At 37.9% G+C, this 265,394-nt stretch overlaps 1 long non-coding RNA gene across 1 annotated transcript; it reads right to left on the bottom strand.

Annotated features, from left to right (window-relative positions):
* Window positions 1–31,965: 31,965 nt before the first annotated feature.
* LOC128665197 (uncharacterized) lies at window positions 31,966–202,599 on the bottom strand. Its single transcript, XR_008403030.1, has 3 exons — window positions 202,520–202,599; window positions 33,559–33,588; window positions 31,966–32,026 (listed from the first exon to the last, which is right to left on the bottom strand). It is a non-coding gene; the product is annotated as an uncharacterized LOC128665197 (long non-coding RNA).
* Window positions 202,600–265,394: the final 62,795 nt, after the last annotated feature.

Raw genomic sequence — 265,394 nt, 5'->3', positions numbered from 1 at the left:
TTATACTCAGGAACAGAGTAACAACAGACATTCAATAAATATACGTGTGGATAATGGTACAAATATCATAGAATCAGAAAACAATAAACTACTAAGACCCTTATCACTAGTGGTCACAGTATTAAATTGCAAGGTGAACGTGTATAGCCTTATCCCTAAGATTTAGTATAATATTACACCTTCCTATTTAAACTCTCTACATCCTACACCCCCCTTTTTTTCCCCTCTGGTAATTCAAAAACGATGACCCCTACAAAGAAAAAACGTTCAAATACCTGTGGTATAGAATTGATCACAGCTAATGTTAAGGGGCTTATAACCTTGGGAAAAGGTCCATTGTTTTCAATGACCTCCAGAGACTGAGGGGGTGATATCCTCTTTATACAGGAAACGCATTTCGCAAAAAATAAAGAACCTAAATGGCACAACAGGCATTACCCTATAGCATACTTTGCCTCTAATTCTGTAAAGAAAAACGGAGTGGGATTTCTGTTTCACTCAAAGACCATGAGGGTAGATTTTTAATCATGACTGGCCTTTTGTACGGCCGACCGATCACCTTGGCCAACTTGTACTTTCCCAACAAATCGCACATCCCCTTCTTTAAAAAGATACTTCATAAAGTACTAGAACTGCAGAAAGGCATACTATTTTTGGGAGGCGACTTTAATCTATCCCTAAACCCATCCCTTGACACCTCAGATGGATCTTCTTGCACTCCCACCAAAACCCTTAAAACACTACCCACACAACTCAAAGAACTGGTGGTTCATAATGTCTGGCACGTGCGCCATCCAATGGCCAAAAATTTCACTTTCTTCTCGCACCCCCACGGAAAATATTCCTGTATAGATTACATATTTACAGACACGGCAGGACTTTCGCTCACGCACACCTGTAACATCAATCCCATCACCTGGTCAGATCACGCTCTGGTATCCTGCACAATTGCATGGCCCGACATCCCTGTCTCCTCATTTGTTTGGAGAATGGATGATTCCCTCCTACATAACCCGGTGACCAAAACTGACATACAGACCTTACTAACAGAATATTTCCATCTAAACACTGTTGACTCACTCCCACTCACCACTGTGTGGGAAGCACATAAATGTGTTGTACGAGGTGAACTCATTAAAATTAGAGCCAAGTATACGAGACTGAAAAGAGATCATTTGCAACACCTCCTCAACCAAGTTGCAGAACACGAAACTCTGCATAAAAAGACCCTTTGAACTCAAATCATTCAGCAGCTCTAGAACAGGCCAAATCTGACTTACTATGCCACCTGCAAAAAGAGTACCAAAGAAAAGCTATTCTACTTAAACAATCTTACTTTGAGCAGGGTGACAAAGCTGGCAAACTCCTAGCCCGTGCAATCACACGTAGGAGACTGAAATGTCTATGACATTCTTGATAAACACGGACGCAAGCAACAGGATCTAAAACACATAGCTAATATCTTTAAAGACTATTATGAAACCTTATACAATTTACAACCTGCTAACATCACCTCTTCTTAATCTGAACTCTCCCCTCCCAATGCGCGCCATATTGAGGAATATATGTCAGGAGTATCCCTCCCAACCCTCAGTACTGAAGACGCTGACTTTCTCGCCTCACCATTCACACTTAGCGAAATTCACAAAGCCATAAAGGACCTCCCCACACGGAAATGCCCGGGTCAGGATGGACTGGGCTCTTTATATTATAAAACTTATTCCCAAACACTGGCGCCTCACCTCTTGCAACTGTTCAACCAACTCTCGAACACGGCCCTCTTACCGCCCACAATGTTAGAGGCTTACATCACAGTAATCCCTAAGCCAGGCAAACCTACTACTAAACCGGACAATTTTTGCCCCATATCCCTCCTAAACACTGATGTGAAGATACTAGCCAAACTTCTTACCAATAGACTAAATATGTTCCTGCCTAAACTTATACATTCTGATCAGGTTGGTTTTGTACCATCTAGAGAGGCGAGGGATAACACCCTCAAAATACTACAACTAATAACATATGCGCGTAATAATTCCATCCCCTTAACTCTCCTGTCCATGGATGCTGAGAAGGCCTTTGACCGGGTCAGTTGGCCTTTTATGCGCTCTGTGCTTTCCAAAATGAAATTCGGCTCTAAATTCATTAACACTGTCTTTTCGCTCTACTCCTCTCCTAATGCCAAAGTTCTCACTAACGGCCTACTATCAGACTCTTCTAAAATCACGAACGGTACGAGGCAGGGTTGCCCACTCTCCCCCCTCTTATTCGCTCTAACTATAGAAGTCCTTGCAAATAAAATTCGATCTAATCCCCAAATAGAAGGTGTCACAGTACAGGGCAGGGGACATAAACTAGCCATGTACACAGACGATGTCCAGCTCACACTGACGAATACAGCTCACGCCTTACCAGTTGTACTAGAAGAGTTTAATAACTATGGTGCAGTATCTAATTTTCACCTCAATCTAAACAAATCAGAACAACTGATTATTTCAGAAACCACTGCCATTATCTCTGAGATACAAAACAAATGCCCTATTAAAATAGTCCAGGATGAGCTACAATATTTAGGCATCATTATTAAACCCAGAATAGAAGACCTGGTCAACACTAACTATAAGAAACTCAGAGACGACATACTTAAAGACCTCTCCAGCTGGATGAGTAAGTCCATCTCCTGGTTGGGGCGCATCAATGTAGTAAAGATGAACATCTTACCCAGAGTTCTCTATATACTTCAAACTATCCCCTTGTCTCCCCAGCCGCACTACCTCCAACAAATCCAGAAAGCAATTGAAACATACATCTGGCGGTGTGTGAAACCTAGAATAAACAGGAGACCATTATATATGCCACACCATAACGGGGGTTTGGGAATCCCTGACTTCTATAAATATAAGCAGGCTATCCTTCTTCAGTGTATAGTGGACTTGTGCGACAACTCCAACCACAAAGCCTGGATACTGTTGGATGCGGATGTCCTTGACAGAGGCAACGTTGGGGCCCTGGCTTGGATACCTAAAAAAGAGCAGCCTGCCTTGATTAATTATATTCCTCTCTTGGGGGAGGTCTTCTGATTACATCTACCTGTAGCTCCATATCCACCCCTTTCTCCCCTCTGACTTCACTCAGAGAAAACCCCGACATAGGAATTCATCTTCTCACTAAGTCAACAAATTCACGTTTACCGCTTCACAGCACTGCCATATACAACACCATATCACATGGGAAACTTAAGACACATAAAGATCTCAGTGAATGAGATCCTCCCCTCTTCCAGTCCTGGTTTAACCACGCCAAGCTCCTACACTTTTTTTCCAGACATAAACACAGGAATGCCTTCATCAGACCAATAACACCATTCAAAAAGCTTTGCATTCTTCCTCATGCCCCTAGACATCTAATATCTCTCTTGTACAGTATAATTACAGATGATAATCATTTATCATTACCTAGTTATGTGCACGGTTGGCATAGGGAATTGGGACAGTTACTTGTTCTGAAACAATGGCAAAAGGTCTTTAATCTAACAAAAAGTTGTGGTTTCTGCCCGTATCCAAGAGTCCCACTACAAATTTTTAAGTAGGAGGTACCTCATACCTCAGAGGTTAAAGAAAATGTATCCTCATGCCTCTGGAAACTGTTGCAGGGGTTGTTGCGAGACGGGCAACATGCTTCATATTTGGTGGCACTGTCCTAAATTAAAAACCTTCTGGAGGGAGGTCTTTGAGGAGATGAGCAGGGTTCTGGACTTTACCATCCAAGCATCTCCAGACCTACTGCTATACCACAAGTTCAAAGATGACACCAAAAAACCCCTCTTCATAATAATGCTTAACAGTGCCAAGGAGGTTGTTCCAAGACACTGGAAAAGATTGGATCCCCCAACCTTCTCTAAATGGAAAACACATGTCACCAACCTCCTACACCTCGAAAGGTACCACTATCTAAAAACCGGCAAACCAGAAATCCATGAAGTTATGCGTTTAATGTGGGAAGGCACGCCGGTGTCGGACCCTTTTTGATTCCACTTCCCCCTCCCCACAGGTCCAAAATAACCACTCCACTTCTCCACCCCACCTTTTTTTTCCTCTCTCGCCCTCCCTTCAGTTTCTCCTTTCCCCCTCTCTCTTACTCAGGCCAACTTGGCTCTTATGTTAGCGCTATTATTTTGTTATAATTGCATGACAGATGAAAATGTTTGGTACTTTCCCGGTTCAGGGATACAATGTACTCTGCATATGAAAAATAGAAAGAAAAAAAAAAATCTTTTGTTGCAAGCTGATTTAACAAGGTACAAAGACTCTTAACCCAGGTGAATATGCTACCTTGGACTCCTATGGCCATGTTTGGCCTGCAATGACATACTGCAGCATTTGTAAATTTCATTAACCCTTCTGCGAGGAGTCTTAACAAGGACTTACAAAATCCTTTGAAATTTACTGTAATGGAAGTCGTTCTGGAAACTTTTGTTCATTTGTTTATATTGTACCTGCCTTTATTGACATGTAATGTTGCCTTTCTTTTTCTAATAAAGCTTGCAATTTAAAAAAAATAAAAAAAATATGAATAGAATATGTTCTATTTGTTCATAAATACATATTTCTATATATCTGATGGTGTTTTGGTACAATATATATCTATACCTATATTTATATATATATTGTGTGTGTGTGTATTTATATATATATATATATATATATATATATATATATATATATATATATATATATATATATATATATATTTACATGATTATATATAGGTAAATATATATACAGACATAGATAGAAATATCTATTTATAAATACATAGAAAATATTCTGCTATGTTCAGAACATTGGAATGTGAAGTATTTATAATAAATACATAGTTAAAACATTTATTAATTAATTAGGCAAAAAACTGTGCACACTAAATGTATAAAGTAATTACACAGACAAGAAATCTAATAAAATAGCACAGCAATCATGCACATATAAAATATCAAAGTCTTATCTGTGAAGAGAGAAAAAGTCATTAATTCCAGACAAGGTCCCTTTCTTCAATCAAATGATAACAATCCTGTATGTGGAGAAACGGCTGCTTAAAGTATGTCTTCCAGTACCAAAGGTGGAAAACGGTATGATGAGATGGTGATCTAAAGGAATAAGCGCACAAAGAGACTCCTCATAGCGTAATATCATGTTTAATATAAATATAATAAAATACAAGCAAACAATCCCCCTTCAGGGTGGGTACTCACAATGTAAAACCTCAATCAGTATGAGGTAAGGTAAAAGCGCAGAGTGCCCAAGATAGGACAGGAAATCCGCTGTTAGGAACCAAAGGTCCATAGTAAAAACTCCAGGTAAAAGGAAGCAGTTAGATAACAGTGCAGTATCGTCCGATATGCTAGTATAAAGTTCCCCAGCGATAAAGGCTGATAAAACACCTGGAGGCAAACAGTTACTTAATAACCTGCTGTTAAAACACACTGGCGGTGTCTAACAATGTGGCGAAAGGTGGGCGTGGCCTTACGCATTTCACGGATGTATCCGCTTCGTCAGAGGCTTCGTAATAACCCACCTAGCCTGTAAACTGCTTTTAAACAATAAGTGTATGCGTGTCACATGAATCACCTTTCAGCCACATTGAGATATATAGAATCCACAAAATAACAAAGCTTTTGAACTTTAAATTTATACATCAACCTACAGCTAAAAAATAAATAATAAAAAATAAAAGAGATGATAAAATTTAGATGCGCATGTCATAAATGTTTAAAATACATACGGTTAGCGCTATCTTTCTGATGTTAGACAAATTCCTTTTTAAAAACCTGGAATTCGATAACGGGAGAGTCTTATATGCTTCATATATGTTAAAAAGAAGTGTGCTGAATTAATTATTTAAAAAGATACACACACAAGATATACAAATTCATGAAAATAAGGAAAAACAAACCCAAAAGAAAGTGGGTAAAATACTAACGCCTAGATTTAGAGTTTTGTCGCTAAAGACCCGCGGTGCTAACGGTGTTTTTTTTTCCAGCGCACACTTAAGACAACGCTGGTATTTAGAGTTGTCTGAGTGGCTGCGTTAGGCTCAGAAAAGGGAGCGTTGAGCATAATTTAGCTCCACTTCAACCCTCAATACCAGCATTGCCTACGGTAGCGGTAAGCTGGAAAAACATGCTTGTGAACGATATCCCCATGGGAAACAATGGGGCTGATCTGGCTGAAAAAAACCTAACACCTGCAAAAAAGCAACGTTCAGCTCCTAGCGCAGCCCCATTGTTCCCTATGGGGAAACACTCTCTAAGTCTACACCTAACACCCTAACATGAACCCCGAGTCTAAACACCCCTAACCTTATACTTATTAACCCCTAATCTCCTGCCCCCGCTATCGCTGACACCTACATTTTATTATTAACCCCTAATCTGCCGACCGGACCTTGCCGCCACTATAATAAATGTATTAACCCCTAAACCACCGCACTCCCGCCTCGCAAACACTATAATAAATTGTATTAACCCCTAATCTGCCCTCCCTAACATCGCCGCCACCTACCTACAATTATTAACCCCTAATCTCCCGCCCGCAACGTCGCCGCTGCTATAATAAAGTTATTAACCCCTAAACCTAAGTCTAATCCTAACACCCCCTTAAGTTAAATATAATTTTAATTAAACTAAATAAATTTACTATCATTAAATAAATTATTCCTATTTAAATCGAAATACTTACTTAAAATAAACCCTAATATAGCTACAATATAACTAATAATTACATTGTATATATTTTAGGATTTATATTTATTTTACAGGCAACTTTGTATTTATTTTAACTAGGTACAATAGCTATTAAATCGTTAATAACTATTTAATAGCTACCTAGTTAAAATAATTACAAAATTACCTGTAAAATAAATCCTAACCTAAGTTACAATTAAACCTAACACTACACTATCATTAAATTAATTAATTAAATTAACTACAATTACCTACAATTAAATTTAATTAAATAAACTAATCTATAGTACAAAAAAAAAACTACATTACATAAAATAAGAAGTTTAAACTAATTACACCTAATCTAAGCCCCCTAATAAAATAAAAAAGCCCCCAAAATAATAAAATGCCCTACCCTATTCTAAATTACAAAAGTAATCAGCTCTTTTACCAGCCCTTAAAAGGGCTTTTTGCTGGGCATTGCCCCAAAGTAATCAGCTCTTTAACCTGTAAAAAAAAATACAACCCCCCCAACATTAAAACCCACCACCCACATACCCCTACCCGAACCCACCCAAACTCCCCTTAAAAAAATCTGACACTACCCCCCTGAAGATCTCCCTACCTTGAGTCGTCTTCACCCAACCGGGCCAAAATCTTCATCCAAGGTGCGCAGAAGAGGTCCTTCATCCGGTAGAAGTCTTCATTCAGGCGGGTCTTCAATATTCATCCATCCGGAGCAGAGCCATCTTCCAAGGAGCCGACACGGAGCCATCCTCTTCATCCGGAGTCTTCTAACACAATGACGGTACCTTTAAGTGACGTCATCCAAGATGGTGTCCCTTCAATTCCGATTGGCTGATATTAAGGTAGGAAAAATCTGATTGGCTGATTGAATCAGCCAATCAGATTGAAGTTCAATCTGAGGATGGCTCCGTATCGGCTCCTTGGGAGATCGCTCCGCTTCACTCCGGATGGATGAAGATTGAAGACGCCGCCTGGATGAAGACTTCTACCGGATGAAGGACCTCTTCTGCACACCTTGGATGAAGATTTCGGCCCGGTTGGGTGAAGATGACTCAAGGTAGGGAGATCTTCAGGGGGGCAGTGTTAGGTTTTTTTAAGGGGGGTTTGGGTGGGTTAGAGTAGGGGTATGTGGGTGGTGGGTTTTAATGTTGTGGGGTTGTATTTTTTTTTACAGGTAAAAGAGCTGATTACTTTGGGGCAATGCCCCGCAAAAAGCCCTTTTAAGGGCTGGTAAAAGAGCTAATTACTTTTGTAATTTAGAATAGGGTAGGGCATTTTATTATTTTATGTAATTTAGTGTTTGTTTGTTTTTATTATAGATTAGTTTACTTAATTAAATTTAATTGTAGGTAATTGTAGTTAATTTAATTAATTAATTTCATGATAGTGTAGTGTTAGGTTTAATTGTAACTTAGGTTAGGATTTATTTTACAGGTAATTTTGTAATTATTTTAACTAGGTAGCTATTAAATAGTTATTAACTATTTAATAGCTATTGTACCTAGTTAAAATAACTACAAAGTTGCCTGTAAAATAAATATAAATCCTAAAATAGATACAATGTAATTATTAGTTATATTGTAGCTATATTAGGGTTTATTTTATAGGTAAGTATTTAGTTTTAAAAAGGATTAATTTATTTAATTATAGGAATATTATTTTGTTTTATTTAAATTATATTTATGTTAGGGGGGTGTTAGGGTTAGACTTAGGTTTAGGGGTTAAAAACTTTATTATAGTAGCAGCGACGTTGGAGGCGGGAGATTAGGGGTTAATAATTGTAGGTAGGTGGCGGCGATGTTAGGAAGGGCAGATTAGGGGTTAATAAAATTTATTTTAGTGTTTGCGAAGCGGGAGTGCGGTGGTTTAAGGGTTAATACATTTATTATAGTGGCGGCGAGGTCCGGTCGGCAGATTAGGGGTTAATAATTGTAGTTAGGTAGCGGCGATGTTGGGGGGGGGGCAGATTAGGGGTTAATAACTATAATGTAGGTGTCGGTGATGTTAGAGACAGCAGATTAGGGGTTCATAGCTATAATGTAGGTGGTGGCTGTGTCCAGTCGGCAGATTAGGGGTTACAAAATTTTATTAGAGGGTTTGCGATTTGGGGGGGGCCTTGGTTTAGGGGTTCATAGGTAGTTTATGGGTGTTAGTGTACTTTATAGCACAGTAGTTAAGAGCTTTATGTTCCGGCGTTAGCCCATAAAGCTCTTAACTACTGACTTTTTTTGGCGGTAGGAGTCTTGTCGGTAGAGGGTCTACCGCTCACTTCTTCCAAGACTCCAAATACCAGCGTTAGGCAAATCCCATTGAAAAGATAGGATACGTAATTGACGTAAGGGGATCTGCGGTAGCCTGGAGTCGCGGAAAGAAAGTGAGCGGTAGACCCTTTCCTGCCTGACTCTAAATACCAGCAGGCGGTAAAAAGCAGTGTTAGGACCCCTTAACGCTGCTTTTAACGGCTAACGACAAACTCTAAATCTAGGCCTAATATAATTACCAAACTAACCATCAGAATATATTACAATAGTAAAGTAAGAAAACAATTATATTAATACCAACCCTATAAGTCCCTAATATGATTAAATCTACAAAAATTCATGTCTAGATGTATACAAATGAAATAAACATATTAAGCTTATATATTATTAAGTGATGATCAAAATGGATTGATTTAAGGGACATACACACAAAATTCATAATTTAGCAAAAATAGATAAGAATATGCATAAAAAAGGGGGGGAATGATAGAGAGGTATAATAAAAACTAATATTATGACAGTAACACTAAATCTAATACAGAATACTCTATATTGAGAATAGATAGATACCAATACATTAATATATACCATATGTTCCCCATTGTGATTTAGTTCCAAGGGGGTATAAGTATAAGAATATAGATGTTAATTAAGGAAACCAAAGGCATACAACAAACAAATTGGCACAACAATAAAAAGTTGATGAAAAAAAATTAAAGGAATATAATCTTATCAGAGAAGAAAAGCTTGTATGTCTAATTCCCTATTCATGCCCCATGGTTCCATAGTTCCTAATGCATGGATCCAAAAGGTTTCATGTTGTCTCAACTTTAATATTCTATTGCCCCTTCCTTTATCTAAATGTATGTGTTCAATGGCCTTGAAACGTAGACCAGAGCAATCATTATTGTGGAAATTTATGAAGTGATCCGTCACTCCATGTTGTACATCACCTCTTTCAATATTTGTCACATGTTCCATAATTCATCTTTTTACGGTCTTTTTGGTCCTGCCTACATATTGTTTTTTACATGGGCACTCTAGGACATAAACCACATATTTGGAGTGGCAACTCATAAGAGTTTTAATTTTTTTCTTAAAATCCTTTACATTAGAGACTATGTTTTTATTATCCTTTGATATAAGGGAGCAAGTATTACAATTTTTCCTGTTGCACTTATAAAAACCAGTTGAGGAAATATTTAGCCAATTGTTTTTAACAGATTTTTCTTTTAAATAGTTAGGGGCGAAAAGATCTTTTATATTCTTATTTTTACGAAAAACAATTTTTGGTTTGGAATCTATACTTTTCATCAAAACAGGATCCTCCAAGAGAACATGCCAATGTTTCTCCACTGCTTTTATAATTTTCCCAGCAATGCTATTGTTCTTAGTTAGGAATACATTTCCAGATACTTTGTTAGATTTTGGTTTCTGTGTTTAAAGCAAGCTTGATCTCTCTAATTGTTTTGCTTTATTGTAACCATCTTCAATGATTACATCTTGAAATCCTTTAGCTCTGAATTTAATTTTAAGCTTTTCTGATTCTTTCTCAAAGGTCTCCAGACTCGAACAGTTCCTCCACACTCTCTGAAATTGGCCATAAGGGATGTTTTTAATCCAGGCCTTATGATGGCTACTTTTTGCATGGAGATAACTGTTTGAGTCCGTCTCCTTTCTATAAAGCGTAGTTACTATATTCTCATCTGTATGGGTCAAGACTATATCGAGAAATTCTATCTCAGTAATATCACTTTTTTTTGTGAATTTTACATTAAAAGTATTTTCATTTACATATTGAAAAAATCCCTCCACTGAGCTTTCATCGCCCTTCCAAATTACCATGATATCATCGATAAAGCGCTTCCACAAAATTATGTTTTTTCTAAAGGGATTATTGTTCCAAATAACTTTATCCTCCCAGGAACCCATATACAAATTTGTATAATTGGGGGCAAACCGCATACCCATCGCGGTGCCCCCAATCTGCAAATAGAAATCCTTTTGGAACAAAAAGTAATTCTTTTTCAAAATGAAATTTATTGAATCTAACTAAAAAAAATCTGATTTTTTGGTAAATGATCATGTTTTTCAAGGGAATATCTAATACTCTCTATACATTTATCATGTTGGATACAGGTATAAAGTTAGCCACCTGTATTCTTTTTCCCACTTGATGTTTTCCATGATACTCAAGATATGAGGAGTATCTCTTATATAGGATTTTAGGAATAACACCATAGGTTTTAAATAGGAATCCACATATTGGGATAGATTATAAGTAAGTGAATCTATCCCAGCTATGATTGGTCTTCCTGGTGGCTTTTTTTGATCCTTATGGATCTTCGGTAAGTGGTAGAAGACCGCCACCCTACAATTCTCCTGAAACAAAAAATCTAATTTCACTTTGTTAATTACTCCAATTGATAATGCTCTATTAAGATGCAATTTCATTTCTTTCGTAAAAGTTTTTGTCGGGTCCTGCCTAAATTTCATATAGGTATTCACATCTCCCAATATGTTTTTTGCTTCAGCGATATAATCCTCCCTATTTTGAATGATGATGCTCCCCCCCTTATCGGCTTCTCTAATGGTTATGGTAGTGTCCTCCATTAATTTCTTTAAGGCACATTTTTCATATGAATTAAGATTAGACCTTTGTTGTCTAATTGTAATTCTTTATGTTTCTTGCATATATTTACTAGTTCTTTTTCTACTAGTTTCTGGAAAACCGCTATATGATTCCCTTGGGAATGGAGCGGATAAAAAATAGACTTAGGTTTATAATTCTCATATAGAGTAGCTCTGGCACTTTCTTCCTCCAGATCTTGGAGTAAGTCTAATGTGTATTTATCCAACCCCATATTCCAAGTTCCTTCACCTTTACTATCGGCCTCCAAAGAAATCAAATTTTTTAGGAATTCAAAATCTTTTCCATTTTATTCAAGTTCAGAAGAATTATTTTTATAGTTCTGTTTTTCAAAGTGTCTAGTTGGCGTCAATTTCCTAATGAATCTATTTAGATCTATAAATAGATCAAAGTCATTGGGGCCCACAGTGGGTGCAAAATTTAGACCTTTCCGCAATAGACTTAATTCCGATGGTTTAAGCTCTTTACTAGATAGATTAAATATTTTAGTAAATTCTTCTTTAAATTTTACTTTCTCCTTTTTATTTCGAACAATTCTTCCTCCTCGCTGTCCTCGTCTGACTCTATAGGTCTTTTTTGCCTGACTGACATCGTCATATATTTTGTTATAGGAGGAGTGTCCCAATGACCTAATGTCGGTTATTTGATTGGTCTTTCTGTTCTCTCTAAAAAAGAAGAAGAGGTAGAAGGTTGATTTTCATCATATATTCCTAGATTTACGTGATTCCCATTATAATTTCCTTTTGTATTAAATGATATACTTTTATTTTTATTTTTACTTCTAAACTTATTTTGTTCAAAATTTCGACTCACATAAGTAGTGGCATGTATCCGATTGCCTGATGTCACCAATGATGAATGTGTTTCATATTGGTTATTCTTATCTCTCTGTTTATCTTTTACAAGCTTATTTTTCTGCCAATTTTTATTTTTTCCTTTTGGTTGACCATTAATATGTACCTTATTGTTATGCCAATTTGTAGAGATGTCATTACCATACTGTTCCCTATTTGATGGAGTACTCTCTTTTCTGACCTTGTACTTATTAGTTCTTATATTCTTATATACAGGTCTAAAATTACCTACTTCCTCACTAGTTTGGTAAGTTGTTTCTACAGTTGGTTCACTCAAATTTATCATCTCTACTTGGTTAGAGTTATTATCCCTAGATTTGAACCAATCTCTTCTGAGTTTTTTATTTTTCCTATTCTTAATTTCCGTTTCATATAGTCCTACTCTTTGTTAACTCTCCTTATTTAATTGCTCATACAAGACATCCCCCATGTGTTTTTCTAGTTCCTCCCTGATTTTAGTAATTTCATCAGTTGTTTTTTTAAATTTCATATCTCTATATTTAATTAAAAAAATTTATAAAAGTATTTGAACAATCAATTAGAGCTTGTTCCCATTCTGTGCTATATTCAACTTCTTCAAGTTCAAAAATATTTTTTTTTTATAAATTTGTAACCCTTTGGGAATTAAATTTTTCTTTAAATATTTCTTCAATATCTTTCTGTCATATTAATGGTTTACCTGATTCTTACTCAATTTCTCAAGTGTTATGAAGAATTCCTTAGGATCAATGAAATCTATATCTAGATCTTCCTCTTCAACTGAAGAGACACTTTCAGTATTTTTTCTAAAGTAATTCCCATAGTGGTATGATGCCATATCTTAGGTGCTGCTGTTAAAAAAGGTACAATAAATAAAAACAAACAAATCTGTGAAACTCACAGGCAAAAAATTGCGCACACTATGGCCGCTAGTTATCAACGTGTCTACTTCCTGCCTTCGCTGGCCCCAATACGCCCGCCTAAGCTCGCCTCACATCGCCGCCGCAGACCTGCCAAAGTTATCCAAAAAGCTGTCAAAAAGCCGCGCACTAAGTACGGGGCGATGAGCAGCGGACTGTGATAGTTATCACTCATCCGATCTCGCTGCTCTTCGGCTTTTTCCCAGCTTTATTGATAAGCTGTCACTAAGCACCCACACTATACTATACTGTTCTACCCCCTATACCGCCGCCCCCGGAGCCCCCCGCAACTAAATAAAGTTATTAACCCCTAAACCGCCGCTCCTAGATCCCACCGCAACTATAATAAATTTATTAACCCCTAAACCGCCACTCCCAGACCCCGCCGCCACTATAATAAATGTATTAACCCCTAAACCGCCTCTCCCAGACCCCGCCGCCACCTACATTATACCTATTAACCCCTATCCTGCCCCCCTATACTGCCGCCACCTATAATAAATTTATTAACCCCTATCCTGCGGATCCCGTACCCCGCCGCAACTAAATAAATTGTTTAACCCCTAAACCGCTGCTCCAGGATCCCGCTGCCACCTATATTAAACGTATTAACCCCTAATCTGCCCCCCCTACACCGTCGCCACCTATAATAAATTTATCAACCCCTATCCTGCCCCCCCTACACCGTCGCAACCTATAATAAAATTATTAACCCCTAAACCTAAGTCTAACCCTAACCCTAACACCCCCCTAACTTAAATATTAATCAAATAAATCTAAATAAAATTACTATTATTAACAAAATTATTCCTAGTTAAAACTAAATACTTACCTATACAATAAATCCTAATATAGCTACAATGTAATTAATAATTACATTGCAGCTATTTTAGGATTTATATTTATTTTACAGATAACTTTGTATTTATTTTAACTAGGTAGAATAGTTATTAAATAGTTATTAACTATTTAATAACTACCTACCTAAAATAATTACAAAATTACCTGTAAAATAAATCCTAACCTAAGTTACAATTAAACCTAACACTACACTATCATTAAATAAATTAAATTAATTAACTACAAATACCTACAATTAAATACAATTAAATAAACTAAAGTACAAAAAAATAAAAAAAAATAATATCACCCTACCTTGAGCCGTGTTCACCCAGCCGGGCACCACTGGTCATCCGATCCGTCCAGAAGTCTTTATCCAGTTCAATCCGATTGGCTGATTAGATCAGCCAATAGAATGCAAGTAGCATCAACCAATCAGATTTTTCCTACCTTAATTCCGATTGGCTGATAGAATCCTATCAGCCAATTGGAATTCAAGGGACGCCATCTTGGATGTCATCATTTAAAGGAACCTTCATTCAGTCGTCGGCCGTGGAAAGAAGAGGATGCTCCGCGTCGGATGTCTTGAAGATGAACCCGCTCTGCGCCGGATGGATGAAGATAGAAGATGCCGCTTGGATGAAGCCTTCTCCCGGTCCAGATGTCCTCTTCTGCCCCATCTGATGAAGACTTCTGGATGGATCGGATGACCAGTGGTGCCCGGCTGGGTGAACACAGCTCAAGGTAGGGTGATCTTCAGGGGGTTAGTGTTAGTTTTTTTTAAGGGGGTTTAGGTGGGTTTTAGAGTAGGGGTGTGTGGTTGGTGGGTTGTAATGTTGGGGGGTCTTGTATTTTTTTTACAGGTAAAAGAGCTGATTACTTTGGGGAAATGCCCCGCAAAAAGCCCTTTTAAGGGCTGGTAAAAGAGCTGATTACTTTTGTAATTTAGTATAGGGTAGGGAATTTTATTATTTTGGGGGGCTTTTTTATTTTATTAGGGGGCTTAGATTAGGTGTAATTAGATTAAAATTCTTGTAATATTTTGTTATTTTTTGTAATTTAGTGGTTTTTTTGTAATATAGTTTAGTTTAATTGTATTTTAGTTTAGATAATTGTAGGTAATTTATTTAATTAATTTATTGATAGTGTAGTTTTAGGTGTATTTGTAACTTAGGTTAGGATTTATTTTACAGGTAATTTTGTAATTATTTTAACTAGGTAGCTATTAAATAGTTATTAACTATTTAATAGCTATTGTACCTAGTTAAAATATATACAAAGTTGCCTGTAAAATAAATATAAATCCTAAAATAGCTACAATGTAATTATTAGTTATATTGTAGCTATATTAGTGTTTATTTTATAGGTAAGTATTTAGTTTTAAATAGGATTAATTTATTTAATTACAGTAATTTTATTTTGTTTTATTTAAATTATATTTAAGTTAAGGGGGTGTTAGGGTTAGGGTTAGACTTATGTTTAGGGGTTAATAACTTTATTATAGTAGCAGCAACGTTGGGGGCGGCATATTAGGGGTTAATAATTGTAGGTAGGTGGCGGCGATGTTAGGGAGGGCAGATTAGGGGTTAATAAAATTTATTAAAGTGTTTGCGAGGCGGGAGTGCAGCGGTTTAGGGGTTAATACATTTATTTTAGTGGCGGCGATGTCCGGTAGGCAGATTAGGGGTTAATAAGTGTAGGTAGGTGGTGGCAACGTTGGGGGGGGACAGATTAGGGGTTAATAAATATAATAAGATTATATCCCTTTAATTATTTTTCAGCAACTTTTTATTGTTGTGCCAATTTGTTTGTTGTATGCCTTTGATTTCCTTAATTAACATCTATATTCTTATACTTATACCCCCTTGGAACTAAATCACAATGGGGAACATATGGTATATATTAATGTATTGGTATCTATCTATACTCAATATAGTGTATTCTGTATTAGATTTATTGTTTTTGTCATAATATTAGTTTTTATTATACCTCTCTATCATTCTCCCCTTTTTTATACATATTCTTATCTATTTTTACTAAATTATGAATTTTGTGTCTATGTCCCTTAAATCAATGCATTTTGATCAACCGTATGTATTTTAAACATTTATGACATGCGCATCTAAATTTTATCATCTCTTTTATTTTTTATTATTTATTTTTTAGCTGTAGGTTGATGTATAAATTTAAAGTTCAAAAGCTTTGTTATTTTGTGGATTCTATATATCTCAATATGGCTGAAAGGTGATTGGTGTGACACGCATACACTTATTGTTTAAAAGCAGTTTACAGGCTAGGTGGGTTATTACGAAGCCTCTGACGAAGCGGATACGTCCGTGAAATGCGTAAGGCCACGCCCACCTTTTGCCACATTGTTAGACACCGCCATTGTGTTTTAACAGCGGGTTATAAATTAACTGTTTGCCTCCAGGCGTTTTATCAGCCTTTATCGCTCGGGAACTTTATACTAGCATATAGGACGATACTGCAGTGTGAGCTAACTGCTTCCTTTCACCTGGAGTTTTTACTACGGACCTTTGGTTCCTAACAGCGGATGTCCTGTCCTATCTTGGGTTTTTTTATCTAAATTTCCAGGTGTTGTTGATTTTTATTTAAAGCATATGCCATTTATGTATCATGTCCTTTTGATGTGTAAGGTGAATTGTGATTTGAAGATGAAGTATAGTAAGGGTGTTTGGAAAATTAATGTGAGTTTGTTAGAAGATGAGAAGATTAAGCACCACCACTTTGTTTGGATGTATGAAAGGTGGCGTGAAAGAAAGTGTGATTTTAGAAATGTGCTTATGTGGTGGGAATGGTTGAAGGTGGAAATAAAGAGGTTTTTTATTAAGAAAGGTTGTGAGAAGGCTAGAATGGAAAGGAAGTTATAATAAATGGAATTTGATGTTGTTGTATTTGTATGAATTGAGAAATTGTAGTATTGATGTGCATGAGGAAATTGCTGAAGCAAGAAAGATAATTAATAAATGTATGCGTAAAAAAGGAAAGAAAATTGGTTTTATGGCTAGCTTGGAGAAAATGGAAAAGGATGAGTCTAGTAGTAAATACTTTTTTAAGAAAACTTTTGAAAGAAAGTGTTTTTGTTAAGGATGAGTGTGATGTTAATGGTATGGATGGTGTTTTGCGAGAAGTTTTTGAGTTTTATAGTAAGCTGTATAAAGAAAAGACAAGAGATGTTTTATTGTAAAATGAGTTGTTGGAAGACATTGAGGTTAAAGTGAATATAAAGTTTACTGTTACTGAATACTGCAATACATGTATAATTAGTCCCTTGAATTAGTCGCTAACTTTTTTTAAAGCAAAACTATTGTTTTTAAAATAAATACGCCAAGCTTACGAGTTTTGTGGTAACAGGGGTGCGGTGCTAACGAGCAGTTTATGCTCACTGCTCACCTACAAACAACGCTGGTATTACAGGTTTCTTTAAATCTGGCATTAGCCGCAAAAAAGTGAGTGGAGAGCAAAATTTAGCTCCACATCTCACCTCAATACCAGCGTTGCTTACGGTAGCGGTGATCTGGCAAAATGTGCTCGTGCACGATTTCCTAATAGGAATCAATGGGGGAGAACCGGCTGAAAAAAACCTAATACCTGCAAAAAAGCAGCGTTCAGCTCCTAACGCAGCCCCATTGATTCCTATGGGGAAATAAAATTTATGTCTACACCTAACACCCTAACATGAACCCTGAGTCTAAACACCCCTAATCTTACACTTATTAACCCCTAATCTGCCGTCCCCGACATCGTCGCCACCTACAATATATTATTAACCCCTAATCTGCCGCTCCGGACACCGCCACCACCTACATTATCCCTATGAACCCCTAATCTGCTGCCCCCAACATCGCCGACGCCTACTTTTTATTTGTTAACCCTTACTCTGCCACCCCAATGTCGCCGCCACCTAACTACACTTATTAACCAAAGTCAAAAGGAAGCAGCACTCCAGGGTGGTAGAATAAAATCCAAACCTTTATTCTCACATATTAAAAAGCAAAAAGAGTGGGGGCGGAGCCTGTCAGCAAGGGGAGCAGACGTGTAAGCTTAGAGCTCTCCTGATATAATTAGTTAAATATATACAAAGGTCTATTTTGGAGAAAATGTGTAGAAATTAAAGATAACTACATCTGCCAGCCCATTGAGAGCAGAAGTTTGAACCTTGGACTGTGGAGATACTGAAGAGATGTTACAATTCGGGACCTTCAATATATCGCTAAGCGGTGAAGATAAGATCCCCCTTGGCATTTGTGATGCTCTCTCCTCTCTGTACCCACTAATATGGATCTAGAAGCTGCGCTGCACAAGTTTGAAGATAATGCCTTGAAAAGCCTAGACAATCACTTTCTAGCAATCAGCCAGCTATTAGCGCAACTCCGCGATCAGTTCTATACCCCACATGGCAGGCAAGATGGCGGCGACAACTTTGGACTCAGCATGGAAACCCGGTCGCAGTCTCTACATATGCCGGAAAGATATGCACTCTTGGAAACAGCTGATGTCCCGGCAGGAGGGTGCGAACACAGTCAGGGCACAGACGGTAAGAGATCACAGAACAGCTTGAGATTGCAGAATCTTGAATACACCATACCGGGAGCATATAAAGATGCAGAGTTGAACGCATATGCAGAGAGCCCAAGGAGAACAAAGCCATACCAGGTGCTAAGCTTGCTGCTCTACGGACAGATAGATTTCCACAACCCCCCCAAGCCTGTGTCATGGTAGCGCATTGCAGGGCCTAGGTAACTGGTTTGTGTTTTCCTTATTATAGTACAGATGGCTGGAGCGGGAGTTACACCTGCTATGGGCATCGGTTAAAGAGCAGGGATGCCGATAACAGCACAAACTGAATATGAGGGCTTATGTGCTGGGACTCCTATGTGTATGCCACAATTTGTGCAATTATGCCATATGACTGGAACGATATATATATCCACACTACACACTCTATTTTAAAGTTTTTCATCCAAACATATTTGCAGCAGGCAGAATTAATATATTCGAAATATGGACTTATATTACTATTGGGAACTATCTATGCGATCTTCTTATTGCAAGGCTGTTAGGTCTGGGCACTGGGATTGTTAGTTTCTGATGTGTGAGGGGTTATGTGATGCAACTTGAGGGTTGGGAACTATGCAATGTAATCCCTCTGTTTGCAGTTTGCTTTCCACCTACGAATGTACTGGGGAATGACTTGAATATTGCTATCTCTTCTGCTATGCCCCCACATTTGAAACTTTAATCTGACCCTCACAGCCACATGATGATTCTCAGCCACTGCTGCAATCTATTATATATTAAACCTACATAGTAGCTCCTGTTTCTTTGGTTCATACTTGAGTTCAACAACAGCACTATTGTTTTATTATGCAGATTATCCCAGTACTTTTTGAGTGTATGCCATGCAGTGGAAATGTTGGATATTAACTTGAACCACTTATAACCTCCCTAACTTAGATTTAGTGCTCCTAGCTAATTGGGGTAAGTCATCTGTAACGCTCTTAGTATCAGGAAAAGAAACATGCACATATTATCTACAAAATATTCCTATACTCTATGCTTACTTAGTAGTAATGGTTGTTGTTCTATGGTTATCCATATATGTTTAGATTAGTGCTATATTGGCACAATTTTTTATAACTGTAGACATACCTTTACCTGCTATAACTTACACTTCAAGTGTTTACTCAAGATAAGTTAGACAGAGGCCTTCTAATTATATACCACCAACTGCTACACTTTATTCCCATTGAGACTAAGAGATTTGAATAGGTCTAACTATTTGTATGCAATTTGTGTCCCTCTGCTTAGTGCTGGCATTTTCTTGGGGGAAATATCTACATGACGCCTATCAGCTGAATTTAAGATAGAGCTCTCTCTTTTACACTAAACAATCCTTTGTCATAGAACCTTGATGGGGACCTCTCTCAGTCACCATATTATAATTTTGATTCCTTAATACACTTAAAGATGTTTATAACCTCCAGCACCATATACCACTTTGCGATATTATGGAGATTATATGTTTAATGTACACTTTTAATATGTTCATTTATTCTCTGTTTATATTTTCTGTTAACATCTGCAAATTTCCCTGTGTTACGTATCTGAGGTTTTTTTTTTTTTTCTTTCTCTCTTTTAATGTTCATTCCCCAATTATTACAGTTATCAGTCACGTCTATATTAAGTAATAAGGTACAGCCATTAGATGTTAAATATATATACTACGCTATAAAACAGGTCATTAGTATATATGATTTTGTTCAGCCTGTACAACACCCGCTGTATGTTCAGCAACTCTTTAGTTATTTGCTAATATGGTTATGTCCTCTTTCTTATACATATGCAGTACCATATATGAGGTATACTAACGGCACCTACTTACGAGGTATAAGGAGAAATAGACGTTAGTTAATATTGAAGCTCATCCATCCCACAAGCGGCTAGATTTAGAGTTTTGTCGGTAAGGACCCGCGTAGCTAACGCAGGCTTTTTTCTGGCCGCACCATAAAAATAACTCTGGTATTGAGAGTCCACATAAAGGCTGCGTTAGGCTCCAAAAAAGGAGCGTAGAGCATATTTAACGCAGCTTCAACTCTCGATACCAGAGTTGCTTACGGACGCGGCCAGCCTCAAAAACGTGCTCGTGCACGATTCCCCCATAGGAAACAATGGGGCTGTTTGAGCTGAAAAAAAACCTAACACCTGCAAAAAAGCCGCGTTCAGCTCCTAACGCAGCCCCATTGTTTGCTATGCGGAAACACTTTCTACGTCTGCACCTAACACTCTAACATGTACCCCGAGTCTAAACACCCCTAACCTTACACTTATTAACCCCTAATCTGCCGACCCCGCTATCGCTGACCCCTGCATATTATTATTAACCCCTAATCTGCCGCTCCGTAAACCGCCGCTACTTACATTATCCCTATGTACCCCTAATCTGCTGCCCTAACATCGCTGACCCCTATATTATATTTATTAACCCCTAATCTGCCCCCCACAACGTCGCCTCCACCTGCCTACACTTATTAACCCCTAATCTGCCGACCGGACCTGAGCGCTACTATAAAAAAGTTATTAACCCCTAATCCGCCTCACTAACCCTATAATAAATAGTATTAACCCCTAATCTGCCCTCCCTAACATCGCCGACACCTAACTTCAATTATTAACCCCTAATCTGCCGACTGGAGCTCACCACTATTCTAATAAATGTATTAACCCCTAAAGCTAAGTCTAACCCTAACACTAACACCCCCCTAAATTAAATATAATTTACATCTAACAAAATTAATTATCTCTTATTAAATAAATTATTCCTTTTTAAAGCTAAATACTTACCTGTAAAATAAATCCTAATATAGCTACAACATAAATTATAATTATATTATAGCTATTTTAGGATTAATATTTATTTTACAGGTAACTTTGTATTTATTTTAACCAGGTACAATAGCTATTAAATAGTTAAGAACTATTTAATAGCTAAAATAGTTAAAATAATTACAAATTTACCTGTAAAATAAATCCTAACCTAAGTTACAATTAAACCTAACACTACACTATCAATAAATTAATTAAATAAAATACCTACAATTACCTACAATTAAACCTAACACTACACTATCAATAAATAAATTAAATACAATACCTACAAATAACTACAATGAAATAAACTAACTAAAGTACAAAAAAATAAAAAAGAACTAAGTTACAAAAAATAAAAAAATATTTACAAACATAAGAAAAATATTACAACAATTTTAAACTAATTACACCTACTCTAAGCCCCCTAATAAAATAACAAAGCGCCCAAAATAAAAAAATGCCCTACCCTATTCTAAATTACTAAAGTTCAAAGCTCTTTTACCTTACCAGCCCTGAACAGGGCCCTTTGCGGGGCATGACCCAAGAAGTTCAGCTCTTTTGCCTGTAAAAAAAAAACATACAATAGCCCCCCCCAACATTACAACCCACCACCCAACATAACGCTAATCTTACCCAAACCCCCCTTAAATAAACCTAACACTAAGCCCCTGAAGATCATCCTACCTTGTCTTCACCATACCAGGTTCACTGATCCGTCCTGGCTCCAAAATCTTCATCCAACCCAAGCGGGGGCTAGATTTCCATAGTAAATATAGTATTTTTCCATAGTAAATTTTAGATTGTAAGTGTTATTGTTTCTAAAATTTAAAAAATCATCTATGATGTTTTCAGGGCCTTGCCAAATCATAATGATGTCATCAATATAGCGATGGTATTTAATGACATTTGATTCATAAGGGTTATTGTTCCAAACCAAATTGTCCTCAAAATGTGACATATACAAATTTGCGTACGATGGGGCAAACGTAGTCCCCATCGCCGTACCCTGATGCTGTCTATAAAATCTTCCTTCAAATAAAAAATAATTATGTTTCAAAATAAATGATATTCCATCGGCCAGGAATTCTATTTGTTTTTCTGCAAATCTATTCTGACTAAGTATATCATTAATGACAGATACCCCTTTTGTATAGGGAATACTTGTGTATAACGATGAAACATCGCACCTGACCCAAACATAGCTTGATTCCCATTTAAAACCTTCAAATTTCTGGATAACATCTATCGTGTCTCTGAGATAGGCTCTCGTGTGAGTGACAATAGGCTGTAAAAAATAATCAATATATTTAGATAGGTTGTCATATAGAGAGCCTATCCCAGAGACAATAGGTCTACCTGGGGGTTTTTTGGAATCCTTGTGCACCTTAGGTAGGTGATAAAAACAAGATATCTTAGGGGCTACTTCATATAGAAAGTTATATTCATTCAAATTGAGAACACCATTAATTTTAGCCATATTTAAAAATTCTAATAATTCTGCTTTATATTTATTAGTAGGATTAAACGTTAAATTTATACAAGTGGTAGAGTCAGATAAAAGTCTGTCTGCTTCTTTCAAATAGTCCCCCCTGTTTTGGACAACAATTCCCCCACCCTTATCGGCTGCCCTAAAAACCACATCGGTACATTTACTTAAATTATTTAGGGCCTCACGCTCTTTTTTTGACAGATTGTCACCTATTTTAGATTGGTTAGATAAATTACATGTTGATAGGGCAGCTAGATCCTCACATACTAATTTATTAAATATTTTTATATATTCAGACTGAGTGTGCGGTGGATAAAAAATAGATTTTTTCTTTAGATCACAATGTTTTATGGAAAAATCCTTGTTCTCTTCATATATTGAAAAATCTAGATTCTCTACCGTATTAGATATTATATCCAATGATGGGGAATCGAAATTATTGTCATTTAGTATGATTAAACTATTAAGGATTTCATCATCATCCTTAGTCAATGATGATACTGGATGCGGATGATAAATATCTGACTGTTTAAAAAAATACCTTTTTAACGTTAAATTACGTATGAACCTCTGAAAATCTATATACAGGTTAAAATGATTAGGGCCACTATTTGGCGCAAAATTCATACCTTTTGCCAACAATTCAAGTTCATGTTTATCAAACACTCTATCTGATAGGTTGAAAATAAGTTTAGTCCCTTCTTCTAATTCCAATGCTCTCTGTTTCTTTTTTCTTTGTTTGATTCCCCCTCTATTACCTCTAGGTCCTCCTCTTCGTGAGGTCTTTTTGGGTTTCGTTGGTTCAGGGGTTGGTTTGGGAGTGAATTCTGTGTACTCCCCCCCTCCCCCCCCCCTGCTGTCTCCAGGGTGGAATCCCTAAAAAAGGAACAGTATTAGAAGTGCTATTCCTACGTTGATGAGTGTTGTTCCCATGGTTTTTGTTCTTATTTGTATGAGAAACATGTGTATTTTGTCTTGGTGATGGTCTCCCTTGGTAGTTGGGATTGTCCCATCTAGGTCTGGCTCCCTGGTGGTGCCATACAGGTGATTGGGGTTGTTTATCCAAAACATGGTACCTATTCCCATGATGGAAATTTTGTTCAGAATCAAATGGGGGACAATCCCTAGTGTTCTGTTGTATGTTTCTAACTTGTTTGTTATAATAATTGTACTGACTATTATGTTGATTCTGATTATTGACATTTCTGTAATTATTATAAGTTCCATCTTTTGCTTTATATTGCTCTATGGGTTTTAACTGTTTGGATGCTCTAGTATGGTAATAAGTATTCTGTTTATAACCCGTCAAATCTGAATTAGGAGTTAAGCTTTTACTTTGCTCTTTTTCCCTGTCAGACACTGAATTGTTTACAGGTTTTTTTTTTATATGAATAGACTTTGTCTGACTTAAAATCTTCAAGGTCCCTCTGCAATTTTTTTATTTTTGCAGTTTCTAACTCCATAGAGAAGGTGTCAACTCTACTCTGAATATTAGTATTCATCTCCTGCCACTGTTGAATATGTTCATATGGCTGTATTTTGACAATAAGGGTATCTATTTCAGTTTTCAATTTATCCAATTTGTATTCTCTATATTTTATCAACAATTTTATCAAGGCTTGTGAACAATTGTGCAATATTTGTTCCCATTCAATCTGATACTCCACTTCATCTAGATTGAAAGCGGGGAATTTAAAAATCCTAAGCCCCCGTGGTATTGCTATCTCCTCTGCTATGCCCCCACATTTGAAACTTTAATCTGACCCTCACAGCCACATGATGATTCTCAGCCACTGCTGCAATCTATTATATATTAAACCTACATAGTAGCTCCTGTTTCTTTGGTTCATACTTGAGTTCAACAACAGCACTATTGTTTTATTATGCAGATTATCCCAGTACTTTTTGAGTGTATGCCATGCAGTGGAAATGTTGGATATTAACTTGAACCACTTATAACCTCCCTAACTTAGATTTAGTGCTCCTAGCTAATTGGGGTAAGTCATCTGTAACGCTCTTAGCATCAGGAAAAGAAACATGCACATATTATCTACAAAATATTCCTATACTCTATGCTTACTTAGTAGTAATGGTTGTTGTTCTATGGTTATCCATATATGTTTAGATTAGTGCTATATTGGCACAATTTTTTATAACTGTAGACATACCTTTACCTGCTATAACTTACACTTCAAGTGTTTACTCAAGATAAGTTAGACAGAGGCCTTCTAATTATATACCACCAACTGCTACACTTTATTCCCATTGAGACTAAGAGATTTGAATAGGTCTAACTATTTGTATGCAATTTGTGTCCCTCTGCTTAGTGCTGGCATTTTCTTGGGGGAAATATCTACATGACGCCTATCAGCTGAATTTAAGATAGAGCTCTCTCTTTTACACTAAACAATCCTTTGTCATAGAACCTTGATGGGGACCTCTCTCAGTCACCATATTATAATTTTGATTCCTTAATACACTTAAAGATGTTTATAACCTCCAGCACCATATACCACTTTGCGATATTATGGAGATTATATGTTTAATGTACACTTTTAATATGTTCATTTATTCTCTGTTTATATTTTCTGTTAACATCTGCAAATTTCCCTGTGTTACGTATCTGAGGTTTTTTTTTTTTTTTTTTCTCTCTTTTAATGTTCATTCCCCAATTATTACAGTTATCAGTCACGTCTATATTAAGTAATAAGGTACAGCCATTAGATGTTAAATATATATACTACGCTATAAAACAGGTCATTAGTATATATGATTTTGTTCAGCCTGTACAACACCCGCTGTATGTTCAGCAACTCTTTAGTTATTTGCTAATATGGTTATGTCCTCTTTCTTATACATATGCAGTACCATATATGAGGTATACTAACGGCACCTACTTACGAGGTATAAGGAGCTAGAAATAGACGTTAGTTAATATTGAAGCTCATCCAGCCCACAAGCGGCTAGATTTAGAGTTTTGTCGGTAAGGACCCGCGTAGCTAACGCCGGCTTTTTTCTGGCCGCACCATAAAAATAACTCTGGTATTGAGAGTCCACATAAAGGCTGCGTTAGGCTCCAAAAAAGGAGCGTAGAGCATATTTAACGCAGCTTCAACTCTCGATACCAGAGTTGCTTACGGACGCGGCCAGCCTCAAAAACGTGCTCGTGCACGATTCCCCCATAGGAAACAATGGGGCTGTTTGAGCTGAAAAAAAACCTAACACCTGCAAAAAAGCCGCGTTCAGCTCCTAACGCAGCCCCATTGTTTGCTATGCGGAAACACTTCCTACGTCTGCACCTAACACTCTAACATGTACCCCGAGTCTAAACACCCCTAACCTTACACTTATTAACCCCTAATCTGCCGACCCCGCTATCGCTGACCCCTGCATATTATTATTAACCCCTAATCTGCCGCTCCGTAAACCGCCGCTACTTACATTATCCCTATGTACCCCTAATCTGCTGCCCTAACATCGCTGACCCCTATATTATATTTATTAACCCCTAATCTGCCCCCCACAACGTCGCCTCCACCTGCCTACACTTATTAACCCCTAATCTGCCGACCGGACCTGAGCGCTACTATAAAAAAGTTATTAACCCCTAATCCGCCTCACTAACCCTATAATAAATAGTATTAACCCCTAATCTGCCCTCCCTAACATCGCAGACACCTAACTTCAATTATTAACCCCTAATCTGCCGACTGGAGCTCACCGCTATTCTAATAAATGTATTAACCCCTAAAGCTAAGTCTAACCCTAACACTAACACCGCCCTAAGTTAAATATAATTTACATCTAACAAAATTAATTATCTCTTATTAAATAAATTATTCCTATTTAAAGCTAAATACGTACCTGTAAAATAAATCCTAATATAGCTACAACATAAATTATAATTATATTATAGCTATTTTAGGATTAATATTTATTTTACAGGTAACTTTGTATTTATTTTAACAAGGTACAATAGCTATTAAATAGTTAAGAACTATTTAATAGCTAAAATAGTTAAAATAATTACAAATTTACCTGTAAAATAAATCCTAACCTAAGTTACAATTAAACCTAACACTACACTATCAATAAATTAATTAAATAAAATACCTACAATTACCTACAATTAAACCTAACACTACACTATCAATAAATAAATTAAATACAATACCTACAAATAACTACAATGAAATAAACTAACTAAAGTACAAAAAATAAAAAAGAACTAAGTTACAAAAAATAAAAAAATATTTACAAACATAAGAAAAATATTACAACAATTTTAAACTAATTACACCTACTCTAAGCCCCCTAATAAAATAACAAAGCGCCCAAAATAAAAAAATGCCCTACCCTATTCTAAATTACTAAAGTTCAAAGCTCTTTTACCTTACCAGCCCTGAACAGGGCCTTTTGCGGGGCATGCCCCAAGAAGTTCAGCTCTTTTGCCTGTAAAAAAAAACATACAATACCCCCCCCAACATTACAACCCACCACCCACATACCCCTAATCTTACCCAAACCCCCCTTAAATAAACCTAACACTAAGCCCCTGAAGATCATCCTACCTTGTCTTCACCATACCAGGTTCACTGATCCGTCCTGGCTCCAAAATCTTCATCCAACCCAAGCGGGGGGCTAGATTTCCATAGTAAATATAGTATTTTTCCATAGTAAATTTTAGATTGTAAGTGTTATTGTTTCTAAAATTTAAAAAATCATCTATGATGTTTTCAGGGCCTTGCCAAATCATAATGATGTCATCAATATAGCGATGGTATTTAATGACATTTGATTCATAAGGGTTATTGTTCCAAACCAAATTGTCCTCAAAATGTGACATATACAAATTTGCGTACGATGAGGCAAACGTAGTCCCCATCGCCGTACCCTGATGCTGTCTATAAAATCTTCCTTCAAATAAAAAATAATTATGGTTCAAAATAAATGATATTCCATCGGCCAGGAATTCTATTTGTTTTTCTGCAAATCTATTCTGACTAAGTATATCATTAATGACAGATACCCCTTTTGTATAGGGAATACTTGTGTATAACGATGAAACATCGCACCTGACCCAAACATAGCTTGATTCCCATTTAAAACCTTCAAATTTCTGGATAACATCTATCGTGTCTCTGAGATAGGCTCTTGTGTGAGTGACAATAGGCTGTAAAAAATAATCAATATATTTAGATAGGTTGTCACATAGAGAGCCTATCCCAGAGACAATAGGTCTACCTGGGGGTTTTTTGGAATCCTTGTGCACCTTAGGTAGGTGATAAAAACAAGATATCTTAGGGGCTACTTCATATAGAAAGTTATATTCATTCAAATTGAGAACACCATTAATTTTAGCCATATTTAAAAATTCTAATAATTCTGCTTTATATTTATTAGTAGGATTAAACGTTAAATTTATATAAGTGGTAGAGTCAGATAAAAGTCTGTCTGCTTCTTTCAAATAGTCCCCCCTGTTTTGGACAACAATTCCCCCACCCTTATCGGCTGCCCTAAAAACCACATCGGTACATTTACTTAAATTATTTAGGGCCTCACGCTCTTTTTTTGACAGATTGTCACCTATTTTAGATTGGTTAGATAAATTACATGTTGATAGGGCAGCTAGATCCTCACATACTAATTTATTAAATATTTTTATATATTCAGACTGAGTGTGCGGTGGATAAAAAATAGATTTTTTCTTTAGATCACAATGTTTTATGGAAAAATCCTTGTTCTCTTCATATATTGAAAAATCTAGATTCTCTACCGTATTAGATATTATATCCAATGATGGGGAATCGAAATTATTGTCATTTAGTATGATTAAACTATTAAGGATTTCATCATCATCCTTAGTCAATGATGATACTGGATGCGGATGATAAATATCTGACTGTTTAAAAAAATACCTTTTTAACGTTAAATTACGTATGAACCTCTGAAAATCTATATACAGGTTAAAATGATTAGGGCCACTATTTGGCGCAAAATTCATACCTTTTGCCAACAATTCAAGTTCATGTTTATCAAACACTCTATCTGATATGTTGAAAATAAGTTTAGTCCCTTCTTCTAATTCCAATGCTCTCTGTTTCTTTTTTCTTTGTTTGATTCCCCCTCTATTACCTCTAGGTCCTCCTCTTCGTGAGGTCTTTTTGGGTTTCGTTGGTTCAGGGGTTGGTTTGGGAGTGAATTCTGTGTACTCCCCCCTCCCCCCCCCCCCTGCTGTCTCCAGGGTGGAATCCCTAAAAAAGGAACAGTATTAGAAGTGCTATTCCTACGTTGATGAGTGTTGTTCCCATGGTTTTTGTTCTTATTTGTATGAGAAACATGTGTATTTTGTCTTGGTGATGGTCTCCCTTGGTAGTTGGGATTGTCCCATCTAGGTCTGGCTCCCTGGTGGTGCCATACAGGTGATTGGGGTTGTTTATCCAAAACATGGTACCTATTCTCATGATGGAAATTTTGTTCAGAATCAAATGGGGGACAATCCCTAGTGTTCTGTTGTATGTTTCTAACTTGTTTGTTATAATAATTGTACTGAATATTATGTTGATTCTGATTATTGACATTTCTGTAATTATTATAAGTTCCATCTTTTGCTTTATATTGCTCTATGGGTTTTAACTGTTTGGATGCTCTAGTATGGTAATTGGTATTCTGTTTATAACCCGTCAAATCTGAATTAGGAGTTAAGCTTTCACTTTGCTCTTTTTCCCTGTCAGACACTGAATTGTTTACAGTTTTTTTTTATATGAATAGACTTTGTCTGACTTAAAATCTTCAAGGTCCCTCTGCAATTTTTTTATTTTTGCAGTTTCTAACTCCATAGAGAAGGTGTCAACTCTACTCTGAATATTAGTATTCATCTCCTGCCACTGTTGAATATGTTCATATGGCTGTATTTTGACAATAAGGGTATCTATTTCAGTTTTCAATTTATCCAATTTGTATTCTCTATATTTTATCAACAATTTTATCAAGGCTTGTGAACAATTGTGCAATATTTGTTCCCATTCAATCTGATACTCCACTTCATCTAGATTGAAAGCGGGGAATTTAAAAATCCTAAGCCCCCGTGGTATCACATTATGCAGAATGTAATTATCAAGGAGTACCAGGTCTTGCCATTCTTTAGCATCTTTTAATAAGAGCTTTTCTAACTCCCTAAAGATATGTAAAGGATCCTCTGATGTCACAGTATTAGAGGTATTAGTCAATAAATTATGGGACCGTTGGCGTTTGGACCTATTTTCACTAATGCCAAAAATGTTAGGGTTAGATGCACTGGCCTCCATGATCTTGTGCTCTACGTAATGACAAAATAGATCTGCTGCTACTTCTAGGAATAGAAAATATACAGAAAAAATAGGTGTGATGAAACAACACACCTGAAGTAGCGCTAATCTCTATTAAAAGATTGAAAATGAAATATATCACAAATTCTTAATTAGTACAAAAAACAACTCAATAAATAATGACATAGATTAATAAACCATTTCAATTCATAAAAACATACAAACATGAAAAGTATTCAAGTCCATATATGTGGCTGATATATAAAAACAAAAGAGTCCAGCTGCTCCTCTAAGACAGGTGAATCCACAGACCTTGATTGAAAGCAAACGATCTAACAAAAATAGAGGAGAGGAGCGCAGACTCAAATGCAGGGTGTAACAAAATTTAATGACATTAAAAAAGACAAGTGGCAACTCACAAAATGTAAAATTTAAAATGGCATATAGTGTATCATTAACACTTAGCAACTTATCCCCTCTTCGAGTGTGTCCAGAAAGGAGTTCCAGGAACGGACAGGACAGGCGTGTATCCACATTCACTCCAAGGAGGAAGCAAACAGACAGCCGGCATACGTTCCCAAAGAATGCCAGAAACCAGGCTGGCAACAGGTGCAAAGTCTGTTTAGAAGGTAACAAGGGTAACGATATAATACCTTATCCGGCAAACATAAATGATCCTAGGCTCCCAAATCCAAAAGTTCTGTGTTTTGCAGGCTAAGAACTGAGGACGGCCTCACTGGATCAAACAACTGACGTATAGGGGGCGGGGCTCTATGCGTTTCATCCCAGTGACGTAGGGACTTTCTCAAGAGTAATTTGCTAGTAGCGTGCATATCCTCTTGTAGGTTGTGTGTGTTAGCACTTCCACATTTTCCACCAATGGGATAAGGGGTAGTTAATGATATGCACAATACTACAAATGGAGAATGTAAACAAACGCTTGTGATAGCGTATGTATGGGTAACTGTCAGTTATTAAAAGGCTTGATCTCTTCAAAAGTTATACAACGATAATAATCTACAAATATAATTCAGTTCTAAACAAATCGCATATCTATTGATAACCTAAAATATTGATAATGGTGCAAATTAATATATATTTACATATCCTTCTAAAAATACAACTGATATTCATAAATATAAAACCAATGCTTTTTTTAAAAAATACATAAAACCCATATTTTAGAATCATTAATAAACATGAAAATATGCTAAATACGGTACATAATATATATGTTATATCTAAAATTCATATATATACACAATAAATACCACATAAAATATATAAAAAATACATATTGCATAAAATAAGTAATGATAAGTTAAAGAAATGCTTGCAAATCAATATCAATATTTAACCCTTTAGGTTCCAAACAGTTGAGGGTCCTAATCCAAAATGTCTCCCTTTTTCTAAGGTTTAAGAGCCTGTTAGTGTTCTTTGAGACCCCGCTGCCTAGACTTACCACAAGCAGGAAGTGCAGGTCGCCAGTCCAGTGAAGTCACCAGGAACACGAAAACGCTCTATGCGCGTTCAATGGACGGACAGGAGTCCGGGAGCATAAACTGTGTGGCAAAAGGGTGAGCTGGGACCTGGAACACAGCGGGAAAGGTAATATATGATTACTGGGGTCTCGGAACTGCCGAGAAATGTATGGGCATTAACCTTGCTAACAGGCTGTTTTGGAAAAAATTTAAATTTGACACACAGACATTCATTTCATAAGAGCACATTGTATATTTTGGCTTATTGTGCTTACTTTGGGACAGTACTTTTAATTATAAATTAAACACAAATGGCGGTCGAAAATGCAAAAGTATGGAATGAAGGGAACCTATGAAATCTTTATTGATCCGGATAATTTAATTTAATAAGGCAGCACTTGCAGTGTCTAATTGGACGTTTTGTTTATTCCTTGAATTGATAGAAAGAAACCAATATGTTTTGCTGTTCGGTGGTTTTATGTAAGGGTGGAATGTTGGATTAAAAAATATGGTTTGGAGAATGTTAGAAGGGAGATGTGGTGTGAAAATAGAATGGTGTTGAAAATGTTGGAGTTGATTGGGGGGTTTCAATGAGAAGGAATGTGTGTTGGGGTGAAAAAATGTGTGTAATAACCATTTGATGAATAGGCAGAAAGATATTAGTTGGATGAGTGTGCATAAGTGTTTGCATAATATATTGATTTTTAAGCAATAAGTAGTTAGTGTACCTGATTGTGTGGGCATGATCCATGGGAAGTTGTTTTTTTATTTTTATTTTGATAGGAGGGGATTTGGGGAATTAGATTCCGAAGGCATCTGGAAGATGAAGAAGTGGAAGGATTGGACTTTTTATATATTTTTTTGTCTGTATTTGAATAATGTTTAATTTATTCGGAGTGATTATTCAAGTTTTATGTTTGCATTTTGAATTATTTCTGATGACAAAAGTTTGTTTCAATATTTCAGTTTGTTTCGTAACAAGAGATATTTTGTTTGCATTTGTTATTATGATTTTTTTCTGTTTATATGTATATATGATTATTTTTCTAATAAAAGACTTACGAAACGTACGTCTGGGGTTTGTTGTTTTCTCTTGTTCAGAGAAGAATTGCCTGGTATTTCGGTGCTGGACTGTCATTGGGCAGCATCAAACTGATATGCTACAGGATATTTTTCTCTGTGAAAGGCATCGTGTGCTAAAAAAGACTACACCCTGATTGGCACTGGCCTTGAAGATTTTATAGCTTTTTTTCTGTCTCAGTTAAATGCATCTCTCTATTTTCTTGATTTTTCCACAAAAACAAACAAATATTATAAAAAAAAAAAAAAAAATCCTTTTCGAATAGATACTGTGCCATAACAAACTTTCCACTGCCAAATGTCAGTGAACCAAATTTATGGTTGTTAGAAAGTTCCAGAGCTCTTGAAGGGCAATGACCTTAAAAGAGGCAACACCAAATGTGCACAAACATACTGATATAACATATAGAACATAACTAGAAACTTAACGTTCCACAAGTACTGTAAGAATTATTTGCAGCAGAATTGTCACAGACTTTATGAATTTTTTGGCTATGATGTCCACTACTAAATGTACCTACTGATAGCTTGCAGATTGTGTGAACAAAGCAGGTACTTACCTAGCAACTGCCCACTCCACTGATCTTACCCTGAAATAAAAGAAGGATTCAGAAGAAGCCAATCCAGTACTGTATGAGAGGCAAAGAAAGACTGGGAGATACAGGTAAGTAAAATGAATATAAAATCTCTTGGTATAGAGTGTCTGCTTTCTCCTGGTGGCCAAGTGATAAATTCCCACAAATAAAGGAATCGTGGATTCTCACCACCTTAGTAAGAAAAATAATTAGTAATTTAAAAAAAATTGAAATTACCAATAAAAGCAACATGTTACTTGGCAGCTAACTTATGTAGTCCAACTTTATATATTAAAAGGACATTAACCAATTTAAAAAAAAATCTTGCAATATATTTCTATAAAATTGTGAACTTCCAAAAAACTGTCAAGACTCAACGCTGCTATATTCTACACAGTCATTGGTTGCCCACTTCAGTGACTCCTTTATAGCTGTCCCTTATTGGCTTCAGCAGAGATGGAAACCTAGCTGGTGCAAATTGCTTTATGTACACTAAAATGTACACTTATTTTTTAATACTTAAACAAGAAATACAATTTAAATAAACATATCAGCATATTCTTCTTGGGCTAATATTTGCTATAAATGCATTCTATTTAGAGTTTAGTTACTGTTTAATAACCTTAAAGGGACATTGTACACTAGATTTTTCTTTGCATAAATGTTTTGCAGATGATCCTATTATATAGCCTATCTGTGTGTTTTGCTTGTTTTCAAATAACATTGTGCTGATTTTTAGACTCCTAACCAAACCCCAAAGTTTTAGATGTATACTGATGTCTACAGACTTCAGATTGCTTCTGTTTGTATAATGGGTCTTTTTATATGCAGGAGAGAGGGGAAGGTTCAGCTATCAGCAACTTTCAGTGGGTGTCCAAGCCTAACCTGATCAACAGTGCTAAATTGGGAGCATCTAAGTAAGTTTTTAAAAGGTTTATACTGAATTTTTATATCAGTATCTGTGCATATTGTTCATTATAGTAGTGTCTATTACATGCAGTTAAAGGGAAACTGAACCCAAATTTTTTCTTTTGTGAGTCAGATAGAGCATGCATTTTTAAGCAACTTTCTAATTTACTCATATTATCAATTTTTCTTCGTTCTCTTGCATTCTTTATTTGAAAAAGAAGGCATCTAAGCTTTTTTTTGTTCAGGACTCTGGACAGCACTTTTTTATTGGTGGATGAATTTATCCACCCATCAGCAAGAACAACCCAGGTTGTTCACTAAAAATGGGCCGGCATCTAAACTTACATTCTTGCATTTCAAATAAAGATACCAAGAGAATGAATAAAATTTGATAATAGGAGTAAATTAGAAAGTTGCTTAAAATGTCATGCTCTATCTGGATCACAAAATAAAAAATTTGGGTTCAGTGTCCCTTTAAATGAAAAGAAGTGTATACTGTCCCTTTAAAGAATGATAATACGTTTTCTGAAAAACAGAGGCAAGTCAACGGGAAACTGTGATGCAGAATTAGTCAATCAAATTAATCAAAACTAATTAATCAAAGTTAGTTATAACCTCACTGTTTACTCATAAATAAATAATAGTTTACTGCATAATAAGGTGTTAAAGTGAATGGATCATTTCTAACTCAAGGTTCTCTTTATAGAAGGATATGAACGTTGAAATCCACCACCAGCAGTTTCTGTTGTTACGATATCCAAAAAGGTGTTTCATTCTCTTTAAAATGTTACAATCAACCTCTTTTGTCTTTCCCAAAAAAAAAATATTATATATTGGGAATGGCCTTTGTTGCACATAAATACAAAGAATAATTTGCAGAGAGACGGTGGATCATTGCTTACTGATATTCAATACATTGCAAGTCATGGAAATATTATCATACTCAATACCAAAGTGATGAATAAGTATTTGAGACAGTTTTAGCCTATTGTAAAAAAATAAATACAAAAAACAAGACAAAAAAAACAAAAACATTAACATGGTAATATTTTGCATTGTTTTCTTAAGGGGACATTCCTGTCAAAGTTGAAATATAAATTTTTGAAACAGTTATAGCTTTTACCAGAAGTATTTTTATTAATGCAAGTGTGTTGCAAAAATGCTTCAATTAAAAACAATTAAACTATTTTTATGGCAAATACATATTGGCTGTGTCTTTTCCTTGGCTTTTAACTATTGGACAACTGTAGAAGCAATCAGTACTTAAACTATAGTACACTAGGCTTAATGGTAGAATTATTATTAAACCCTATACATGCTTACTGGAAAATCACATTATGGAGCTCAATAAAAGTAAAAATGTAAGGAAGAGGTTACATATTTGTAGTAAAATAATAAATTAAAGCAGATCTGATTTTCTGATGAGTGAAAAGATTAACTTCTGTAATGCAAAGTACCAGTTTTAACAGATTTCGCAAACATCTTTAAAACATTAACAGGTTGAATATTGTTCAAGTCATATACTGTACTATACTTTGTATTTGCTTTTAAGCCAAAAATTAGGGCTCAGTAAGCGTTCAGCACTGTTCCAATTACAGAAAAGCACAGATGGTGTTAGTGCTTGGCAGAATTTTATTTTGTTGACCATGAAATTGTTGAAAAGAGTTCCAATTGTCAGTTGTTCTACATTTCCTACAAAGCTCCTCACAGGGACAAACTATAAACACAGCATGCTCCATACAATTGCTAGTGTGTATGCCTGTTTATTTTGTTTTATTTGCATATGTATTTTTACATAGGCAGAAATCATTCAAATGATTAATCATTTTAAACAACAGATTCAAAATATATCAACATAATGATTGTGCTCCCTGCTACATTAATTATTATTATATTACAGGGACTATGATGATAAAAGGTTAGTTAGCTAACAGCACACATATTTTCTAGGGAATGAGTGGCAAAGACAAGACCATTTAAAGGGACAAAACACACAAATTTTGCTTTCATAATTCTGATAAAACATACCATTTTGTCAATATACATTAATTATGGTCATGTTTGCGCTATATAAAATAGTTACTATATATACTACAATGCCTAATGTCTGTTCTGGGTAGACTATGGTATTGGTGACTAAATGGTATAAGTAATGGTTCTTATTGCATATGGCTACATTTAAAGGGCCACTAAACCCAAAATCTTTCTTTCATGATTCAGATAGAGAATATAAATTTAAACATTACAATTTACTTCCATTATTTATTTTGCTTAATTTTTAAGATATCCTTAGTTGAAGAAAAAGCAATACACATGGTGAGCCAATCACACAAGGTTTCTATGTGCAGCAACCAATCAGCAGCTACTGAGCATATCTAGATATGCTTTTCAGCAAAGAATATCAAGAGAATAAAACAAATTAGATAATATAAGTAATTTAGAAAGATGTTTAAAATTGCATTCTCCTTCTAAATCAAAAAGGAAAAAATGTGGGTGTCATGTCCCTTTACGTTTATTGATAGCTCTCTTGTTTATCTTCCTGGGACTTGGTTTATGCCTGTCAAGCTTTACTACTTGCTAATTCTTTTTTGTTGTCCATGGTCCGAAAATGACCTCAATATTTTCTGTATAATGTTCTCCTTTTGCTATTTTTCATTACAAAATATGGGCTCCAACAGTGACCACTTTTAAATAACTGCAAATTTGTATGTATATGTTAATGACAAGTACTCCGTGTGATTATTTTAAAAACTTTAAAAAAAGTTCAATTGGTTTGTTCACTTGCAAAATTGGTTTAAAAGCAGACATTTTAGAGTGAAACTTTTTAAAGAAAATGTGGCATTTACATCTTGTGCTGCAGGACAAGATATCTTATTTCAAGCCTCAGCAAACAGAGCGAACAGAAACGTATAGATTTTTCTATTAAATCCTTAAGATTACAGAACAGCTGATTAGTTTTACCTGGAATCCCTTGGGGGATAGTTACAAACACATTTTAGACTACCATTTGTTTCCTTATTTCTATTGGGGAAAAAGATAATACAAAAATGTCTTGACTATTAAAACAATTATTTCAATAAAATAATACATTATCTAATAACTTTAAAGAAGCTTTTCATGGCCATTTCATGGTAATACATGCAACAAGACAAAAGTATACAGATGTCGTTTGCCTTCCTCACACTCTCACTACTCATCTCTATGGTACAGGAACAGGTGGCTGTTGAAAGTTCATTATGCTTCCACCACTCTGAGTCTATCTGTACATTGAACATACTGCTTTAAAGGGACATTCCAGCCAAAATTGGAATCCACATGGATTCATTTAAAGGGACAGTCTAGTCCAAAACAAACTTTCATTATTCAGATAGGGCATGTAATATTAAACAATTTTCCAATTTACTTTTATCACCAATTTTGCTTTGTTCTCTTGGTATTCTTAGTTGAAATCTTAACCTAGGAGGTTCATATGCTAATTTCTTAGACCTTGAAGGCCGCCTCTTAAGAATGCATTTTAACAGGTTTTTCACCACTAGAGGGTGTTAGTTCATGTTTTTCATATAGATAACACTGTGCTCATGCACGTGAAGTTACCTGGGAGCTATCACTGATTGGCTAAACTGCAAGTCTGTCAAAATAACTGAAATAAAGGGGCAGTTTGCAGAAACTTAGATACAAGATAATCACAGAGGTAAAAAATATATTAATATAACTGCGTTGGTTATGCAAAACTAGGGAATGGGTAAAAAAAGGGATTATCTATCTTTTAAAACAATAACAATTCTGGTGTAGACTGTCCCTTTAAGTTTTAAATAGAAGCACTTTTTTAATATGCATGCATTAGCAAACAAGCTATAGATGTTTCAAAAGTGTATTTAAGTATGCACTGTGCACCAGCATTTTAAACACAGCACTTGCTTAGACGGCTGAAGATGCTTGTACCATCTGGTAATGACTCAATTTGTTAATTGATGACAATTGCTATGATTCACATGCACGTGCAGAGAAAAATGGTAATACTAAAACAGTGATAACTTTTACAAGAAGCATTTTTGCCAAAAAAAAATAATAATATTGCAAATATGTTTCTAATCAAAGATGAAAGTCATCTATAAGCATTTACATTTTGACTGGAATTAACTCATGACAAATATCTACACACTGCAATATTTGTGTAAATGGTTTTCTCTTTAAGTCAAACTATTGTCTGATAACTCATTGTTGTTTATTCAGTATGTGTAACCATGCAAAGCTTCAATCTGCTTTTTTGGCGCATTAAGCAAAAAGAAAGGGACATGCAGTCCAAAATGTTTCTTTCATGATTAAGATAGAGGATACTAAATGCTCTTACTCATTGCTGGGAATAATGATTGTTCAATGTGTATTAGGAAATGTGATGTTGGGCCTGGTTGAGTTTGCAGCCAACTCTGTGCAGCTGAGCTGTTTCTGGTTGTTCAGTAATAGAAAAAGTAGGGTTATGGTTTACTTTCGAATGTCAAAAATAATCCATTTATTTTTTGGTTATCTAATTTGGGTGTGGGGATGCTAAGTTTGTCTCCAGAATTTACCATAAGCCTATTTCAGGTAACTCTTTATTGCATTTTAAGAGCCGCCTCCCTAGACATGTCCCTTGAGAGTACCTTTGGACTTGTATTCAGAATATGATTTAATAAATAATTTGGAGTAGAAATTGAAGTCAGTTTAGTTTTATACATAAAAAAGAGCAACAGTCTGCCAGGAATGAACAACAGCTCAGTTGCTTATTCTACGACCCGGGAGCAGCTACTTTTAGCCCAATTGTGCTTTTCACAGGGAAAACTTTCCGGAAGTATACCAGTCTAATCACAGCTAACAAGGTCAGTCCAGCCCTGAAATACCAGGCAATTCTCCTCTGAACAAGGGAAATGGCAACCCCAGAAGATGGTTTAGTTTTAGCTTGTTTGTTTATTTGCTTAATTGCATGGTTTATTTTATGTCATTGATGGGTATATTAAACTTAAGTCTATGTTTATCTCACAGATAATTAAAAGTGGCCTTGCTATTTGATATGAAGTGTGTGATTTTGTATGTTTGTAAACTATTATGTGCAATGCCCAATTGAGCAAACAACAAACAAGAGGGCACCTTAAAGTGTAACCAGACCAGTAATGTAACAGCAGAAACCCAAAATGGGACACCCACATTTAGTTGAGCACTTAGGGCTAGATTTATCAACCCTGAGGCGTACAGGGGTGCGTATTATTATTTATTTTACCAAGGCACTTCTGTTGAGCAATGGCAAATCTAGTTCATAGCAGCACTGAGCACAGCAAGTTTCAAAGTTGTAACATTAGCAGTTCCGGAGATAAAGATTATTAAGCATTTATCAAAATTTGTCGCAAAAAGCAATATGGCTGCGTAACCTTATGACCTATGAGTTCAATATTGCATGAGATGTAGCAGAGCAATAGGCTGTACTAGCATACCTGATTTCAAGAGCTTTGCTTTTGCAGTTCAAAAGTTATGGGCAATAGAAAAAGTGGCGGAATAATAATAATAATAATAATAAAAAAATAAAAATAATAATAATAATCCTGACAATAACAATAGGTTGTCCTGCAACTTCGTTGCATTATTTATTATTCATTATTAGTTTGAATTAGTGCTGACAAAGCAGGTTGCTGTCGTCAATGGCAAATCACTGCTATTCCCTCTAGGCTGAGGGTTTCACTTGGGCTGCTTCAACTCTATCCAGTCTGATCATGTGACCTCTGCCTCTGGATAGCTGATCTTTCACAGAGTGAATACTTACTTTTTCAGTTTTTCTGTGCTGCGCAAAGAGCCACTTGGAAAAGAGTATCAAACTTGAAATACACTGTAAGAAACTTCAAAAAGTATTTGCTCCAATTCTAAAAAAAATATTTCATGTGTAAAAACAACAATTATTTAAAAAACGAATCGCAACCTTTAAAAACAGAATTGCAAACCGTTTCTCAGCTCAGTGTAAGCATGTCTGAGGAGGCAGCCTATACTGAGCTGAGAAACCAGTTGCAATTCTGTTCCCTGGATCTTTAAAGTTTTGAAGTCTCCTGCGGCCGACATCCACAAATGAATTAGTATCAAAGTTGTGCATACAGATTGAACTTGTGAGGGGAGATCTCTTGCGGACATTTGAAGAGTCCCCACCCCAAGATTAAAGAGAAAAACTACAACAGAATATAATTCTCTTAAATCTTTCCACAGCTAAATGGCTGCCTTAAAAATTGTATATGGTATAAATAAAAAAATAAAGATGGTACAAACAAAGATTGCGCTAAATAAAAGCTGTCTCACAAATAAATAAAAATCTAAGATCAAGATTCAATACAATACATAAAATCGATAAAATCAGTACAAACAAAGACTGCGTTTAAATGAAGTTTTATCAAAATAAATAAAATCTATAAATAAATAATCTAAGATCAGGATATAATATGATACATTCAATTTATTACATAAAAAAATAGTGAATCTACAAAGTACAGACCATCTTAGATTTTCATTTATTTGTGAGACAGCTTTTATTAAGCGCAACTTTTGTTTGTACCAATTTTATCAGTGAGATATAGGGAGATATTTGACCAAAGGTTTTGCATCTCATAAGGGTAATACCTTTTATCTGTTGTACAAAAAAATAAAGATCTCAAATAATGCTGGAAAAATGGTAGAAATGGACACAGAGAACATATGTGTTAGGTAATGAAAAGTCTTCATGCTACTTATTATACTAAATTATTTTTAGAAGTATCATTTGGTTTAAAAGATTATTTGTAGATTTAGTAGATAGTATTTGTAGATTTAGTAGATAGTATTTGTAGACTTGGTAGATAGTATTTGTAGTCTTTGTAGACAATATTTATACCACCTCAGTTTGTATATACTTTAGTCCGTGTGTCTGTTCTTTTTTAACAAATACTTTAAAACAAATTCTGCCAATCATTACATGATAAATGCAAATGGGTCCTAAATCAGCAAGAATGAAGAGAATGTAATATGAAAAAAAAAAAAATACAATTTTAGAACACATTTCTTTAACATCTAAAATCTGAACACATACTAAAATGTATTATAATTTATTGGCTTAGCATATTGTATATAACTTCCTTTAACAATTCTCAAGGTTTAAACCCATTAAAATGTACACGGGGAATGTCTAAATGTTTGACACCTAAATATAGATATAAAGATATGGTTTACCTGGCTTCTGTTATTAAGGTCATGGAAATTCCAGACATAAATGATGTATCTCCATGAGGGCAATAAATGTGCACCACTTCAAAACTCTCTTTTTAATGTAGTTGAAAGAATAAATTATTATTTAGAAGAATGTCATAGGGTGTAGGGACAGAGAATTTAAGTTCAGAATTACAGTTAAATTAAAATAACATTCAATATATTTCTTGGTTATTTTTGCAATAATCAAATTGTTTGTTTCCTTTTTACCATTGTTACGATTAAAAAACATCTAAAAATACAAGCATTTGCTCTATTGCATGTGTATGCACTTCTCGCTTAGGGCTTGATTATCTAAATCTCTCCACTCAAGCGAGATGAGGTAAGAAGTATCTTCAGTATGGCGAGATCTCTAATTTTACCTTACAAGATGTTTACCTCACTATACAGGGTTCTTTATATGAAAGAGACACTCCTATATGACAACATAAGGTTTTTAAAAAATCCCAAAGATGTGTGAAAAAATTATATTTTGATTAAAATTGTAATAAACACTTTGTGTGTGTCTTCTAAACACTAAAGTTAAGAGAAGAAGGGGTTATTGTCATATAAAAAAAGACCTTTGGGTATAGTAATATAACTGATTTTATTAAATAAATACACATCTATTCATACCAGGTGATTAATATGACCACAGAGATCCCCTAGCAATTATAGGGGGTTTATTTTAAAGAGGGACTTATGGGATTTAAAACTAGGGGTCATGGGGAAACTCTAGACCTATTATAAGTGTTAACTTTGCATACCTAAGACACACAAAGATAAAAAAAAAGCTTTTGTAAAATGAAAAAGCCACGGCTACTGTCTACTATTGGATATTAATATCACATACACAAAATCTTTTTATTAAAAAGAAAAGAACACTCCAAAAGTTAAAACAACTTATTTATATGACAAAACTTTACTTTAAATACATAATATAGTATTTTATAGTATAACACAGAACATACATGCACACTATATACACATGTGCAATACATCCACAACCCACAGCTCCTAAAGGATTCTTATTAAGTTTTTTTTCTGCTCTTTTTTTACAATGGTGATTGAATGCATAGGGAACATATAGGTGTTCCATGGGAGTTTCATGGGTATTCCCTGGGAGTAGGGATGGGCGAATGTGTTTATATACAAATTCGAATGTTAGAACGAATGTTATTGTAAAAATTCGATTTACATAATAGAATGTTGCTAAGAACAAATATTCTTAAAAATTCTATTATCGAATGCTAGTTACAGTTTTCGAATGTGAAATTCAAAATGTCACATTCAAATATTACATTTATAAAACACAATTGTTTTATACTATTTTGAATTCGAATGTGACATTCACATTTGAATATTACATTTAATAAACACAGTATTAGACTAGAAATACTATTTCAAATGTGAATGTCACATTCGAATATTACATTTTGAAATTGAAGCAATATATAGCTAAACATTCTATTATTCAAACAAATATTTTCAAATTTTATTGAAAAATTCAAAAACGAAAATTCGAAAATAGAACGTTAGAATGTTATATAAACATTTGTAATTTGATTTGAACGAACGAATGTATCAACATTCATTTTAAATTTCGAATTTTTAGAGACATTCGCCCATCCCTACCTGGGAGTAGCCTGCATAACAGGTTTATTATAACTGCACTATAACTCCCGGAAAGATCACTGGGAGTTTCTAATGTTGGAAACAATATCCGCCAGCTTTCAGTGTCAAAATCAGCAATTGTAAGAAATCTACAGCATTTACTGTGAAACTAGGTTTGCATATTTATTATTTGAACTTTTACAAAACAGAAACCATTTTTACATTCACTGGGGTCAGCCAACTTTCTTCTTAACATTTTTTCCAGTGAATGGATTGCTAGACTGGGTATACTGAAATTAGTATTTCTAGTGGATCCGATTGACCTGCCACTGCCTGCACTGATATCATGTGAGTGTGACATGATGCTGTTTCTATTTTACCCATTGGTGTTTATGTGTGTGTGTGTGTGTATGTATGTGACTGTGTGTGTATTTATGTATGTGTGTGTGTGTGTGTATGTATGTATGTGACTGTGTGTGTATTTATGTATGTGTGTGTGTGTGTGTATGTATGTATGTGACTGTGTGTGTATTTATGTATGTGTGTGTGTGTGTATGTATGTATGTGACTGTGTGTGTATTTATGCATGTATGTGTGTGTGTGTATGTTTGTGGAACCAGCAAATTACAGACCTTGTTATTACAGACTGGGGGGCGGGGGGTAAACAGTGTCAGTCTATACAGTACCACTATATACAGTACGGGGGTGCTGGACCATGTCACTGACTACTGTGGTCACTTTATAAAGTACTTGGCGGGTAGGGTCAGGCCAGCCATCTCACCGGCAGATTATAGACTGTGTCACTAACTTACTATATACAGTACTGAGGGGTTAAACAGTGTCACTATATACAATAATAGGGGGTTAGACCATCTCACAGACTGTGGGCACAGGGTACCTCCTTTTGCAGACATATAATCTGATTCACATTTTTTTCTGTGTTAAATGTAAAAAAAAATAAAGATATGTATCAAATTCACTTTTTGGGGGTGGGGGCCCTTCTTAGATTCTTGCACCTGGGCCCTGTGGTTTCTACTTATGCCTCTGACTACGTGTCATCATTAATGTTAAAGGGGTTCAAAAAAATATATAATTCAGATAGGCCATACAACTTTAAACTTTCCAATTTACTTCTGTTACCAAATTAATTCATTCTCTTAGTATCCCTTGTTGAAAAAGCAGCAATTTACTACTGGGAGGTAGCTGAATACATCAGGTGAGCCAATGAAAAGAGGCCTATATGTACAGCCACCAATCAGCAGTTAGCTTTCAGTAGTGCACTGCTGATCCTCAGCTTTTCAACAAAGAATACCAAAAGAATAAATCAAAATACTTTCAAAATCAAAATGTAGATTTTAAAATTGCTTAAAATTGTATGTTTTATCAGAATCCTGGAAAAACAAATCATAAAACATTTTGGTTTCATGTCCCTTAAAGTGAGAAGAGACAGTAAGCATATGTAAGCCCCTAGTAACCTACAGCCAAGAAGGAAGTCAGCCCTTGAGAATTAGACATGTCTATATGACCTTCAATTTTGTTGATTTGTGATTTGTGACCTTATGCTCTGGGAACAGGCTTCATATTACTGTGAATGTGTATGATATTTAATACTTCTGTTAATTCTTACAGAAAACAGAGCACTGTGTTGCATCATGGGAATACAAAATAGCACAATTATAAGCTGAAACGCTAATAGTCATCTTGGTAGTGACTCAACAGACTATCTTATTGTTTAGTCTAAGTGTAATTTAAACTCACAGTTTAGTAAAGAAATTAGCACAACACTTAAATTCTACTTCAAGAATAATCAATTGCTTCTTTAAACTACAAGACATCTGCTATAATTAGGACACAAGTCATCCATACCACTAATGCCTCCTTATCCGCTTCAGTTTTTACTTTGAAATGAAGTGTTTAGATATAATTACACATAAACACATGAAATAAAATATGGTTGTTGAACAATAAAGAAATTAAAGGAACATGAAACCCAAAATATTTCTTTAATGAATCAGATATAGGAAACTTAAACAACTTTCCAATTTACTTCTATTATCAAATTTTCTTCATTTTCATGTTACCCATTGTTAAAAAGCAGGAAGCTAAATTCAGGAGTGTGTACTGCATTATTAAATGGCAGCAGTTTTGCTATAATGTTATATATATTAGCAGGAGCACTAGATGACAGCACTATTTCCTATTATGTAGTGTTCCAGAAAAGTGCACACTACCTATCTAGATATCTCTTCAACAAAGAATAACAAAGGAATTAAGCAAATTTAAAAATAGAAGTAAATTGGAAACCTTTTTTAAAATGGTATTCTCTTTCTGTATCATAAAATAAACATTTTTGGTTTCATGTCCCTTTAAACCAGTGAAAGATGAAGAGTGAGAGTAGTACTTATTTTAGTTTTAAAATTGTAAGAAACATATATATATATATATTTAAATTACACAATTTTAAAACTAAAGTTATTTAACATATATGTAATAATTGTAATTGTAATAATTGTACAGTTATTATTTACACCTGGACAGAATAATAGTGTTACTTTTAAAGTATAAGGATAATCTCATTAATGTCATTTAATAAATAAAAATTAAAGGGACATGAAAGTCAAAATTAAACGTTCATAGTTTAAATATAGCATGCAATATAACATGCAAGAGACTCTCAGCCAGATTACAAGTTTTGCATTATGGCTGCTCGCTAATTACTCGTACGTTATTTTCACCGCTCACCTTTCATAGGCTGCTATTATAGGTTTGCACAAAGCAGGCTTGTGCAGCAGTTATGGTTGCATAGAGCTCCATACATCACCCAAATACAAGCGCTGCTTTGACGTGCTCATGCACAATTTGCCCAAAGACAACAATGGCGAGAGCTGGCAAAAAAAGCCTGACACATGCGATCGCAGAAACAAAAGCTCCGTAATGCAGCCCCATTGATGTCTATCGGGAAAGAAAACGTTACCTTTAAATCTAACACCCTAACATAAACCCCACGTCTAAACACCCCTAATCTGCTGCTCCTAACATCGACGCCACTTACATAAAACTATTAATCACTAATCTGCCTCCCTTAACATTGCTGCCACATAAAGAAAACTATTATCCCCTAATCTGCTGCCCCTAACATCACCGCCACTTACATTACAGTTATTAACCCCTAAACTGCCACCCTCCCGCATCGCAAACACTATTTAAATATTATTAACCCCTAATCTGATGTCCGCCCACACCGCCGCTATAATAAACCTATTAACCCCTAAACCTAACCCTAATGTAACCCTAACACCCCCTAACTTAAATATAATTAAAATAAATCTAAATAAAACTTACAATTATTACCTAAATAATTCCTACTTAAAACTAAATACTGACCTGTAAAATAAAACCTAAGCTAGCTAATAGTTACATTGTAGCTAGCTTAGGTTTTATTTTTATTTTACAGGTAAGCTTGTATTTATTTTAACTAGGTAGACTAGTTAGTAAATAGTTATTAACTATTTACTAGCTACCTAGTTAAAATAAATACAAATTTACCGGTAAAATATAACCTAACCTGTCTTACAGTAAAACCTAACATTACAATAAAATAAATTAAATTAATACAATACATTTATCTAAATTACAAAAAAATAAACACTAAATTACACAAATAAAAAAACTAAATTATCAAAAATAAAAAAATTACTCCTAATCTAATAGCCCTATCAAAATAAAAAGCCCCCCAAAATAAAAAAACCCTAGCCTACACTAAACTGCCAATGGCCCTTAAAAGGGCCTTTTGCGGGGCATTGTCCCAAAGAAATCAGCTCTTTTACCTATAAAAAAAAACACAAATACCCCCCCAACAGTAAAACCCACCACCCACACAACCAAACCCCCAAATAAAATCCTAAAATATAAATAAACTTAAGCTCCCCATTGCCCTGAAAAGGGCATTTGGATGGGCATTGCCCTTAAAAGGGCATTTAGCTCTTTTACTGCCCAAACCCTAATCTAAAAATAAAACCCACCCAATAAACCCTTAAAAAAACCTAACAATAACCCCCGACGATCCACTTACAGTTTTCGAAAACCGGACATCCATCCTCATCCAGGCGGCAGAAGTCTTCATCCAAGTGGGCATAAGACCTCCTCGAAGCCGGCAGAAGTCTTCATCCAAGCAGGCAGAAGTCTTCATCCAGACGGCATCTTCTATCTTCATCCATCCGGCACGGAGCGGGTCCATCTTCAAGACATCTGGCGCGGAGCATCCTCTTTTTCCAATGGTCAACAAAGCATGAAGTTTCCCTTTAAGGTACGTCATTCAAGATGGCGTCCCTTACATTCCCATTGGCTGATAGAATTCTATCAGCCAATAGGAATTAACGGGTAAAAAATCCTATTGGCTGTTGCAATCAGCCAATAGGATTGAACTTTCATCCTATTGGCTGATCCAATCAGCCAATAGGTTTCAGCTTGCATTCTGTTGGCTTATTGGATCAGCCAATAGGATGAAAGCTCAATCCTATTGGCTGATTGCAACAGCCAATATAATTTTTTGCCCTTTAATTCCTATTGGCTGATAGAATTCTATCAGCCAATTGGAATGTAAGGGACACCATCTTGGATGACGTACCTTAAAGGGAAACTTCTTTCTTTGTTGACCATCAGAAGATGTTAGGTTTTAGTGTAAGACAGGTTATGTTTTATTTTACAGGTAAATTTGTATTTATTTTAACTACGTAGCTAGTAAATAGTTAATAACTATTTACTAACTAGTCTACCTAGTTAAAATAAATACAAACGTACTTGTGAAATAAAAATAAAACCTAAGATAAATACAATGTAACTATTAGTTATAGTGTAGCTAGCTTAGGTTTTATTTTACAGGTAAGTATTTAGTTTTAAATAGGAATTATTTAGGTAATAATTGTAAGTTTTATTTAGATTTATTTTAATTATATTTAAGTTAGGGGGTGTTAGGGTTAGGGTTAGGTTTAGAGGTTAATAGGTTTATTATAGAGGCGGTGTGGGCGGAGGGCAGAATAGGGGTTAATCATATTTAAATAGTGTTTGTGATGTGGGAGGGCGGCGGTTTAGGGGTTAATAGGTTTATTATAGTAATAATAGTAATGTCGGAAAGCGGCGGAATAGGGGTTAATACATTTTTTCAGTGGCGGCGATGTCCGGAGCAGCAGATTAGGGGTTAATTATTTTATTATAGTGTTTGCGATGCCGGAGGGTCTTGATTTAGGGGTTAATAGGTAGTTTATGGGTGTTTAGTGTACTTTGCGACAGTTTAGTTATATTTATGTTACAGCTTTGCAGCGTAAAACTCATAACTACTGACTTTAGATGGCGGTACGGATCTTGTCATTTTAGGCTGTACCGCTCACTTTTTGGCCTCAAAGCAAAACTTGTAATACCGGCACTATGGAAGTCCCATTGAAAAAAGACTTTTCTTAAATTGCGGTACTGACGTTGCGCGACGGCCAAAAAAGTGTGCAGTGCAGCTATTCTAACAAGACTTGTATTAGCGGCGTTAGGGAAAAAGCATTGTTATGGGCCATAACAATGCTTTTTCACTCATAACGCCAAACTCGTAATATAGCTGAATGTTCTTTGTTTACCTGGTATTCTTTGTTGAAAAGCATACCTAGGTGACTCTAACGTTAAGACAGGCTTTTTCCCAGGATATACTTATGGAGTTGCCAGAGGCCCAACAGTGTTTTTGTAGACATGGTCGGGTCAGACAGCTTGTGGGCGGGGTTGGGCATGTAATGGGTGGGGTCAGGCATTACGTGGGCTGAAACATTCAGAACCTGGGCAAAGTGATGATGGGCAAATTAGGCCTTATCACAGTTGGGGGGCACATGGAGGGGCATAAATATAATAGATAGGAAAACAGATTTGAAATAATGAGGGCTCATAAGTTGAAAGTAGATTCCTGTACATAGCTGGCTATAATAATAATAATAAGAAAGTAAGAGTATTGACAAGGGAAACTATATTAGTTTGAATTGTCCCTAGAGTGTTTCTTTAGCCAGAGTGTTGTCCATGTATAAGATCAATCAGATTGAAGCTATAGAGTAGCGTTTCAATGGGATAGTATGTCTATGAGTAAACCAATAGAACGTCAAAACACGTAATACTGCCCAGCCTGCAGGTCTCATGTATTTATTAATTTGTGTTTTTTTTTACTTTTACCATGCTATATGCAGAAAATAGTGCAATAATAATATGTTCTAATACATAATAGCATTATATGTATATATATATATATATATATATATATGTATATATATATATATATATATATATATATATATACATATATACATACATACATACACATACACAAAACATGGAAGGGGACTGCAATCTCAGACTGGACTGGGTGCAACATGATCAGCCTCAGCTTAGCACTCTCAGGAAGCTGGGCTGTCCACAGAGTCCCAGGCAGTTAACCCCAGACAAGTCTGGGTGCAAGGCCCATAGTGAAAATTACAAAATAAATTAATACAACACAGAGAAAGTCCAGCACTCGCTTTCAAGCTCTCAGCTAAGATTAAAAGCAAAACTGCAAAAGTTAGTTACCGCATCTGGTAAAATGGGACAAGACTAGCTACCATGTCAAGATCTCTCCAAAGACCTGGGTCCCTAATACAGCCATACAAATCCAAGCTCTAAATCAAACAAACTGGGAACAAGTCAAGGGTTCACAGACTTATGTAATCACCCTAGATATATACAAAACAGGGAAGGGGACTGCACTCTCAGACTGGATTGGGTAAACATCCTATGACCCTGCAACATGTTCAGCCCTGGGTGCTTAATAGCACTCTCAGGAAGCTGTGCTGTCCCCAGAGTCCCAGGCAGTCCTAAGTATTCACACCCCATTGTGAAGGACTTTAAGCAGCAAATCAGTATGCCTATCCTGGGACTGCTTATTTGCTGCTGTTCATTTCTTCCTTTTTTTTTAACCTGCAGCTGGGCAGTAACTGAACTCTGGTGAGCTGAGGAAATTGTGAGGTAAAATACCTTCCTTTTTTACATAGAGATGTTCAGGTGATATTTTCCTGTCAGCTTTTTACAGTGATTTACAAGTGATTTAGCATATGAGTTTTATGTCCCTTTAAGTGATATTGCACAGGAGCGTTGTCACTTCTGTATGTATATTTTAGACTCCTAGGTACATCTTATTTATTCATGGCTTTGTTGGTTGCAGGCAGGCATTTATCTGCAAATCTGGGAAAAAACAATCTCAGTAACACTGCAGAGCTAATGCAGAAGGACATCAAAATACAAGAACAAAGGGCTTGCTGCCAGCCAGAAAAGCAGCACACTTCTGGGCAACCATAAAATGATGATACTCAGTGATGTTCTCCTAGCATGACAACATAATGTGAGCTTTTATATCGTGACCTGCATTGTAAATGTGTTTCAACAGTGCTTGTGCAATAAATCAATTATGAATCATTAACACAATTACACTGGGTAATTGTCATGAAACTGAGACACTAAATCATTGATAGGAATAACAAATGGTTTGCAGTGTTTGCACTTAAATGGGAGGAAAAAATGCTGTCCCACTGATTACACTGGATATGAGATATTTAGCAAGTGACCTGTCACTACCCAAGCTGAACAGATGTAACCTAACCTACAAGCAATGAAAGAATGATGTTCTGCAGAAGATTCCAAATCTATACTGTTTGATGATTTATAATAAATAAAACTTTACTAAGGTGTTATTTAAAGTACACCAGGGGAGTCAGTAGCATTAGTCACATAGACACAAACCTATGTTTATTTTAATCTGCTTTTTAACCTCTTCCAAAGTTAAATGAATATTAATCTGTTGGGCACATCTAAAAATACATGTCTTTTAATTAACATGACATTAACATGATGTGCTTTCTCCTGTGCCGGCAGAGCTCTTGACAGCTGTTCTCCGATTTTAACACTTTTTATGTTCTGCTTCTTCATACTGGGGGCTGCCATCTTGGAGGTTAGGTATTCTCAAACCCTTTGATAGAAGCAATGCGCATTTGCAGATCAGTGAGGTTGGTAGCTGTTTGACAACGGTATAAGGCACTTCAGGTTGCATGATACAGAGAAGGAGCTTTATATTTTGCAGTGGCTGTATTGCCCTGTGTTATTCCTGTTTTTTTTTTTTTAAATATATTTTAGCAACTTTCAATTGTGTAGAAAAATGCAAATATTTGCCAAAGAGCCAGTTACATCACTATATCCAGCATGACGAGGGGAAACTTTACCATCTGGCACCTTTAAGGCGTTAAAAAAGAACAGCTATGAAGAGAGCTGAAATTGCAGAAGTAAAACAACTTATCCTATTTTAGTTGTGCTCAGCTACTTAGAGGGATAGTCTAGTCAAAAATTAAACTTTCATGATTTATTTGAATATAAGCTTAGGAGCAAGCTCATTTTTGATTCAGCACCTGGGTAGCGCTTGTTTATTGGTGGCTACATTTAGACACCAACCAGAAAACGTTACCCAGGTGCTGAACCAAAAATGGTCCGGCTCCTATGCTTACATTCCTGCTTTTTTAAATAAAGATACCAAGAGAACGAAACTGCCCCCTTATTTCAGTTCTTTTGACAGACTTGCATTTTGGCCAATCAGTGCTCACTCCTAGGAGCTTCACATGCGTGAGCTCAATGTTATCTATATGAAACACATGAACTAACACCCTCTAGTGGTGAAAAACGGTCAAAATGCTTTGCCTTTCAGATTAGAGGCGGCCTTCAAGGTCTAAGAAATTAGCATATCAACCTCCTAGGTTTAGCTTTGAACTAAGAATACCAAGAGAACAAAACAAAATTGGTGACAAAAGTAAATTGGAAAGGTGTTTAAAATTAAATGCCCTGTTTAAATCATGAAAGCTTTCTTTGGACTTGACTGTCCCTTTAATTTTTTAAATGTATATAATATTTGTATTATTATAAATATCTAATTTTCATATGCATTTAAAACATTTTAAAGTTATTTCCCTTTAAGACAACTAACCTATATTAAGCTATCCTTAGGAATTTAAACATTCTATGTACATCATATTTAAGGCATTTAATTACTTGGTTAAATATAATATATTTTAATAAAATGAATCAGAGAAATAATATCTGACAGTATATTAAAAGAAAAAGATTTGACATAGTCTACATTGCTTTCCTCCTAAAAATGATGAACTTGAGACACACTTGAGTAAATAAATTTGTGTGTCCGCCTACATAGATGCTTATAGACTTCATGCAGTTTAATTTCATTCTTCAATAGAGACAATATTACCTAAGATATACTCAAGGCAGCCAGAGGGTAGTTGCAGAGACAGGCAGGTACTTCTTCATAAATATATTTGGACTCAAACTTAAAGGAGATTTTTTTCACTAAGTAGAGAACTTTTGCACAGAAAAATAGCAGCAGAACTTGCGGCATAAATAGCAGCAGAACTTGCGGCATAAAAAGTAATGAATTATATATCATCAATTCAGACCCATTTAGGGTTGAAGTACTTAAAGTGAAAGTAAAGTTTTAACTTTTATGATTCAGACAACGCACACAGTTTGAAACTTCTTTCCAATTTACTTCTATTATTAAATTTTGGTAGGATGATAGGAGCTTAGTAGTGTGAATATGACTTTAGCAGTCTAACACCTAGATTACAAGTTTTGTGTTGCGGCTTGTAATGCTGAAAATATGGCATTTTCAGCTTTAAAACAGCACTGCGGCTATTACAAGTGTTGTCAGTATAGGTGTACAGCACACCTTCTAGCCTGTAACGCAACGTCAGTACCGCACTCGTAAAAATGACGTTTTGTTCATGGGATTCCCATAGCGCAGGTATCACCAGTTTTGCGTCCTGGCTAACAAATTAGCGTTACAGCCTAAAACGACAAGATCCGTACCGCCATCTAAAGTCAGCAGTTATGAGTGTTACATTACAAAGCTGTAGCATAAAACTCATAACTAATGTGTTACAAAGTACACTAACACCCTTAAACTACCTATTAACCCCTAAACCGAGGCCCTCCCGCATCGCAAACACTATAATAAATGTATTAACCCCTAATCTGCTGCTCCCGACATCGCCACCACTAAAAAAATGTATTAACCCCTATTCCGCCGCTCCCGACATCGTCACCACTATAATAAACATATTAACCCCTAAACTGCAAGCCCCCCACAACAAAATATACTAAAATAAGCTATTAACCCCTAAACCGCAAGCCCCCCACAATGAAATAAACTAATTTAAACTAGTAACCCCTAAACCTAACGACCCCCTAACTTTATATTAAAATTACAATTTCCCTAGCTTAAATTCAATTAAAACTTATCTGTCAAATAAAAAAAAAAAAACATTTTAAACTAACAATTCAACTATTATAATTATTAAACTAAAATTAAACTAACTACCAATTAAATAAAACTAAATCCTAACACTACTCTAAAAATGACAAAAATTATCTAATTACAAAAAAGAAAAACTAACTAAATTACAAAAAAGAAAAAAAAACACTAAATTAAGAAAAATAACAAATTATCAAAAATAAAAAAGAATTACACCTAATCTAATAGCCCTATCAAAATAAAAAAGACCCCCCCCCAGGGCCTTTTGTGGGGCATTGCTCCAAAGATATCAGCTCTTTTACCTGTAAAAAAAAATACAAACACCCCCCAACATTACAACCCACCAACCAACCCCCCAAATAAAAAAAACTATCTAAAAAACCTAAGCTACCCATTTCCCTGAAAAGGGAATTTGTGTGGACATTGCTCTTAAAAGGGCACTTAGCTCTTTTACTGCCCAGACCCTAAACTAAAAAATAAAACCCACCTAATAAACCCTTAAAAAACCTAACACTAACCCCCTGATGATCCAATTACAGTTTTTGAAGTCCCTCTTAGAGGCGAAATCCTCATTCAGGCGGCAAGAAGTCTTCATCCAGATGGCCTCTTCGATCTTCATCCAGCCGGCAAAGTCCTCATCCAGGCATTTACGCAGCTCTAATTCTATTGGCTAATTCGAATTAGCCAATAGAATGAGAGCTGTGTAAATCCTATTGGCTGATTTGAACAGCCAATAGGATTTTAGCAGCCCTAATTCCTAATGGCTGATTCAAAATTTTCAGCCAATAGGAATGCAAAGGACGCCATCTTGAATCGCGTCCCTTGCATTGAAGTTTCAGTGTACGGAGGCGACCGTATGAAGAGGATGCTCCGCGCCGGATTTCTTCAGGATGGACCCGCTCCGCACCGGCTGGATGAAGATCGAAGAGGCCGTCTGGATGAAGACTTCTTGCCACCTTGATGAGGACTTCACCAGCTGGATGAAGATAGAAGAGGCCATCTGGATGAAGACTTCTTGCCGCCTGGATGAGGACTTCGCCAGCTGGATGAAGATAGAAGAAGCCACCTGGATGAAGATTTCTTGCCGCATGGATGAAGATCCTTCAAGCGGGACTTCAAAAACTGTAAGTGGATCGTCAGGGGGTTAGTGGGTGGTGGGTTTTACTGTTGGGGGGGTTGTATTTTTTTTACAGGTAAAAGAGCTGATATCTTTGGGGCAATGCCCCACAAAAGGCCCTTTTAAGGGCCATTGGTCATTTATTCTAGATTAGGTTTTTTATTTTGGGGGGCTTATGGGTATTAGAATGGGAATCATTTTTTTATTTTTGATAATTTGTTTGTTATTTTGCGTAATGTATATTTTTAGGGGGTGTTTGTAAAAGAGCTGTTTATCTCAGGCCAATGCCCTACAAAATGACCTTTTTAGGTCCCCCAAAAGGCCCTTTTAAGGGCCCTTGGTAGTTTGGGTGGTGGGGGTTTGTATAGTGTTAGGGGTATTTGTATTTTTTTGGAGTAAAAGCTGTTTATCTCAGGGCAATGCCCTACAAAAGGCCCTTTTAAGGGTCCCCCAAAAGGTCCTTTTAAGGGCCCTTGGTAGTTTGGTGGTGGAGGTTTGTATAGTGTTTGGGGGTATTTGTATTATTTTTGGAGTAAAAGAGCTGTTTACCTCAGGGCAATGCCCTACAAAAGGCCCTTTTAAGGCCCCCAAAAGGCCCTTTTAAGGTCCCCCCCAAAGGCCCTTTTAAGGGCCCTTGGTAGTTTGGGGTGTGTGGGTAGTTTATTCTAGAGTAGGTTTTTTATTTTGGGGTATTTTTTTAAAAGGTATTAGAATAGGATTAATCTCTTTTTTTGTATTGATAGGTTTTTTTATTTTTGTAATGGTTGGTTTTTTTATTTTTTGTAATGGTAGTTTTTTTTATTTTTTGTAATGGTAGGTTTTAGTGTAAGGCAGGTTAAGTTTTATTTGACAGGTAAGTTTGTAATTATTTTAACTAGGTAGTTAGTAAATAGTTAATAACTATTTACTAACTAGTCTACCTAGTTAAAATACATACAAACTTACCTGTCAAATAAAAATGAAACCTAAGCTAGCTACATAATAATGCTCAATATCTTCATACTCCTTTTTGCTACCTCTTGTCTCTATAACAAACTACATTACTCAATTAATCCTTCTCCCTCTCCACCTGCACTGTTCATTAGCACATCTCTCTTAAACTCACCTTACTTTTGTACTCATGAACTTTACCTATTCCGAAACACTCTCTCCCCCCTGCACTTCAGCCCAAAAACAGTCTCACTACTGCAAATCTGCTTCTCATCTCATGTCACTCTCCCTCTTGCTCATACTAGCTGCTGGTGACATCTCCCCTAATCCTGGTCCCTCACAACCTCCTAGCCTTTTACATCCCTGTGTGCCTTTCAATAGACTTCATAAACAAAACTATGGTAACCTTAACCACATTCCTCTTACATCTAAAACCACCTCCCCCTTCACTTGTGCACTCTGGAACTCTCGCTCTGTTTGCAACAAGCTCACTTCTATCCATGATCTCTTTATCTCCCACTCTCTTAACCTTCTGGCTCTTACAGAAACCTGGCTCTCTGCTTCAGACACAACATCCACTGCTGCACTGTCACATGGGGGTCTCAATTTCAGCCACACTCCTAGGTCTGGCTATAGACAAGGAGGTGGTGTTGGTATTTTACTTTCCTCGTTGCACTTTTCAACAAATACAGCCCTTCTCTTCACTCACATTTTCTTCATTTGAAGCACACATGATTCGGTTATTCTCTCCCCTCTCTATACGTGTTGCAGTCATATACCGCCCCCCTGGCTCCCCAGCTCAATTCTTAGATCACTTTGCTGCCTGGCTTCCTTATTTCCTTTCCTCAGACACCCCTGCCCTCATTCTTGGCGACTTTAACATCCCTCTTGACAATCCCACTGCCTCCTCTGCAAATCAACTTCTTCAATTCACTTCCTCTTCCGGCCTGTCACAATAGACTGACTCTCCCACTCACAAAGATGGTCATTCCCTTGACCTGATTTTCACCTATTGATGCACTATCTCAAATTTAACAAACTCCCCTTTTCCTCTCTCTGACCACCATCTCCTAACTTGCAACATCACTTCCCTACCTACAACTCCCCCTCCCTCTACCCCTTAAACCAAACTTCACAGAAGCACTAGATCTGCAACAGCTCGCTAGCTCTCTCAAACCTCTCCTCTCATCCATCACCTCCTTTTCCTGCCCTGACCAATCTATCTGCCATTATAACTCCACCCTTACATCGGTCATTGACAATCTGGCCCCTCCAACCATAGCTCTGAAACCACACACTCATCCTCAGCCCTGGCATACTCCTCTGACACGGTACCTACACAGATGTTCCCGTACTGCTGAGCGACACTGGAGGAAATCTCGGAGTTCAGCTGACTTTATTCACTACAAGTTCATCCTGAACTCCTACTACTCTGCCCTTACTCTCTATAAGCAACAATACTTCTCTAATCTCATCTCTACTCTTTCCTCTAACCCAAAACGTCTGTTCTCCACATTCAATACTCTTCTCCGCCCACCCCCACCTCCTAATAAAACTTCTCTCTCAGCTCAAGATTTTACCAGCCACCACAAAAACAAAATTGACTCCATCAGAAGTTAAATCAGCTCTCAACATCCTACCAATCTCCCACCCCCTCAAAAGCTCACAATCATCCAAAACCCAAATATCAAAAAATGCAGCTCTTTTGCTCCTGTTAACGAGGATGAAGTTTCTGACCTTATACTGTCCTCCCACCTCACTACCTGTCCCCTCGACCCCATCCCCTCACAGCTACTCCCCTCCCTCTCTTCTACCCTCACCCCCATACTCACACACATTTTAACCTCTCCCTCAGCACTGGTATATTTCCCTCATCTCTAAAACATGCACTGGTCACACCTATACTCAAAAAACCTTCCCTCGATCCAATCTCCCCATCCAACTACCGCCCTATTTCCCTACTTCCTCTTGCCTCAAAGCTCCTAGAAAAGCTAGTATACGCACGTCTATCCCATTTCCTTACACTAAACTCTCTTCTTGACCCACTGCAATCTGGATTTCATCCCCATCACTCTACAGAGACAGCAATTGTCAAGGTTAACAACAACCTACTTACTGCAAAATCCAAAGGCCACTTCTCTCTGCTTATCCTCCTTGACCTGTCTGCAGCCTTTTACACTGTTGACCATCTGCGACACAGCTCTTTCGTGGTTCTCTTCCTATCTAACTAACCAGTACATTTAGTGTAGCCTTCTCCGGAGCATCCTCTGCCCCGTTACCACTTTCTGTTGGGGTACCTCAAGGCTCTGTCCTTGGTTCCCTTCTCTTTTTCAATCTACACATCATCATTAGGTTCCTTAATAAAGTCCCATGGGTTTCAATATCATTTGTATGCCGATGACACCCAAATCTACCTCTCTGCTAGGTATATGGCAGCAGTATTTGCAATATTGTATAACATTGCAATAAACATTTTTGCAAACACTGCTGCCAGATGGCTAAAAACTTTCCTGAGCTCAGCTAGAATTACTCTTTAACAAAGGATACCAAGAGAACTAAGCAAAATTGATAATAGAGGTAAATTGGAAAGCTGTTTAAAATGTCATGCTTTATCCAATCCATTTAGACTTTACTGTCTCATTAACTTAGGGAAGAGTGCACATCTGCTAGAACTTAAAAGACTTTGGCCTAGATTACAAGTTGTGCGGTACTGCTGAAAAATTGGCCTTTGTAAGCGGAATATTTAGCTCCCCCATTTTACAAGTCGCGGCAGTACGGCTATACCGCTAGCGTTTTAGCCTATACCGCAACTCTCCATTCCGAACTCAAAAAATGGCTTTTAAGTGTGGAATTTTCAGGTCACCCGTAGTTATGGATTTTGTGCAGTCAGGCTATTCTGGTAGCATTATGGCTTATACCGCCACAATCCGATCCGCTATCAAAGACCTGTAGTTATGGATTTTGCAAAACAAAAATGTTTCACAAAACTCATAACAAAAATGTTACAAAGTACACTAACACCCATAAACTACCTATTAACCCCTAATTTGCCACCCACCCACATGGTCAACACTAAATATACCTATTAACCCCTAATCCGCCGACCCCCCACATCGCCAACACTAAATAAACCTATTAACCCCTAATCCGCCGACTAAGGAAATCACAACTACCTAAATTAAGGTTTTAACCCATAATCTGCCATCCCCCCCACATTGCAAATACTATAATAAACCTATTAAACTCTAAACTGCCGACCCCTACAAAACTAATACTAAAATAAACCTAATAACCCCTAAACCGCCGGCCCCCCACATCGCTAATACTAAAATAAAGCTATTAACCCCTAAACCGCCGGTCCCCCACATAGCGACACACTAAATTAAACTATTAACCCCTAAACCTAACACCCCCTAACTTTAAATTAAAGTTACAATATAACTACCTTAACATAAATAAAAACTCACTTGTGAAATAAATAAAACCTAAGCTTAAGCTATAAATAAACCTAACATTACTATTTTAATAAACTAAAAAAAAAAAAATACAAAAAAAATTCATAAAACTGTGAACAAAACAAACTAAAAATACAAAAAGAAAACAGTCTAAAATTACAAAAAATAAAAAAATCTAAGATTACAAACAAAAATTAATGAAATTATCCAAAATAATAAAAATTTAACCTAATCTAATACCCCTATAAAAACAAAACAGCCACCCCAAAATAAAAACACCCCCTAATCTAACAATAAACTACCAATAACCTTTAAAAGGGCCTTTTGAAGGGCTATTGCCCTGAAGTAATCAGCTATTTTAAATTAAAAAAATACAAAGTACCCCAAACAGTAAAAACCCCCATCCATCCAACCCCTTAAAATAAAAAAAAAACCTAACTCTAAAAAAACCTAAGTTACCCATTGCCCCTTAAAATGGCAATCAAAAAAAAGCCCTAATCTAAAAAAAAAACGCCCAAAAAAACAAACAAAAATCCTAACACTAACCCCAAAAAATGTACTCACCGTTCCTGAAGTCCGGACATCCATCTTCTTCAAGGCGGTGTAAAGTCTTCATCCAGGCGGCGACATTTTAGTTGTTTTCCCTTTTTTTCTTAGTGATTGGGTTTTTTAATTTTGTAATTTTGTTTTTTTATTTTAAGTTTATTTTAGTTTTTTAAATAGTAATGTTAGGTTTATTTATAGTTTCAGCTTAGTTTTTTTTATTTCACAGGTAAGTCTTCATTTATTTTAAGGTAGTTAGTATATTGTAACTTTAATTTAAAGTTAGGGGGTGTTAGGTTTAAGGGTTAATAGGTTTAGTTTAGTGTTCACAATGCGGGGGGTGGCGGATTAGGGGTTAATAGGTTTATTGTAGTGAAGGTGATGTGGAGGGTCAGCGGTTTAGGTGATAATAGGTTTATTTAGTGTCAGATTAGGGGTTAATATCTTTGTTTAGTGTTAGCGATGTCGGGGGCGGGTGTTTAGGAGTTAATAACTTTATTCAGTGTTGGCGATGTTGGGAGAGGCTGTTTAGGGGTTAATAACATTATTTAGATGTTAGCAATGCGGGTGGGCGGCGGATTAGGGGTTAATATCTTTATTTACTGTTGGCAATGTCAGGGGGCGGCGGATAAGAGGTATTTAGACTAGGGGTTTATGTTAGGGTGTTAGATTTATACATAACCTTCTTGTCCCCATAGACATCAATGGGGATTGCGTTATAGCGATCACCATTCCGCAATCGCAGGCGTTAGTTTTTTCTAACACTTTTTCTCCATTGATGCCTATGGGGGAAATCGTGCATGAGCACCCCAAGTCAGGACTTGGCTTTTGCACAGTATGAAGCTTAACGCACAATAATGCACAACACAAAAAGGTTTCTTAGTAACTTGTAATGGCAAGTGCTATGAAAAGTGCGATACCGCTAAATATTTAACGTTATTTACTCACCGGGTTTAGCTCAGAACTTGTAATTTAGGTGTTTATTAGTTTGGATTACTTTTTGATGCTATTTTAAAGACTGCTCTACTAGTTTCCATGGCTATAGACAGAAACATATGTGTTATAGGGTTTAAAAGGGAGGCTGATGCAACATTGATTCTAAAATAGAGCACAAAATAAATTAAAATAACATTGTATATTATAAAAAGCCAGGTATGTTTGTCCGAAGCTTTCATGCTCAGTATAGACTGAAAAAACATACGTGGCTGTAAGGAAGGATCAGTCAGTGAGGATCAGACAGCAGAGAGGTTGGGCGGGAGCGGGTGTGACGGGGGCGTGGACGGACGGGAGCGAGTGTGATGGGTGCATTGCCGGACGGGAGTGGGTGTGATGGGGGCATGGCCGGACGGGAGCGGGTGTGATGGGGGCATGGCCGGACGGGAGCGAGGAGTGATGGGGGCATGACCGGACGGGAGCGGGTGTGATGGGGGCATGGCCGGACGGGAGCGGGTGTGATGGGGGCATGGCCGGATGGGAGCGGGTGTGATGGGGGCATGGCCGGATGGGAGCAGGTGTGATGGGGGCATGGCCGGACGGGAGCATGCGTGGGTGGAACCACTGCACTGCAGAAAATGGCCGTGTACATGGGCTTTAAAACTAGTACTGTATAATAGAATTCTTGCAGAAAACTAAATCTACTTTTACATAACAAATAGTAATGCTGTATATAAACTTTGGGTTCAATTACATTGGCCTTGATTTATTAAAATTCAATCATGAAAATAATATCTTGCAAAAAAAAAAAAAGTGAACTTGCAAGTTCATATAATGTCGCAGATAATACTAAAATGGAAAGTGGATTTAAAGGGACATTCCTGTCAAAGTTTAAATGCACATTGATTAATTACATCTTTGAATAAAAAAAATATTTGCAATATTCATGTTTTGGCAAAAATGCCCCTAGTAAAAGTTATCACTGTTTTAGTGTTACATTTTTTGTCTGCACGTGCATGTGAAGTATAGCTGGAAATTCTCAGTGCACCAGAATGTTAAATTCTGCAGCTGTTAATGGCACTAGTGGGGCTTGTATTATGTCAGCAATTAACAAATGTAGTCATTACCAGATGGTACCAGCACCTCTCTGAGCAAGTGCTGTGTTTAAAATGCTAATACACAGTGAATACATAGATATACTTTTGAAACAGCTATAGCTTTTATTAGAAACATTTTTGCTAATATATGTATATAACACAAATGCTTCTATTCAAAACTGAAATGCACCCATGTGGATTCTAATTTTTAATGGAATGCCCCTTTAAAGGACCAGTCAATACATTAGATTTGCATAATCAACAAATGCATGATAAGAAGACAATGCAATAGCACTTAGTCTGAACTTCAAATTAGATATGTGCATGGTGAAAAAATTCGGTTCGGTTCGGATCGATTCCGAATTTTTCGAATTTCGGTTCGGAACGATTCGAATTCAGAAAATTTTGAATCTATTTGGTTCGTATTCGGTTCGGATTCATTCAGATTCGAAGAAATTCGGCTGGATTCGATTCGGTTCGGAAATTCGGAATTTCGGTAAGTGTTAGGTGGGATTAGACTAGTATTATGTACTGTATATTAGGTGTAACCCATAGCAGAGTGATATAACCTAATATACTGTACAATACTAGTGTAATCCATGGCCATCCGAATTTACCGAATAAATCCGAACTAATTCGGATTTATTCGGTAAATTCGGCAGTATTTTAATTCGGAAATTCGGTTCGATCCGAATCTCCGAATTTGCTGAATTTTCAAAATTTCCGAATCGATCCGAAACGAATTGCATATATCTACTTCAAATGAGTAGTAGAGTGTTGTTAAATAAATTGCAAAGTAATGTCTATTTCCACTCCCCCTTTATCATGCTACAGCCATCAGCCAATTACAAATGCATATATGTATATGCTGTGAATTCTTGCACATGCTCAGTAGGAGTTAGTGACTCAAAAAGTGTAAATATAAAAAGAATGTGCACATTTTGATAATGGAAGTAAATTGGAAAGTTGTTTAAATTTGCATCCTGTATTTGAATCTTGAAGTTTAATTTTGACTTGAGTGTCCCTTTAACTGTGTTGCCATTTCCTGTTATGATCTGTGTGCTACTACTGTTATTTTCCTTTCCTACACAGATCAATATTTTCTAATGCTCCCTAGCCAAATGTAATATATGTGCAGAGCTCTCAAGCCAGTAACTTAATATCACTAGCCAATAGCCATGATAGTACTAGCAAAGATGGAACAGTATTCTGTGTTATATTAGCAGAAATAAAGTTTAGGGAGACAAAAAATTAAACAGAATCAGCCTCCCTGCCCCTGATAGTTCTGGTCTGTAGTAGATTATTATTCCTGCACATGGTTAACTTGGAAAAAGACTAAACTCTGCAATTAGTGGCAGTTAAAACTTACAATGCTTCCTGAAAAGTTAGTTAATGCACTAGGCGCCAGGGCCGCCATCAGGGGGTGAAAGTGGTGACTCCTGTCAGGGGCCAGTAGGCCAGGGGGGCCCCCATGAGGCAAGAACTAAAAAAAAAATTTTTTTTTTACATTTTGGCAGCCACCAGTGGGTACTACAGCAGAGTGCTAATTGAGCATGGGAAATGTTATTACAAGGAGTAAAGTATTAGCATTTGAGAAGATTTCTGAGTGTGCACTAAACCCTATGCACAGTGTGAGACAGACTTGACACTTTGTTTGTACAGTGTGTGCCTGAGTCAGACAGCAGATCACTTTAATTTACAGAGGAGGTAGGACTTACTTAGCAAATGTTTTTATTTCTTTGTGCAATTTTGGATTGTAACTTCAGTGTGGTAGTAGTTGTATGGTGGGGCCATGGGTCCATAAAAACATTTTTTTTAGCAGCAGTGTATTTATGACTATTTGACAATGCTGTAAAAATTCTATATTTAAAACTATGCAGAAATGTTTCCTCCTCAATACACAAATGGTAGGTGCCCTTTTGGCAGATATGCATTTATATACTCGCTAATACATGTATATATATATATATATATATATATATATATATATAAAACGTTCCAGTTTACTGCCCCTTTATGCAAGGACTTTCCAGATGCAAGGAGGCATTTTATCTAAGATTTTTACATCTACATAACATGTTATACTCTCAGACTAAGATTGCTCAGTGTTTGAAATGAGACAGGTTAACTTAAAACTGTTCAGTTTACACTACAGCCGAATTAATTTTGAAATATATACCAACAATCCTAAATCCTGCATTTAACCAGATCTAATGGTATGAGTACCACATCTTATGGTTCCACCCAGACCATATAGAGTACAGCATTTTCAAAATTCATAAGTACAGCTGACAGATGGGATCATTTGTACACTATATTTGAAGTGGTGCTCTTGGTTGGGGAAAATGCGGAAAAATCAAACAAACATATGTCAACCTTTTAAAAGTACTTTTCTTCATCTAGCCATCTACCCAGATCATTAATGTACCATTTTGAATTCACAGAATTATTTTTGTTTGCACATTTACAAATATGATTCTTTTAAAAGTGATCTCTTAATTTCTGCAATTTTTTTTTATCTTGCATGTCACACACTGTTGATTTAGGAGATGCAAGGTGCATAAATGTTTCCTCCTGTGAGTGTTTCTTTGGGTGTTTGTGTTTATGTCTTTGTGCTTTGGTTTGTGTCTCTATGAGTGTGTATGTCTTTTTTTTTCTGTGGATGTCTGTGAGGGTTTGTGCATACATCTTTGAGCTTTTTCTATGGGTCTCTCTGTGAGGGTGTGTGTATGTTTGTCTTTGTGTATTTTCTCTGGATGCCTCTGTGTGGGTGGGTGTGTATGTCTGTGTTTTCTGTGGATGTCTCTGTGAAGGGTGTGTGTGTGGATGTATGTATGTATGTCTGTGTTTTCTGTGGATGTCTTTGTGAGGGTGTGTGTTTTCTGTGGGTGTCTCTGTGAAGGTGTGTGTATGTCTATGTGTATTTTCTGTGGATGTCTCAGTGAGGGTGTGTGTATGTATGTCATTCTGTGTTTTATTAAATTTAATATTACCAAGAGCAAAATTATGCATATAGGATCCAAAAACCCAAAGGCCAATTATAGTCTCAATGGTACATTACTGACTGTAATTAAAGAAGAAAGGGATTTGGGAATTATTATTTCAGATGATTTAAAAGTTGGTACACAATATCGCAGTGCAGCCAGCAAGGCCAGTCAAATGCTTGGTTGCATTGGAAGAGGTTTTAGTAGAAGAAATAGCAAGGTTCTTATGCCACTTTACAGATCATTAGTTAGACAAAATCTGGAATACTGTGTACAGTTCTGGAGACCATGGGCGCGATCCGATAAAGATCGTAGTTTGCGGCGCAAGCGAGGGAACCCCCGCTGCCCGCAGTTTCAGCTTGCAACTCGAGCTATCCTATATATGGCGCCGTCAGAGGCTAAAGTGCTGTAAGTCTGACAAACCAGCGATGTCCAGAAATCTGCGTAAGCACAAATTTCTGGAGTCGCCAGTGACTTACGGCACTTTAGAAACTGCCGGCGCCTACAAAACCTGACTAAAGTTATAAAATCACCCTTACTGTCTAACACGCCTCCCAAACATAGCCCGACACGTCTAACCCTCTATCCGCTATCCCCCCTCACTATCATAACAATAAAAAATGTATTAACCCCTAAACCGCTGCTCCAGGACCCCGCCGCCACCTAATAAAGTTATTAACCCCTAAACCGCCGCTCCCGGACCCCGCCGCCAGCTATATTAAATCTATAACCCCCTAATGTGAGCTCCTACCCCACTGCCATCTACCTTACCTACCCCCTAAAGTGAGCTCCTACCCCGCCATCTACCTTACCTAACCCCTAAAGTGAGCTCCTACCCCGCCGCCATCTACCTTACCTACCCCCTAAAGTGAGCCCCTACCCCGCCGCCATCTACCTTACTTACCCCCTAAAGTGAGCCCCTACCCCGCCGCCATCTATCTTACCTACCCCCTAAAGTGAACCCCTTACACCGCCGCCATCTATTTTAAAAATATTAACCCCTAATTTAATCCCCCTACACCACCGCCAGCTATATTAATATAGGGTTAATATAGTTAATATAGTTATTATATTATATATATTAACTATATTAACCCTAATTATATTAGGGTTAATATAGTTAATATCGTTATTATATTATATATATATATTAAGTATAATAACCCCATCTAACTCTATCATCCCTAACTAAATTCTTATTAAAATAGATCTAATTAATATTAATATTATTAATTAAAATATTCCTATTTAAATCTAAATACTTACCTATAAAATAATTACATTGTAGCTATTTTAGGGTTTATATTTATTTTACAGGTAACTTGGCATTTATTTTAACTAAGTACAATAGCTATTAAATAGTTAATAACTATTTAATAGCTACCTAGTTAAAATAATTACCAATTTACCTGTAAAATAAATCCTAACCTAAGTTACAAATACGCTACACTCCCTGTTGGGGTGAGTGTTGCTTGAGGTGGTGTCCACGCTATGTATCAACGTATATAAATACAATGGTATATGTGGAGAAAAATATATATATATAAATAAGGATAAAAATGAGGATATATCAGTAAAAATATTTAATTCTGACTAAAAAAACTATTAAAACATATTATGTATATAACAAAGGACACAATGGTGATTAATATACAATTCACAATTATCAGTACAATATCAATAAAAATATATAAAAGTAGGTTTTGTATAACAACAATTGGCGTTTGTTAAAATATGGTATAAGTTAGCTAACAGACAAATTAGAGTAAGCAAAGATATTGGTCTATTGCCTTAAATGCTGATCCTAATAAGTGAGAAGTGTTCCTTAAATAAGTAAATGTTGATTTGTGCATATAATATCCCAAAATGATGACTCCAAAATTATCCAATGTGCACTCCTAAGTAATATGATGTCCAATTTAAACGTAAAAATCCTTGTCCTGCACAATGTACACAATGTGTGGAGGTGAAAAAGGTGATTAAAAGTGATTAAAAATAGTAATACAAAATTCAAAATTATGTTGAAAAACAGGTGTACACCTAAAAATATAAAAATATAAAAATATTAAAACTGAAAAATATCTTGTGAAAAAATGTGGTTCAAAAAAGTGATTGGAAAAAAGTGACTGATTTGCTTGATGAAATAATAAAATGTTCCTAAACGTTATTTGTTTCAAATTAAGTCAATTCCAAAACAAATTCTATGATGAGTAGATTATTCCTGAGTCACCTAAAGAAAAAAAGAAAAATACATAGTACATACATAGTAAATACAAAAGACCTTTCTCAAGACTGGTATCGGCTCCTTCTATTGCTGCCCTTTTTAATACCCTAATTGGCCAATAGTATCTTTTGAAAATTGCGCCAAAAATTTTCGCTGATAATTTTCGCGCCAAATATTATGTACCGTATGTTTGGCCTTTAGATTTGACCTGGAACAATAATACTGGGTGATGAAGGAGCCGATACCAGTCTTGAGAAAGGTCTTTTACAAGACCGAAACGCGTAGAAAAACTGGTATATACGGCTCAGGAGCACTAGGTAAGCTAAATACTTATCACTAGCACTGTTTAGAGGCATTATTGCACTATGTATTTTTCTTTTTTTCTTTAGGTCACTCAGGAATAATCTACTCATCATAGAATTTGTTTTGGAATTGACTTAATTTGAAACAAATAACGTTTAGGAACATTTTATTATTTCATCAAGCAAATCAGTCACTTTTTTCCAATCACTTTTTTGAACCACATTTTTTCACAAGATATTTTTCAGTTTTAATATTTTTATATTTTTATATTTTTAGGTGTACACCTGTTTTTCAACATAATTTTGAATTTTGTATTACTATTTTTAATCACTTTTAATCACCTTTTTCACCTCCACACATTGTGTACATCGTGCAGGACAAGGATTTTTACGTTTAAATTGGACATCATATTACTTAGGAGTGCACATTGGATAATTTTGGAGTCATCATTTTGGGATATTATATGCACAAATCAACATTTACTTATTTAAGGAACACTTCTCACTTATTAGGATCAGCATTTAAGGCAATAGACCAATATCTTTGCTTACTCTAATTTGTCTGTTAGCTAACTTATACCATATTTTAACAAACGCCAATTGTTGTTATACAAAACCTACTTTTATATATTTTTATTGATATTGTACTGATAATTGTGAATTGTATATTAATCACCATTGTGTCCTTTGTTATATACATAATATGTTTTAATAGTTTTTTTAGTCAGAATTAAATATTTTTACTGATATATCCTCATTTTTATCCTTATTTATATATATATATTTTTCTCCACATATACCATTGTATTTATATACGTTGATACATAGCGTGGACACCACCTCAAGCAACACTCACCCCAACAGGGAGTGTAGCGCTTTTCTTGTGGCATATTTTTCTCTATCCCTTAGAGATCTGGTTGGGAGATCTCGCCTGTATTAAGAAAAGCTTGTGTGGTAGGATTCTTTGGCGCATTCTGATATACTTTATCTGAACTAAGTTACAAATACACCTACACTATCAATAAATTAAATAAACCACAAATATCTAAACTAAAATACAATTAAATAAACTAAACTAAATTACAAACAAAACGAACACTAAATTACAAAAAATAAAAAAAATATTACAAGATTTTTAAGCTAATTACACCTATTCTAAGCCCCCTAATAAAATAATAAAGCCCCCAAAATAAAAAAAATTCCCTACCCTATTCTAAATTAAAAAAGTTCACAGTTCTTTTACCTTACCAGCCCTTAAAAGGGCCTTTTGCGGGGCATGCCCCAAAGAAAAGAGCTCTTTTGCCTGTAAAAGAAAAACACAATACCACCCCCCAACATTACAACCCACCATCCACATACCCCTATTCTAAACCCACCCAAACCCCCCTTAAAAAAACCTAACACTACCACCCTGAAGATCTCCCTACCTTGTCTTCACCCAGCCGGGCCGAACTCTTCATCCGATCCGGGCGATGTCTTCAATCAAGCGGCAGAGAAGTCTTCTTCCATCCGGGCAATGTCTTCGATCAAGCGGCAGTGAAGTCTTCTTCCATCCGGCGATGTCTTCAATCAAGTGGCAGTGAAGTCTTCTTCCATCCGGCGATGTCTTCAAGCAAAGCGGCATCTTTAATCTTCTTTCTTCGCTCCTCCACAGCGGAGCATCCATCCGGCACGAAGACTAAACGAGGAATGAGGTACCTTTAAATGACGTCATCCAAGATCGCGTCCGTCGAATTCCGATTGGCTGATAGGATTCTATCAGCCAATCGGAATTAAGGTAGAAAAATCTGATTGGCTGATTGAATCAGACAATCAGATTCAAGTTCAATCCGATTGGCTGAACCAATCAGCCAATCGGATTGAACTTGAATCTGATTGGATGATTCAATCAGCTTAAATAAAATAAAATATTTTTAAAATAGATGGCGGCGGTGTAAGGGGCTCACTTTAGGGGGTAGGTAAGATAGATGGCGGCGGGGTAGGGTCTCACTTTAGGGGGTAGGTAAGGTAGATGGCGGCGGGGTAGGAGCTCACTTTAGGGGGTAGGTAAGATAGATGGCGGCGGGGTAGGGGCTCACTTTAGGGGGTAGGTAAGGTAGATGGCGGCGGTGTAAGGGGCTCACATTAGGGGGTAGGTAAGGTAGATGGTGGTGGTGTAAGGGGCTCACATTAGGGGGTATGTAATGTAGCTATCGACGGTGTAGGGGATCACATTAGGGGTTATACTTTTAATGTAGGTGGCGGCGGGGTCCGGGAGCGGCGGTTTAGGGGTTAAATACTTTATTAGAGATTGCAGCGGGGGATCGCGGTTGACAGGTAGATAGACATCCCGCATGCGTTAGGTGTTAGGTTTATTTTGCAGCTAGTTTAGGGAGTTACAGGGCTCCAATAGACAGCGTAAGGCTTACTACGGCTGCATTTTGTGGCGAAGTGAAAATGGAGTAAGATTTCTCCATTTTCGCCACGTAAGTGCTTATGCTGTATATTGGATACCAAACTGCGCTGCTTTAGTATACCTGCCTATGGCCCAAAAAACTACGGGCGAAGGCAGAAATTTACGAGCGTAACTTCTAGGTTACGACGTATATAGGATACCAAACCAGCGCAAATTTTGGCGTCGCCGGCTTTTGCGGGCGACGCTGCATATCGGATCGGGCCCCAGATCTTCAGAAAGATATAAATAACTAGAAGCTGTCCAAAGGAGGGCTACTAAAATGGTACATGGTCTAAAATATAAAACGTACAAAGAAAGACTCTATGATCTAAATATGTATAGTTTAGAGGATAGAAGGGAAAGAGGTGACATGATAGAAACCTTCAAATATATGAATGGACTTAATAAAATAGAAGCTGAAAGCATTTTTCACAAAAAAATAAATGCCAAAACAAGTGGTCACAATCAATCTAAAGTTAGAGGGTAGCAGATTCAGGAGAAATTTAAGGAAGCATTTTTTACAGAAAGGGTGGTGGATTCATGGAATGAACTTCCATTTGAGGTGGTAAACACAAAGACTGTAAAGGAATTTAAAAATGCCTGGGACATGCATAAGGCTATCCTAAGAGAAAGTAACATGTAATATGGGTAGACTTGATGGGCCTTTTTGGTTCTTATCTACCGTCAAATTCTATGTTTCTATGTTTCTATGTGGTTGTCTTTCTGTGTGTGTATGTCTTTGTTTGTTTTCTGTGGGTGTCTGTGTGTGTGTGTGTATGTCTTTGTGTGTTTTCTGAGGCTGTCAATGTCGGTGTTTCCTTGGGTGTATGTGCAAGTTTGAGTTTGTGTGTCCGTCCATTGTCTGTTCCTTTTTAGGACATTTTGACCTTACTACTGATTATTCACATCTTTCTACAGACTTTGAGACAAATGAGACCTTTCCGGAAGTCACCAATCCACCATTTAACCTTTAAAGTATTATTTAGGCAGTTCAGAGCCCTTCCTTTCAGTCACTGCATGCTGTTGTCATCATTTAGTTGGCATCTTCCTTTACAAAAAGATAATCAGAACTCCATATTTTGTTTTCTAAATCTCCTTTTTTTTACAAAACTGTAGTTTACCTAATTACTTGTCAGGTCAATGTAAACAAGTGCTGAGTGTCTGTTTGGGTGTCTGTGTCTGAGTGTGTTTCTTTGCGTGTCTGCTAGAGTGTCTATATGTGAATCCTTATGTGTGAGTGTTTCAGTGTATGAGTGTGTCTGTGTGTTTGTATGTTACTACCTTTACAACATTTCCAAGTCACTTAAGAATAAAGTGCATATACGTTTTAGTCACTTGGTCAAAAATTGTCAAAGGGGGGGCCCTGATCAATGGTTAAGTCAGAGGCCCCAGAATTTCTAGTGGAGGCCCTGCTAGGCGCTACTAACAACATGAAACCATTATCCGATTGGTTGTGCATCCGGTGACCTCACAGAGACAAGGACCAATAAGATCATGCAATAACGGCTGAGGGCAAATACGCTCCAGAGAGTTCTGTTCTAATCAGAGCCTTGGGCGCCATAACCGCCTCTGGGAACCTAACCATTGGTCCCACCCTCCACGACGTGCTTTTAAAAGTTCTCGGAGAGACCAGACTATTATCCGACGGACATTTGTCTGTCAGATTATTATCTGTCGTACACACATTCTATCCAAAAGCCTTCAAAAGCATGTTGTGGGGGGTGGAACCCATGGTTCGGTTCCCAGAGGCATTTGTGGCACCTGAGGCTCTGATTAGAACAGACCTCTCTGGAGAGTATCTGCCCTCAGCTATTATTGCATAATCTAATTGGTCCTTGTCCCTTCACCGGATGCACAACCAATCGGATAATGGTTTCATGTTGTCAGTAGCGCCTTGTGTTTAAGCAGCTTGTCAGGGAAAGTTAACTTAGGCAACTAAGATTATTTCTCAGGGAGTAAAGTGAAGAGTGTAGGTTTCAGCTGCCAACTAACAGCAGAGACTAGTTTGTTGCTGAGGTTACAAAGTGTAGGAATATTAATCTACTACAGAGCAGGTCAATCAGGGGCTGGAAGGCAGCTTCTGATTCATGTTTGTGTCCATACACTTTATTTTGGCTAAGACAAACTGTTTCCTTCTTTGCTTTGTGCAGTATACTGTACACTGATAGTATTTCTATTACAGATAGTGGTGTCTGATTTATGGGTAGGGAGCTCTGCACATGTGCTACAGCTGGGTAGGGAGTGTAGGAAAATATTAAGCTGTGTGGGGAATGAAAAGTACAGTAGTATCACACAGCAAGAAATGAGACAATTAAACAACTTCAGCTGCCATTTGTTTAAAGCATAAATATAGCAAAAATTCTATTTAAATGGACATAATACTCATATGCTAAATTACTTGAAAGTGATGCATTATAACTGCAAAAAGCTGACAAGAAAATATCACCTGAGCATCTCTATGTAACATTGAAGATATTTAACCTCAAAATGTATTCATCTCACAAAAGTAAGTATTCAGTGAACATTTAGCCTTCAGCTACTGTCCAGCTGCAGGTTAAAAAAAAAAAAAGTGCTGAGGTAATTCTTTGCTTTACTGTGATCTCATGAGATTTTACTGAAATCTCACAACATTTCATAAAAAAGTCCTAATGCTGAGTAGAGTAATAACATGACTTGCCAGATACATGCTTGCCTGCAAGTCCAAGGACTAGCATCCTTATTGGCTGCTTCAAGTCCCTTTACAGTGTGATGTGGCTATTGAGGACATTTTGAGGTAAAAAATATGTTCTTTTTTAACATATAGATATTCATGTGATATTTCCAAGTCAGCTTTTTACTGCTATGCTGCATCACCCAAGACAAACATGATTACTTTAGAGACCATTCTGGGCCCATTTGATGATCATTAAACTATTTTAGAAGTCATTTGCACATCATCAGACATCATCAGTCTTGTAAAGTAATCAGCTAAGGTAAAACATTCTGGGTGATGACTTCAGAATGATTAGCAGATCACCTTACTCACCTTACTGATCTGATAATATTAGAGCACAGGTGAAATAATCATCTGCAGGGTGAGAGCAGGTTAGTAACCATGGTTACTGATCAATTGATTATTTCACCTGTGCTCTAGTTAAGATGTAATTAATATCTGGCCTGTTAAGGGTCCTTAGGACTGGAGTTGAGAAACACTGCTCTAGAGTCTTCTCATTTAAATAATTTGGCCTGTAAGCATTATTCAGGATGGCTTCTGATGACTAGTCTGGAGTCATTGTTACTTAAGAATGACTCCAGGAAGATGATCCTTTTTTATTAGGGTCAAGTGCTTCAAGATTTGGGTATCATGTCCCTTTTAAACAATTCTTTTTTAAATATCCTACTTTGCTTTCTGACTATATTGCCTCTTTAATCTATTGTGTAGCCTGTGAATGGCTATACAGGGCAGCCATGCTTGCAGCGTAAAGTACATGAGAAGGGAAGGGGAAAGGATTGAGAAATTGCATCCCATGACATGCCAGACGGGCCCAAAGAAACACAGTATACATAATAAACTAAAACATTAACCATTTTACAAAACACAGCATTGTGTGTTGGCTTTCTTATTTTTTTCTACCTGCTACAACCTCCTCCAATATTTATATTGATATAATCATCCGATTATGCTTTCAAAGATGTAATGGGAATTGCTTTAAAAAGTGTACCTAATTAACAAAACAAGACAGTATTAATTATGTTTGGCTTATGTAGTATTAATGTCAATTATCTTTGTTACCTTTCTTGGCTGTTTATATGTTAATTACAGAAATATATCCCATGTCCTACTGTGCAGTGTTAGTTAACATGCATAGTTAATTTGATGCTGCAAACTCAAAGTTGTTGATGTCAAACACAGTGCTACTGATCTTGAGAGAAGTGTAAATGTCTCCTAATTATTATTTTCTTTAATGAATAAAAACCCCTTTTATATGATTCTACTGTTTCACTTTAGTCGCATATGCTATATTGGTAATTTGATTAGTTATTTAGCCAAAAAAAGTGGGTGAACTGCAAACATTAGGAGATATAAATACATCTAATATATGCTGTGATGGGGACACTATTGGATATAGTAACATTATATAATTTATTCCATTAAAATTAATTGGCCTAGATTAGAAGTTAAGCACAATCGATAGCACAGGGTGTATTATCTTGCGTTTGGCCTTAAACAAAGAATAACGCTTTGGAATTATAAGTGGATAGTTAAAATGTTACCCAAAAACATTTTTGAGCAAGCTCTACTTTTAACAGATAGCACAGAGCTATATTAGTATGCTTATTATACTTGTATTAGATGTAGTGAGCTACCTCTTGCACAATTCAAAATACTGCTTTAAAATATAGGGGAACTGGAAAAAAAGACAGTGCATCCCATTTTAGAGTAAAAGTATTTAATGATACAAAAAATGTGCCATATAAAATCACACTTACCAGATGTGAAATAAAATCAAGCGTGTGTGTAGATACTCCAGGTCCAAAGAATGCCCAGGCTGGATGTAACAATTCTCAAAGCCGCAACTGAGATCTGCGCAAAACTCGTGGGCTATCAGTGAAGCCTAGAAGAACGTCAGTGACATCAGAGCATTGATGACCTCAAAGCGTTTCGTCCGATAGCGTTCAGACATTCTCAAGAGGGGTGTGTGTGTGGTAGCAAATGAGAAAAGCTTAAAAAGGCTATAAACATGTCTGATTGGGCCAGCAGGTAATACACTCGGGACAATGGTGATATATAGCAAAACAAATACAAGTACATAGCAAACATACAAAGTGTCACAAATGGATAACTCTGTGACTTATTGATATATTGATAATAATTTACAGACAGTTAATACGGGAGAGCCTGGAATGTAGCAGGTGTCTGGGCAAATATCAGCATATGGTGACAATAGGTAAAGCATCATAAATTACAAAATCTAAATGAGATTAATACAAGAAAACCAGAGAGTGATTATCTACAAGGATCAGCTGGAGAATACGGTTTTATAAATCTAAGAACCACCGAAGCTATAGATATTTCTGCATGAAATAAAAGTGGTGTGGTTATCTGTGTTAGATAAAAGCCAATTTGAGAGGCTTGACAACAGGAATATATAGGGGGGTAACCCGGAGTATAGCAAGGAAATCAATTTGTACCCCAACATACTTTCAATCATAAGTCTACAATCTAAATCTTTATGGATTTCTATCGCTTTTTAAATTCTATTTGAATGTATTGTAATTAATTAACACCTAGATTACGAGTTTTGCATTATGAGTCAAATAGCAGTGTTGTGGCCCATAACGCATCATGTTCCCTAACGCAGCCATAACGAGTCTTGTTGGTAAAGCTGTACCGCAAGCCTTTTAGCCTGTAGTGCAACGTCAGTACCGCACTCGTAAAAATTACGTTTTTTAATGGGATTCCCATAGCGCTGGTATTACGAGTTTTTCTGGGAGGCTAAAAAGCGAGCGTTACAGCCTAAAGCGACAAGATCTGTACCACCATCTAAAGTCAGTAGTTATAAGTTTTACACTACAAAGCTGTAACATAAAACTCATAACTAAAGTGTTAAAAAGTACACTAACACCCATAAACTACCTATTAACCCCTAAACCGAGGCCCTCCCGCATTGCAAACACTATATTACATTTCTTAACCCCTAATCTGTCGCTCCCAATATCGCTGCAACTTCCCCTATTCCGCCGCTCCTTGACATCCTCACCACTATACTAAAGTTATTAACTCCTAAACCGCCGCCCTCCCGCATTTCAAGCACTATTTAAATATTATTAACCCCTAATCTGCCAATCGCCCACATTGCCCCCACTATACTAAAGTTATTAAGCCCTACACCGCCACCACTGTAATAAACCTATTAACCCCTAAATTGCAAGCCCCCCCACAACGAAATATACTAAAATAAACTATTAACCCCTAAACCGAATGCCCCCCACATCGAAATAAACTAAATTAAACTTTTTACCCCTAAACCTAATGCCCCCCTAACTTTATATTAAAATTACAATTTCCCTAGCTTAAATTAAAATTTACCTGTCAAATTAAAAAAACTAAGTTTAAACTACCAATTAAACTAATATAATAATTAAACTAAAATTAAACTAACTACCAATTAACTAAAACTAAACTACACATAAAAAAAAAATCCTAACACTACTCTAAATACAAAAACAAAAAAATACTAAATTACAAAAAATAACAAACACTAAATTACGGAAAATAACAAACAAAATTATCCAAAATAAAAAAGAATTACACCTAATCTAATAGCCCTATCAAAATAAAAAGCCCACCCAAAATAAAAAAAACCCTAGCCTACAATAAACTACCAATGGCCCTTAAAAGCGCCTTTTGTGGGGCATTGCCCCAAAGATATCAGCTCTTTTACCTGTCACAAAAACACAAAAACCCCCAACACTAAAACCCACCACCCAACCAACCCCCCAAAATTAAAAACCTAATTCTAAAAAAACCTAAGCTACTCATTGAGTTGAAGTCCTGATCCAGGCGGTGAGAGGTCTTCATCTAGACGGCCTCTTCAATCTTCATCCTGGCGGCGAAGTCCTGATCCAAGCGGCGAGAAGTCTTCATCCAGACGGCCTCTTCAATCTTCATCCAGGCAGCATCTTCTATCTTGATCCCGGAGGCATCCCAGAGGCATCCTGAAGACATCCGACGCGGAGCATCCTCTTCATACGGTCGCCGCCGTACATTGAATATTCAATGCAAGGGACGCGATTCCAGATGGCGTCTCTTGCATTCCTATTGGCTGAAAAATTTGAATCAGCCAATAGGAATTAAGGCTGCTAAAATCCTATTGGTTATTCAAATCAGCAAATAGGATTTAAGCAGCTCTCATTCTATTGGCTAATTTGAATTAGCCAATAGGATTTTAGCAGCCCTAATTCCTATTGGCTAATTCAAATTTTTCAGTCAATAGGAATGCAATGGACTCCATCTTGAATCGAGCGGCGACCATATGAAGAGGATGCTCCATGCCGGATGTCTTCAGGATAGACCTGCTCTGCGCATCCGGGATCAAGATAGAAGATGCTTCCTGGATGAAGATTGAAGAGGCCACCTGGATGAAGACTTCTCAACGCTTGGATCAGGACTTCACCTCCGGGATAAAGATTGAAGAGGCCGTCTGGATGAAGACTTCTCACCACCTGGATCAGGACTTTTAACTCCGGGATGAAGATCGTTCAAGCGGGACTTCAAAAACTGAAAGTGGATCGTCAGGGGGTTAGTGTTAGGCTTTTTTAAGGGTTTTTTTGGGTGTTTTTTTTTTTTTAGTTTAGGGTCTGGGCAGTAATTTTAAGGGCAATGCTCATACAAATGCCCTTTTCAGGGCAATGGGTAGCTTAGGTTTTTTAAACAGTTTTTTTTTTTATTTTGTGGGTTTGGGGGGTGGGGGTTTGTAATGTTAGTTGGTCTTTGTAATTTTATTTTCACTAAAAGAGCTGCTATCTTTAGGGCAATGCTCTACAAAAGGCCCATTTTATGGGTGTTAGAATAGGAATATTTTTTTTATATTTTTGGAGCAAAAGAGCTGTTTAACTCAGGGCAATGCTCTACAAAAGGCCCTTTTAAGGGCCCCCCAAAAGGCCCTTTTAAGGTCCCCTCAAAAGGCCCTTTTAAGGGCCCTTAGTAGTTTGGGGTGTGTGGGTTTGTATAGTGTTAGGGGGTGTTTGTATTTTTTTTTGGAGCAAAAGAGCTGTTTAACTCAGGGCAATGCCCTGCAAAAGACCCTTTTAAGGGCCCCACAAAAGGCCTTTTTAAGGGCCCTTGGTAGTTTATTCTAGATTAGGCTTCTTAATTTTTTTTTTTTTTTTTTTTTTTTAAAAGGTATTAGAATAGGAATAATATTTATTTTTTTGGATAATTTTGTGTTGTTTTTTTTGTAATGGTAGGTTTTTTATTTTTTTGTAATGGTAGGTTTTAGTGTAAGGCAGGTTAGGTTTTATTTCACAGGTAAGTTTGTATTTATTTTAGCTAGGTATTAATAGTTAATAACTATTTACTAACTAGTCTACCTAGTTAAAATAAATACAAACTTACCTGTGAAATAAAAATAAAACCTAAGCTAGCTACAATGTAACTATTAGTTATATTGTAGATACCTTAGGTTTTATTTCACAGGTAAGTATTTAGTTTTAAATAGGAATTATTTAGTTAATAATTGTAAATTTAATTTAGATCAATTTCATTATGTTAAAGTTAGGGGGTGTTAGGGTTAGGTTTAGGGTTAGGGTTACGATAGGGTTAGGTTTAGGGGTTGATATAGTTTTATTTAGGTTGTTGCGATGAGGGGGTCTGGCGGTTTAGGGTTTAATAGGTTTATTTAGTGGTAGTGATGTGGAAGGCCAGAGGTTTATGGGTTAATAACTTTATTTAGTTGCAGCGATGTTGGGGAGCTGCTAAATAGGGGTTAATAACTTTAATATAGTTGCAGCGATGTTGGGGTGCGGCGGAATAGGGGTTATTAACTTTAGAATAGTGGTGGCGATATCGGGAGCGGCAGATTAGGGGTGTTTAGACTCGGGGTTTATGTTAGGGTGTTAGGTTTAACCCCTTAATGACCACAGCACTTTTCCATTTTCTGTCCGTTTGGGACCAAGGCTATTTTTACATTTTTGCGGTGTTTGTGTTTAGCTGTAATTTTCCTCTTACTCATTTACTGTACCCACACATATTATATACCGTTTTTCTCGCCATTAAATGGACTTTCAAAAGATACCATTATTTTCATCATATCTTATAGTTTGCTATAAAAAAATATAAATATAAAATATGATGAAAAAATGTAAAAAAACACCCATGCTAAATAGTTTCTAAATTTTGTCCTGAGTTTAGAAATACCCAATGTTTACATGTTCTTTGCTTTTTTTGCAAGTTATAGGGCAATAAATACAAGTAGCACTTTGCTATTTCCAAACCACTTTTTTTTTTAAAATTAGCGCTAGTTACATTGAAACACTGATATCTGTCAGGAATCCCTGAATATTCCTTGACATGTATATATTTTTTTTTAGAAGACACCCCAAAGTATTGATCTAGAACCATTTTGGCATATTTAATGCCACCATTTCACCGCCAAATGCGATCAAATAAAAAAACTTTTTTTCACAATTTTTTTTCACAAACTTTAGGTTTCTCACTGAAATTATTTACAAACAACTTATGCAATTATGGCATAAATGATTGTAAATGCTTTTCTGGGATCCCCTTTGTTCATAACTAGCAGACATATATGGCTTTGGCTTTGCTTTTTAGTAATTAGAAGGCTGCTAAATGCCACTGCGCACGTGTATTATGCCCAGCAGTCAATGGGTTAATTAGGGAGCATGTAGGGAGCTTCTAGGGTTAATTTTAGCTTTACTGTAGTGTAGTAGACAGTGGCGGCTGGTGAATTTTTAAGATGGTGGTGCACAAGACCCCGCCCCTTTGAGAAAGCCCCACCCACAGAAAACAAATTTTGCTTGTAATAAGTGCTGGTATATAACTTATATAGGTATCACCAATTTAGCTTATCTATTTTTTATTATTTTGGGTGGGTGTTTTTAAAGGTAGATCTTGAGGACAGAAGCTGTATTTCTAAGGTTTTTGGGTCCTTGGGTGCTATGAGGACCTTTGATGTTAGGGGATGTACTGGCATGATTGTGTAAGGTTAGTACACAAGATAGCAGATGAAAGGGACACATACACAGACACATACTTAGGGATACACTCACACATACATACACAAAGATACACACACACACATACATACTTAGAGATACACACACATACATACACACACACAGAGATACACAGACATACATACAGATACACATTCATACATACAAAGAAATATACAAACATACATACACAGAGATACACACACATAAATACATACATACATACATACATACATACACACACAGAGATACACATACAGATACACACACATACATGGAGAGGTACACACATACATACATAGATGCACAGAGATAGGCACCAACACATGCTGCACATATATAGGCAGACATACACATATATATGCAGGGACATGCATGGTAATTTTTTTTTTTAAATACTCATGGGACTTTTCTTATTCTAAACTTGAGGTCCAGTCCAGCTCATATAAATGTTCATAACAGTGGAAGTGTATTAATAATTTGAGTTAACCCTTCTTTGTGCCACAGTGCATATACAGTATATTTAGAATTTTGTTAGAGGCAGAGTATAAGAATTTCTATGAACTAACTCACAGTCAGACTGACCTTTATGATCACATAGTTGTTCCTTCAAGTGCTGTGTGCAGTAGAGTTGTAAATTTAAACTGGAGTCCTCCTCTCCCTCATGACCTCCTGCCCTGCAGCATGCATAGGACAACACTGACTGATTCACAATTTAACCCCATGGCTACCAAAAAGGGCTGCAATACACTGCTTAGGAATAAACTGCAGTCCTTTCTAGGAGCCAGGGAGTTAAATGGTGTTCCTTATGTTACGGAGCTTTTTTTTTTAAGGTAATTCAAGGCAGGGTCAAGGGTGAAGTGTTTTCCGGGTCCCACAATTAACATCACAATCCCTGACAGGCTCAGCTTAAACATGTAATGTGAGGTAGTAGGAGACAGACACTTAGAACAAGTTTCACAGTGACACGCTGTTATTAACTTCATTGTTCCACAGACTGCAGTTATGCTTTACATAAGTAGCTAAATAAGAGCTTGACACACACATTTCATTTTGATGTTCACTTCTAAACTAGTTCTCTGAGCTCTCTCTGTTTTAATTCTATAAAACATACTTAACTGAAGTCTGAAGGGATGACTTGTCTCCTGCAGCCCACCGGCTCCTTCACTTGCCTTGCCTGAGAGACATCGCCTCTCCACAAACTGCTATGCTCAGCCTGCTGCAGTGCTGGGGCTGCCGCCTCTAAATGGGCAGTTAAAATTATGTGCATGCCGTGTGTGAGTAGGTGGTGAAGCTGATCAGCCAGGAGACATGATGCTGTCATTCTGATAATGATGGTGGTGGCCTCAGTTGCCACACGCAATAAGTGGTTCGCCTGCCCCTGCTCCTCTCTGCTCAACGGCTATCTCCTCAATGAGATGTTCGCGCCGTTGAGGGGGAGGAGACTTGTGGGAGCGGTCACATGACGCTATCAGAGCGTATCAGAGGCGAGACTCAGTCATCAGGCAGACTGTGGGAGGAGCTAGAGCACAGGCTGAAGTCAGCTCGCACACTTCAGCCTGTGCGAATAGGGCTCTATTAGCGGTGCCGGGCTGGGAGGAGCTACGCCTGCACAGTGATGCATAGAGATCACTGTGCAGGATAGGGTTTTGCTTGATCGCACGTGCGATCAATGTTTGGCACTCTGGTGACTTGTGCGCGCACTTGCGCAGTGAGAACAAACCCGTAGATAGTTTACATCCACCTGGTCCTAGCTCCCTCCTTCTTCAATCTACAGTGAGTCTACAACTATATTAATGGTGGTACCGGTCCTACAGGCTGAGGGCTACAGTAAGAGGCTACAGTAACAAAACAGAGCCCAGTCTACACAGCACTAAATATTATAATAAATAATAAAATAACACACACACACTAATAAAAAAAAAAATTAAAGAAAAAAATTAAACAATTTTTTTTTTGATGATTTTTTTTTTTTTTTTTGGCTCAATTTTTTTTTCCTCCTTGCCCCCTGGGGGGTTCACGTGCGAATGTGCACAACTGGAGGAGCCTCCACTGGTAGTAGACAACCCCAAGTATTGATCTCGGCCCATTTTGGTATATTTCATGCCACCATTTCACTGCCAAATGCGATCAAATTAAAAAAAAACTTAAATTTTTCACAATTTTAGGTTTCTCACTGAAATTATTTACAAACAGCTTGTGCAATTATGGTACAAATGGTTGTAAATGCTTCTCTGGGATCCCCTTTCTTCAGAAATAGCAGACATGTATGGCTTTGGCGTTGCTTTTTGGTAATTAGAAGGCCTATAAATGCTGTTGCGCACCACACGTGTATTATGCCCAGCAGTGAAGGGGTTAATTAGGGAGCTTGTAGGGATTTTGTAGGGTTAATTTTAGCTTTAAATGTAGTGTAGTAGACAACCCAAAGTATTGATCTAGGCCCATTTTGGTATATTTCATGCCACCATTTCATCGCCAAAAGCGATCAAATAAAAAAAATTGTTCACTTTTTCACAAACTTTAGGTTTCTCACTAAAATTACTTACAAACAGCTTGTGCAATTATGGCACAAATGGTTGTAAATGCTCTGGGATCGCCTTTGTTCAGAAATAGCAGACATATATGGCTTTGGCGTTGCTTTTTGGTAATTAGAAGGCCGCTAAATGCTGCTGCGCATTACACGTGTATTATGTCTTATTTATTATGTTTTATTTTTATTAATTTTTTTAGCATATTTACATATGCTGCTATGTAGGATCCCCCCTTAGCCCCTAACCTCCCTGATTCCCCCCAAAACAGCTCTCTAACTCTCCCCCTCTGCCTAATTGGGGGCCATCTAGGGTACTGGCAGCTGTCTGCCAGTACCCAATTTGCAAAAAAAAATGTTTTTATTACTTATTTTTAATTTTTTTTCTATAGTGTAGATTCCCCCCCACAGACCAACACCCCACCAGGCAAATCGATCTTGTTAGATCAAAACTATTCCCCCCCTTTTGCCCACTTATTTGCAAACTTATTTCTGTAGTGTAGCGGTTCCCACCCGCTCCCCATGCACGTGCACACCCCGCCTCCCCGAGCATGTGCTCGCGTCCGTGTGTGCCCCGGCCATCCCCGCCCGCGATCCCGCCCCCTCTGCGTCACAAGGGCAATCGATGGCCGCCACCCGCCTCCCACACCGGCTCCCACCCACCAACGAACTTAGCCATAGATGTCCGGTGCAGAGAGGGCCACAGAGTGTCTCTTTCTGCATCGGATGGCTAAAAATGGTTATTGCAGGATGCCTCGATATCGAGGCATCGCTGCAATAACCGGAAAGCAGCTGAAAGTGAGCAGGATCGCTTCCAGCTGCTCTCCACACCGAGGACGTGCAGGGTACGTCCTCAGGCGTTAACTGTCTTTTTTTTGAGGACGTACCCTGCACATCCTCGTTCGTTAAGGGGTTAAACTGTATTTTATTTTTCCCCATAGACTTTTTTTTGCTGGCTCTCCCCATTGATGTCTATGAGGAAAGTGTGCACAAGCATGTCAAACACAGCACTTGTTTTTGGTGCAGTATGGAGCTCAAAATCTCCATATCGCCCACGCAAGCCGAGTTTTTTTTAAACTTGTAATGGCAGCGCTATAGGGGGTTAAATAACGCAACTTTTGTTACATTCTTTTCTTTCCCTATAGTGCTCAAAATTCGTAATTTAGGTGTAAGTACAGTAAAATTTATACCCTTAGGGTCCAAACTGTAACTATTTAGGATGAAATTTCTGTATGCATGTACAGTATGAGTTAGCATGTTAAAACACAAGAAATGAAGGAAAACCTAGTTTAAATCCTTGTTGGGTTCTTAGAAAGTCTGAATAAAAACCCAAAAAACATTTATGATGAGCTTGTTGCAAACTGTGAAACCTTGTGAACCTAATGAAGAATGTAATCTTAGCCCTCCATTTACACAGTAAGCATTATAAAGGAAATTAAGAAGACAACCAAATATATATACTGTACAATAGGTATGAAGTGCACACAAGTAAAATATAGTAAACCATAAAAAGAGGAAATTAAATGGAAATTCAAATAAGCATGTCATAACCATGTACTCCTAATATATATATACATTTTCAATAAGATTTGTTCTGTTACTTTACTTATATGTAAATGTATAATAGACAAGATGAACAATTCTCTAGTGTAACAACTGCTTTATTATAAAAAAAACTATATGTATTGCATGATAATACAAAATACACAGTGCTCTCAACTATTGTTACAAAAGTAATATTTTACCTTGATTAAAAGTACAAAATAATCTAAATAAATTAAACAAAGTCATAATAATACTGATGTTTCATGAGCAATCAGGCCAGGGCTCTTCACACAATCAGACAGAAAATGCAAATACAAGAGGGGACTGGTATTGTGCATTAACAGTAAGACAAATTAACGGCTAGATTACAAGTTGTGAGTTAAGGTAAAAAAGCAGCGTTAAGAGGTTGCTTTTTTACGCCCACTGCTATTACGAGTCTTGCAGGTATAGGTGTACCGCACACTTCTTTGGTCTTACCGCAAAACGACTTACGTAAACTTCGTAAAGTCTTTTTTGTATGGGACTTCCATAGCGCCGGTATTACAAGTCTCCCCTGGGAGGCCAAAAAGTGAGTAGTACAGCCTACCCTGTCAAGAGTCCTAACGCATTTAAAAGTCAGTAGTTAAGAGTTTTATGGTACAACGTAAACTACCTATTAACCCCTAAACCGAGACCCTCCCGCATCGCAAACACTAAAATAAATTTTTTAACCCCAAATTTGCCGCTCCGGACACAGCCACTGCCCACATTATATTTATTAACCCCTAATCTGCTGCCCCCAATGTCGCCGCAACCTACCTACACTTATTAACCCCTAATCTGCCGCCCCAACGTTGCAGACACTATAATAAACATATTAACCTCTAAACCGCCGCAATCCCGCCTAGCAAACATTAGTTAAATATTATTAACCCCTAATCTGCCATCCCTAACATCGCCGCCACCTACCTACATTTATTAACCCCTAATCTGCCGCCCCCAATGTCGCCACCACTATACTAAATGCATTAACCCCTAAACCTGTCTAACCCTAACACCCCCAAACTTAAATATAATTAAAATAAATCTAACTAAAAATTCCTATCATTACCTAAATAATTCCTATTTAAAACTAAATACTTACCTATAAAATAAACACTAAGCTAGCTACAATATAACTAATAGTTACATTGTATCTATCTTAGGGTTTATTTTGATTTTACAGGCACGTTTGTATTTATTTTAACTAGGTAGAATAGTTATTAAATAGTTATTAACTATTTAATAGCTACCTAGCTAAAATAAATAAAAAAGTAAATACAAAATTACCTGTAAAATAAAACCTAACCTAAGTTACAATAACACCTAACACTACACTATAATTAAATAAATTAACTAAATTAAATACAATTACCTAAATTAAATTAAATTAAATTAGCTAAAGTACAAAAGAAAACAAAACACTAAATTACAGAAAATAATAAACAAATTACAAGATATTTAAACTAATTACACCTAATCTAATAGCCCTATCAAAATAAAAAAGCACCTCCAAAATAAAAAAAAAACCCTAGCCTAAACTAAACTACCAATAGCCCTTAAAAGGGCCTTTTGCGGGGCATTGCCCCAAAGTAATCAGCTCTTTTACCTGTAAAAAAAAATACAAACAACCCACCCAACAGTAAAACCCACCACCCACACAACCAACCCCCCAAATAAAATACTATCTTAAAAAACCTAAGCTCCCCATTGCCCTGAAAAGGGCATTTGGATGGGCATTGCCCTTAAAAGGGCAGTTAGATCTGAAGATCCGACATCCATCCTCAAGGAAGCAGCAGAAGTCTTCATCCACCCGGGTCGAAGTTCTCAATGAAGCCGGGAGAAGTCTTCATCCAAGGCGGGCAAAGTGGTCCTCCAGAAGTCTTCATCCATCCGATGCGGAGCGGCTCCATCTTCAAAACATCCGACGCGGAGCATCCTCTTCATCCTGCGACTAAAGACAAATGAAGGTACCTTTAAGTGACGTCATCCAAGATGGCATCCCTTAGATTCTTATTGGCTGATAGAATTCTATCTGCCAATCAGAATTAAGGTAGAAAAAATCCTATTGGCTGATACAATCAGCCAATAGGATTGAAGTTCAATCCTATTGGCTGATACAATCAGCCAATAGGATTGAGCTCGCATTCTATAGGCTGATTAGAACAGCCAATATAATGCAAGCTCAATCCTATTGGCTGATTGCATCAGCCAATAGAATTTAACTTCAATTCTATTGGCTGATCTAATCAGCCAATAGGATTTTTTCTACCTTAATTCCGATTGGCTGATACAATTCTATCAGCCAATCGGAATCTAAGGGACGCCATCTTGGATGACGTCACTTAAAGGTACCTTCATTCATCGTTAGTCCGTCAGATGTAGAGGATGCCCCACGTCGGATGTCTTGAAGATGGAGCCGCTCCATGTCGGATGGATGAAGATAGAAGATGCCATCTGGATGAAGACTTCTGCCCGTCTGGAGGACCACTTCGCCCGGCTTGGATGAAGACTTCTCCCGGCTTTGTTGAGGACTTCGACCCGGTTGGATAAAGACTTCTGCCGGTTTCTTGGGGAAGGATGTCGGATCTTCAGAACAGTAAGTTGATCTTCAGGGGGTTAGTGTTAGGTTTTTTAAGGGTGTATTGGGTGGGTTTTATTTTTAGGTTAGGGACTTTGGGCCGCAAAAGAGCTAACTGCTCTTTTAAGGGCAATGCCCATCCAAATGCCCTTTTCAGGGCAAAGGGGAGCTTAGGTTTTTTTTAGTTAGGCTTTTATTTGGGGGGTTGGTTGTGTGGGTGGTGGGTTTTACTGTTGGGGGGTTGTTTGTATTTTTCTTTACAGGTAAAAGAGCTGATTACTTTGGGGCAATGCCCCGCAAAAGGCCCTTTTAAGGGTTATTGGTAGTTTAGTTTAGGCTAGGGCTTTTTTTATTTTGGGGGGGCTTTTTTTATTTTGATAGGTCTATTAGATAAGGTGTAATTAGTTTAAATATCTTGTAATTTGTTTATTATTTTCTGTAATTTAGTGTTTTGTTTTTTGTACTTTAGCTAATTTAATTTAATTTAGGTAATTGTATTTAATTTAGTTAATTTATTTAATTGTAGTGTAGTGTTAGGTGTTATTGTAACTTAGGTTAGGTTTTATTTTACAGGTACTTTTGTATTTATTTTAGCTAGGTAGTTATTAAATAGTTAATTACTATTTAATAACTATTCTACCTAGTTAAAATAAATACAAACTTGCCTGTAAAATAAACCCTAAGCTAGCTACAATGTAACTATTAGTTATTTTGTAGCTAGGTTAGGGTTTATTTTATAGGTAAGTATTTAGATTTAAATAGGAATAATTTAGGTAATAATAGTAATTTTATTTAGAATTATTTAATTATATTAAAGTTAGGGGGTGTTAGGGTTAGGGTTAGACTTAGGTTTAGGGGTTAATACATTTAGTATAGTGGCGGCGGCAGATTAGGGGTTAATAAATGTAGGTAGGTGGCGGCTATGTTAGGGACGGCAGATTAGGGGTTAATAATATTTAACTAATGTTTGCGAGGTGGGAGTGCGGCGGTTTAGGGGTTAATATGTTTATTATTTTGGCGGCGACATTGGGGCGGCAGATTAGGGGTTAATAAGTGTAGGTAGGTGGCGGCGACATTGGGGGCGGCAGATTAGGGGTTAATAAATATAATGTAGGTGTCGGCGATGTTGGGGGCAGCAGATTAGGGGTTCATAAATATAATGTAGGTGGCTGCGGTGTCCGGAGCGGCAGATTAGGGGTTAATAAGAACAATGTAGGCGTCGTCGATGTCGGGGCGGCAGATTAGGGGTTAATAAGTGTAAGATTAGGGGTGTTTAGACTCGGGGTTCATGTTAGGGTGTTAGGTGTAGACATAAATTTTATTTCCCCAATAGGAATCAATGGGGCTGCGTTACTGAGTTTTATGCTGCTTTTTTGCAGGTGTTAGACTTTTTCTCAGCCGACTCTCCACGTTGATTCCTATGGGGAAATTGTGCATGAGCACGTACGACCAGCTCACCACTGACTTAAGCAGCGCTAGTATTGAAGTGCGGTAAGGAGCAAAATTTTGCTCAACGCTCACTTCTTGTCTTTTAACAACGGGTTTGTAAAAACTCGTAATACCAGCGCTGTAGGAAAGTGAGCGGTGTGTAAAAACTGCTCGTTAGCACCGCATAGCCTCTAACACAAAACTCGTAATCTAGCCGTAAATTATTAAAGGCTTAAAATCTACACCAAAAGATGGTGGTACACTAGACCAATAAAACAAAAAGAGTGTATACACAGGCAGTTTGGATATAAGTAGCTTAGATTATCTCACAGCAAATCTTCAAACCAATATGAAGCCCTTGATAGTCGAAAAATACCAGTTTGTTTGAAGTGATGGAACTTTTCATAAGACCTCATGCTAATAATAAAGAACTCATAATAAGACTAGATATAAAGTATTAGTTTGTATTTTACTGCTAAAACTTGTGCATTTCTCAGAATTTCCATTGGATGGTGTTGTAAAATGTAAGTACAGGTGGCCCTCGTTTTACAACAGTTTCAGAATAACAACCTTTTTTTCCAGTCATGTGACTGCTATTGAAAAGCATTGAGAAACAGTGCATTTATTCAAATAGCAAGAAGGTGGAGCTGTCTGCTTGTGTTGCAGCAAAGCCAAGCAAGCTGAAATTAATCATTTTATCCAGACCTGAGCTATCGAGCAGATTTCAAAGGAACAAGATATTCCTGACTATAACTCAGTCCAGATTGGAATGCATAGAAAGAACTGTTTGCAGAAAAATGCAAGAGAAGTCTGTGTTTTGTTTGATTATTTTATTAGGTTTATAATGTTGTTTAGCAAATGTTTTTGTTCATTAACTTAGTTTAATTATATATTCTGTGTTGTGTGATTATTTTATTAGGTTTATAATGTTGTTTAGCAAATGTTTTTGTTCATTAACTTAGTTTAATTATATATTCTGTGTTGTGTGATTATTTTATTAGGTTTATAATGCTGTCTAGCATTTAAAGTCTTCATTTCAAAGCTTTTAAAATAATGTATTAGGTGTTACTTATGACAATTTTGAGAGGGGCCTGGAACCTATCTCCCTCACTTCCAATTGACTTACATTATAAACTGGGTTTCAATTTACAACGGTTTCGATTTACAACCATTCCTTCTGGAACCTAACCCCGGCGTAAACTGAGGGCTACCTGTAGTTGCTTAGAGGTTTGCAAAGATCTTAGTTTAGCCATAATCTCTGACCATCTGACCTTTACTTGAAAGCAAAGAAAATACTGTTTAAAAATATTTGTCTATCGAGGATGCAAAATATCCATAGCTGTTAGGGGTTAGGGTGTGTGGAACTCAGAATGCAGGAACAGATACACAGAAGATCACACAGGCCTTATGCAAAACACTAAAGTCCAATACAAGGTTCAGAATACTTGAAGTAGATTGCAGTAACTAATTCCAATAGAAATTGATGCTTGAAATGAACAGTAAAGGGTGAGGTTGACACAGAATACTTGATAGGTGCAACTGGTTTGAAGAAGGCACTCACTGGTAAGGTAGATACAGGTTTCTAAACAGGCACAGAATACCCAGCGGTTACTGTTGGTGAGACTGTCATGGGATAACTGATAGGTACAGCAGGTACAGCTTGTTTGAGGAGAGCTGTCACTGGTATTGTAGGCACAGGTTTCTCAGCAGGCACAGGATACCCAGCGGGTACTGTTGGTGAGACTGTCACGGGATACCAGACAGGTACAGCTTCAGGAACAAGGTGAGCATACACTAGTATCAGGTTATTCTGCTTGGCTTTCTGGAACCAGGTGAGCATACATAGGTGCAAGGTAAATATGATTGGTCTCTGGAACAAGTTGAGCATACAACTAATATGTTGCAAGTATGCGTGGTGTCTGGAGCAAGGTGAGCATACACAGGTACAAGGTAAGTATGTTTGGTCTCTAGAGTAGAGTGAACATACACAGGTACAAGGTAAGTATGCTTAGTCTCTTGGAGCAAGGAGAGGATACACAGGTATCAGGTAATTATGCTTTGGTCTTAACAGCAAGGTGAGCATATACAGGTATCCAGTAAGTATGCTTTGGTCTCAGTAGCAAGGGGAGCATATAAAGGTATCAGTTAAGTATGCTTTATAGGAACTCACACACCTGAGTCCTTCAGGTGGGATTTTCTATAATTAGGATGAGGCCCCTTTAAATCTAGGCACTGCATGGCCGTGCTTGCCTAGGGAGTTGCAGTCACAACTGAATACAGAAGCAGGAAGGCAATGGAGGGATGCCAAGATAAAGAGAAATCATTCTCTGCATTTGCCGAGACTGTAGGGACTGGCCCAGGAGCTCCCGTTAAGCTCCTTACAGTCCCTCCTCCTTAGGCTTAACCTTCGTGGACTGAGAACAGTATGCTTGGGATGTTTCTTTTTAAAGTCTCTGATAAGTGCAGGAGCATGCACTTCAGATGTTGGTATCCAACTTCTCTCATCAGGACCATATCCTTTTCAATGTATGAGGTATTCCAGTCTTTATCTGTGAAGTCTGGCATTTAGAATTTCAACAATCTCATATTCAACCTCATATTCTTCTGATCAATCCACCATGACAGGCCCAGGCTTGGGAGATAGAAAGGGGTCAGGCACTGCAGGTTTGATTAGTAAGACATGAAAAACTGGATGAATGCGATAGGAAGATGGCAACTGGAGACAAATTGCAACTGGAGATATAACTTTTTTCAATGGTGAAAGGTCCAATGTGTCACGCCGCTCGCCGCTCCGTCTTCTTGTGGCCATTGCCACAGACGCTGCCGGCTATCCTCCTTTTGCCATGGCCGTTGCCATAGATGCGGCAGATCCTTCTGCTGCATGGCGATGATGTCATCGCTGCACGCTTGGTCCTTCCGATGCCAGTTCAGCATCAGCTGTCTCCTCCTTGGCACGAATCTACATCTATGTAAGTACCTTAGTTACTTACATTCCTTGCCCAAGCATAGGTTGTACTTTGTATTCCTGGGTGCTGTTTATTCTGTTGAATATCTGATTGCCTTTCTGCGGCTGAACTCTGCCTGCCTCTAACCTCGCTCCTGTTTAACCCTTGAACTGCTGACTCTTTGGATTGCCTTACTGCTGCCGAAATCTGCTTGTCTCTGATTACTCTCTGTGTAACCCCTTGGTACTGTGAAGGATTGGACTGTCAGTTTAGGATTGATCTCTGGCTTCCACTGACCACTCTTTGCTGTTTAAACCTGAACTGCTGGATTGCCTCTTTGTTGCTGAATTCTGCCAGTCTTCTGATAAACCCCTGAAGTGCTATTTCTGTGGATTGCTTTATTGTTGCCGAATACTGCTTGCCTGACTACTCTCCAGTTATCCCCTGTAGTGCTGTGAGGAATTGCCTCCTCTACTGTGAGTACTGTTACCTCATTTTCTTATCTGTTCTCTTGTCCTGCAATATTTCCTTATCCTTCCACTTGATGCCGGGATAAGAAGACTACTGCCCAAGTTTGGTCTGATAGGGAAATATCCCACGAGCATTACACAATGAAGTGAGGGCCTAATTTCTTGGATGGAAGAGCAAGTCGAAGATAATCAGTGGATACATATACTTTGTCTCCAACTTGATTAGCAGGAGCAGGATGTCTCTTCTTGTCAGCATAATGTTAATATTGTTGTTGAGTCTCCAATAATTGCTTCTTTATTACAGAGAAAGTATTGTAAGCCTACTGTAAACATTGATGAGCAGCAAGAACTAGGCTTTGGAGAGGGGAGCCAGGTAACATGGTTGGATGGTACTTATAGGTACATAGGAAAGGGGGCATGGACGTAGACCTATAAACCTAATTATTATAGGCAACTTCAGCCAAAGCAAGGTACTGAGTCCTGTCATCTTGTAACATGGTAGTAGAGCATCTGAGGTATTTCTCTAGAGTTTGATTTGTGCATTCAGTTTAGCCATCTGTTTGGGGTGGATAGGGCCCACTGAATGTGCAGTCCTTTGCAAGAAAAGCTGTCCAGCATTTTTTTTTTTTTAAATAAGTTTTTATTAAGACACACAAGAAAAAATAACATATTACAACTTCACATGAGTATGTGTATATAAGTTTACAGATATATAAAAGTACACGATGAATGTTAAGCATCTGAGTAGAAATGATTTCTTATACATAACATACACTTAGGTTTCATAGGTAGCAAGGTGTAAGTTCACGGATGTAAATATAGGGTCTTTTTTTTTTTACTGTTATGGGTAGTATTATGAGTGTGGGTTTGCATACTTATATCTTTGTCTTGTGAAGAGGTAGGCCTATGGAACCGCACTCTGTAGGCTGAAGAAGATGTAAAATGATAATATGTCATAGGGTTTATATCAACGGTATAAACAATAATAATTCTGCGAGGGCAGGGAAAGAATGCAGCGGGCAAGAGCCGCTTAGGTTTAAAGAGAAAAGGGTATAGGACCCAATATAGGGGGGGAGGGGGGGGAAGCGGAGTTATAATAATTTGCGCTGAATTAAATGTGGCATGTATAGACAAGTATGCACTAATGTACACAGGGAGAAGGGAGACCTAAACAGTACTCTGGGCATTCGTATGTGGATTAAGGGATAGGGGAGGGAAGTCAGTTGGTAAGTGGCCAAAGATTCTTTTGTACCAAGTGTAATGGTTTTGCAGGGATCTATGTCTAGGGGGTGGTGTACATTTTCAGTGGTGACCAGACCTCTAGGGGTCAAACATTAAACAAACATCAGTTAAATATAATATTCAGATGACATGCAGTCAATATAGTTAGTAAAGGAGAACCTGCACTAATGACCCCTGATATAGTAAGTTATGAGCTTATCTATGGGAGTGTATAATTATATGGCCTATTCAATTTTTTGTCAAAACTAACTGACCTGTTGGAACACAAAAAAAAAAAGATGATAGAATAACATGAGAAAATAAACATTGTCAGGTCCTAAAGGTTTATGTGTTACAGGAGGGGAGTCTTCTGAAGGAATAAGATCGGCTTTCAACTATAAGGCAGACATCTGTCAGATAGACTTCATAAATACAATGACTTGACAGCTTATGTTATGACTTAACAGACTCTGTTAGGACTTTAGAGCATTAGGCATCTGTACTGAGCTATCTTGCTTCCTCATACTAACCATGAGAAACGGCAACTTAAGGAGAGAGGGTCATGGTGTATGAGGAGTTGATTGCCATGAAACAGACCCATATCCCTTGGGGTCTAACTATATGGGTAAAGACATTTAACCTATTCCAGATTTGGGCATAACAAGGTAATATAGGGCCAGATCATAAATTCGATTCCATGTTTCCCACAAGTTACTTGTGGGCACTGTCAGGAATGTGAGGGAGACCTGAGTAACACAAGACAGTGAGTCGCAACCAGTTTTGTATATTATGGAGTCTCCTTTGGGCGTCTTCCCCAGGTCATACCTAGGAGAGTCCTGAGGGAAGGCAAAGTGTGTCCCAATGTTAGCCACTCTCCCAGGTGACTGAGTTATAGGGCGACTTCTTGAGAATGTCTCAGTAGTCAGTGACTCGCTGCAGAGAGATGCGTTTTCAGTCTCTGGGACTTGTAATGTAGTAGGTATAGCGCTGTCTCTCAGATGCCGATTTTTATTGCAGTCTAGACCGGTCTCTGTGTCTCTCTGCAGCGGAGCCGCTCTAGCTTGTGGCAGGAACTTAGCCAGATCCGTGAGTGCCTGCAGGCTTTGCTGGAGATCAAGGTAGTGTGTCATTGATCTCTGATTAAGTATTTCCTCCTCCCTGTGCACGAGTGCCATGTTGCTGAGGTAAGTGCGATAGTTATGTATAGGCAGCTTCCAGTGAGTGACATAGAGATTGTCACTCACCACTGTCGTTCCGTAGCTCTCCGCGTAGCCCTCACCGGGAGGGAGATGGTGAGGGGGGGTTCAGCTGCCCTGAACAAAGTAGCGATCACCAGACAGGGTATATGCGAGTAGTTGAAGAGTTATGGGGGTCCGGTTGCAGGTCCGGTAGATTGTGCTGCAGTAGCTTACTATGTAGAAGTGATGCGTTGCAATCCGCCTAGTTGAGAGAGAAAAGACTAGGCCTCAAAAATGGCGGTTGTATCTTTCCTTGCTCAGGGCTGCTTCATGCTGGAGCTAAATGTCTGAGCGTCTTCTCTAAAATCTTCGTCAGATAGGCTGGTTCAGGGTTCTCTTGATAGAACTTATAGAAGAGTAAAAATCTGATATTTGTGTGAAAAATAGTGGTTTTTAGTAGCTTAAACCAGTATTAGTTTGGAGAGCTCTATATGAGAACGTCTGCTCTGTTTGGCGGTTGGCTCCGCCCCCCCCCCGCTGTCCAGCATTTTGACATGAATTGGGGGCCCCTATCAGACACTAGTCTCTAGTAAGTCATGCAGCTGTAAATTCTCTTGAAGAAAAATGGTAGCTGTATGGGTACACCATTGGTGGCAACAAAATGCTAAATTTTAGAAAAGCGATCTACTATCACTAAAACTGAAGTGTAGCCTTGAGCAGAATGTAAATCAACTATAAAGTCCATGACAATTTCAGCCCAGGGTCTGCTTGGCACAGGAAGTGGTTATAAGAGACCTGAAGGAGGTTGTTGTGAGTCCTTGTAAACTATACACACAGGACAAGACTGTACATAAGATTTTACATCTTTTTGCATGCCAGGCCCCCAGAACTGTCGACTAATTATGCTTATTGATGCTTATGGATACCCCATGTCCACCCAGAAGGGTGTTTTGGAAATAATGTAGGACCTCAGGAACTACGGAGGATGGCACTACCACCTTGCTCCCCATGTCCACCCAGAAGGGTGTTTTGGAAATAATGTAGGACCTCAGGAACTATGGAGGATGGCACTACCACCTTGCTGTCGTAAATATGGAACTGGATGCTGAATAGATTCTGAGGAACTAAGAATATTTTCAAGTTTTAGAGTCTTTAGACGAATAGTGTCCGATAAGGAAGCTTTGTTAGCTAAAAAATGTTCGGGTTGCAGAATAGCAGTTGGCTCGGATACTGTCTTCTCAATTTCTCCAATATGGGATAAGGCATCTGCTTTGCCATTCTTGGCTCCAGGTCTATATGTAATGAGGAAATGGAAGTGGCTAAAGAAGAGTACCTACCGGGCCTTTCCGGCTTTGAGTCTACGAGCTGAACGCAAGTATTCCAGATTTCTATGGTCTGTGAAAATGGTAATGGGGTGATTTTACCCCTCCATTAGATGTCTCCACGCCTCAAAGGAGGTAGTTTATTTCTGTTGGAGAGAGAACTCGAGACAGGAAGGCCACATGGTGGAGGTAATCCTTATCACCAACTCTTTAAGATAATACTGGCCAAATGGCTGTCTCAGAGGCATCAAATTCAACATAGAAGGGTTGTCAGGGTTCAGGTAAAACAAGGATGGGTGAGGAGGTCAACATTAGCTTTAAGTTATCAAAGGCTTGTGCTTTGTCAGCCCAGTGAAATTTGCTGGTCTTCTTAGTGAGGTCTGTAATGGGTTAAATAACATGAGAGAAGTCCCTTATAAACTTTTTGTAAAATTTTGCAAAGCCCACAAAGTGTTGATTGGATCTTTTACTGTCTGGAGTGTACTAGTTTAATATAGCGTACATTTTTTGGGAATCCATATGGATCTCTCCAGGTGTTAAAATGAAGCCTAAGAATTCTACTGAACCAGTATTAAAGATCCATTGGTAATGTAAGTATGTTTAGTCTTAGGAGCAAGATGAGCATACACAGGTATCAGGTAGGTATGCATGGTCTCAGGAGAAAGGTGAGCATGCACAGGTATCAGGTAAGTATGCTTGGTCTCAGGAGCAAGGTGAGCATACACAGGTATCATAAGTATGCTTTTATCTCAGGAGCAAGGTGAGCATACACAGGTATCAAGTAAGTATGATTTGGTCTCAGGAGCCAGAAACAAGGTAGGTAAAGCAATAACTCAGCCCAGAGGAATGGGCTGAGTGAGCTTTTATAGGAACTCCCACACCTGAGTCCTCCAGATGGGAGTTCCTATAATTAGGATCCGGCCCCGAAGCTGAAGACAGGAGTAGGTACAGAGTCTCGGTGCCCCTTTACATGGGATGCCGAGATGAAGAGAAATCATTCTCAGCATTTGTCGAGGCCATCCCAGGAGCTCCAGGAAAGCTCCTTACTATAGCCCTCCAAAGTCCGGAACTAGAGATCGAGCTATGTATTTGGCAATACAGCAGTAGGTTCATCAAACTTTCTTCAGATCATGTAGGCTCATTTTTAGGATAAAATGTAATTTGCCCTCTTTTTTACTCAACAAGCATGTATAAAAATAAATAGAACATAGTTAAGCTGGAGGAGTTGTTTATGCAAGGGCTTGAGTTGCTTAAATGTAGTTGTAAAAAATTAGATTAGGACTTTTGGAATATAAACCAGTGATTATTACGATAAACCTTCCATGTGCCGGGAGCCAGAGCAGTTGAAACTAACTCTGATATTGTTTTGTTGTCATTTGCTGTTGAAGCCAAGAAAGCAAATCAACAATTGTGTTACAATGCCGAAAAACAAGAATCAGTTTTTACTTTTTACCTGGAGGCATTTTTGTTCATAGCAGTCAAATCTGATGATTTCAGCAGAATACCCAGTCTCAGTGCCAAGAAAACAAAACTGGTATGTTTCATCAGTTTTGTCATATGCAATGGAAATATTGATGTCACTGGTGACCTCGCAGAAAACCAGCAATAAACCTTTATAAAAAGCCACCCAGTTGGGCAAACATAAAATAAAACTTCAAGATAATGTTTCACTAAAACTGGTCTGTGCCCATGGTGTAACACCCACTATAATTTAAGAAATAAATCAAACTACAAGTTGCCATGAGCTCTGGAACTCCAGACTGCTGGAGCTTCCTGCAGATTGGACATAAATATACGTCATGTGGTATGATAGGCACAATACAGCATGACGTGTATATACGTTCTATTGGTTTTAAGGGGTGAAACAACATCATTAGGCACTTAATTCCATATGCTTTTTTTCCGTAGAGAACCCCTTCTGCTGCTGTAGGTGAAATTTCAGTTCCTGAAGTCTCAGTGGAGGACCTCTTCTCCTTTGTATAGTCCTATTGATGAGCAGGTCTGAGAATTGCTTATTTGAGCTCTGTTTATTTTTACAACTACTTAGTTTCCTTTGATGAAAAAGTTTCACTCAGCAGATTGTTAAATGATGCAGTAAATGACAAACACAAAGGACAATTGTATACATCACCAGTTAATATGTTTATCCCAAAATACTAAAGTGCCTTAACCTGAGATAACGTAGCTTCTTGGCTCTCATTATAAACATTTGCAAATCCTTTTTTAATAACCCCTTTGTCTTTTCCAATAGTGGAATATTTTGGATATATATCCCTTCTCCTATGCTTATAACCAAAAGCCACCATGAATAGCCACAATTAAAAACTCAAAATGCTAAGTAAAATACAATTCTATGCAACAAATCGTCTGGAAACAAATCTGTGCTGATAGCTTCAAGATTTAGTGACTGTGAACAATAATGTAGATAAATACAACAACAAGGCAGGTGGCATAAAATGTTGGCATGATCACTGAGTGATTATAACTAAGACTGATTTCAGGGGTGAGAGTTATTTAATTTTAATACGATGCTGAGCTTTTTTGTTTTGAAATTGTGCTGGAGAGATATCAGATTATCCACAGTTAACACAAATAATACAAAAAAAGGGAAGTAACTGGAATAAAGGTGACAGAAACCGAATTGTTTATATGTTAGAAAAGGGACCCAACACAAGGTTCTATTCCATCTTAGTATTTATGCAAAGTATTTATGTTAAAGGTGTACCGCAAGCCTTTTAGCCTGTAACGCAACGTCAGTACAGCACTCGTAAAAATGAAATTTTTTCATGGGATTCCCATAGCGCTGGTTTTATGAGTTTTGCGGTGAGGCTAAAAAGCGAGTGTTACAGCCTAAAACGACAAGATCTGTAAAGCCATCTAAAGTCAGTAGTTATGAGTATTACGCTACAAAGCTGTAACATAAAACTCATAACTAAACTGCTACAAAGTACACTAAACACCCATAAACTACCTATTAATCCGAGGCCCTCCGGTATCGCAAATACTATAATAAATTTATTAACCCCTAATCTGCCGCTCCCAACATCGCCGCCATTAAGAAAATGTATTAACCCCTATTCCTCCGCTCCCCGACATCGTCACCACTATACTAAAGTTATTAACCTCTAAACCGCCGCTCTCCTGCATAGCAAACACCATTTATATATTATTAACCCCTTATCTGCTGTCCGCCCACATCGCCCCCACTATACTAAAGTTATTAACCCCTAAACTGCAAGCCCCCCACAACAAAATATAACAAATTAAACTATTAACCCCTAAACCAAAAGTCCCACACATTGCAATAAACAAATTTAAACTAGTAACCCCTAAACCTAACGCCCCCCCCCTAACTTTATATTAAAATTACAATTTCCCTAGCTTAAATTAAATTAAAACTTACCTGTCAAATTAAAAAAATTAAGTTTAAACTAACTATTAAACTAATATAATTATTAAACTAAAATTAAACTAACTACCAATTAAATAATCTAACCTACAAATTAAAAAAATCCTAACACTACTCTAAAAATTACAAAGTATCTAATTACAAAAAACAACAACTAAATTACAAAAAAATAACAAACACTAAATTACGGAAAATAACAAACTATCAAAAATGAAAAAGAGTTACACCTAATCTAATAGCCCTATCAAAATAAAAAAGCCCACCCAAAATAAAAAAAAACCTAGCCTACAATAAACTACCAATGGCCCTTAAAAGGGCCTTTTGTAAGGCATTGCCCTAAGTTAAACAGCTCTTTTACCTGTAAAAAAAAATACAAAGACCCCCCCAACAGTAAAAGCACCACCCAACCATCCCCCAAAATTAAAAAAACCTAATTTTAAAAAAACCTAAGCTACCCATTGCCCTGAAAAGGGCATTTGGATGGGCATTGCCATTAAAAGGGCATTTAGCTCTTTTACATGTGCAAACCCTAATCTATAAATAAAACACACCCAAAAAACCCTTAAAAAAACCTAACACTAACCCCTGACGATCCACTTACAGTGTCTTCATCCAGGCGGCCTCTTCAATCTTCATCCCGGGGGCAAAATCCTCATCCAAGCGGCGAGAAGTCTTCATCCATATGGCCTCTTCAATCTTCATCCAGGCGGCATCTTCTATCTTGATCCCGGCGGCGTGGAGCGGGTATATCCTGAAGACATCCTCTTCATACGGTCGCCGCCGTACACTAAAACTTTAATGCAAGGTACGTGATCCAAGATATTGTCCCTTGCATTCCTATTGGCTAAAGAATTTGAATCAGCCAATAGGAATTAGAGCTGCTTAAATCCTATTGGCTGTTCAAATCAGCCAATAGGATTTAAGCAGCTCTAATTTTATTGGATGATCAATCAGCCAATAGAATGAGAGCTGCTTAAATCCTATTGGCTGATTTGAACAGCCATTAGGATTTAAGCAGCTCTCATTCTATTGGCTGATTCATCATCCAATAGAATTAGAGCTGCTTAAATCCTATTGGCTGATTTGAACAGTCAATAGGATTTTAGCAGCTCTAATTCCTATTGGCTGATTCAAAATTTTCAGCCAATAGGAATGGTAGTTTATTTAGGCTTTTTTATTTTAGGGTGTTTTTTTTTTAAAGGGTATTAGAATAGGAACAATTTTTTTCTTTTTGATAATTTCGTTTTTTTTGTAATGGTAGTTTTTTTTTTTTTGTAAATTTAGGTTTTAGTGTAAGGTAGCTTAGGTTTTATTTGACAGGCAATTTTGTATTTATTTTAACTAGGTAATTAGTAAATAGTTAATAACTATTTACTGACTAGTCAACCTAGTTAAAGGAACACTGAAACCAAATTTTTTCTTTTGTGATTCAGATAGAGCATACAATTTTAAGCAACTTTCTAATTTACTCCTATTATCAAATGTTCTTTATTCTCTTGGTATCTTTATTTGAAATGCAAGAATGTAAGATTAGATGCCGGCCCATTTTTGGTGAACAACCTAGGTTGTCCTTGCTGATTGGTGGATAAATTCATCCACCAATCAAAAACTGCTGTCCAGAGTTCTGAACCAAGAAACAAGCTTAGATGCCTTCTTTTTCATATAAAGATAGCAAGAGAACGAAGAAAAATTGATAATAGGAGTAAATTAGAAAGTTGCTTAAAATGGCATGCTCTATCTAAATCACGAGAAAAAAAATTGGGGTTCAGTGTCCCTTTAAAATAAATACAAACTTACCTGTGAAATAAAAATAAAACCTAAGCTAGCTACAATATAACTATTAGTTATATTGTAGCTAGCTTAGGTTTTATTTCACATGTAAATATGTATATAGTTTAAAATAGGTATTATTTAGTTATCAATTGTGAGTTTAATTTAGCTTTATTTTAATTATGTTAAAGATAGGGGGTGTTAGGGTTGGGGTTACGTTAGGGTTAGGGTTACGTTAGGGTTAGGTTTAGGGGTTAATATAGTTTAATTTAGGTTGTTGCGATGTGGGGGGCTGGCGGTTTTGGGGTTAATAGGTTTATTTATCTAACTCACACATATTAGAACTTATGAATGACGGTCTAAGGACCTGAAACAAAGGTACTACCTACCTATAAAACATTGTATTATTAGCTCTTTCTCCTCGAGGCTATGCTATAACAAATATAACCCTAAATGGTTCAGGTTTGCTATCAAAATCTAGACAGGAATGTTATGGCCCTATGGCTTTATATGACTCCTACCCCTTACTGTGCCTCAACAGTTAAACATATGCTCCTAGTCTTTAGAGGAAGTTATTTTCTATATACTATGTGTGACCTTCCCCCCACATCTCCAGTCCCTGTTATATACTTTTCCCTACTACAGTCCTTACAAGAAATACCTCACAGTTTTGAATATAGGTTGACACTCACCATTCCATACAAGCTGTACTGGGAGGACAATTGAGAGGCTTCTTTTTGGTATATCTAAACTAGTGCAAGCTAGAGGACTTATTTTACTCTTAGGGGTCTTATTACAATATTTATAGTGATGTACCCGTTTTATTAATCAATGGGACCTATTAACTTGTCCGTAGCAGAAATGGTGTACTTGTTGATCTTTCATCAGCTCTATTAGGGGTTATGGAGATTTATGCGATTTAAGAATTGTATCCTTACACTGTTACATACTATTACTTACACCATTGAAACCACTAAAGAACCCCCTAGATATGTGTTTGTGATGGGAAAGCTATGAAACACTAAAATGTACATGGAACCGCAATGCATCCATACTTGTACTAGCAAGTTTATACTTCCTATATGCATTTGTTTCTTACTTCGGATAAATGTCTCAAGCACCCTTCCCTTGCTGGGAGAGTGGTAAATTTATTATCTCTCCCTACAGTTGGTGGTAGTCCAGGTTGTATGCTCATTCAAAGCCTCACTACTAGCTTTCTTTAAAGTAGGAAACTCTGGGGTTACCAGTTTCCTCATAACTTAGCTAAGCATCTAATTAATATACAGGGAGTGCAGAATTATTAGGCAAGTTGTATTTTTGAGGATTAATTTTATTATTGAACAACAACCATGTTCTCAATGAACCCAAAAAACTCATTAATATCAAAGCTGAATAGTTTTGGAAGTAATTTTTAGTTTGTTTTTAGTTATAGCTATTTTAGGGGGATATCTGTGTGTGCAGGTGACTATTACTGTGCATAATTATTAGGCAACTTAACAAAAAACAAATATATACCCATTTCAATTATTTATTTTTACCAGTGAAACCAATATAACATCTCAACATTCACAAATATACATTTCTGACATTCAAAAACAAAACAAAAACAAATCAGTGACCAATATAGCCACCTTTCTTTGCAAGGACACTCAAAAGCCTGCCATCCATGGATTCTGTCAGTGTTTTGATCTGTTCACCATCAACATTGCGTGCAGCAGCAACCACAGCCTCCCAGACACTGTTCAGAGAGGTGTACTGTTTTCCCTCCTTGTAAATCTCACATTTGATGATGGACCACAGGTTCTCAATGGGGTTCAGATCAGGTGAACAAGGAGGCCATGTCATTAGATTTTCTTCTTTTATACCCTTTCTTGCCAGCCACGCTGTGGAGTACTTGGACGCGTGTGATGGAGCATTGTCCTGCATGAAAATCATGTTTTTCTTGAAGGATGCAGACTTCTTCCTGTACCACTGCTTGAAGAAGGTGTCTTCCAGAAACTGGCAGTAGGACTGGGAGTTGAGCTTGACTCCATCCTCAACCCGAAAAGGCCCCACAAGCTCATCTTTGATGATACCAGCCCAAACCAGTACTCCACCTCCACCTTGCTGGCGTCTGAGTCGGACTGGAGCTCTCTGCCCTTTACCAATCCAGCCACGGGCCCATCCATCTGGCCCATCAAGACTCACTCTCATTTCATCAGTCCATAAAACCTTAGAAAAATCAGTCTTGAGATATTTCTTGGCCCAGTCTTGACGTTTCAGCTTGTGTGTCTTGTTCAGTGGTGGTCGTCTTTCAGCCTTTCTTACCTTGGCCATGTCTCTGAGTATTGCACACCTTGTGCTTTTGGGCACTCCAGTGATGTTGCAGCTCTGAAATATGGCCAAACTGGTGGCAAGTGGCATCTTGGCAGCTGCACGCTTGACTTTTCTCAGTTCATGGGCAGTTATTTTGCGCCTTGGTTTTTCCACACGCTTCTTGCGACCCTGTTAACTATTTTGAATGAAACGCTTGATTGTTCGATGATCACGCTTCAGAAGCTTTGCAATTTTAAGAGTGCTGCATCCCTCTGCAAGATATCTCACTATTTTTTACTTTTCTGAGCCTGTCAAGTCCTTCTTTTGACCCATTTTGCCAAAGGAAAGGAAGTTGCCTAATAATTATGCACACCTGATATAGGGTGTTGATGTCATTAGACCACACCCCTTCTCATTACAGAGATGCACATCACCTAATATGCTTAATTGGTGGTAGGCTTTCGAGCCTATACAGCTTGGAGTAAGACAACATGCATAAAGAGGATGATGTGGTCAAAATACTCATTTGCCTAATAATTCTGCACTCCCTGTAGCCATAATCAAATTATGCTCCTTGTATGTCATTGTATACTTAGTAGTTATGTGTCTGAAGTGAGCTATAGTTCCTAAATTTAAAGATTTGTGTTAGTATAATCTCTTTATAATCTGGAAATGTTTGGTTTAGAAGATTTAAGGTTATTATTAAATTAACACCCTATTCACTATAGAGCTATCCCTTGGATAAGTGCCAAATGAGTATTCTAAGACTGCAAATAATTATGCTAACTGTTTATTGCTACATGCTCATGCACATTCTGCTGAGGACTCAAATTCAATGCATAAATTATCTATTTGTTTTTCTGTGCGAGCCAGGAATTACAGCAAGTTGACATTCAGGCTTATCTAGGTATTTTTGTAATACACCTTCCTATATCCTGCCTATAGATATAGTGCCACCTTTTGATACGTTCTCAATAGTTCCAACATATTAATTTCCCTTTGCACCCTACTTTTCCCTGGGTACATTATACACTTGACCTCCTGTCACATCTTTAGCTGTACACCTACACATATTGTTGTTCACAGACATTATGCTCTCTATTTATAGTAGTCCATGTCGGCGTTAAGTATCTCACCCTATATTACAGGACCTCCTCAGCTGAATTGGCAGAGGTACATTAGCCATATTGGGCGCTCGTTCAATTTACTCCTCCTTATTAAGTCATATAGTGGCACAATACCCTGCTCACTAATCTAGACCTTATTTAAATTAACCCTAAGCTCCTGAACACCGCTTATGTAGCCTTTTTGTCACCTATGCTTTCTACAGTCCTGATCGCATTTGTCAGTAAGAGATCCTCTAAGGCCCTCACTACACCAGTTATAAAGGAAAGAAAAAGGGGAAAAAAGCCTTTTCAGACACCTTGCCTACTATTATTATCCACAATTTGTATCCAACAATCTTCATCTCCCGTAAGCCTAATGCCAATATCACAATTCTCAATTGTTAATTCTCGGTTGTCACCTTTGTAAAGCGTATGCCACTCAATAGAAAGTCCGCCCCCCCCCCACTTCAATTTAGAGCGGCTCTTGCCCGCTGAATTCCCCTCCCCCCCCCCCCAAAAAAAAAACAAATAAAAAAACCTTACAGCCAAACCCCCCCCCCTTGCCTCATTACACTTCAAATGGATAAACTATTTTATGTTTCACAATGCAATGTGGGGATCATCCTTATTCTTTCTATAATATAAAAATGAGGTTCTATTATACAATACACCAAATTCTCACGGACATACGAGTTCAATTTATTTTAGACTGTCACTCCCACTTACTAGTTCCTGTTCATGGATTGATTTTTCTTTTTACAGATAAGTGGAATTATAGACTTATATATATTCTACAAGCACAGTTTGCTTATGGTTTTAATTTTTTTATTTTTTTCTACCAGATTGCATGCCTAGAGTCATTTTGGCAGTATTAGTTTGCTATGTTTACTCTCTAAAAATGTATGCCCCTTTATAATGTTCCCACTGTTTATTGGTGATTCTGTATGTTACATCCTATACAACCTCAATAAAAAAAAATATTTTAAAAAAAAGTTAGGGTTAGAGTTACGTTAGGGTTACGTTAGAGTTAGGGGTTAATAGTTTAATTTAGGTTGTTGCGATGTGGGAGGCTGGCGGTTTGGGGGTTAATAGCTTTATTTAGTTGCGGCGATGTCGGGGAGCAGCGGAATAGGGGTTAATATATTTATTATAGTGTGGGCGATGTTGGGGTGCAGCGGAATAGTGGTTAAAAACTTTAGTATAGCGATATCGGGAGCGGCAGATTAGGGTTTAATACCTTTATTTAGGTGGCAGCGATATCGGGAGCGGCAGATTAGGGGTTAATAACTGTAGGCAGGTGTTGGTGATGTCTGGGGCAGAAGATTATGGGTGTTTAGACTCAGGGTTTATGTTAAGGTGTTAGGTTTAAACCGTATTTTCTTTTTCCCCATAGACATCAATGGGGCTGCGTTACGGAGCTTTTCTTTCCTCAATCGCAGGTGTTAGGTTTTTTTCTGACCCGCTCTCCCCATTGATGTCTATGGGGGAAGTGTGCACAAGCACGTCAAAACAGTACTTGTTTTTGGTGCGGTATGAAGCTTAAAAACCCCATATCGGCTGCACAAGCCTGTTTTTTTAAAACGTGTAATGGCAGCGCTAGAGGGGATTTAGTAACGCCACTTTTTTTGCGTTTGTTAATTTCCCTATAGCACTCAAAACTCATAATCTAGCTGAGTGTTAGTTATGGAAAACTGGGGATTGGGTAATAAAGGGATTATCTATCTTTTAAAACAATAAAACTTCTAGTGTAGACTGTCCCTTTAACTATGTTTTACCCCTTAGCTTAGATTCAAGCATGTCATTTTTCTCACTATAATGGCCCTGTAACATACTTCACATGAATGTTATATTAAAGGACCGTTAAACTTTACATTTTAACAATGCATAAAATGTTTCATTATTGCAAGTAAAACATTATTGCAATATACATTGATTAAAAATGTTGCTTGTCGCTACTTCATCAACATATAAAGAAATATAACAAATCCATCAACATCTTTATTAAAATCTTATGTACGGTCACCAGGACCTGCATTGCGAAATATTGGAAAACAGGGACACCGTAGAAATTCAAAACAAAATCCTATTCCCTTTCCCCATGGGGTAGATTTAACATGCAGCGAATGCTGCAATCTACCCCCGTAGTTTTCAGATCACTGGAAACTTAAGTTAAGAAGCAGCGGTTTTAAGACTGCTTCTTAACTCATCCGCCACGTCTGAGTAGGCGGACAGCAATCCCGATCATATACGATCAGGATAATTGACACCCCATGCTCGCAAATCTGCAGGGGATGGCATTGCACAAGCATTTTACTAGAAATGCTTGTGCAATTTTAACTGCCAACAGCGTATGCTGTCAGCATTTAGCGATGTTGGGCGGACATGAACCTCTACGGAGGAACATGTCCGTCCAACATTTAATAAATAGGCACCATGTATTAGTCAGCCTCAGGGATATTAAACAGGGATGTACAGTAGTTAATAAAGTCTGGTACTACTGCATAATTAAAGATGGTTCTAAAATGTAATGAGTGCGATCATAACTTAAATTATCGACACTGGCACAACAAACAATTATAATTTTATGCTGTGAAAAGCATGCATAGGTAAAAACCCCCTTATAGATTTACTTAAGAAGGTATTGGGTTTCTTGGCAACCAGTTTTGTTTGATGTTTTACTGTTAATTTATTTTTCTTCTTGTTGAATACAATGTCACTTATTTCCTCTACTCCAAGATGTATCGAGTTATTTAAAAGATGGACTAAAAATACATGGAGGCGGCTGTATCTAGAACTGGACATTTAGACCACATTAGTAATTCTCTTCCCTGAGGTTCCAGATAAAGACATTTAGGTGGAGGCCTTAAATACAAGGAATGGAAATACATTGTATACTTATTTTTACTTTTGTATATCCACTGGGATTTTTTTTATTCTAATAAAAAAACATTTAAACATAAAAAGTGTGCTTGTTCAGAAAAAGACACTGTTGTTAGATTTATTATCTTACACATACTTTTATATAGGCGCCCCATTACAATCATTAACACATACTTCCCAAATAAAGCACAAGGGGCCTTCATAAGAAAACTTTTGAATAACATACTAGATAGCAGAAAAGGCCTGCTCATCATGGGAGGCGTTCTATAGACTCCCATAGATCCTAGGATGGACACCTCGCGGGGGATCCACTAATGTCCCAATAAAGATTTAAAAATGATACATACCCACCTGAGAAACCTAGCAGTCCATGATATCTGTTGCATACTAAACCCAATAAAAAAAGACTATACCTTCTTCTCACACCCTCACCACACATACTCCCGATTACTTGGTCGGACTATGCTCCAGTGACATGCATCTTGGAGTGGCCTGAAACCCCCCTTGTCCCATTCCAGTGGTGTCTAGATGACCACCTTTTAGATGATGCACTTTTTAAGACAGAGCTAAAAAAAGCCATTGTAGAATACTTCCAACTTAATTCAACTGAAGATATCCATGACATGACAGTAGGGGAAGCACATAAATGTGTATTTAGGGGACTATTGATTAAGCACAAAGCTAGAATACAAAAATTACACTGAGAAAGGTACAAAGCTTTACTCCAAAACAACACCTACATAACCCAGATCTCACAAACTTCGTAACACAAGCCTGGTCCGAACTACAAAACTTTCTACAATTAGACCAACAAAAAAGGCATTGGCACTCAAACAATACTACTACTCTTACAGAAACAAAACAGGTCGCTTACTAGCTAGAACCATTTACTGCTAACACCTTAAATCCTATATACATTCACTAACCGATAAAAAAGTGAACACCAAAACAGACAGCTTCGCTGTTGCAGAAATTTTCAGACAATATTACGAATCCCTTTATAACCTTAACAACCCAATTGACAATGTCAAGACAGCCGCACAGTGTACTAAATCCTCAGACTTACTTAGCTACGTAACTAATTTAAAGCTACCCTGTCTTAGCACAGCTGACTCCGCTACGCTTGACACCCCTATCACTATAGAAGAGGTCACAAATGCCATTAAAAAAACTCCTACAGGGAAGAGCAATGGTAACGACGTCTTCGGAGACAAATATTACAAGACATTTGCACAACAATTGATTACCAATCTCACACATCTATTCAACAACATAGACAAGGTGCTGGGGTTTCTAAACACATGCTTGAAGCATACATTACAATCCTCCCTAAACCGGGTAAACCACCAACAAAACCTGAAAACTTCAGGCCCATCTCCTTACTAAATGCGGATATCAAGCAAAGATTCTAGCTGATCGCCTCAACCAAGTTTTACCCCAAATAGTTGCACCTGATCAGGGGGATTGGTCCCGGGAGGGAAGCAAAAGACAACACCCTAAGAATAATATAAATGATATCTTATGCCCATGACAAACACATCCCTCTGATTCTGGTATCCACTGACGCTGACAAGGTCTTTGACAGGGTGAACTGGGACTTTCTCAGCACTGTTTTGCAACATATGAACATAGGCAACAACTTCATATCTAAAATATTTGCCTTATATTCTCACTCTACCGCTAAAGTGAAAGTAAATAACAATCTTTCTGACAACTTTAACATTACAAATGGTACAGGGTAGGGCTGTCCCCTCTCCCCAATTCTGTTTGCACCATCAGTAGAAGCACTAGCGCACATAATTAGACAAAATCCACAAATTTCAGGACTAAAACTGAATGACTCTGAGCATAAATTGGTTCTATACGCTGATGTCATCCTTTTTACCCTTACAGACCAAGAACACTCTCTACCAATACTTCTTGACAAATTCCCTGAATACGGTGAACTCTCCCATTTTTACTTAAACGTCTCCAAATCTGAAATATTAAACATCACTTTACCCCATGAAAACTTAAACAAAATCAAAACCACTTTTGAAATACCTAGGAACATTCCTAACTGCTAATCCTCAAGACCTGTTTGAAGCTAACTATAAACCTTTAAAAGACAAAATAACAGATGACCTATCTAGCAGAAGCAACTGATTGTAATCAAAAATAAGAAACTTATGGGAAAAAAACTGAGCTTTTAGAAACACAGTTTGATATCAATGTATGGACCCTCCTTTCAGTTTCCTTTCACTGAACTCAAGGGGCATGATCAAATATACGGCGCAGGTTTTGGCGCAAATGTGGGAACCTGCGCCACCCATAATTTTACCTCGCACATCGGGGTATTACATAAACCCTGAGGGCAGTTCCTAAAGTGCCGTAAGTCTGATAAACTAGCGATGTCCAGAAATGAGCGTAAATACAAATTTCTGGAGTCGCCAGTGACTTACAGCACTTTAGAAACTGCCGGCGCCTAAGAAAAGTAAAGAAAATAACAAATCTCTCGTAAAAGTCTAACACGTCTCCCAAAAATAAGCCCGACATGTAAAACCCCTATATCCGCAATCCCCCCTCTCATTACTAATATTAAATGTATTAATCCCTAGACCGACAACCCCCCACAACGCAATATGCCTATTTAAACTATTAACCCCTATATCCACAATCCCACCTCTCATTACTAATATTAAATGTATTAACCCCTAGACTGACAACCCTCCACAACGCAATATGCCTATTTAAACTATCAACCCCTATATCCACCATCAAACCCACACCGCAAGTAATAACTAAATTATTAACCCCTAAATCCACCAACCCCAACATCGCAAACTCTACCTCTTAAAACTATTAACCCTCAATCCACCATTAACCCACAACGCAATAAAGCTATTCAAGTATTAACCCCTAAACCGCCATAGCCCGCATAGCCTATTGAATGTATTAACCCCTAATCTGCCACCGCCAACGTCGCCGCCACTATAATAAAGTTATTAACCCCTAAATCTAAGTCTAACCCTAACACCCCCATAACTTAAATATTATTTAAATAAATCTAAATAAATTTACTTTTATTAACTAAATTATTCCTATTTAAAACTAAATACTTAGATCTAAAATAAACCCTAAGATAGCTACAATATAATTAATAATTACATTGTAGCTATTATAGGATTTATTTTTATTTTACAGGCAACTTTGTATTTATTTTTACTAGGTACAATAGTTATTAAATAGTTATTAACTATTTAATAACTACCTAGCTAAAAGAAATACAAATTTACCTGTAAAATAAATCCTAACCTAAGTTACAATTACACCTAACACTACACTATCATTAAATAAATTAAATTAATTAATTACAATTACCTAAAATTAAATACAATTAAATAAAATAAACTAAAGTACAACCCCCCCCACTAAATTACAGAAAATAAAAAAGAATTACAAGAAGTTTAAACTAATTACACCTAATCTAAGCCCCCTAATAAAATAAAAAAGCTCCCCAAAATAATAAAATTCTCTACCCTATACTAAATTACGAATAGCCCTTAAAAGGGCTTTTTGCAGTGCATTGCCCCAAAGTAATCAGCTCTTTTACCTGTAAACAAAGAAATACAAGCCCCCTCAACATTAAAACCCACCACCCACACACCCAACCCTACTCTAAAACCCACCCAATCCCCCCTTAAAAAAACACTAACCCCTTGAAGATCACCCTACCTTGAGCCGTCTTCACCCAGCCGGGCACAAGTGGATCTCAAGAGGGGAAGAAGTCTTCATCTGATCCGGGCAGAAGAGGACATCCAGACCTGCAGAAGTTTTAATCCAAGTGGCATCTTCTATCTTCTTCCATCCGACGGGGAGCGGCTCCATCTTGAAGACATCCGACGCGGAGCATCCTCTTCCATCGACGGTGACTGTAGAATGAAGGTTACTTTAAATGACGTCATCCAAGATGGCGTCCCTTCAATTCCGATTGGCTGATAGAATTCTATCAGCCAATCGGAATTAAGGTAGGAAAAATCCTATTGGCTGATGCAATCAGCCAATCGGATTGAAGTTTAATCCTATTGGCTGATTGCATCAGCCAATAGGATTTTTCCTACCTTAATTCGATTGGCTGATAGAATTCTATCAGCCAATTGGAATCTAAGGGACGCCATCTTGGATGACATCACTTAAAGAGATATTCATTCCGAAGAAGCCGTCGTTTGAAGAGGATGCTCCGTGCTAGATGCCTTGAAGATGGAAGGATGAAGATAGAAGATACCATCTGGGTGAAGACTTTTGCCCGTCTGGAGGACCACTTCTGCCCGACTGGAGGACCACTTCTGCCAGCTTTGTTGAGGACATCTTGCCGCTTGGATGAAGACTTCTCCCGGTAAGTGAATCTTCGGGGGTTAGTGTTAGGATTTTTTTAAGGGTGTATTGGGTGGGTTTTATTTTTAGGTTAGGGCTTTGGGCAGCAGTAGAGCTTAATTCCCTTTTAAGGGCAATGCCCATCCAAATGCCCTTTTCAGAGCAATGGGGAGCTTAGGTTTTTTTTAGTTAGGCTTTTATTTGGGGGGTTGGTTGTGTGGGTGGTGGGTTTTACTGTTGGGGGGGTGTTTGTATTTTTTTTACAGGTAAAAGAGCTGATTTCTTTGGGGCAATGCCCCACAAAAGGCCCTTTTTTTTTTGGGGGGGGGTATTTTTATAGGGCTCTTAGACTAGGTGTAATTAGTTTGAAGATCTTGTAATTTGTTTTTTATTTTCTGTAATTTAGTGATTGTTTGTTTTTGGGATTTAGCTAATTTAATTTAATTTATTTAATTGTATTTAATGTAGGGAATTTATTTAATTGTAGTGTAGTGTTAGCTGTTAGTGTAACTTAGGTTAGGTTTTATTTTACAGGTAAATTTGTATTTATTTTAGCTAGGTAGTTATTAAATAGTTAATAACTATTTAGTAACTATTCTACCTAGTTAAAATAAATACAAACTTGCTTGTAAAATAAAAATAAACCCTAAGCTAACTACAATGTGACTATTAGTTATATTGTAGCTAGCTTAGGGTTTATTTTACAGGTAAGTATTTAGTTTTAAATAGGAATAATTTAGTTAAAGGGCCACTAAACCCAAAATCTTTCTTTCATGATTCAGATAGAGAATAGAAATTTAAACAACATTACAATTTACTTCTATTATTTATTTTGCTTCATTTTTTAGATATCCTTAGTTGAAGAAAAAGCAATGCACATGGTGAGCCAATCACACAAGGCTTCTATGTGCAGCAACCAATCAGCAGCTACTGAGCATATCTAGATATGCTTTTCAGCAAATAATATCAAGATAATATAAGTAAATTAGAAAGATGTTTAAAATTGCATTCTCTTTCTAAATCATGAAAGAAAAAATGTGGGTTTCATGTCCCTTTAATGATAGTAATTTTATTTAGATTTATTTGAATTATATTGAAGTTAGGGGGCGTTAGGGTTAGGGTTAGACTTAGGTTTAGGGGTTAATAACTTTAGTATAGTGGCGGCGACGTTGGGGGCGGCAAATTAGGGGTTAATAAATGTAGGTAGGTTGCAGCAACATTGGGGGAGAGGGATTAGGGGTTAATAAATACAATGTAGGTGTCGGCGATGTTGGGGGCAGCAGATCAGGGGTTAATAAGTATAATGTAGGTGGAGGCAATGTCCAGAGCGGCCGATTAGGGGTTAATAAATATAATGTAGGTGTTGACGATGTCGGGGGCGGAAGATTAGGGGTTAATAAGTGTAAGATTAGGGGTGTTTAGGCTCGGGGTTCATATTAGGGTGTTAGGTGTAAACATAAAATGTGTTTCCCCATAGGAATCAATGGGGCTGCGTTACTGAGTTTTACGCTGCTTTTTGGGAGGTGTTAGACTTTTTCTCAGCCGGCTCTCCCCATTGATGTCTATGGGGAAATCGTGCACGAGCACGTACGACCAGCTCACTGCTGACTTAAGCAGCACTAGTATTGGAGTGCGGTATGGAGCACAATTTTGCTCTACGCTCACTTCTTGCCTTTTAACGCCGGGTTTGTAAAAACCTGTAATACCAGCGCTGTAGGTAAGTGAGTGGTGAGAAAAAAACTGCACGGTAGCACCGCACAGCTCATAACGCAAAACTCGTAATCTAGGCGAGAGTTTGTGTTGTATCTGAATATTAGTTTTTGATTGGTTAGCAGGTTTTTTTCTGTTCTGAGGGACAGGGAAATCAGTAAAAAGAATAAACATAAAACAATATACTCATTTGACAAAACAAAGCTGCAGTATTCATTGCAAAATTATTCTTATATATGAAGGTTCATAATCATGTAGTTTACAATTTGTGTTTAATGTACCTTTAACTATAGTATTCTCACACTTCTAGCAGTTTCCATAAATGTGTATGCATGACAACATTCATTGCATGCAAAGCTTCATCAGCCAGATACCCAAAATGCAAATGGAGTTCCTTAGGCTGCATCTGATTTGCTGTCTGCTGCTGTTCATTACCAAAGCTAAGTGTTTTTCAATAAAGCTTTGTTTTTTGCATTGCATACCTATAGTGCCTATCTGATTATTACTGTTATTCTTCTATATAACATCAATGTTTATTCCAAAACATGAGGTACCAGTGCAGGGTTGCCCGGAGAATATTGATCGTTGTTCAAACTGAAGAGTTAAAGCTTTCTATGCAGAAGATTGTTTTCATTAGATATACTATACTGTTTTTCGGCTAGATTACGAGTTGTGCGTTAGGGTTAAAAAGCAGCGTTAAGAGGTCCTAACGCTGCTTTTTAAAGCCCGCTGGTATTACGAGTCTTGCAGGTACAGGTGTACCGCTCACTTTTTTGGCCAGACTCGGAAATTCCGCAAATCCACTTACGTCAATTGCATATCCTATATTTTCAATGGGACTTGCATAGTGCTGGTATTACGAGTCTAACCAAAAGTGAACAGTAAACCGTCTCCTGTCAAGCCTGGTACCGCATTTAAAAGTCAGTAGTTAAGAGTTTTACACTACAACGCCGTAGCATAAAACTCTTAACTAAAGTGCTAAAAAGTACACTAACACCTATAAACTACCTATTATCCCCTAAACCAAGGCCCCCCCACATCGCAAATAGTGATGTCGTGAACCTAAAATTTTGCGTTCACGAACGTCGAACGTGAACTTCCACAAATGTTCGGGAACCGCCGAACCGGGCGAACCGCCATTGACTTCAATGGGCAGGCGAATTTTAAAACCCACAGGGACTTTTTCTGGCCACAATAGTGATGGAAAAGTTGTTTCAAGGGGACTAACACCTGGACTGTGGCATGCCAGAGGGGGATCCATGGCAAAACTCCCATGGAAAATTAGATAGTTGATGCAGAGTCTGGTTTTAAGCCATAAAGGGCATAAATCACCTAACATTCCTAAATTGTTTGGAATAACTGCTTTAAAACATCAGGTATGATGTTGTATCGATCAGGTAGTGTAAGGGTTACGCCCGCTTCACAGTGATAGACCAAACTCCCCGTTTAACGCACCGCAAACAACCGCAAACAGTCCATTTGCACAACCACGAGATCGATAGATTTGATAGATAGATACATGGATTACATAGATCAATAGATGCAATATACATTTGATAGATACGAATTACATAGATCAAAAGATGCAATTTATATTTGATAGATACGAATTACATAGATTAAAAGATGCAATATACATTTGATAGATATGAATTACATGGATCAAAAGAGGCAATATAAATTTGATAGATACGAATTGCATAGATCAATAGATGCAATATACATTTGATAGATACCAATTACATAGATCAAAAGATGCAATATACATTTGATAGATATGAATTACATAGATCAAAAGATGCAATTTACATTTGATAGATACGAATTACATAGATCAAAAGATGCAATATACATTTGATAGATACGAATTACATAGATCAAAAGATGCAATATACATTTGATAGATACGAATTACATGGATCAAAAGATGCAATATACATTTGATAGATATGAATTACATCAATAGATGCAATATACATTTGATAGATACGAATTATATAGATCAAAAGATGCAATATACATTTGATAGATATGAATTACATAGATCAATAGATGCAATATACATTTGATAGATACCAATTACATAGATCAATAGATGCAATATACATTTGATAGATACCAATTACATAGATCAAAAGATGCAAAAAAGTTTTTTTATTAAATATTTACACTACTGTTATAACAAATATGAGTGGTGGCACTAGTTGGCAAGTTGGCCTGGCACACATGCTGGCAGGCAGGCAGGCAACTGCAATTAAATTACATTAGTTGAATGATGTTTCACAATCAAAAAAGTTTTTTTTGAAATATTTACACTACTGTTACAACAAATATGAGTGGTGCCACTAACTTGGCAAGTGGGCCTGGCACACACGCTGGCAGGCAACTTCAATTAGATTACACTAGCAGACTAATGTTTCACAGTCAAAAAATGTTTTAAAAAAATATTGACACTACTGTTATAACAAATATGATTGGTGGCACTAGTTGGCAAGTGGGCCTGGCACACATGCTGGCAGGCAACTGCAATTAGATTACACTAGCTGACTGATGTTTCACAGTCAAAAACGTTTTTTTTTTAAATATTTACAATACTGTTATAACAAATATGATTGGTGGCACTAGTTGGCAAGTGGGCCTGGCACACACACTGGCAGGCAGGCAACTGCAATTCAATTGCACTAGCAGACTGATGTTTCACAGTCAAAAAAGTTTTTATTTTAAATATTTACAATACTGTTACAACAAATATGAGTGGTGCCACTAACTTGGCAAGTGGGCCTGGCACACACGCTGGCAGGCAGGCAACTTCAATTAGATTACACTAACAGACAAAGTTTTTTTTTTTTTTAAATTTACACTAATGTTAACCAGATATAAGTGGTGGCACAGAGCAATTAATCACAGTACATGCTGTGGGCCTGACACACAGGCATGATGTAAAATGAAATTAGATTACACTAGCAAAATGATGTAAAAGTTTTTTTTTTAAATTTACACTAATGTTAAACAGATATAAGTGGTGGCACAGAGCAATTAATCACAGTATATGCTGTGGGCCTGACACACAGGCATGATGTAAAATGAAATTAGATTACACTAGCAAAATGATGTAAAAGTTTTTTTTTTAAATTTACACTAATGTTAACCAGATATAAGTGGTGGCACAGAGCAATTAATCACAGTATATGCTGTGGGCCTGACACACAGGCCTGATGTAAAATGAAATTAGATTACACTAGCAAAGTGATGTAAAAGTTTTTTTTATTTTAAATTTACACTAATGTTAACCAGATATAAGTTGTGGCACAGAACAATTAATCACAGTATATGCTGTGAGCCTCACACACAGGCTAACAGGCAGGCAAATGCAATTAGATTACAAAAAAAAAAACAAAAAAAACCAACAAGCTCTAGCCCTAAAAAGGGCTTTTTGGGCTGAAGTTCTAGCCCTAAAAAAGGCTTTTTGGGGTGCTGTCCTTACAGCAGAGATTAGATAAGTCCTTCAGGACTGTAGTGGACACTGAATACACTAGCCTAGCTATCAATTTCCCTATAAAATAACCAGCAGCAGCACTAACCCTCCTCTCACTAAGAATGCAGGATCGTAATGAATCTAAAATGGCTGCTGCCCAGGAGCTGGGAGGGTCTGGGAGGGAGTGTCTGCTGCTGATCGGCTGAAATGTGTCTGCAGACTGTGAGATACAGGGTCAAAGTTTACTCAATGATGACGAATAGGGGGCGGATCGAACATCGCATATGTTCGCCCCCCGCGGCGAACAAGCTAAGATCGCCGGGAACTGTTCTCCGGCGAACAGTTCACAACATCACTAATCGCAAACACTAAAATAATTTTTTTTAACCCCTAATCTGCCGAACCGGACATCGCCGCCACTATAATAAGCATATTAACCCCTAAACCGCCGCACTCCCGTATCGCAAACACTAGTTAAATATTAATATTCCCTAATCTGCCATCCCTAACTTCGCTGCCACCTACCTACATTTATTAACCCCTAATCTGCCGCCCCCAACGTCGCCGTCACTATATTAGATGTATTAACCCCTAAACCTAAGTCTATCCCTAACCCTAACACCCCCTAAACTAAATAATTCCTATTTAAAACTAAATACTTACTTATAAAATAAACCCTAAACTAGCTACAATATAACTAATAGTTACATTGCAGCTAGCTTACGGCTAGATTTAGAGTTTTGTCGGTAACCACCCGCGTAGCTAACGCTGGCTTTTTTTTCCCCGCACCTTTTAAATACTGCTGGTATTTAGAGTTCACAGAATGGCTGCGTTAGGCTCCAAAAAGGGAGCATAGAGCATAATTTACCGCCACTATACTCTCAATACCAGCGGTGCTTACGGACGCGGCCAGCTTAAAAAACGTGCTTGTGCACGATTCCCACATAGGAAACAATGGGGCCGTTTGAGCTGAAAAAAAACCTAACACCTGCAAAAAAGCAGCGTTCAGCTCCTAACGCAGCCCCATTGTTTCCTATGGGGAAACAATTTCTAAGTCTGCACCTAACACTCTAACATGTACCCCGAGTCTAAATACCCCTAACCTTACACTTATTAACCCCTAATCTGCTGCCCCCGCTATCGCTGACACCTGCATATTTTTTTAACCCCTAATCTGCCGCTCCGTACACCGCCGCAACAAACATTATCCCTATGTACCCCTAATCTGCTGCCCCTAACACCGCCGACCCCTATATTATATTTATTAACACCTAATCTGCTGCCCCCAATGTCGCCTCCACCTACCTACAATTATTAACCCCTAATCTGCCGACTGGATCTCACCGCTACTTTAATTAAGTTATTAACCCCTAAAGCTAAGTCTAACCCTAACACCAACACCCCCCTAAGTTAAATATAATTTAAATCTAACTAAATAAATTAACTCTTATTAAATAAATTAATCCTATTTAAAGCTAAATACTTACCTGTAAAATAAACCCTAATATAGCTACAATATAAATTACAATTATATTGTAGCTATTTTAGGATTAATATTTATTTTACAGGTAACTTTGTATTTATTTTAACCAGGTACAATAGCTATTAAATAGCTAATAACTATTTAATAGTTACCTAGTTAAAATAATTACAAAATTACCTGTAAAATAAATCCTAACCTAAGTTACAATTAAACCTAACACTACACTATCAATAAATTAATTACATAAAATACCTACAAATAAATACAATTAAATAAACTAACTAAAGTACAAAAAATAAAAAAGAACTAAGTTACAAAAAATAAAAAAATATTTACCAACATTATAAAAATATTACAACAATTTTAAGCTAATTATACCTACTCTAAGCCCCCTAATAAAATAACATAGCCCCCCAAAATAAAAAAATGCCCTACCCTATTCTAAAATACAAATAGAAAAGCTCTTTTACCTTACCAGCCCTTAAAAGGGCCTTTTGCGGGGCATGCCCCAAAGAATTCAGCTCTTTTGCCTGTAAAAAAAACATACAATACCCCCCAACATTACAACCCACCACCCACATACCTCTAATCTAACCCAAACCCCCCTTAAATAAACCTAACACTAAGCCCCTGAAGATCTTCCTACCTTATCTTCACCACGTTGGGTATCACCGATTGGTCCAGGCTCCGAAGATTTCATCCAAGCCCAAGCGGGGGCTGAAGACGCCCATCATCAGGCTGAAGTCTTGATCCAAGCGGCGGCTGAAGAGGTCCATCATTGGGCAGAAGTCTTCATCCTATCCGGGCAGAAGAGGAGATCTGGACCGGTAGACATCTTCATCTAAGCGGCATCTTCTATCTTCTTCCATCCGACGACGAGTGGCTCCATCTTCAAGACCTCCGGCGCGGATCGATCTTCTTCTTCCGACGTCCTAACACAGAATGAAGGTTCCTTTAAGCTTGGGCTTGGATGAAGACTTCAGAGCCTGGACCGATCGGTGATACCCGGCATGGTGAAGATAAGGTAGGAAGATCTTCAGGGGCTTAGTGTTAGGTATATTTAAGGGGGTTTGGGTTAGATTAGGGGTATGTGGGTGGTGGGTTGTAATGTTGGGGGGGTATTGTATGTTTTTTTTACAGGCAAAAAAACTGAATTCTTTGGGGCATGCCCCGCAAAAGGCCCTTTTAAGGGCTGGTAAGGTAAAAGAGCTTTTCTATTTGTTTTTTTCGAATAGGGTAGGGCATTTTTTTATTTTGGCGGGCTTTGTTATTTTGTTAGGGGGCTTAGAGTAGGTGTAATTAGCTTAAAATTGTTGTAATATTTTTATAATGTTTGTAAATATTTTTTTATTTTTTGTAACTTAGTTATTTTTTATTTTTTGTACTTTAGTTAGTTTATTTAATTGTATTTATTTGTAGGTATTTTATGTAATTAATTTATTGATAGTGTAGTGTTAGGTTTAATTGTAGATAATTGTAGGTATTTTATTTAATTAATTTATTGATAGTGTAGTGTTAGGTTTAATTGTAACTTAGGTTAGGATTTATTTTACAGGTAATTTTGTAATTATTTTAACTAGGTAACTATTAAATAGTTATTAACTATTTAATAGCTATTGTACCTGGTTAAAATAAATACAAAGTTACCTGTAAAATAAATATTAATCCTAAAATAGCTACAATATAATTATAATTTATATTGTAGCTATATTAGGATTTATTTTACAGGTAAGTATTTAGCTTTAAATAGGATTAATTTATTTAATAAGATTTATTTAGTTAGATAAAAATTATATTTAACTTAGGGGGGTGTTAGTGTTAGGGTTAGACTTAGCTTTAGGGGTTAATAAATTTAATAGAGTAGCGGTGAGGTCCGGTCGGCAGATTAGGGGTTAATACTTGAAGTTAGGTGTCGGTGATGTTAGGGAGGGCAGATTAGGGGTTAATACTATTTAGTATAGGGTTTTTGAGGCGGGAGTGAGGCGGATTAGGGGTTAATAACTTTATTATAGTAGCGGTGAGGTCCGGTCGGCAGATTAGGGGTTAATAATTGTAGGTAGGTGGCGGCAACATTTGGGGTGGCAGATTAGGGGTTAATAAATATAATATAGGAGTCGGCGGTGTTAGGGGCAGCAGATTAGGGGTACATAGGGATAACGTAGGTGGCAGCGGTGTGCGGTCGGCAGATTAGGGGTTAAAAAAATTTAATAGAGTGGCGGCGATGTGTGGGGGACCTCAGTTTAGGGGTACATAGGTAGTTTATGGGTGTTAGTGTACTTTAGAGCACAGTAGTTAAGAGCTTTATGAACCGGCGTTAGCCCAGAAAACTCTTAACTACTGACTTTTTTCCTGCGGCTGGAGTTTTGTCGTTAGATTTCTAACGCTCACTTCAGACACGACTCTAAATACCGGAGTTAGAAAAATCCCATTGAAAAGATAGGATACGCAAATGACGTAAGGGGATCTGCGGTATGGAAAAGTCGCGGCTGCAAAGTGAGCGTTAGACCTTTACCTACATGACTCTAAATACCAGTGGTAGCCCAAAACCAGCGTTAGGAGCCTCTAACGCTGGTTTTGACGGCTAACGCCAAATTTTATAGGCAACTTTGTATTTTATTTTAACTAGGTACAATAGTTATTAAATAGTTAGTAACTACTTAATAACTACCTAGTTAAAATAAAGACAAATTGACCTGTAAAATAAAACCTAACCTAAGTTACACTAACACCTAACACTACACTATAATTAAATACAATTAATTACAATTAAATAAAATTATCTAAGCTACGGAAAAAAATACACTAAATTACAGAAAATATTAAACAAATTACAAGATTTTTAAACTAATTGCTACTACTCTAACCCCAAAATAAAAAAGCCCCCAAAATAAAAAAAGCCCTATCCTACACTAAATTGCAAATAGCCCTTAAAAGGGCCTTTTGCGGGGCATTGCCCCAAAATACTCAGCTCTATACCCCCCAACATTAAAACCCACCACCCATACACCCAACCCTACTCTAAAACCCACCCAATCCCCCCTTAAAATAACCTAACACTAACCCCTTGAAGATCACCTTACCGGGAGACGTCTTCACCCAACCGGGTGGAAGTGGTCCTCCAGTCGGGCAGAAGTCTTCATCCAACCGGGCAGAAGTGGTCCTCCAGACGAACAGAAGTCTTCATCCAGACGGCATCTTCTATCTTCATCCATCCGGCGCGGAGCAGGTCCATTTTCAAGACATCCGATGCAGAGCATCCTAGGGCGGAATATTAGGGGTTCATAAGTATAATGTAGGTGGCGGTGTCCGGAGCGGCAGATTAGGGGTTAATAATATAATGCAGGTGTCGGCGATGTCGGGGGCGGCAGATTAGGGGTTAATAAGTGTAAGATTAGGGGTGTTTAGACTCAGGGTTCATGTTAGGATGTTAGTTGTAGACATAAAAAGTATTTCCCCATAGGAATCAATGGGGCTGCGTTAGGAGCTTTACGCTGCTTTTTTGCAGGTGTTAGTTTTTTCCGCCGGCTCTCCCCCATTGATTCCTATAGGGAAATCATTCACGAGCACGTTTTACCAGCTCACCGCTAACATAAGCAGCGCTGGTATTGAGGTGAGATGTGGAGCAAAATATTACTCTACGCTCACTTTTTTGCGGCTAACGCCAGGTTTGTTAAAACCCGTAATACCAGCGTTACCTGTAAGTGAGCGGTGAGCATAAACTGCTTGTTAGCACCGCACAGCCTTAACTCGTAATCTAGGTGATTGTTTGATTTATTGTTATTTATTGAGATGCATAGGACATTAATGACACATGTAGTCTAATTTGTCTAATCTTCTCTTTTTATGTAGGTGCCTAGTTTTGGAGAATGACTTTCATTGCTAACTTTTTATCTTCACATATTCTTGGAGAGAGGTCTACATTGGGCTCTATAATACAGCAATTTAGGTATGACAGTGTTTAGTAGAGCTGTGCATTCATTTAATTAGAATAAACATTCGTAAATGAAAAATGGATATTCATTTAGGCCTAGATTTGGAGTTTGGCGTTAGCCATGAAAACCAGCGTTAGAGGCTCCTAACGCTGGTTTTAGGCTAACTCTGGTATTTGGAGTCACTCAAAAAAGGGTCTAACGCTCACTTTTCAGCCTCAACTTTTCCATACCGCAGATCCCCTTACGTAAATTGCGTATCCTATCTTTTCAATGGGATTTTTCTAACTCCGGTATTTAGAGTCGTGTCTGAAGTGAGCGTTAGAAATCTAACGACAAAACTCCAGCCGCAGGAAAAAAGTCAGTAGTTAAGAGTTTTCTGGGCTAACGCCGGTTTATAAAGCTCTTAACTACTGTACTCTAAAGTACACTAACACCCATAAACTACCTATGTACCCCTAAACCGAGGCCCCCCCACATCGCCGCCACTCGATTAAATTTTTTTAACCCCTAATCTGCCGACCGCCAACTACGTTATACTTATGTACCCCTAATCTGCTGCCCCTAACACCGCCGACCCCTATATTATATTTATTAACCCCTAACCTGCCCCCCACAACGTCGCCGCCAGCTACCTACACTTATTAACCCCTAATCTGCCGACCGCAAAGCGCCGCCACCTACGTTATCCTTATGTACCCCTAATCTGCTGCCCCTAACACCACCGACCCCTATATTATATTTATTAACCCCTAATCTGCCCCCCTCAACGTCGCCTCCACCTGCCTACACTTATTAACCCCTAATCTGCTGAGCGGACCGCACCGCTACTATAATAAAGTTATTAACCCCTAATCCGCCTCACTAACCCTATAATAAATAGTATTAACCCCTAATCTGCCCTCCCTAACATCGCCGACACCTAACTTCAATTATTAACCCCTAATCTGCCGACTGGAGCTCACCGCTATTCTAATAAATGTATTAACCCCTAAAGCTAAGTCTAACCCTAACACTAACACCCCCCTAAGTTAAATATAATTTTAATCTAACTAAATAAATTAACTCTTATTAAATAAATTATTCCTATTTAAAGCTAAATACTTACCTGTAAAATAAATCCTAATATAGCTACAATATAAATTATAATTATATTGTAGCTATTTTAGGATTAATATTTATTTTACAGGTAACTTTGTAATTATTTTAACCAGGTACAATAGCTATTAAATAGTTAAAAACTATTTAATAGTTACCTAGTTAAAATAATTACAACATTACCTGTAAAATAAATCCTAAACTAAGTTACAATTAAACCTAACACTATACTATCATTAAATTAATTAAATAAAATACCTACAATTACCTACAATTAAACCTAACACTACACTATCAATACATTAATTAAATACAATATCTACAAATAACTACAATGAAATAAACTAACTAAAGTACAAAAAATAAAAAAGAACTAAGTTACAAAAAATAAAAAAATATCTACAAACATAAGAAAAATATTACAACAATTTTAAGCTAATTACACCTACTCTAAGCCCCCTAATTAAACAACAAAGCCCCCCAAAATAAAAAATGCCCTACCCTATTCTAAATTACTAAAGTTAAAAGCTCTTTTACCTTACCAGCCTTGAACAGGGCCCTTTGCGGGGCATGCCCCAAGAAGTTCAGCTCTTTTGCCTGAAAAAAAAACATACAATACCCCCCCCCAACATTACAACCCACCACCCACATACCCCTAATCTAACCCAAACCCCCCTTAAATAAACCTAACACTAAGCCCCTGAAGATCTTCCTACCTTATCTTCACCATAACAGGTTCACCGATCCGTCCTGAAGAGCTCCTCCGATGTCCTGATCCAAGCCCAAGTGGGGGGCTGAAGATGTCCATGATCCAGTAGAAGTCTTCATCCAAGCGGGGCAGAAGAGGTCTTCCATCCGATTGAAGTCTTCATCCATGCGGCATCTTCTATCGACATCCATCTGGAGCGGAGCAGCAGCATCCTGAAGACCTCCGACGCGGAACATCCATCCTGGCCGACGACTGAACGACGAATGACGATTCCTTTAAATGACGTCATCCAAGATGGCGTCCCTCGAATTCCGATTGGCTGATAGGATTCTATCAGCCAATCGGAATTAAGGTAGGAATATTCTGATTGGCTGATGGAATCAGCCAATCAGATTTAGCTCGCATTCTATTGGCTGATCGGAACAGCCAATAGAATGCGAGCTCAATCTGATTGGCTGATTGGATCAGCCAATCGGATTGAACTTGATTCTGATTGGCTGATTCCATCAGCCAATCAGAATATTCCTACCTTAATTCCGATTGGCTGATAATCGGAATTCGAGGGACGCCATCTTGGATGACGTCATTTAAAGGAACCGTTATTCATCGTTCAGTCGTCGGCCAGGATGGATGTTCCGCGTCGGAGGTCTTCAGGATGCTGCCGCTCCGCTCCAGATGGATGTCGATAGAAGATGCCGCCTGGATGAAGACTTCAATCGGATGGAAGATCTCTTCTGCCCCGCTTGGATGAAGAGTTCAATCGGATGGAAGACCTCTTCTGCCCCGCTTGGATGAAGACTTCTACTAGATCATGGACATCTTCAGCCCCCCGCTTGGGCTTGGATCAGGACATCGGAGGAGCTCTTCAGGATGGATCGGTGAACCTGGTATGGTGAAGATAAGGTAGGAAGATCTTCAGGGGCTTAGTGTTAGGTTTATTTAAGGGGGGTTTGGGTTAGATTAGGGGTATGTGGGTGGTGGGTTGTAATGTTGGGGGGGGGGTATTGTATGTTTTTTTTACAGGCAAAAGAGCTGAACTTCTTGGGGCATGCCCCGCAAAGGGCCCTGTTCAAGGCTGGTAAGGTAAAAGAGCTTTTAACTTTAGTAATTTACAATAGGGCGGGCATTTTTTATTTTGGGGGGCTTTGTTGTTTTATTAGGGGGCTTAGAGTAGGTGTAATTAGTTTAAAATTGTTGTAATATTTTTCTTATGTTTGTAGATATTTTTTTATTTTTTGTAACTTAGTTCTTTTTTATTTTTTGTACTTTAGTTAGTTTATTTTATTGTAGTTATTTGTAGATATTGTATTTAATTAATGTATTGATAGTGTAGTGTTAGGTTTAATTGTAGGTAATTGTAGGTATTTTATTTAATTAATTTAATGATAGTATAGTGTTAGGTTTAATTGTAACTTAGGTTAGGATTTATTTTACAGGTAATTTTGTAATTATTTTAACTAGGTAACTATTAAATAGTTCTTAACTATTTAATAGCTATTGTACCTGGTTAAAATAATTACCAAGTTGCCTGTAAAATAAATATTAATCCTAAAATAGCTACAATATAATTATAATTTATATTGTAGCTATATTAGGATGTATTTTACAGGTAAGTATTTAGCTTTAAATAGGAATAATTTATTTAATAAGAGTTAATTAATTTCATTAGATTAAAATTATATTTAATTTAGGGGGGTGTTAGTGTTAGGGTTAGACTTAGCTTTAGGGGTTAATACATTTATTAGAATAGCGGTGAGCTCCGGTCGGCAGAATAGGGGTTAATAATTTAAGTTAGGTGTCGGCGATGTTAGGGAGGGCAGATTAGGGGTTAATACTATTTATTATAGGGTTAGTGAGGCGGATTAGGGGTTAATAACTTTATTATAGTAGCGCTCAGGTCCGCTCGGCAGATTAGGGGTTAATAAGTGTAGGCAGGTGGAAGCGACGTTGTGGGGGGCAGATTAGGGGTTAATAAATATAATATAGGGGTCGGCGATGTTAGGGGCAGCAGATTAGGGGTACATAAGGATAATGTAAGTAGCGGCGGTTTACGGAGCGGCAGATTAGGGGTTAATAATAATATGCAGGGGTCAGCGATAGCGGGGGCGGCAGAATAGGGGTTAATAAGTGTAAGGTTAGGGGTGTTTAGATTCGGGGTACATGTTAGAGTGTTAGGTGCAGACGTAGGAAGTGTTTCCGCATAGCAAACAATGGGGCTGCGTTAGGAGCTGAACGCAGCTTTTTTGCAGGTGTTAGGTTTTTTTTTCAGCTCAAACAGCCCCATTGTTTTCTATGGGGGAATCGTGCACGAGCACGTTTTTGAGGCTGGCCGCTTGCGTAAGCAACTCTGGTATGGAGAGTTGAAGCTGCGTTAAATATGCTCTACGCTCCTTTTTTGGAGCCTAACGCAGCCTTTATGTGGACTCTCAATACCAGAGTTATTTTTATGGTGCGGTCAGAAAAAAGCCGGCGTTAGCTACGCGGATCCTTACCGACAAAACTCTAAATCTAGGCCTTAGTTTTGAATAAACAAATATCTAAATGCACAAAGGAAATGAAAGAAAACTAATAAATACTGACAAAAATCGTTAAAGGACCAGTCAACACAGTAGATTGGCATAATCAACAAATGCAAGATAACAAGACAATGCAATAGCACTTAGTCTGAACTTAAAATGAGTAGTAGACTTTTTTTCTGACAATTTTAAAAGTTATGTCTTTTCCCACTCGCCCTGTACCATGTGACAGCTATCAGTCAATCACAAATGCATACACATATCATGTGACAGCCATCAGCCATTCACAAATGCATACACACTTGTTCTTGTACATGCTCAGTAGGAGCTGGTGACTCAAAAAGTTTAAATATAAAAAGACTGTGCATATTTAGTTAATGAAAGTAAATTGGAAAGTTGTTTAAAATGGAATGCTCTCTCTGAATAATGAAAGTTTAATTTTAAATTGAGTGTCCCTTTAATATCTAAATGCACAAAGGAAATGAAAGAAAACTAATAAATACTGACAAAAATCTAATAATTTGTTACCTTTAATTTTCCTTAAGGGTTAATACTTACCTTTCGCATGCTAGAGAGCACGTTAAACCAAATCTTCTACTTTTTACCAGTAGCTTTGAACATTTAAATTAATTTTAACAAAAACAAATGCAAATGCTTAAAGGGACATAATACTCATACACTAAATCACTTGAAACTGATGCAGAATAACAGGAAAATATCACCTGAGCTTCTCTATGTAAAAAAGGAAGATATTTTACCTCACAATTTCCTCAGCTCAGCAGAGTAAGTTCTGTGTAAAAAGTTATACTCAGCTGCTGTCCAGCTGCAGGTAAAAAAAAAAAAAAATGAAGACATGAACAGCAGCCAATCAACATCAGCAATGCTGAGGTCATGAACTCTTTTACTGTGATTTCATGAAATTTCACTTAACTTATATATAAACTTACACTGAATAGGGAAATAAGATGAGAGTGCACGAGGCTCAATACCTTAGACATACTGATTTGCTGCTTAGAAGTCCTTTACAATGGGATGTGACTACTGAGAAACTTTTGAGGTAAAATATCTTTCTTTTTTACATAGAGATGTTCAGGTGATATTTTCTAGTCAGCTTTTTACAGCTATTCTGCAGCACTTTCAAGTGTTTAAACATTTGGGTATTATGGCCCTTACAAATCAGTATTTGTTTCATTTAAACAAATCAAATACTGAAAAGTGCAGCCTACTAATTTTTGGGGAAACAGATTTCCCAGAATATTCGCTAAGAAAATCTCTTGACTGCACAAGGCATGTTACATAGTATAAACGCCTTACACATATATACATCATGTTACATAGTATAAAAGCCTTACACATATATACATCATGTTACATAGTATAAAAGCCTAACACATATATACACCATATTACATAGTATAAAAGCCTTACACATATATACATCATGTTACATAGTATAAACGCCTTACACATATATACATCATGTTACATAGTATAAAAGCCTTACACATATATACATCATGTTACATAGTATAAAAGCCTTACACATATATACATCATGTTATATAGTATAAAAGCCTCACACATATATACACCATGTTACTTAGTATAAAAGCCTTACACATATATACATCATGTTACATAGTATAAAAGCCTTACACATATATACATTATGTTACATAGTATAAAAGCCTTACACATATATACATCATGTTACATAGTATAAATGCCTTACACATATATACATCATGTTACATAGTATAAACGCCTTACACATATATACATCATGTTACATAGTATAAACGCCTTACACATATATACACCATGTTACATATTATAACAGCCTTACACATATATACACCATGTTACATAGTATAACAGCCTTACACATATATACATCATGTTACATAGTATAAACGCCTTACACATATATACATCATGTTACATAGTATAAACGCCTTACACATATATACATCATGTTACATAGTATAAACGCCTTACAAATATATACACCATGTTACTTAGTATAAAAGCCTTACACATATATACATCATGTTACATAGTATAAAAGCCTCACACATATATACACCATGTTACTTAGTATAAAAGCCTTACACATATATACATCATGTTACATAGTATAAAAACCTTACACATATATACATCATGTTACATAGTATAAAAGCCTCACACATATATACATCATGCTACATAGTATAAAAGCCTCACACATATATACACCATGTTACATAGTATAACAGCCTTACACATATATATATCATGTTACATAGTATAAAAGCCTAACACATATATACACCATATTACATAGTATAAAAGCCTTACACATATATACATCATGTTACATAGTATAAACGCCTTACACATATATACATCATGTTACATAGTATAAAAGCCTTACACATATATACATCATGTTACATAGTATAAAAGCCTTACACATATATACATCATGTTACATAGTATAAACGCCTTACACATATATACATCATGTTACATAGTATAAAAGCCTTACACATATATACATCATGTTACATAGTATAAAAGCCTCACACATATATACACCATGTTACTTAGTATAAAAGCCTTACACATATATACATCATGTTACATAGTATAAAAGCCTTACACATATATACATCATGTTACATAGTATAAAAGCCTTACACATATATACATCATGTTACATAGTATAAACGCCTTACACATATATACATCATGTTACATAGTATAAACGCCTTACACATATATACATCATGTTACATAGTATAAACGCCTTACACATATATACATCATATTACATAGTATAAACGCCTTACACATATATACATCATGTTACATAGTATAAAAGCCTTACACATATATACATCATGTCACATAGTATAACAGCCTTACACATATATACATCATGTTACATAGTATAAAAGCCTTACACATATATACATCATGTTACATAGTATAAACGCCTTACACATATATACATCATGTTACATAGTATAAACACCTTACACATATATACATCATGTCACATAGTATAACAGCCTTACACATATATACATCATGTTACATAGTATAAAAGCCTTACACATATATACATCATGTCACATAGTATAACAACCTTACACATATATACACCATGTTACATAGTATAATAGCCTGGTTTGAGAGAGAAAGGAAAGACACTTTCTAATAAGTTGGGTATGACTAAGATATGCTTATGAACAGCTTTACAAATGGAGGAGCACATAGAAGAAACATAAGCATCTTTAACAATAAAAGCACTGAATCAGCAAAGAGTAAAACATGTAAATGTTAAGTTGCAGTACAACACATGAGAGCAGTAGTACAATGCTCTCACTAGCACCCGTAAGAGTGAAGAGATCTGGAGAGTGATTGTGACTGTGATGCAGAGAAAGAAAGTGTGATGATTAACAAAGCATAGTTTTCACAGGCTCCATGGTGGGATTGTCTGATTGCAACATGACAGATAAAGAGACAGCAAACATATTTAATCCTGGGGAAGAGCAAAATCCCCCAATGCATGCTGGTAGGTGTGACATTGTCCTAGATTTAATAAACCATGCATGTGAAACAGATTTGTTGTAGAAAAAACTTACCGGGCCCATTTATAAAATGCTAGAGGAACATGATTCGCTCTTGGGAACCTCGTCCACCCAGCATTGAAGCGAGTAGGCAGCATCTGCTGTCTGCATTTAGCATCACACAAACAATTGCTCTAGAGCAGGGTTTTTCTGGCAGAACATGAGAAAACAGACGGCTAGATTTAGAGTTTTGTCGGTAACGACCCGCGTATCTAACGCTGGCTTTTTTCTGGCCGCACCTTTAAAATAACTCTGGTATTGAGAGTCCACAGAATGGCTGCGTTAGGCTCCAAAAAAGGAGCGTATAGCATATTTAACGCAACTTCAACTCTCGATACCAGAGTTGCTTACAGACGCGGCCAGCCTCAAAAACTTGCTCGTGCACGATTCCCCCATAGAAAACAATGGGGCTGTTTGAGCTGAAAAAAAACCTAACACCTGCAAAAAAGCTGCGTTCAGCTCCTAACGCAGCCCCATTGTTTCCTATTGGGAAACACTTCCTACGTCTGCACATAACACTCTAACATGTACCCCGAGTCTAAACACCCTTAACCTTACACTTATTAACCCCTAATCTGCTGCCCCCGCTATCGCTGACCCCTGCATATTATTATTAACCCCTAATCTGCCGCTCTGTAAACCGCCGCTACTTACATTATCCCTATGTACCCCTAATCTGCTGCCCCTAACACCGCCGACCCCTATATTATATTTATTAACCCCTAATCTGCCCCCCACAACGTCGCCTCCACCTGCCTACACTTATTAACTCCTAATCTGCCGAGCGGACCACACCGCTATTATTATAAAGTTATTAACCCCTAATCCGCCTCACTAACCATATAATAAATAGTTTTAACCCCTAATCTGCCCTCCCTAACATCGCCGACACCTAACTTCAATTATTAACCCCTAATCTGCCGACTGGAGCTCACCGCTATTCTAATAAATGTATTAACCCCTAAAGCTAAGTCTAACCCTAACACTAACACCCCCCTAAATTAAATATAATTTTAATCTAACGAAATTAATTAACTCTTATTAAATAAATTATTCCTATTTAAAGCTAAATACTTACCTGTAAAATAAATCCTAATATAGCTACAATATAAATTATAATGATATTATAGCTATTTTAGGATTAATATTTATTTTACAGGTAACTTTGTATTTATTTTAACCACATACAATAGCTATTAAATAGTTAAGAACTATTTAATAGCTAAAATAGTTAAAATAATTACAAATTTACCTGTAAAATAAATCCTAACCTAAGTTACAATTAAACCTAACACTACACTATCAATAAATAAATTAAATAAAATACCTATAATTATCTACAATTAAACCTAACACTACACTATCAATAAATAAATTAAATACAATTCCTTCAAATAAATACAATGAAATAAACTAACTAAAGTACAAAAAATAAAAAAGAACTAAGTTACAAAAAAATAAAAAAATATTTACAAACATTAGAAATGTATTACAACAATTTTAAACTAATTACACCTACTCTAAGCCCCCTAATAAAATAACAAAGCCCCCCAAAATAAAAAAATGCCCTACCCTATTCTAAATTACTAAAGTTCAAAGCTCTTTTACCTTACCAGCCCTGAACAGGGCCCTTTTCGGGGCATGCCCCAAGAAGTTCAGCTCTTTTGCCTGTAAAAAAAAACATACAATACTCCCCCCCCAACATTACAACCCACCACCCACATACCCCTAATCTAACCCCTAACCCCCCTTAAATAAACCTAACACTAAGCCCCTGAAGATCTCCCTACCTTGAGTCGTCTTCACCCAGCCGAGCCAAATTCTTCATCCAAGCGGAGCAAGAAGAGGTCCTCCATCCGGTAGAAGTCTTCATCCAAGCGGGGCAGAAGAGGTCTTCCATCCGATTGAAGTCTTCATCCAAGCGGCATCTTCTATCGTCATCCATCCGGAGCGGAGCGGCAGCATCCTGAAGACCTCCGAAGTGGAACATCCATCCTGGCCGACGACTGAACGACGAATGACGGTTCCTTTAAATGACGTCATCCAAAATGGCGTCCCTCGAATTCCGATTGGCTGATAGGATTCTATCAGCCAATCGGAATTAAGGTAGGAAAATTCGGAACAGCCAATAGAATGCGAGCTCAATCTGATTGGCTGATTGGATCAGCCAATCGGATTGAACTTGATTCTGATTGGCTGATTCCATCAGCTAATCAGAATATTCCTACCTTAATTCCGATTGGCTGATAGAATCCTATCAGCCAATCGGAATTCGAGGGACGCCATCTTGGATGACGTCATTTAAAGGAACCGTCATTCGTCGTTCAGTCGTCGGCCAGGATGGATGCTCCGCGTCAGAGGTCTTCAGGATGCTGCCGCTCCGCTCCGGATGGATGACGATAGAAGATGCCGCTTGGATGAAGACTTCAATCGGATGGAAGACCTCTTCTGCCCCGCTTAAATGAAGACTTCTACCGGATGGAGGACCTCTTCTTGCTCCGCTTTGATGAAGAATTTGGCTCGGCTGGGTGAAGACGACTCAAGGTAGGAAGATCTTCAGGGGCTTAGTGTTAGGTTTATTTAAGGGGGGTTTGGGTTAGATTAGGGGTATGTGGGTGGTGGGTTGTAATGCTGGGGGGGGTATTGTATGTTTTTTTTTACAGGCAAAAGTGCTGAACTTCTTGGGGCATGCCCCGCAAAGGGCCCTGTTCAGGGCTGGTAAGGTAAAAGAGCTTTGAACTTTAGTAATTTAGAATAGGGTAGGGCATTTTTTTATTTTGGGGGTCTTTGTTATTTTTTTAGGGGGCTTAGAGTAGGTGTAATTAGTTTAAAATTGTTGTAATATTTTTCTAAAGTTTGTAAATATTTTTTTATTTTTTGTAACTTAGTTATTTTTTATTTTTTGTACTTTAGTTAGTTTATTTAATTGTATTTATTTGTAGGTATTTTATGTAATTAATTTATTGATAGTGTAGTGTTAGGTTTAATTGTAGATAATTGTAGGTATTTTATTTAATTAATTTATTGATAGTGTAGTGTTAGGTTTAATTGTAACTTAGGTTAGGATTTATTTTACAGGTAATTTTGTAATTATTTTAACTAGGTAACTATTAAATAGTTATTAACTATTTAATAGCTATTGTACCTGGTTAAAATAAATACAAAGTTACCTGTAAAATAAATATTAATCCTAAAATATCTACAATATAATTTTTTTTTTTTTTTGTACTTTAGTTATTTTATTTCATTGTATTTATTTGTAGGAATTGTATGTAATTAATGTATTGATAGTGTAGTGTTAGGTTTAATTGTAACTTAGATTAGGATTTATTTTACAGGTAAATTTGTAATTATTTTAACTATTTTAGCTATTAAATAGTTCTTAACTATTTAATAGCTATTGTACGTGGTTAAAATAAATACAAAGTTACCTGTAAAATAAATATTAATCCTAAAATAGCTATAATATAAATATAATTTATATTGTAGCTATATTAGGATTTATTTTACAGGTAAGTATTTAGCTTTAAATAGGAATAATTTATTTAAGAAGAGTTAATTAATTTCGTTAGATTAAAATTATATTTAACTTAGGGGGGGTGTTAGTGTTAGGGTTAGACTTAGCTTTAGGGGATAATACATTTATTAGAATAGCGGTGAGCTCCAGTCGGCAGATTAGGGGTTAATAATTGAAGTTAGGTGTCGGCGATGTTAGGGAGGGCAGATTAGGGGTTAATACTATTTATTATAGGGTTAGTGAGGCGGATTAGGGGTTAATTACTTTATTATAGTAGCGGTGTGGTCCGCTCGGCAGATTAGGGGTTAATAAGTGTAGGCAGGTGGAGGCGACATTGAGGGGGGCAGATTAGGGGGTTAATAAATATAATATAGGGGTCGGCGGTGTTAGGGGCAGCAGATTAGGGGTACATAAGGATAACGTAGGTGGCGGCTCTTTGCGGTCGGCAGATTAGGGGTTAATTATTGTAGGTAGCTGGCGGCGACGTTGTGGGGGGCAGGTTAGGGGTTAATAAATATAATATAGGGGTCGGCGGTGTTAGGGGCAGCCGATTAGGGGTACATAAGTATAACGTAGGTGGCGGTCGGCAGATTAGGGGTTAAAAAAATGTATTTGATTGTCGGCGATATGGGGGGACCTCGATTTAGGGGTACATAGGTAGTTTATGGGTGTTAGTGTACTTTAGAGCACAGTAGTTAAGAGCTTTATGAACCGGCGTTAGCCCAGAAAGCTCTTAACTACTGACTTTTTTCTGCGGCTGGAGTTTTGTTGTTAGATTTCTAACGCTCACTTCAGACACGACTCTAAATACCGGAGTTAGAAAGATCCCATTGAAAAGATAGGATACGCAATTGACGTAAGGGGATCTGCGGTAAGGAAAAGTCGCGGCTGAAAAGTGAGCGTTAGACCCTTTTTTGAATGACTCCAAATACCGGCGGTAGCCTAAAACCGGCGTTAGGAGCCTCTAACGCTGGTTTTCACGGCTACCGCCAAACTCCAAATCTAGGCCAGAGTGAATTATAGATGAGTCAGCCTCACACTGATAGGCATTGTGTTAGAAAGCATTGATTCAGAACATTATAAGCTAGGAGATCTTATTCTTTCAGAAGACTAACTGTAGATTAGTGATCAGGTTAATTTCTTATGACTCAGGGAGTCAGTGAGAAGTACGGAGAAATCAATATTAAAGAGATAAAACAAAATAAACAGATAATACAAAATTAAAGGATACAAAAGGAGGATGAAGATAAAGAGATCAAAGAGGCAGAGCAGCTTGTCATGTAGTGAGATAAGGCAGGGTTTTCTTTTTTTTCCTTTTTTTTGTTACTTTGGAATAAAAAGTAACTTTCATGAGAGAGGTGATAGGACAGTGATTAAAGCTATGTAATGTCTCAGACAGCGTTATGGAGCAGGATAGATCATTCAAAAAAAAAATTGCATCAGTAAAGAAGTGGTCTTGGTGGCAGTAGAGGGAAAGGCTAATAATATTAGCAGACAACAGAGAATATGGTCAGTGTAGGTTTTTGTAGGTTAGGGTCAATGTTTTGAATTGGATTATAAATCGTACTTGGTGCAAGTTCAGGGATCTACAGATCAAATACTTTAATGGTAGATTGGAATTGGGAGGTGGAGATAGGAAGGCCACTTAGGAGAAGAATGAAGTAATCGGAAATATATGAATGAGTGAATTAATAGGTTGGCATTTTTGGGGTATAGAAATAGTGAATTTTAGAAATAACTAATAGATGAGCATGGCATTGGCAGGTTTTGATAAGTGCTTATATATGTGGAGTGAAGATGAGTCTAGTGGGACTTTATAACAATGGACCTGGATTGAAGTATGGAGTACAGAGTTTTGAATTTTGAATATGAAGTTATAGGGGAGACACAACAGAACATTTAATTGATAGGAGGATGGGTACAACCATACAATATATGTTTAACACACACAAAGGACATTGTTTGAGCCTGAAACCACATACTTTATTATAAACTTGAACCCATAGTGCATGTTTCACGCTCACATCAGGTGCAGCAAATAAATTTAATGTCCTATATTTGTCAGTGAGCTTGTGGGACATTTTTAAATTTGTTGTAGTTCTGGACACTTCACTAGTGTGATCTTTTTCAATAATGTTTTCTACATTCCTGTCTCTTAAACTTTTCTATTTCCACACCTCCTGTTCAACTTTCACTGGACTTGCATGCTCATGCCTGTCCATCTTCAACCTCTCTTAAAAAGATTTGGAAACGGGAATTTATTGAATTATTTTCACTCTTACCGTTTAACCAGTCCTTTAAAATCCCTGAGGATTCAAAAAAGGATGCATCTAAAAAGGAGGAAGAGGAGAGGAAAAAACGGTACAGAAAATTACCAAAAACTTTTACCAATTGATTTTAAGCTTTTGTTATTTATGCCAGCGTGTTAGCTGGTAAGTTTCCAGAACAAGGAGCGGCGTTATTTTGCTATTTAGATGAAGTTGCGGCTGCTCAAAGGATGTATGGGGGTATGGCATGGTGGGCTTATGATGAACAGTTCCGCCAACGATTGTCGGTTAAGCCTGAGATGAAATGGGATGATCGAGACATGGGGCTTTGGCTTAAGATAATGACTCCATTAAGGTCTTTGCAGCCTTTTCATGGGGGAGCCGGTGGGTCACTCTAGAGTGGGTCGCCGGCAGCAGTTAAATAGGGTTTCTGCTTCGCTTTCAATGAGAAAGGATGCAAATGGGGATCATCTTGTAAATTTAGGCATGAGTGTTCGGGGTGCGGGGGGCGCTCATCCATTCTCCAAGTGTTTCAGAAAAAACAAAACGGGTGGCGTCCCGGAATTGCCTGACAAAGGGAGCAACGCCGGTGAGGGTAAGCGGGATGGAGCAGTGGCTCGTACTTTACGCTAAGCAAAAGGGTTGTAATGAAAAGGCTTTGTTGTTGTGGCATGGATTTGAATATCGTTTTAAAATACCATCTTCTGGGGTTGTAGTTAACTATAAGGGCAATCTGAAGTCAGCTAGGGAATGGCCTGATGTTGTAAAGGGTAAACTTGAGAAGGAGGTTTTGTTGGGGCGTATGGCGGGGCCTTTTAAAGCCCCTCCAATTCCTCATTTGCGTATTTCCCCTTTGGGTGTGGTTCCTAAGAAGGATCCGGGGAAGTTCAGACTTATACATCATCTGTCTTTCCCAAAAGGGGGGTCTGGGAATGATGGCATTCCGGATGAATTAGCGTCAGTGTCCTATGCATCTTTCGACCTGGCTGTCAAGATGGTTAGGGAGGCGGGTCAGTTTGCTTGGTTGGCAAAGGTTGATATTGAAGCAGCTTTTTGATTGCTACCGGTTCATCCTTCTTCTCATTATCTATTGGGTTGTTGCTTTGATGGAGTTTTTTATTTGGACCTTTGCCTCCCTATGGGGTGTTCCATATCCTGTTCTTTGTTTGAGTGTTTTAGCTCTTTTTTGGAGTGGGTTGTAAAGGTCAAGTCGGGATTTTTGTCTATTGTACATTATCTTGATGACTTTCTTTTTGTGGGTCCTCCCGAATCGGATATTTGTTTGAAGTTGAGGGATTGTTTTTATTTAGTGGCGTCTGAATTTGGGGTTCCCATTGCAATGGAAAAATCTGAGGGTCCAGTCACGGCCCTCAATTTTTTGGGGATTACAATTGATTCGGCTAAGATGGAATGTAGGTTGCAGAGGGAAAAGATTGTGGATTTGTCGGAAATGATTCAACGGTTTCTTAGAGTCCGCAAGGTGACTTTGCGGGAGATGCAATCACTGTTGGGGAAATTGAATTTTGCCTGTGAGTCATTCCCATTGGAAGAGTATTTTCCAGGAGAATGTCTTTGGCCACAGCTGGTGTCCTCAAGCCTCATCACTTTGTAAGGGTAACGAAAGGGCACAAAGAGGATTTGCGAGTATGGTTGGGGTTCCTTAAAAATTTTAATGGAGCTTCAATCTTCATGGAAGCTTATGTTTCCAATGTTGATTTAGATTTAATAACTGATGCGGCTGGTGGTATTGGTTTCAGAGCATATTTTCAGGGTCATTGGTGTGAGGCTGTTTGGCAACAGGCCTGGGTGGGTCTGGATTTAATTCAAAACCTGGTATTTCTTGAACTGTTTCCGATATTGGTAGCCTTGTTTGTTTGGGAGGGTGAATTGGTTAACAAATCTATATTATTCCACATGGATAATATGGGCGTGGTTTCTGCTATTAACACATTATCGACTTCTTCCCCGCCGGTTTTGCGTTTACTCAGGGTGCTAGTATTAAAATGTTTGCGTATGAATGTTTTGGTTAGGGCCAAACACATTCCTGGGAAGTGTAATCTGATAGCAGATGCTTTATCTCTTTCACAGTGGAGCCGTTTCAGAGAGCTGGCGCCTCAGGCGGATGCAGTTGGAATGAGTTTTCCAGATCAGTTGTGGAGGCTTGGGGAGGAGGACTGGCTGACTTAGTAAAGAATTCTTTGGCCCCATGTACTTGGTCTGCTTATGTAACAGTCTGGAGGGAATGGGAAATGTGGTTAGGACAGGCTGAACTTAGGGAGGGGATTGATGATGTTACTGGTTGTTTACTGGAATGGTTGTGGCTTTGGGGGGTTTTGGGTTTGTCAGCATCCAGTATGGACAAAATATTGGCTGCTTTAGCCTTTAGATTTCGTTTATTGGGTTTGTGTGATGTGACGAAAGTTTTTTGGGTCCGCCAGGTTCTTAAGGGCCTAAAAAAGAAGGTTAAGAATGTAGATAAGAGGAGGCCCAATACATTTGCATTACTTGAAAAGATTTGGGGAGTGTTGTCTAATATTTGTTCATCAACATTTGAAATAACCTTGTTTCGAAAGGCCTACGTTTTAGCTTTTTTCGGGGCCTTTTGAATTTCAGAATTAGTGAGCCCAAGCAGAAGGGTTCCTGGGGATTTACAGAGGGAAGATGTGCTATGGGGTGAAAAAAGGGTTGAAATTTTATTGAAGGGTAGTAAAACTGACATTTATAGAAAAGGCAAGAATATAGTCTTATTCCCTAGTGGGTCAGTAGTGTGTCCTTGTCAGGTATTGTTGCATTATGGGGCCATACGGCCTTCGCAAGGAGGCCCATTATTAATTCATTCTGATGGTTTGTTTTTGTCACAATATCAGTTTAGGGCTATTTTAAAAGGATCAATTGGGTTATTATGTCTTAATCCCTTGGAGTTTGGGTCTCATTCCTTTCGTATAGGGGCCACAACTGAGGCTTCTATATTAGGGTTGAGGGAGGATATAGTAAATCAGATTGGGAGATGGGGATCAAATCGTTATAAATCTTATGTTAGACCTGAATTGAGAGTTTAAAAAAAAAAGTTTGGGTGAGTGGTCCTATCAAATGGCATTCTGAATGTTTTATTTTATCTTCTTGTATTTTCAGGTGTGAGGATCGTATGGGTGATGGGGCACTCATTTATTTATTGGGCCAATGCTGAGGCCAGTAAGAGAATAGGTGGCCTGCAGCTCGGATGCCCAGTTGGGCAATGGGAAGTTAAATGGTTTGGGATTAGGGGTATATGTTGGGAGCATCTGTTTCCACTATTCATTGATTATAGTAATGTTTTTTATCACCCTGAGGTTTTGGTTTTGCATTTGGGGGGAAATGATTTGGGTCTTATTCCTCAAAAAGAGTTAGTCAGAAGAATTAAGAGGGATTTGGGTAAAATTAGAGATCTTCATCCTGAATTAAAAATTATTTGGTCACAAATCACTCCACGCTTGGTTTGGAGGTCGGCATGGGATTACGAGAAACTGGAGAGGAGTCGTAAAAAGATCAATAAAATAATTAGTTCTTTTGTCAGGAGGTTAGGGGGGGTCGCTTTCCACCCTGACTTTGAGCTTGAGGGGTCTGAAGAATTTTATTTAAAGGATGGGGTCCATTTCAACCAATTTGGGCTGCAGCTATTTGTGTTTGATCTCAAGGAAGCTTTGGAAAAAAAATTTGGTTTGGCGGGACTGGGCTGCTTGGGCAGACCAGTCTGTGGCGGGGGTTCTAGTTCCCAGACAAATAATTGAATCAATATGGCCAAGTGATTTGGGGGATGTGAAGAAGTTGCCTCTCCATGGGGTGAGCGGGCAACTGGTTTATTATAGGGACAAGGGGTTCCCTATTAAAGTGGAGGTGTGCTTGGTACGGACTCAACATGTATCTAGTTGAGTCCAGTTTTTGAATGACGGCCATGTTGCTTTGTGAGTTTGGGAACTAGCACCGCTATGGGGAATTTTCAGTATGTTTTAATGTTAGTTAAGAACATTAGGTATGTTCTGTTGAAAGGTTTTATTATATTATTAATATTTATTAATATTTAAAATTATTGTTATTTAATAAAATGGCTGCGGCCAATTTTATACCAATGTTATGTGTTTGAGTTTTTTTTTATATAGATTAAGTAGGATTATAAGTGAGTAATTTTAATGGGCCAGAGATTGACGACTTTAAAGGTCATGTATTTTATCTACATGCATTTCAGTTTTGACTGGAATGTCCATTTAAATTTGAAAGTCTGACAAAAGTCATGCAGTGCACTGAACTCTGAAATGAAGCCCACTATTTCTTGATGGTTAGAATATGGGGTTTTGACTTAACCTTAACAATATAACGACAATGTTGTTTGCAGCATTATCCTGCAGACAGTAATATTTTGGTACCCAATCATTGAAGAACAGGTAATATTGTAGATGCTGACTATCTAATAATCACTAATCCATAAAGCTTATGGTCAGCATGATAAGTATTTCACTTATATTTCACTTATATATGCAGAAAATGTGACTGTGGCATCAATTTTAAATAAATATTTTGTTTTCACTGCAGTCAGTAAATGATGGATTTACTATACAAACTACATGAATGTCTGATTTCTAAAGAAAATGAGAGCTGCCGATGGTTGAATGACCCACATGAGTCAAGGGGGCCTATGTATCAAAGGTCTTGCGTACCTGATCCGACATTGCGGATCAGGTCCGCAAGACCTCGCTGAATGCACAAGAGCTGCTGGTTCAACGCCACCCCCTGCAGACTCGCGGCCAATGGGCCGCCAGCAGGGAGGTGTCAATCAACCCGATCATACCCGATCGGGTTGCATTGTGGCGATTCCTGTCCGCCTGCTCAGAGCAGGCGGACAGGGTTATGGAGCAGCGGTCTTTAGACCGCTGCTTCATATCTGCTGTTTCTGGTGAGTCTGAAGACTTGCCAGAAACATGGGCCCACAAGCTCCATACGGAGCTTGATAAATGGGCCTCAAGGGGTTAAGAAGATTTGTGATACCTTGTGGACTGGGTGTCATATCTGTTCATAGGACTCTGTGTGTTTTACATATTCATTTCTTGGATTTCTAGAGTCTATTTTTAGTATTATTTTCTCTGGTATATAGTTGAGCACCCCCTATTGAGACTTTTTAGTCCTTGGATATGAATAACTGATTATCTGGCTGACTACGGGTTCATTTCCATTGAGCCATAAATGGTTTTGTGCAAGGTTGCAAAACGGAAAAAAATACTGTCAGAAGCTATAACGTTTATCGACAGTTTACGATTGCACATTTTCCACCATTATCAATATCAAATAAATTATGCGTCCCATATAAAATAGTAGAAGTTGAAAATCGCTAAATTACACCAAGTTTCAAATGAAGAAAAAAATTTTTTTTTCATGAAATAAAACATTTTTCATTTTATTTTAGTTTTCCATAAATTAAATGTTTTTGTTTCTATCTTGACGCAATCACAGGTAAGGAGCGCAGACTTTAAACATACATTTTATAGTGTAAGGTCAGGTTACCATAGTAACTTGTAATGACACAATTTTTGAGAAATAACTTACACCTAGAAGAAAAGACCGACTGCACGCACTGAGCAAAATATTTAAATGAAAATCTGGTACTAAAATGGAGTTGTAAACTACTTTTAGCTGTCAGCAATTTCAGTAGCTTACGGATCCATTTTTAAAATGAGTGTACAATATTTGGCAAAAAATCAATTTTTAGTAAGAATGAACCAAAGCAGCCAAGACTAGATCATTTTTAGTGACCCTGTTAAAACATTTGCTGATTCCTTATTGTAAAGCCTTCTTTAAAATAGAAATGCTTAAAATAGGCTTTTATTATTGTATACCAATATAAAACCTTGTACTTCCAGCTGAAATAAATAACTAGCACAGATTTTATTTCATGTTAGAAATATTTATAGCACTTTCAAAACAACATCCTGTTAGATAACCAATACTGAGAGATCCCAGGTAAGAACTAAGCAAATTTACGTGCACAATAAAATATGGGTACAAAAACATTGGAGAAAGTGTTATTATCAAGCAAAGAGATAATATTCGAACCAGTATGTATATATAAATCCAAATGAAACTGTTTCATATATTTCACTTATTTTTCTATGTTTATATATTTAGGTTCAAACGTGCAGTAATTTATGCTTTCCATATTTTCTATGGGTAGAGTTGAGAGGCAATGGCCTCTATGTATGAAGCCGTCTACTTTCCTGCATTCGCCGGCCCAATACGCTCGCCTAAGCTCGCTCGTTGCCGCAGACCAGAATACGTTCGCCAAAGTTATCAAGAAAGCTGTCAAGAAGCCGCGCACCAAGTACGGTGTGATGAGCAGCGGACTGTTGTTAACTAATAGTCATCGATCTTGCTGCTTATCGGTTTCTTAGCAGCTTTCTTGCTAGCATGTCACTAAGCACCCGCACTAAACTATACGGTTTTAACCCCTAAACGCCGCTCCCGGACCCCGCCGCCACCTATATTAAACTTATTAACCCCTAAACCTAAGTCTAACTCTAACACCCCCCTAACTTAAATATTATTTTAATAAATCTAAATACATATTACTATTATTAACTAAATTATTCCTATTTAAAACTAAATACGTACCTGTAAAATAAACCCTAAGATAGCTACAATATAACTAATAAATATATTGTAGCTATTTTAGGATTTATTTTTATTTTAAAGGCAACTTTGTATTTATTTTAACCAGGTACAATAATTATTAAATAGATATTAACTATTTAATTTTAACTATTTAATAACTACCTAGTAATACTTACAAAATGACCAGTAAAATAAATCCTAACCTACGTTACAATTAAACCTAACACTGCACTATCATTAAACTAATTAAATAAATTAACTACAATTACCTAAAATTAAATTCAATTAAATAAACTAAACTATAGTACAAAAAACAAACAAACACTAAATTACAGAAAATAAAAAATATTACAAGAAGTTTAAACTAATTACACTTAATCTAAGCCCCCTAATAAAATAATAAAGCCCCCCAAAATAAAAAATGCCCTACCCTATTCTTAATTACAAAGAAATCAGCTCTTTCACCAGCCCTTAAAAGGGCTTTTTGCGGGGCATTGCCCCAAAGTAATCAGCTCTTTTACCTGTAGAAAAAAATACAACCCCCCCAACATTAAAACCCACCACCCACATACCCCTACTCTAACCCACCCAAACCTTGCATTCTATTGGCTGATAGGAACAGCATATGATCTTAAAGGGGTTAGTGTTAGTTTTTTTTAAGGGGGGGTTTGGGTGGGTTAGAGTAGGGGTATGTGGGTGGTGGGTTTTAATGTTGGGGGGTTGTATTTTTTTTTACAGGTAAAAGAGCTGATTACTTTGGGGCAATGCCCCGCAAAAAGCCATTTTAAGGGCTATTTGTAATTTAGTAATTTTTATATTATATATATTATTGTAATTTAAGGGCTGGTAAAAGAGCTGATTACTTTGTAATTTAGAATAGGGTAGGGCATTTTTTTATTTTGGGGGGCTTTATTATTTTATTAGGGGGCTTAGATTAGGTGTAATTAGTTTAAACTTCTTGTAATTCTTTTTTTATTTTCTGTAATTTAGTGTTTGTTTTTATTTGTACTATAGTTTAGTTTATTTAATTGAATTTAATTTTAGGTAATTGTAGTTAATTTATTTAATTAATTTAATGATAGTGTAGTGTTAGGTTTAATTGTAACTTAGGTTAGGATTTATTTTACAGGTCATTTTGTAAGTATTTTAGCTAGGTAGTTATTAAATAGTTAATAACTATTTAATAACTATTGTACCTGGTTAAAATAAATACAAAGTTGCCTTTAAAATAAAAATAAATCCTAAAATAGCTACAATATAACTATTAGTTATATTGTAGCTATCTTAGGGTTTATTTTAAAGGTAAGTATTTAGTTTTAAATAGGAATAATTTAGTTAATAATAGTAATTTTTATTTAGATTTATTTAAATAATATTTAATTTAGGGGGGTGTTAGGGTTAGACTTAGGTTTAGGGGTTAATAAGTTTAATATAGTGGTGGTGGTGTAGGGGGGCAGGATAGGGGTTAATAAGTTTAATATAGGTGGCGGTATAGGGGGGCAGGATAGGGGTAAATAATTGTAATGTAGGTGGCGTCGGTATAGGGGGGCAGGATAGGGGTTAATAAATTTAATATAGGTGGCGGCAGTATAGGGGCGGCAGATTAGGGGTTAATAGGTATAATGTAGGTGGCGGCGGGGGTCCGGGAGCGACGGTTTAGGGGTTAATATATTTATTATAGTTGTGGCGGGGTCCGGGAGCGGCGGTTTAGGGGTTAGTATGTTTAATTAGTGGCGGCGGGGTCCAGGAGCGCCGGTTTAGGGGTTAATAAGTATAATGTAGGTGGCTGCAGTGTAGGGGGGACAGATTAGGGGTGTTTAGACTTGGGGTACATGTTAGGGTGTTAGGTGCAGACGTTCCCATAGGAATCAATGGGATATCGGGCAGCAGCGAACATGAGCTCTCGCTGCTGTCAGAATCCCATTGATTCCTATGGGATCCGCCTCCTCCAGGGCTGAGACCGGCGGATCGTAGCTTACGTCACTATATTCTACTTTTGCCGGTCTCTAGCCTTTGATAATTAAGGCGAATCAGCCTCGCCACAAATACGCTGCGGAATTCCAGCGTATTTGCAGTTGCCGGCTTGATAACTAGAGGCCAATGTGCGCTCATATTACAAGTAGAAAGTAAATGCGATCGTGTGAATGCAATCAGATTTACTGCTCAAACTTTTATGCGACAAAAGAGAAAAAAGGTTTTTTTTTTGCGTGTGTCAGTTTAGCGCTGGAGCGTTAACTTTTTACTTTCAACTCATAATACCAGCGCAAATGACGCACAAAAAAGTTACTTCTAGCGCAGTTAGCGCTCTAGTGAAAGCGCTAATTTGTGATCCACTTGTAATCTAGCCCTTAATCTTCATATGCAAAATAAATACATTTACTAATTACATATTTCACATTCAAAACAGTTGTAATGATCCATATGTATTTTGCTTTATCTTAAAACATTTATCTAGAAAAAGAGTTAATTTATCATGAGGTAAATGTATTCCATTTAAATTCAAGCCAGCTATTTTACAAATGTTAGTCAAGCTTTTTGCAAAAATACACAGTTGCAGTTTTCCATGATGGTTAAGCTGCAGAAGTCAACTATCTGTAAGGAAATCACAATCAGCTCATGGATATCATTTTACATTAATCTAAAAGTTCCATCATCTTGAAAGTAGGCCTTTTCCATCCACCGTATCTCAATGCCTCATTAGGCTCCAGATGTTATGTTGACAAAATAAGTTATGTTTACATAAATGCTATTCATGTAAGATGTCTAGCTCTAAAACATAAGCTATTTATTTTAACTAAACAAGTATTTTATGTCAGAAGCTTTACATTTAACCAAATACAGCTCTCTCAAATTAAGAAAAATTTGTACCAGAATAATTTATAATGAATAGGAGTGGACAAATCTACTACACAACTCTGCTACCAAACAGAAATAATACATATATATATATATATATATATATATATATATATATATATATATATATATATACTGTATATAAAGTATTGTTTTATTCACTAACATGTAATAACCAATCCTTACAAATGTACGGGTCAATAAACACTAGAATATTTTACAATCTGGCTAAGGATTAAATTAAATAATTTAAGTTAGTATATAGATGATTTTAGAAATCTTAAAGACATGGTGACCAGTCATCATTTTGTATTGGAAGACCAAAACATTGATATCACCTGGATCATTTCCCTGTTGCTATTGTTCGACATATGGTTACATTAACAAAACTAAAACATTAATGACAGATTTGGGAGGAAAGCTATATTACTAAAGAAGTAGTTTATTTACTGAAATTTAAATGTGCAAAATGTCATTTTGGTGCGACCCCAAGAAAACTGAAAACAAGATTATCTGAGCATCTATGGAACATTAAAATGCATCCTGATATTTGCATGAGGGGAAACACTTGTATGTGTAACTTCATTTTTATAAACATCATAAATCCTAAACAGCTGATGATTGGCATGCCTCATTTGCCAATTGGGACATTGTGGGAGTTGTAAGAGTGTAAGTAAATGAGATAAATGGGTAGATTTATCAAGCAGCGGATGCTGCAATCTACCACTGAAGTTTCAGGTCTGCTTGAAACTTATGTTAAGAAGCAGCGGTCATAAGACCGATGTTACTTAACTCATCCGCCACCTCTGAGGTGGCGGATAGCAAATCCCCTGTATCCCAACTCATTTTCACTCCCTCTTTCACCCCCTATTCACTCCCCATCCTCACCTCTCACCAATAATAGCCCACATTCATAGCATCACACTTGATTTATTAAATAAAATCATTTGAGTGATAATTTCTATATACTGTTGTATATATGTGATATGTATTTATGTATATGTGTTTAGAATTTATGTTGATTACACAAAACTATCATATATAAAAACCCTAGTTGCATACAATACATGTGTGTATGTATTCACCCTCTTTGTTATGAAGCCCATAAAAATCTCTGGTGCAACCAATTACCTTCAGAAGTCACATAATTAGTGAAATGATGTCCACCTGTGTGCAATCTAAGTGCTACATGATCTGTCATTACATATACACACCTTTTTTGAAAGGCCCCAGAGGCTGCAACACCTAAGGAAGAGGCACCACTAACCAAACACTGCCATGAAGACCAAGGAACTCTCCAAACAAGTAAGGGACAATGTTTTTGAGAAGTACAAGTCATGGTTAGGTTATAAAAAAATATCCAAATCTTTGATGATCCCCAGGAGCACCATTAAATCTATCATAACCAAATGGAAAGAACATGCACAACAGCAAACCTGCCAACAGACGGCCGCCCACCAAAACTCATGGACTGGGCAAGGAGGGCATTATTCAGAGAGGCAGCACAGAGACTTAGGTTAACCCTGGAGGAGCTGCAGAGTTCCACAACAGAGACTGGAGTATCTGTACATCTTTACATAGAATACAATAAGTTGTACGCTCCATAGAGTTGGGCTTTATGGCAGAGTGGCCAGAAGAAAGCCATTACTTTCAGCAAAAAACAAAATGGCACGTTTTGAGTTTGTGAAAAGGCATGTGGGAGACTCCCAAAATGTATGGAGGAAGTTGCTCTGGTCTGATGAGACTAAAATTGAACTTTTCGGCCATCAAAGAAAACGCTATGTCTGGTGCAAACCCAACACATCAAATCACGCAAAGAACACCATCCCCACAGTGAAACATGGTGGTGGCAGCATCATGCTGTGGAGATATTTTTCAGCAGCCGGGACTGGGAAACTGGTCAGAGTTGAGGGAAAGATGGATGGTGCTAAATACAGGGATATTCTTGAGCAAAACCTGTACCACTCTATGCGTGATTTGAGGCTAGGACGGGGGTTCACCTTCCAGCAGGACAATGACCCCAAACACACTTGAGTGGTTTAAGGGGAAACATGTAGATGTGTTGAAATGGCCTAGTCAAAGCCCAGACCTCAATCCAATAGAAAATATGTGGTCAGACTTAAAGATTGCTGTTCACAAGCGCAAACCATCAAACTTGAAGGAGCTGGAGAAGTTTTGCAAGGAGAAATGGGCAAAAATCCCAGTGGTAAGATGTGGCAAGCTCATAGAGACTTATCCAAAGCGACTTGGAGGTGTGATTGCTGCAAAAGGTGGCTCTACAAAGTATTGACTTTAGGGGGGTGAATAGTTATGCACATTGACTTTTTCTGTTATTTTGTCCTATTTGTTGTTTGCTTCACAATAAAAAAAACCCAAAAAAAACATATTCAAAGTTGTGGGCATGTTCTGTAAATTAAATGATGCAAATCCTCAAACAACCCATGTTAATATTCCAGGTTGTGAGGCTTTGTACTACTAAGTACAAATGTTACACATATCAATTTAGTAAAAAAAAAAAAAGTTCCAAGTGTAGTATACAACCCCAATTCCAAAAATGTTGGGACAGTATGGAAAATGCAGAAATGCAAGTCATTTGAAAATTCAATGTCCCCTGTACTATATTAAAAACACATTATTAACACATTATTTGATGTATTACTTTGTGAATTTAATGTGTAAATCTGATGACTGCAACACATTCCAAAAAAGTTAGGACAGGGGCAATTTAGGACTAATAGCGATATGACAAGTTAAAATAAGAAGGTGATGTGAAACAGGTGAAGCAGTCATGTAATCATAGCATATAAGAAGCCTCCAAAAAAGGCCTAGTCCTTCAAGAGCAAGGATGGGTCGAGGCTCACCAATCTGTCAACAGATGCGTCAGCGAATAATCCAAAACTTTGAGAACAACATTCCACTAAGACAAATCGGTAGGATTTGGGGCATTTCACCTTCTACAGTGCACAATATAATGAAAAGATTCAAGGAATCTGGTCAAATCTCTGTGAGTAAAGGGCAAGGCCAAAAACCACTTATAAATGCATGTGATCTCCGATCCCTCAGACGTCACTGTCTCAAAAACCATCATGAGTCTGTAAAGGATATCCTGACATGGGCTTGGAAATACTTTGGTAAACCTTTGTCAGTCAAAAGCATTCACCGCTGCATTAACAGATGCAAGTTAAGGCTTTACTATGCAAAGCAGAAGCCATACCTCAATACTGTCCAGAAGCGCCACCAACTTCTCTGGGCTCGGGTCTCATCTGAAATGGACAGTAGCACAGTGGAATTGTGATTTGTGGTCCGACGAGTCAACATTTCAAATATTTTTTGGGAAAAAACAGCTGTCGTGTTCTCCAGGCCCAAGAGGAAACGGGCCATCCAAGCTTTTATCAGCTTCAGGTCCAAAAGCCAGCATCTGTCATGGTATGGGGGGTGTCAGTGCCCATGGCATTGGTAACTTGCACATCTGGGACACACACAGCTTTGCAGACATGGCACCTGACCTGACGTCATTTTAAAATTTAAATTAACAGGATCATGTTAACACCGAAAAGAGCATTAGCAATATGTTCCCATTTTCATTAGTGAGATAAAGGTGTTAACCCAGTGTGGACCATATTACGAGTGGCGTGAGGAGCGTAAAAGCGATTGTTAGATTGCGCTGTTCTTTTACGCTTGAATACATATTAAAAGTGGCACACTGTTTAAATTACCACAAATTCATTTGTGGAAACTTATGCTTCCCATTTTATCTATGTCTGCTTGTATTACAAGTTTAAAGTTAATGCGATTGCTCAAACACAATCCCATTTAACATTCAAACTTTTTACGCGACCTAAAAATTTGCATAAAGAGTTTGGCCTGAGGAAACTGTTGCACTAAACTTCTCCCTAAACCGCCACACCCCACATCGCAAACTATCCCACTACTTTATTAACCCCTAAACTGCCACAACCCCTATCGCAAACTACCCCTCTACATTATTAACCCCTAATCTGCCACAACCCCCACTAACATATAAAGCCCCTAACCAGCTAACCCCCCTAACCTAACACCCCCTAAGATTCCCCACCAAAAAAACTAACTTTACCTTAAAAAAAAAATATTTTTTTTTACTAACATTCAACTATAGCAGCAACCCTTAAAAGGGCTTGTGTACTGCATCGTTCTACAAGTAACCCCCTACCACCCTACAAAAAGGCTATCTAAAAAAACATACTCTAAAAATTGCCCCAAAAAAGGCATTTGGCTGTTCATTGCTCTTAGAAGGGTGTTTTAGCTCTTTTGCTGCCCAAAAAAACTAAAAATCCCTAATTTAAAAATGTGAATACAAGTGGCAGAGCTCCATCTTCATCCCGGTGGTGGTCCATCTTCATCCCAGCAGTGGTCCTCTACCTTCATCCTGGCAATGGCCTTCTATCTTCATTCATCTTCTTATCTTTTGTGACTGATGTCCTCTTCATATGGTCACCCGCCGTACACTAAATTTTAAATGTGAGGTACCCTCTTTATAAAGGGGTACCCTTACACTCATTTTGGCTGATTTTCTAACTCAAATCTGCCAATAGAAAAAGCTTTAATTCTTTTAGCTAATATGAATTTTAAAATCAGCCAATAGGAATTCAAGGGTTCCCCTATATAAAGGGGTTATCTCACATTCAAAATTCTGTGTGCGGCAGGTGACCACATAAAGAGGACGTCGGCGACCGAAAATAAGAAGGTGGATGAAGATAGAAGACCGCCACTGGAATGAAGATGAACCACCACTGGGAGAAAGATGGAATACTGCCGCCCCTGTTTCAACTTTGGTATGTACCATCTTTGGTGTTTATTTGGTGTTTTTATTTTTGTTTGTCTTTTTGGGCAGCAAAAGAGCTAAATGCAATTCTAATGGCAATGCCCAGCCAGATGCCCTTATCAGAGCAATTTTTACAGTAGGTTTTCTTTAGATAGTTTTTTTTGGGGGGCGGGGGGATACTTTGAGGCCTATTTAACAATCAACAATGCTGCATTCGCCGGCACCAATACGCTCGCCTAACATCGCCTAACATCACGGCCGGGGACCTGAATACGATCTCCATATTTATCAAAAAAGCCGGCAAAAATCCGCGCACCAAGTAGGGGCGATGAGCAGCGGACTGTTGTTAACTAACAGTCATCGATCTCGCTGCTATTTGGCTTTTTACCAACTTTATTTATACCCTGTCACTAAACACCGCCACTATACTAAAATGTTTAACCCCTATCCCACTGCTCCCGGACCCCAACGCAACTAAATAAAAGTATTAACCCCTATCCCGCCGCTCCCGGACCCTGCACCGCAACTTTAATAAAGCTATTAAACCCTATCCCACCGCTCCCGGACCCCACCGCCACTAAATAAATGTATTAACCCCTAAACCCCTGGCCTCCCACATCACTACCACTTACTAAATCTATTAACCCCTAAACTGCCAGCCCCCCACATCGCTATAAACTAAATTAAGCTATTAACCCCTAAACCAACAACCTGCTAACTTTACATTAAAATTACCTCATCTCTATCTTATAATAAATTAAAACTTACCTTTAGAATTAAAATAAACTATATTAAACTATTAATTAACCTACCCTAACTATTATACTAAAATTACATTAAACTATATTAAACTATTAATTAACCTAGCCTAACTATTATACTAAAATTACATTAAACTATATTAAAATATTAATTAACCTACCCTAACTATTATACTAAAATTACATTAAACTACAAATTAAATTAACTATATTACATTTTTAAAAGCCTAACCCTATTCAAATTATTTAAATCTACAATTAAAAATTACTAAATTACAACAAAATAAACGCTAAGTTACAAAAATAAAAAACACTGTTACAAAAACAAACAAACCACAGTATCAAAAATAAAAAAAACACTTACACCTAATCTAATAGCCCTATCAAAATAAAAAAGACCCCCCAAAATAAAAAAACCCTAGCCTACAATAAACTACCAATGGCCCTTAAAAGGGCCTTTAGCAGGGAATTGCCCCAAAGAAATCAGCTCTTTTACCTGTAAAAAAAAAAAAAACACCCACCCAGCAGTAAAACCCACCACCCACACAACCAACCCCCCCAAATAAAAACCTTATCTAAAAAACCTAAGCTCCCCATGGCCCTGAAAAGGGCATTTGTATGGACATTTCCCTTAAAATGGCATTTAGCTCTTTTACTGCCCAGACCCTACTCTAAAAATAAAACCCAACCAATAAACCCTTAAATAAACCTAACACTAACCCCTGACGATCCACTTACAGTTTTCGAAGACTGGACATCCATCCTCATCCAAGCGGCAGAAGTCCTCCTTGAAGACGGAAGAAGTCTTCATCCAAGTGGGCCGAAGTCCTCATCGAAGCCGGCAGAAGTCTTCATCCAGACGGCATCTTCTATCTTCATCCATCCGGCGCAGAGCAGATCCATCTTCAAGACATCCGGCGCGGAGCATCCTCTTCTTCCAATGGTCAACGTAGAATGAAGTTTCCCTTTAAGGCACGTCATCCAAGATGGCATCCCTTACATTCCGATTAGCTGATAGAATTCTATCAGCCAATAGGAATTAAGGGGGGAAACATCCTATTGGCTGTTGCAATCAGCCAATAGGATTGAGCTTTCATCCTATTGGCTGTTGCAATCAATCAGCCAATAGGATTGAGCTCGCATTCTATTGGCTATTGAAATCAGCCAATAGAATGCAAGCTCAATCCTATTGGCTGATTGCAACAGCCTATTGGTTGGGTTTTATTTTTAAAGTAGTGTCTGGGCAGTAAAAGAGCTAAAAGAGCTAAATGCCCTTTTAAGGACAATGACCATTCAAATGCCCTTTTCAGGGCAATGTGGAGCTTAGGTTTTTTAGATAAGGTTTTTATTTGGGGGGTTGGTTGTGTGGGTGGTGGGTTTTACTGTTGGGGGGTGTTTGAATTTTTTTTTCTACAGGTAAAAGAGCTGATTTATTTGGGGCAATGCCCCGCAAAAGGCCCTTTTAAGGGCCATTGGTAGTTTATTGTAGGCTAGTTTTTTTTATTTTGGGGGGTCTTTTTTATTTTAATAGGGCTATTAGATTAGGTGTAATTGTTTTTTATTTTTGATACTGTGATTACATGAAAGGGTCTAACGCTCACTTTCCAGCCGCGACTTTTCCATACCGCAGATCCCCCTACGCCAATTGCGTATCCTATCTTTTCAATGGGATCTTTCTAACGCCGGTATTTAGAGTCTTGGCTGAAGTGAGAGTTAGAAATCTAACGACAAGACTCCAGCCGCAGAGAAAAGCCAGGAGTTAAGAGCTTTCTGGGCTAACGCCGGTTCATAAAGCTCTTAACTACTGTGCTCTAAAGTACACTAACACCCATAAACTACCTATGTACCCCTAAACCGAGGTCCCCCCACATCTCCGCCACTCTAATAAAAAAATGTAACCCCTAATCTGCCGACCGCACACCGCCACAACCTACATTATCCCTATGTACCCCTAATCTGCTGCCCCTAACATCGCTGACCCCTACATAATATTTATTAACCCCTAATCTGACCCCCCAATGTCGCCGCTACCTACCTACAATTATTAACCCCTAATCTGCCGACCGGACCTCACCGCCACCTACATTATCCCTGTGTACCCCTAATCTGCTGCCCCTAACATCGCCGACAACTACATAATATTTATTAACCCCTAATCTGCCCCCCCAACGCCGCTACCTACCTACAATTATTAACCCCTAATCTGCCGACCGGACCTCACCGATACTATAATAAATGTATTAACCCCTAAAGCTAAGTCTAACCCTAACCCTAACACCCCTCTAAGTTAAATATAATTTTTATCTAACGAAATATAATAATTCTTATTAAATAAATTAATCCTATTTAAAGCTAAATACTTACCTGTAAAATAAACCCTAATATAACTACAATATAAATAATAATTATATTGTAGCTATTTTAGAATTAATATTTATTTTACAGGCAACTTTGTATTTATTTTAACTAGGTACAATAGCTATTAAATAGTTATTAACTATTTAATAGCTACCTAGCTAAAAGAAATACAAAATTACCTGTAAAAAATAAGTTACAATTAAACCTAACACTACACTATCAATAAATTAAATACAAATACCTACAAATAAATACAAATAAATACACTAACTAAAGTACAAAAAATAAAAAAAGAACTAAGTTACAAAAAATAAAAAAATAATTTACAAACATTATAAAAATATTACAACAATTTTAAGCTAATTACACCTACTCTAAGCCCCCTAATAAAATAACAAAGCCCCCCCAAATAAAAAAAATGCCCTACTCTATTCTACAATAAAAATTGTAAAGCTCTTTTACCTTACCAGCTCATAAAAAGGGCCTTTTGCGGGGCATGCCCCAAAGAATTCTGCTCTTTTGCCTGTAAAAAAAACCATACAATACCCCCCCAACATTACAACCCACCACCCACATACCCCTAATCTAACCCAATCCCCCTTTAAATAAACCTAACACTAAGCCCCTGAAGATCTCCCTACCTTGTCTTCACCACGCCGGGTATCACCGATCCGTCCAGAAGAGGGTCTGAAGTCTTCATCCTATCCGGGCGATGTCTTCATCCAAGCGGGGGCTGAAGAGGTCCATCATCCGGCTGAAGTCTTCTATCAAGCGGCATCTTCAATCTTCTTTCTTCCGGATTCTATCAGCCAATCAGAATTAAGGTAGGAATAATCTGATTGGCTGATGAAATCAGCCAATCAGATTCAAGTTTAATCCGATTGGCTGATCCAATCAGCCAATCAGATTGAGCTCGCATTCTATTGGCTGTTATGATCAGCCAATAGAATGCAAGCTCAATCTGATTGGCTGATCCAATCAGCCAATCGGATTGAACTTGAATCTGATTGGCTGATTCAATCAGCCAATCAGAATTTTCCTACCTTAATTCCGATTGGCTGATAGAATCCTATCAGCCAATCGGAATTCGAGGGACGCCATCTTGGATGACGTCCCTTAAAGGAACCTTCATTCATCGGGAGTTCGTCGTGGAGGAAGGATGTTCCGCATCGGCGGGATGAAGATGGATCCGGAAGAAAGAAGATTGAAGATGCCGCTTGATAGAATACTTCAGCCGGATGATGGACCTCTTCAGCCCCCGCTTGGATGAAGACTTCAGCCGGATGATGGACCTCTTCAGCCCCTGCTTGGATGAAGATTTCAGCTGGATGATGGACCTCTTCAGCCCCCGCTTGGATGAAGACATCGCCCGGATTGGATGAAGACTTCGGACCCTCTTCTGGACGGATCGGTGATATCCGGTGGTGAAGACAAGGTAGGGAGATTTTCAGGGGCTTAGTGTTAGGTTTATTTAAGGGGGGTTAGGGTTAGATTAGGGGTATGTGGGTGGTGGGTTGTAATGTTGGAGGGGGTATTGTGTTTTTTTTTTTACAGGCAAAAGAGTTGTTTTCTTTGGGGCATGCCCGGCAAAAGGCCCTTTTAAGGGCTGGTAAGGTAAAAGAGCTTTACAATTTTTATTGTAGAATAGGGTAGGGCATTTTTTTATTTTGGGGGGCTTTGTTATTTTTTTAGGGGGCTTAGAGTAGGTGTAATTAGTTTAAAATTCTTGTAATCTTTTTTTATTTTTTGTAATTTAGTGTTTGTTTTTTTTGTAATTTAGTGTTTGTTTGTTTTTTGTAATTTAGTTTAGTTTATTTAATTGTAGATAATTGTAGGTAGTTTATTTAATTAATTTATTGATAGTGTAGTGTTAGGTTTAATTGTAACTTAGGTTAGGATTTATTTTACAGGTAATTTGGTAATTATTTTAACTAGGTAGCTATTAAATAGTTATTAACTATTTAATAGCTATTGTACTTGGTTAAAATAAATACAAAGTTGCCTGTAAAATAAATATTATTCCTAAAATAGCTACAATATAATTATTATTTATATTGTAGCTATATTAGGGTTTATTTTACACTACTGGAAGAGGGATCATCTACGTGAAGGCCACTGCAGAAAATTTACAAAGTGAATGGCTGCCGTGTCTGAGCGCTCCCTTACATTTGTTTGATTTCTGGTATCCACCGCATCGAGGGTAAGCTGCACGGACATTGCCATATTTCATTGTTTATACTGATGGTGACATTTCTGCATGTGCTATAAGCCGTAGTTTTCCCACAAAGCATTCAAGTCTTTGTTTATTTTGAGGCACAGTGAACGTTACATGTAATTAAGGCATTCATTTAAGTGTATGGTATGGCGACCGGGGGTTTTGTATTACAGCAGTTTGCTGATGAAGTGAGTGACAGTGAAGATCTGTTTAATACAGATATTATGGAGCAGGAGGCAAACTCTAATTTGGATAACCTGTTTTTTAAAATGTTTGCTTTATTAAAGAAGGATACTCAAATTGAGTTGGACATTAAAAGTTTCACAATGTACCAGAAAGCACAGCGTATTCCACGTGGGTTTACGAATTAGAAAGTTTCCTTCCTTCCAGGTGACTAACCAAGTGTTTATAGATAAATGGAATAACATTTTAACAACATGCTCTTTAGCACTTATTGATCTTCTTATTGAATACAAAAAAGGCATCAAGACAAGAACTGACTAATGACAAGTTAAAATTGCAGTCTTACTTACGTCCACTTAGTGAAAATTCTGATTTTGTTAAATATGACACTAAGCTTAGAAAAGTAATTACTGAATTTAAAAGGGATCTTTGGCAATTCAAGAAACAGAAAATCCTACGGGATAAGCAGGACTATAGCTTAATAAAGTCTATAAATGGACTGTGTCAGATTCTAGAAGGAGATACAGAAAGACCAATAAGAGCCAAAGTATTGAACATAAACAAGTAAGATTTGCAGAGACTGATACGGAATATGATTACGACTCCTCTGATGTAGAGGCTATGGGTTCTGCCTCAGTACCAACAGTAGGAACTGGTTCTTTTTCTCTTGGCACACAGGATAATATGCCCACTCTAACTGTGTCACAGTCAAAAAACGAGTGGGGCCCCCAGAAGTCTCATGTAAGACGAAAAAAATATGCAGATGGGGCCGTGGAAGGTCCGGCCCAAGAACCAGAGACAGTAAAATTGACACCGCTACCACGGCGGTATCCGCAGAGAAAGAAAGCCACTCAATATCAAAAATATGCTTAAATACTAGTAATGTGATTAATCTTTCTTCCCTTGAATTGACAACAGCACAGATTGAAGTATTGTCTTTGGGTTTAGGATTCTCTCCTACCTCACACTTCAAGTTATTTGATACCATAGTAGACCTGAATCGTTCATTGTTGTGAAGAAACATTTTTTAGGGTCATCGACTCAGGGTGTGAAGGTAACTGAGAGTACTGGCCAAAGAAATTTTGCTTTTGATTTTTCTGATGAATGTTCAGTTTTGGATCTTCTAGCACTTGATAGAGAAAATCTTAATTTTAGTCCTCAGGTATTAGGGGAAGAACAGGATATCATGAAATTAAAGAAAAAAATCAAAATTTTATCCTGTGCAGGCTAGATCAAGTGCTATTGAAGTTTTTAAAAAAACAGTTGAACAGGGATTGAGAAAATTATCTGTTAGAGACTCCCCCTCTCACTTTGATAATCTATCTAAAGCGCAACATCTAGCTATTAAACAGCTAAGAGATAATAATGATTTGGTTATACGCAACTCTGATAAGGGGGGCAAAGTGGTTGTGTTGGACCGTGAGGCATATCTCACAGAGGCATATAGGCAGCTGCTTGATGCTACTGTGTATGAGAAACTCAAATTTAACCCCGTTTTCTTTTATAAAGCTGAATTGCGAAAAATACTTGAGAGAGCTTTACAAGAGGGATTGATAAAACAATCTAATTTTGAGTTTCTATACAGTGAGCATCCTGTTATGGCCATATTTCATTATCTGCCAAAAGTTCACAAACATGCCACTAACCCCCCCGGCAGACCCATCGTGGCAGGGATTGGCTCTTTGAATGAGCCACTCTCAGAACTGATTGATGGTTACCTTCAACAATTTGTTTTGAATTTAACAGGTTACATAAGGGACAGGTCAGATATAATTAGACAATTGGAAAGCCTTGAATGGCATGAGGAATACACTTTTGTCACGATCGACGTGGTCTCATTGTACACTTGTATCCCTCATGACAAGGGCATCCAGGCCATTACATTTTTCTTGGATCATTTTTCCAATTATGATGAGGCATTAAAACTGTTCATTAAGAACTCTGTAGAGTATTTACTCACTCATAATTTTTTCTTGTTTGAGGGGGCTTTCTATCTCCAGAGACGTGGGACAGCGATGGGGGCTAAGTTTGCCCCCTCTTATGCCAACCTATACATGGGTTGGTGGGAGCTGTACCACGTCTATGGAGATGGAAACCCCTTCAGACAATACATTCATTACTACTGTCGCTATATTGACGACGTTTTATTAATTTGGAAGGGTCCAGAAACTCTTCTTGGACAGTTTCTTCTGTATCTTCAAGACAATTCTCTAAACCTCCAATTTACTATGGAGGCTAACAAATCTTCAATTTCTTTTTTGGATATCGAATTGTGTTTCAATTTGGAGACTTTGAGCATTGATATTGAATTGTTTAGAAAGCCAAGTGCAGGGAATACCATTCTAGATGCCCGGTCATGCCATCCTAAACACACTATCAACTCTATTCCTAAAAGCCAGTATATTAGGGTTAAACGAAACTGCAGCAATTCTAAGAGTTATCTAAAAAATTCTCATGACTTAACTGTTCGATTAATTGAAAGAGGGTACTCTGAGACAGCTCTGGAACCGATCAAAAAAGAGGTTGATCAAGTGGAAAGAAAAGATCTTTTTCAGTCTGATATTTCTAAAAGACAGAGTAGATCTAATAAACTTAAATTCATTACCGCATACAGTGTTGAATATGGCAAAATATGCAATATCGTGCATAAGGCTCTTCCTATTTTAAATACTGATGAGAGTCTTAAGAGTATATTAGAGGAGGGTACATGTTTCGTATCACGTAAGGCACAAACTTTGGGGAATTTACTATCCCCATCCATGTTGCCTAGATTACCTTTGAGAACTAACTGGCTTTCTATTAGACCAGGATTTTTCAAATGTGGCAGCAGGAGGTGTAAGTACTGTTCCTATGCCACTTTTGGAACCACTTTTGTGTCCACTGCTACTAATAAATCTTTTCAGATTAGAGAACATATGACATGTAATTCTTGTTATGTTATTTATCTACTGACGTGCAAGGGATGTTTCAGGCAATATGTAGGTCAAACGACCCGTGCCATGAAAGATCATTTTCTGGAGCATTTACGCTCCACTGAAGACCCGGAGTCTACTACTCCAGTATCCCTGCATTTCAAGAGATACCATAACTCTGACAGTTCATTGTTGACATTTCAGGCTATCCAAATGATTCCAAGACACCCAAGAGGAGGTAATCAAGGTTTAATCCTCAGTAAAAGAGAGGTGTTTTGGATTTTTCATTTGGATACCCGTTTACCCACTGGTTTAAACTCAGAGTGGGATGTTAAATTATATGTAGATCAGTAATAATATCTATATTAATTTTACACTTGTGTTTATCTAGTATATTATTATTATTATTTATTATTACACTGTCACTTTAAATCTTGTTGGCAAACTTTTTCTTCTTTTTCTTTTTTATTTTTCATTTTTATTTTTTATTGAACAGGTTACTGGCAACTTAACTTTATAGCATTGATGTAGTGTCTTTTGTTCACTTACATCAAAACAAATTTTTAATGTTTGTATCATGTATACCTGTCAATATCTTTGAAATGTGATGTGCTTTAATACATCCCTCCTTACTGCACACCCACTCTTTAAAGCCATTCCTAAGTCCTTTTTTCATTGGACAGGCAATTAAATGGGAGTATTTCCTGCATAGTTATAAGGCTTTTTTCAGTGGGTGAGCAGTATGGTCACTGAGGAATATGTGATTTACTTGCTTGGAAACGCGTCTGACCTGTTTAAACCTTTGACCGGTGGATCCTGCCACCATACACTATTTGCCATGTAATGTCTTTTGAAATACATTGCATTGAATTCACTGCATTACCAAGTTCCGTGTGCCTCTAGTCTCTATGTGCCGGGTGCGCTGACTACTTGTGCCTGTTTGATTTTGTTGGAGCGGGGGTGGATCGCTCTTGTCTTTGCACCGGCTGTGGGACTCTGTTACGCAACTTCGTCACTACGACACTACTGGAGGAGGGATCATCTACGTGAAGGCCACTGCAGAAAATTTACAAAGTGAATGGCTGCCGTGTCTGAGCGCTCCCTTACATTTATTTTATTTTACAGGTAAGTATTTAGATTTAAATAGGATTAATTTATTTAATAAGAATTATTTTATTTAGTTAGATAAAAATTATATTTAACTTAGGGGGTGTTAGGGTTAGGGTTAGACTTAGCTTTAGGGGTTAATACATTTATTAGAGTAGCGGTGAGGTCTGGTCGGCAGATTAGGGGTTAATAATTGTAGGTAGGTAGCGGCGATGTTGGGGGGGCAGATTAGCGGTTAATAAATATAATATAGGGGTCGGCGGGGGTTAGGGGCAGCAGATTAGGGGTTCATAGGGATAACGTAGGTTGCGGCGGTGTACGGAGCGGCAGATTAGGGGTTAATTGTATAATGCAGGTGTCAGCGATAGCGGGGGCGGTAGATTAGGGGTTAAAAAGTGTAAGGTTAGGGGTGTTTAGACTCGGAGTTCATGTTAGGGTGTTAGGTGCAGACTTAGGAAGTGTTTCCCCATAGGAAACAATGGGGCTGTGTTAGGAGCTGAACGCTGTTTTTTTGCAGGTGTTTTTTTTTCAGCTCAAACTGCCCCATTGTTTCCTATGGGGGAATCGTGCACGAGCACGTTTTTGAAGCTGGCCGCGTCCGTAAGCACCGCTGGTATTGAGAGTTGCAATGGCGGTAAATTATGCTATACGCTCCCTTTTTGGAGCCTATCGCAGCCCTTCTGTGAACTCTAAATAACAGTGATATTTAAAAGGTGCGGGGGGGAAAATACACGCGTAGCTAACGCACCCCTTTGGCCGCAGAACTCTAAATCTAGCCGTTAGTGTTTTATTTTTTTTTGTAACTTATTAGTTTTTAATTGTAGATTTAAATAATTTGAGTAGGGTTAGGTTTTTAAATATGTCATATAGTTAATTTAATCTGTAGTTTAATGTAATTTTAGTATAATAGTTAGGGAAGGTTAATTAATAGTTTAATATAGTTTAATGTAATTTTAGTATAATAGTTAGGGTAGGTTAATTAATAGATTAATATAGTTTAATTTAACATAGGGATGTTGTAATTTTAATGTAAAGTTAGCGGCTTGTTAGGTTTAGGGGTTAATAGCTTAATTTAGTTTATGGCGATGTGGGGGCTGGCGGTTTAGGGGTTAATAGGTTTAGTTAGTGGTAGTGATGTGGGAGGCCAGGAGTTTAAGGGTTAATATTTTAATTTAGTTGCGATGTGGTCCGGGAGCGGAGGGATGGGGGTTAATAACTTTATTTAGTTGGGGCGGGGTCTGGGAGCGGAGGGATAGGGGTTAATAAGTTTATTTAGTGGCGGTGGGTCCGGTAGCAGTGGAATAGGGGTTAATCATATTATGTAGGTTTGCGGTGATGTCGGGCGTTGGATTAGGGGTTTTTAGACTCGGGGCTTATGTTAGGGTGTTAGGTATAAACGTTACTGGTTTTCTACCATAGAAATCAATGGGATATCTGGCAGTATCGAACATAAGCTTTTGCTGCTTTCAGACTCTCATTAATTCCTATAGAATCCGCAGCCTCCAGGGTGGCAGATTGAAAACCAAGTACGCTGGGCCGGAATAGCCGCAAGCGTACCGGTTAACTTTTTGATAAATTGGAAAAGTTGTCAAATAGTGCCGAATGTGTATTCGGAACATCTGTAATGACGTAAGTATTGCTCTGTGTCGGATTGAGACCGGCGGATTGTATTTTACGTCACAGATTTCAGCTTTTGGCGGGCTGTAGGCTTTGATAAATAGATTGAATCAAGCTCACCACAATCACGCTGCAGAATTCCAGCGTATTTGCGGTTGACGGCTTGATAAATAGGCCTCTTTATGTTTAGTGTTAGTATTGGTTTTTATTTTGGGTTGTTTTTATTTTTAGAATAGGCATAATTTTTTTTATTTTTGTTAATTTGTTTGTTTTGCTATTTTTTTTATTTTCAGTTCCTTTTTTAAGGTACTGTTAGGTTGTTTTTTCTTAAGGTACTTTTTTTTAGGTATGGTTTGTATTTTTGGGTTAGGTTAGCGGGTTAGAAAAATAGGGGGTTAGATGTTAGTGGGTTTTTCTGGTGGTGGTTGTGGCAGTTTAAGGGTTAATAGTGTATTGGGGTAGTTTGCAATTTAGGGGTGTGGTTGTTTAGGGGTTACTAGTGATGTGGGGTAGTTTGCAATATGGGTTGGGGAAGTTTAGGGGTTAATAGTGTAATGGTGTAGTTTGTGATATGGGGGTGTGGCAGTTTAGGGGTTAATAGTGTAGAGGGTTAGTTTGTGAAATGGGGATGAGTCGGTTTAGGAGTTAATAGTGTAGTGGGGTCATTTGAGATATGGGGTGTAGCAGTTAAGGGGTTAATAGTGTAGTGGGTTAATTAGTGATATGGGGGTGTGGTGGTTTTGGGGTTAATAGTGTAGTGGGGTAGTTTGTGATATGGGATATAGCAGTTAAGGGATTAATAGTAGTGTTGCACTGGTACCGATGCTAGTATCGTATCAGTGCCAATACCAAGCATTTGCACGAGTACTAAAGTTCTGATACCGATACCTGCAGATCTTGCACTTCCTACCCATACACCATCTTGTGGCGTTTTTTTCAAACTGCATGTTTCCATTTCATTTTAAGCTTGAGTAGAAACCTGTTATTTGTATTATTTTATCCTAATATTTTATTTAATATAATAATATCTATTAATAATACATAATATAATATTATTTATTATATAATATAAATATATTTGTTTAAATAAACAGAGGATACTTTGCAATACCCAAGGTGGAGCAAATTATTTATTGGATCTTTTCAGTTCACAGCGACACCAGTAGAATGTCAGCAGTGTGGCAGTATTTTAAAATTGGTGGTACAAAAGTCAGTGCTTATACCACTAATAATTGCCACTAACTTTTGAAAAAATATTCTAATTTAGATTGCCTGCTAGCTCTCATCTTGCACAATTATGTTCAAAACATACTGTACTCTGAGGAACATACTTAGCTTATAGAATTGCAGGAAGAGTGTTCATAGGAAAAATTAAATTAATTCCTATGAACTCTCATTCTACAATTATAGAACTAGATTTAGATTACATTTGAATTGTAAGCTTTACCAATGCTCTGTTCACATGTCCATCTCCATAGACTTTAATGGAGTTGGATATGTTATGAGGGCATTGGTAAAGCTTACCAGTCAAATGTAATCTTGCCCATAGTGTTGTTCGCCATGATTAAACAGTGCACTGTTATATTTTTTTACTATATTGCGATTTGGGTTGGTTGTGATTTTACATTTGTTATTTGTTGTTGTTATTATTAATATATTTTATTGTAATATTTTTATTTATAAACGTTCTGTGAAATTTCTTCAAGTTTTTACAACTTTGTGACAACAAGCAAATTAAACTTTTGTTATTTCATAATGTCTTTTGAGTTACAGTTCTTCATAATTATAAAGAAGCTATCTTAAATCATTAGTCTGTATTGTGCTTGGGAATCTGTCACATGACATTAAAAAAAAGTATTGGTAATTGGTATTGGCAAGTATTTAAAAACAATTATATTGGTGCAACCCTAGTTAATAGTGTTGTGGGTACTTTGCGGTGGGCTATGTGGCGGGTTAGAAGTTAATAGAGTAGGGGGCTTATGGCGATTCAATTAGTGTGTAAGTATGGGTATTAGGTTTTTTCCACTTTTTTCTCTCCATTGAAGTCTATGGGGAGTACATTAACACGGTTGCAATATTCTAACTTTTGCTCTTTGTGCATGTTGGGTTAGAGCACGAAAAACATTTATTTTCAACATGTAAAATACACCCACTACCTAATGCACGCAAAGAGTAGATTTTGAGTGGAGTTAGCATATGAGCAGGAGCAGTAATTACCACTCCACTCGTAACCTAGCTGCTGTATTTGCAACCACTACATATCTATAGACAGGGGCTCTTTATATACTGACAATTTTGGATACAGAATGTTTAGTGGTTATAGATGCAGACTTTTAGAAATCTATTAAAAGGGACATGAGACAACAATAATACATGACTGTAATAAAGTATAACACTTTATTATTGCACTTTAGTTTGGAAAAAAAATCTGTGTTTAATCATTGCAAAGGGGTTAATGAACACAGTTGAATTCAGATCCACCCAAACACTGCCACTGAGTCAACTAGGGTCAGCCATGTTTAGCTAATAATGGGTAGTGCATTGCCATTTAAGAGTTGACTTTAACTATGTGTTTAACCACCTTGAGAAGGTATTATTTTCGGAAAGAAATTGTGCAATAATAAAATGCTCTAGCACTTCTTTTCTACTGAACATTCTATTTGTGTTAGATAACAGGAGATATTAGTAACATATATAAATTGTTTATAAAATGTATGGGTAATGCACTGACAAAGTCCCTTAAAAATGCTAATGTCCTTTAATGGGTCATGAAACACCAAATGTTTGTGATTTATACAGAGCATACAATTTATAAAAAAAGAAAGTTTCCATTTTATAATTAAAATAATAATTTGCTTTATTCTTCTGGTATTCTTTGTTGAAGAGATAACTAGATAGGAAGCACACACATATCGGGAGCGCCACATGGCAGAATTTTTGCTATATACTGCTGCAAACACGTGCAGACTCCTAAGCTTACATTCCTGTTTTCAACAAAGGATATCAAGGGAACAAAAGTAATTTTATAATAGAAGTAATTTAGAAATATGTTTAAACTAAACTTGTGGGTTTAATGTCCCTTTAATGTAACAAAGGTTAAAGCTGAAATTATGCTATATACAGTATCTGATTTATGGGCTTCAAAGTCATTGGACAATTGTGTCAGATTAAAAAAATGAATAATCCCACTGGTTGGACAGTAATCTCAGTATTTATTTTCTTCTTATTATTATTATTATTATTTAAATTAAACATTCAAATACCATTTTTAAGGAATGCTTTACTAACATATCTTTCTTCTCAGATAATATATTTGCTATAAGCCATGTTGCATGAGGTTGTGCTTCCCTGCAGTACCAGCTCTCCATCTGTGTGATATGATGAATGATCTTGCTGATGTTCTCTGTTTCCTTTGTAACCAATGCTTTTTGTTCTATAATGTAGAGCAGGGTTTTATTGGCATATTGCCATTGATCATAAAACCCTTATTAATGAGATCCCTGCACAAACACTCAGTCTTTCTCAAGTTGCCCCCTTTAACAAATGTGTCATTTTAATTTTACAGTTTAGTTTTTATGTAACTTGACCTGACTTCTGCTTTACATAAGTCCTAGTAATGCACACACCAAGTATCATTGCCTTCAGTTTAAATTTGATCTTAATCACAAAGTTGTCTAGTTTCAGATCATCCAAAAAAATAAACAAATATGCACAAAAACAAAAAAATGGGTAATTATAAAAATCCAATATCCCATTAAAATCTCCTTATTTTAAAGTCTACATGAAAAATGTTCTTCTTTCTCGTTAATCGCTATCAGCAGCAGACCCTCTCTATAACTGATCAGAATTAAAGGGACAGTCAACTCCAAAACTTTTATTGTTTAAAAAAAGATAGATAATCCCTTTATTACCCATTCCCCAGTTTAGCACAGCCAACACAGTTATATTAATATACTTTTGACCTCTGTGATTACCTTGTATCTAAGCATCTTCTGATCACATGGCAGTGTCATCCACAACCCATGGGCAAGAGCACAATGTTAATTATATAGCCCACATGAACTAATAGTCTCCTGTTGTGAAAAGCTAATAAAAAAGCATGTGATAAGAGGCTGTCTGTAGTGGCTTAGAAACAGGCAGAAATTAAGAGGTTTAAATGTTATAAAGTATATTAATATAACACTGTTGGGTGTGCAAAGCTGGGGAATGGGTAGTAAAGGCATTATCTATCTTTTTAAACAGTAAAAGTTTTGGTTTTGACTGTCCCTTTAAGGATGGTCTCGTTTGAGAAAGAAAATTCCTTATCAATACATGAGGTAGGAGATTTTAATATAATTTATTTTTATTTGTTTTTAATTTGAGGGGTTATGTGCAGTGATGGTTCAAGAAGAGTAAAAGGGGTGCACTGCATCTCCAATCTTATATTTTTAACCCCATTGGACTTAGAAGGAGGGTAAAAAGGTAAAGAAAATACTTCTCTATGCCCCTGTCCTTTTAGACAGACCACATCTCCCAACTGCCTACCCACACTCTTGGGCCAACTCAAAACACCTCCCCAAACCTGGATTCTTGCCGTAACCACCCTCTCCTCACCTGTGGAGCACCCAAAACTAAACCGAGGGTTGTTTGCCCCCAATAATAAGGTTTCTGTACATGCCTTTGGCTATTTGTTTTGAGTTAACACGTTATGTTTAGGGAAAGTATTTGCATTTAGTGAAGTTTCAAAGGGATAATCACACACACCTAGATTACGAGTTTTGCGCTAAACAGGGTGCAACACTAACGCCAAAAATGTTGCGTTATTTCACTCTTCATAGCGCTGTCATTACGAGTTACTGAAAAGCCCCCTTGTGCGTGCGATATGGTGCCGTTAAGCTCCATACCGCACAAAAGCCGTTGGGGGGTAGTTATCAAGCCGTCTACTTTTCTGGCTTCGCCGGCCCAATACGCCCGCCTAAGCTCGCCTACCTTCGCCGCCGCAGACCTGAAAAAATACGCCTAAGTTATCAAATAAAGCTGTCAAAAAGCCGCGGGGCGATGAGCAGCGGACTGTGAGAGTTATCACTCATCCGATCTCGCTGCCCTTCGGCTTTTTCCCAGCTTTATTGCTAGCCTGTCACTAAGCACTCACACTAAACTACACTGTTCTACCCCCTATACCGGCGCCTCCGGAGCCTCCCGCAACTCAATAAAGTTACTAACCCCTAAACCGCCGCTCCTAGACCCCGCCGCAACTCTTATAAATGTATTAATCCCTAAACCGCCGCTCCTAGACCCTGCCGCAACTCTTATAAATGTATTAACCCCTAAACCGCCGCTCCTAGACCCTGCCGCAACTCTTATAAAGGTATTAACCCCTAAACCGCCGCTCCCGGACACCGCTGCCACCTACAGTATACCTAGTAACCCCTATCCTGCACCCCCTATACCGTCGCCCTCTATAATAAAATTATTAACCCCTATCCTGCTGATCCCGCACCTCTCCGCAACTAAATAAATAGTTTAACCCCTAAACCGCCGCTCCATGAACCCGCCGCAACCTATATTAAACCTATTAACCCCTATCCTGCCCCCCCTACACCGTCGCCACCTATAATAAATTTATTAACCCCTAATCTGCCCCCCCCTACACCGTCGCCACCTATAATAAATTTATTAACCCCTATCCTGCCCCCCACTACGCCGCCGCCACTGTAATAAAATTATTAACCCCTAAACCTAAGTCTAACCCTAACCCTAACGCCCCCCTAACTTAAATATTAATTAAATAAATCTAAATAAATTAACTCTTATTAAGTAAATGAATCCTATTTAAAACTAAATACTTACCTTTAAAATAAACCCTAATATAGCTACAATATAAATAATAATTATATTCTAGCTATTTTAGGATTTTTTTTAATTTTACAGGCAACTTTCAATTTATTTTAACTAGGTACAATAGCTATTAAATAGTTATTAACTATTTAATAGCTTACCTAGCTAAAATAAAGAGAAATGTACCTGTGAAATAAATCCTAACCTAAGTTACAATTACACCTAACACTACACTATACTTTAATAAATTATTCCTATTTAAAAATAAATACTTACCTGTAAAATAAATCCTAAGATAGCTACAATATAATTAATAATTATATTATAGCTATCTTAGGATTTATATTTATTTTACAGGTAACTTTGTATTTATTTTAGCTAATTAGAATAGTTATTAAATAGTTATTAACTATTTAATAACTACATAGCTAAAAGAAATACAAAATTACCTGTAAAATAAATCCTAACTTAAGTTACAATTAAACCTAATACTACACTATCATTAAATTAATTAAATAAACTACCTACAAATAACTACAATTAAATACAATTACATAAACTAACTAAAGTACAAAAAATAAAAAAAGCTGTTACAAAAAATAAAAAAATAAGTTACAAACATGTTACAAATATTACAAAAATTTTAAGATACTTACACCTAATCTAAGCCCCCTAATAAAATAACAAACCCCCCCAAAATAAAAAAATGCCCTACCCTATTCTAAATTAAATAAATTTCAAAGCTCTTTTACCTTACCAGCCCTTAAAAGGGCCATTTGTGGGGGCATGCCCCAAAGAAAACAGCTCTTTTGCCTGTAAAAGAAAAATACAACCCCCCCCAACATTAAAACCCACCACCCACATACCCCTAATCTAACCCAAACCCCCCTTACAAAAACCTAACACTAATCCCCTGAAGATCATCCTACCTTGAGTCGTCTTCACTCAGTCGAGCCACCGATGGAACTGATGAGGACATCTGGAGCGGAAGAAGTTAATCCTCCAAGCGGCGCTGAAGAAATCTTCCATCCGATGGCGGCGCTGAAGAAAAGTCTTCGATCCGGCCGATGTCATCTTCAAAGAGGCACTGAAGAGGTCTTCTATCCGGGCAAAGTCATCTTCCAAGCCGGGTCTTGAATCTTCCTTCCGCCGACGCGGAACCACCTTCTTCATTGACGGACTACGATGAATGACGGCTCCTTTAAGGGACGTCATCCAAGATGGCGTCCCCTCAATTCCGATTGGCTGATAGGATTCTATCAGCCAATCGGAATTAAGGTAGGAAAATCTGATTGGCTGATGGAATCAGCCAATCAGATTGAGCTCGCATTCTATTGGCTGTTCCGATCAGCCAATAGAATGCGAGCTCAATCTGATTGGCTGATTGGATCAGCCAATCGGATTGAACTTGAATCTGATTGGCTGATTCCATCAGCCAATCAGATTTTCCTACCTTAATTCCGATTGGCTGATAGAATCCTATCAGCCAATCGGAATTGAGGGGACGCCATCTTGGATGACGTCCCTTAAAGGAGCCGTCATTCGTCGTAGTCCGTCGGTGAAGAAGGTGGTTCCGCGTCGGCGGAAGGAAGATTCAAGACCCGGCTTGGAAGATGACTTCATCGGATGGAAGATTTCTTCAGCGCCGCTTGGAGGATTAACTTCTTCCGCTCCGGATGTCCTCTTCAGTTCCATCGGTGGCTCGGCTGAGTGAAGACGACTCAAGGTAGGATGATCTTCAGGGGATTAGTGTTAGGTTTTTGTAAGGGGGGTTTGGGTTAGATTAGGGGTATGTGGGTGGTGGGTTTTAATGTTGGGGGGGGTTGTATTTTTCTTTTACAGGCAAAAGAGCTGTTTTCTTTGGGGCATGCCCCCACAAATGGCCCTTTTAAGGGCTGGTAAGGTAAAAGAGCTTTGAAATTTATTTAATTTAGAATAGGGTAGGGCATTTTTTTATTTTGGGGGGGGTTTGTTATTTTATTAGGGGGCTTAGATTAGGTGTAAGTAGCTTAAAATTGTTGTAATATTTGTAACATGTTTGTAACTTATTTTTTTATTTTTTGTAACTTAGCTTTTTTTATTTTTTGTACTTTAGTTAGTTTATGTAATTGTATTTAATTGTAGTTATTTGTAGGTAGTTTATTTAATTAATTTAATGATAGTGTAGTATTAGGTTTAATTGTAACTTAAGTTAGGATTTATTTTACAGGTAATTTTGTATTTCTTTTAGCTATATAGTTATTAAATAGTTAATAACTATTTAATAACTATTCTAACTAGCTAAAATAAATACAAAGTTACCTGTAAAATAAATATAAATCCTAAGATAGCTATAATATAATTATTAATTATATTGTAGCTATCTTAGGATTTATTTTACAGGTAGGTATTTATTTTTAAATAGGAATAATTTATTAAAGTATAGTGTAGTGTTAGGTGTAATTGTAACTTAGGTTAGGATTTATTTCACAGGTACATTTCTCTTTATTTTAGCTAGGTAAGCTATTAAATAGTTAATAACTATTTAATAGTTATTGTACATGGTTAAAATAAATTGAAAGGTACCTGTAAAATAAATATAAATCCTAAGATAGCTAGAATATAATTATTATTTATATTGTAGCTATATTAGGGTTTATTTTAAAGGTAAGTATTTAGTTTTAAATAGGATTCATTTACTTAATAAGAGTTAATTTATTTAGATTTATTTAATTAATATTTAAGTTAGGGGGGCGTTAGGGTTAATACATTTAATATAGGTTGCGGCGGGTTCAGGGAGCGGCGGTTTAGGGGTTAATACATTTATTATAGTTGCGGTGGGCTCCGGGAGCGGCGGTTTAGGGGTTAATATGTATAGAGTAGCTTGCGGTGGGCTCCGGGAGCGGCGGTTTAGGGGGTAATAACTTTATTTAGTTGCGGCGGTGTAGGGGGGGTCAGATTAGTGGTGTTTAGACTCGGGGTACATGTTAGGGTGTTAGGTGTAGACAGCTCCCATAGAAATCAATGGGATGTCTGTCAGCAGCGAACTTGTACTTTCGCTATGGTCAGACTCCCATTGATTCCTATGGGATCCGCCGCCTCCAGGGGTGGCGGATTGAAAACCAGGTACGCTGGGCCGTAAAAGTGCCGAGCGTACCTGCTAGTTTTTTGATAGCTAGCAAAAGTAGTGAGAATGAGCCGCACTTGTGTGCGGAACATCTGGAGTGACGTAAGAATCGATCTGTGTCGGACTGAGTCCGGCGGATCAATGCTTACGTCATAAAATTCTACTTTTGCCGGTCTCGAGCCTTTGATAACTAAGGCGAATCAGCCTCGCCACAAATACGCTGCGGAATTCCAGCGTATTTGAGGTTGACGGCTTGATAACTAGGCCCCATAGGCTGCTTTGACGTGCTCGTGCACGCTTTCCCCCATAGACAACAATGTCTATGAAAAAAACTAACACCTGAAGTGCAGAATGATAAATCTACGTAACGCAACCCCATTGATGTCTTTGGGGAAAAAAAAGTTATTTGTAAACCTAACACCCTAATATAAACCCCAAGTCTAAACACCCCTAATTTACCGCCCCAACATCGCCGACACTATAATAAAGTTATTAACCCCTATTCTGCTGCTCCCCAACATCGCCGACACTAAAATAAAGTTATTAACCCCTATTCCTCTGATTCCCAACATCGCTGACACTAATAAAAGCTATTGACCCCTAATCCGCCGCTCCCTGACATCTCTGCCACTATAATAAAGTTATTAACCCCTAAACCTCCAGCCTCCAACATCGCCACCACTAAATAAACCTATTAACCCCTAAACCTCTGGCCTCCCACATCGCCGCCACTAAATAAACCTATTAACCCCTAAACCCCCGGCCTCCCACATCGTTGCCACTAAATAAACCAATTAACACCTAAACTGCCGGCCCCCCACATTGCAAAACACTAAATTAAACTATTAACCTCTAAACCTAACATCCCCCATAACTTTAACTATATTTAAATAAATAAATAAAAACTTACCTGTGAAATAAAATAAAAACCTAACATTAAACTATAAATTAACCTAACATAACTATTCTAAGAAAATAAAAAATATTACCAATTAAAAAATCTAAATTACCAATTTTAAAAAAACTAACACTATGAAAAAAAAAAATAATCTAAAACTACAAAAAATAATAAACACTAAATTACGAAAATAAAAAACACTAAGCTTACAAACAATAATAAACGAAATGATCAAAAATAAAAACAATTACACCTAATCTAATAGCCCTATAAAAATAAAAAAGTCCCCCCAAAATAAAAACACCCCCTAGCCTATAATAAATAACCAATAGCCCTTAAAAGGGCCTTTTGTAGGGCATTACCCTAAGTTAAACAGCTCTTTTACCTGTAAAAAAATACAAAGTCCCCCCAACAGTAAAACCCACCACTCAACCAATTCCCCAAAATAAAAAACCTAAGCTACCCATTACCCCTAAATGGGGCATTTGTATAGGCATTGCCCCTAAAAGGGCATTCAGCTCTTTTTTATTGCCTTAAAAGGGCATTCAGCTCTTTTACAAAAGCCCAAAACCCTAATCTAAAAAAAAAAAAAAATTAAAAAAAACTAACACTAACCTCAGAATCCATCTTCATCCAGGCGGCGAGAAGTCTTCAGCCATCTCAGGGGCATCTTCTATCTTCATCCCGGCGGTATGGAGCGGAGCCATCCTGAAAGCCGATCCCATCCTGCGTGGAGCATCCTTTTCATACGGTCACCGCCGTACACTGAAGTTGAATGCAAGGTAGCCGTTTTTAAATGGCGTACCTTGCTTTCTTCAATTTCAAATCAGCCAATAGGATGAGAGCTTCTGAAATCCTATTGGCTGTTCAAAACAGCCAATAGGATGAGAGCTACTGAAATCCTATTGGCTGTTTAAATTGAGAAATTGCAGTGTTTTCTGTTTGAATCCATATTACAAGTGCCTCCCTGTTTAAATTAGCACTAATTTGTTTACACAAACTTAATTTAGGCTCCCCATATTTTCTATGGGCAGCACTGAGCTGCAGTGGACACTCGTATAAGAAGTTGAAAGTAAATGCAAGTGCTCAAACACAAATGCATTTAACGCTCAAGCTTTTTACGCAACCTGAAATTTTGCGCAAAGAGTTTAGCTGCAGGAAACAGTTGCACTAAACTACTCTTGTAACCCCTAAACCACCACACCACCACATCACAAACTACCCCACTAAAATATTAACTCCTAAACCACCAAAAACCCCACCGCAAAGTACCCCTCTACACTATTAACCCCTAAACTGCCACAACCCTCATAGGAAAGTACCCCTCTACACTATTAACCCCTAAACTGCCATATCCACCATTACAAAATACCCCTCTATGTCCTCTTCATGTGCTCACCTGCTGCACACTGAATTTTGAATGCAAGGTACCCCTTTATAGGGGTAACCTTGCATTCCTATTGGCTGATTTTCATTTTCAAATTCAAATAAGCCAAAAGAAAAATAATAATATCCTCAGTGCGCAAAGGTGTAATTTAAAAAGAAATTGTACTGATACTTTTTTCAGAAATCAAGCTAAAATATTAAAGCAAAGGGATATGATTTTTATTCAGGATTAAGATAGAGCATGCCATTTTAAGCAAATGTATAATTTACTCCTATTATCAAGTTTTCTTCGTTCTCTTGGTATCTTTATTTGAAAAGCAGCAATGTAAGCTTAGGAGCTGGACCATTTTTGGTTGAGAACTTGGGTAGCACTTGCTGATTGGTGGCTAAATGGTGCTATATATCGGCCTTAAATATATAAATATATTCAAGGCCAATATAGAGAGTTGTCGAAAGCTCTGTTTTTGCCAAGAAATTGTTTGTGACAAGAGGTCACAATTAAGGCTAGAGAAAAGGTGATTTAATCTACATCTACAGCAACGTAAAAATTTTTATCACTGTAAGAGCAATCAAATTGTGGACCTCATTGCCTAAAGAAGTAGTTAATGCTAATACAGTAGTTATATTTAAACGTGGCTTAGATAGCTAAGGGTTAAGGCCTGGAGGAGTGAGTGCTGCTGTGTGTGTGTGTTAGTTACAATGTTGCATTGTGTTGGGAGGGGTTTACTAACCTTATAAGAGGGATGTGCAGGGAATCCACTTCCTCTTTGTTCCTATGGACTCCCAGAAGATCTTTCAGCTTAGCAGTTTGCAGCATTTTTCCAATGGAAGGCGAATCTGGAGAATGGGAAGATATGGAGTTAAAGGAAATGTTACGTTGGGTCTGGGCCATGGGTCTGGGCTCTGTCTGCCCATTTCTCCCTCAGGGGGGGAGGGTAGCCCTGTTTATCTTCTTCTCCTGCACGGGAGAATTTAGTAGGGGATGGTGGGCCCAGGCAGGCTTATCAGCCTGTCGGGTTGGAGTGTAGGCCCCCAGGGGATGTAGGGCCTGAGGGGTGAGCAGGCGCGCTAGGCGGGTCAGGCGTAGGGCCTAGGGGGTCCCAGGGGAGCTCCGGTTTCTGCTCCGGGGGTCCCGGTGATGCATCCGTGGGTTCCGGAGTAGGCCTTAGGCAGGGGCCTGTAGTTGCAGGGCTCAGAGAGGCCATAAGGGGTTCGGGTACCTCTGGGGAAGGTTCCATTGGCGTTGGTAGTGGGAGCAATGCGGCCTTACCTGCGGTGGTGGTCGTCTCCGGGAAATCGGTGGGGGCGGCGGTGTCCCTCCTACAGTCCTTAGCGTCGGTCCTCGCGGGTGCGTCATCAGGTGCGGCGGTACTTCAGGCCCAGGCTTCGGCCTATGGTAGTGTGCAGGCCTTCGGTTCGTCATCCCTCGTGGCATCCAAAATGGCCACCGCGTCGACTTCCGGTGGCGTCACGCGTCCTTACGTCACTTCCGGTGATGTCACTTCCGCTCGCAATCTGGCCAGTGACCCGAGCGGATCGTCTACCCCTGGCTCCAGAGGTAAGAAGGGAGCACCTCGGGGGGGGACACCCGCTCTTGGGGGCAAGACAGCTAGGCCGCAGGAGGCCGCAGGTGGCCGAGGGGGCGCATGGCAGGCCAGGACAAGGCGCAGCAGCGAGGAGTCACGGGGCAATTGAAAATGAGGAAGCGGGGCAGCAAGGCCCCTCGGGGGGCACTCCGGGGGTGGCACAGCAGGGAGTGCACACAAGAGCCGCAGCGGGAACCAGCAATAAGGGAGGGGATGCCGAGAGGGCACCCTCCTCGCACATAAGGGGGCTGGTGTGGCACATAGCTCAGGGGGTGACACCGCGGTAGCGGAGCCCCAGGAGCAAGGCCTGCAGGGTATAATGATGCCCAGCAGGACCTCACCAGCACGGTCAGGGCAAATAGCCACGAGGGGGGCTGTGAAAAGGGGGCATGCTAGCATTAGCGATGGCCCTGGGGAAGGCCTGGAGAGCCCTGGGAGGGGGCCGGTAAGACAGGACAGGGGATCGAAGTCTCAGGGTCGGAGTAGGACCATGAGATTTCAAGAGGATTCGGCTAGTGGGCTGGCCACCAGTACGGATGATGATGTGAGTTTGGCATGCGGTGTGAGTGATAGCGACCGGGAAGGGTATCTAGAATTTGGGGAAGGGGGGGATAGGGAGGAGATGGCTGGTTCTTCCCGAGGTACTCCCCTTTTGGCTTCTATTTTGCAGGTACCCAGGGCATCCTCATCCAGCAGGGATATGGCGACTCAGAGTTCCGGAGCTCTCGTGCCTAGAGGAGTCAGCAGTGCTTCTGGACAAGGCCAGGCCGTGTCGGGTGCTTCCTCTGGTGAGTTGCAACTTGGTTTACCTAGGGGGCGGTGCAATTCCTCCAGCTCTAGTGGGTCAGGTTCGGGGTCTGAGATAGATGGGTCCCTGAGTTTGCACACGAAAGGGCATAGGAGGATGTATAGAATGTTGAGAAAGATGAGTAGGGGCAATCATGGGGATGGCAATGCCAGTAATGTGGCGCAGTCATCTCAACTCCTAGGGGTTGCTGGAGGGTCACCACAGGCGGTGAACAGAAAGGCAGCAGTACATGGGGATACTTATTCGTGCCAGGTACACAGTTTGCATGCACACCTTAAGTCTAAGACGGTGAAGCGTATCCAGGACGGTAAGTATGTGAACATGTTTGAACTGTCTGCAGAGGCTTTTAAGTTTAAAGAAATGGCGGAGGATGGTAGGGCCCTAAGAAATTTAGGCGGCCCGATACCCTTGAGGAGTGGCATCGGTGTTTCCGGGTTACGCCACCTGCTACTTGGAGAGGTTTCCCTTTAAGTACGTCGACACCATTGATGCAATACATAGAAAGTTTGCTGATGGTGCGTGGAGAGAGTACAATATGTTATATCGTAAGAAGAAGGTGGGCAACCCATTGCTTGACTTTGGCACAATGGACTTGCATCTCTGGGCGCATCTTGATGCAGAAAGGAGGGCACAGGGAGGCTCCACGGCGGTATCGCCGGGGAGTAGACAGATATTGCGGTTTCGACGGCGGCAAGGGGGTGTGTGTTGGCGGTATCAGGACAAAGCATGCGAGCGGGGCACATTGTGCACGTTCAAGCACGTCTGTAAGTTCTGCAGCGGACAACACCCTGGAGCTGATTGCTCCAAGAAGCGAGACACCCAAACTGATCGGTTTGGGGGCAAGGGAGGCGCAGGGAGTAAGGGCAGATTTGCCCCTTAGGGCCCAGGTTATTTGCAAATGGTTGAGCAGGTACCCGGACAGGGCGGCTGCTCAGCTGTTGGATGACGGCTTGCGTGAGGGTTTTATTATCCCGGTAGTGGGTCGGGTAGTGGGAGCCCGAGACAGGAAGAACCTTAAATCAGCTTCTCAGTTCCCTGAGGCAGTCAGGGAGAAGTTGGGAAAAGAAGTGGCCTCGGGTAGGGTTGTAGGCCCTTTCTGGAATTACCACTGCCGGATTTAGTTATTTCCCCGCTGGGGGTTGTCCCCAAAAAGGAAACTGGTAAGTTCCGGCTCATACAGCACCTCTCTTATCCGAAAGGGCAGTCGGTAAATGACGCCATTCCGGAGGAATTGAGCTCAGTCCGTTACCAGTCGTTTCACGACGCGCTGGCTATGGTCAGGGAGCGGGGCCCTGGAGCCTTGATGGCAAAGTTATACATAGAATCCGCGTTCCGGCTTCTCCCGATTCACCCATCATCCTTCAGGCTAATGGGGTGTTGGTTTGAAGTGGGTTATTATGTTGACCGTTGTCTTCCCATGGGCTGTTCGATATCCTGCACGTATTTCGAAGCATTCAGAACTTTCCTGCACTGGGCGGTGGTCTCGGTGGCTATAAGTGACAGAGTTGCGCACTATTTGGATGATTTTCTCCTGGTAGGGGCGCCAACTCGCAGGAATGTGCCCCTTCAATGAAAGTCATGAGGTTCATGATGGCCAGGTTTGGGGTTCCTCTAGCAGAGGATAAGACGGAGGGACCGTGCACGTGCTTGACGTTCCTAGGCATTGAAATTGATTTGGTGGCAGGGGAGTGTAGGTTGCCTAAAGAAAAGGTTGCCAAGATGTTGGCGACAGTTCGTGCCATGGTTTCGGCACAGATGTGTTCGCTTCGGGAGCTACAGTCGCTCCTTGGTCTCCTTAACTTTGCGGGGAGAGTCATCCCGTGCGGTAGGTTGTTTAGCAAGCGGTTAGAGCGGTGTTTGGGTGGAGGTAGTGCTCCGGCATCGCGCATTCGCATCACAAGGGATCTCGTGGCGGATTTGCAGGTCTGGGAGAGGTTTCTCCAGGACTTTAACAGCATCCGCATGTGGCAAGGTGATCCAATATCTAACCAAGCACTGCATCTGTTCACGGACGCAGCTGGAGCATACGGGTATGGGGCTTACTTTGAGGGGGCATGGAGTGCGGAGCCCTGGCCGACCGAGTGGGTGGGCAGAGGGCTTACACGCAATCTTTGCTTTCTGGAATTGTTTCCTATACTGGTGGCAGTGGAACTGTGGGGTCACCTGTTTAGTAACAGGGCTGTGATTTTCTGGATGGATAATCTCAGCGTGGTGTTTGCTGTTAACAGGCTTTCAGCTTCATCGCCTGTGGTGGTGCATTATCTGCGACACCTGGTGTTGAGATGTTTGCAATGGAACATTGACTTTAGGGCCCGGCATGTGCCAGGGGTGCAGAATATAGTTGCTGATGCATTGTCTCACTTCCAGTGGGAGGCATTTAGGGCTGCGGCACCTGCCGTGGCTCCTAATGGTCTTTCTTGCCCTCTCTTTTTGTGGCAGATGGCGAGGGACTACAGCAACTGATTCCTTTGTTGCGGGCTTCGTTGGCACCCAGCACATGGTCAGCATACGTAAGGTACTGGAGCGAGTGGGCAGGTTTCTGCGACCTACGTGAGTTCCCTTCCTGTGAGGGTGAACAGGGGTTTCTGTTGCACTGGCTGGCGGACCTGAGAGGTAAGCGAGCAAAAAAGGGGGCAGTGGTAGCCAGGCTATCGACTGTGGCTTTCTTTTAAAGATGAGTCACGCTCCTTCCTGGTAAAGCAGCTTATTAGGGGGTGGGGCCGTCTGGAAGTTCCACGACGGGACGCAAGGGAGCCCATTACGGCGGAAAGGCTAGTAAAGTTGCTGGTGGTCCTACCAGAGGTATGTTCCTCACCTTTCGAGGTTTGGCTCTTTGGAGCGGCCTTCGGCCTGGCGTTTTATGGCGCATTAAGGGTGGGCGAGTTGGTACCGAGAGCCAAAATGGTGGCCACAGGGGGAGTCATGCACAGCCTGGTCAGACTGGTGGATGACTCCGTGCTATTGTTCATTCCCAGGTCCAAAACCGACCAGGAGGGCCGGGGGGCTTGGCTTTCCTTGCTGGGGCAGCCTGGTGCTACTTGTTGCCCTGTGCGGCTAGTGTCATCTTACCTGGAAGTGCAGCCAGGAGGCTCCTCCAGGTTTCTAATACATGCCAATGGAGACCTGCTGACCAGATACCAGTTTGGGAAGGTTTTAGGTAGGGTAGCGCAAACGGTTGGTCTTGACGGGTCTCGGATTGCCCCACACTCCTTTCGAGTGGGGGCAGCGACGATGGCAGCAGAGCTGGGTTGGTCCTCGGATCGCATCCGCTCATTAGGGCAGGGCGGTGGAGGTCGCAGCGGTACAAGTCCTATGTTAGGCCGCTGTATGTTTGAGAACGGGGATCAAGGGTCAAGTATGCAAGGGTTTGGGGGGCTTGCGGGGGCGATACCTAATGGTAATGGGCCAAGGTTGTTGAGGATCTGGTCTACTGCAAGCGGGCCAACTCTTGTTTTCTTTGTTTTCAGAAACACGTCCAGGTCCTGTACGGGTGTGGATCATCGGCCATTCATATGTGCACTGGGCCGCAATTAGAGCTGCAGCCATGCCAGGAGGACAGCAGCTAGGATTTCCTTTGTCCAGGGCTGTGTTAAGTTAGTTAGGGCGCAGAGGCTTGGCCTGGGCAGATCTGCCTGCATTGCTCCAGAATGCCGCGAGAAGGTGGGAAAAACCCCACATTCTGATAATACATGCCGGCGGCAACGATGTGGGGGCCATTCCCACATTGGATCTAATTCGGGCAATGCAGTCAGACCTGAGGCAGTTCAAACTCTGGTTTCCAGGTGTGAGAATCGGATGTTCGAATGTGATCCCTAGATTAAGATGGAGGCACATGGTGTGTCATAAGGTGGCTTTCCAGGTCAGGAAGAAGATCAATAGGGACCTGAGGAAGCAGGTAGTTGAACTTGAGGGTTTTGTGGTAGAGCACGGGAACATCTCGGCAGCCCATAAGGGTTTGTTTAGGCAGGATGGCGTTCATTTAGAACCGGCAGGAGTAGATTTGTTCTTGCAGAACATCAGACAGGAGTTACTCCTAAGAGTATAGGGTGGCGGCAAGAGTCAGGACCAGTGAATATGCAGGTCAGTCTCTTGTGGCGGGTGGTCAGGATCACGGCTGCAGACTGGAAGGAGGTTTGAGTAACAGCAATTGCGGGTCAGGGTGACGTCACAGGCTTGGTATGCTTGGGCGTGCTCAGGCTGATTATTGTTGGGCCGAGAAACCCCTAAATATAAAGCTGCGTGAGTATCTCCGCCTTGTGGTCTGCAGCAGTGTCCCTTGGCCATTTTCTAGAAGGGGTTATCCATAGTTAGAATGTAGGCCCCGATTGCCGCCACCCATGGTTAAGTTACCTACCAGTTCCACAGCTAGTACCAATAAATGCGACCCACGGGTCTTTCACCCACAAACTGTGTTGTGTTGTTATTTATTATATAATAAAGTTATGTTAAGTGTTAAGTTATGGTAAGTTAGGTTACAAGCAGACACTCAGGAGATGTAGGGCATTTAATCCCTTAAGGATCTGTATAGGTTGAACTTGATTGACTTCTGTCTTCTTTTAACCTCATCTACAATAGGTATTTGAAATAGTATAGCTTAGGTGGTAATGAGTATATCTTGTCACTTTCTTGTTCTCTAATACAGAACTAACAATATGATAGTATTTCTATTAAAAATGATGAATATACATCTTAGAAAGTGAAGTGCTCATCAAGTGACACCAAATTATGGTGCCATGTGGTCTTTAAGTCCCTAATGTGAATACATGGGGGGAATTTATGTCACACCAATTAATTAAAGGGACATGAAACACAATTTTTTTCTTTCATGATTTAGAAAGAGCATACAATTATAAACAACTTTCTAATTTACTTCTATTATCTAATTTGCTTCATTCTCTTGATATTCTTTGCTGAAAATCATATCTAGATATGCTTAGTAGCTGCTGATTGGTAGCTGCACATAGATGCCTCCTGTGATTGGCTCACCATGTGCATTGCTATTTCTTAATTAAAGGATATCTAAAGAATGAAGCAAATTAGATAATAGAAGTAAATTGGAATGTTGTTTAAAATTGTATTCTCTACCTTAATCATGAAAAAAAATTTTGGGGTATAGTGTCCCTTTAAGTATCCATAGATAGTATTGGAGAAAATACTCAAGTGGTATGTGTACTGAAAAAAACCTAAGCTATACTATTTCAAATACCAACATTTTTATGTTCGATAAATATACAAATTAAAGTTAAGTTATTCCAACAAGTCTGAAATAACACAATAAAAATATGTAATATAAATATATCAGTGTTTTAATAAAATAAGAGAAATACAGTGAGATTATTTTAGCAAACAATGCAGAATAATAATAAAATGTCTATCATCATTATTTCCTTGCAAAAATGAAGCTAACAAATAAAAGCATTCAGATCCCCTCCAAGTAAGAATAAATATATATCCAATATATATAAATTCAATTCAGTACAGTTCAACATGAATTGTTATAAATATCCCAAAATGTAGAAAAAACAAAAATGAAGGCTTCTGATTGGCCATCAACTTGTCCCAATGACATCAGCATGACACTGTTGTCAATCCAATTAAGGATGGCTCTGATTCATCGAGGATTCAGCAAGGGGCAAGGCTTACGCTACTTATATCCGAAGATGCCGTCACGCATTACATTTTGCAAGCAAGGGAACAATTTAACTCACATACCATGGGCCGATTTATTAAAGTGCGAGCGGACATGATACGATGTCTGCTATCGGCATTTATCATTCCACAAGCAGTTATTGTGAACTGCTTGTGCAATGCCGCCCCCTTCAGATTCATGGCCAATCGTCCGCTAGCAGGGGATGTCAATCAGCCCAATCGTACGCAGTGGACAAGTTATAGAGCAGCGGTCTTTCTTATTGATTTAATTGAATAAAATGTAATATTTAAACATCCCTTAGGACTCCAATATACAATTTATTTTCAGGCTTAACCAGACATAAAGTGGGCCATGAATTCAATTATTATTGAGTACCACTGAATCATATTTGTGTTTTTAATCCACACATCTTTTTAAATTAATTGTAATAAAAGTTATATTTTATTTGTAGCTATGTTCCTATACCCCTTGGAACAGACTATAATTTAAGGGGACACAGAGGTGCTATTATACAGTAGGTGTATACTTTCTGTCAGCTTGTTCTGACTTCAATCTGTAAATTTCCTTTATGCACAAGCACTCTAGCACAAATCTAAACACAAATTTAAAGGGATATTAAATAGGGCATCCACAACAGTATTAGATAAGTGCTATTGCAATCTGTTTTCTGTGAGAATTAAAATGTGTTGGAATTATACAAATGAGACCCAACTGGAGGGGAGGAAATACATATAGGACCAGATTATGAATGGAGCGCTATCATTTGCATGCAAGTGATATCGGGTTTTCGCATTCGTTTGCACGCAAGTTAAATTTAACTCATATTGTAAGTTGAAAGTAAACGCTATCGCCTAAGCACAACTGAAGTTAAAGCTTGTTGAGTTAGCGCGTCCTCAGAGCTGTGGTTAACTGTTTCGAGAGAACTCATCAAAAATACATTACACAATACAGTTTCACTCATAATAACACCATCTAATAAAAATTTATACAACAAAATATTGCACAAAAAAGTTATAAGGGCTCAAAGATATGAGGTCTCAGGTGTTGGAAAAAAGGCAGGCAAAGGGCTTTAACATAGACATACATACATATACATCTCTAAAGATATATATATATATATATATATATATATATATATATGTTGAGAAAAAAACAGGTTTGTGATAACAGCGCAAGAAACATAATTTATGCTTACCTGATAAATTTATTTCTCTTGTGGTGTATCCAGTCCACGGATCATCCATTACTTGTGGGATATTCTCCTTCCCAACAGGAAGTTGCAAGAGGATCACCCACAGCAGAGCTGCTATATAGCTCCTCCCCTAACTGCCATATCCAGTCATTCGACCGAAACTAGCCGAGAAAGGAGAAACCATAGGGTGCAGTGGTGACTGTAGTTTAAAATTTAGACCTGCCTTAAAAGGACAGGCGGGCCGTGGACTGGATACACCACAAGAGAAATAAATTTATCAGGTAAGCATAAATTATGTTTTCTCTTGTTAGGTGTATCCAGTCCACGGATCATCCATTACTTGTGGGATACCAATACCAAAGCTAAAGTACACAGATTAAGGGAGGGACAAGGCAGGTACTTAAACGGAAGGGACCACTGCCTGTAGAACCTTTCTCCCAAAAATAGCCTCCGAAGAAGAAAGTAAATCAAAGTATCAAATTTGTAAAATTTTGAAAAGGTATGAAGCGAAGACCAAGTCGCCGCTTTGCAAATCTGTTCAACAGAAGCCTCATTTTTAAAGGCCCAGGTGGAAGCCACAGCTCTAGTAGAATGAGCTGTAATCCTTTCAGGGGGCTGCTGTCCAGCAGTCTCATAGGCTAAGCGTATTACGCTCCGAAGCCAAAAAGAAAGAGAGGTTGCCAAAGCCTTTTGACCTCTCCTCTGTCCAGAGTAAACAACAAACAGGGAAGATGTTTGACGAAAATCTTTAGTCGCTTGTAAGTAAAACTTTAAGTAAAACTTTAAAGCACGGACTACGTCCAAATTATGTAAAAGACATTCCTTCTTTGAAGAAGGATTAGGACACAATGATGGAACAACAATCTCTTGATTGATATTCTTGTTGGAAACTACCTTAGGTAAAAACCCAGGTTTTGTACGCAGAACTACTTTATCTGTATGTAAAATCAGATAAGGAGAATCACATTGTAAAGCTGATAACTCAGAGACTCTACAAGCCGAGGAAATAGCCATCAAAAACAGAACTTTCCAAGATAAAATTTTGATATCAATGGAATGAAGGGGTTCAAACGGAACTCCTTGAAGAACCTTAAGAACCAAGTTTAAGCTCCATGGAGGAGCAACAAGTTTAAACACAGGCTTAATTCTAACCAAAGCCTGACAAAATGCCTGGACGTCTGGATGATTGAAAGGACCTTGTAGTAGAAGGTCTTGTCTCAGAGGCAGAGGCCAAGGTGGAAAGGATGACATGTCCACCAGGTCTGCATACCAGGTCCTGCGTGACCACGCAGGCGCGATCAAGATCACAGATGCTCTCTTCTGATTGATTTTGGCAATCAGTCGAGGGAGCAGAGGAAACGGTGGAAACACATAAGCCAGGTTGAAGAACCACGGTGCTGCTAGAGCATCTATCAGCGTCGCTTCTGGGTCCCTGGACCTGGATCCGTAGCAAGGAAGCTTGGCGTTCTGACGAGATGCCATGAGATCCAATTCTGGTGTGCCCCAACGATGAACCAATTGAGCAAACACCTCCGGATGGAGTTCCCACTCCCCCGGATGAAAAGTCTGACGACTTAGAAAATCCGCCCCCCAGTTCTCTACACCTGGGATATGGATCGCTGATAGATGGCAAGAGTGAGTCTCTACCCAGCGAATTATCTTGGAGACTTCTAACATCGCTAGGGAGCTCCTGGTCCCCCCTTGATGGTTGATGTAAGCCACAGTCGTGATGTTGTCCGACTGAAATCTGATGAACCTCAGGGTTGCTAACTGAGGCCAAGCTAGAAGAGCATTGAATATTGCTCTTAACTCCAGAATATTTATTGGGAGGAGTTTCTCCTCCTGAGCCCACGATCCCTGAGCCTTCAGGGAATTCCAGACTGCACCCCAACCTAGAAGGCTGGCATCTGTTGTTACAATTGTCCAATCTGGCCTGCGAAAGGTCATACCTTTGGACAGATGGACCCGAGATAGCCACCAGAGAAGAGAATCTCTGGTCTCTTGATCCAGATTTAGCAGAGGGGACAAATCTGTGTAATCCCCATTCCACTGACTGAGCATGCATAACTGCAGCGGTCTGAGATGTAGGCGCGCAAATGGCACTATGTCCATCGCCGCTACCATTAAGCCGATCACTTCCATGTACTGAGCCACCCAAGGGCGCGGAATGTAGTGAAGAACACGGCAGGAATTTAGAAGCTTTGATAACCTGGACTCCGTCAGGTAAATTTTAATTTCTACAGAATCTATCAGAGTTCCTAGGAAGGAAACCCTTGTGAGGGGTGATAGAGAACTCTTTCCCTCGTTCACTTTCCACCCATGCGACCTCAGAAATGCCAACACTATGTCCGTATGAGATTTGGCAATTTGGAAGTTTGACGCCTGTATCAGGATGTCGTCTAGATAAGGGGCCACTGCTATGCCCCGTGGTCTTAGGACCGCCAGAAGAGACCCCAGAACCTTTGTAAAAATTCTTGGGGCTGTAGCTAACCCGAAGGGAAGAGCCACAAACTGGTAATGCCTGTCTAGAAAGGCAAACCTTAGGAACCGATGATGATCTTTGTGAATCGGTATGTGAAGGTAAGCATCCTTCAAATCCACTGTGGTCATGTACTGACCCTCCTGGATCATAGGTAGGATTGTCCGAATAGTTTCCATTTTGAATGATGGAACTCTGAGGAATTTGTTTAAGATCTTTAGATTCAAAATTGGTCTGAAGGTTCCCTCTTTTTTGGGAACCACAAACAGATTTGAATAAAATCCCTGTCCTTGTTCCATCTGTGGAACTGGATGGATCACTCCCATTATTAGGATGTCTTGCACACAGCGTAAGAATGCCTCTTTTTTATCTGGTTTACAGATAATCTCGAAAGGTGAAATCTCCCTTGTGGGGGGGAAGCTTTGAAGTCCAGAAGATATCCCTGAGATATGATCTCCAACGCCCAGGGATCCTGAACATCTCTTGCCCATGCCTGGGCGAAGAGAGAAAGTCTGCCCCCTACTAGATCCGTTGCCGGATAGGGGGCCGTTCCTTCATGCTGTCTTAGAGGCAGCAGCAGGCTTTCTGGCCTGCTTGCCTTTGCTCCAGGCCTGGTTAGATTTCCAGGCCGGCTTGGATTGCGCAAAAGTTCCCTCTTGTTTTGTAGCAGAGGAAGTTGATGCTGCACCGGCCTTGAAGTTTCGAAAGGCACGAAAATTAGACTGTGTGGCCCTTGATTTGGCCCTGTCCTGAGGAAGGGTATGACCCTTACCTCCAGTAATGTCAGCAATAATTTCCTTCAAACCAGGCCCGAATAGGGTCTGCCCCTTGAAGGGAATGTTAAGTAATTTAGACTTTGAAGTCACGTCAGCTAACCAAGATTTAAGCCAAAGCGCCCTACGCACCTGGATGGCGAATCCAGAATTCTTAGCCGTTAGTTTAGTCAAATGAACAATGACATCAGAAACAAAAGAATTAGCTAGCTTAAGTGTTCTAAGCTTGTCAAGTATTTCAGTCAATGGAGTAGCTGTCTGAAAGGCCTCTTCCAGAGACTCAAACCAGAATGCCGCAGCAGCAGTGACAGGAGCAATGCATGCAAGGGGCTGCAGGATAAAACCTTGTTGAATAAACATTTTCTTAAGGTAACCTTCTAATTTTTTATCCATTGGATCTGAAAAAGCACAACTGTCCTTGACAGGGATAGTGGTATGCTTTGCTAAAGTAGAAACTGCTACCTCCACCTTAGGGACCGTCTGCCATAAGTCCCGTGTGGTGGCGTCTATTGGAAAAAAATTTCTAAAAATAGGAGGGGGGGAAAATGGCACACCGGGTCTGTCCCACTCCTTAGTAATAATTTCTGTAAACCTTTTAGGTATTGGAAAAACGTCAGTACACACCGGCACCGCGTAGTATTTATCCAGTCTACACAATTTCTCTGGCACTGCAATTGTGTCACAGTCATTCAGAGCAGCTAAAACCTCTCCAAGCAACACCCGGAGGTTCTCAAGCTTAAATTTAAAAGTAGACATATTTGAATCAGGTTTCCCCGAGTCAGAGACGTCACCCACAGACTGAAGCTCTTCCTCAGCTTCTGCATATTGTGACGCAGTATCAGAAATGGGCCTTAAAACATCTGCGCGCTCTGTATTACGTCTAACCCCAGAGCTATCGCGATTTCCTTTGAATTCAGGCAGTCTGGCTAATACCGCTGACAGGGTATTATCCATGATTGCCTCCATGTCCTGCAAAGTAATCGCTATGGGCTTCTTTGATGTACTTGGCGCCATTTTAGCGTGAGTCCCTTGAGCGGGAGTCAAAGGGTCCGACACGTGGGGAGAGTTAGTCGGCATAACTTCCCCCTCGTCAGAATCCTCTGGTGATAATTCTTTTAAAGATAACAGCTGATATTTTTTGTTTAAAGTGAAATCAATACATTTAGTACACATTCTCCTATGGGGTTCCACCATGGCTTTTAAACATAATGAACAAGGAGTTTCCTCTATGTCACACATGTTTAAACAGACTAGCAATGAGACTAGCAAGCTTGGAAAACACTTTAAATCAAGTTAACAAGCAATATAAAAAAAACGTTACTGTGCCTTTAAGAGAAACAAATTTTGCCAAAATTTGAAATAACAGTGAAAAAAGGCAGTTAAGCTAACAAAATTTTTACAGTGTATGTAACAAGTTAGCAGAGCATTGCAACCACTTGCAAATGGATGATTAACCCCTTAATACAAAAAACAGATTAACAAAACGAAAAATATGTTTTTTAAACAGTCATAACAACTGCCACAGCTCCTACTTTTGAAGCCTTTTGAGCCCTTCAGAGATGTCCTATAGCATGCAGGGGACTGCTGAGGGAAGCTGAATGTCACAGTTTGTAATTTTAACTGCACCAACTGTAACTTTTATACTATAACAGTGGAAAGCCTCAGGAAACTGTTTCTAGGCAAAAATAAAGCCAACCATGTGGAAAAAACTAGGCCCCAGTAAGTTTTATCACCAAAGCATATATAAAAACGATTAAACATGCCAGCAAACGTTTTATATTGCACATTAATCAGAGTATATACTTCTGATAGCAAGCCTGATACTAGTCGCTATTAAATCACTGTATTTAGGCTTTAACTTACATTAATCCGGTATCAGCAGCATTTTCTAGCAAATTCCATATATTTTACCACTTTCCTCTTACTACCTCCAGCTATGTTGAGAGCTTGCAAGAGAATGACTGGATATGGCAGTTAGGGGAGGAGCTATATAGCAGCTCTGCTGTGGGTGATCCTCTTGCAACTTCCTGTTAGGAAGGAGAATATCCCACAAGTAATGGATGATCCGTGGACTGGATACACCTAACAAGAGAAATAGGTGTTTGCCTCAAAGAAAACCCTGTTAGAGGAAAAAGTATATATATCACTGTGCTGCCCCAAATTACTTATTAGGGTTGTGGGATCCCCAAAAAAACCCTCAATCCTAATAGAGAAAAAATAGTAAACCAAGGAATAGTAAAATGTAAGGGGCGCTCAGTGTAGTAGACTGAAAATGAAAGAGTACTCTAAGTGCTTAGCTAGAGTTAATAATAATATAGATTTCAATATAATACATTAGGCACAATGTATCAAACAGCACCTGTAGTTAGATTCACAAAATTAGTAGAGAGATAAATTTTCCGAAATTAGACAGCAATTATTATTCATACAATTGTAATCCAATGTGTAAAATGGAAAAGATTATCTCTAAATAGAAAATAAAGATATTTGAATAACAATACCAATGATGTGAAATATAAATGCAAACTCTTACATGGATAGAAATTCACAATAGACCATCAATTAGTGCTAGTGTGCTTAAAACACCAATTGTGACAAATATAATATAGAGAACAGAGTCAAAACATGCAATATACAATGAGGTAAAAGTCCATAAGTGATACTGAGTGGAGAAACGTAAAGAGGGGAAATCCCAGTGTTGCGTGTCACACTATCCCCTTAGGGGGTTCTACTTACTCTCCTTAACCTCAATCCATATGAGGTAAGTGTCGCGCAGGGTAAGTAGAATGACTTTCCTTTATGTATCCAGTATCCTCAGACTTGTAGCTGTCTCCCAGGTATTAACGCTCACATAAGTGGATGAGAAGAAAATAAAGAATGATAATAGTGCAACCCCGTTATATATAGAGTATTATGCACAATATACCCAAAGAATATTACTCACACTTAACAACCTCAAATGTTTATGAGGTATTTTATTGGCAAAGATAAGTTAAAACCTGATTACAGCGTAACCGCAATATATCACAGCTTCTGCGGTATCAGTAACATGAAAATAGCTGTTACAATCAATTTGAAAAAGTTGGTGTGATAAATATATCAGCAGTCTACAATGCCAGAATGTGGCATTAGTAACGTAGTAAGCAAAAGTCCTAATACGTTTTGAAGGTCTGGGACATGTACGACCTTCTTCTTCAGGGTTTTTTTAATAAAAAACGTTAACCTACCACTGCCTGCACTGATATCATGTGAGTGTGACATGACTACAGGGGTTAGTGTTTCTGTTTTACCCATTGGTGTTTATGTGTGTGTGTATGGTGCGTGTGTGTGTGTGTGTATATGTATGTGACTGTGTGTGTATTTATGCATGTATGTGTGTTTGTGTATGTTTGTGGAACGAGCAAATTACAGACCTTGTTACTACAGCATGGGGGGGCAGGGGGTAAACAGTGTCACTATACAGTACCACTATATACAGTAAGGGGGGCTGGACCATGTCACTGACTACTGTGGTCACATTATAAAGTACTGGGCGGGTAGGGTCAGGCCAGCCATCTCACCGGCAGATTACAGACTGTGTCACTAACTCACTATATACAGTACTGGTGGGTTAAACAGTGTCACTATATACAGTAATAGGGGGTCAGACCAGGTACCAGGGTACCTCCTTTTGCAGACGTAATCTGATTCACATTTTTTTTTCTGTGTTAAATGTAAAAAAAAAAAAATGTATTAAATTCACCTTTTTTTGGAGGGGGGAAGGGTGGTGGGGGGGCCCCTTCTTAGATTCTTGCACCTGGGCCCTGTGGTTTCTAGTTACGCTTCTGTATATGTGTGTGTGTCTACATATGTATTTATGTAATTATATGTGTATATATGTATTTACAGACATTTATACACATATAAACACCTAAATACATACTGTAGGTACACATGTATAGGCAAATACTGTATATATATATATATATATATATATATATATATATATATATATATATATATATACTGTATATATATATATATATATATATATATATATACATACAGTATATATACAGTATATAAGCTTCCATCACAGAAAAAGGCACTCGCTGGTCTTTGTCAAATATGAAATTTATTACAAAATATTAGGTTAGAGACATAATGTTTCTGTGTATCATTACACCTTTGTCAAATGTCAAAAACAAGAACAAACAGCATATCCCCAAAGAGAGTCTCTGTGATGGAAGCTTCAATGTGTATATAAAGTGTACCCTGGCAGTTGGTATTTTGTAAGACTGTGCTTATCCTTGATGGGGAATTATATATTTATATACACACACACACACACTCACCGGACACTTTAGTAGGTACACCTTGCTAGTGCTGGGTTGGACCCCTTTTCGCCTTCAGAACTGCCTCAATTCTTTGTGGCATAGATTTAACAAGGTGTAGAAACATTCATCAGAGATTTTGGTCCATATTGACATGATAGCATCACGCAGTTGTCGGCTGCACATCCATGATGCAAATCTCCCATTCCACCACATCCCAAAGGTGCTCTATTAGATTGAGATCTGGTGACTGTGGAGGACATTTGAGTACAGTGAACTCATTGTCATGTTCAAGAAACCAGTTTGAGGTGATTTGAGCTTTGTGACATGGTGCATTATCCTGCTGGAAGCAGTCAGACACTGTAGTCATAAAGGGATGGACATGGTCAGCAACAATACTGAGGTTGGCTGTGGCCTTTAAACAATGCTCATTTGGTACTAAGGGGCCCAAAGTATGTCAAGAAAATATCCCACACACCATTACACCACCACACTGAACCATTGATACAAGGCAGGATGGATCCATTCTTTCATGTTGTTTATGCCAAATTCTGACCCTACCATCTGAATGTTGCAGTTGAAATTGAGGCAACATTTTTCCAATCTTCTATTGTCCAAGTTTGGTGAGCCTTTGCGAATTGTAGCCCCAGTTTCCTGTTTTCAGCTGACAGGAGTGGCACCCGGTGTAAGAGGTAAGTTGTATACTTGGCACTATACCACCCGGACTCAAACACAGATGTGGCTTATTTATATATTTTTTTAAATTTAAAAATTAAAAATATTTTTTATGTATTTTTTTAAATACAAATAAATAATATTATGGAATATATTTTTTAAATAAGACTGCTATGGTCACAAAAATTATGTATGATCATATAAATATGAACAATTGCTTTTTTGTATGTATTTCAAAATTAAATAGTCATTTCATATGTAAGTTTTAGTTGCAGTTAGCTCATTGATAAATAACTTTATAAAAGATGAGGAGCAACAAATAGTAGTTAACGGATCATACTCAAATTGGACAAAGGTAATCGGGGGATTCTCCTAAGGATCAGTACTGGGCCATGTTTTTATTGTTTATATTTGTATTTATTACTTGGAGCAAGGATTAAATAGCAACATCTATATTTTTGCAGATGATACAAAGTTGTGTAGGGTAATTAGGTTAGTGCAGGATAAAATTGCTTTACAAGGGGATCTACAAAAATTAGAAGGTTCTACATAGCAAAAATAAGCAGGCAATCTATTATTTAATTGGGACTAACAAAACAGAGAAGGAAAGGGATTTGGGAGAATTTATAGATAACAAGCTAAAGATAGCTGCACAATTAAGAGCAACGGCTTCTAAGGCTTATAAGATACTAGCAAGTATTACTGACATAATTCTGTCACTATATAAATACCTGGTAACACCTCACCTTTTGTATGGAGTGCAGTTCTGGGGACGAATTTCAAAAACAGACATTGCAGACTTAGAAAAATTTCAAAGAAGGGCCACAAAACTAATAAGGGGAATGGGAATTTTAAGCTATGAGGAGAGGTTAGCCAAACTCGGTCTGTTTTCTCTAGAAAAAAGGCGCTTGGGAAGTGACATGATTACTTTATGTAAATATATTCAAGGCCCATATACAGAGAGGTGGAAGCTCTGTTTATTCCAAGAAAATTGTTTGTGACAAGAGGTCACAATTTAAGGCTGGAGGAAAGGAGATTTAATTAAGCAAATGCGTTTTTCAATGGAAGAGCAATCACATTGTGGAACTCATTACCTAAGGAGGTAGTACATGCCAATAACTTAGATACATTTAAAAATGGTTTACATACATTTCTGGCTAGAAACAGAATTTAGGGATATGGATTTCTTGTGTTAAATTGGTCACCTTTTTTAATGGGATTAATTTAAAATCAACTGTAGCTTTCATTGTAAGTATATTAAGATTTGTATAGGTTGAACTTGATCGACGTCTGTCATTTTTTTCAACCTCATCTACTATGTTACTATGTATTTAGCAGCTTACATAGCCATCCATTGTGAAGAGGATCATTTTGATGTAGTGATGTGGAATATATAATGTAGAAAAACAAGAAAATATTAAAAGAAAAAAAATAATATATATATATATATATATATATAAATATATATATATATATATATATATATATATATATATATATATATATATATATATATTGGGGAGAAACCCAATAAAGGACCAGAGGATCCAAATGAAGATAACCTATTGCTTTAAGTTGTATGAGGCTGAACAATTGAATACAGGAAATGTGAAGGCATCAGCTTAATAATGTAAAATTTTAAGTAGGGGTTTAATAATGTTTAATAATTTGGGTGTTTATTTGTTTTGGGATTATTTGTCATGGTAAAAGGATTCTATAAAACAAGGGTTACCTATGATACCAAAAAATGTAAATGATACATCTTTAAGTAAAGTTCAGGTCCATGTATTTATTAAAGTTATGGTTAAACTCCTGAGTGGGGAATTTGATTTGATATAGGCTCATTAAAATAAGTCATTGCAGTTGATATGCAGCAAAATGATTTTGGCATGGGCAGTCTTATGCATATCTTAATTTTAAACCTATATTTAGATTCACTAGCACTATTTATACCCCTGAAAAACATTCTTTCTTTTTAAATAGGTCACAGCATATTTAAAATATTTGAGTCATTTCTCCAATGAGTTTTTTTATGTACATGATGGAATGAGAATAGCCTTATAAATTTTAGTTCCAATAAAAGGCATATTTAACAAACTTCAGTATGTTTTAAGAGAGAAATGTTCTGCTTGTGTGATCTGTTGGGAGATTAATTAGCATTTTTCTACAGTCAGATAATATGATAGTTGAGGGAGGAATAAAAGCTTTTTAAATATGTTCAGTAAGCACCAGTATTACCCATAACACAATACTTTACTTTTCATTTAAATAATTTAAATCTATACAGCTTGTTATGTTTTATTAGAGCACTTGGCAAAGCTGTGTAGACACAGGTTTTGTCAAACCTATTAATGAAATAGAATATTTATCAAAAGATAATTGTTATTCACAAATACAAAAAGAAATACATCTGTATTTAAGCTGTTAAAATGTATATATTTGATGGTGTTACACATGACAATTTCTAAAATGTCTTGTGTTACCAATGTTTCTCAAACGGAACACAATGATTATATTTATGTAGAAAATAGATTATGAATCAATTATGGCCAAATATATATGTTTAGTTGTTACAATTTTATATACCAAGCAGGCTATACAAGAAATATGTCTATAAATTAACCTTACTCAAAATCCCACCTTACCATTAAACTTACAAGGCAATTTTTAATTAGCTAACAACACAAGTCCAATGCCAAAATATGGATCAATAACTTAAAATGCTTAAAGAACCACAACCAGAGAAATTGTATATTCCTAACACAACAGCCAATTTATATGCAATTTCTAAGAGATTACATAATCAATAAGACTGACTTATAAATATAGTATACAAAGTCTTTTTCAGCAATAAAACTACAAAGCACCAATATAACTATTTCTAAGCTACACAGGCCAATGGGACATACATTTAAAGTAAAAAATACCCTTTTAAATCACAGCTACAATTTAACTATAGCTATAGAATACCTTTGATTTAAATATTAAATATACTTAACAATCGCGTATGCTTTACCAGCAAACCATTATGAGAATCAATATCCAGATAAGTTCTTTTCACCGTCATATGAGAGGGTATTCACACGTCTGGAAGTAAATGTTGGGTTAAATTTTGTTTTACAAACTCTGTGTATTTCCAAGGCAGCAGTTTGTCAGTAAGCCAACTTAAGTAGCCACCCAAAAATCCCCTTTTTCTTCCTGTGCAAAGGTTTTTATATCTCTGATAAAACCCACCTCATTTCTAATCATTGCTGAAATTTGGGTATGCCCTTATTCGTAGCTTGTCCCTCATTGGCCCTGGTACTGCCATTCAATTTCCTCAAATTGAATTTCTATGGCTGTAATTCCCATATCAAACACCGGAGGGCAACAGACATAGCAAAACAATTTCATTATTAAATACTGCTACAGTTTAATATATATATTAAAGTGTTCATTAAAGGGCCACTGAACCCAAAAAAATTATTTTGTGATTCAGATAGAGCATGCAATTTTAACCAACTTTCTAATTTACTCCTATTATGAATTTTTCTTCGTTCTCTGCTTTCTTTATTTGAAAAAGAAGGCATCTAAGCTATTTTTTGGTTCAGAACTATGGAAAGCACTTTTTTTATTGGTAGGTGGATTTACCCACCATGCAGCAAGAACAACACAGTGTGTTCACCAAAAATGGGCCGGCATCTAAACTTACATTCTTGCATTTCAAATAAAGATACCAAGAGAATAAAAATAATTTGATAATAGGAGTAAATTAGAAAGTTGCTTAAAATTGCATGCTCTATCTGAATCATGATAGAAAAAAAATTGGGTTCAGTGTCCCTTTAAATACACTTATGTTTTCCAGTATCAATAAAAAATATGTTTAATCTACATGGGACTATTTAATACTACTGAATATATATCATTCCAAACCAAACATAAGTATATTCCACTGCATTATGGCACTTAAAATGATTTTTAATACTTTCAGCATGGATTTAATTAGTATTTTAGTTAATTTTCTGATATAATATTGTCACCTTTTCCAGTTATCATATTATATCACATATATACCTTGTGAGTAGCAGTCTGATGTAATTAATGATATATGCTATATTTACATTTGATATTATTCAATTTTAATATAAATACAGGTATATATTCACTTCACCTCATATTTAGTATATTATATGCATTCAATTATAATTATGTAGTAATTACTTATACTGATATATTTATTTTATTATCATTCCCTTTTAATATAAATATATCCCACACTCAGTATATCTCTTGATAATGTTATTTTGAATGCATGAAAACACAAATATGATATAATTTAGGGGGCAACTCACTGGTTTCTCACAGGTCTGAAATGAAAGAAACAATGGTGTTTATCAAACATTTTAAATACAGCAATACAGCTACCTATTCAATATAGCAGACTAGGCACAAAGCATATCTCCTAGACTCATATATTTATATATAATATGTGTCTGAATATATATTCATTTGAGTATCTTAAACTTCATGAAAATTAGGCACAAGTCATTTATTTGAGAATTAGCTTCCTATATGCTGTTATCTGAGCCAGCAAATTTTTCTAGATGTATATGTGTATTAGACCTTCAAATGAAACTCTCATTTGGGTATCATACACGTGCTAATTACTTACTTTCCTGAGATTCTCTCTACTTATCTGAGTTAAAGGGACAGTCTAGTCCAAAATAAACTTTCATGATTCAGATAGGGCATGTAATTTTAAACAATTTTCCAATTTACTTTTACCACCAATTTTGCTTTGTTCTCTTGGTATTCTTAGTTGAAAGCTTAACCTAGGAGGTTCATATGCTAATTTCTTAGACCTTGAAGGCCGCCTCTTAAGAATGCATTTTAACAGGTTTGGTTTTTCACCACTAGAGGGTGTTAGTTCATGAATTTGATATAGATAACACTGTGCTCATGCACGTGAAGTTACCTGGGAGCTATCACTGATTGGCTAAACAGCAAGTCTGTCAAAAGAACTGAAAAAAGGGGCAGTTTGCAGAGGCTCAGATACAAGATAATCACAGAGGTAAAAAATATATAAATATAACTGTGTTGGTTATGCAAAACTGGGGAATGGGTAAAAAAGGGATTATCTATCTTTTAAAACAATAACAATTCTGGTGTAGACTGTCCCTTTAAGGTACAGAATTGTGTCTCTGTGACCCCAGGGGGTTCTGTAATTTCCTTTTATTTATTTTTTTAAATAATTTTTTATTGAGGTAATAAGTAGTAACAGTAGAACAAACAGTATGTCCAGGCATGTAATTTTTTATTGAGGTAATAAGTAGTAACAGTAGAACAAACAGTATGTCCAGGCATGGATCAGAAATAATGAAAACACTTGTACATTTCTCATACAGTAAGTAAATATAGACTAAAACATTGGCGTGCTAATAAAGTAATTGTTCTCACAATATCTAGCCCGTGAGGGTGTCATATGTCCATATGAATAATAGAATAACAGTTGACCTGTATTATAGCACCTCTTCTATTATCATGCAGAGAAAATGTAAAACAACAGATAAGAAACACCGGTGCCTGGGACATGTATCTATGGAACCTTGATTTTTATATTATATAGCTAGAGATCCCTACTTCGAAATGAGAGGAACTTTATAAACTATAAATGATAGGAGGCAGGGAATTGGCTTTTGTCTGACCCCTCAGAGGTCTGTTTAAATGGGGGGGGGGTTTGCAGCGGGCAAGAGCCGCTCAAAATAGGGGGAAATGGAGGGCGGAGCCAGCCAGGGTGTTGGAAAGATATAGACTACAGGGCCATCAATCCCAGTAGTTGAAGGGGTTAGATGCAGGCCAGGAGTTGCAAAAGTAAGGGTAATTTCCTAAAAATAATGGGAGAAGAGGAGGCTATTTGAATATATATGGAAAGCAGGGGGCTGCTATATGAACCCCTCTCCTGGGGAGATGCCAGCTATAGGCGATGTGGGAAAAAGGAGAAGGGATATGACCCGCAGGTAACAAATGCCTGCAGGAAAGGGAGGAGAGGGGTCAGATAGAGGTAATGAATGGGAATAACATGGTGATTGAGAAATAATATAAAAAACAGTGCGGCGTAGATATAGTGTGGGTCCTATAAGGGATGTTCCCCGTATATAAACAACCAATAATAAACATCATATAGACAACTGTAAACATAGGACCAGGACATTACCATGCTTGTAATAACTATAAAGTATAGGCGGAGCTTATGGCAATATTATCTGTATATATGATTAAAAAGTACTATCAGTAGGGAGCTTAGTATCTGGTAGGAGCCTAGTAACAGTTTTGGGAGAGAAAGCTGATACAACACACTAGCTTGCTTTAATGAGTGTTATACACAGGATTCTCCAAGAGTCTTCTAAAAAGGGCATCTTACTTAAGTTGGTCTAGGGCAAATCCCCTAAACAATGATGATAGGTGATCTAAAGGTATCAGGGGGCCGTTATATTGGCTTACTAATGTGTAAATGAGGAGCATACAGGCATAGAGGTCCCAGAAACTTTTTGAGGAACATTAAACTCCAATAGACATTAAGTAGGCTAACAGTTCCATTCGCAAGAGAGACATAGTAGTAATATATAACAACCTAAAATTGTAAAACATAGTAGCCTAGGTACATTTAAGCTTAAACTTGAAGATGGTCCAAGTAGATCTAGAAACTTTTGAACTGGCCTGGTACATCTGTGACTATATTATGAACTAGTTATGTTTTCCACAGACCTCCGACTAGCAGGAAAAGTCATAGTGTAATGGTGACCCACAATAGTAATTAGGCATTATATCATATAAGGTGTCATGAACTAATTAAAAAGAAAAAACATACTTATACAAAATTCGACACTAAATAAGGAGGACTGTGGGCTGGTTTACATCTAAATACCTATGTAGGCAGAATAACCAAATTTAAACAAACGACTTTAGATACAGATTTGCAAATATAAATGTCTCCCATCCATGAGAGGCTATTAGGATTAGTCTGAATTTCAGACGCTCTCGGCTTCCAATGTGGGTCTAATGGTAGCTAGTAACAACCGGCTATGTGCTTTATAAGTAAGGTTGATGTGGTAACGCATGAACACATATGCGACATTGCACAGTGAGACCCGGATGACAAGGTTACTCTTAGTGTGTAGCCATGTGGCTGTATTCAACATTTAAATAGCGGCAGAAATATGCATAAGGAGAGCAAAGTACAAATAAATCAAGGTTCTCTTTTCAAGGTGCAGACAAACCGCCCAGCGGTACAAAGGATTTGTGGAGTTGTCTCATCTTAGCCTATTCCAACCCTGGCCTGAAGCGTAGCATGGAAGATATATCGTCTATGTTGCTGTACTGGTACTAGTTCTCTGCCGGAGCCATATGCTGTATAGACCGCAAGACAAGGGAAAAAACTCACGCTGTTGTAGGGCAGTTGGGCTCTCAGCAGATTACTTCTGGAAGGCTCCGGTACACTCCACTCTGCGCTGTGACTATTAATGTCGGCTGTCTGATTGGGTAAATTGCAGGTACTTAGAATGAGCACTTTAGCCTGCGGGTGGTTCAGATAGCGAGAAAGGGAAGGACTCCCCACTTTGCCGAATAGCTCTAAAGAGCTCCCTGTCTTGCGGGATGGTTTTGGGGTTTTACAAAGTGTCCGCCCCGCACCCGGAGGGTGACTTCCCCGGGCCACGGCGAACACCCTCTTCGGCTTGGTCAGTATCTGGTTAGATGGGGTGTCATACGGGAGGGGGCCTCTTCCCCCCACCTTATCTACCTTTAGCTTTTGCGCAGGTCGAGCTGTCTGCAATGGTCGCAGTCCTCTATAGATTAGTAGTTGTGTCGGTGTGATATGCCTCTGGGTGCCTACTAACTTAATGTGTTGAGTTCGCCATCCTCCATCTTCTCCCTCAGGTAGCAGAAGTCTCTTGCTAGCTAGTCTGCATAGTTGCGATAGACTGTGCTTAATCTCTGCAAAACAGCGGTCAGAGGCTTCGAATGCTGCTGCGAATACTGTGTCAGCTGCGGCCATTTTGGAATCCTGGGGTCTGAATTAGTGCTCTGTGGTTTCGGCAGCCTAGTTAGATATTCAGACGTTTCAGAGTCCTCAAAAGTACCGTAGGGCTGATTAGATCTGCTGTCCCCCTGGAAGTTTATTATCCACTTGCATAAGTCGTTTAAGGCTCTTCTGTAGTGTCAAACCGAGCTTCAGTTAAGCAGGGCCCCGTGTTGTGATGGCGGACAATCTTGATGCGAGACTTCTTAGTGCCCTGTTTCACCTTCTTCTTATAAAATCTAGATATGTATATCCTGACTGTTCCTCTTGATGTATAGTCTCATTTTAAACAATATAGAGGTCTTATTCCAGCGGTATGTCTTGATATTTCTATAACTTTTTGCAGAGAGTCATGAAAATGCGGCCATCTCGCTCCAAAGCTGGCTCCGCCCCCCGGGTTCTGTAATTTTATTACAGAATCTTAGGCAGGAAATTCCATATATGGGCGTTCAAACTTGAGGGTGCCATGTGATAAAAATCTCTTTGAAATGACCTGTCTTTTTATCTACACAAATGTTTGTTCCCTTGTTCTCTGATGTTGTTGGTCTATTGTGGCTAAAGCCCACTCAACTCATGTCAGGGGAGATATTAGCTGACATGAAATATTAAATTGTGCAATACATATGTAGTTTATCCAATGCCACTTAGCAATACCTTGACACAGTACTTCGGGAGTGGTTGTGGTGATGTAACACAGTTTTTTCCCAACTCCTTCCTCAAGTACTCCTAACAGACCAGATTTGTATTATATCTAAAGTTGAGCACAGATAAAATCAGCTGATGGGTAAGAGCAGGGTAATACCCATGGGTAATAATCTGGTCTGTTTGGGGTACATCAGGTTGTTGAGAAAAACTGATGTAACCCTGTAAACGTGATGCAATATAAAAAAGAAAAGTGGGCATTCCAATAATATAGAACCTCAGAAAAATAACAGTCACCCAACTATACATATTATACTCCGAAGACAGCAGCACCTAAATGGGTTAATTTATGAAGCTGCAGGCGGACAGGGGCGCATATACGCACCCCTGTCCATCGCAGCTTGCCTCTGGTGGGCTGAATTCCGTTGCCGGAATTTAGCATTGCACACGAGCGCTTTTTTGCACTTGCGTGCAATCCTGCCCCCTGCCCGTGCACAGCCAAAAATGCGCGGGCAGGAGCTGTTAAGCTCCACGGTTGGACGACACCGGGGAGATCGAAATTCACCACCTAAGAGGTGGCGAAAGGTTAGGAAGCAGCGGTCTGATGACCGTTGCTTCATAAATACGGACTGCAGGTTCTCTTTTGAGAACCTGCAGTCGTAGGCATTCGAAGGGGTTAATAAATCAACCTCATAATGTAGATATAGAGATAGCCCAGCAGGGCCGCCACTAGAAATTTTGGGGCCCCTGACTTAACCATTGATCAGGGCCCCCCCCCCCCTCCTTTGACATGTGCAATTTTTGACCAAGTGACTAAAACGTATATGCACTTTATTCTTAAGTGTCTATTTAAACTTGGAAATGTTGTAAAGGTAGTAACATACACTGAAACACACACAGACACACTCATACACTGAAACACACACTCACACATAAGGATTCACATATAGACACTCTAGCAAACACCCAAAGAAACTCAGACACAGTCACCCAAACAGACACTTAGCACTTGTTTACATTGACCTGACAAGTAATGAGGTAGACTACAGTTTTGTAAAAAAAGGAGATTTAGAAAATAAAATATGGAGTTCTGATTATCTTTTTGTAAAGGAAGATGCCAACTAAATGATGACAACAGCATGCAGTGGCTGAAAGGAAGAGCCCTGAACTGCCTAAACAATAATTTAAAGGTAAAATGGTAGATTGGTGACTTCCGGAAAGGTCTCATTAGTCTCAAAGTCTGTAGAAAAAGTCCTAAAAAGGAACAGACAATGGACACACACACACACAAACTCAAACTTGCACATACACCCAAGGAAACACCAGCAGAGACAGCCTCAGAAAACACACAATGACATACACACACACAGAGAGACACCCACAAAAAACACAGAAAGACATACATACACGGCCTTACTGAGACATCCACAGAAAACACACAAAGACATACACACACCCTCACAGAGACACCCACAGAAAATACACACCCTCACAGAGAAATCCACAGAAAACACATACATACATACATACACACACACACACACACACACCCTCACAGAGACAACCACAGAAAACACAGACATACACACCCACCCTCAGAGGCATCCAGAGAAAATACACAAAGACAAACACATGCCCACCCTCACAGAGACACCCATAGAAAAAGCTCAAAGACATATGCACACACCCTCACAGAGATACCAACAGAAAAAAATACATACACACTCATAGAGACACAAACCAAAGCACAAAGACATAAAAGCAGACACCCACAGAAACACAGGAGGATACATTTATGCACCTTGCATCCCCTAAATCAACAATGTGTGACATGCATGATAAAAAAAAATGCAGAAATTAAGAGATCACTTTTTAAAGAATCATATTGGTAAATGTGCAAACAAAAATAATTCTGTGAATTTAAAATTGTACATTAATGATCTGGGTAGATGGCTAGATGAAGAAAAGTACTTTTAAAAGGTTGACATATGTTAGTTTGATATTTTCCCTATTTTCCCCAACCAAGAGCACCACTTCAAATATAGTGTACAAATGTTCCCATCTGTCAGCTGTACTTGTGGATTTTGAAAATGCTTTACTCTATATGGTCTTGGTGGAACCATAAGCTGTGGTACTCATAACATTAGATCTGGTTAAATACAGGATTTAAGCTTGTTGGTATGCATTTCAAAATTAAGTCAGCTGTAGAGTAAACTGAACAGTTTTAAGTTAACCTGTCTCATTTCCAACAATGAGCAATCTTAGTCTGAGAGTATAACATGTTATGCAGATAAAATGCCTCCTTGTATCTGGAAAGTCCTTGCATAAAGGGGCAGTAAACTGGAATGTAATATATATCATTTGTGTATTGGGGAGGAAACATTTCTGCATGGTTTTAAATATAGAATTTCTACAGCATTGTCAAATAATCATAAATACACTGCTGCTAAAAAAATGTGGCTTTATGGACCCCTGGCCCCACCATACAACTACTACCACACTGAAGTGAATCTTAAATTGCACAAAGAAATAAAAAACATTTGCTAAGTAATTCCTACATCCTCTGCAAATGAAAGTGATCAGCCGTTTGACTCAGGCACACACTCTACAAACAAAGTGCCAAGTCTGTCTCACACTGTGCATAGTGGTTTAGTGCACACTCAGAAATCCTCTCAAATGCTAATACTTTACTCCTTGTAATAATATTTCCCATGCTCAATTAGCACTCTGCTGTAGTACCCACTGGTGGCTGTATAAATTTAAAAAAAAAAAAAAAATTTTTTTTTTTTTTTTTAGTTCTTGCCTCATGGGGCCCCCCTAGCCCATTGGGCCCCTGACAGGAGTCACCCCTGTCACCCCCTGATGGCGGCCCTGTAGCCCAGGCTTATTAACACTGTACTAAAGCACTAAAATTCACTTAAGGATTTGTAGAAAACATCTAGCAATAAATACAAAGAAACAGCAAGCATATGAAAAAAATCTCCATAAGAGAACTCTAAAAGCAGAGCAACTCATTTTTAGCCCTAAACGTGCCAATTCATCAGGTTTCTGTTGTGTTTTCTCTCATACTTTAAATTGACATAATTTGGCAGCACTATTCCAATCCATTAGCAAAAATATCTCAAGCAAATTTCACAATTTTTGGACTTCTCTATTTCAACAGTGAGGAGTTGAAAACACAATTTGACCTCTTTCAAATGATTATTTTGGAAGTTTTTATTTTTATCTGTCATTCCAGTTATGTTTTACATATACAATTATGCTTTAACAGCTATTTTTAGATTATGTATTCACATGTTTCAGAAAACTCACAGGGCGAGATTATGAGTGAAGCTCTAACAGTTACGTGCAAGCGATAAGGGGTTTATCGCTGATGCTTGCGCTCGTCAGGTTTACACCGTTATTACAAGTTAAAAGTAAACATGATTGCTTGAGCGCAATCACAATTTACGCTACAATGATAACTGCCTCCTCAGAGCTTTGGTTAACATACTTGAAAACAAGAGAAATCTCAATGTATCCTTCCTGGTAAAATATTTTATAAATAAATTAATAAATAAAACTGTTTGTTTGGCCAAACAAAACAGTTGCACAAAACACATCAGAAATATATTACAAAGTACAGTTACACTCATAATAACACCATCTAATAAACATTATATAAAAAAAATAAATGCACACAAATATATATAAATACTCAATGATATGAGGTTTCAGGTGTTAAAAAAAAGGCAGGCAAAGGGCTTTAACATAGCGATACATACATATTCATGTCTAAAGATGGGTATGTATATATATATATATATATTTGTGTATACAAATGTATTCATGTATTTATATGTGTATTTACAGACATATATACACATATAAAAACATAAATACATATGTCCACATATGCAGTTAAGTAGATGAAAACTTGTAAAACAATATCTATGCAATATTCATATTTAATAAAGGTTTTAACTATGTATTTAATGTAAATATTTCACATTCCGCATAGCAGAATATGCTCTGAGTATTTCTAAATATATATATCTGTATATATCTATACCTTTATATAATAGTGTGTATATATATATATATATATATATATATATATATATACATACATATCTATATAGGAATAAATATATATTGTACCAAAGTACCCTCAGATGTATGTAGAAATATTTATTTATGAAGAAATAGAACATTGGAATGTGAAATATATTTATGTTTTCATGTCAGGTTTGTGCATGATTTAGGTGTTATTCCCACTTTTTTTTCTCCTTTGACTTCTATGAGGGAATATGTGAACACACACATGATATTGTAAGTTCGACTTTTTGCTCTCGTCAAATTAGCACATGAGCAAAACAGTTTACTTTCAACTCATAATATGAGTGCAACTCAACAATCGTAAAAAGCTTACTTCTACCGCAGTTACATTCATACACACACACACACATATATATATATATATATATATATATATATATATATATATATATACAAAACACCAAAGTGGCCTGCACTCTTAGACTGGACTGTACACATCCTTTGACCTTGCAAAATGCACAGCCATGGGTGCTCAATAGCACTCACATGTAGCTGCACAGTCCACAAAGCTCCAGGTAGTAAACCCCTAACAAGTCTGGGTGCAAGACCCACAGGGAAAATTACAAAACAAATTATTACAAAACACAGTGAAAGTCCAGCAGTTAAGATTAAAAGCAAAACGGGAAGAGTTAGTTACCGCATCTGGCAAATGGGTCAAGCCCAGGAACTACGTCATGGTCTCTCCCCATCCAGTTTTCCTTTTAATCTATATATACAACTTTAGGAAATTGGAAAGGCTTTTCTACAGGTAGAATTTAAAGACATACTTCTGCTAAAATGGTACCCATAGGAACACTTACCTTAAAAAAATAAATGATGAGCCCAAAGCAATATCACCAAAGTTTAGGATCCAGTGTCTAAAAAGAGACTTGAGACCCCTGATTCCATCTGGCATGTAAAACAGCAAAGAAATCTGAAACCAAATACTTTAAAATTAAAAAGACTATATTTTGCACATAAACAGTTCTAGTACTAAGCAAAGTGATATAACTGATATAAAAAAATACACTATGAACTAGATTACAAGTGGAGCACTAAATATTGCTTGCACGCACATCTATTACAAGTTTAGCTCAATGTGAACACGACCTCGCGTTCGCATTGCTAGGAAGCATTGCGCTCACAAGAGCACGCTTCCATAGGCTCCAATAGGAGCCTTGTTCTGAGGAGATGGCATCAGAACCTAAGCCCAGCGAAGGGTGTAAGTCGCACAGCAATTGCAGCATTTCTAAATACATATGTACAGTATATGCTTATATACTGTACATATATATTTATGTGTTAATATATGTACAGTATATACACATGTTAACACATAAATATATATGTATATAGTCAAATATTTTTACTGGGAACACACAGTTCCCATAGACTGCAATGTAAAGGCACTTTTCAGCGCCATTTGTTTTCTAACACCCCCGACCTACCAACTTTAGACCCCAAAAACTGCCTAGTGCAGTTTTTTTTTAATACATTTTTAACCCCTTAAGGACAAGGCCATTTTTCAATTTCTTTCCCTTAAGGACCAGGGCAATTTTTACATTTCGGCTGTGTTTGTGTTTAGCTGTAATTTTCCTCTTACTCATTTACTGTACCCACACATATTATATACCGTTTTTCTCGCCATTAAATGGACTTTCTAAAGATATCATAATTTTCATCATATCTTATAATTTACTATAAGAAAATTATAAAATATGAGAAAAAAATGGGAAAAACACGCTTTTTCTAACTTTGACCCCCAAAATCTGTTACACATCTACAACCACCAAAAAACACAATTTATGCTTACCTGATAAATTTATTTCTCTTGTGGTGTATCCAGTCCACGGATCATCCATTACTTGTGGGATATTCTCATTCCCAACAGGAAGTTGCAAGAGGACACCCACAGCAGAGCTGTAATATAGCTCCTCCCCTAACTGTCATAGCCAGTCATTCGACCGAAAACAAGCCGAGAAAGGAGGAACCATAGGGTGTAGTGGTTACTGTAGTCTAAATTTAAAAATTACCTGCGTTAAAATGACAGGGCGGGCCGTGGACTGGATACACCACAAGAGAAATAAATTTATCAGGTAAGCATAAATTGTGTTTTCTCTTGTAAGGTGTATCCAGTCCACGGATCATCCATTACTTTTGGGATACCAATAACAAAGCTAAAGTACACGGATAAAGGGAGGGACAAGGCAGGAATTTAAATGGAAGGAACCACTGCCTGTAAAACCTTTCTCCCAAATATAGCCTCCGAAGAAGCAAAAGTATCAAATTTGTAAAATTTTGAAAAAGTATGAAGCGAAGATCAAGTCGCCGCCTTGCAAATCTGTTCAACAGAAGCCTCATTTTTAAAGGCCCAAGTGGAAGCCACAGCTCTAGTGGAATGAGCTGTAATCCTTTCAGGAGGCTGCTGTCCAGCAGTCTCATAGGCTAAGCGGATTAAGCTTCTTAGCCAAAAAGAAAAAGAGGTTGCCAAAGCCTTTTGACCTCTCCTCTGTCCAGAGTAGACAACAAACAAAGCAGATGTTTGACAAAAATCTTTAGTAGCTTGTAAGTAAAACTTTAAAGCACAGACCACGTCCAGATTGTGTAACACAAGGATGGAACCATAATCTCTTGATTGATATTCTTGTTAGATACCACCTTAGGTAAGAACCCAGGTTTGGTACGCAGGACTACCTTATCCGTATGAAAAATCAGATAAGGAGAATCACATTGTAAGGCAGATAGCTCAAAGACTCTACGAGCCGAGGAAATAGCTACCAAAAAAAAAAAAAAAAAAAGAACTTTCCAAGATAAAAGTTTGATATCTATGGAATGAAGAGGTTCAAACGGAACTCCTTGAAGAACCTTAAGAACCAAGTTTAAGCTCCATGGTGGAGCACAGGTTTAAACACAGGCTTGATTCAAGCTAAAGCCTGACAAAATGCCTGAACGTCTGGAACATCTGCCAGATGCTAGTGCAAAAGAATAGACAGAGCAAAAATCTGTCCCTTTAAGAAACTAGCTGACAATCCTTTTTCCAAACCTTCTTGGAGAAAAGATAAAATCCTAGGAATCCTGACCTTACTCCATGAGTAACCCTTGGATTCACACCAATAAAGATATCTACGCCATACCTTATGGTAAATTTTCCTGGTGACAGGCTTTCGTGCCTGTATTAAGGTATCAATAACTGACTCGGAGAAGCCACGCTTTGATAAAATCAAGCATTTAATCTCCAGGCAGTCAGCCTCAGAGAAATTAGATTTGGATGGTTGAAAGGACCCTGAAGTAGAAGGTCCTGTCTCAGAGGCAGAGACCATGGTGGAAAGGATGACATGTCCACTAGATCTGCATACCAGGTCCTGCGTGGCCACGCAGGTGCTATCAGAATCACTGATGCTCTCTCCTGCTTGATCTTGGCAATCAGTCGAGGGAGCAGAGGAAACGGTGGAAACACATAAGCCAGGTTGAAAGACCAGGGCGCTGCTAGAGTATCTATCAGTGTCGCCTTGGGATCCCTGGACCTGGATCCGTAACACGAAAGCTTGGCGTTCTGGCGAGACGCCATGAGATCCAGTTCTGGTTTGCCCCAACGGAGAATCAGTTGTGCAAATACCTCCGGATGGAGTTCCCACTGTCCCGGATGAAAAGTCTGACGACTTAGAAAATCCGCCTCCCAGTGCTCTACACCTGGGATATGGATAGCTGATAGGTGGCAAGAGTGAATCTCTGCCCAGTGAATTATTTTTGAAACTTCTAACATCTCTAGGGAACTTCTTGTTCCCCCTCGATGGTTGATGTAAGCTACAGTCGTGATGTTGACCGACTGAAATCTGATGTACTATCTGAAATCTGAGTTGCTAACTGAGGCCAAACCTGAAGAGCCTTGAATATCGCTCTTAGTTCCTGAATATTTATTGGAAGGAGAGACTCCTCCTGAGTCCACGATCCCTGAGCCTTCAGGGAGTTCCAGACTGCACCCCAACCTAGAAGGCTGGCATTTGTTGTTACAATAGTCCAATCTGGCCTGCGAAGGTCATACCTTTGGACAGATGGACCCGAGATAGCCACCAGGGAAGAGGATCCCTGGTCTCTTGGTCCAGATTCAGTTGAGGGGCCAAATCTGTGTAATCCCCGCTCCACTGACTGAGCCTGCATAGTTGCAGCGGTCTGAGATGTAAGCGTGCAAATGGCACTATGTCCATTGCCGCTACCATTAAGCCGATTACTTCCATACACTGAGCCACCAAAGGGCGTGGAATGGAATGAAGAACCCGACAGGAATTTAGAAGCTTTGATAACCTGGACTCCGTCAAGGTAAATTTTCATTTCTACAGAATCTATCTAGATTCTAGAAAGGAAACTCTTGTGAGTGGGGATAGAGAACACTTTTCCTCATTCACTTTCCACCCATGCGACCTCAGAAATGCCAGTACTACGTCCGTATGAGACTTGGCAATTTGGAAGTTTGACGCCTGTATCAGGATGTCGTCTAAATAAGGGGCTACTGCTATGCCCCGCGGCCTTAGGACCACCAAAAGTGACCCTAGAACCTTTGTAAAGATTCTTGGGGCTGTAGCTAATCCAAAGGGAAGAGCTACAACTGGTAATGCCTGTCTTGAAAGGCAAACCTGAGAAACCGATGATGATCTTTGTGTATCGGAATGTGAAGATAAGCATCCTTTAGATCCACTGTAGTCATATATTGACCCTCCTGGATCAGTGGTAGGATGGTACGAATAGTTTCCATCTTGAACGATGGAACTTTGAGGAATTTGTTTAAGATCTTTAGATCCAAAATCGGTCTGAAGGTTCCCTCTTTTTTGGGAACCACAAACAGATTTGAGTAAAAACCCTGTTCCTCCTTTGGAACTGGATGGATCACTCCCATAACTAGGAGGTCTCGTACACAGTGTAAGAATGCCTCACTCTTTATCTGGTTTGCAGATAATTGTGAAAGGTGAAATCTCCCTTTTGGGGGGGAAGCTTTGAAGTCCAGAAGATATCCCTGGGATATCATTTCCAACGCCCAGGGATCCTGAACATCTCTTGCCCACGCCTGGGCGAAGAGTGAAAGTCTGCCCCCTACTAGATCTGTTACTGGATAGGGGGTCGTTCCTTCATGCTGTCTCAGAGGCAGCAGCAGGCTTTTTGACCTGCTTACCTTTTTTTTATAGGTCTGGTTTGGTCTCCATTTACATATTTACATATGCTGCTGTGTAGCACCCCCCCTTAGCCCCCAACCTGACTGATCCCCCACCAAACAGCTCTCTCACCCTCCCCCTCTGCCTTAATGGGCGCAATCTTTGGTACTGGCAGCTGTCTGCCAGTACCCACTTTAGAATAAAATTGTTGCATTTTTTATTTTATTTCCCCTTTTCTGTAGTGTAGCTCCCCCCCCACCAAAGACCAACCCCCCACCCCCTCCTAGATACCTTTGATTGTTTTTTTTTCAAAATTAAATTATCCCTTTCTCATAATTTTATAAGACAATCTTTTCTGTAGTGTAGCGGCTCCCACTCGCTCCCACCCCGTGCACGCGCCCGCCTGCCGCCCCCGTGCACGCGCGCCCGTGCGGGCCCCCAATCGGTTCCGCCCCCGATCTCGCCCCCCTCTACATTGCCTGGCCCATCGATGGCCGCCCACCCGCCTCCCAAGTCGGCTCCCACCCACCAACGATACCGGCCATCGATGTCCGGTGCAGAGAGGGCCACAGAGTGTCTCTCTCTGCATCGGATGGCCAAGGGGTGTTATTGCAGGATGCCTCGATATCGAGGCATCACTGCAATAACCGGAAAGCGGCTGGAAGCGAGCAGGATTGCTTCCAGCCGCTTTAAACCCCTAATGTCGTACAGGGTACGTCACTGGTCTTTTAAGACCAGGTTGTGTGCGACGTACCCTGTATGACATGCGTCGTTAAGGGGTTAATAAAAAAACTATTATGCCCTCTATTTTGAGGGCATTTGGGACAATTTTAGAAAATTAACCAGAGATCTAACCTCTGGTTGTAATGGCTGGTTAAAACGGGCACACTGGCCTGTTTGCAGATGCACTATAATTTAGCGCTCCACTTGTAATCTAGCCCTAAATGTTGTTGCAAGATCCTATCTGTCAAGTATAGAGTGAGAGAACATTTTTTATTTTTTAGACCAGAAAGGAAAGCATTTTGAAAAAAGGAATAACAAGTCAATAGAATAACATTCACCCCCCCCCCCAAAAAAAAAAGAGGTGCTGAAAATTAGCTTTAAAAAGCTAGGAAACTTATGATCTATACTGGATGCCATAGAAACATATAAATAATCTGTAGACTAAATATTATGTCATTGAATATACAAACATCCAGTCATCAAACTGGATGCAAGGAACCAAACTTAAAACAGTTACTCTGTATTTCTAAATAATCACACAATGTGCCCAAATAAAAAGTGATGTTACTTCCTAAAATTCCCACAAACTGCAGCTATTGTCCAGTACTGTTGATTATCAAGCTTCAAATGACCTAAAACAAAAAACCATAAGAGGTTAAAAGTAGGGCCGGCCTGTTTTACAATTGGCATGTAGGCATGTGCCTGCTGGGCCCTCCATATAGGGGTGCCTGTCTCTGTCTATTATAAATACCAGTCAGCTTAAAATCATTCCTGAAACCACCGTAGTGAGAGCCGGCAAAAATGGCAGCAGCTAGGCCCCGTTCAGCTGATATCAGGACCCCTGATGTCAGAGTTAGCCGTTTCCTGCGCTTTCTATAATTTGTTAGCAGCAGTCATGTCCCTACTCTAACATCACAGGTGACTTAGGTGGATGGGAACTAGCTGCTACCCGCTATATGGGCTTCATGTAGGTAACTATAAGCACATTGTTACTTACAATATAAAAATAATTAATGTTCTAATAGCATCTGCACCATATTATTGATGTTATTATTGTTATATAGAAGTCTGTAACCATAAGCACAGCTATGTTTCTAGTTGGTAATGTGTCTGCATAATATTATATATCTGCATTATTCATAAACTAAATACAGGAATTACATTGCATCTTCTCATACCCTTACCCCTGATGAAAGTATGGGGCCCGGGAATGTGCTGTTATTTCACTGATATCAGTCATCTTAGTTAAGGTCCCCAGCACAGCAGTGAACTGAGAGCACAGGGGGTGTTTCAAATGTTGGTGTCTACAGGCACCTTGTCTGTAAATCCGGCCCTGGTTAAAAGCCTAATCCAGGTTTTAGCATAACTCTAAATAAGCATTACAGACTGAAGGGCCTAGGCAATTTACAAAAACTGACCTAGAAAACAACTCCCAACCCAAAACTTGCTGAAGTTTGACTTGAGAAGCATCTAGCCTGAGACTGATAGAGAAAACTGTGGATTTAACTGTCTGTTCCCCAAACCCATGGACAATGGAAACTGTGTCGGCCTGTGAGTGCAGGCCTGCTAAACAAAACATAAATAAATAAACCACTGTGTAAATCAAAACCTAAAGATGATAATAACAGAAATGAAACATACTATTGTCTGCAAAAATCTGCAAATGAGACATTAAAAGGAACAAATGTTGTATAACTTTGTCTTGCAGTAATCTGATTGTAAACAGACATATCCCTAGTCTGCTGCTTGTATCTGCTTGAAAGAAAAAAAAGTTACAGACTGAGGGGACGATTTATCATTGTCTGTCCGACATGATACGCCGTAGCCTATCATGTCCGACAGACATCACTGAATGCCGACAGCATACGCTGTCTGCATTTATCATTGCACAAGCAGTTCTGGTCTGCAGATTCGCGGACAAGCAGCCGCTAGCAGGGGGTGTCAATCAACTCGATTGTATAGGATCGGGCGGATTGCAGACCGCAGCCTCAGAGGCAGTGGGCTAGTTATGGAGCAGTGGTCTTAAGACCGCTGCTTCATAACTGCTGTTTCCAGCGAGCCTATAGAGAGAGTTGTTTTTTAAGGTACAGCTTTTTTTTAGGACTTGATGGACATAGCTCAATGCTTTTAATGTTATAACTGGACGTCCAGAGTAATTTTATGTTTGATGGACTATATGTCACGTCTTTTTATCTATGAATTAAAGTGTATTTCTATTTGCTATTTATAGTCTTATAGACCTCTTTTATATATCATTTATATTTATATCAATTCATATCTGTGTATATTGTAAACTGCATCTTTGATTTAATACTAATGTAATCTGCTTAGCAATGAGCTAGTCTTTAGTATTCTAGTCATATTTCCTGGTAGCTCATTGCTACTATCATACTCGTTAAAGTATATTTTATTTTAGATACAATTTATAACACTATTGAATTTACCCTCATATATTTGTGCTAAGGATAATATATCCCCCTGATTAACTACTCCCTAGCCATTTGAGCGCCAGTACATCTCCTCTGTTTGTCCTTGTATGGGAGACCCTATCGTACTAGGCTATTAGGGAATCCTCAGCGCCAACTACTCTCCTCTTCGCTCGGAAACAGGGGCACCAGGAGCCATTCGACCCTTGATAAATCGGCCTTTGAGGCTGTTAAAAGATGTGAGTAAATTCTAAAACTGCAGAACCCATTTATCTGAACATTGTATCAAAACATCTAAAAAGTAAAAAAAGCATTCTCATATTAGAAAAGCCTGTACAGTTACACCATCATTTAGCTATGAACAGCACATCATCCACATTCTCTTCCTTATTATTGGGAATGGAAACTCCAGGTCTGAGACAGGGACCCTGATATTTAAAACATTATCTCACTGACAAGAAATTGCCAGTTTGTCAGGCTCGTAGTGTTTAAAGCACGCTTACACAAAATAGACTGTGCATTTGCAGCAATACAAAATGTTTTCTGTGTAGTAACATTTCACATTTTATTACAGGACAGGAAAACAAAGAAAATGGAAACAAGAAAGTAAAACATTAAAACAATAGTGATTAAACAGACCAGAAACTGTTAACCAATGAGAATAGTTTCTGCCAACAGTTAGAAACAACCATTCAGCTTAGTAATAAGTCTCATATAGGGACCAGTGTCCACCAATTTCCGCTGTCCTCTCTCTTTTGCTGCTCTCAATTGCCATTCTACAAACTGCTCCTCCCTGTAAAATATTATAACATTATATTTATTGCAGAACATTATTACTTTGTAGCATACTAATAGTTATACAATATATTACATATCATTACTATTCTTTTGTCCACATATAAATAATTTTTCCCTGTCAGTTTTTTAGTCACACAAAAAAAACGTTCACTTTGACTAATTAGTTTGACTGTTTATTCTGTTGAGTGATATTATTATTTAAAAAATGTATTTATCTGACTCTAGACCTCTTATCTAAACATCAGTGGAATTAATGATAGATAATACAATTTCTGGTCTATTTAATAATTTTAATACCCAAATAAATAATTTATTGCATGCTATCTAATCTTCTCCTCAAAGGAGATCTAGTAAATCTTTAAAGAGGAAAGCTAATGCTTCTAATCACAAACAGCCTGATGCTGTTGAAGCTAATCAGCCTATTTCTCATACTAATATTCCTAAAGGTGTGGGAAGTAAATCTATATCACCTTCTCCCTCAGGCTCAGAGGGAAAACTGATGAGCCATAAATGAAAAATACATTATATTCATAGATTATTCTGATTCTAATTATGCCTCGCAGTCTAATTACTCTCATCATCTTAGAATTCATATTCTTCCAATGATTCTGATTATATTCCTCCTAAAAATAAATATTATTCTAATGAGGATTCTGATTCATCAAATCATTCACCTTTGCCTAAAAGGTGCAACAAATCTTTATAATCTAATTCTAATTTAATAATTCTGAAAATACTGAATAAATATTTACAAATAGTATTGGAAATCCTAATTTTAACCCTGTCGCGCTTAAGCATCCCCAATCTTCAGATTGGTATCCCTCTAAAGAGGTTACAGATTTTGTTGGACATTGAGTCAGGAACCCCCTTAAAAAAGATGTGAGAAGCAAAATAAGGGCTGAATGCCCACAACCAGTTTTACCTAACAATTCAGCTCGAACTCCAAAGGTAGACCCCAATATTGCTAAATGTTAGATGAGTCATAACATAAAAAACAACACCTTTAGATGCCAATACTGATGCCAATACTGTCAGTCAATGTACTCAAAGAGCCCTTTGCCATATAAGTAATACAAACTCTTCTATTGCTATAGAACACAGAAAATATATCCTACGTAAAATGGAACCCAAATTGTCTGATATAGCTCTAAAAGAATTAGGTTCCAAAGATAATAGTATATTTCATTACTTCATTAAAGGGATTTGAAGCTCAAAAAAATGTTTTCATGGTTGATGATAGAGCATGAGATTTAAAACAACTTTCTAATTTACTTTTATTTCCAATTTTTCTTTGCTCTCTTGGTATCTTTTTTTGAAAAGCAGGTATATATTCTTAAGAGCTGATCCCTTTCTAGAGCACTATATGGCAGCAGTTTTGCAAGAATGTTATCTATTTTCAAGAGCACAAGATGGCAGCACTATTTCCTGCAATGTAGTGCTTCAGATGCCTACCTAGGTATCTCTACAACACAGAATTTCCTGGGGACAAAGCAAATTTGATAATATTAATAAGTACATTCCCATTAAGATGGTATGCTCTGTCTGAATCAAAAAATATTTTTTGGGAGTTTTATGTCCCTTTCCTACTTTATTCAGCTCTGTGGATTTTTACCGGTTAACTTTTGGTTGCGTCTCTGGGGTATTTGACTCATTAATTAACTTATTCTCCTTATGGGTCAAGACAAAGTTTTTCTTCTAAATTATTTTCACATTACTTCTCATCTTCTCAATAGATACCCCCTCTGCTTCTCTAAAACCTCTCTCAGACAAAATTGGCAATATCAAAAAATAAATCTTTCATACACTTCACAATCTGTTTCCTCGGGAATGTAGCTCCAATAGTAGGGTTATTATCATCCTATAGTCAGGCTATATTTCCAGCTTTACAAGAACCTGTTGATGATACCTAGGTATCCAACTGTAGGGGGCGCTTTTAAAGAAAAAAATGTGTTAATCAGCAAGTATTTTATAACAATGACATGTAATTCATATCCACAATCATGAGCCACTTTTTTGTGGTAACTTAGCTGAATGCTTGTCCTAAGATATAGGACTTAGGTCAATGTTCACAAATATCCTAGAATCTTCTGTATAATCGTATAGTTTCCTTTATGGCATCCAAGTGTAGTTGATTGTATGATAACCCCAATTGATGGGCAGCTCCTCTTATGTCAAACGAAAAAAAAAAAGATCTGTGAAAGGGAATCACAGAAATGAGAGGGCCCCTACTAGTGCAACATTGCGAGAGTGATGGCACAGAATAAACAATTGTGATGATGTTATACTCACAAAGGGAGCAGCACCCATGTGCTGATTGAGACAGGCTGGGGTATCACAGTGGCCCAGCTACACTGATCCTAAAGCAGGATAATGAACTCCAATGTATCCAAGCAAACGAACAGGCTCAGGCTTCCACAAAAAGTAGCAATTTATTGATACAATTGTTAAAAGTTCAGGGGATGTAGACAGTTACGCCCCTATTGCAATAGGAGGCGCCCTGTCTTTTTTGTGATTCCTTTCACAGATCTTTATATTTCCAGCTTCCCTCCACTATTGGTCTCTCCAAAGATAAAACATTTCTTTCCTGCAGATAGGTTTTTCTTATTCCCATAATTTTTAACTCTCCCAAAAAGTTTCTTAGGAACTTTCTTGGTGGCTCTCCCACATAGAAGCATGAAACAGGAGAACCAGATGTTATCATAGAATCTGATGCCAGTCACTCAGGCTGGGATGCTCAATGTAATTTAATTGTTTAGAATTGCTTGCAGGCTCTTATGCTTTCAACAGTTCTTGTAAAATCCATCTCTCCTATTTCCATCATTTTACAGATGTACACTATCTTCTATATCCAATAGCTAAGCCGAAGCATGAAATCGAAACTTCTTTCTGTTTTTTTCTGTGAGATAACCTGGCCAGTATTCTTCTTATCCCAGCGTCAAGTGGAATGGTAAAGGAAAATTCCAGGACTAAGTGGAAGAAGGATAAGGAATGAGGTGAGTCCAGAGGAAGGGAAGAAAGCTCCTAGGAACAGAAGAGGAAGACATTCAAATCTTATAAAGTACCAGTGGGCAAGGCAGGAGTGAAGGACACAAAGTAAAGCAGGATACAGCAACAGGTGGACAGTCAAATATTTCAATGTACCAGAGGGCAAGGCAAGAGAGAATGTCACAAGGCTAAGCAGTATTCAGCAACAGGTAGACAGTCCAATCTTTCAAGGTACCAGAGGGCAAGGCAAGAGAGTAGGTTGCAAGGAAAAGCAGCATTCAGCAACATTTAGACAGCTCAATCTTTCAAGAATACCCTAGTTAACACAAGAAAAACCTATACTTGTGCAAGGAAGTCAGAGTGAGGCTGCTATAAATAGGTGCAAGTTTGCGCCAAAAGCGGTGCAAAACTGCCCACAGTGAGCGGACCAAGATACACTCCAAGTGATGTTTGAGATGTCCCCGAAAAGGCGCAATGCACAGCAATGATGTGAATAATGTAAAAATTGCGCCGAAGGCGCACCCAATACACGTAACGTCCAGGAAGCGGCCATAGCAACAACAGTTTTCCTAGCAACAGCCATGTACCTAACACTTTCCGATTTAATATCCAAATTCATTCATCATTGTTTGGATTGCAACATTTAAGTAAAAGTTAAAAATTTTCCTGGTCTTTCCAACATCGCAGTGGACTCTGGATCAAGACATCTAAAAGATTTTAGCAATTAGAAATTGAAACCAATGATTTTCCAACATATCCTCCAGTTTCAGGGTCCTCTGATACTAGACATTTTTGCGTCTTACCTAAAATTTCAGATCCATCCCTTTTTTAACTGGTGTCCGGATCCAGAGGCTTTATCTGACAATGCATGTCTTCTAACTTGGCCCCTTTTTTGGGAACCTATGCATTTCCTCCCTTTTCCATGATTCCTAAGAACATTTATTTTGCTCGATGATCATCTCTCTCTCTTCTCCTAATCACTCCACTTTGTCAGCACAACCCCGGTATCTGTCAACCAAAAGAATGCCGAATGGAACAGGGCCTGTCCACCCACTTTGTAAGTGGGTGGACAGGCCCTGTTCCATTTGGCATTCTTTTATCTGGAAACATATTGTTTTATATTGTTTTACATTGTTTGGCATCTTATTGCTTGGAATACTAATACGCTCTTGCAGCCATTCTCTCCTTTGAAACTAGGAGTGTACCCTTTTTACCTATGAATTGTGCACGAATAATTTAAAGGTACCCTAGAGAGGAGAACTTTGCTTGACTAACCAAATATTTTATAAAGGAATTACATACAGATATCCCGCAAAACACCATCAGTCTAGTATAACAGCAACAGATTCTTTCCAGCTATACTATTGACACAAATAAGGAAAACTACAGAACTAAGTTTTTTGACCAAGCTTGATGCATTACTACATGCTGTTATCTTATCTCATATCAAATTGAGGTTTTAAAATGTAAGCACATTTTGTATATACTTAATAAATTTGTCTTTTATATATACAGTATTACCCTATGTGTTTGTCTTTCTTTTCTCCATCCACGACCCATACGATCGCCTGAGGAGACTAGGTTTCTCACCACCAGTGAAAAGAAAAGAAAGAAAATAAGTCCAGGATTTGCATTGCAGTTATATCTACAAAGAAAACTCCATTAACTGACCAGGATACTCCTTGACAAGGGACAAGGGATCATCTCTATTTCCTAAGAGCTGATACCTTACCTCATACGATTGAGGTACAAGCTGGTAAGCGAGATATACTTACCTTAAACAAAGATTTGTTGAAAACTAAAGGACAAACCACTTGTATAAGAATTTTTTTTATACATACTCTCTTTGTTTATATAAAAAAACAAGATTCACATTTTTGCTATAACCAATTGCTACTGCTGTGCGCCTCCACATTGGTATTGATTATTCTCTTTTTACACCTACTTACAACAGTGACAGGGGTACACTGTATCAACACGCAGGCAGCACGCTATTTTCTCAAATGATGCGGACATTGTTTGTATCACATACTCATTTACTTTGGTTTCATACACTGATTTACTCTCATTGGGATATTCTTATTGATATCCCTACACATTCACCTTTCTGATAAAGTGCTCATTATTTTTAATAGTTATTTTTTTTTAACTAATTTACTTTTCAGTTTTCACTTAGTTCCTCGTGTTTTTATTTATAATTTTTTTATCTTTCTGCTCTAACCAAGATATAGTATTGATTTCTGTATACCTTTACTCCAAATAATTCCATAATCAGGCCAGTATTGTGTTTCCAGCACCACTGCCCTGCAATATCTCTTGAATAGTGCTTTAGCTTATAGTCTAGTTAGATGGAGCAATAATGCCACTACTGCAGAATGCTCCCTCATGTTCCTTATTACTGGGTCCATTTAAAGATTGGGTTACAAATTACTTATTATTATACCTATTGTCACTATTCTTGAAATTATTTATTACACATAGGAACTAGTAAAGAATTCCCTCTACAGAATAGATATAATTTATCTTAATGTACTATGGTTTAGAGCATACAGTTAATATACTTTGACTTCACCTTAACAACATTTTGCAATATCCAAGCACCATTAGAGCTTTTCTGCCTTTCACTTGAATACTTAACTATGCAAAAGCATTTACAGGCAGCAATAACAGTGTAGTCTTTTATCATCTAATCTGTGCCCAAGATAACAAAAAGAAAAAAATCTTTTTTTACTTCATGTTGGTTTCTTCAATGTCTTGTGCTTTTTCACAAGAATTATTTTTTCATGTCTTCTTTTCTTATATACTCTTTTATTTAAAAAGGTGAAGGATCTTTAAAGCTGAATATTTTATAACTGAGGATTTGTGTTTAATTTATAGTCCTTTGTAAAATGCTATCAGTTTCATTATGGTAGACTTATAAGAATGATTCACTATTGCCAATATTAATAATCACTTATTGTCACATATAATTCAACTTGCACTACCACTTTAAGGTACACACTTTTCAAGCATTTTTATTCAACCTCACGCTTGAAATTTTCATTCCCCATCCCCACAAGTGACAAACCAGATTTTACTCACATATTATTGGCTAACACTAGTATTTAACCTAACCACAGGTGAACACCTGTAGATCTCTGATGAAGCGCATGTGAGCATGCGGGAAACGCGTCAGATCTAACCCTTGCACACTGTGATTGTGTCTTTTACCTGTTTGCTCAAATAAACCCACTTTGGCAAGAGTTTTGGAGTTCCTCACTTTCTTCTTCTAAAATATATATATATATATATATATATATATATATATATATATATATATATATATATATATATATATATATATATATATATATATATATATATATATATATATTAAAAAAAATTGTAAATTTTTTAACCAAAAATGTTGGTTAAAAAATGTACCAAAGGGGCAATGTCTCTGTTTTAGGAAAAATTGAAAAGAAATTAAAAAGGTACCTAACCTCAAAGCCCAATTATTGAATAAAATCGTAAAAAAAAAGCCCTCTAAAATGATATTTAGAAGATGTCAAGACTGCAATGCTTGCAGATAGATGAAAAAAGTGATAGATTAGTAGATACATTTTACTCTAGTGATGGAAAAAAGAAATACAATATAAAGCAAATCATTACATGTAATAGTAGGAATGTAATATATCTATTGCGTTATTCATGTGATCTAATATATATAGGTCGCACTTCTAGACTTTTAAAAACCAGACTGAGTGAGCATTTATATAATATCAAAAAAGGTTTTTTAAAACACTCTCTATCTGCTGTTTTTTTGAAACAACACAACTAAAAGGTATCTGAATTAGGATTTCTAGGCATCAGGAAGGTTGATGCCCATTGGAGAGGAGGAGATACACAGAATATTTTGGAAAGTATGGAAATTAAATGGATTTATAACATGAATTCCCTCATCCCCAAAGGACTCAATACAGATTTAAAAAGACATATATTTTTTTATAAAAAAATCCTTTTATTGTATTAATTTATATTCTTTATCGTGTGTATTTTGTATCAAGGGTATTTTGTATATTTCATCAAATTTATACTGACATTGTGGATTATGAATTATAATTATTCATGATTAATTTGTTTTTGAAATCATGTTTGTTATATTGATATACTGTATATGTTTTGTATATACTATTAGAATGCTGTCTAATTTGAGGTTAATGCCCTTAACAAAAATGTCAGTCAGAGACTCTTTAGTTTATTCCATTGGGAACCACAATGATATTGCCCACAACAATCATGGAGTCTACAATGATCATCACTTCTGGTTCCTGTGACTGCACAGGATTAAATTTCACCTGGCTTCATCTGCGCACTATCTTCCATGAAAAAGCCATTGGTTAACGGGGAAACGTACATCAGATTTTATTTCCCTCCAGGGACTCATCCATTTATACCCAACTGCATCAGAAAAGGAGTGTAGACCCTGCAGGTATTGGAAGTGGAGATTGAAAGCAGTGTTAACTCTGCCCTGTATCCGCATCCATCCGCATTAGGGTTAAATCACTTGCAGTTAATATTGACTGTTCCTAGAAAGGACTCTGATCACACATATGTATGTTGGTGTATTGGATGTTTTATTGTATTTTATATGCATATCTCAATAAATTGTTCTTTTTGAAGCCCTTGGGAGACTGTTTGCCTGCCAGTATAAAAGCAGGTGTGCGCAGTGTATGAGCTTATTATAGCTCCATCTCATGTGAGTAGGATACCGTCAAACACATTCTCTTTGGTACATCACAGAGTTACACTATATATTGTTCTCTATTTTTTAATTTTGAGGATATTTTCAAGACCATCGGATTTGATCACATCACTCACTGGACATATCCTTTCTATTTGAATATAGTATAGATCTTCGGATCTCTTATCGATAATTTAATTATACTTGTTGTCTTTTTTGACATTCACTATCACATTTATTTTCATATTTTCATATTCAGTTTAAGGAAGTTTACAATGAAATCTCATGAGATTTCACTTAAATCTCATGAGATTTCATAGTAAACTTCCTTAAACTGAATAGGAAAATAGCGAGACCTCATCACTGCTTATACTGATTGGCTATTGTGATCCCCCCCCCCCCTTTTTTCGACTTGCAGCTTTACAGCAGCTCTAACTGTTGACAGAGCACTAACTTTAGTGAGCTGGAGACATTTTGAGGTAAAATATCTTCCCTTTTTACATAGAGATGTTCCAGTGATGTTTTCATGTCAGTTTTTTACAGTTATACTGCATCACTTATAAGTGATTTAGAATATGAGTATTATGTCCCTTTAACTAATCCGGCTTTAAACTAGCAAAATAAGAGTCTCTGGTCCTGTAATAAAATTTGGATTATTCTATCTTTTGTGTAGGTATAATTTAGATTTTATGAAGGACAAGGAGACGATTTCCCAGCCCTATAATTGCACTAATTAGTGGACACTGTTCTCTGTATGGAACTTATTACAAAGCTGATTGGTTGTTTGTTTATAACTATTGGCTGAAACTAACTGTTTCTAGTTGGTTTTATCACTATGGTTTTAATGTATTACTTTCTTCTTTTCATTTTTTTGTTTAATGTTATGCTTTTAACTGCTATCATTTGCAGTAAAGTAAAGATAATGCAAACTACTTGTCTCTGTGTCCTTAAAAAAAATCTAGAATATACAAACACTAAAGCTAAAATAATCCAGAATATGCATATGTAAATTCAGTTTCACTAAACATTCACTAGATTTGTCACACTGGGAAATATCGCCTCTTAAAAGCAGATGAGACAGATATGGCGGAAAATTAATAGCTAAGATGGAGGACAGTGCTTTAAATATAAGAAACCCACAGCGGTGTTTCCCCATTAAAATACAGATTATTCCCACAAAATGCCCAGTAAACTTGTCATGTCTGCAATCTACTTTGTTAATAAAGACAAACACAAACAAACTTCTTATTAAACTATAAGAGCTGGGTATTGTATAGAATAATGTTAGAATATGTAAACTGTAAGGGTGATTGTGCAAATCATCTATTGGGTCCTCAGGCTTGTGTTTTTTTTACTTATTTTAAGAATGTGATTGCACCTTCACAATATTCATATTTCCATTATATTGAGAACGAGCAATCATGATTGCAATATTCATATTTCCATTATATTGAGAACGAGCAATCATGATTGCAATATTCATATTTCCATTATATTGAGAACGAGCAATCATGATTGCAATATTCATATTTCCATAATATTAGAAATGTGATTGCACATTCACAATATTCCAGTTACAGAATATTTTTATTGCGATTGCACAATTATGTTATACTTATAATATTGTGACTGCACTGTAGCAATCATGTTCTATATTAATATATATATATATCTCAATAGATATATTTTAATATGGAACACTGTAGCAAATGTGTTCTATGTTAATATCTCTCTCTCTCTCTCTCTCTCTATATATAAAACACATTTGTTATAGTGCAATTGCAATATTATAAGTAAAACACGATTGTGCGATCGCAATCTCAGTATTATGAAGTATGAATATCGCAAACTAACAATGGAGTTCTAAATTTTATGGAAATATGAATACTTTGTTCGCAATTCCGCAGTCACATTTCTAAAGTAAGCAGAAAGCTGCCTAAGGACACAAAACAAGATTTGTAAAATCATGCCTAAACTTTAAAAACATATTTTAACATTACACTTTACCATATAAATAATGTATATAAATATACCAATAATTCTCCTGCTCCTATGGGTGCATTATTGATATGTTTAATTCAGTATTGTATGGTAAGAACAGGGATTGAGTTTATGTTGACACATGTAAATTGTATTGTCATACAGTACTGCGTAAAGGGATAATTTATATTACACCTTCGATGTAGGTGGCAATATTGCTTTGAATATATTTACAGTAGCAGAGAAGCATCGCTACCCACTGAAATGTATGGTAAGATGCCTCTTGGCGACGCTGCCTTTAAACAGTAATGTCAGCCCTTTTGAATATTTTCCTGACTTTCTCGACATTGCCACAGATCCCTTTTGAAGATCTTGCCACATTGTCGCACTTTCGATCATCAGTGCCAGGGTGAGAAAATTCTACAAATAAAAACAGAATTTGCAAAGTTGAATATAAACATTCACAAAATCAGCTTCCTAATTACAATGCCCCTCTTAAAAGATTTGAACTAACCATAATATAGTCTAAATGAAAAAAGGCAAGGTTTTCTAAAGATCTGCAAGAACAAAAACTATAATTCCATAAACTTGAGGGAAATAATATAACAATCTTTTAAGCTAGACTTCAGTAGCTAAATAACTAAACACAGCTAAAATAAAACATGTCTTCTTACAGTAGGCCTTAGGCTTTCCTATTTACTAGGCAAAAGTAAAATAACAATGTATGATTTGTACAGCCTTCTAAAAGACGTTTCTGTTTTACAGTTCTAATCAAAATTATTCAACCCCTATTGCAAATCAAGTTTATTGTCAAAATGTACAGACTTTTAGCTGTTTGCAATGAACAAATCAAACAAAAGCAATGGAAATAGCTCAACCCAATGAATGCTTCAAATGGTTTTCCCAAATTTAACTGAAAATGCAACTTTTAATGCATTCTGCGGTCTCAAAATATTTCAACCCCTTCATCGCAAGCATCTTTAGAACTTAGTAGAGCACCCTTTTGCTGTCATTACTCACTGCAAACGAGATGCATAGCCAGACACCAGCTTCTGGCAGTGTTCCTGAGGAATCTTAGCCCATTCATCATGAGCAATGGCCTCCAGTTTTTTTCTTGGGCTTGCCTGCTGTAACCGTCTTCTTCAAATCCCACCAGAGATTTTCTATAGGGATCAAGTCAGGTGACTGTGATGGTCACTATAGAATATTCCCTGACTTCTTCTGCAACCAAGCCTTGGTGGAATGTTAGGTATACTTTGGATCATTGTCCTGTTGGAAGGTCCAATGACGCCAAAGCTTCAGCTTCCTCACAAACAACATGACGTTTTCTCCTAGGATTTCCTGATACTTCAATTAATCTATCTTGCCTACCACATGTTGCAGGTTTCCAGTGACACAGGATGCAAAGTATCCCCAGAGCATCACCGAGGCACCACCATGTTTAACTGTAGGCAGTGTTCTTTTCAGCGTATGCTTCATTCTTCTTCCTCCAGGCATATCGCTGATCCAATGGACTGAAAAAGTTCAAGTTTTGTTTCATCGCTCCACAGAACAGAATCCCAAAACTTCTGTGGTATATTTGTATTATTTTGATAACATTGGAACCAACTTTTTTTGTGCATTTGGGTCAGTAGTGTTGTACGTCTTGGAGTTCTGGCATGGAAACCTTCTGTGTTTAGTATGCACCTTACTGTGAAAACTGAAACCTCAGTGCCCGTTGCCACTAAGCCTTGCTGCAGATGTTTTCCAGTCACTCAAGGGTTTTTCTCAACCTACCTTCTCAGAAATTTGGTTGCAGCAATTGATAGCTTCCATTTTCTGCCCCGTCCAGGCAGTGCAACCACTGTTCCTTTAACTTTAAACTTGTGAACTATGTTTCCAACTATCTTTTTGTATCCTGTTACTTTTTGTGAAGGGTGATGATCTCTTCTCTTAACTTTTTGGACCATTCTTTTGACTTAGCCATATTTCTAACATGCAGTCAAACATGACACTCAACAAACCCCTAGCCAGTTCAGATATTTCATGTGTTCTAGATCAAGCACACCTAGTCCAACTAATGAAGCCCTTTATTAGTTGTATCAGGTGTGCTTGAGACAACACCTGTTTTTCATATTTTTGCTGTTTTAAGGGATTCTATTCAGGGGGTTTAATAATTTTGAGAATGCGGAATTCAAGAAAAGTTGCATTTTCAGTTGAATTTGGGGAAACCACTTGAAGCATTCATTGTATTGATCTATTTCAATTGCTTTTGTTTGATTTGTTTATTGCAAACAGCTGAAAGACTGTAAATTTTGACAATAAACCTGATTTGCTATGTGAGTTGAATAATTTTATCACAACTGTAAATATATTAGATAAAAGTACCTGAAAGTCATTTAAAATGTTATTCAAATTACATAATTCTGAAGGTTTTATTAATGAAAAAATGTAACTTTCTCTCAGCAACACAAACATATACACACAGCTTTTAAAGATAATGATACAAATAATGCAACATTAAAAATAAATAGAATTGCAAACCTGTTTTGGGTTTGGAACAACTTTTTATGACTTCCGCGTTGCTAAACAGGTGCTGACAGGGTGTGATCCTTCCAGCTCCAAACAGGTAATTGCAGCACCTGAACAGTCTTAAAGGGACATGAAACCCAAACTTTTTCTTTCATGATTTAGATAAAGTATACAATTGAAAACATTTTGCTAATTTACTTCTATTATCACTTTTGTCTTACTCTCTTGGTATCCTTTCTTGGAAGAGCAGCAATGCACTAGGGGAAAATTTCAGAACAAATCAGCAAGCCAAGCACAAGAGGCATATATGTGCAGGCACCAATAAGCAGCTAGCTTCCCGCTCCTGAGCCTATCTAGATATGCTTTTAAACACAGGATGCCAAGAGAATAAAGCAAATTAGATAAAAGAAGTATATTGAAAAGTTGTTTACAAATGTATGCTCTATTTAAATCATGAAATACATTTTTGGGTTTCATGTCCCTTTAATTAGTGCACAGACACAGAGGTAAAACCAAAAGTTAGCAAATGAGAAGGCTGTAAGACCAAATCTACCAAATAGAATAACTGAAACATACAGCAAAAAATGTAAATTTGTATAAATGTTTATCCGAATAAAGCTTTATATAATATAACTTGCAAAATTATACGCTTATGCAGTATTATGACTTGCATTAGCATAGACTGTATATACTCATATAGTAGAAACATGTTCAAAGATAAAGTACTTAAAAGGTCAAAACTTATGAATATGCTTATGTGATATAATAACTATAATTTACATGTTCTCATGTAGTTTAATAATTTTGTTAGAACATAACTTTTATATACTCATGTAGTATGATGGCTTGCAAAGACAACTGATATATGCTTATATATAGTATGAAAACTTGCTAGGATATAACTTACATTTCGTCATGTAGTATAAAAGCTTACAAGGATAAAACTTACATATGCTTATGTAGGCTCTGATAATCAAAAGTGCCACAAGGTGGCAAGATATTCAAATGGGTTCTGTTGCGATGTTGACAAAGCTGGCAAAATATTCCAAAGGGATAACAGTACTGTTTAAAGGCCAGCATCGGCGAGAGGCATCTAAACCATATATTCCAGTGGGTGGTTATGCTGCTCTAATACCGGCGATATATTCTAAGCAGCATCTCTACCTACATCGAAGGTGTAATGTAAATCATCCCTAAAACAGTACTGTGTGACAATACAATTGACGTGTCAATAGAAAATTCAATACTTGTTCTTACAGTACAATAGTGAATTAAACATATCAGTAATACACCTATAGGAGCAGGGGGATTGTAGGTATATGAAATATGTATATACATTGTTTAATGTACAGGCATACCTCGTTGTATTGTGTTTCACTTTATTGAGCTTTGCAGATATTGTTCTTTTTACAAATTGAAGGTTTGTGGCAACCCTGTGTCGAGCAAGTCTGTGCCATTTTTCCAACATGTATACACATATAATAACATAAATGCACATGAATACACATATATACACACCCTATATATACACACCATATATATACACACCACCAGCAAAAAGATTATGACTCACTGAAGGCTCAGATGATGGTTAGCATTATTTAGCAGTAAAGTATTTTTGAATTAAGGTATGTACATTGTTTTTTAGACATAATGATTTTACACACTGAATAGCCTACAGTATAGTGTAAATATTATCTTTTATATGCACTGGGAAACAAAAAAAATAGTGTGACTCACTTTATTGCTATTTTCACTTTAATGCAGTGGTCTGGAACCAAACCCGCAATATCTCCAAGGTACGTCTGTATATGTATTGTATAGTATAATGTTACAATATGTATGTAAACTGTAAATGTGATTGTTCTAATCTTCTATTGTGGCCTTAGGTGTGTAATTTTGCTTATTTCAAGATTGCAATTGTGCATTCTCAATATTCATCTTTACATTATATTAAGAACAGGCATTTGCAATTGCAATATTCATATTTTCCAATATTGCAATAGTGTTTTCACGTTTCCATATTTCACAATATTGCGATTGTGTTTTAAAATATATTTTTTATAATATTGTGATTGCACTGTAGCAAAGGGGTTTCTATAATAATTTAGACATATTATTATTATAAAACACGTTTGCTACACTGTGATCTCAATATTTTAACTGTAACTCAAGCTCTCTAAATCACATGATATTTATCAGGGTAGAAAATAATAATTTTATATTTATTCCTCAATAATTAAATTCAAATTTACACTAATTGCCATGTGATGTTCCATCCTTATCACTACTTGCTATTATTAAAAAATGTATAGCTGTCTAATTCCATAGTTTAAACCTCCCCCAAATTTTATTGTCTGTTTACTTAACATCTCACCCTGACCAGAACAGAATCTAACTTTCCAATTGGCCTTTCCAAATGTCTTTGATTAGCAATCAACTACATTTTGTGGACTCAGCTGACTGCCCTGCCTGCATATATTTCACACTAGTTTGGGATGTGCATTGCACTGGGATGTGCATTGCACTGGGGTGTGCATTGCTATAACAACATATGTTCACATTTTTTAAGTAAACATTTTATAAGTGAGACATTAGCAATTGAATTATACAAGAATTGAACAAGGATTGGGCAAGGGGAAAGAACAATGCAGGTACTTTTGTAATATTATGTTTTATATACCTTATTGTTTTCTTATGCAATTGCTACTGTAATACTGTGTCTTATGTGTTTAACTGGTTCCCTCTTTTGTAAAAATGCCTAACATCTTCATATTCATTTTTGCTGTCTTTTGTCTCTATAACAAACTACATTATTCAATTACTTCTTCTCCCGCTCCACCCTGCACTGTTTATTATTAGCCCATCTCTCTTAAACTCACCTTACTTTTGTACTCACAAACTTTACCTATTTCTAAACACTCTCTCTCCCCCCTGCACCTTGTCTCAAAAGCAGTCTCATTACTGCAAATCTGTATCTCATCTCATGTCACTCTCCCTCTTGCTTTTACTAACTGCTGGTGACATCTCCCCTAATCCTGGTCCCCAACAACTGCCTAGCCATTCACATCCATGTGTACCATCCCACAGACTCAAAAAACAAAACTCTGACAACCTTACTCACATTCCTTTTGCATCAAAAGTCACTACCCCTTTCACATGTGCACTCTGGAACTCTCGCTCTGTTTGCAACAAACTCACTTCTATACACAACCTCTTTATCTCCCACTCCCTCAACCTTATGGCCCTAACAGAAACCTGGCTCTCTCCCCTAGACACAGCATCCACTGCAGCTCTGTCACATGGGGGTCTCCACTTCAGCCACACTCCTAGATCTGGTAATAGACAAGGAGGTGGTGTAGGTATTTTACTTTCCTCTCATTGCACCTTTCAACAAATACATCCCATCTCTTCCCTCACATTTTCCTTATTCAAAACCCACATGATTCGCTTAATCTCTTTCTATACGTGTTGCAGTCAAATACCGACCCCCTGGCTCCTCAACTCAATTTCTAGATCACTTGGCTGCCTTGCTACCTTATTTCCTTTCCTCAGACACCCCTTCCCTCATTCTTGGTAACTTCAACATCCCTATTGACAATCCCACTGCCTCCTCTGCAAAACAACTTCTTCAACTCACTTCCTCTTTCTGTTTGTCACTACGGACTGATTCTCCCACTCACAAGGATGGTCACTCCCCTTGACCTGATTTTTAGCTATTGATGCACTCTCTCAAACTTCACAAACTCACCATGTCCTCTTTCTGACCACCATCTCCTTACTTGCAACATATCACCCCTCCCTACAACTCTCCCTCCTTCTGCTCCTCACACCAAACTTCACAGAAGCATTATGTCATTAGATCAACAACAGCTTTCTAATTCCCTCAAACCTCTCCTCTCATCCTTATCCTCCTTTTCCTACTCTGACCAATCTATCTGCCACTATAACTCCACCCTTACATCCGTCCTTGACAATCTCGCCCCTCTTACCATAGCTCGGAAATCAAACACTCATCCTCAGCCCTGGCATACTCCTCTGAAACGATACCTACGCAGATGTTCCCTTACTGCTGAGCGGGCACTGGAGAAAATCTAGGAGTTCAGCTCACCCCCTCAAATGCTCTAAATCAACCACAACTCACATAACCTTAAACTTAGCTCATTCTCCGCTGTCACTGAGGAAGAAGTTTTGGCACTTATACTGCGCTCTCACCTCACTACCTGTCCCCCTTGACCCTATCCCCTCACAGCTACTCCCCTCCCTCTCTGCTACCCTCACCCCTATACTTACACACACTTTCAACCTTTCCCTCAGTACCGGTATATTTCCCTCATCGCTGAAACATGGTCACACTTATCCTCAAAAAAACCTTCCCTTGATCCTACCTCCCCATCCAACTACCACCCTATTTCCCTCCTCCCTCTTGCATCAAAGCTTCTCGAAAAACTAGTTTATGCACGCCTATCCCATTTCCTTACAATAAACTCCCTCCTTGACCCACTGCAATCTGGATTGTGTCCCCATCACTCCACAGAGACAGCAATTGTTAAGGTTACCAACGACCTACTTACAGCTAAATCAAAAGGCTACTTCTCACTGCTTATCCTCCTTGATCTGTCCACAGCCTTTGACACTGTTGACCACCCTTGTTTGCTCCAAACCCTCCAATCCTTCGGCATCTGTGACACTGCCCTCTCGTGGCTCTATTCCTACCTGTTAAACCATACCTTTAGTGTAGCCTTCTCTGGGGCATCCTCTCCCCCATCACCACTTTCAGTCAGAGTACCGCAAGGCTCTGTCCTCGGTCCCCTTCTCTTCTCAATCTACATGTCATCACTAGGTTCCTTAATAAAGTCCCACGGTTTAGAATATCATTTGTATGCTGACAACACCCAAATCTTCTCTGCACCAGACCTATCTCCTTCCTTGCTAACCCGTGTCACTAACTGTCTTTCTCACATCTCTAACTGGATGTCCTCTCACTACCTCAAGCTAAATCTCTCCAAAACTGAGCTCTTTATTTTCCCCCCTTCTTCAAAACTCTCCATCTCCAATCACCATATAACTGTCGACAACTCCATCATTACCCCTACTCCACATGCCCGATGTCTCGGGGGTCCCATTTGACTCAGATCTTTCTTTCACTCCTCACATTCAGTCCTTGGCTAAAGCCTGCCGCTTCCACCTTAAAAACATCTCTAAAATTAGACACTTACACAAGACACAACTAAGATTTTAATCCACTCTCTCATTCTTTCCTTCCTCGATTACTGCAACTCTGTCCTCTCTGGTCTCCCCACCTGCCGCCTAGCTCCTTTAAAATCCATAATGAATGCCTCTGCCAGACTCATCTTCCTTACATGTCGCTCTTCATCTGCTGCACCTCTCTGCCAATCCCTTCACTGGCTTCCTCTTGCCTCTAGGATCAAACACAAAATTCTCATTCTGACATACAAAGCCCTCAACTGCACTGCTCCCCCCTATATCTCAGACCTTGTCTCCAGATACTTTCCCTCCCGTCCCCTTCGCTCTGCTCATGACCTCCTTCTCTCCTCCTCTCTTGTCACCTCATCACACTCCTGTTTACAGAACTTCTCCAGACTGGCTCCCATCTTGTGGAACTCTCTGTCTCACTCCACAAGACTCTCTTCTAGTTTAAAAGCTTCAAGTGCTCCCTAAAGACTCTACTGTTCAGGGATGCATACAACCTACACTAACCTTTCCTAATACCAGTTCCTCTCCTCCATTGCTATCCCCTGAACCCCCTTAGCATGTAAGCCTAAGAGTCCAGCTGTTTGTAGATCACCTTTTTAAGAGCTGACTACAACAGTGCAACTCTTGGCAGGGCCCTCTACCCATTTGATCCCTATAATTGTTTTTTTGTACTCCCCTTTTGTTTATAGTGCTGCAGAATCTGTTAGCGCTCTACAAATAACCGATAATAATAATAATAAAATAATATTATGCATTATCATTGCTCAAGTACAATCTATAGTTGCTTTTATTATTGTGCTCAAATTAAAATGATTTTTTATCGCTTAAAGGGACACTCAGGTTAAATAAAATTTTCATGATTCAAATACAGCATGTAATTTTAAACAACTTTCCAATTTACTTCCATTAAAAAAATGTGCACATTCTTTTATATTTACACTTTTTGAGTCACCAGCTCCTACTGAGCATGTGCAAGAATTCATAGACTATACATATATGCATTTGTGATTGGCTGATTGCTATCACATGGTAGAGGGAGTGGAAATATACATAACTTTGAAATTTGTTAGAAAAAAATCTACTATTCATTTGAATTCAAAGTGAATGCTATTGTTTTGTTTTGTTATCTTGCATTTGTTGATTATGCAAATCTCCTGTGTTTACTGTTCCGCATTGTCATTTTATTCCGTTTGTTTATTATGGTCCTTTACCCACTTTTTTGTTCTTCAGACTCTGTATTACTGCTTCCTAAGATAACATATACACAAATACAAAATGTCAAATTTACCAAGAAGATATCCTATAAAAAAGTCACTGTGATAGAAGTGAAACCTAAACATTTTTTCAGCACATTCTTGATCCAGAATTTCCATTTGAATTTACTCTTATAAATAAATAGACAATATTGGTAAAGCAAAGCAAATAACATAATTACCATCAAAGAGATGAGGTTATTATTGTAATACAGTCCAGAAAATGTCATTAAGTGCAATTTGTCAGGGCCGCTGCTGAAGTCACAAAGATAATGGATACATTTATTTTTATTCATTTGCTGCTCTTTGTCAGGCCCAGGCTACCTGTTTATTGTTTTTTTTTTAACTTTGGTTACCTGTTAAACAGATGAAATAATGTGCATAGTAAATTTAGTAAAACATTTGAAAAATATATATATAAATAAATATTGGCCATAGTAACTAAAACAATCATATTATTTCAAAGATAACACAAAACATAAGTATAGTTGAATGTGCCGTAGATAGAATTGCCTTTAACTTATATATTATCAATCAGTATTAATTCTAAAGCTCTACTGGTGATGCTCTGCACTTTCATTCATTACTGCAGCACATCTTGGGCAAGATTACATATGTGGCGACGCGGTTTTGGTATAACATATACAGTACCGCACATAAATGCGGTATGTATATTTCACCCGTCGGCCGCAATTTTTACTTCCATAAGCTAACATAGAACCGCGTCGCAAATTGGTATCACATATTCAGTGCTATGACTTACAGGGTGAAAATTTTTACATTTTACTCCATTTTCACCTCGCCACACATAGGCAGACGCAGCAAGCCTTGCGCTGAGTATGTGAGCACCGTAACTCCCGTAACTGCCTGAAAATATTAACTAACACCTAATGCATGCACAATATCTATCTACCTTTCAGCCGCAATCCCCAACCGCAATAACTAATAAACGGCTAGCCAATCGGAATTAAGGTAGAAAAATCTGATTGGCTGATTGAATCAGCCAATCAGATTCAAGTTCAATCCGATTGGCTGAACCAATCAGCCAATCAGATTAATATTGCATTCTATTGGCTGTTCCGATCAGCCAATAGAATGCGAGCTCAATCTGATTGGCTGATTGGTTCAGCCAATCGGATTGAACTTAAATTTGATTGGCTGATTCAATCAGCCAATCAGATTTTTCTACCTTAATTCCGATTGGCTGATAGAATCCTATCAGCCAATCGGAATTCGACGGACGCCATCTTGGATGACGTCATTTAAAGGTACCTCATTCGTCGTTCAGTCGTCGGCCGGGATGGATGCTCCGCGTCGGTGGAGAGAAGATTCAAGATGCCGCTTGATGGAAGATGCTGGCGGATGGATGAAGACTTTGCTGCCGCTTGAATAAAAACATCGCCGGGATGAAGATTTCTTCTTTACCGCTTGGATAGACATCACCCGGATCGGATGAGGAGTTCGGCCCCGGCGTGGTGAAGATAAGGTAGGGAGATCTTCAGGGGGGTAGTGTTAGGTTTATTTAAGGGGGGTTTGGGTTAGATTAGGTGTATGTGGGTGGTGGGTTGTAATGTTGGGGGGTGGTATTGTGTTTTTTTTCAGGCAAAAGAGCAGTTTTCTTTGGGGCATGCCCCCACAAAAGGCCCTTTTAAGGGCTGGTAAGGTAAAAGAGCTTTGAACTTTTTTTAATTTAGAATAGGGTAGGGAATTTTTTTTAATTTGGGGGGCTTTATTATTTTATTAGGGTGCTTAGAATAGGTGTAATTAGCTTAAAAAATCTTGTATTCTTTTTTTTATTTTTTGTAATTTAGTGTTTGTTTTTTTTTGTAATTTAGTTTAGTTTATTTTATTGTATTTTTAGATAGATATTTGTAGTTTATTTAATTTATTGATAGTGTAGGTGTATTTGTAACTTAGGTTAGGATTTATTTTACAGGTAATTGGGTAATTATTTTAACTAGGTAGCTATTAAATACTTCATAACTATTTAATAGCTATTATACCTAGTTAAAATAATTAACAATTTACCTGTAAAATAAATATAAACCCTAACATAGCTACAATGTAATTATTAATTATATTGTAGCTATCTTAGGGTTTATTTTATAGTAAGTATTTAGGAATATTTTAATTAATAATATTAATATTATATTTATTTTAATAAGAGTTTAGTTAGGATGTTAGAGTTAGATAGGGTTATTATACTTATATATATATATATATATATATATATATATATATATATATATATAATAACGATATTAACTATATTAACCCTAATATAATTAGGGTTAATATAGTTAATATATATAATATAATAACTATATTAACTATATTAACCCTAATATAATTAGGGTTAATATAGTTAATCTAGCTGGCGGCGGTGTAGGGGGATTAGATTAGGGGGTTAATACATTTATTATAGGTGACCGCGGTGTAGGGGGATGTAGATTGTAGGCAAAAGAGCAGTTTACTTTGTGACAAAGCCCCGCCAAAATCCCTTTAAGAGCTGGCAAAAGAGCTGAATTCTTTGGGCATGCCCCGCAAAAAGCCCTTTTAAGGGCTGCAAAAGAGCTGTTACTTGGGGCAATGCCACGCAAAAAGCCCTTGTAGGGTTAGACTTAGGTTTAGTGATAGGGATAGTTTAGTATTTAGGGGTTAAATAATTTAATATAGATGGCGCGGGGTAGGGGGATTAGATTAGGGGTTAATAATTTTAAAATAGATAGCGGCGGGGTAGGGGCTCACTTTAGGGGGTAGGTAAGGTAGATGGCGGCGGTGTTAGGGGCTCACTTTAGGGGGTTATAGATTTAATATAGCTGGCAGCGGTGTTAGGGGCTCACTTTAGGGGTTCTAGATTTAATATAGGCTGGCGGCGGTTTTAGGGGTTAATAACTTTATTAGGTAGCGGCGGGCTCCAGGAGCGGTGGTTTAGGGGGTAATAACATATTTTATTGTTAGGATAGTGAGGGGGATAGCGGATAGAGGGTTAGACGTGTCGGGCTATGTTAGGGAGGCGTGTTAGACAGTGCGGGTGATTTAGACTTTAGTCAGGTTTTGTAGGCGCCGGCAGTTTCTAACGTGGCGCAAGTCACTGGAAACACCAGAAATTTGTACTTGCGCAGATTTCTGGGACATCGCTAGTTTATCCGACTTACGGCACTTTAGCATCTGACGGCGCCGTATATGGGATAGCTCGAGTTGCGAGCTGAAACTGCGGCGACGCGGGTTCCCTCGCTTGCGCCGCAAACTACGCTGTTTATCGGATTGCGCCCATTGTGTTTAGGGGAGCATCTTAGAGACACTAAGAATTATGTCAAAGAGTCAGCTGTAGCCAACCACTTCAACAGCATACATTTTTCTAACAAAGCTGATATCTCAGTTCAAGTAATTGATGTAGCCAGAATTCATATAAGAGGTGGAAACCAAAAAAGGTTCTAGATAAAAAGGAATTATTCTGGATTTTAAAATTAAGTACCAGAGTACCACTTGGCATGAACGAAGAGTTCGATATCAGTTACTTTATTGATAATTAATGGATTTTCACACATATACATCTATGTTTACTTGCCACCATGTTTGTATTATGTTTATCTTATTTTATCTGATTTATCATTTTTTGTTTAACAATTTGGGCAGGGGCTAAACTGATGTCATTTATAACTCAATGTGTTCAGTATGATGTCTTGCTAAGGTCATCAATGATTTTTATTTATCTATACTAAGCAGTTATAGTTAACAATCATACTAACTACAGAAGGTAAAACCAGTTTGTATAGTGAAAAGTGCCTAACTAATTCCTCTTTCTGTGCATTATCATTACTAAATGTCTCCAGCGGTCTCTCACTTTATATTTTCAGGAACAGCCATAGTGTTATTTACTTTTTGCTGACAATTTTATTAAGGGTAGTCTGTTAATTAATCATTTATTTTGTAAACACCCACTTTTGACCACACATATGTTAGTTTATTCCTTCCACTTTTTTCTTTGCTTTTAAATCTATTGTTGTTTTTTATCTATGGAATTTTCCTCCTGCTGCTGCTCTGTTGGGGCTGCTAGGGTTAATTCATTTACCATCAAGGGTATAAATGTCCTGTGTATCCCTATACTCTAGTCTATGAATAAGCGCCACTAGGGGCGTGAAACTCGTTAGACTGTACCTATCTATGCTTGCCTTTTGTTTGGGAACATTTCTCTTTTAATTGTCTAATAAAAGGTATATTTTATTTTAACTTTACCCGAGTGCCTGCATCCATTTTTCCTCCAGTTGTATTTTTGCAGCCTGATCAGCCGGTCAGCTACGGCACTCCTAGTGACTCTATACAGCATGCATATTTAGTTTTGTAGTCATCTTTTTTGCACCCTCCCCATGCAAGTCTGCATGTATTTAGAAACCAATACAAACACAAACGCATGTGTCATGGTGTATTCACTCTTTCATTTCATCTTCCCTACTAGTATTATTTTAAAAGTGCCTTTAAACATGGAAGTATATATGTTTCACATTTTCTTGCCTAAGCATTCACTTCTTTTGTGCTCTAGAAATATTGAGCAAGAGCTCAATCATGTTGCTGTTATTTGTGACAAGACAGTATATGGCCTTGATCACAATCTATCAATGATTTTCTCCTGAAAACGTTTTTGGCTTCTGACGAATTGCCATCAGTAAACATTATTGACAATCTGTGACCATATGAATGCCATAAGTATCTTGGCACGATGGCATAATTATATGTACTTTAAAACAACATCTGCAAATGGTTTGTTTTGTTTTTCATTTTAAATAACAAGTGGAACGCTATCGATCACGAGCTCAAAGTCTTTTTTACACTTAAATTGATATTACAAACTGAGTGCTATAAAAATTACCACAAATTTGTTTTGCGTGAACTCACTGTAATTTAAGTAGTGCTTGTATAACAAGTTGAAAGTAATTGTGATTGTGCAATGGCAATCGCATTACCAATCAACCTTTTTACGCGACTTTAAAGGTCACATAAAGAGTTTGTTTAGGTAAAATAGTTATACTAAACACACTATTAACCCATAAAGCGCCTTCTCCCCACATCGCAAACTACCTAAACACACTATTAACCCTAAAACATTCCCAGTTTTCCATACCAACACAGTTATATTAATATACTTTTTACCTCTGTAATTTCCTTGTATCTAAGCCTCTGCAGACAGCCCCTTATCTCAGGGCTATTTATTTATTATCTATTATCTTGCATTTTAGACAATTAGTTCTGCGCCCTGCACAGCTCCACAGGAGAGCGCACAATGTTATCTATATGGCCCACATGAACTAGCCTTGTCTTGTTGTGAAAAACTAATAAAAACGAATATGATAATAGGCTGTCTGTAGTGACGGAAATTTAAAGGTTTAAATTTGATTATATTAACCCCTTAACGACCAAGGACATGTTCTTCAAAAACTGGTACTTAATGTCAAAGGACGTACCCTGCACGTCCTCAGGGTTTTCAAGCGCTGGAAGTGATCTTGATCGCTTCATCGGCCAGCGATGGTGCTGATCATTGGGGGCATGGAGGGATATGGGGGAGGAGGGGTGGGCGGCCATCACTTGATCACTTCCTCTTAATGTCTGTATCCTGTTCCTGTAGTGCGGAGAGGGTGTCGGGAGAGAGTAAGGGGGGACGGGAGAGTGTGCGCTACTTAGTACATTAAAATGTAAGGAAGGAGGGAGAGGGAGGGGGAAGAAGTCTTGGGAAAAGGGATCTGGGAGGGGAGGGTATTGAGGGGGGTAGCTACACTACAGAAAATTGGTTTTGAAATAAAAAAAATACCTAAGTTATTTTAGAAAACTGGGTGCTAGCAGACAGCTGCCAGTACCAAAGAAGGTGGCAAAGTGCTAAAGTGGGGAGGTTAAAGGGTTGTTTTGGGGGGGGGGGGATCAGGGAGGTTGGGGGCTAAGGGGGGATCCAACACTGAAGAGTATATATATATATATATAGTATATAAAGAGAGAAGCGCTCAACCTGGGAATGATCAATAGCATAATAGCTTGTTCTATGGCTAGTTACCACCCTAGAAGCAGCCTCTTTTTGCTCAATATGTGCCTTTCACAGAGAAGAACTTTCCTGTAGCATATCAGCTCTGATCCTGACTTCACAGTACAGTCCAGCCCCGAAATACCAGGCAATCCCTCTCTGAACAAGAGAAACCGCAAAAACCCCAGACGTACGTTTCGGCCTATTGTGGGCCTCGTCACTGAGGTGCAGCCATATCCCTCTAGGCACACTGAGCAACGGGTCCACGTCTGGATTGCCGCATCACACTTAGGGAGACTTCCCTAAGTGTCATAATTTGCATAAATAAAAAGAGAGAAGCGCTCAACCTGGGAACGAACAATAGCATAATAGCTTGTTCTATGGCTAGTTACCACCCTAGAAGCAGCCTCTTTTTGCTCAATATGTGCCTTTCACAGAGAAGAACTTTCCTGTAGCATATCAGTCTGATCCTGACTTCACAGTACAGTCCAGCCCCGAAATACCAGGCAATCCCTCTCTGAACAAGAGAAACAGCAAACCCCAGACGTACGTTTCGGCCTATTGTGGGCCTCGTCAGTGAGGTGCAGCCATATCCCTCTAGGCACACTGAGCAACGGGTCCACGTCTGGATTCCTGCATCACACTTAGGGAGACTTCCCTAAGTGTCATAATTTTCATAAATAAAAAGAGAGAAGCGCTCAACCTGGGAACGAACAATAGCATAATAGCTTGTTCTATGGCTAGTTACCACCCTAGAAGCAGCCTCTTTTTGCTCAATATGTGCCTTTCACAGAGAAGAACTTTCCTGTAGCATATCAGTCTGATCCTGACTTCACAGTACAGTCCAGCCCCGAAATACCAGGCAATCCCTTTCTGAACAAGAGAAACAGCAAAACCCCAGATGTACATTTTGGCCTATTGTGGGCCTCGTCAGTGAGGTGCAGCCATATCCCTCTAGGCACACTGAGCAACGGGTCCACGTCTGGATTCCCGCATCACACTTAGGGAGACTTCCCTAAGTGTCATAATTTGCATAAATAAAAAGAGAGAAGCGCTCAACCTGGGAACGAACAATAGCATAATAGCTTTTCTATGGCTAGTTACCACCCTAGAAGCAGCCTCTTTTTGCTCAATATGTGCCTTTCACAGAGAAGAACTTTCCTGTAGCATATCAGTCTGATCCTGACTTCACAGTACAGTCCAGCCCCGAAATACCAGGCAATCCCTCTCTGAACAAGAGAAACAGCAAAACCCCAGACATACGTTTCGTAATTCTTTTATTAGAAAAATAATCATATATGCATATATACAAAATAAAATCATAATAACAAATGCAAACAAAATATCTCTTGTTGCAAAACTGAAATATTGACCACATTTTTGTCATCAGAAAAAAATCAAAATGCAAACATTAAACTTAATAATCATACAAAATAAAATTAAACATATTTCAAATACAAACAAAAACAAACTGGAGGGAAAAAAAACAAAACAAAAAAAAACCTAAATAATCCAATCCTTCCACTTCTTTGTCTTCCAGATGCCTTCAGAATCTAATTCCCCATATCGCCTCCTATCAAAAGAAAAATACAAAAACAGCTTCCCACGGATCATACCCACACAATTACCTACAGTAACTACCTCTTTCTTAAAAATCAAAATATTACGCACATCCCACAACACCTCCTTCACACAACATGCCAACAACCATATCAATCTTGCTTTCTCCTTTCCACACCACTTCCACACAAACCATACATCATCATATTAAAAGTAAAAAACTGCATTCCAGTCAAACCCTTAATCATCCTTTTCAAACTTCTCCAAACATCCCTAGCATACTCACAATTCCAAAACAAATGAATAACACTCTCGCTTTGAAAACAACCATCTCTAGGACACACTTCTGAAGCAACTAAACGACGCATTCTCTGAAAATCCCTTGTTGGCAAACACTTATGCACACTCAATCCAACTAATATCTTTCTGCCTATTCATCAAATACTTATTACACACATTTTTCCATACCAACACACATTCATTTTCATTCAAACCCCCAATCAACTCAAGACCTTCCTTCTTCTCCAACATTTTCAACACCATTCTGTTTGCACACCACATCTCCCTACTAACATTCTCCAAACCATATTTTTTAATCCAACATTCCACCCTTACATAAAACCACGGAACAGCAAAACATACCGGTTTCTTTCTATCAATCTCAAATAAACCATATCGTCTTAAAAACATTTCCACAAGCATACTTTACCATACAACCAGCCATGCTATCCTTACCACTCAGAACCACACACCTACTAACATATTTCACAGCCAAAAATCTCTCCACATTTGGAAAACCCTTACCACCAACATTCTTACTCTTAACAACAACATCTCTTTTCAAACGCTCCATACCAGAACTCCAGAAAAAAGAAAACAACACTCTCAAAATTCTCCGAAAATCCTCTCAGGTGGCGGAAAAACTAACGCCAAATATAACATAATAGGGATCAAAACCGATTTAATAACCAACATTTTTCCTTCCAAAGATAAAGTCCTTAAAGACCAAAACTGAAGTTTTCTACTCACTTTATCAAAAACATTCTCCCAACTTTCCAAGCCTTTCAAATCCCCATCAAACTTCACACCCAACACCTCAATTGCACTTCAGTCACAGGCCATCCACAGGAATCAATCTCCCTATCATTACCAAAAACTTTAACTTTACACTTATTCCAATTAACTCTGAAACCACTTGCCATACAAAAACATTCAACTAAAGTTTTCACCCTCCTCAAACCAGCCTGAGTCTCACATACCACACTCACATCATCCATATACCCAATCACTTTTAAACACCTTCCATTACTACCAGGAACACTCACACCTCTAACTAATTTATCCTTCCTCAAACTAGTTAATAATGGCTCAATGACACATGCAAATAACACAGGAGACAAAGGACATCCTTGACCCACTCCAGATTTAACACAAAATTCCTCAGTCAAAAAACCATTAACCTGGACTTGACTCACAATATCACTATACAAACATTTAAACCATCCAATAATCTTACCAGAAAAACCTAAACGTTCTAAAACATGAAACATAAAATCATGCACTACCCTATCATACGCTTTTTCAAAATCCACATCGCAACAGCAACAGACCTCATCCTTTCCCTCACATACCACAGTACATCACGTAGTAACAACAAACTTTCAGAAATCTGACGCCCAGGAACAGCACACACTTGCTCTTCACCCACAACCTTAGCAATCACTCCACGCATTCTATTGCCAACACCTTTGCAATAACCTTATAGTCAACATTCAACAACGTAATCGGCCTCCAATTCCTCAAATCTCTCTTATCACCCTTTTTAAATAACAAAACAATCAAACCTTTCCTCATTGAAACAGGCAAAACATTCATTCTAAAACAAACTTACAAACATCAAACCTATCCACCCCAATCAAATTCCAAAAACAAGTATAAAATTCAACAGGCAAACCATCACAACCAGGTACCTTCCCATTCTTAAAACTCCTAACAACCTCTGCAATCTCATCCAAACTTAGATCCCTTTCTAACAAATCATTATCATATTTTTCCAACTTAACCTCAATGTTTTCCATGTTTTTTTCTTTATACAGCTCACTGTAAAACTCATGAACTTCACGCAAAACACCATCCGTACCATTAACTTCACACTCAACCTTATCAAAAACACTAACAAAACCAGTCTTTCCTTCAAAAGCTTTCTTAAAAAAATATTTACTACAAGATTCATCCTTTTCCATTTTCTCCAATCTTGCCATAAAAACAATTTTCTTTCCTTTTTCATACATACACTTTTTAATTATATTTCTTGCTTCAGCAATTTCCTCATGCACATCAATACCACAATTTCTCAATTCATACAAATACAACAACCTCAGATACCATTTATCATACAACTCCTTTCCATTCTAGCTTTCTCACAGCCTTTCTTAATAAAAAACCTCTTTATTTCCACCTTCAACCATTCCCACCACATAAGCACATTACTAAAATCACATTTTCTTTCACGCCACCTTTCATACATCCAAACAAACTGACGCTTAAACTTCTCATCTTCTAACAAATCCACATTCAGTTTCCAAACACCCTTACCGTACTTGATCTTCAAATCACAATTCACCTTACACATCAAAAGGGCATGATCCGTAAAGGGCATCCGCTTTAAAGAAAAATCATCAACTCATAAAAATTTAGATAAAAAACAAAAATCAATTCTAGATTTTATCCCACCACTATCACTAAAGAAAGTAAAACCCTTCCCTGAAAAAGAAACAGACCCGAAGGCATCCTTCAAACCGAAAGATTTAAGCAAATCAAGTAAAAACTTCCCTGAGCTATCCAAACTACAATCACTCCCACCCTCTCTGTCCCCATTCTTAATAATACAATTAAAATCCCCAACCAAAAAAGTTGTCTCTCTGGCAGTCTTCTTATCTGGCAGAAAAAACTTTAAAGTTTCAAAATTAAGCAAACGTTCTACCCTATTTGGAGAAGCATATACATTAAACAAACGAAAAACAATCCCACAAAAACTAAAACTAACCAAAAGTACCCGACCTGGGACAATATGAACAACATTAAGGATAGAAAAACTAAACCCCTTAAACAAAACTCCCACCCCCATTCCTATCAGAAGAACAAGACCATACTTTAGGACCATATTCCCAGTCAGCACATTTAGGATGTTCAGAGAGACCACATTCCTGCAAACAAAAAATATTATCAGAACATACAATTAATAATTTAAAAATTGCAGCTCTCCTTGCTATAGTTGTCATACACCTGACATTAAGGGAAGAAATGGTCAGAAACATCACAAAAATAAATTAAAGAAAAACAAAAAAAGAAATAACATCAGGACTTCTTCTTTCCTTTCTTTTTCTTAGGACTCAAAGGAGATCCTTTAAATCTGCCTCTGTGACGTTCCGACCTCCTAGGTTCCCCTTTGCCAGCCTCATAACCAGTAACTTCAGCAAGTTGGTTTACATCTCTTTTATCTAGATAACCAACAGAAGAGGCATCAGAAAAGTCACCTATACACTGGCTTGAGTCAGAAGGAACATCTTTAGTAGAGACAGAAGGAAACTCTGAAATCAAGAGTCAGCATCACTTGTAGTATCTGGATCTGCACCCTTAACTACTGGAAGATTCAAATCAGGACTCTCCCATCCATCAGAATCCGCATCTATTTTTCGCTTGGAGGCAGATTTTTTCCCTTGAGTGTCCATATCCTCCTCAGAACTAGAGGACACAACAGCAGACCAATCAATGTTCTCCCCTCACCAAGAACAGCATCAGGAGCAGCATCACAAGATGACTCAGTGAAGGAAAAATTCTCTGTCCCAGGAACAGCAACAGTATCATCCACAGAATTGGGCAACAGGGCTTCAAGAACATCTGAAGCAGCTATCACATTAGATGTAGCAAGATCCACTTCCTGAAGATGAGATTGGGCTTCCTCCACCTTCTCAACCACAGGAACCACCACAGGAGCATCAGACACCTCTCCGACAAGGACCCCAAATGCAGATTTCTTGCACAAAAGAGGTAATATAGAGTTCAATGCCTCATCAGAGACCTCCTCCTCATTCACAGATGGCTCAACTGCAACTAAAGATTTTTTTTGCAACATCAGCATAGGAAGGCTTCACTCTATCAAGCCCCTGCAACATCATCAAAGCACACATCCTGCACAGATGACTTGAAGAACCACACAGGTCACAGGTCCGGCGTTTACTACAGTGGGCAACAAGATGATCCTCCTCACCGCAATTTCGACATCTGGCACCTGGGCAATTTTCAGCAATGTGCCCAAACAGGTTGCAACTACGGCAAAAAAGAGGCATGTCATCATAGTATAGGAAACCTCTATTTCCACCAATGGCGAAAGTCTGTGGAGGGTGTTTCTTTCCACCAATACCTAATTCATCAGGCACAAACCGCACCCAGAACCTGCGCTTTCCATTGAAAGTCCCAAACTGATTCTTCAGCTTGCTACCTCCTTGAAGATCATCAAAGTAGCGACAAAGAAACAGACGAATTTCCACATCAGTGATCCAAGGGTTGTACATATGTACTGTCACCGGGATTCTTCTCTCCCTCTGCACACAGGCAACAAATTTCATGCCAATCAACTCTGGAGCAGCAGCCATATCAATAGTCCGTTGATAGCAGGTCTGTAAATAATGCTCATCGGTGAAAGCCACATCAAAAATCCCTCTTGAAGGGAATGACTGAACACAATGCAAACTTGCTCTTGGCATCTTCAAAACACCCTCCAAAACCACCTGCTGAACATGAGCCAAACCAATCTTCTCTCGAAAGTCCTCAGAAATCAACACCCGAAGTGTATGGGGAACATTTGGCACATTGGTAGCCATATTTGCCCTATTGCCTCTTTAGGCTGGATTTCAGAACGCCCCCCCAAAAGCAGCAAGTGGCTGAAGTCCAGGGACGATGCCACAAGGCCAAGGGGACGGCCCTACTACCCAGTTGCTCTACGCCTAAGGAGTAGCCACCCCCCCAATAGCAGCAGGAGCCCAAACCCCAAAGGGAAAGGACCCCAGGCCGAAGGAGCAGGTCTCCAGGCAGCAAACCAAGACCAAGCACAGAAAACTGCACTTGATCCAAGCCAAAGGCCCGAGAAGCAACCTCAGCTGATCATTTCGGCCTATTGTGGCCTCGTCAGTGAGGTGCAGCCATATCCCTCTAGGCACACTGAGCAACGGGTCCACGTCTGGATTCCCGCATCACACTTAGGGAGACTTCCCTAAGTGTCATAATTTGCATAAATAAAAAGAGAGAAGCGCTCAACCTGGGAACGAACAATAGCATAATAGCTTGTTCTATGGCTAGTTACCACCCTAGAAGCAGCCTCTTTTTGCTCAATATATATATATATATATATATAAGAAAAGGCTTTTATTTTAGTACTGGCAGGCTTTCTGCCAGTACTTAAGATGACAGTGAAAATTGTGAGGTGGGGGAGGGAAGAGAGCTGTTTGAGGGGGCCAGGGAGAGATCAGGGGGTGGGATGTGTCAGATGGGAGGCTGATCTCTATACTAAAGCTAAAATTAACCCTACAAGCATTCTAATTAACCCCTTAACTGCTGGGGCATAATACAAGTGTGGTGCGCAGCTGCATTTAGAGGCCTTCTAATTATTAAAAAGTGATGCCAAAGCCATAAATGTCTGCTATTTCTGAACAAAGGGGATAACAGAGAAACATTTACATCCATTTGTGCCATAATTGCATAAGCTGTTTGTAAATAATTTCAGTGAGAAACCTAAAGTTTGTGAAAAGTTTTGTTAATGATTCTTTTTATTTGATTGCATTTGGTGGTGAAATGGTGGCATGAAATAATCTAAAATGGGCCTAGATCAATACTTTGGGTTGTCTACTAAAAAAATATATACATGTGAAGGGTTAATCAGGGATTCCTGACAGATATCAGTGTTACAATGTAACTATTGCTAATCAGAATATTCCTACCTTAATTCCGATTGGCTGATAGAATCCTATCAGCCAATCGGAATTCGAGGGACGCCATCTTGGATGACGTCATTTAAAGGAACCGTCATTCGGCGAGTAGGCGTCAGTTGAAGAGGATGTTCCGCGTCGGCTTGGAAGAAGATGGCTCCGCTCCGCTCCAGAAGAAAGAAGATTGAAGATGCGGCTTGATAGAAGACTTCATCCCGATGATGGACTTCCGACTTCAGCCCAATGATGGATTTCTTCAGCCGCCGCTTGGATCCAGACTTCAGCCCGAGGATGGACGTCACTCTTCAGCCCCCCGCTTGAGCTTGGATCAACACTTCCGAGGACCGATCGGTGAACCTGGTATGGTGAAGATAAGGTAGGAAGATCTTCAGGGGCTTAGTGTTAGGTTTATTTAAGGGGGTTTGGGTTAGATTAGGGGTATGTGGGTGGTGGGTTGTAATGTTGGGGGGGGGTATTGTATGTGTTTTTTTTACAGGCAAAAGAGCTGAATTCTTTGGGGCATGCCCCGCAAAGGGCCCTGTTCAGGGCTGGTAAGGTAAAAGAGCTTTGAACTTTTTTAATTTAGAATAGGGTAGGGCATTTTTTTATTTTGGGGGGCTTTGTTATTTTATTAGGGGGCTTAGAGTAGGTGTAATTAGTTTAAAATTGTTTTAATATTTTTCTAATGTTTGTAAATATTTTTTTATTTTTTGTAACTTAGTTCTTTTTTATTTTTTGTACTTTAGTTAGTTTATTTCATTGTATTTATTTGTAGATATTGTATTTAATTAATTTATTGATAGTGTAGTGTTAGGTTTAATTGTAGATAATTGTAGGTATTTTATTTAATTAATTTATTGATAGTGTAGTGTTAGGTTTAATTGTAGATAATTGTAGATATTGTATTTAATTAATTTATTGATAGTGTAGTGTTAGGTTTAATTGTAACTTAGGTTAGGATTTATTTTACAGGTAATTTTGTAATTATTTTAACTATTTTAGCTATTAAATAGTTCTTAACTATTTAATAGCTATTGTACCTTGGATAAATACAAAGTTGTCTGTAAAATAAATATTAATCCTAAAATAGCTATAATATAATTATAATTTATATTGTAGCTATATTAGGGTTTATTTTACAGGTAAGTATTTAGATTTAAATAGGAATAATTTATTTAATAAGAGTTAATTTATTTCGTTAGAATACAATTATATTTAACTTAGGGGGTGTTAGGGTTAGGGTTAAAATTAGCTTTAGGGGTTAAAAAATGTATTATAGTAGCGGTGAGCTCCGATCGGCAGATTAGGGGTTAATACTTGAAGTTAGGTGTCGGCGATGTTAGGGAGGGCAGATTAGGGGTTAATACTATTTATTATAGGGTTATTGAGGCGGGAGTGAGGCGGATTAGGGGTTAATAACTTTATTATAATAGCGGTGCGGTCCGCTCGGCAGATTAGGGGTTAATAAGTGTAGGCAGGTGGAGGCGACGTTGTGGGGGGCAGATTAGGGGTTAATAAATATAATATAGGGGTCGGCGGTGTTAGGGGCAGCAGATTAGGGGTACATAGGGATAACGTAGTTGGCGGCAGTGTACGGAGCGGAAGATTAGGGGTTAGAAAATTTTTATAGAGTGGCGGCGATGTGGGGGGGTCTCGGTTTAGGGGTACATAGGTAGTTTATGGGTGTTAGTGTTCTTTAGAGCACAGTAGTTAAGAGCTTTATAAACCGGCGTTAGCCCAGAAAGCTCTTAACTACTGACTTTTTTCTGCGGCTGGAGTTTTGTCGTTAGATTTCTAACGCTCACTTCAGCCACGACTCTAAATACCGGAGTTAGAAAGATCCCATTGAAAAGATAGGATAAGCAATTGACGAAAGGGGATCTGCGGTATGGAAAAGTCGCGGCTGGAAAGTGAGCGTTAGACCCTTTAATGACTGACTCCAAATACCAGAGGGCGGTAAAAACCATCGTTAGGAGCCTCTAACGCTGGTTTTGACGGCTACCGCCAAACTCTAAATCTAGGCCTTAGGGATTAATATAACAATGTTGTGCAAAGCTGGGGAATGGGTACTAAAGGCATTATCTATCTTTTTAAACAATAACAATTTTGGTGTAGACTGTCTCTTTAGGTGATCTCCTTTCAAAGCACGATTTTAATAAGGCCAGTAATGTTAGTGACCATTATGACAGTGTGAGTGTGACTTACAAACAGATATTAAAAATTAAATATAAAATCCTGCTATACATAGATGTTGGAATCCTGAAGTGTCTTTTCCTATAGATCCCCTTATCTGTGCAGTATATCATGTACTTAGCATATCTACATATGCATATATAAATATATATATATGTAAATGTGTGCCCTCCAATAGGGATAAATGGAGCTTTAATAAATCAATACAATGTATGTTAATAAAGCTTTAGAATGTCCCTTAAGTGTGTACCATAACATAGTTTGCAAATAGCACAGTTTTAAAGATGTCCCTTTCAACGACTTTTCAAGTGGCTAGATTTTCAAGGCCTATATATCAGCATACATGGCTCAAATAGTTGAAACTCAGAAGTGGAATGTTGCTAAGTTGTTGTAAACCCAACGTTTGTATCAACAGCTGATTTAAAATGGAATTAACAAATTTATATACCAGAATAAATGAAGATTAAAACTGCCTTGACAACATATACAGCCAAGTGCATTAATTTCCTGTAAATTAAACCAATGCACTTGGCTATACATATATACTATATTTAGGCAGGCTGTACATGCACATGAACAAATAATTTACAGGTAAAAGTTTAAGTACAGTAGAATTGCACAATCCACAAATGCACAGTAAAAAGACACTGTAATATCACTTACTGTCACCTAGATTACGAGTTTTGCGCTATACCGGGTGCGTAAAGAGCGCAATAAAATGAGCGGTATCGCACTTTCCGTAGCGCTGTCATTAGGAGTTACTGAAAAACCGCCTTGGGCTGTGCGTTTTGGTGCTAATCCACCCCCCTAATCCACCGCTCCCCGACATTGCCGACACTAAATAAACCTATTAACCCCTAAACCGCCGCCCCAGATCGCAAATAATAAATTAACCTATTAACCCCTAATCCACCGCACACCCAGATCGCTACTACTATAATAAACCTATTAATCCCTAAACCGCCGCCCCCCCCCACATCGCCAACACTATAATACAGTATTAACCCCTAAACCCCCAGCCCCCCACATTGTAACTAATGAACTAAACCTATTAACCCCTAAACCACCAGCCCCCATATCGTAACTAATAAACTAACCCTATTAACACCCAATTCACGGCCCCCCCCACATCGCAAAACACTAAATTAAACTATTAACCTTTAAACCTAACACCCCCCTAACTTTTAATTAAAAGTTACAATATAACTATCTTGAAATAAATAAAAACTTATCTGTGAAAAAAAAAAAAACTAAGATTAAAATACAAATTACCCTAACATAACTATTCTGATAAAATAAAATAAACTACCAATTAAAAATCCTAAATTACAAATTTAAATAAACCTAAAACTATGAAAAAAATAAAAAAACACTAAGATTACAAAAAAAAAACGAAATTATCCAAAATAATAAAAATTACACCTAATCTAATAGCCCCATAAAACAATAAACTACCAATAGCCCTTAAAAGGGCCTTTTGTAGGGCATTGACCTAAGTTAAACAGTTCTTTTACATTAAAAAATTACAAAGTCCCCCCTAAAAGTAAAAACCAACCCTCCAAAATAAAAAAAAGTCTAAATAAATCCTAAACTAGCCATTGCCCCCAAAGGGCATTGGTAGTTTATTGTTAGGTTAGGAGGTGTTTTTATTTTGGGGGGCTTTTTTGTTTTTATAGGGCCATTAGATTAGGTGTAATGTTTATTATTTTGGATAATTTCATTTTATGCCTTTTTTGTTTTTGTAATGTTAGATTTTTAATTTTTTTTGTAGTATTAGGTTTATTTAAATTTGTAATTTAGGATTTTTAATTGGTAGTTTATTTTATTTTATTAGAATAGTTATGTTAGGTTAATTTACGGTTTAATCTTAGTTTTTTTATTTCACTGGTAAGTTTTTATTTACTTTAAAATAGTTATAGTGTAACTTTTAATTTAAAGTTAGGGAGGTGTTAGATTTAGGGTTTAATAGTTTAATTTAGTGTTTTGCGATGTGGGGGGAGTTGGTTTAGGGGTTAATAGGTTAAGTTTATTAGTTACGATGTGGGGGCTGGCGGTTTTAGGGGTTAATAGGTTTAGTTTATTAGTTATGATATGGGGGGCTGGCGGTTTAGGGGTTAATAGGTTTAGTTTATTAGTTATGATGTGGGGGGCTGGCGGTTTAGGGGTTAATAGGTTTAGTTTATTAGTTATGATGTGGGGGGCTGGCGGTTTAGGGATTAATAGGTTTAGTTTATTAGTTGCAATGTGGGGGGCTGGAGATTTAGGGGTTAATACTTTATTATAGTGTTGGCGATGTGGGGGGGCGGCAGTTTAGGGGTTACTAGACTTATTTAGTGTTGGCGATGTATGGGGTCGGCAGTTTAGGGGTTAATAGGTTTATTTTAGTGTCAGCGGTGTGGGTGTCTGGCAGATTAGGGGTTAATAGGTTTAATATAGTATTTGCAATGTGGGAGGGTGGCGGTTTAGGAGTTAATAGGTAGTTTATGGGTGTTGGTGTAATTTGTAACATTTTAGTTATGAGTTTTGTGAAACATTTTTGTTTTGCAAAATACATAACTACTGGTCTCAGATCACGGAATGGATCGTGTCGGTATAGGCTGTAATGCAAGCATTTTAGCCGGACCGCACAACCTGTAATACGATGTTATGGAAAATCTTGCACTCAAACATAATTTTTTGAGTGCAGAATGGAGGGTTGTGCTAAGGCCAAAATGCTTGCAGTATAGCTATACCGCAGCGACTTGTTATCTGCGTTACCTACCATTCCATGTGCAATGGCTAATTTTTCAGCAGTATAGCCGTACCGCACCATAACGCAAAACTTGTAATCTAGCCGTTAGTTTTTTCAAATTATCAGTAGATATTTTTTTTCTGAGAGATTTCCATTTGCCTTCCCACTGCATCATGTGACAGCCATCAGTCAATGGAAGCAAACTGCAAAGTTGTGCAAAGTTGTTCAAACCTGCATGCTCTACCTGAATTATGAAAGTTTAATTTTGACTTTAGATTTCCTTGAAACTAGGGTCCCTTATGCACATTGATAGGTTCTGAATTGATAGCTCACATCATTTCGAGATAATGAGAGAATACACCTTATATAAGTTATATGCACATATAAACACAAATATACACAAGTCTACATATATATATACACAGTTTTAAAGCCTTCCCAGCCAAATACCTTGAAACATGCTATATCATTTTTAACATGAATAGAAATACATGAAATTCCTTTGTTCTTCTCTTAGAAAACATTTTTTATTTTTATTTTAAAATAGATACTTATATATATATATATATATATATATATATATATATATATATATATATATATATATACTTTGTTATTATGAATGTAACTGTACTTTGTAATGTATCTTTCATGTGTTTTGTGAGACTTTTTTTGTTTTACAAAACAGCTAAGCACAGCTCTGAGTATGTGATAACCCGACGGGCGTTAACTTGATTTGTGCTCAAGTGATCGTGTCTACTTTCAACTTGTAATATGAGCACAATTTAAACTGACCGTAAATAATTGCAAAAACCTGATATCGCTTGTGGGCAAACGTTTGTGTTCCACTCTAATGTATTAAAAATTTAGAAATATAAGGGAAACAAAACATATGCATGTATTGTAAAAATACAAACAATATACCTTACCTTTATCAGCCAGAAGCCTTACATATATTTTCCATATTTTGAATAGTAGTGTTTGGTACACTGATGCATTTTAGTACCTGAGTCATCCAATCCTAAAGCAAAATGGGCGTGTTGTATGTTTTAACATGAATTGTCATTACCTGGCATCAAGAATTATTACCTACCTTTGTAAGATCGAAGCCTGGGGTCTGGGAAGTAACTTATGCAGTATAACATAACATTATAAATATTTAACTATGTTTTTATAAGTGCAAATTAAATGAAATTGTATAAAACAATTACGATGAAAGACAACAATTTCAGATGCAGAAAATGAATGGGCTGACGTACACAACTAAATTTAGAGCCAATGGCCCAAAGGCAAATTTTCAAAGAACAACTCACTCCACTTAACATATTTTAATATGAAGCTTAAAATGAATATGCCCATAAAACAGTAGCATAAAGCCATAGGTAGAGGAAAAGCAGGCTGCGTGCATTGACACAGAAGATGTGGGAAATTCCTGCAGAATATATACTGAGCTATTCTAGATAAATGTATGACAAATATGAGTACATATTCTACTAAATGTTGTGAATGCAATAATATACAAATTGACAAATAAGAAAAACAATCACAGAAGAGATTGTGAAAGTTCTTTAAAATAATTCCAAAATCTCCTATGTGAATGAATCGAAAGAAATAAAAGAGAAGTAAAGAAATTATTTAATATACAAGGATCATTGTAAAATCTTACTTTTAAAATAGTGTATTATATTAAACAGACTTTAATCTGGCAAACATCTCCTCATACTAAACACTCTAAATAATGAGTTTGTTTTTATCAGGGTTAAGAAGCTCTTCATGTCCCCCTTTAGGATGCATAAGTGGAGTCGAGCATTCCTAGGTTAGTAATTCTGGCAGCTATTGGGGAGCTATTAATTCCTGAATGTTTAATTTATCAGAGGTTATCTTTAATATGTACATCGCTATGGGTACCAATGTTTATACCATCCCAAATCTCATTTAGTTTAAATCCTTTAAAAGGATATGAAACCCAAATGTTTTCTTCATGAGTCAGATAGAGCATGCAATATTAAGCAACTTTCTAATTTACTTCTATTATGAATTTGTATCTTTTGTTGAAAAGCAGGGGCATATGCTTCGTAGCCGGCCCATTTCTGGAGCACTTAATAGCAGCAGTTTTTCAAGAATGTTATCCATTTGCAAGAGCACTATATTGCAGCACTGTTTCCTGCCATATAGAGCTCCAGATACCTGCCTAGGTATCTCTTCAACACAGAATATCATGGGAATTAAGCAGATTTGATAATAGAAGTAAATTGGAAACATTTTAAAAATGGTGTGCTCTGTCTGAATCACAAAATAATTATTTGTGGTTTCGTATCCCTTTAACACTAGGTAGGACCTCTCATTTTATTCTGTACATAAAATCTGTGTGACTCCCTAGACAATTTATGTTTTGTATCAGGATAAAGGTTTAGAAATGGTTGCATACAGGAGTTATTAAAATAGTGGGGTCAAAAACATAACCTAAAGGTATTTAGTCTTTCATTTGCTATTACCATCCAGGGAGCTCTTAAGGGGTCAGATTGAACTGATCAAACATATTATACTCAAGCATCTAAATCATTGGTAAGCTATACCTATAAAAGGTTATCACAGGAGAACAGGGGAAATAAATCATTTTTCTGTTTTTGTTCTCAAATAAAGGATCTGATATTTTATTTTTCAAAGTAATAGACATTACAGGATGTGACAATCAAACCTAGAAAGCAAACTTTAAGAAATATTTACAGGTTTTAAATACTGGGGTCAATTTCAATCCTTCCGATCCTCTTTATATTTGTTTTTTTGTTTTTTTTAATCCCAATGTTTTTTTCATGTTCTGAGTGACCACAATCCAAGTGATAACACCAGTACCATATTGGGAAAAGTTTGAATCGGATCCAGGCTGATAGCAGGAAAATTACCCATACAATGCATAGCAAGGGCTTCAGCTATCACAATACCCCCAACCAGGGATTTTGCACTTTATTTCAGCAATAAAATGGACACACTGGGTCGGATTTACTAAGCAGTGGATGCTGCATAATCCGGCAGGAGTTTCTGGCTCGCTGGAAATGGCAGTTAAGAAGCAGCGGTCGTAAGATCACTGCCCCTTAACTCGTCCGCCACTTTTTAGATGGCGGACTGCAATCATCCCGATCAGATATGATCGGAAGATTGACACCGCTGCTAGCGGCCGATTGGCTGTGAATGTGCAGGGGGCAGCATTGCACAAACATTTCTTGTGAAATGCTTGTGCAATGTTAAATGCCGACAGCATATGCTGTCTGCATTTAGCAATGCTTGGCGGACATGATTCGCTACAACGAATCATGTCTACCCGGCACTTAGTAAATTGGCCCCATTGAATTCAACACACAAAAGGTATTGATAATGTGCAAAGCTGTCCTTTTCAACATGTTTGCCACTATTCTAAAATTATTTGGAATCATTCTGTTATCTTGCACATGTGCAATACACTCTGAGATGGTAAAAGAAGCATTAATATATGTCCCAGATTCATTAAACTATATATATATATAACTATTGTATATTCCCTCTGTAGTGTGCAGGACAGATATTTACATATCTATACTGTATGTATTTAATAGACACATGCCTGATGTCTCATATAGTTTACGAGAGCAGCAAGAAGCTCTAGAAATGGCTGTTAGCAACTACACTTTTAAAATGTTTGTTTTTATTTGTACTTGCTTTTTCATTCATTCAAGTAATTTCATCATAAACGAAATTTCTCTCAGAAATCTCATATTTGTGATTGGGATTTAATAGTTTGCAATGCCAAGATCAGTTGCATCTAGTACCTCATAATGACATCCTCTTACAGTAATAGATATCCGGCAAAGACAAGCCTCATCTCTACAGTGAGGTTTAGAATTTTTGCTGATATTGAAATCTTGTCATTTAGCGGTTTCACAATTTACAGTCAGCTAGATTACAAGTTATGGCGTTATGGCTGCTCGCTAATTTTATGTATGTTATTTTCATTGCTCACCTTTCATAGCGCTGCTACTACAGGTTTTAAAAAACCCAGCTTGTGCAGGCGATATAGTGGCGTTGAGCTCCATACCTCACCCAAATACAAGCGCTGCTTTGACGTGCTTGTGCACAATTTCCCCATAGACATCAATGGGGAGAGTCTGTTAAAAAAAAGCCAAACACCTGCACTCACGGAATGAAAGCACCGTAATGCAGCCCCATTGATGTCTATGGGGAATGAAAAAGTTACGTTTAAACCTAACACCCTAACATAAAAACCATGTCTAAACACCCCTAATCTGCCGCTCCCGACATTGCCGCTACCTACATTACAGTTATTAACCCCTAATCTGCTGGCCCTAACATCGCCGCCACCTACATTACAGTTATTAACCCCTAATCTGCTGGCCCTAACATCGCTGCCACCTACATTACAGTTATTAACCCCTAATCTGCCGCCCCGACATAGCCGCCACCGACATTACAGTTATTAACCCCTAACCTGCCGCCCCCAACATCACCGCCACCTACATTACAGTTATTAACCCCTAATTTGCCGCCCCCGACATTGCCGCCATCTACATTACAGTTTTTAACCCCTAATCTGCCGCCCCCGACATTGCCGGCACCTAAATAAAACTATTAATCCCTAATCTGCTGCCCCTAACATCGCCACAACCTACATTACAGTTATTTACCCCTAATCTGCTGGCCCTATCATAGCCGCCACCTACATTACAGTTACTAACCCCTAATCTGCCGCCCCCAACATCGCCACCACCTACATTACAGTTATTAACCCCTAATCTGCCCCCCCCCAATGTCGCTGCCACTATACTAAAGTTATTAACCGCTAAACCTCTGGCCTCCCACATCACTAACACTACATAAATATATTAACCCCTAAACCTAACCCTAACCCTAACGTAACCCTAACCCTAACACCCCCTAACTTAAATATAATAAAAATAAATCTAAATAAAACTTACAATTATTATCTAAATAATTCCTATTTAAAACTAAATACTTACCTATACAATAAAACCTAAGCTAGCTACAATATAACTAATAGTTACATTGTAGCTATCTTGTTTTATTTTTATTTCACATGTAAGTTTGTATTTATTTTAACTGGGTAGACTAGTTAGTAAATAGTTATTAACTATTTACTAGCTACCTGGTTAAAATAAATACAAAGTTACCTGTAAAATAAAACCTAACCTGCCTTATACTAAAACCTAACATTACAATCAAATAAAATAATGTAAATTAATCAAATACAATTATCTAAATTACAAAAAAATAAGCACTAAATTACACAAAATAAAAAAACGAAATTATCAAAAATAAAAATGAATTACTCCTAATCTAATAGCCCTCTCAAAATAAAAAAGCCCCTCCAAAATAAAAAAAAAACAAAACCCTAGCCTAAACTAAACTACCAATAGCTGATTTCTTTGTGGCATTGCCCCAAAGAAATCAGCTCTTTTACCTGTAAAAAAAAAATAAAAACAACCCCCAACAGTAAAACCCACCACCCACACAACCAATCCCCCCAAATAATAATCTAAATAAACCTAAGCTAACCATTGCCCTGAAAATGGCATTTGGATGGGCATTGCCCTTAAAAGGTCATTTAGCTCTTTTACATTGCCCAAACCCTAAGCTAAAAATAAAAACCACCCAATTAACCCTTAAAAAACCTAACACTAACTCCCGATGATCCACTAACAGTTTTCAAAGACCGGACATCCATCCTCATCCAGCCGGCAGAAGTATTCATCTAAGCGGACAGAAGTCCTCATCGAAGCCGGCAGAAGTCTTCATCCAAGCGGGCAGAAGTCTTCATCCAGACGGCATCTTCTATCTTCATCCATCCGGTGCGGAGCGGGTCCATCTTCAAGACATCCGGCATGGAGCATCCTCTTCTTACGATCACTGCTGGTAAATTAAGTTTCCCTTTAAGTGGCATCATTCAAGATGGCGTCCCTTACATTCCGATTGGCTGATAGAATTCTATCTGCCAATAGGAATTAAAGGGGATAAAATCATATTGGCTATTGCAATCAGCCAATAGGATTGAGCTATCATCCTATTGGCTGATCCAATCAGCCAATAGGATTGAGCTTGCATTCTATTGGCTGATTGGAATAGCCAATAGAAGAGGAAGCTGCACGCTGGATGTCTTGAAGATGGACCCGCTCCACGCCAGATGAATAAAGATAGAATATACCGTCTGGATGAAGACTTCTGCCCGCTTGGATGAAGACTTCTGCCGTTTTGGAAGGATAAATATATTTATTCCAAACATGACTGTGTGTATGTTGGGTCTGTGCGTTGATCCATTACATCTGCATACTATGTTTTCCTTTCTCCCCTGTCTTTAAATAGAGTCACCTTCACTTAGGTTGTTATTACATACTCAGACAGTTTATATAGATGACACTATATGGAGACATTATGTTTGTTGATATTGTGATGTAGTGGTCACCTTGGTAACCATTTTGGCAGGATTTTTTTTTATCTAATTAGGGCGTGGGTTTTGTATTTGTTTGAGTATAAATATGTTTCACTTTGTATTGCCTGTGTCTGAGGAAGGGGATACATTATCTCTGAAACGTTACACTATCACAGTAAATATTTTTTGGGGAAGAACCAGAGAGTGCAAGTTTCTTCAATTTGTTATAATATTCACTAGCACCCTGGCAGATGTTTTGGAAGTGAGAGTGCACATCCCTGCTATATATATATATATATATATATATATATATATATATATACATACATATATATATATATATATATATATATATATATACAGTATATATACATATACATACATTACAGCCCTTACCTGTCAAATATCTTCTCATATATTTATATGAATTATTTGTTATCAGAAAGTGTATATATGAGTGTAATCATTTATTTTAGTGTACTTATGATGTGTTTGGTGTTGTTTTTTTAACCCTTACACTTTATGTGAGGTCTTTACTCGTAATAACCCACTGAGCACAAATTTTGTTTTTGCTCAAGCGCACCTTTTTACTTTCAACTTGTAGTATGCGCCCTAGTTAGCATGGTCGAGATATTGCTTATTGCATCTTACGCTAACAATAAATACCTGAACATACACTATGACACAGAGATCTCCAAACACATACTGACATAGAAACACATCTGGGGATATGTTTGGCATATTACTGTAAATGGTAATGAGAAGGCAAACTCAGAGACTACTTCAATCTGGCATTGAGAAGAAATCTTTTACACTGCACATTATATATCAGGAATTAAGAACTGTATTTCAAAAGATGAACATTTCATAAATGTTTAAAAAGCATTTCAAATGGTTAGTTTCTTAGCACAAAGTGAATTGGCAAGTGGGGCGCAATAATTTAGTGCCCCACTTGTAATCTAGCCCATTGCTTTTCTTATTCGCCAGGATAATTTGGATCTGATGATGAAAAGAAGAGGACCCTTTTGTTTGTTTTTCATTGCTTCCTGGATTTTTTGGGATTTTTTTCTTCAGGATCATTTGGATTACATTTGATGAAGTTTTCTGATGGTGAGTTAAAATAATTTTTGTTTATTGGATCGGCCAATAGGATGAAAGCTCAATCCTATTGGCTGATTGCAACCGCCAATATGATTTTTTCCCCTTTAATTCCTATTGAATGATAGAATTCTATCAGCCAATCGGAATGTAAGGGACGACATCTTAAAGGGAACCTTCATTTCCCAGCGCCGATTGTAAGAAGAGGATGCTCCGCACCAGATGTCTTGAAGATGGACCCCCTCCGCGCCGGATGGATGAAGATAGAATATTCCATCTGGATAAAGACTTCTGCCCGCTTGGATGAAGACTTCTGCCATTTTGGAAGGATAAATATATTTATTCCAAACATGACTGTGTGTATGTTGGGTCTGTGCGTTGATCCATTACATCTGCATACTATGTTTTCCTTTCTCCCCTGTCTTTAAATAGAGTCACCTTCACTTAGGTTGTTATTACATACTCAGACAGTTTATATAAATGACACTATATGGAGACATTATTTTTGTTGATATTGTGACGTAGTGGTCACCTTGGTAACCATTTTGGCGTTTTTTTTTATCTAATTAGTGGGTGGGGTTTGTATTTGTTTGATTATAAATATGTTTCACTTTGTATTGCCTGTGTCTTAGGAAGGGGATACATAATCCCCGAAACGTTACACTATCACAGTAAAGATTTTTTTGGAAAGAACCAGAGAGTGCAAGTTTCTTCAATTTGTTATAATATCCACTAGCACCCTGGCAGACTTTTTGGAAGTGAGAGTGCACATCACGCTAACAATTAACACTTGAATATACACTATGACTACTTCAATCTGGCATTGAGAAGAAATGTTTTACACTGCACATTATATATCAGGAATTAAGAACTGTATTTCAAAAGATGAACATTTCAAATGGTTAGCTTCTTAGTACAAAGTGAATTGGCAAGTGGGGAGCAATAATTTAGTGCTCCACTTGTAATCTAGCCCATTGCTTTTCTTCTTCGCCAGGATATTTTGGATCTGATGAAGAAAAGAAGAGGACCCTTTTGTTTGTTTTTCATTGCTTCCTGGATTTTTGGGGCTTTTTTTCTTCAGGATCATTTGGATTACATTTGATGAAGTTTTCTGATGGTGGGTTAAAATAATTTTTGTTTATTGCTGTTGTTTACTGCTGTTTTGTTTAATATTTTGTTGTCTTTGTGTGTTTTTTGTATTTTGGTTGTCTTTGTACTTGTTTATTATTGTGTAGTTTGGTTAATTTGTTGTAGGATTTTTTATTGTACAGTTAGGTTAATTTATTGTGTAATTATTATTGCGTAGTTAGGTTAAAATTATTTGTGTAATTATTATTTTTGACTAAGGTTAATTTATTGTGTGATTATGGTTGTGTGCTTTTGGTTAAAGGGACATTAAACCCAAAAATGTTCTTTCATTATTCAGACAGAGAATACAATTTTAAACAACATTCCAATTGACTTCTATTATCTAATTTGTGTCATTCTTTAGATATCCTTAGTTAAAGAAATATCAATGCACATGGGTGAGCCAATCACATAAGGCATCTATGTGCAGCCACCAATCGGAAGCTACTGAGCCTATCTAGATATGCTTTTCGGGAAAGAATATCAAGAAAATGAAGCAAATTAGATAATAGAAGTAAATTAGAAAGTTGTTTAAAATTGTATTCCCTATCTGAATCATGAAAGATCAAATTTGGGTTTAATGTCCCTTTAATGGTTTAATTGCTTTGCTGTGTTTCACTGCTGTTTTTTTATTTGCCTACTGTACTATTGTTAGCTTGTGTTGGAGGTTTTGTCTCTTAAGGGGATAATACTGTAGAGATTTTAGGTTTCGTTGGGGGTTAGGACACTGTAGATAGGTTAGGTTGCATTAGGGGCAATGGTGTTTAAGGGGTTAATAGTGTAGGGCTGCATACCAGGTTTAATGGGTTGTTCTTTTTATATTAAAAGAATAAGGAATACATAAACGTATTAAAGCTTTACATTAATACATTGTTTATTTATTCTTTAAACTCTTGTAGGCTGCTGTTTGTACATGTGTGATATGAATAAAAGGGATAAATTACATTACATCTTAAATGTAGGTGGCGATGTTGCTTTAAATATATATCGCCAGCATCGCCACCCACTGAGATGTATAGTGAAACGCCTCTCAGCTAGACTGCCTACAGACACTGATTTTTGAGACTTTAAATATTTCACAGGAAAGCTTGTTCCTGCAATGGATCCCTTTTGAATATATCACAACATTGCTGCAGTTTTGATCATCTGGGTCTCAGAGAGGAAATAATCTAATTCAACAGAGCAAATCATTTTTGCCCTTACTGATCCTAACTAACTTGGGGGTGGAACAAATTCTTTACAAAAGCTTTACAAATGATGTATATGCAGAAATCTCCAGAAACAATTGTATTTAATCCATGTGTCGTATCGTGCCTTTGAGTGATGTAAAAAATCAAGCAAGAGAAACTAGAACAACTCTCCCAGCATTACCTTACAAGGAATGGTTTTGAGGCCGTATAAACAAGCAGTATGCAAACTGTGGAACTTGCTACACTAAAGAGATAATTAAAAATATTTAGATGTTAACCAACCCTTGAACGTTAATATGAATCCCAAATGGATGCAGTACAGAAAATTCCTAAACAATGTACTGTAGGGAAACATGGTGACTAACCATGGCAACATTAACTGGACTACATAGAGAAGAGTGAGGCAGAACTGGCCTTCTAGACGGACATGAAATGATAAATGTGATAGAGAATTGCAGAAATTTAGAACTGTAATGAAGTGATATAGGAATACAGACAGCTAAAATCAAATACATTACAATAATATACTGGACATGTTCTGGCTGAAACTAGTAGTGTTAACATGTACACACAAAGAATACAGCACACTGGAATTTGGGGTTACAGAAACAAACATCAGGGTGTTCATTGTCTAACAGAAGACCATAGACAAACACATCAATAAATATGTTCAGCTAATAATTAACAGATCTGACCAAGCATAGCTCTGCTTCTCCTAGCTTAGTTATTTATTGCTCTGGCTTCCTAGTTGAAGATAAACTAAGCACAGAGTGATGCCTCATTTAAGAGATAGACAGCACTGCACCTGGGAGGAAGGAAGAGAATATTTGTGGCAGTTAGGCTCTTTAAAGGAGTGGTGTTGTCTGCAACTGCTAAATATTAGGCACTACAGCTCTGTGAGCTAAATACAGGAAGTACAATGCACCTTCTCATACCCTCATCTCTGACATTGTGGGGACCCCCAAATCCTGCCCTGACCTCACCCTTCTTATAGTAATTACTGCCTCCCCAGGGGTACTCACACTCAACCAGGGATCACCTTCCCTCCCAGCACTACCTTTGGCGGCAGATATCTCGGTAGCATAGGTGCCCTCCTCCATTGACAGAAGCTCTCCCTATCACTTCTACTCAACAACTGTCTTTAGTTCCACACTTATAACTTACATCTTATTTGAAAGCTGAAACATTTGCGAACAAGGAGCTCTGAATGTAGTTTAGTGAATAAAATAATCAGCTGCCTTCAACTACAGCACACTGTAAAGCAAACAGTATTGTAGAGATCATATGCTCTGTTATTTTTAGTTGCTTAATTCTATAGACGACATCCTGTGCAGGGAGAATTTGTTTGTCAATGCAAAAAGTCAGCTGTCACTTTTGCAACACATACAAACATGTCATAAATAACTGATTCTGAATCAGCTCAGCCTCTCAGTTTCCAATTCTGTAACACATTTCACAAGGCAAGGTCTCTATATCATATAGGCTTCTCCGGCATTGTTAGCTGCAACCAAACCATATCTTTGCTTTCCCAACCCTGAGAAAACTGATTCACCATGGTGTGGTTGGCTGAAGGACTTCCCTGACAGTCTCAAGGTATAACAAGCCTGGCACAACCAATTGTAACAGGGGTCAGTTAGTGTATAGCAATGGGCAGTGTTTTGGCAGTCACTTAACATATTGCAAAAATGAGAATCACAGTCATGTTTTCATTATGGGCAAGACTCAACAGCTCTTACCCTTTGCCACCTGTGTCAAGTTCAACCTGTGTCCCATGGTCCCACCTCGACCTATTATAGAGTTTGTGTTCTGTACAATTTGCCGACTTCATTACATTCCCCTACCTCCGGCCACGCCTACCACATTTTTACAAAACCGGTTGTTGACGCATTGCTAGAATAAAGTGCAAAATGACACTAAATAGCACGTCAGCAAATATTACTGAAGCAGGTTAAACACAGTTTTGGCACTAGCTGGGTCAGGTGGCATACAAATTGATTGTGCTTATTTTTTCACAATATACATAGTTACAAGCACTTAGATGTACAAGAACTTAGTTACAAGTACTTAAATGTCCCCAGAGTGTTTGTAAATATTGATATTATGTAAAATAGGTACGATCCATTTGTCTGCCACCCAGTTAGTGCCCAAATTGTGTAGGTCCCCAAAGTGCTTGTAACTATGTATACTGCGAAAACATAAGTACGATCAATTTGTATGTTGGATTATTTATTTATTTATCTGGTGTACAGAACCTCTCTTTTTTTTGTACAATCAATTGGTATGCCACCTGACCCAGCTAGTTCCAAAACTGTGTTTGACCCGCTTCTGTAATATTTGCCGACTGTGGCATGGGCGTATGCATGCTATTTAGTGTCATTTTGCACTTTATTGTAGCAATGCTGCAGTGAGCGCATGGGTCAACAACCGGCTTTGTAAGAATTTGGTATGTGTGTCCAGAGGTATGGGAACGTAACGAAGTCGGCAAATAATACAGAACACCTGCCCTGATCATGCCATATACAAATTGTGTTCAGATTGCTTAACACTTATCATACACACTCTATCCAATTTCAAAACACACACACACACACATACTCCATTAACCTCATTAGTCCATATCAAATTTCAGTGGCTGGCTTCCATTATTGGCAGTTCCGAGTACCATTGTGGGAAAATTAAGATTGTCTTTTGTGTGAGTAAACAATCTCAGGTGTGTGTGGTCATTTTATTAACTAACAAAACAAAAAAGCAAAAAAAAAAACAAAAAACAGCCATTCCTGTTTTTCCAATATCAGTAAAAAATCTGAAATATTATGATCATTTGATAAAAATAAATTTAAAATGTAGTTGTTGACAGAAATATGGCAGTGAGAATATGTTTTAAATGATAGATTACTTCCCATTAAATTAAATTGATGATGTCTTACTCAGTGTGCTAACAATAAATAACAGCAAACAAAGAATGTATTGCAATCATGTATGTTAGATTCTGGCAATAAAACAGCAGTTTGTGACTAGCTTTAACACATCTTTGTGCATAAATTTACTTTTTTACAGACGGCATGTGGAGAGTATTATTTTATAGTGTGATTTTGTCATTAAAATCTCATTGAAACTACAGTTTATATGCACAGCATAAGTATGTGTTAAAAGGATGAGAATCATGATGGTACTGTTGTGCTAGAAATCTTTTAATACAACAGTGTCTGAATCATTTTCTGCCTTTCAACAAACACTTATACTTATTATGTGCAGTTTCAATTGAATTTTAAGACAGAAAATATAGCCTTGTTGTAAGTCTATATATTGCTTTGTATGTCATTGAAACATTTTTAGGTTTGATCTGTAAAAAGGATTTAGTAACAATGATGCAAGCCGTAATAATAACAATAACAATAATCATTTTAAATTATTTTGGTTAAGTTGTAAATGAATAATTGTGAAATAGGTGCTCTTACAAATAAATACATTCTAGTAAATGATTTAGAAGGAAACAAAATAACCATTTTTGGTCTTGGTACCATGAAAAAATGTAATAATAAATAAAATATTAAACAAAAGTTATCTCGTCATGACCCCTTACCCCTGGGAATTACACTCCTGGCCATGAGCAGGAGGCAAATAGAGCCCTCAAAACCCCTCCCAACCTTACTGGAAACTAGTCTTCTCTTTGCCTTCACAAGAGGAATGTGAAACATTGAGGTACACCAGAGATTCTTCTATAAGAGAGGTCCTCAGACTGATTTGAGGCCCAATTTCCCCTCAGAGAGCTACTGTTTAACTGAGGGATGTCTATTGAGTATTGGGTAGTGGAAACTATTTACCCTATATGAGTTAGTCACAGGCCTGCCACAGGTGTCACAGGAACCTGTCCCTAGCCTCCTCTTGTTGCATCATCGTTACACTCCTCATACAAGCTCCTCTGCTGACATGCTTACAGCACTGGGTTGACTATCTACTGGAAGCAGTTTTCTTCTGCAAATGGTGAGTCCAGTAGTGTGGGTACTTGTAACATGGCACTCTGTGCAATATTTAGGGCCCTCCAGAGCTGGTCTCTTCTGAAAAGAGAGACTCATCTTCATTTCAAATAAGACAATGTTACAGCAGTGGCTTACATCATATATCAAGGAGGAACTCGAAGATGAAGGAAGAATCCTGGATTTAGACATGGGCAGAAATCAATTATTGTCTAATCTCTGCAGTTCATTTTCCAGGGGTGAGCAATTGGGAAGCAGGTTTTCTCAGTCAAACCTTTACTAAGGTATGACATTAAATATTGTGTATATATTTTTTCAACATAAAAAAAGAATGATAAATAAATATTGAGATAATATATAAAACGAGAAAAAATAAATTTTTATCAAAGAATCACTTTTCTCGTGCCTGGTAATTAAAATTCTATTTTGAAAAATGGAATAAAGGTGTTTTGAGTTTCACCTTTATCATAAAACTGTTTCTTTCCAGTAAAAAGTAACAAAGAAAGTACAAAAGAAAAACTATTTTGTCTAGATCATATGACATCCGCTTTCATAGTGACATAGCGCCAGTCCTGTTCTTATCAATAGTTGGATTCAAACTATAGCTATTAACTTTTATAAGAGCTGTTATGACATTAAAGTAAAAGTATTGCATGCTGCTATGTGCAAGCAAACCACACTAACTTCACTCATGCATCACACCTGTTTTATTTAGTCTTATCCTTGGAGATCTTGAACAGCACCTCAGGCTCCCTTTATCCCATCTCTGGCCTCCAGCATCATGGTCAGGGTTAAAATAATTAAATCTTTCACAATGGCTTTTTAAATCATGACATTATGCTAGATGCTAGTAAATATAGTTTTTAGACTAATAATTCTGGCTCAGAATAAAAGTAAGTTGCCTGGGGGTGGGGCTCACTGTGAGAGAGAGTGGACGTATGTACACTGAGCTCCTGAAGAGTTTGATGCCTAAATTGCCACTAAGGGCGTTAATCTAAGTATTAGGGATAGCTAAACTGTGAATACCCTCCCCCCCACATACTTATAATCTAAGAACTGTTCTATTTTTGCTCTTAGGTATAAACTACCCAGTTTGCCCTTTCAGGCGTACTCTGTAGCAGCTTGTGCTTGCTGAATTCTATTCATTGTTATTTGATGTAACATAGCCTGTTTCATACAGAGTTTAGAGAAGTTCATAGTAAGGTTCAGAATAAAGAAAACATCTACTTTTGGAAACCACATACAGACTACTGAAGACTCTCAAGCATCTATACTTTAGCTATATAGGACACTTTGGAGATCTTGCACAGATCTAGAGGTATACTTCCCCCATCCTTTCCTTTCTCAACTCCATCACCCATTCTCCCTCCCCCCTTTTTTCTTATATATATATATATATATATATATATATATAATGTCTGAGGTTGATGTCCCAACAACCTTATATGATGTGTGGAGGGCCTTTAACTGTACAGAAAGAGATTTTACTTTTTACTCAAACCCCCACAAATCGTATTTAAAAATAGATACTTTCTTCTCTACATCTAAAATTCTTAACAAGGTATTACACTTTAAAATCATTCCCATAACTTGGTCAGACCACCACTCCATTTTCATAGCATTTTGATCTACTCTCCAATATGAGGGATTATCATGGAGATTAGCTGATTGGCTACTTAGTACTCCTCAGTCTAAATCTGACATCACCAATGTCATTGTAGACTTTTTAAAATTATATAATGATGGGCAAACTACTTCCCAAACATTGTGGGCAACATTAAAGGCATACATGAGGGGCCACTTTATCAAGCAGGCAGCAATAGCAACAAATAAACAATTAGGGTCTTTGGCATAATTAACATGCAAGCTGCGTCTTCTGCAACAAAAACTCTTGCAGCAATACTCTCCAACCATTAATTCCCAAATCCCAAATTCACGATCTGGAAGAGTTAAGAATTAAGAGAACCTTAGAAATGTTTAGACAGTTGTTTTATTATAATAACAACAAGCCAACAACATCCCTAGCCAATACATTACAGAACAGCTCAGCACAGAATTGCTTCTATTAAATATGGTACTGAGACTATGGCATCTATTTATCAAGCCGTCAACTTACTTGCATTTGACGGCACCAATACGCTCGCCTAAGATCGCCTAACATCACTGCCGCGGACCTGAATACGTTCTCCAAAATTATCAAAAAAGCTGTCAAAAAGCCGCGCACCAAGTACGGTGCGATGAGCAGCGGACTGTTGTTAACTAACAGTCATCGATCTTACTGTTCTTCGGCTTTTTCACAGCTTTATTGATACCCTGTCACTAAACACCCACACTATACTATACTGTTTACCCCCTATACCGCTGCTCCCGGAGCCCACCGCAACTCTAATAAATGTATTAACCCCTAAACTGCCGCTCATGGACCCCGCCGCAACTAAATAAAGTGTTTAACCCCTAAACCGCCGCTCACGGAGCCCACCGCCACCTACATTTGACTTATTAACCACTAATCTTCCGCCCCCTACACCGCCGCCACCTACATTATATTTATTAACCCCTAATCTTCTGCCCCCTACACCGCCGCCACCTACATTATATTTATTAACCCCTAATCTGCCCCCCCTACACCGCCGCCACCTACATTATATTTATTAACCCCTAATCTGCCCCCCTACACTGCCGCCACTATATTATACTTATTAACCCCTAATCTGATGCCCCCAACGTCGTCGCCACTATATTGAATTTATTAACCCCTAAACCTAAGTCTAACCCTAACCCTTACACCCACTAACTTAAATATAATTTAAATAAATCTAAATAAATATTCCTATCATTAAATAAATTATTCCTATTTAAAACTAAATACTTACCTGTAAAATAAACCCTAAGATAGCTACAATATAACTAATAGTTACATTGTAGCTAGCTTAGGGTTTGTTTTTATTTTACAGGCAAGTTTTTATGTATTTTAACTAGGTATAATAGTTATTAAATAGTTATTAACTATTTAATAACTTCCTAGTTAAAATATATATAAATATACCTGTAAAATAAAACCTAACCTAAGTTACAATTACACCTAACACTACACTATAATTAAATTAATTCCCTAAACTAAATACAATTAAATACAATTAAATAAAATTATCTAAAGTACAAACCCCCCCCCACTAAATTACAGAAAATAATAAACAAATTACAAGATTTTTAAACTAATTACACCTAATCTAATCCCTCTAACAAAATAAAAAAGGCCCCCAAAATAAAAAATCCCTACCCTACACTAAATTACAAATAGCCCTTAAAAGGGCCTTTTGCGGGGCATTGCCCCAAAGTAATCAGCTCTTTTACCTGTAAAAAAAATTACAACCCCCCCAACATTAAAACCCACCACCCACACAACCAACCCTACTCTAAAACCCACCCAATCCCCCCTTAAAGAAACCTAACACTAACCACTTGAAGATCACCCTACCATGAGAAGTCTTCACCCAACCGGGCCGAAGTCCTCAACGAAGCCGCAGAAGTGGTCCTCCAGACAGGCAGAAGTGGACCTCCAGACGGGCAGAAGTCTTCATCCAGACGGCATCTTCTATCTTTATCCATCCGGCACGGAGCGGCTCCAT

The sequence above is a fragment of the Bombina bombina genome, chromosome 6, assembly GCF_027579735.1.
Source record: "Bombina bombina isolate aBomBom1 chromosome 6, aBomBom1.pri, whole genome shotgun sequence".
Taxonomy (NCBI): Eukaryota; Metazoa; Chordata; class Amphibia; order Anura; family Bombinatoridae; genus Bombina; species Bombina bombina.
Note: the sequence above shows the minus strand (reverse complement) of the source record. Positions and strands in the feature narration are given on the sequence as shown.